This window comes from Xenopus tropicalis, chromosome 2 (genome assembly GCF_000004195.4).
Source record: "Xenopus tropicalis strain Nigerian chromosome 2, UCB_Xtro_10.0, whole genome shotgun sequence".
Taxonomy (NCBI): domain Eukaryota; kingdom Metazoa; phylum Chordata; class Amphibia; order Anura; family Pipidae; genus Xenopus; species Xenopus tropicalis.
The window spans coordinates 58,450,602-58,696,816 of record NC_030678.2 but is presented as its reverse complement, the minus strand read 5'-3'; the positions used below and the strand labels follow the sequence as shown (position 1 = coordinate 58,696,816).

The window sequence follows — 246,215 nt, the reverse complement described above, 5'->3', positions numbered from 1 at the left end:
GTTCTCTGAATAGCCATATGTTATGATAAGCTACATTATAGGGTATGATGATGATGACAAGGCATGTTTACTTCCTAAGAGTTGTACTTTTGCCCTCCTTTCTCCTTTTTTTAAACTAATGTTTTTCCTAGACAGATGCAGCAGGGCGAATAAAATGATTGCTGTAAAACACAAATAATCCAAGGTCAAGTCCCCAAGTGAATTCTCTGTGGCAATGTTCAGTGCCATATTAGGCAGACATAATACTTAATTTCAGCACTGCTTCAGTGTGCATCTGTATTCTTTATTCCCTATAGAGGGATGCCAGAAACAGAATTTCTTAAAAGAGTCAATGACTAAAAACGTATTGCTTGGTGCTCCCTTCCTTGTTGCTTCCAGCAACATGTCACCATTTACGTAAAAAAATTCTGCATTTAGGAATTATTTGTCTATAGAGGGCATATTTATTATAGTGTGTAAGCCAATATCACCGCTGGTGTTGGCCATAGCAACCAATCAACCAATCAGCAACTTTATTTTAATTGCATCACAAACTCAAAGTCATTAGACAGTGTAGGACTCGCGTACAATGAGGGGCCTTGACGTGGCACGTGAGCTTACATATTTTGGCCAAAGTGTGGTACTAACACCTCATTTTTTGTAAAAATTATTTTTAAAGGCAAACTAAGCGCTGGCAATCTTTCTTTCTCTTTGTGTATAATTAATGGCTTTTTATCGTTTCTAGCAGCTGGTCAACTCCAGATTGTGGGTTAGACCGAGCGCTGGCACAATAGTATGTTTCTAGCAGCTGGTCAATGCTACAGCGTGGGTTAGACCGAGCGCTGGCACAATAGTGTGTTTCTAGCAGCTGGTCAACGCTACAGCCTGGGTTAGACCGAGCGCTGGCGATTTCTTTCTGTGTTTTGTGTACAAATAAAAATATAGACTATATATAGTATGAGAAATCTCAGAGTGCATTGAACCCAGTATCATCTACATCAGTGGACTATCTGTTAGAATGATATAGATATATAAATTCATAGAGCATCACAGCTGTGCACAGTAAGGGATTCAGAGAAGAAAAACTACAGAAAATCTGTAGCACTGTGCAGAATTAAACATAACAAAGCCTAAATTATTTTTGGTTCCAGTTTATATTTGAAGCTTCATGTGTTTAAGAGACAGTGACAGGCATGTTACAGAATAATCTTGCTCACGTTCCAAATGTCAAATTTTGTTCTCTTTCAACAGACAGACGCTAGTTCCAATGTCACTTTATGGCAGATCAGTACTTCACGGTGTGTGACAACATTTTGATATGTTACACAAAGGAAATCTGTTCCACACAACACACACTGTCTGTGTTAATATTAAGGCAACTTAGTTAGATCATTCTCAAACTGCTTTAGGAAATGACTATAAAGATTTTTTTTTTTAACCTGGAGACTTGTTATGGATTTAATATACATTTCATTCCATTAATAATACAAAATCATTTAACATATAATTCAATCAAAAGGCATCATCAAAGTTATGTATTCTGTGATGCAAATAATGTAAGCTATTGTAATCTTATTAAAATACAAACATCATAGATTCATTCATTATTAGTATAGTTATGTCTGTTTGTTTTTATAGGCTGTGTGTGCCAAGCCAAAAAGTCACTGCAAAAAACCACCCACTGACTTTAATGCATTTGGAGTGACAAAAAACACCTATTGGCTTTAATGCAATTGGGTTAAGAAGAAAAGATGCACGTAAAAATTTGTCGTGTGGGAAAAAGTTGCCTATTGACTTTAATGCGCTTCGCTGATTTGTGAATTTTTTTTGCCAGTTTTGCGAATTTTTTAGTCACAGGAAATGGGACAGATTTGCTCATCATTAGGCCATTATGCACCTTCTAAAATAATGAAGCCACTTTATCCTTACAAATAACAGACTGCAGCAAAGAAGCCCGCTGCCTGCACTCTTTTCTGCTCCCTCTCCTAATCATCCTTCTCCTCTCCCAGGGAAAGAGCAAAGAGAGTAGCTGCCTAGTGGCATCTGGACATCATTATGTCATTCTTGAAAGTGAGAATGGTGTCTGTTCCTGGTGTTAGGTGATATTTCCAGTAATTCCATGTTCAACTTTAACCTCTATCAATTTATTAAATTATATCTGTATTGCATGTTTCCCAGTTTTGGGAAAAAAAACATAATTTTGAAATTTTACCTCTGGCCCAAAGCCAAACACTAGAGCAGTGGTTGTTCAAGCATGGTTACCGAACCTTTGGTCAGGGCCCCCTTAGCTTTTAAGAAGGTCACAAAAATAGGGACTCATTGGTGAATCAGCAATGTATCCACAGTTCCAGGAATACCTAAGACATTCTCTCTAACTGCTCTTCAGCCTGAGCTACCCAGCCCCTGCCACTGGACCTTTGGGGGCCAACCTCACAGTTAGGGAACCACTGTTAGTGTTGGACATGATATACAGATACTGCAATTAACTGCCACAGTATGAAAGATAAGGTTCATCTTATCACTCCAGCTTTGCTGCCCTGGTAAATGCAGAGCTTAAGAATGGGTGGCACAAAACACAAATAAAAACTTAATTTACACGGTGGCATCCATTTTAGCCACCAGCATCAGCATCTGATTACTATTCATCCAACCCTCCTGCTGTCAGCTGTGCAAGGGCTTCCATGGTGAAAATAGAAAGGGTGAATTTCTTTTGTGTAAATACTGATGGCCACACATTAATATTGCACTACCATGTCCTCTGCATAGCTACTCATAATGCAATAAAGGTCAGAAAAAAGACATTTTGACTTATATATATAGTTATAAAAGGTCATATTATTAAGGTCATAAAAACAATGTTGAGGGACAGCATGGCTCTATTTGCCTCACCTGTCAGGGAATGTAATTTACTTTCATTCTTACAGTAATAAAAAAAAATAAAATAATAATAATTGTTCTTTTAATGAGAAATTCTGCTCACACTAGAACTGATCTCTGCTGTATTATTATTATTATGTTTATGATAATAATATATATTTAGATGTGAACTACTTTGATCACACAATTGTCTCAAGAATGTAGATGTTTATTATTCCATGCAATCAGTCTGCCTAATGCGTGTCAAGCAGTCTCTAAAAACCTAAGAAAGAAGTGAGGTATTTTACAGGGCACTTTATAAAGACCGTAGCCTACTCTGATTAAAATTAGCTATTGGATAATCCCTTTGCACCGCATTGCAATTTTCCTGAAAACTTGGAGTAATGACAACTGTCTTGCTACATTATAAATGTACTTTATCCTATCTTGAAATTATGAAGCATGCAATTAACTGTCTGATATGTGCTTGGAAGATATATACATTTATCTGATTGCCATCCTCTCTAAAATAAGTAACTCTGCCCATAGTTCCATATATTAAACTATCAGCAAAATAAATATATGTGTAATGTGAAAATAGAAAGATATTTGCTGATCCAGGGGGCAGCCATAAGGGTTCAGTAATCAGGGCCAGCTTAGCAAAACATGGAGCTAAGGAAAATGGTAAATGTGGGTGCCTTCTGTATAATTACACTGCACCCTAAATATTTATGCCATACTAGAAAATAGTTAAAGTTGTACAGAGTGGTGGTGATGGTGAGGGGTTGGTATGTGACCATTACTTACGCTTCTATATAGTCAGGGTCGCTCTGGCCGCAGGCAAGGCGACAACCCATAATTAATACTGCCACACAGTGAGGGTGTTCATAACCTCCAGTCCTGAAGAATCCCGTTCTTAATCAGAAGAAAAGCTACTGGCACACAAAGCCAATCCAAGGTGAACTAGCCTGACAAAGGGGCACACCCCCAAAACGTTGTGTGGTTTTGGCATAATAAAACATTAGGGGCTAGTATTACTAACAACTGATACATTGGATAGAGTGTCGTCTCCTTGAACACTAAGCATATAGTACAGAGGCCTAAGTTGCATGTACTATTTATTCTTATCCTGGACTCACTTTCTTAGATGTCCAGATGATTTGCATCCCCTCATGATAGGGTGCTTGATACCTGATAGTGGGTGCTGATATAGAGCAATAATGTACATTGTAATGGCATTTAATTCTTTTTAGCCTATTTGTTCAAGACTATAGAAATACTAAAATTAGCCTTTGTGTGCCTTAGACAAATCCCAAACTTTTTAAACATGTATGATGATTTGGTAGAATCTGATCCTGCCATCCTTAACAATCATGCCTAATGTAATGTTACAGATGGTGCAATATATTAAATGGATTGGTAACCTGGATTGGTAATATCAGTAACAGGGCCTCATTGCCCGTGGCAACACGTATGCACTTACGTAAGCATTTTGTAACGTAAAAACATGTCCTCTTATATATTTTTATCAATGGCATCAAATATAACTTTTACCAGCCTGGTAACACTACACAAATGAGTTTTAAATAAAATAAATAAATATATATATATATGTATAAATGTGGATGACTTTGCCGTAGTTGACCATTTTGAATATATTGTGATATACGGCATTTTTAGTATCTTTATTAGCTTAATGCACAAAATATCTTAATGTTCTCTATATGTTGATAATGGTTGTGTGCAGAGGACCTTTTGTTCCTTGTCGCTTGAATTTTGTGATCACAGCCTCATTGCCCCCGTTTTTTGGGAGAGAGAGAGAGATACACAAAATAAAAGGTTTTAGCACACCAGTCCACTTGTAAATATGACCCAGGTGCTACCTATTACTGTAACATGCAAAACCTTTGAAAACAAGGTGCACGCTGGGAGTCTTTAAAAATATATAAATATTATGATATTTTTTAATGTTTAAAGGGCTCCCGGTGTGCACCTTATTTCAGAAGGTTTATATATATATATATATATATATACTGTATATATATATATACCATATATTTAACCAATTTTCTTGAAAAAAATTACAAGTTGGCACTGGAAATGGACCAGAAGAAACGGTTATTTCTGGAAAACTGGACCAAACCTGGCACTCTCTGTAGGTTCCCTTTTAAATCCCACAGCCATTTGGCTCATATCCCTAAATTGCTATTCACTGTGCCATTTTGTGAGTTTATGCAGTTTGATAAAATAGAAGCATTGTGAACATAGATAAACATAATTAATGGTTGAATAAAATTATATTAATGATGCATTTAAAGTTTATAATAATTGGTTTTGGATCAAGCTTGAAGCAGGATGCCAGCTCTTGTATAATCATTGGTCCAATGAGAACATTCTAAAGAGAAAACACATGTATGGTAAAGGTTGTATCCAGCTCTGAAAAGAATAGAAATATTATCAAGGTTAGCCCAGCTGTACAGTAGAACATAGGTGTAAAAAAATGATTAGAAAGTTAAAGGACATCACAGAAGGGAAACGCTATTCTATACAGAGCAGATGGAGAACATCAAGCCAGAGAATTATGTGCAACCTTACTTTTAAACACACATGTTTGTCATTTAAAATACTCTTAAAATTAGTGAGAGTCCAAGCCACATAGATTAAAAACAAATGTTGTATGACTTAAGAGCCATGAGGCATTCTGAGAGTCTGAAGTGTATTTCCCAACTCTGCACTAGGATCTAGAAAAGTAGGAAATGACACTGCTGAATTAGATCTGCAATTTTATTGTAATGTTGCTCTTGTATTTATTGCTGTGGTAACACGGTTTCTACACATCATAATGGGATTTCACTGTGTAACATATGTTCCGTTGGGGCACATTTCTGTATATCATATATCTACAATAATATAAACAAGAACATTGCATTTTCATCCCACTCAGAGGGATCTCCCAAAGCTTAAGTAAATGATGATTGCTTGTAGAGCAAAGAATTAACAGTTATTGATATACAGTGAGCATTGCTCTCCTTAACACTTCCCCCATCTAATATTCATTCCAGTGTTACAAAAACTTTGCAGTGCAATTTATTATTTAGAGTTAGAAATAGCAAAAACGCATTGTAGGGGACAGGAACAATTATAGGGCACCAGTATTGAGTAATCCTATCAGCTATAACTAACGCATGTACAAGAGAGAACACTTGAAAGGGTTGTCAGAAACCCTATTGAAGCCAATTACAGCTTTAATTATTGCATTTAACCACTAGAAGGAAACTGCTAGTGGTGTCTGGGCCAGGAATGACCTTTTCACATGTTACTATATAATACTTAATAACAATTGATTATTTATGACCATCCCATTACGCAGTCCTACTGAACAAAATTATAGTTAATGAAAAGGAGACACAGTGGGTCATGTGAATACAACTGGAAGGTCATAAATGCAAACGGCTCCATGTAAATTTTAGTTCTGTGCCTCTGAGGTAAAAATGTAATTAATCATTGGCATCGCTGCTCATCCAGCTTTGAAGCTGGCAGGGTTTACAATTTACAGCATTAAGAGAATACTATTATGAATAGAAGATTTAGTACAGGCTTCATCTCAGGGAAATAACTTTGTTATTAACTATCCCCCCACAACAACTTTGCATTATAGCCATATTTTTTTAATGCTTACTTCTTATACAGTAAATGATTTGTCTGTGCTCCCTTTGCCTAGATAATATATTAGAGCTACTTCAAAAACACACAACTCTGACACAAAGCTGTCTGAAGCGACAGACTGCTGAGAAGGGGATAGTGAAGAGTAATTTGTTTTTTTCAGAAATTATACAATTGTCATTATTATTATTAATAAAGAGGTGGTTCACTTTTAAGTTTACTTTCAGCATGTTACTAGCAAAGGCAGTGCCTGTGGGGTTATTGTGGATTTATAGGAGTTTTAAAATTTCATATAATTAAACTCAAAACAAACTAAATTTATGATTTCCAAATGGCACTACCTTTATCAGACATGATGTGCCCCCCAGCATTTCATGGCAGGCAATGAGTGTCAGCCCCCCAGCATTTCATGGCAGGCAATACGTTTGACCCCCCAGCATTTCATGGCAGGCAGCATATGTGGCCCCCAGCACTGTTCCATGTCTCTCTGGCGTATTTTTTTTTTTATTTTTTTTATCTCTTGGTTGTTTCTATACCACCAATATCTCCACAATATTTTGGACATTTCACCATTACTCTCTGCTCTCCCCCTCTCCTCGCCTTGCCATCCTCTCTTTCCTGTGATTTCCCGGTATTTATAGTAATGTGGACCCTAGCAACCGTATAGCTGCTAAAATTCTAAACTGGGGAGATGCTAAATGCTAAATAATTCAGAAACCACAAATGATAAAAAATGAAAACCAAACACAAATAGTTTCAGAATAGTGCTCTCTACAACACAGATGTGAACAAACCTTTTAACACTTTTTTTAGAAATCAGCAACATATTTTACAACAGGGTACATTAAATCATTACATACATGAAAAATATACAGTTTACATACAAACATACAGTTGATAACTGATAATGAGGGCCCTGCCCTTACAGTCTAAGCTGATTATATTTAAAACGTTTCTTATTTTGATTAGATACAGTTTATTTAAATGCAGCTGCTTCATCTGCAAATATATATGTGAAATGTGCTTATATAAAGATGATATTATATATTGCTTGATGTATATTTTAATTATAGTTATCCAACTTGTTTAATGCCTTTTTGGCTGAAAAAACTGCACACCAAGTTGGCATGGGGCTGATAATTTAAAGGAGAAGGCAAGGTGAAAACTAAGTAAGCTTTATCAGAAAGGTAAATACAGCTATAAGCACTCACAGAACTGTTGTTGAGTCTACAGTGAAAAGAAACACCACTATTATTTCCTTTTATTCTGTATACATAATCTTCTGTATCAGGCTTCACAAGTCATGGTTTGCTCAATTTGCTCTTCTCCCCTACTCCCTTCTGCTCTCTCCCTCTGCTGTAATGTGAGCTACCAGCAGCCAGAGCTGCAGCACAGAAGTTATTGAAACCAAGCTAAAATGGCAGCTGCTATCTTAAACAGAGGGAGCTTCAATGGCTGTTTACTCAGGTATCGTAAAGCATTTTGCAGAATAAATATAGCATTCTAGCTAGCACTATTATGACTAATCATAATAACTAATTTGTTGGCAATAAAATGCCAAAATGCTTTCCCTCCTATTTTATTTTCCAGATTAGTGTTTTACTCCAGTTAGCAGTTTTTTCCATGAGCAAGTTATGTTGTTGTTGATGGTGTAAACAGAAGCAAAAATGCCTGTGGTAAGGAGAATAAACTGTTACTGGCTGGCTTTTACTGCACCACCAGATTATTCACACACTCTAACTGCTAATATACTCTCTGTAGAACTAACGTTGCCATCAGGATCTGGATTTGAACTGAATAGTTAGTTTTTTTCATGGGGTTATTCTGTTCAAAACTATTTGTCCAGGTTTCAGCATTGTGAGACTCAAATAAATGCCTGGTCAATACCCTTCTATTATGTCCCAGCCCTGCTGTCACACATCACAGACACACCCCCACATATCATGACCCCACCTCCAAAAGTTACCAATCTGCCCCCAATGTCACTGCTCCTTCTCTGCCTTTAGCCTGTCCCTAGACATCACTGGTCTGCCCCTTATCTGTTTTTTTTTCCAAAGGTGGAAACCCAAAGTGGGACTAAAACAAGTATTTTATGGAGAAGGATGTTGAATGGTAATGGATTTAGCTGGAGAAAACAATGAAAAAGCAAAATCAGGGCCAACAAGATATTGTTTTGTATTCAAATGGTTATAGTATTCTCCATTTACAATAATTTGTGCATTTTTGGTGTCCATTACAAGTATGGAATCTATTATCCAGGTTGCTTGGGGCCTGGGGTTTTCTGGAGTATGATTCTTTATGTAATTTGGATCTCCATACCTTGTCTACTAAAAATCATTTAGACATGAAATCAACGCAACAGGATTGTTTTGCCCCCAATAAGTAATAATTATATGTTAGCTGGGATAAAGTACAAGGTACTGTTTTATTATTACATAGAGAAAGGAAATCATTTAAAATTGAGAATTATTTGCTGAAAATGGACTCTATGGGAGATGGCCTTCCAGTAATTTGGAGCTTTCTGGTTAACGGTTTCTGGGTAAGTGATACCATACCTATACCCAAAAGGAAGATTATTGAAACAGAGTAAATCCAGACATTGTAGTCAGTACTGAAGTGTACATTTTCTTTTGTAACCCTCCCCTCTGAAGCAACTTGGAGAAACTTGATGATACCTTCCTGGCTTGATATTGAATTGAACAATGAGTGTAATGGGACTATTATTTTTCATGTGATAAATACAGGGTCAGACTGGGCCACCTGGTGAGTCCTGATCCTGTTGCTATATGCCTGCAAGGCAAGCAAAGGAAGTAGCGCAGCTGTCTAGCGCAGTAGTCTTACCATCATTTATAGATAGGCAGAAACTAAATTGCACAATACCAGAATTAACATAACCTCGATATACACATTAAAGTGCATTATCAATGGCATTCAATGTCCCAAATCCCGTTAATGATTTCTTGGCCACTAATGTGAATACTTTAAAAGGTATGGGATCCATCCAGCTGGGTTCTAGAGGCATTGTCTCTATAATAATGATAATTATTAATAAACATTGATAATATAACAATTTACTTTTTCTTTGTAATAATACCTTGTACTTGATTCTAACTAAGATATAATTAATCCTTATTGGAGGAAAAGCAATCCTGTTGTGTTTCTTTAATGTTTAAATGATTTTTTAGAAGCCGTAAAGTATGGAGATTCAAATTATGGAAATATCCTTTATCTGGAAACTTTGTAAACTAATAAGCTTTTTTAGGCAAATGTACTTAAAGTCAATGCAAAATCTAAACAATTATTCTTCTATGTACATAGAATAATACTAATAATGTGACTATTCAACAATAACTTGTTGCAAAATTCAGTGGCTTTTTGCTCTGCTTACAACTTTACATCTCCAATAAAAATAATGAAACAATGAAAAAGTAAAGGAAAAAACATCTATGAATATTTTTTTCTTATTTCAGATCACCAATGTACAAAATGACACTGTATTTTGTGTTCCCTTAAATGGTATTTATAATGGTATTTTCTGCACCACACACTTCTCTATACATGTACCTGGCATCAAATGCCTGTTAATTGCACTTTCCAAGGTTCAATGTACAGGGCACACAGACAGAAAGTATTCCTGAATTTAAAACCTTCCTTAAGGAGATACGTCCAGAGCTCCTTTTGCATGTTGTGCTTATGTTGTGCCTGACATCTGTGTACATAATGAGCATGTGTCTCTTAAATGTGAAGTTCACCATCGCAAAAGTTTAAATAGTTGCAAACAGTGCACCAGAAATAATAGGGGTAATTAACCAATCATGAAGCAGGGTGTAAAGTGCAAAAAACAGGTGTTCCCATGTTTTCTGCACTTTGCACCTGCCCTAGAGGTTGTCCCAAAGGCACAGCTTTTTATGCACCCAGTATGGAGTGTAGAAAGCTGCTCCTTCCTGTGAATAAATCGCTGTCTGTATTTGAGAGCATAGAAAGTGGACATTGAGCAAAGAGTTAGCACATTATTAAGACATACAAGCTAGGGAGAGTCATGCAGTACAAGGTACATATAGCGTGCATGAACCAGTGCCCCAGGCACAGCTAACCCTTAGGGACATTTTTCAATTACTTTTTACATTTTTCTTTCTTTCCATTTAAAAAATAAATAAATAAATAGAATAAGTGAATTCCTTGGTCTTTTAGTAAAATTTGTAACACAACAACTAAAGCATTATGGTGCAGGAGCAAAAGCCTTCATGTATTAATAACCTAATGTATTAATTCACTTAGGTTCAGCTTCCTAACACTGAATACAAATGTTATTTTTAACAGCAGAAAGGCTGTTTAAATAATAATACTACTTTAAGAGAATGTTATCACAGCAGCAGTGAGTTCATTGTGATGATATGATTTCTAAAAAACAGAAGTTTGCTGTCCTTGGAAGAGCCACTCTCACACACTAAAGATAATGTAGAATACACACAAAAATGTCATCAGTGTAGCTCTGAATTACCTCCTGCACTGAGTGACATGCTGATAGAGTGCAAACATGCCATAAATATGTCTCTTCACTCAACAATATCTCATACAATGTCCTTCTTATCTTGGTGAAACCTGCATGCACAACTCCTTTTTACAAATTGAGAGCTTATTGAAATTGCATTCTTGAAATAGACAAGAAATTAGATTATTTAATGTTCCCCTAATGAAAGATGAATTATTTCTCTGAGACGGTCCGTAAGACTCACTATTGAAGTAAGTTGACAATATAGCCAGACAAAATAGATCATGTTTTTCAAACTGACTGCTTTAAAGGGAATCTTAACCCTCCTTAAAACTTTTCCACTTCACACAATAGTTCTTTAAAGAAGAAAACCAAAAGTTCAATTACAGATGTGAAAAATTCCCTAATGAGGATGCTGTTAACTAAAAAAACACACTAAAAAAACATTACTAAAGTATTAAATACAGTATTCTGTTATTCGTAGTCCAGCAACAGCTGAAGTGTGGTTGAGCAAACAGTTTTTAGATCAGCTTTAAAATAAGAAAAGTATTTGTTTTAATGTGCTAGGGGGAAAAGCAATGCCTCTAGAACCCAGCTTTTTAGCTATTGTGCCCCTAAGACTTGATTTGCAGATAATACCCTACATGGACCTATTGGGCTCATCAACAAGTCTTTTATTTTGCCTAGCAGGCTAGGTTTCACAACTGATTTTCTCTTGGATGGGCAATCCCTGTAGGTGAAGGCAGGGATCATCTGTGATTATTTAACAAGTGGATAACAACGTACATTTGGTAGTGCAGGTGTTTTTTAAGGTGTTAAATACCAAGCAGAAATATTTGTTAAGACTCAGTCTACACAAATTAAGTCTCTAGGCTGGTGGTGAACCAGGAGGAGAGTTGTATTCTATATTTCTCGATTGAGTCTCAGACTGCACAACTAGATGTTTCCAGTGCAGATAAAAGTATGATCTAGCCTACAGCCAGCTAGTCCTCATTCACAGGGTTCCTCTTCCCACTGAAGTCCAATTCTTACCCCATGGCTCTTTCTTTACTGTGACCTTTTTTAACCCAGGCTTCCAGCACTGTCCATCCTCATTGATGAGTGGAGTCAAGAGAACTACCATGGTACAAATATGGCTACCTTTCTAACTAGATTCCTGACCCACCCAGAGGTCATGTTTACATCAACATGGAGACTCCAGCTCTTCCTTCTCATTTAACACTGACCAACCAACAGAACTGAAAACCATATGATCAGTCAATATCTCTTCCCTTTTGTGAGAATTTTGCCAGGCTGTTTTCAATTTGGTAACCTTTTCTTGCCATTATGCAAAAAAGAAAACAATATAATTGTTTCTTCTATATTAGTGTTTTGAAATTTGACTTCTATTTGATGTATATGCCATTTGTTATGTTATATTTTATTCAGTGGACATATATCACTTATTTGGGGTTTAATATTTTTGATGTAAGGTGATTTTTTGGCCATACTGGAGGAACTGTAATTTTAACGTTACATGGCTGATGTACACGAATACGTAGTAATGATCAGTGTTTGAAGTGGAAATATTTTACCAATGGATCTCCAGTATTAGAAGTACAAATACCTGTGTAAGCATATAAGTAGAGTTGGCTGGACATAAGTCTTAAAGAAAGTAACATTTCCATCTCTGAATAAACTTTGTTCTTTCTTGAAACAGCCTTTTGATAAATTAAAACAAGGCATTCATATATATGAGTTGATCTTGGAAAAATCTAAAACTTTACCCTTTGCAAATTAAATGTTTAATGTAACGAAACACATTTTTTGGTGAATACAAAAGGAAATGACGAACATCAGCAATAAAATGTAGTATTTTGTGTTCATAATTAAGAAAGGATTTGAAGTAGGTGGTGTGAAGTTTCCATAGAGAACCATAATAAAAATAAAAACTCCCCACAGTCCTTGGGACGAAGTCTGCTCATAATATAAGTCAGGAAGTTGAATTGCTGTGACGCTTACATATACGAAACACGATCAGGTGAAATGGCGAGGCTGGCCCAGATGTCAGAAGTCTAACAATGAAAAAAGGTTCATTAGAATTCTTGTAAAGAATTTTTTTAAAAAATGTTTTTCCCTTTGCATCTTGTTGTTTGGACCTTTTGAGAACATTTCAATTCCGTCAGAAGTAAAATAGCAGAAGAAGCAGTTATTTTACTTTTTTAATATAATATATACACATAATATATATACACCCTGTCTGAATGATTCAAAATAATGTATTTAATAGAAAAGAATAATGAATGTTATTTAATCATATTTAGAAAGAAGGGAAAATGTTTACAAAAGTTAGGTTTGAATATAAATATTATACATTGATCTTACTGTGGGGGACAAATATTCACGTAATGTTGAAGTACAAACGCAAGACATACAACCAGAGGAATCTGCACCCAGAAAAAGAGGAGCCTGGTTGGTGCTGATTATCAGTAGCTGGAGTGCAATGTTCTTGCATTATTAAAACCTATGCATTACAACCATTGACCATAAAAATGGATAAATTATGATTAAGATGGGTTAAGGTTAAGAAGATTATATAGATCTCTAGGGACATGTATGTTAAATGATGGGTACTAAATATGATCCATGGGTGATTTAGTGAAGATTTTATTGTAGCTACATGTAATGACATGACTGGTAAGGGGATTTATTATATTCTTTAGCTATTTCTTGTGCACTATTATTAAATTTTACACATATTTTTGGAAGGAATTATGAGTGTACTAAAGCTTTGTTGGGGCACATTGGACCCTACCAACAACCCTGCCCTTACCCCTTTTCATTCTATAAACACCCATTGAGAGTTCCAGATAAAACTGATCAAGAAGGTAAGGACAACATTACTAGTGATCTTGACTTGACACGCTATAATAAATATGCCCCAGTGTCTCTAACTTTTTAGATACCAAGGCACAAACCCCAATACATCTCCTCTTTAAAGATTAGCTGTGCTACTAAGCCCTATCTTGTACTTTTAGAGGACATTGGCTACATCTTACTCACAGGATCCCCTTTCCCAAATTAGACTCTACTAGTGCCTTTCTACTCCAGGCTCTAGACATAAATTCATATGGATTTACTAACACTGACACACATAAGCATTGTGACCTTGTGGGGAACAAAGCATTCATAGCATTCATTCTGCATTTCCACAGACATGAGACCAGTTTTGTTTAACATTACTCTAACGTTAAGTATTTTCATTTTTTGTAAATAAACTGGTCTGTTTAAAGCAATTTCTCAAGAGAAACCATGCTGAGAAACGGGAATCTGCTGACTACTGTCTGTAGGCTTGAGTTCAGTGCTCTCCTTATGGACAGAAACCACAAAAGGCTGACTCATTCACTTTCCAAATCTTTGGCAACATTAATGACATCCTTGCAAAAAAAAGCCTGTCTGCCTAAAAAAGATTTATTAAACACTGATGGAATTCTTGAAAAATGGCCTTACCTGATAAAATTTCAAGAATTTGTTTAACTCTGGCCATTGATATGTGTAAGACATATATGGGGAAATGTAAGAAAATGAGCAAGGTTTGCAATCACCTATAGAAACCAATCAGCAGGATGCACTTACTGATCACCTGATCAACATCAAATGGAATAGGTTTCTATGGGTTAACTGCCAGTGATGTCTCTAGTTCCTTGCCCTTTCCTTGATTTCTTGTTCCAGGTATGGCTGTAACCTCCACTGGATGATCGTGAATAGAATCTTGACAATACATGTGATGAGAAATATGCAAGTTGGATTACCTTTCTTTGCTCTTGGTATAAACAAAAATCATTTTCAGACAGTGATCCATGATGTTGTTTTCTAAGTTTCTTGGCAGCGGCTAGTAAGGATAAAGATGCATCTGATTTGTATGCAGTTTTGGGCTCCAGTCCTTAAGGATATTAACAAGCTGAAGAGAGTGCAGAGACGAGCAAGACAAGACGGAGATGTAAACTAGGTTAGACTGTCAAGGGCGGGGTTGTTTTCTCAGTAGAAAAGGTGCTTGTGTTGGGACATGATTACTCTGTACAAGTATCTTAAAGGACGTTATAGTCAAATAGCGGGCAATCTTTTTTTTTGTATCTAACTGAATGGTGTAGTGTTGATGGCAATCTACAAAAGTGAATAGAAATGAAGTCACTACATTGAATTTAATTCCAGTTCTTGTAAACTTTTTCTTGACTATAAATCCAACAATATTTCTTTTTTGTAGACTTAGATTGTAAGCTCTTCGGGGCAGGGACCTCCTTCCTACTGTGTCTCATGGCACTTACTCCCTGTGTATTTACACTTATTTATTGTATTTATTATAACACTTGTCCTCCCTGTGTGTAATTTTGTACAGTATATTGTAAGATTGTACAGCGCTGCGTACCCTTGTGGTGCTTTATAAATAATATTATACATACATACATACTACATCACTCATAGAAAGTGTCCATTGCTAGTCTCTTCAGTTCTCCACCATCTAACACCGGGGTCCTCAAACTTTTTTAACAGGGGGCCAGTTCACGGTTCCTCAGACTGTTGGGGGGGCCGGACTATAGTTAGTCCTTAAACTACAGGCCGCCCTCCGCCTCACCCCTGGCTATACCACGATGCGGTGAGATGACGTGCTGGGGCCGATGACCATGTTGAGGCAGACCAGTAGTAGCCAGGGGTGAGGGCACAGCAGGGGCCAGGTAAATGACCTTTGGGGGCTGTATCCAGCCCGCGGGCTGTAGTTTGGGGATCCCTGACCTAACAGATAAAGATGTGTAGCCTGCTGAGTGCCTTCTGACCTAAAGGCCAAAGAAAGTGATGTATTTTCATAATGTTTCTTAGAAAGAAGCAGCATGTTCTGATGAGGGATGCATTGTGGGCTGAGAATGTGAGAGATGAGTCTAAGGTGACACCTGTCTTGGGGGACTGGATGTAGAGTGACGTTATTAACTGTAATGTTAAACAGAGGAGGGAGTGAAGGTTTAATTGCAGTTTAGTAGAAGGGGGTGACATCACCTCTTCCTTCTTTCTACTTCACCCCCAGAGCCCTGGGCATCAAGCATGTGCATGCTCCCTAAGAGCAAGTGCATACTAAGCAGATTATCCACAGATGTATAGATGTGGAGGAAAGCACACACTTCCGTAGCTCCATTGAGAGACCCAGTGTCACCCTGTGTTGAGCTACACCGAGTACATATTAGCATAAAGACACAAATGTATGCATTTTCGTGCCAATATCAGGTGTAGTTGTGTAGCTCCACACAGGCCGACACTGGGTCAATAGAGCTACAGAAGTGTGCGCATAAGAGCAGATCCGCTTTCCTCCACGTCTATAAAAAAACCCCTGTAGCAGGATGCACCCATAAAAAGTAAAGCTTCTGCCTGTATGTGGCCAATCCCCGCTCTGCTTAGGAAGGTGTAGGCAGAAGCTGTACTTTTCAGCAAAGATACAGGAAGTCGCTGATTAGAGCAGATCCACTTCTCTCTGCATGCTTAAAATCTGCAGGCGAAGAAAAGCTGTGGATACCCTTAACGCGTCCTTCTTTGTAAGAAACAAACACATAAATTAGCCCCAAAGCTACTTTCCTGCCCTTGAGGACTCAGAGGAGGGGCGATCGTTTTGAAGTAGAGCAGCCACTTCTAAAGTTGGTACCAGTGGTTGTTATGTTTTCCTCATGGGAGCAGTGTAGGCCATTGCTGAAACAGTAATAACCACAATGAAGTGCATGGAACAAAAATCTACTTTATTGCAGGCTTATCGCAATTCAGAGTAGGGAAGACTGGAGTAAACCAACCAGGAAATGTACATTTTCACAAGTCACATGCACTCTTACACAGAATATTCTCCTTGAAACCTTCAGGGCCCCTGTCTCTCTGCAGCGCCCAATGTTCTCCTGAGCTGTCTCTCTCTCTTTCTATGGCTCCTCTACAAGGCCACTACACACTGTCAATCCCTATCTGGTGCACAATCATCTTTGGGAGTCTATCCCAAATACTGATTCCCCCAACTGTCCTTGCTGGCTAACCGGTCCATCTCTTGTTCCTAGAACGAGCTAGGTACTTCTACCTCCCTGTCTAACCTAGCAAGTGACGGGTAGCCACCTGGGTTCTACTCAGTGGCGTCTGTCTCTCTGCAGAACTTATCAAGCCGAAAGAGGACATTTACAGCTAATCCACCTCCTTATATAGGCTCCTGTAAAAGACTTTCCCCCTACAGGGCAATCATATTGGTTGGTGCCATCTAGTGGCCAAACTAAGCATAGCCCAAAGATATATATAAAAATAAATTATAATTAATATAATACTTACACACTGGCCATCTAAGATTTGTGCAGGCTAAAGTTCACACAAGTGAAGAGATGAGGTAACTGGATTTAAGAAGAGCATGTTTTTAATAAAAATTGTACAGATTTTGTAATATATTGTGTTTCTTCTTAATGGGATTTTTCTTTTTTACTTTACATCCCCTTTAAAGGAGGCATATTATCTAAAAAAAAGACTTTATAATAAATTATATTCCAATGCACTGGGAAAAGTTCTGTTTCAGGTTGATTTATTGAACATAATTACAAAAACCCTATCAGAAGCGCCAATCTGTTCCTACTGCTGCCTCTTTTCCCAGACTGTGCAGGGGAGTCGGCAGCACTCAGCACACTGCCAATCAGCAGTTGTGTGGACCTGATAGGGAACTGATACATGTAGTTGCTTTTGTGCCCACAGGGCTGTGATTGGCTCTCCCTCTCCTACTGTGCTTCTGGCAAGGACTGTTAGAACTCACCCACCCCTCATTTGAAACACATTGAAACATCATTTTTAGCACAAATTGAAATCAGCGCCATATAGTATTTTTTTACCTACAAGATTGGGGAGATAATTATGCTATTTGCCTCTATAAGATACCCACTTTCCATCCCCTGAGAACATCTTACCTTACTTTACTCGCTTTCCCATCCTCTTTAAATATCTTGCCTTACTATAACCACTTTGCCAGTTACAGAGATTTTTCCTGGGACCTTCTTGCCTTTCTATAATTGCTATCCCATAGTTACAGTTCTTTCCCCTGTCACCATCGTGCCGTACTATACACACTATCCTAGTTACAGTTTTTTTCCATGAGACCTTTATGCCTTTCTTTACCTTCTTCACTAGCCTAGCTACAGGTGCTTCCTCTCAGATAATTTTGAATTACTATACTCACTACTCCACTGCTACAGTTTCTTCCCCTGACACCAACTTTCCCCGTGAGACCATCTTGCCTTGTCGAGCTCTTGTCGAGCACTTGTGAGATTTATATCCCTTCGCATTATTCATTTGGTTTATATGATTTTGTTTAATATCAATAGATGTCATATAAACTGTTAATCTATACAAAAATACACAGAAACGAATAGAAACTTTATTCATAAACAGGTAAAACCAATATATGAAATGAAATCCCTTTCTGGCTGAGGTTTTCTTTGATTAAATTGTCCACATAGGATAAACAGTCTGAAAATGATTTATCAACAAATGTTTGAATTAAACAGAATGATGCTAACATGAGCCGAGACAGTAAAGCAGAAAGAAAAAATCCAGTTCATTTTCCGAAATGTATTGGGTAACATTATAGACATGAATGTAAATACTAGTGATACATGTTTGGGTTACTCAGAGATGTTTGCCAAGATTTATTATTGCCATTGCTCATGTTGGGGCTGAACATAACGTAACTCCCATAAAGCCTGTGTTGCCCTTTTTCTAACTGATTGTCTTTTTCCACAATGTTTGCCATTATAGGTCACTTTAGTGTATTGACTGAGTCTTATCTATTGCTAAAGTGGATTGATAGTATCATGGGCAGAGAGGTGGATGTTTGCATTACCAAAGACCTGTCTCTACTTAAGAAGCAGCAAATAACAAAAAAATCAGACTGAAACCAGTCCAAAGGTAGCAGTGCTGATGTTGACTATGTTTAAGTAATAACACCATTTTTCTATAACATCTGTTTCATTATAAGCAGCGAGTCCCATATGATCACAGGCTCTTTTGGAGCTCACCCACTCGCAGCTGCATGTGTAGACTTTCCACTTCAGTCTAAGTTGCAATACATTAAAACTGTGCATTATCCATAGCAACGTACATAAACAACCCGGTTGTAAAGTTCTTTTCAGTGCAATTGAAATCTCAACTGCCGGTGATTCTAAAGTCTGGGGGTTTGGATAACATTACATTAAATGAGTATTATAGCTCTCAGAGGACAAATATGTATTTTTATTATTATTACCACACCTTTAGTAGACTTTGTTCATAGCTGATTTCACCACCAATTCTGCATCAGCTACTGCACATAAGCTGATAACTAAGAGGCAGGCCCGGATTTGTGGAGAGGCCACAAAGGCCCGGGCCTAGGGCGGCAGAAGTTTAGGGGCGGCATGCCGCCCCGATGCAAGGAAAACTTTTAAATTTGGCTCCCATACGGAGCAGTCGGGACCTCTCCCCACTGCTCCGTATGGGAGTTTAAAGGAGCGTTCGCGCATGTGCAATGGGGGGCGCGTTCGCGCATGCGCACGGGGGGACACCCACAGGGGCGGTCTCGGGGCGCCCAGGATAGAAATCCGGCCCTGCTAATAGGTATTGTGGTTATCATAATACATGCAATGACTTGACAACCAGGGCAGCCTCTATAGTTTCCACTAAGGTGTTTGCCCAGGATGATCAAGTAATGGAATGCTCTCCTATACACTACTCACTGCTTCTATAATAGCAGCACATCCTACCCCTCCCTGTATGTGCAGGTAAAAGTCAATGCTGTTCACAGTTTGTGCTGGAACTAGAGATCTAAGCAGAGGAGGTACATGCCAATGGTCCCACCACCCCCACTGTTGCACCCTAGGCACTTGTATCTGTTGCCTGTTTGCACTGAAGAACTTCATGAAGGCTGATGCACACAAAGCACTTGGCTGTGATATAAAACACATTTGGTGTGATTCAGTCTGGTGGGACTTTCATGAAAATAGAGTACTCTGCTGGGAACCTTGGATTCCTTTCCAGGATTTATTCTATTTTGCATAGATGTGAAGTCTCCTTAATCACAACATGCCACTTGAGAAACAATTCCAGATTCTAGCATCTGAACATTATAGCAAATTCGACACAAAATGTATTGGTCTAATGCAATAAAAGGCACATCATTTCCTCCAGTTTTAATAGCATCTAGCAACCAATCGGATTCTTCCGCAGAAGCAAGAAAATTAATCTGCTGATTACTAGAACAAGAGCACCTTTTACTACAATCCCCTTTGTGTGTTTGTTGAGTCCTCCTTGTCTCCTGTATTGGTTATACTTTTTGTCACCTAGCACACAAAGGCCTTAAATGTGTGTAACCCTTTCTTGGGCTGTATATAGGCTTTAGTACAGGAGATTTTCGTTTTCTTTGAATTATAAAGATACTGGGAACTGGGATTTTAGCGCAGTGCCTCCACCTAGTGGACACTGAAGAACACACCTCAAGGGACTTTCCACTAGGAATAATCACACACAGTTTTGCAGCAATATCAAATTTTATAGAACTGTTGAAATAGAATGTAAAACAGCTTAGGGATAACTGAATTTCCTGTCCTGAGGAACTTGTGCAGTCTATCCACTCCTGGCACAGTCTCTGTAGGTGCCCAGTCCCAACTTGGATCCAGATAGACCCCCAACCCTTAAATCAGTTCTGTCCCTTCCCCAAGAGCTCTTAAGTCCCCCCAGGTAGCGCTACCTGCCCCAGAGTACCTTCCCCTTAGAAAATGTAGCTGCTCCCACGTAGCAGGCAAACGAGCAATACCTGTTCACACCAGGGGACACACACAGAGGACTTTGTAATCACTGGCAACCAAGCAGACTCTTATCCTTCAGTCTGAACTCACAACACTTGGTACTGGCTGCTCACTCTGCATCTCTCTTCCAACAACTGGCAAAAACAACAGGGGATCCCTTTATCAACTGCTGGGCCCGTACCTTGATTTGTGGCTCCAAACTTAAGCACACCTCTTCCCAGACGTGCACTGGGGCATCCAGCCAATTGGGTTCCTCCCCAGGCTGTAGCTAGGCTGGATGATGTCACAGACTGAGAAACAGGGGACAGAGTTCTCTGATCCCCTACATGAGAAAGCAAGCAAGAAAGATGTATCCCAAGAGAATGGCAGAAGCAGGGAGGGGAGACAGATATGCCAGTGCAGAGAATGCAATTGCACTTTCTACACTAAAATAGCTAAAGTTTGAGCTAAACAAATAAAAGAAAAATTGTCACATATTTACCAGCAGTGCTAATTTGTTGCCCCTTATAAACTGAGGCCAGGTTTTGCCTTACTATGTGCTAGAAGTTTGATAGCAAGATTCAGTAGAGGGGGGCCAGACACAGTTCCGTACTTCCTATCAGCTTCCTATCGGGGGGCAAATGGGGACTTTTTTAACCCATTGACTTACGAAAGGGACATTTAAACTGCTGCCACTCTTACAGCTTTGAGGCTACACTCACCAAATTGAATCACATAGTCATGTGATTTAGTAAATGTGCCACAGTGTTCACGCAAACAGTATAAGAAAATATAGATTATTAATGCAAAATGTAAAGCAAAGTGCAATATGTTGCTGCTATATAAAGGGTAATAATGAATGACATTTATAAAAAACAGAATGTCGAACAGCTGAAGCCATATTCACATGTATTCACTCCAGATTAAACAGGATTTAATAAAATATAATAAAAAACACTTGTCATTTTGATGTTTTTTATCATTCCATACAAATTGGTCCCCCTTAAGGATCTGCATGAAAAGACTAATGCTTCCATTCATAAATCACATGTTTTAGATTAGTGACATGAGATTTCTTTTGGCCTCATATACCAGAGGGCATAGTGGCAGTAAGTTTGTACTTATGGGAGGCTGCATGCATTAGAAAAAAATAATAAATCCTTTTTATTATACAAAATGTGATAGAACATCTTGAATGACTTCTTTATTAATCTTACTAAATTATGTTAAATAAGAAGCAAATAAATGGAAATATTTATGAAATCTTTGATTCTGTAATTATAATTATTGTAATTATCATAATTAAGCATAACCAAAAAAGCAATATTTGATATCCTATAACCTTGTGACAGATATACAGTACACAGAGACTGGAAGTTTAGAGCATTGCCCATTGGCAGCACCAGGGGAATAAATTGCAAAGGAACATTAAGCTGTGTATAATTTGAGACACTATTCTAATCAGGATTCTTATATATTTATATATTCTCTCCATGTTAAAGGCCTTTTTCCTTTTGCTAAGACTTATACTTAATGCCAGCTTCTTTACATTACATTAGGCTGCAAGAGCATGGAGGTCTGTAGGGTTAAGAATAAATCCGTAAGTAACCATGGCAGCTTCCCATAATGCATTCATTCTAAAACTATTTTAAAAAATCTACTTGGAGTTAATCTTTTGTAGCTATGAAAAGCCCTAGATCATTTAACACACGTTCATGTGGGCTGGATGGCAGGTGCACAAAAACAAAATCCATATGTAGGTTTTAAGATGTAACACCTTCTAAACTGCATTTTAAATTGTTGGCAATGGAGTAAAACAGCTGCGGTTTGAAACATTTCAGAGAAACTTTTGGTTGTTGTTATGGGAGGATTATTAAAGAATGTTATAGAGCCCATTCCGTCACCTGTTTGATTAACTTGACAAATGCTACAATAGTACAGGTTATCGCCAGTCTTTTAGGGACACTGCAAGGCTGAGCCTCACAGTAAATATTCTGTATATAGTCTGAGTTTCCCCTTACCACCTTGAGGGGTGGGATGGTTTCTCACCTTTCTTTGAGGCTTCTGATGTATATCCCTGCTAAACCCCTGACTGTTCTTTCTGTGGTTTTGATGAGGTCATAAGAAAAACAAGGGCTTTTGGAAATGCAGTAGAAGAAAGTTGGCTATACTGTATGTGTATGTGAATAATTATTGACTGATCATATGCGAGGAGTTCAAGTTCATCTGGCTTCAAGTTCTAGGGATGTTCTACTCACAAGGGATACTGTTGTCAGAACAGAAAAAGTGTTTACTGAAAAGTTATTAATTTAGGGAAATGTTTTACTGTCAGTTAGTATGACTACACAGAGAAGACAATTACCAAGAACTTCTGTAACTATTCCTGTTTACTTTCTGGATAACAAAGTCTGCAGGGATTCTTCATATACACCCTGGATTAGAACCATTGTCCCACAAGTCAAAGTGGGATTAATTACTCCTTTTCTAAAAAGCTTATTATACTTATAGTTATATTTGTCCCAGTATGCCTGCTACATTCAGTCATCTGTAATCTGCCGTCTAAACCAAGCTCTACCTGCAATGTGTGCAATTAAACAGTAAATGATACATATTCCCAAAAGCCATAAAGGTACAAGTAGGGCTACTTGAAAAAGAAAAATACTACATTTTCTAGAAAAGCTGCAGAATCTTGAAAGTGTGAACTAGAGGCATGATTAAATAGCAGTAAACATCAAAATCAAATTTCTAATGCAGATTTTTATTCCTCAAAAAACACTTGGGAGCTCAGAGCTGCTGTATCCATTAAAACTAATGGGCATATCAGTGTTTACATGAATGAAAATCATTTGAATCTTTATAGTGCTGTGATGTTTGGGTCAGTTCCAGCCAGGGAAATATGTGTTTGTGTGTTCTACCTGTGCTTGAGTTTCTTCTGGACGTGTATGAAACATGTTCTACCTGTGCTTGTGTGAGTTTCTTCTTGACGTGTATGAAACATTTTCTACCTGTGCTTGAGTTTCTTCTGGACGTGTATGAAACATGTTCTACCTGTGCTTGAGTTTCTTCTGGACGTGTATGAAACATGTTCTACCTGTGCTTGTGTGAGTTTCTTCTTGACGTGTATGAAACATGTTCTACCTGTGCTTGAGTTTCTTCTGGATGTGTATGAAACATGTTCTACCTGTGCTTGAGTTTCTTCTGGATGTGTATGAAACATGTTCTACCTGTGCTTGTGTGAGTTTCTTATTGACGTGTATGAAACATGTTCTACCTGTGCTTGAGTTTCTTCTGGACGTGTATGAAACATGTTCTACCTGTGCTTGTGTGAGTTTCTTATTGACGTGTATGAAACATGTTCTACCTGTGCTTGAGTTTCTTCTGGACGTGTATGAAACATGTTCTACCTGTGCTTGAGTTTCTTCTGGACGTGTATGAAACATGTTATACCTGTGCTTGTGTGTGTTTCCTTTTTCATACAGGTAAGTTAATTGGCTCCTGACTGTGGTGATGTGATCTCTGTAATGTGCAGTTTAACAGTTTCCTCCCCATATATACTAGAAGAGGAGAAAGATTGGGCTTAACTGGGTATATGTATAATGAATACACTAGCAAAGCTTAAGTAAAAAAAAAAAAATAATTTACAGTCTGTACAGGGAACACAGGTAGACTGGCAACCTACGCACTGCAACCTGAACACAGCATTAACACCAGGGCAAGGAAAAGCCAATAGTTCTGTACAATTATGTGCTGGAATTTGAAATACCAAAAATATAGCCATCTCTCAATAAACTGTCCCTAACTGTGTCCTAAAACAGCCTGAAGGGGGGCTGATCTTACTGGAAAGTGGGTGGAGTATGCAAAAGATAATGGGAGTGACTTGGTGTCTTGGACCAGGAAATGGTCTAAAATGTTCCAATTTTAAAAGACATGTAAATCCCCCACACAAAAATGTAATCAATGAACAGCCTCTTTGAATCTTTAAATACCTGCCATTCCGGTTTTTCAAAGGTTAATAGCAAGGCTGCAGTATCCCCTTCTCCTCCTCTAGCCCACTCACCCCGCTCCCACAGGAATTTGCTTTGGCTGTTGGCTCCTGAGCATGCTCAGTTCTTCTCAGCTCAGATGACTAAACTCGCCCTCCAGTCTAGCAGCCACTGAAGAGATGACATTGCTGGTTCTCACAGAAATTCTGTTTTAGTTACCTGCTTCTATTTTTTCTCCTAACCTCCTCTTCTGAGCTCAGTTTAACCATTACAGTGCTCAATCAAAGCAGAACTTTTTATCAAAGTAAGTTCTGCCTGTGTAAGCCCACATTCCTGACTGCATGAACTTTACAGTGCCCATGTGCTGTTTGCAGATGTAAATGTCACTGAAGATGTGTGAGAAGGAAAATGGCCGCCAGGAGAAAGCTGCTATTATATATATTGTAGAACATGAAGAAACTGGTCTTTAAATAGAAAATATCATACTCTTTTATACTTCACATGCAATGTGGTTGTCTGGTCCATTTGCACTGGATGCATGGTGTATAAAATAATAGCACCAAAATCCCATACAGTGTGGACGAAACTGCAAAACAATGCCACCTGCTTAGATTAGATGTAATGCATGATACGGACATCCATTAAAATAAATCTGCAGTCTTTGTACAGATTTCCTCTGTCAACAACTTTCTGCATTGGTAAACCAAAGCCAGATTACTACAGTCTGATAATACCATATACTGTATTTATATGGGCATTAAAAGCCATATGTTCAAAATGTTGCATAGCAGATGCCTAATATAGTTGGATGCATTAGGGAAACCAAACTGTCCCTAACTGTCTCCAAACAAATCAAGGATATATTAATCATATGTATGTAGGCACCAGGATGTGGATAAAGACTTGTCCAATGAAGAGGTCCAGTGAAAGTGCTCAATAGTAGTAGGAATACTATGGGGTAATGTAATAAAAAGTCAACATTTTTTAACCCGTAGCCACCCACCAGACGTGCATTTTTAAACATGTTGTTGTATATTTTGTCCATACCCTTAAGCTAATAAAGAGGTGGGGTATTGGGGTGACAGAAATTATGTCAACCCCACGTAAGCAAATCTATGTCTGGGTATTTACATCATTCTTTACTGCTCCATTGTTCATAAGGGACTGTACCAGTAAGGCCCTGGAAAAGGTACTCAAATATTTAAACAAGACTCCCTGCAAAGCTGCATGATAATGCCTGGCTATCTTTGCAGGGCAAATTATATGTAAGGGGTAACATGTAAATGGCTGGAGGTGTGAGGTGGAGGAGAGTCAAGAGCACTTTTTGGTGGGTTGTTGTGTGCCAAATAGTTTATATGAGGGGGTGCTTAAGATGTTGGGTATTTATAGCATACTGTATGTGCTAATGATTATGCTGAGAGCCTACTGGATTATTCATAGGAAACATCACTTTAACCGTGAGACTGTTTAATATATTTTCTGTAATTCTGTATCACCTTTGGGCTATGCGATGCATGAAATCTCTGGGGAAAGAGACCAAACAGACTCAATAGACCAAACAATTTCTTTATAAATAATGTATATATTATAATATAGTGTTATTTTGATATGTTATGAATTTGTTTTGCTTGGAAAATGTTTTAATTTTTAAATAAAACTCCCTATCTGTTTTGTAAAAATGTACAAAATACATGCACTACATTAATGCGCCTCTTAAAAAATGTAACTGATCCTGCTTTGCTATATGGAAAACTGTTTATGCAGAATTTGTTCCTTAAGGGAAAGTAAACCCACTTTTAAACAATGAGATCAATGAAAAAGGCTTGTGCTGAATACTCTTTGCCTATTGTTTTAATTAAGAAATATGCATGAATGTTGTTGTTTTTTGCAGGCCACATTCCAGAACTAAAAATAAAGCCACGGTTGACTTCTGTTCTTCCCAAAACATCAGCAGTCCACTGAAAAGCCTCTGTGTAAACAGTCCCCTCCCTCATACAGTTTGTCAGGCTGTGAGATGAGGAGCAGAGGATTCTCAGTCCATTACTGATTTGTTTTTGAAAGTAGAATGTGCCATTACTTTTAGTTTGTGATTTTCCCGTTTAGTGCAAGAAATAGCAGAAACCACATATATTTCCTAATTAGAATCCTAAGCAGAAAGTATGTTCAGCACAAGCCCTATTCATTCATCATTTCGCATGCGTTACTAATCATATCACATGTGCACATGAGAGATATTTTAAGCGTTAAAAGCATGAAATATTGTGATAATTATTGTGAATATTAACACCTCCTAGGAGTGGGCGTTACTAAACAACATTGCGGTTCGTGAGCGTTTGTGAAGACAAGATGGAGTTTGCAGTCAGGTTAAATAGAGCAGCAATCAATAGCCTGTATGAGGTACTGGAGCCTTATCTGCAGCCACTAACACAGAAACCACACTGTTCCTGGCATTGTCAAACTTCTGTGCTCCCTTCATTTTTTTTGGGAATGGAAGTTTTCAGAAAGTTGGAGGGATATATGGTGGAGTGTCGCAGCAGGTCCTGGATGCAATACGTTCAGTGTCTGGGAATTATATAAAGTTTCCCATCAATAGAAATGCCTGGAACTCTGTAAAAAGAGAGTTCTATTGTGTCAAGGGCATCCAAAATGTCTTAGGTGCTCTGAAATAACGCATAAATATATCGCATTCTTTAAAATATCGCTTAAAAATATGTCACCGCACGAAAAATAACAACAATAAAATCGCTTCTTAATTCAGACAAGTGTCCTTTTTGTGAATCGATCGCTAATTCTCCAAATATAAGAAGTGATAATATTTTTAACGCATGCTGAAAATAACACTCGTTTTTTCGGCCTTTTGTGAATCAGCCCCATAATGTTTTATAACTAGATAATCAAACATACAGTATATAGAAATTTCTATTTAGAAAATGTCTCTTTAGAAAACAAAATTCTCTTAATCATAATAATAATAATAAACATTGGGGCCCATTTACTAACAATCATTTTTTTTTAAAACTCAAATCCAATTTTTAGTGCAAAAAGTCACAGAGAAAAAACTTTTCCGAGAACTACTATGCATCTATGGCTAAAAACTCAAATTCGATAATTTAACTAGCTTTTTCTAACTTTTATTAGTAAATATTAGGACATTTGAGAAAACGAGTTTAGTTCAATCAGAAAATAAAAAAAAGAGAAAAATGATAGTGTTTTAGTAACTCTGCCCCAAAGTGAAGCAATTCTGGCCAATGGCACCTCAAATGGACCCCTCATTGCCCAAGCTTCATTAAATGCAGTATATCTATCTGTAGCGCAGTAAACTGTACATGACCCATTTTACATGAGAATCTACACAAAAAAGAAACACAGAAGCAATTGTTTCCCCGATAATCGCAGAATAACAGTCTCGGAGACATGACTCATCTCTGGCGCAATCTACATACCAAGTGGGCCCATTATACTCCCAATTTTGTTTGCAGCAGCAGAGGAAGAATACAAGTCCTTGGGTTATTCACTGCCCTGTAGCTCATTTATATTCAAGGGATACTTATACATTCATTATGTAGCATTTGTATTTTCTACTTGCTTGGGTTTATTGCTTCAGGCTTAAAATGCAGACCCCCCCACTTCTTTTGAATCTTAAAATGCCTAATACAAGATGGTAAAAACTCTTTTCTAGTGCTGATATTTTTAATTTGAAATTATCCTTTCTTTCGCAGCCCTCCCTTCAGCATAATTAATCTAATGAACAACATGATTTGAATTAATTCCATGTGAAAAGTTTTCATCTTTGTGTAAAAACACTGTCGATGGTGAACGTATGAATGGTCTCTTATGGCTGATGGGACCCGATATTGTCACATTAAGTACATTTCACATGGGCAGTGTTCCAGCTGCAATTAATCATCAATGAAAAGCTGCCCAAAACACTACAACTGCTTATTTGTCAAAGCACAAAAAGGGGTGTCAGCCAGGAAAGCTACCTACAAGGCCATTTCCATGGAGATGCCAGCGATCTCCAACCTGGGGTTCTCCAGCAGGTGCTGAACCATCATTCCAAACATTTCCCTGTATCCAATGAATAGAGATTTCACAAACCTTTTGAAAACAAAGTGGGATCACCATACATTCTATAACTTCTTATATTTTAATGAACTTTACCTTAAACAAATGTAATCAGAATTGTCTCACATTGGTTACTGTTGGTTATTGCACTGGTGCCAGGTCAACCACTGTTAAATTTGCCCTGTTTCTATTAAGGTGTCACTCGCATTTGGAGTTTTACTATTGTAGGGGATCAGAGAACCCTGTCCCCTGTTTCTCAGTCTGTGATCTCATCCAGCCTAGCTACAGACTGGGGAGGGATCCGGTTGGCTGGCTGCCCCAGTGCACGTCTGGGAGAGGTGTGCCTAAGCTTTGGAGCCAAAAATCTAGGGGCGGGCCCAGCAGCTTATAAAGGGAGCCCCTGCTGTTGTTTGCCAGAGTTGAAAGAGATACAGTGTGAGCAGCCATATTGTGTGTTAGACTTGAAAGGAAAAAGTCTGCTGGGCTGCCAGGAAGGAATCAGTCCTCTGTGGTATCTCTTGTGTGTGTCCCCTGCTGTCAACAGGTATTGCTCGTTTGCCTGCTACGTGGGAGCAGCCACCTTTATACAGGGAAGGTACTCTGGGGCAGGTAGCACTACCTGGGGGGACTAAAGAGCTCTTGGGGAAGGGACTGAACTAACCTCAGGGTTGTGGTTTATCCGGATCCAAGTGGGGATTGGGCATCTATAGAGACTGTCTGTGCCAGCTGTGGATAAACTACATGGGTTCCTCAGAGCAGGAAAATCAGTTATACATAAAGTGTTAACTTCCAACTTCAACAGTTATATAAAGTTTAACATTTCTGCAAAAGCTGTGTGTGATTATTTCCTAGTGGAAATCCCCTAGAGGTGTGTTCCTCAGTGTCCACTAGGTGGAGGCACTGCGCTGTTCCCAGTTCCCAGTATCAATATTCTTTGAAGAACACACATCTCCTGAAAATACAGCCCATATATAAGTGAATGTGCCAAGAAAGGGTTACACTATTGTTTCAGGCTGCCTGAGATGGGGCATGTATACAGGCCTGATGGTGCAGTCTGGTGTCCCTGAGGAAATGGTAAACTAGTAGTAAATGAGAGAGGGAGTATAGTTGTCCCTGAGCACTATTCATCAGGAACAAATTCATCTTTAAAGAGAGGTACTTTTATTATAATTAATAAGCAGCTAGTAGAGAATTAATATATAGCAGCACTGCCCACAGCCAGTGATTTATGCAAGTATGCCATTGGTTTATTCATCCTCCTGTTTCAGACTGGTAAAAAAATCAAATAAAATTCATAATTTCAGGAATATCAACTATTTTTAACAGAAGACACCAGTGGAGCTCATTTCAACACTGGGCAAATTTGCCCATGGGCAGTAACCCATAGCAACCAGTCAGCAATTGGCTTTTTTACTGATAGCTGTAGGTAGAAAAATTAATGCAACAATGAGTTTCAGAAGAACCGTATCATCCAGTCTGTGTCCTCAGGTCTGTGAAAATAAGGAACATAGATGATGATTTTACTAAAATATTACAGTTTAAATGGTTACTTCTCTGATGCCTATGGTTGTATTGAACAGCTGAACATCTATCTATGTTCTTGCATTTTAGAGGCGGTACGCTTGTATTTGGGCTCTTCCTACAGGGAAGCATGCACTATCCCAACAATTTAAGCAATATTGAACCATACAAGGACATGAAAAGTGTATTTCACGAGGGGGCCAAAATATTAGGCACCCACAATGTAACAGATCACTAAGTATTTTCCCAGCCTGTGGAAAAATCTCCCTGGCAAACTGGCATTTTCTTGGTGTCCCAGGCAAATAGAGAGAAGATGAGATGCCAGTATTGAGATGCCAGCACAGCGTTTAGGTAACTTGTCCATGGGCCGGTGCAGTTTATCAATCTATTTAACTCAGGGTGCCTAACATTTTGACACCCCCCAGTAAATTAAACTTTACATGTCCCTTAAAATAAAAAAAACTTCTAGAAGCCAATTCTTATTCCCTAGGGGAACAGGAATCACTCCACAAGAAGTACAGAGAAAGTGACAACATAGAATGACACACCCAAAAGGTTTACATAACCCAACAGGTAAAGGTTTGCCTTATTATTCATTATTGTAACAATTAATGTAAAAGTCTCGGGTTGTCCTTTGAAGTCCACATAACTTAAGTTCATTTTTGTGATGACTACCTATGGGGGGAGCATTTAATAATATTCAGTTTTTATTCACGATTCATATTTGTTGTGCAAAAATACAATTTCGTTGTGGAAAAAAAACACACTTTTTTCACCATTTATTATATATAAGTATATATATCAGCAATGGTATAAGTCTTTTGCAATGTCTTGAAAAAGGTCCTCTATGTAGTATAGAAACGTTGACTGTTCTACATGTTGATATTATTTTTTGCAGTAGCACCTGGGCTTTTTTTGGGGTGAGTGCGCTGCCTTTTAAACTCAAACTCTCTCTCTCTGGTCAGTAGAAGAACTTGTATAATTTAAATATTGTGCCCATCTGGTCTGCTATTGGTTGGTTGTGTCACCGCAGTATGTCAGAAGGGTGAGAAGGGTAAGCAATCTTGCACTGGGCTGGGTGTTGGGGTGTACCGGGTATCCTGCAGACAGTTGCCTGTAGCACTCCAAACGCATTCCAAACTCCTACTTCTCCTAATCTAACTGACGCCTGATGAGATAATGGCATAAACTTAGTAACTTCATCACCCTGAGAGCCAAAAATGAAGATCAGGAAAAAAGTAGAACAAACTCTTCCCTTCGCTACTCAGACAGGAATGAACGTAATCTCTTTGCATATTTATGTGACCTAGTGGTTGTTGCAAATATGTTGACGTTGATTCAGTGCATCAAGTAATTACTACGTGAAAATTGAAACTTTTATACGTTTTGGTTTAACTGGGCATAAAAACAATTGCCCTCTCCCGAGACCTTGGGCTATAAAACTGTCAGATTTGCAGGGGAAAGGACAAGAGACAGTCTGGATCCACTTATGAGACCATGACTAAATAGTCTGTTTGCTGAATAATGTTAAAATTCAATAACAGTTTATTAACTAAATGTATGTTCCAAACTGTAATTTCGTACAAAGCATCTGAGATTAAAGTTGAAAATACAGAAAAATATGAGACATATTCACCACTTCCCACTATATGGATTTAGGCTTTGCTGCTTTCATTTCCTGCAGTGAAATGACAATATCTCAATGTTAAATGCTAATGAAAAAATATTCCCTACCACTTCCAACTCCTGATATTCTCCTTGTTTAACTCCTTATCATACCAACATATTAGACCCTTTTGTTTTGCTTTAAAGCTATGGTTTAGGCAGCAAAAAATGAATTTAATATGGAATTATAGATATACTTAACATGGCAGTCTTATGATGCAGTGATGCAATTAGGCCCCACAAAAAATCATTTCAAAGACCCTCAACTTTAGGAAGGTGATACTACTATGCCATTGGCTAGCTTGCTTAGCATTGGGTTAGAACAAAAAACTCATACTGCCTTATAGTAGACAAGAAGAGTTAGACTTACCTGAAGCGATTCAGAGAAGACTGGACATGGATGGTTGGATTTGGGATGTAACCTATATATTACCAATGTTTTATTTTAAAATAATAATGTAGATATGGTCTTAGTTTATCCTCTAAAAAATAATCAACAAATCAGCTCCATGCTGGACAGTTTTCAAATTGAATTGTTCCATTGTCAATCTATAGACCTTGAATCATGCAACCATTAAAAGTCTATGGAAAAAGTTTGTGAATGGGTTAATTGCATACCTCAAGATAGATCTTAGTGATGTAGATTGCAAAATAGCATCAATGAAAAATACTTGTTGGACTGCACCTATTCTCCTAATTAGTGTGCACGTATAAATGATAGGGGATTCTTTAACATATATCTGAGTAATAATATGGCTCTAAAAGTGCATTGTGCATTACAGCAGCCATACATGCCAGCACGTGCCAAGAGTTCCATGTAGAATAACTGAAGCAAGCATACATAAACAAATACACCTAAGACAAAATGCTACAAAACCACAGGGAAGTGCAGTGAATAAAAAGCAATTTTTAGTGGCATTGCCATGTATTTTACCATCTTGTTTTTGCATTATTGTGGTCTCAAAGGGGTGATGCTTTTGATGCAATTGCGCTCAATTCACCAAAATTAACACAATTGTGCACATTTCATTGAAAATTGGGTGCTGAATATTTTTGAAGTCTGCCTGGCGTCATTTCCGGTGTTTGATCGCGTGAGTGATGTTTGCCCCCTAGTCTTTTGGTGCAACTGTACTTAAATTGACGCAGAGCCCTGAGGGAACCCTGGATGCAAAGAGTGAATTTTGACATAAGTACCTTTAATGAAAGTGCTTTTACTGACTGTGGGGAAATTGCGGGGAGCACAACTGCACTTGTGGATGTACATGTGTCCTTATGATTTGAATTGTCTGTTTTTTATCTGGCCAGTCCAATTAAAGGGGAACTCTGGCTGCTGATCCAACCTTTGTTAAAGAGCCCCACACAACCCCTAATATACAGTACCTATCACTGTAATCTGTTCCTTCAAAATGTATGTATAAATACCATTTTTATATGCTGCAAAACAGTTCTTCTCTTGGTAATCAGCTTGAAAAAGGAACTAAAATGTTCTGAAAGCTTGCTATGGTTATCTTAGTTAGCCAATAAAGGTATCACCTTTATACCACTTTTGTTATTTTTTATTTCAAAAGGGTTACCCTGTAAACATTTTCTGCATCATTTGAAATCCAGACAGGGGAGGAGGCACTAAAACATTGATGTTCTAAAAGTTCTCCACAGCTTACAGACAGCATGCAGGAACGACATAACCCATAATGCATTGCACTGTGACCTTCCTTTCCTTTTTGACATCACGTGTGCAGGGAATTGTGGGATTTGGAGGATGCAGGCTGAAGGCAGATTAAGGACAGTCGGCTACTCCTACATTTTATTTGAGTCTCAAAGTAGTCAGTCAGATCAGCAGGAGAAAAGGGGGACAGGTAACTGTTCCAAACTATATTATTACATGAAAAGGCTGCATAGTTTTAAAATGATGTTTATTGCAAAGTTGCTTGAAAATGTTTACTTTTCCAGAAACTAAGGTTGTATTACAGTGAAATTCCCCTTTAATGGAAATGCAATGCTTTTCTGTACCTGACTCCATATACTGTAATTTATTAGCATTATACAATAAAATGCCACACTTAAAGAAATGGTGAATTAATTTAAAAAATAGTAAGATATTTTAAAAATTAAACATATTCTGCACTTTTTCGAAAATATTAAGAATTAATTCCTGTTCCTTCCCAGCCAAGCAGAAATGATCTCTTCTGACTGAAGAGATGATGCTGGGGCTGAACTGGATTTCATTCTAAGCCCAGGCCACTTCCTCAGGGGCCATAGCTTTTGGCATGTCCTGCTGCTCTACTGTACCAAAGTAGCCACAATCCATTGGCCAGATTGGGGAATTAACTAAGTACATTTGTTTTAGAAAATGTAGAAATATGAGCTCATTGACAATGAAAGCATTCATGAAGTTACCCTTAAAATGATAATAATCTGGGTGAATTGTCCTAGATGTCATTGATTTAAATGTAGAAGTGTTTAATTTATGACTATTTTGTTGAGTATCCGTGGAGACTTTGCCACTGAAGTGTGATGTGTAGGAGAATTCTTTATAGGTTTGCACATACATTTTCTCTTAAAAATTATAGAATGGGCTATGTGAGTGTTTTAAATCTCAAAATGACAAGATTTTGGAAGTTCACAGGAAGAAAGAAAAATCACCAGTCTTAGACATGTGAAACAGAATACAAAACAGACTAATAAAAAGTACATCAAGCACAGACCACAAAAAGAGCAATTTCAGCTAAATTAGGGAGGTGCGTCTGGGGACTACATAGACGGAATTATCTGGTTTGTTCATCAGTGTTACATATCTAGCAATTCACTGTGAGATTAGGTATCCGGCAGCACAGTAATGGTGGCCATACACGTTACAGTTATGAACTTTTTTGCGACCAATGGTCAACGAATGACATTCAAGGCCTTTGCCGATATCGGTCCCCTCGTCTCCTGCCAGTGCTCTCACATCTTGTGATGTCATTTTTCAGGTTTGGGTACTGAATAGAACTAACACAGAGAACTGCTACAATATAAAACAGGAGAAAGAAATAGGCTCCATCTCTGCATTCACTGCCAAAGATGAGCTTGCTGCCCCGCTGTACCCCAACCTAGAAGTTGCACCAAGCACAAAGCCCCTAGGGGGATTTTATAAATCAGAAACTGAATTTATTTGTCTACATCCTGGTGTAACCCACATTTATGCCCATTGGAGAACACTTGCTGCTTTTAATTCAATGTCTTTAAGCACATATTAATTAGAACATATAATTGGCTGATCAATCCTTGGGACAGATAGCCTACATCTTAGCCTGTGTTTGTGGGAATATGGTTATATTCAGTCATTATTAGACACAGGTTACCATAACAATGCTAGAATAACCATATGTGGTGGCCCCCCTTTCAGGAGGAAAAACATGTTTCCTTTGCTTTCAGTAAATGGGGTTTATTTTTCTGTTGTTGCCCTACAGTCTGTGTGCTCTGGTTCTTGATAATGATGATATAACAGTTTTGTATATTGAATACCTTAAAAAAGCAAGGACAGAACTATGGGAAAATGGATTCAGAGAGCTAATCAAGAGTCCTAGAGTCTAGTTGTACTCAAGGTTTAATCAAGAAATGTAGGCAAAAATCTCTACTTAATTCTTTATCTGCTAATTCTCTTTGTATTGCGATATGAGCAAATGTTTTCACTTGCAAAGATTTCATTTCAGAATTAAAATATTACCAGGAGCATAAAACATTATTAAAAGTACATTTATAGATGCAATAGTTTTGTTTTTTTTATTGCATTCAATTTAATCATCGCTTCTATTTGTGCATAAAAACACAGAATTAAAATATACACATTAATTTTACACTTCATTCCACCCCCTTGGCTCTTCTTTGTGGGGGAGGACAAGGCAGTTAATCAAATTTATCTTCTAGTTAAAGAGAATCTAATCACTGATTGCACACTTCAGTATATATTAACATGCTCCTAATGGTTAAAGCATGCCAGGAGCTGCAGTTCAGCTACAACATTTTATTCTTAAAGTAATATTATTCAGTCTAACAGGTGCAGTGACACCATTACATCTCCAAATAATCCTACAATAAAAAAAACGGATCTTTTTAAATAAGGCCCCATGTTGTTTATTTCTGAAACTGAAGCTGTCAGATATTTTCATTAAAGGAAAACTAAACAGCAGCATGTCCCCCCTCCAGATCTTTGATTTCAGTGTAATATCATAAAGCCAAAATTACACAATAACCTGCTCTACAAGATAATAGTAAGGCGAGTGGAACAGTGCTGCAAAGCATTGGCGAATTCGCTTGCTATCAGCTGGAAAGCAGTGCATTCCTGTCATTTGGAATGTAAGATAGGATGCAAAGTATTTTAAAGAAACAACTGGAAATTTCCCTGTTTGTGGGAAGGTGAATCGTTAATCTCCCTGTGAGCCATTGCCCTAGCTGGTGGGACTTAGAAATATGTAATTTATGTGCCAAGCAAGAACTGCATTATCATGCCAATGCAGTCCTCATCTAATGGGAATTTACAACCTGATAGAAATCTGGCTGAAAAGGAAAGCCCTGGAGATATAAGCGCAGGGGCTGCATGACAAGGGATCCGAATAACCAGCAGCCAGATTACACTGGTTTATGTTTAGAGATTGGCAGAACCAGGTGCAACTGTGATTAGGTGAGAAGGAAAGAGTTAAGGCAGGAGTAAGCTGCCCTGGGGAGGGGCGGAGAAAGAGAGGGATGTGATGTCAGAAAAAGAAGCACTAACTTCCGTATCGGTAGGACCTTGCCAGAGTACTGCACAGGTAATTTTAGCAGAGGGAGAAAGGAGGTTCTCTCCTGTGACTGCACGGTGGGTTGATAGATACAGACACTACTACTGCTTGTGCTAGGTGACAGCCTGCTTGGATTTCCTATCATTGAGACACTGCAGATTCAGGACCGGCAGCAGGGCTGCTGAACTTCTCTCATGGTTGGTGATGCAGCTCCTGCTGATAGCAGAGTTTGGGGCCATCCTCTCTGTAGGTAGAGGCAGTCTAATACTCATTCAAGTCTTCAGCGAGAAACGGCAGAGCATAGTAGTGACCTCTTAAGGAATTCTGGCTTTAGAATATTGCCTTGGGTTAGGCTGGCAAGGTCCTATTTATTTAATAAAATGTGAATAAATGCTGTGGTCATTTTCTCCACCTCTGTCTCCTGGTGTTTCATTAAGATATGTAACAAGGGGGTTCAGTGGGGTGCCTCAAGGCGAAAGGGGCAATTGAGGAGTCCCCTTGTCATGCATATTCCCATTTTAATCTCAGTGTCTGGCAGTAAACTTTCAGGCAAAGTCAAACTATGAGCACAAGGTCATTGGAATGATAAGACAAACAAGAATGTATTGTCAGGAACTCTGTATTCACAGATCTGTGGCAGGCAGTGATGCACTTCCTTTTAGGCCCAGACTGGCAATCTGTGGATTCTGCCAAATGCCAGAGGGGCTGCTTTAAGATGCCATATACAGTCACTATTTGGAGGGCTGGTGGGGGGCTGTTTAGGCCTCTGTGTAGTTGAAATGCCAGGGCCTATTTTAAATCCCTGTCTGGACCTGCTGCCCTTATAAGGTTTACAATTACGGATTTTGAATCTATAGTGGTGTTGGTTTATCTGAATTCAGTAAGCTTTCTTATCACAATGGTTCCACAATTAGGATCTCTAGAGGCTATTATTATTTAAGCCTGAAGGCACATGGGATGTTTTTTATACCAGTGGAAGATGGCCCAAAGATATCCTTCTGTCTCTCATTGACTGCAATGGGAAACACCTTAAGGCACCAGTACTGCTTGTGTAATGAAATGTAGACAGTTCCCTAAAGGCATAAAGGCACTGTGATTTGATTCTGCATTTGCATGAGGCCCAGTTCTGAGAAATTGGAGAATGCTGCAATTATGGAAACATATGAACATGCTTTTAAGAGTCACGGGGATACACTTTGACCCCTATAAATTGCTATTTAGTGTGGGTAGTTTCCCAGGGGCTGAGCAGTACATTCACATGCAAACTGAAACTCATATGGGTCTGACAGTAAGAATTAATGATCAGTATTTACATGAACTGTGAATTTTATTCAATCTTTGGAGAAGCCAGTTCTAAAGGGATTGTCTGAAGGAGATGCTGCCACCTACCCCGTTACTCATGGTTAATACCTCAGTTGGAGCAGGCTATACGGCTTTTCTTAGGTCCTCACTGTTTTTCAAAGGGAAAGTTCATCTATGGTAATGGCACAAAATATGCCAGAAATACCTTGGCTGAAGTGAACAGCAATCACCTGTCACATTATAGGGTTGACTCACTAAAGGTCGATAAGCGTTATCGCATGCTTTTTTGCATTAAAATTGACGCAAACAAAAGCGTGATTCACTAAAGTATTATCGCATGCGTTAAGTCGCATATTGTCTATGTTAAATAGCGCGCAACGCATTGTGTTAATTAGCGCATAGAAATAGTATTAACGCATGATTCACAAATACATATGAAGCGTTAAACGCGCTAAATATTGCATTAATCTGTGCGAAATTTAACACCTACTTGGGGCAGGCGGTAATTATAGAAAAGTACAGTCCATGAGCTTTTGGCAACACAATAAGGACTTTGCAGTGTGATTTATTCAAGTATGTGTGATGCAGCCGCCAGTTTGCAGGGAAATGGTCATCTTCAGAACAGTAGTTTTACGAAAGTAATGGCGTGTATGGCTAATATGGTGTGCGGTTTTTCGCACCCAGTGACAATTTGTGCGCACTGCGTTAATTAGCATGCATTGTGTCAATTACCGCACAAAAATAGTCTTTGCGCCTAAATTAACGCAAGTATCCTTAGTGAATTGTGCGTTAAGACATGATAAAATGCTATAAATAGTGTTCGTTTTAATGCACCATAGTGAATCGGCCCCTATATTTCTTTCAAATAAAGGTAAGCCACTTTTAGGTTCTGTAGTAGACTCTGTAGCCAGTGTAAGCATATTTAAATTGTCTATTTCAATTATTATTTACCTATTTGATACAGTTTTTCTCTTATCTGGGGCAGAAGCTAGCAACAGCAATGTGGATTGAATGTGACACTAAATTTGTATTATTTATCTTTACTTATTAGTTATTTGAATTAGTAATATTCTAATGGTTGGCTATATGCCAGGGAACTGAAAGAGTTAATTCAAAAAAGGCAAAAACGTAAAAACCAAAACCAGTTGTTTAGTGTCTTTTCCTGCCCATACAAACAATGGAAAGTCCGGGCGTTTCAGATCATTACTTGCCATCAGTTTTGCTCTAAAGCTGGCCATACACGTGGCGATCCGACGATGTTTCGTACGACCATCGGTCGCACGAAACATCGTCAGATCCGCCACACACCATTCAGGGCTGAATCGGCAGGTAAGGAGGTAGAAACAATAGGATTTCTACCTCCTTCTGCCGATTCAGCTCTGAAGGGAGAATTTTGGTCAGGCGCCTTCTATGGCGCCCGATCAAAATTTTCTAACTTGGCCGATCGGCGAGCCGACCGATTTCAGCAGCTTCCTGCGATATCGGTCGGCTCGCTGACATGCCATACACGCACCGATTATCGTACGAAACGAGGTTTCGTACGATAATATCGGTGCGTGTATGGCCACCTTAAGACAAATTTTTTTACATGTGGGAAAAAGAAACAAACTACCTGGAAATGCAATCCCTACGCATGTGGGAAACATGACAAACACGTTACAATGTGTTCAGGAACAAATAAACATTTTAATCTGAAATAAATGATTCTCTCTAAAATCTGGTTTGTGCTCAGATTATTTTCCTCTTTATTACTTTATAGTATTTTTAGCACTTTTTAGCCCAAGTGTAATGTATTGAGATTAAGGATTACAATCTTTCTTCTTTTCTGTTTGTAAATACTTATGTGGAATTAAAAATGGCACAAGTTCTTTGAATTTAAAATAAAATTTAGATTTAATACAGGCTTTTTTTAAAAATACAAAATTGCAAACAAAACAGAACTGAAACTGCTTACAGATTATTCAAATATCTTCTTGTTCCAAACCGACTGCTGTCACAATGGCTTGTGCTTTGTAGGGGGGTAAATCCACAACAGAGACAAATGCAGGTCCCAGAGAGTGAACTGAACGTTATGAAAGGTTCCTCGTGCACCAAACTATATTGGGCGCTGTAATAATCCATCATAAGATGCATATATTTCTGGCCGCAACAAATTCAAAAGACTCTTTGGAAATCCAGAAATAAGTTTGCAATTGAATTCCTCATTTCCCAAAAGCACTTGCTTGCACTTTAACTGTCGCAGTTGCTCATTTAATTTATCCCATTCTTGGCTGATTGAGTTCATATTATCATTCCTCTATTGTTCCAAAAGCTCAGTAGGAATTTCCTGGTTCCGTTTGTGTTGAGTTTTGTTGCTATGCAAACACTGTGACCAAATACAGTTTCCACTGCAGCTTACAGACACAAAATCCTCATCACGGGGGCAAGCTTTTCTTATTTGTGTCCATGTGGTAAGCACGGACGCTCTGACGGCTACATAAATAGACTAGATAATTGCAGGATTTGCTAATTGCAAGAATGTGCTAAAAGTCTATGCATTTTTGCTGTTATTAGTACAATTACTAGAATGTTCACACCCTTATGTATTAGATCTATGAAATACAAGTTTATGTTTATTTATATCAGAAGGGCCATGTCACATGACTGTGTTGATGCATTTTTGTGCCTGAACTAAACACGTGCAGATTCTTCATCTCTCCAAACATCACAAAAGGTCTCTTACAAGTGATCTCTTGTTGATTTTTTTGTCCACTAGTGAAATTCCCTAAGGAATTATGAAGGAAAAAACTCTGCTGACAAACTAGAATAACAGCCAAGACGTGTGTTCTGTTGAACCAACAATGTTAAACAAACAAGATGCTTGGACTAATAATCCATGTGTCATGGCCCTTAGATGTAGAAGATTCATTAGTTATCACTGATACCCCCGTGCAGTTAAGCCACAGCAACCCAACAGAATTTCATTATTCTAACAACAATAGATGGCTGGCAGATAATTGCTGACGGGTTGGAATGGACCTACTGCACCAAGGCAGCTTTGCACCTATGTAAGTAAATGGATCAAAGGGAAATTAAGAATAGTACTTAACAGTATCCGGAAAATAGTGAGTTTATCTTCACTGAAACAGAATACAGTTTTATTGGAATACCAGCAAAATATCAAAAAAGTAGGCGATTAATTGGCATGCTATAAAAATAGAATCAATCCTGATCGTGGGTTACTTTTATAGTGGTATTAAAAATAAGGCAAATCTTAGTACATTTCTGTACCTCTGTAGTCAGCTTATAGGAATTCTGAAGCTGTTACCCTTTAACCTAAAACCTATTTGTTAACAAAGTGCATTAAACTGCCCTTTCAACAGACACTTAAAAAGATTTACTACAAGTGAGGCACCAGTTTCAGAAAGCTTGTATTCTTTTCTTTCTTTTGAGGACAAAAAAAAAAAAAAAAAAGCCTATAAAAATTTCCATTATTAAACTAATAAAAAAAGATCCCTTTTCTTCCTGGCTTCCTTCTACAACGGAATTTGCAAAATCCATCACAGAAAAAAACAAACGCCCAGATTAATAATTTACACAAACAAATTGCTATATGCATAAATATTTCTCGTAAACATATCGGACCTAACAGAATAATGTCTTCTTTTCCACATGTGCCTTTCATTAATAGGACGTGTCACTGCATTCTCCTTCCATTTTACGAGGGCAATTTTCACATAAAGAGATAGCGAGCGTGGCTTACATAAAGTACTTCAAAAGCAGATTAAATGCTCATTTAATAGAAGACATGTTTATATAGTGTTTTGTAGATCACATTTTACGGTTGCAATCTGTCTTATTCCCGGTTGTAAACTGTCAGTTCCTAAGACAAAGAAGTTTAAAATTACAGGAGTATAAAGTTCAGGACTGATTTAAGGAACAGAATACGAGTGTACGGCAAAGGTAAGAACAAACAGTGTTTGGTAAAAGGAATTCTAAAGATATTCTAGGATGTTACTAATATCATTACAACCCAAACTGGTCTTGTGTCTCCTGCCTTGAAAGGGTTTAAATAAAGTTCTTGGCACCAGGCTCCAAGAGATGCCATACCCATTATATCATTCCCCCTTTGTATTTGCCAAAAAGAAACACAGAGAAGGAAAGCATAAACTCTTTGGAGGTTTTTCCCTTATTAGTGTTTTAACTTCAAATAGTGCTTATTACAGGGCTGTCAGGCTGGAGATACAAGGGTCGGATATAACTCTGCAATGGATTTGTATGATCCCAGGCTGTTTCAGAGACTTCTTTATATGACATTATTGCTTGTATATAATTGGGCCCCTGGTATGTGGTATATCTGCTTGGAACAGTTTGGACGGCACTTAGATATTGAATAACTATTACCCAACATAGATGTCATTTAGATTATGTGTGGAGTGTTTTTAAGTTTGGGGGTTTGGGACATAATCTAATAATCGATGTGGTGTTTTTCTGAATTTTAGTGCAGTTACTATCACACTGAAAGTACCACAATATAGAAAATTAGGTTGGTTGGTTTTGTGTTAATGATAGGAGGAATGGGGCTGTCTGTGTTGGGCAGGGTAATAGTCTAAGGACACTAACCAATGCCAAAAAGCAAATATACAAAGAAAGTCAACTGTCACCTGTTTGTGTTTCTGTCAGACTACTGTAACCATAAGGAATCACAATAAATGGTTATGCACAGCACTAAACCACAAGCCTCACACTCTGGTGCGACAGCTTAATGTCAACATCTAGATTTGCACATGGCCCATGAAAAAGAAATGTGGATATTAATACAAAAACAGGTTTCTAGAAAACAACTTCATAGATGTGTCTTCTTTCAACCCCAGTAACTGTGCTTCCATACTAAACAGATGAGCAACAAAGAAGGAAACTGAAACAGCTTCTTTCATAGATTTTTCACAGATTCTTTGTAGGTCCAACTTGCAGATGGTGTTTGCAATGATAAAAACTGCATTCCATTTGCAGTGAAGCCTAATGTAAAATCTCCCAGTCTCAACTCATTTTGAGAACATGAGTTGTGTGTGCATGCATGCCCTTTTTGTATAATGGGAGGCGGAATTAATCAATGGGGAAAATCACAGGAAATATGGCGTTCAGCAATTTCACAGCATTTTTTGCATGACTTCCATTAACCAAGAATTTCTCTTCTATGACTTCTGTTTATCCTTATTGAGTTGTATAGGACTGGGTCAGCATAATGGTGGGCGATATCTGATAAATTCTTTTACTGGAGCACCAAATGTCAACACTGCAACATAAGCAGCACGTGGAAAACATTGGACCAATTCTAGTTTTTGATGGTTTAACGCTTCTAATCTTTCTCACTAAGAAAGCCCTTTTTGTGGAGTGTATTAATATGCTGCAAATTGCTTATGAGAAGACAGAGTTGACAGATACATAGACTGTAAACAACATAACATTGTTTTAGCAAACCCTGCAAAGTGAGAATGTTAATGTGACCAAAGCAGTGATTTGCTATATGAAACCCTATGTAGGCCCGAAACTCCACTTTCAGAATTTCCCAATTATTCAGAACGCAAAGACCCACAAACAAACCATTCAATGTGCAAAACAGAAAACAAAACTAATTAAAATCATTTCATAAATAATTTATAAACCCTCAAAGTTTGTTTTTTTTTAACTGGGGAAACCTGTGAACGTGTAATAGGTCCTGTGCAAGCTCTTGCTTGGGTATTGATGAACAATTCTAAAACAAATCTGAGATCCGGTCACTCTGTAGACTCAGTCTGACATGTAGACGTTGCAGTGGATTCCCAGTGGCATTATGCTAGTTGCTCTAGGCAGTCCAAGTGATCAGGTATGGGGAGACCTGTTAAAATTGTTAAGCACTTATTCCACACGGTGAGGGTTGGGCACACGGGCTGTGCAAAAGCAATGTCAAAAGTGTAGAGGTGAATGGAGTTCAAAGCATCATAAAAAGACAATGAGCCATTGTCGTAGTCCAGCAAGATCCCAACGCGGCGAAGATGCGGAGATGGCTCTATAGGAATCTCTTTACTGTTGTGTCTTACAGCCCAGTTGTTGTTACAACGGCAAAACACCCAAGAGGCTGTATTCTTCCCTATCCACTCGTGCTTGGGTGCAGATTTGTAGGCAATGCCAATGGCATACCTGGAAAGAGAAGAAAACAGCAATAAGTCAGGTGGAAAGGGAAAATATATCCTGTTTATAGTTGGGGCTCCTTTTACTTTTATTACACATTATTCAGACATTAAGGGACATTAATTAAAGACATTAATTAAAATTCAAGTTTGCAGTTTTTCCTGAAAAAATGCAGTGACAAAATGTGAATATACTTGAGAATATTCTTAATAGTCAGTATTTATTAAATAAAAAAATTCACAAAAAGTCGCGAGGTCAATGGGAGTGTCTATTTCCCCAGTTTATTAACATTCGAGTTTTTAAGCCTCACTGAAAATGAATGGAACAATGTGGAACAAAATGGAACAAGTGTGAATTTTTTTCTGTGAGGGGTGTAGGAATATTCTGTCGCATTTTTTCTTAAAGTTCGAAAAGAAAAGTCGACCAAGTTTTACTGTGGTTATTTTTTTGCATCTTTGCAGAGGGGAAGAAGCACTCCAGTGTGTCGGCAATGCCTTTAAATCATTTATTTGCAGAAATGAACAAACAGCACAAACTTTCATGGGTCTTTTTGTTCATTTCTGCAAATAAATGATTTAAAGGCATTGCCGACACACTGGAGTGCTTCTTCCCCTCTGCAAAGATATATGGAAAAAAGGCTTGGGAGCGGCCGTGGAAGTCAAGCACCCTTTGAGAACATGTACGTAAGTGGTGTGCTGAAGATTTTTCTTTATATTTTTTCGCATCTGCCTTTTTATTCACAAACTTGAATTTTGATAAATAAACCCCTGATTGAAACTTTGAGCACCTACATTCCTTCATTTTGCATTTATGGATATTAACAGGATCTGCCATGATGCTTACAGGTGACAATTAAAGCTTTCATTTAAACCGACAGGCCAGTTACTCTTTATCAAAACATGTTACATGTTTCTTTGTATCACAAGTTCTAGTTTTCATTTATTATTTTTATGGCTTTGTTGTCTGTACTGGTGTCATCAGATTTCTTTTATCCGCTGCCTTTACAAAGCACCAGCCATCCAACATCAGTTACGCTCAGTGGAATATTAATACACATTCATAATGCAGAGGTTTTGAAAGAGCAGACTATGTAAACTTTATGTGTGCGTATAGGGACCGGCCCTTTGAGGGAAAATAAATGAAAACTAAACCCTACTTAAGAGTATAAACACCATTTTCCTTTACTAAATGGAAAAGAAACAAATATCCACATGGAATGATGACAGATTCCCATTCTGTATTCCTGATATGGAACTGTTCCAATACTCTAGCACTTTAATGTCCTTTCAACAGTGATGAATCTGTCCTGCTCCAGATGCTGCTGAATGGTGACTACTTGGGGCAGAAGTCCAGCTTGGATGTCCCAGGCTTGGATGTATTGCCACAGAACATAGGAGTGAGATAACAACTGGTATGAGATATTATAATCCTTTATTTAAAGTACTGTTATTATGTTATATAGCGACCGCTCCTTTTATACAGCAGTGCTTTACATTAACGTCAGTCTCTGCGCCAGTGGGGCAGGAGTCTAATGTCTATAGGGTCAACATATTCCTAAGCACTTTATAGAATTATATATAATTCACATCAAACTTTGCCAGTTTAATTATACACGCTATAGTCAATTTTATCAGCAACCAATTAACTTGCCTGTACGTTTTTGGAGTACAAGAAAGAAACACAGTGAGAACATACCAACTCCTTCCAGATAGTAACCTGGCTGGAATCAAACCTAGGCAGCAATGATAACCACTGTGCCACCCTGCTTCAAATTCTTTTACAGCTTCACATATACTGATTGGAATCAGTATTTTAAACATGAGCAATATATGGACATAAATAAACCCTAAATTAGCAATCATGGTTCTGCTTTAGCAGGCAATTTTGTTACATTTCATGCTGAAGTGTTTCAATCAAGGAAGTAATGAAGGACCCACTGAGTAAAGGCTTAAATTAGCCCTAGACACGCATACTATTCTGATGATAAATGCAGCAGACAAATAGGCAAATCGGAACAGGGAGAGCTAGGCTTAATGCCAATCACAGTGGTATCCTGGAACCCAGCAGGTCCTATTCGCAAAACTAATTTTAACTAATATGATGCATCAAAAGGATATCTTGATCCATGTGGTGACGACAACAACTCTTGATTACTACAGAGATGAAATATGCTGGGTGATAAGAATATCTTGCTCTCAAATGGTAAATTCATACAAATCCAATAATCTTGCATGGCTGATGTGTCATTACACAAAACTCTGAGTTTTTTTGAGATGCTAATTAAAAAATCCATTAAAAATAAATTCCATTTATTTGGAATCTAAATTGTGCAGTTCATTATTAACTTACCATTCAGTGATGTAATGAACACCAGACTGACCTGGACACCCACTTTGGGAAAGTTACATTTTTACACAGATAGTGCTTAGCTTAGGGGCCACTTACTTTTATATTAGTATATTACTCATATTATTAACAAGGTACAATTCCAACATTAAAGTTAACAGGTAGTTCTCAGAGATATCAGAATCAGGCTAAAAGGCTGGGAACATCACAATAACAATATTAGGCAGCAAACTGTTGCCACACCCTGATAATATATAGACTTATAACAGATTGCATTTTCATGGGGGATGGGAGATGAGAGAATAGGGAATTTGACCATGCAGAAGTGAATCGTCTTGTGGGCTTTTGGTTGACAACAGGGCCGGAACTAGGGGTAGGCAGAAGAGGCAGCTGCCTAGGGCGCAACGATCGAGGGGCGCCAGGCAGGAGCCTCTCCTGCCTACCCCTAGTGCTTCTATGTCATTGCCTCCGCCGCTTGGCCGACCGGGTTGCCTAGGGCGCCCACCCCTGGTTGACAACAATAAAATATAAATAGAATAAAAAATAACAAAAATTTAGGGTCAGATTTATGAAGTTTTGAACTTAGGAATTCTGAGTCAGGACAACTGGAGTATTTATACAGACTGGCACATTTAGCAAAGACTTTATTCAACCGCTTTGAGCAGTGGCATTCCATTGGTGGTAAAGCTCAATGGCAAAGCTAATAATCTATTGGGTAATGGATCACTTTTGTGATATCATTAAAGCAATGCACAAACATATAGGATAAATTGATATAGAAGTCAATCCAAATGCCAAATGTGACATAGCTGTGGGAAGAGCAAAAACTAGGGAAATAGTAAAAAAAAAATGCACATTGTGATATGCACCAATCATGAACAAGTTATACACAGGCACACTGCCTGAAGATTTGGAGAATAATAACCCCTACAGCCTGAACAATGCAATGGTGGACTAAGGGGGAGTTACTAAATTATTATATTTTATTTATAAAGCACCAAAATATTCTACTTTTAACATAATTCACATCAGACCCTGCCCCACTGGAGCTTACAGATTCATACACACACACTGATTAAAGTTATTAGAAACCAATTATCTTTCTATAACAAGGTATAGATTTTTCCCATTCAGGTTAAAAAAAGGAAATTGTGTTACTAACAAAGTGTAAAGCTAAGTTTGTTATTGTATTATACAATTAGCTGCACACTAATGCACAAATGCTATTGCTAATATTAATTAATAACAAGAAAACATCTTTTCTTGTTATTAAAAAAGTTGAGAAAAAGTAAAAAGTTGAAAAATGTTCTCCTCTGTTAGTAAATCTGCCCTCATTGTAGGTTTTAAAAATGAACATCTGAGAGGGTTTCCATTATTATAAGTCAAGCATCAGTTCATTACAAGACCTAAAAAAAAGTCAGCGTGAAAGGCAGAGATGGATATTTAATACATACCAGGTGCTTCCGCTTATAACCACTTCCCAATAATGCCGGCCACTGTCGAGGAACACGTTGCCAGCAACACCATAACTTCCTTGGCTTGTAAAACGCTCTGGTGTGTGGCTCTTTTTTGAAGAGGTTTCGTCCCTCTCTACGGTCAGGTTGTCATGTGATACCTTAAGTTTCCTGTGAGCAGACTTGGGATCTAATTTAAAAGGTTGACCTAGGGAATAACAAAAAAACACAATAAAACATTATATATATATTTAAATGCATATATATAGAATAGTACTACTACAGTTGGAAATGTTATGCCAAAGGATTGTATTTCAGGACAGCTTAAGTATACAGAGGAGCAGCATAACATCAGAAAGTGCTATCTCATTTTATTTGTGGTGAGTCATTTTATGGATGGTTTGACTTTATGGGGAAAGGTTGAGATGCTGAAACCTGCTATAATGAAGACAGCATAGAAATCACTTCATCCATCTATCATAAGTACTCAGCATTAAAGGAGAAGGATTGTCACCCACTTGTGCAGACATATGGATAAACATAATGGATGTGAAGAAACACAAAATATTTACAAGTGACAATGGATATAACGCTAAAAGAAGTTAAAAAAAAAAGTTAATATTATTATTATTATCCTTTATTTATATGACATATTCAAAAGAAATTTACAGAGATAATAAATTCACATAATGTGCAAAAACAGCCATCTTCAAATTAAAATCAATATCACCATGTAAAGGGGTCAATGCTTATGACTTGCTCATCAATCATAATTCCTATGCATGGAAAGGGAAACTATGGGTGGGAGTCTCTGGCAAACAGGTGTCCCCCATCTACCCCCCTATACCAGTCCCCAAATTGGAAGGGGGCAAGAGCATGGCTGACCTGCACCCACCGACACTGCTCCTCTTGCCAGGTTTTCCCATGCAGCACAAAGTGCAGTGGCCAGCCAGTCCCCCGGGCAATAGTGCTTTGCACATGATCACTAAGGGTGTACTATTACTCTTGCACCCAAGTTTTCTTCTCCTGTATTTTGCATTAAGGTAATTTCCACTTAGTACTGCACCTTTCAGATAACTACTCTGCTTATCTCTCCTGTAACTCTGTAGCATGTTACAATTGCCTAAGAATAACTCTTATTAGCCATAGTAGGTATTACTTTTCATTACTTACCCAGCAGATACAGAAAGAATGATCTCCTGGCCTAATTATAAACCCCAAAACACTATATTTTAATGTTGTGCATAATTGACATTTATCTCCAGCTGAACCAACCATAGTCAACACTATCTTTAATCTGATATCACATTAAGATAAAATATATTTAGGCATTAAACATTTTAACTAATGAATAATACTACAGAAGAAATAAAAATACTTCTCCTTGCAGAGATGAAAAAGTTTCCCAGATCTGAAACCAAATGAATCATTCTACAAGGTTGGGATATGTGGGCAGCTTCCAAATGTGGTGTTTCACTTAATACAATAATTTCTTTACCAGAGAATTTCCATTGAGTCCTTGCAGTATAGCCTTTGCTCGTTTACTAAATGATATCTGTGTCTGCAATTTCCTCTTCAAATTAATTTTCGCTTGTATAAACTTGTAAAAAAAGGAACCTATATTCTTCTTCAATTAACCTGTAAGAAATCCCAAACTCCACTCTACAATAAGGTGTGTATTTATTACAAAAAAGAAGAAATTAGTCCACAAAGGTCATGACTTCCCTTTAAGCCTTGGCTGCCACTGTTCATTCACAGGAAGGTACCCCTCCTCCGCCATCAGTAGCTGATGCCAATTTTGCCTTATGCATGGAAAGTCATTTACTTCTCATTTCTTAAAGGCAATCAAACATTTCTCTAGAATCCACATCCTACCCCTAATGAAATTAGTAATTGTATCCATGGATAATATGAAAAACCAAAAATATAAAGCCTTTTGCGGAGGGGAAACTGCTAACCCTTTATGTAGCTGAAGGTGTTGTCCCACACATATGGTATTTCTAGTAATTAGTGATATAGTTAAATACACATTTATTGGCTTAATCTAATAAAGAGACAATTTTTAGGATTTCTACTTTCATGCAGAGGAACAGCTTCAGAGTAAGCTAAGATATGATGTAAAACATAAGTCTTGCACAATACCTATCACTTCACTACCCCTGGACTAAATGAAAGGCTATCATGTATGAGCATCTATCACCAAATGGAAGGGTGGAGCTGAACTAGACCTTTTATCACCCTTGCAGAAGCACTACTGATATGAGGTTCTTAAAATGCTTCATGGCAGAAATGTCCCTGTAAAAATATGACCAAATGTTGATTAGGTTTTTCAGTGTTACCAGAATCAGATTAACTGATGTGCTCATCTATATCGATAAATTAAGCTTTGGTGAGAGCATAAACATTCACATATACTGGTCTGGAAAGCAAACCCTCTCTTTACTTGTCTTGCTTTGTAGCAATAATGCACATTATGATTCCTATAGCAACCTCTCAGAATATGCTTGTGGGTGCAACAGTCTCTGATTGTCTAAGCATACTGGGGAGTCTGTAGGACACAATTACTGATATGCTGTAGATTTGTGATTTTAAAAGACAGTCTCTTCTAACTTTCTTTTAAATGCCACCTAAGTTATTCTTATTCAGTGTCATGGTTTTTAGAGACAACATATTTGAAAAAAAAAAAAGACTGCAAAAAACATATGCTGTAGCTCTACATTTCCCCACAGAGTTAACTGCACATTAAAACTGTAAAATATAGGTCTAGACATACTGTATCTCAGTATGGAACAGTTCTAGGAAATTAAAGGGGCTTTAAGGAGACATGTCCCTAAGCTTGTGTAGATCAGCAGAAATCTTGAAGGCCTTGTTAATAGCTAAATAACATTCTGCTTTTGTAAGTAATGCTTTAAAGTTCAATCCAAGGTTAAGCTCGGACACCACATGGGGATAATAAAATGAATGATACTGGACGTGTGAAACACTTACATGTAAGGTCCCCATTAGACTGAAAAAAACTGCATAGAATAATCTAGGCCAACATAGATTTTTGTTGACGTTCTGGCGATGGGTCTAGAGAAACCAAAATGTGTTGATGTGGGGGATGTGTATATATATATATATAGTACCACAAAGTGGAAGCAGGTTTATTGAAAATAGTCCCCCACATCATATACTTTATTTTTCACCATACTTTTAAGTCCTGTGAGTGCCCTGCTTTATATGACTCTTTTGCGGTGTGCACCCAGGCACTCTCTCTAATAAGCGACTGCAGCCATTTTTTATATAAATATATATATATATATATATATATATATATATATACACTGTATTTATCCATGAGAGCTTTTTCAATTCATAGGACAGTTTAACTTCATTGGGAAGCATCCCAAGCCTGTCTGTGGATTGCTGAGTGCTGGTATTGAATATTGATCTTCTAAATTATATTTATGATTATATAGTACTTGTTTATCATCAGTAGGATTGTTAGTAAGGTCCCTTTAAGATTATGTCCTTATATATGTATATGTGTGTGTGCACGTGTGTATGTTTAACACAATGGGTAAGAATGCAGAAATACTAAAAGTGGTGACTCTTGCAATTCCTTATACTGCTTTAAGTTGTTCCAGCAGTAAACAGCATCATTAGTATGCTTACCATATATATATATATATGTATCACATCAATATAATGTATTTTAACAAAAATACATCTTCAGTTTAGCATCTATTTTATGCATCTTTAATATATGTGGGTGCCTCCATGTACCTCCTGCATTTATGAATGCCTGGAGACACTTGGACAGTGCTAGAAGGTGGATTGAGTCAGGCTGCTTTTAGCATAACAAAGGCATACAGACAGCAGCAAGTATAGGTGTGCTGGGGTTTTACTCAGTGAGGGAAATATTAGCTACTAAGAAGTATCATCATTGGCTTCTAATACATTCTACAGCATGTTTCTTTAACAACTGGCACATTGACAGTTATATTTTTTTTGGTTTCTTTTATTCACTTACACTGTAAGTGATTACACTTCATAGTATATGAATTCGGTGAGAAAGTTAAATATTCCTGTACTAGATCCACTACTTGTCTTACAAGAAAATCCAAGCAAGTGCAGCAGCTTGTTCACACAACTTGCCATTTGTATAGTACATTATTATTATTAACATGTCTTTATAAAATGCCAACATTATATAGTGATATATAATAAATGGGAGTATACAATAAACATAAAGATTTACAAATAAAAACAACTAATAACCAATACAAGAGGTAGTGAGCCCTGCCCAGAAGAGCTTACATCTCTCTCAATACAGAAAACAATATAAAATTGCCTCACAACTGTCAGTATTCCCACTGTTACAGAACCACAGCACCCACTATTCCCTCTGTCTCTGATTATTCATTAATTTGTGAGCCACTATGAAGCAAAGCATGTAAGGTGCTTGCTATCTTGGCCCTTGCATGCAACTGCCTTACTTGTCAAATCAGCATCTCAGATCTGTGATAAAATTCAGATAATAAGAAAAATCTGCAGGTTTGCTCTCAAACAAATGAATAGAGAATACTATAGTAAATAAAGATAAAAAATTAATTTCAATAGACATTTATTACATTTTACTTGTGGCTTAGCACATTTTATTTTTAAAATGATAAAGCTGGCACAAAATAATAGCTTCTTCAGTAAGAAGGTTTATTACACTCGCTGTGCACTACAAAATGTGCAGCCTTTTTCCCTTGGTGCTTTATACATTATGGGGTTACAAAACTGATATTATTTATGTGCAAAGGAAAAATACTTTTGCAAACAGGGCATTGTGGCTATTTTCCAGGTAAGAGATTTTTTATTACACACAGCCATTATAGTGAAATTGAGTATTGATGGCAGATGGCAGTAGCTAACCAGGCATTGTGCAACTGCAACATGAACTTCCCTGCTTTAACCCCATGGACAGGCATTTCCAATTAGAGAATACAATAAGAGAACTTTGACAGTTGCTGTAATGCTGTCAGATAGGGTTGCCATTAAGCTGGCATTTCACTAGCCAAGCTGGTAAAAAACACACTGGAGCAAGTTAATGTAGATTTTAGTCCAGATCTGTCCCAGTTTTGCTCCCATTGCAGGCATCTCACCTCTTTTCTGGCTTTATGGAAAATCTGCTCCATCACCCCCCCCCCCAACCCATTGCCCCACCCTATTGTGTCATGACCCTGCTCCATTGCTGATTGCCCCCACAGAACAATCCAGGCCAATATTATATTTTTTAAAGGTGGTAACCCTACTGTCCCGTGCTATTCAATCCTTCTTAATGAACATTATTTAGGGGAAGTGGAATTTGTAAACAAAGAATATTTTGTGGCAAAGTGGAGTGCAAAAATGTAAAAATACATCATATAGGACTATTTATTAACTATGTAGTAGAAATTGTAGCTCTTCTGTTCAGCCTATTGCTAATAATATAAGGATGGGGGTTTGTTATCCTAATGCACAGCTGTTGTTGAGTCAAACTGGTTTCATTCCTAAAGGAATGTTACTTCAGGGACTTCAATTTATGACTGCATACTTGTTAAACCAGGCTTAAAACTGCTTTCTGCTTGGAATAATATACAGCAAACCACTTACCCCTGATCCTTACTGAGCCACAGGTCGGGTTAATTTGGAGATTACATCTGGCTTGCCACTTTTGTTTCCCAGTGTTTTGGGATGGAAATGAAACAAACTTCTAGAAAAGTTTAACAATTGATGCAACAGTGCCCACTTCCTATGAGAATTCGCTTACAGCTATTATTGTTTTTATAGATTTTCACAGCTGTGCAAATGGATAGGAACAATGAAATTCATAATCACCTTGGGATTGGCTAATAGAAAATATAAAAATGTAGAAAATTCTAATAAAGCGTAGACTTAACTGGCTTTAAAAAATAAAGGACCAATTGGAAATGGCCAGCAAAGGCACAGAAACAAACACTGTAGTCTGATATTTTTTTATACTTCCTCTGTAAGGATGCGTCACAGATTTTGGTTTCCTGCTCAATAACTTAATCTGACCTTTTTATCACTGAAATTCTATGTGAAACTTTTCCAAAAAGAACTCTTCAATGCTAGCAATGCCATGCCATAATGTGCAAAAGGTTATTAAGATCTTAGCAGACATTGTGGAGGAAAACCTCTTTCCTAGGGCATTTCTTAATAAAAATGTACAAATTATGGCACCACTGCTGGTACTGGAGATTGGAAATGTTCTCTCTGTTTGTTGCATTATGCTCCATTTGCTAATATGACATGTGTAGAAGCACAGAGCAATGCACCGAATACAGACATAGGGCAGATGATAATACAGAGGGTGTGCATGAAACAGGTCAATGGATAGTATATTTTTTATAACTTGCAAGGCATCAAAATATAATTTTTGGTCTGTTTTTTAAAAAGCACTAAACATGCCAAGCCTTTCTACTGTTTGCAGCCTAGATTATATGATTGCTTTGGCCTGATGTGTTTCTTAATATTATGTAATGTATTAGCTCTTGTTTTTTTATTTGCACTGTGTAAATTCTTCCTAGGAATATCACCCTGCCAGTCGTATATAATTAATGGCCTCCTGGGATCCTCCTGCTTATTTGTTCAAGAAACATGGCAACTGTCTTTTCTCTGACATCACAGAATCCTAAACTAACCCTTTCCAATCTTTCTTACATAATAATCTGACTTTCCCAGGCACCTAGTATCAAACATTTCCTTTGAAAAAAGAGTGTGAAATCCACAGAGGTTATAGAAATCCATGTGAATTTCAGTGTTATTCATTCTGGGAAAAAAAATGTATTATTATCACTGGGAATGAATGAAAACACAAATAGAACCTGGAAAAGACAGTATTAAGAGTAGGGAAAGAACCCAAGACAAATGGCCTATACTCCAGCTAGGCAGACTCTGAGGACACAGGGCATTTTTTAAAACCAGTATTTATTCTAAGCAGTTATGTTGTTATTGAGGGACCAGAGGTGCAATTGTAGATCAGCCACACAACCCAACCAGCTCTGCATATGTATGCATCATTAAGGTTGCCATAGAAGAAAATGCATTTTACTAATTGGAGTATAACTATAGACACTCCAGTCACCCAATAACGCTCTGAACTGTTAGATCCAATTCATCATTAAAGGGTTTGTTCTCCTTAAATTAAGTTCTAGTATGATATAGACAGCAAAATTCTAAAACAATTTGCAACTGGGTTATTTTGTGTGGTTTTTCTGTTATTTAACTTTTTGTTCTGCAGCTCTCCGGTTTGGAATTTCAGAAGCTATCTGGTTGCTAGGGCCTTATTTATCTTAGCAACCAGGCAGTGGTTTGAACAAGAGACTGGAATATGAATGGGAGAGGGGCCGAATACAAAGATAAAGAAGAAAAAGTAACAATAATAATAAATTGGTAATCTCACAGAGAAATAGTTGTTTGGTTGCAGGGGTCAGTTACTCACATTTAAAAGCTAGAAAGATGTAGAAGAGAAAGGTGAATAATTCAAAAACGATAAAAAATAAATAATAAAGATTAATTGCAAAATTGCTAAAAAATTACATGCTAAAAGTTAACTTAAAGGTGAACCCCACATTTAATGAAGAGCCATCATATTATAATTCAGTATGGCTTGCCATTAACAGTTCAATAATGCTGCCACTTCTGTCAACAGTGCTCAAGTCAGCAGCAATATTGTCCATTGCCCAACATGATGGCAAGTGTAATTTGGCTAATCTAAAATCTAACAGTTTGCTAAGCCAATGATTAGTCCACATAAGGGGGGGGGGGGGGGCGACATTGCCAAAAAATGGATTTCCCTATGAATTACCAACTTAAGGAACCCACCATGAGTCATATTACTACACAGAAAAGAACACAGAGATTTTAAAGAGTCACAGAGCAAGCCACAGTGTCAAAATAATAAGCTAGATAGAACTGCAAGAGGCAAGCTGTATATAGTAGTTGGGGAAAAAGGCAAAACACACTGCATTCTGTCAAGAAAGAGTCTGTTCCATATGCTGATGAGGGAAACTAAAGCTGACATTCAATTATGCTCATTCAGGCTAAGCAAATTCTAGAAGCATCAGAACAGATGAACTTGGGTTAACAAAGCCTGCAGGCTTCTTCCTCTTCCCTACACTTGCCAGGCAGATTTTTCAAATGCAAGTCCCAATGAAACAATATATCTTTACAACAGTAAAATAGTGACAGCCCAAACAAGCAAAACATCCACCAAAAAGGGTAAACATCCGTAGGTATTCAGAAGTCTGGCCAACTGCTGTAATTACACTTTATAATAATACACTTTGCTATTATGATAATGTATATTTCAGATTTTATAGTTGCTGACAACTGAGAGCCCAGGATATGTTTTAAATGGGACATTTACCTTCAGACAATAGTATCAGGGAAATTTGCAATGTATCAGGGAACATTTGGTATCACTACAACATAGCCAGGAATCAGGTTTATTAGATACATGCTTGTGCACTGCAACCTGACATTCACTGACAAAGAGGTCTTGCAATAAGGTGCCTTACATGCTATCATGGTGCCTTACATTGGCATACAGGAGTTTAGCAGTAACACACTCCTCTGCCAGTTAGCTTTTCCCTAGAGCAGGGGTCCCCAACCTTTTTAACCAGTGAGCCACATTTAAATATAAAAAAAGTTAAGGAGCAACACAGCATGAAAAATATTTTTAGGGGTAGTCCAATAAGGACTCTGATATTGCATATTTGATAGCTCAGTGTGTACTGGCAGGCTACAGGAGGCTCTGTTTGGCAGGACACGTGGTCTTTACACATTTAAAACTTGTCTCCATGTCAGAAATTTAAAAATGGGCATCTACATTGAGGCAACTGGGAGCAAAATCTAAGGGGTTGATGAGCAACATGTTGCTCATGAGCCACTGGTTGGGGATCACTGCCCTAGAGTAACCCAACCAATGCTGTAGCTTAAGGCATCAGTTTAAATTACAGTGGTTCTTGAAAGTTTGTGAACCCTTGAAGTTTTGTGAAGTTGTCTATATTTTTATATGAATGTGACCTAAAACATCATCTGATTTTCAAAGTCCTTAAAGTAGATGAAGAAAACCTAGTTAAACAAATGAAAAAAAAATGATTATATTTGGTCATGTATTTATTAAAAAAAATTATCCAATAACATATGTGCGTTTGGCAAAAGTACGCGAATCCCTAGACTTATCATAGAAGTTAAAGGTGAGATCTGGTGTCTGGTGTTTTCAGTCAGTGAGATGACAATCAGTTGTGAGTGAGAGACGCTGGTTTATTTCAACCATCAAAGATAACTCCAGCTGCAAGGTGTTTAATAGCCCGAGAGGTAACAAAGGAACCCTGAGTAACTTCTAAGCAACTGAAGACCTGTCTCACATTGGTGAATGTTGATGTTCATGAGTCTACCATCAGGAGAACACTGAACAGCAATGGTGTGTGCGACTGCGTAGCAAGGAGAAAGCCACTGCTAAAAATATTGCTGACCATCTACAGTTTGCTAAAGATCATGTGGACAAACCAGAAGGATACTGGAAGAAAGTTTTGTGGACGGATGAATCCAAATGAGTACGTTTGGGCTTAAATGAGGAGAGTTACATTTGTAGAAAGAAAAACACTGCATTCCAGCATATGAACCTTATCCCATCTGTGAAACATGGTGGTGGGAGTGTTCTGGTTTGAGCCTGTTTTGCTGCATCTGGGCCTGGACGGCTTGCCATCATTGATGGAACAATGAATTCTGAACTATACCAGAGAATTTTAAAAGAAAATGTCAAGACATCTCTCCGTGAACTGAATCTAGATAGTGGGGCTCATTTACCAACACTGGGCAAATTTGCCCATGGGCAGTAATCCATAGCAACCTATTAGTGATTGGCTTTTCTCAGCCAGCTACAGGTAAAACAATGAATTTAACAATTTGTTTGTTTGCCATGGGTTACTGCCCACAGGCAAATTTGTCCAGTGTTGGTAAATGACTCCCAGTGGGTCATGCAGCAAAACAATGATCCTAAACATATGTCGTTCTATCAAAGAATGGTTAAAGAAGAATAAAGAGAATGTTCTAGAATGGCCAAGTCAAACTCCTGACCTTAATCCAATGGAAATGTTGTGGAAAGACCTAAAGCGAGTAGTTTATGTGAGGAAACCCACCAATATGTCAAAGCTAAAGTTGTTCTGTATGGAGGAATGGGCTAAAATTTGCAGGATTGATAAACAGTTACAGCAATGATATGTTATTGGATCATTTTGTTTTCAATAAATGCATGACCAAATATAATCATTTATATATACTGAAGGCTTTACTCTATGCAGGCCATGTTATATTGCTTGTGTTATCTGTTCCATCTTTACTGTGATACCTACACTGTTCTACTAATGTACCTTATTTCAGAAAGATGACGTTTTTTTTTCTCAAGAAAAAAATGTTTATTTTGTATTTAATTGAATGAACAAAGCAATAGCTTTCATACAAGAAGGATGACAAAGCACATAACATCTATATCAGTATATGTCATCTTTTAAACAAATAACTGCTGTTTTAACTGAAGCCAAAAGATATCTAGTGTGGTAACTATGTAATTATAATAACATCTCTGCAGTTAGAGGCATATCTCAAAATAACATATACTGTAGATGACTTACTGAATGCACTTTTTGGCAAAATGTATTACCGGAGTAAGAGAAACACAGTGCTGAGCAGTGCAGGCACAGTTAAGCTAGGGGCCCCTGCACAGAAATATTGCCATGGCCCCTGGCAACTGACCCATCTTAAAGCTGCTGTGTATCTGTTGGGAGTGGAGGCTTGGTTTAGCTGGGGAGGGGGTAGGGTGATGGTGGCTTGTCACAAGGGCAAGAAATAATCATAAATGAATGAAAGTGGTAGATTTATCAAAATATGGGTTTAGACCTTATTACATAAAAACTCAGCCATGTTGTATTCATTTCTATGGGATATTTAGAAGTGCATTTATCAAGTGGTGAATTCCACAGAAATGGATAGAACGTGGATAAGTTTTTATGTATTAAGCTCTACATATTGATAAATCTGCCCCCAAGAGTGAGCACTATGGACTACTAGAACATACCACTCAGAATGCCTGTCCATTCCCACACCTTAGAGAAAGTAATGGATTTCCATTGCCACTACTGATATAAGCATTACTAGGATATGCAGCTCTGTACAAATTCAAATGCAGAAAAACAGGGGAAGACAAACATTGAAATAAAAAAGTATAAATAAAAGATATTGGGGCCCATTCATTAAAGCACAAATTTTGGGTGGTTAAAAGCACGACTGGAAAAAATCTGGAGTAACCACGATAATTTCTGATGTTCAAAAATGTCATGAAAATTATTTTCTTGGTCTACGAAAATATTGTGGTGCTATCCGAAAGTCACAAGATTTTCAGATCCGAACCATCGTAAACGGCGCAAAAACCTTTCTGACTTCAATGCATGATTTTGGAAGCCTTCCATAGGACTCAATGGCACTCTACAGATCCAACCTGGCCAAAAGATAGTAACGATACCAAAGCTTGAATGAATTCTGAAATGGTCGCAAGTCTTTGCGAAAAATACAACTTTTCCATGGAAGTTAACGAAAACTACAAAAAAGTTGTGCAATTTTAACAATATTATCGTGGTCATTACGAAAAGTTCTATAAATTAGAAAAAATACGATTTTTTTTCTCAAAATAAAAATTTGTGCTTTAATGAGTGGGCCCCTAACTGTCATGTAGTAAGAGACACAGTAGGAGGGAGGTCCCTAGCCTGTAGAGGTAAGTGGATGAATAACATACAGCAACAAATAGGGTAAAAATGTAAAAATCTTCTAGTGCTCCAGAAGATAGAAATTGAGTTTCTTTTAGAAGAAGTTGAAAGAGTGTTCTTTATGGAGCAATTCAGGCATGGAATTCCAGAGGTAGAAAGCAACAAGATAAAAAAGCTTAAGATGAAGGCTGGCAGTGGGTGTGGATGGTGTAAAAAGACTGTGGCTCTGAGAGGAATGGAGGAGATGGCTAGGATTGTACAGGGAGACAAGTGAGGAAATGCTGGAAGGGAAAAAAGGAGTGCAAGGCTTTCAACGTTAGCAGAATGATTTTGTATGCTTTCCTTTGCCTAACAGGCAGTCATGAGAGATATTTACCATTCTCTAGCATTTAATAGAAAGTGTTCATGTTCTCTTACCATTCATCAGAAAGTGTTCATGCTATTATCCAAAAGCATACTAACTGCTAGAGCTGCAACAGAAGCACTGTATATGGGAATTAAAAAATGCATGTTTACAAATATGGATTTTACATGGAATTTGCTTGATACTCACTGTTGGTTTTTAGCTTGCCAGGTTCACTGTTGCGACTTCCAGCTTGGTTTATGGCCTTAACAATGAAGATGTACTTGGTGCCACTCTGGAGACCATGAACTGTGTAATGGTTCTGTTTGATATTGGGAACAATCATCCAGCTGTCGGCTGAGTTACACAAACCTGTAAGATCAAGGACATGGAAAATTCATAAAACATACAGAACATCTAAGTGATACTCTGAAATGTTTCCCCAATGTTTGCTTTGCCATCTCACTAATGAAGTTCAAGAGGCATTAGCTTCATTATTTCTATAAAGCCTTTTTTATTTTTTTAAAACCAGGCACTTTAATGTTCCCTTGATATTCCAAGGACAATTCTCTTGCTGCTAATGGTTTACCCTTTTCAGCTTTTAGCTTTTTCACTAAAAAAGGTTTCCATCAAAGAGTAAACAACTCAACAGCCAGATACATATATATTTCTTACTGCATTAACCAATCCTAAATGGTGAGACCCTTAAGAAGTATTTGAAAGTGAGATGTTTAACGGTGATTGCATGACAAGCTATAGTAACCTGCAGTGATGCAAAACTAAATATTGATCTAATGTGTTCCTTTGCAACTGAGGAATCAATAACAATGCAATAGTTACCAGTTGTCCCCAGTTTAAAAAGACAGCCCTTGGTTTTGAATCTTTAGCTGAAAATAAACACAAGGTGGAACCCACATTAAATAAACACAGCCGGCCATTATTCAGTGCGTGTATGGCAGCTCAACGAGGCGATCGTTATTGCAAAGGCTGTGGATATCAGTCGTCTCATCATTGGGGCAGGCTAAAAAAATTTGACCGGGCACCATTGAAGGTGCCCAAGCAAAATCTACGTTTAGGGCTGAATCGGTAGGTGGAGGTAGAATTTCTATTGTTTCTACCTCCATATCTGATGATTCAGCCCTGAACGTCAGTGGGGGAACTGAACGATCTTTCCTGCAACCAATGGTCACACCAAAGATCATTATTGCTACGTGTATGGCCACCTTTATTCTGTGAGACTACAACTGTATTATTGTTGCTACTTTTTATTACTTATCTTTCTATTCAGGCCCTCACCTATTCATATTTCAGTTTCTCTTTAAAAAAACCACTACCTGGTTGCTAGGGTAAAGGTAAATAAGACCAGAGGAACAATATAGCTGCTGAAATACCAAACTGGAAAACTGAACAAAAAAACTAAATAATTCCACAACCACAGAAAATAAGACTAATTATAAATTGTCTTAGAACAAGATCTGCATCATACTAAAATGTAAATTACAAGGTGAACAACCCCTCTGTGTTGGGGTTTCTGAAAGTGCAAATAATATGATCATCATGGTTAAATGCTCAACACATTCACCTTGCAATTGCAGCCTGTGCCCTGGCTGGAATGGAACTTAGGACTTCCGATTATACTAGGCACTGCTAGCTCTCCAGAAGAAATTCACAATAAAAAAAAATAAAACAATCTTTAACACCAAGCTAAAAACCTTTTTATCAAATTTAGGTTCAAAAGTCAAGTCATGGATAGGAAATGTATTTATTTTTTATTAACTATGGAAGTCTGACCTTTGTTGGAAATTATTACACATTGTTACACACAATTTTACGAGATTTCAACATATTTGTCATTATCTGGCTTAGAGGTACTTCCTTGAATTCTTGAGAAGTTTCCATTATGCAGGTGTAATAATATTTGAATACATTTGGAAAGTTTTAGGACATTAACACAGCAGAATGAATTATATGAAAGGGCAAATAAACTGTAAGAGCCACATACTGTAATTCAGCAGCAGTCAGAGCGACCCTTTCCCCTGAGGCACCCTGACCCAGAAAAGAACGACCCTTTCCCCTGAGGCACCCTGACCCAGACAAGAGCGACTCTTTCCCCTGAGGCACCCTTACTGAGACAATTTCCTCCCTTACCCACAGCCTCTCTGAGTGTTTACTCTATGTTTTCCATGAACTGTGGTAAAAAGTCAAGTTCAGATTTTATGGGGGAAATATAAAACATAGGATGTGATATCTCAAAGTAGAGCTGGAAACAGTCTACACTGTAACCAATAAAATGGTTTACATTTACAAATATGAAGAAATAAATTTGCTCCAGATTCACTCTGCTGCTTTTATAGGTCTCCCACGAAGATAATATTGCATCTACTTTATTGCAAATAGACTGTAAATTACAACACAACAGCATCTATTTATTACCAACTCATTCAAACAAGTTGCACTCATACATCTGGACATGTAACCCTCCAAAAGCTAGGCATGCAGAAGGGAAGCCAAAAGAGATGTTGGTGCTTGCCACTGATATCTTAATAGCAGCTTATTAGGCTATCTACCTCCCACACACGCCAAGGGGCCTTTTTATCTAAGGGTGATGGTACGTGGCAAGATTTTTCCCCGCTGATAAATCTGCACTATACTGGGCGATAAATCTCCTGAAGATGCTAACCAATTTGCTAACATGAACACTGCTGCAACTTACTTACATTACTTGATTCAGTTTAACCATGGGGAAATGCCTTCCTATGAATTTATTGTAATGTGGCATTTTTGTGAGATTTGTCATCTGCAATAGCACAGATTTAACCGTGGGCAACAAATCTTTCCGTGTGCCATCCCCCTAACTGTGTCAAATCATTTATGCAAAAAAAAAAAAAAAAATGTAAGAAGTGATGGAAAGGTGTGTATTATGTTTTATGACACCCATTGCCATATTTGAAGAAGTTATTAATTTCAGTGTGATTCAGATAGCAAATAAATTCTGGCATAAATAAACAGAATAAACAAGTGTAACAATGTCAGAAAAAGGCTGTTATTATGCAGCATTTTCAAGTGGTCACTGCTTTTTTATCAAATCAATGTACAGGTAATACATGTCTTTTTTAATGAGGCGAGGCCTGGCAACCAGCTGCTGGTGTGTGCTGTATTTGATAACTGTTTATTTACACAGCATGATGATTAGTCCTCAAAGAGTCAGAACTTTATATGCAAAGAATCATTTTTCACTCAGAGACTGACCAAGGAGAACACAAAAAACATGATGCAAAAGAAATGTAACAGTGCTCAATGTAGGCAGAGAGGAGAAGGGAGAGAAAAAAATACTATAAAGTATAGTGATGCACTGAATCCTGGATTTGGTTTGGGGTTATGAAACAAAAAATCATATGTTTGCCAGCCAGTTACCAAATGGAACCAAACAGAAGTTTGCTAACCACTAAATGCTACCTAATGCAAAGAGCAATAGCAAAGATCATTCATTTATTAACATATGTACCCTGACCCCCAATGTTGTAGGGGGTGCATTTCACTAAATGGCTCTCCACTAACATTAGATTATACATTTTAGCAAACCTACATGCAACTGCTCGTCTGGACTTATTTTCTCTCTGTTTTATCTCAAATGTTTCTGTGCATGATAGAATTGCCAATCCCATAACATATATGCATTACAATTAGTTATTTTTGGCAATATTTAATTTTCCGTGTACTCCCTTTCTCATAAAAATGCGTAAGCTACAGTGCTTTAAATGCCATTCATGGCCTCGGTTACCTTTTCCATATCCATACCACAATTTCCAGAAACTCATTACTGCTATCAAAATGATATATGACTTGGCAGATGTAATTGAACTACAAATCCCATCATCCCACCAGCTGAAGGAGAGTCATTCAACAACATCTGGAAGCCTAGATATTGCCCCCTCACTGCTCTAGGGAATGCAACGTGAACCATGTTTCTTTTTTAAACTTCCGAGTTTTTTTTGTTTTTTTTTTAAATAAAAAAATTATTTGCATTACAGATCAAGATGTAACCTGGAACAGCTCAGCATCAGAGTAACTGTCAAGGTGCATTTATTATGCACCACTGCATTGCAAGTGGAACACTGGGAGATCACAGCTGCACATGTAAATGAATACAGGATGTACGAGTTCCCAGCTGACTATACACAGTCTTTCCAATCTGGAGGTAATAATGTGGAAAGTTATTTCCTCTGGGCTTGATTCTGACATATTCTATGCACCGGATGGGACCAATCCCAAACTCTGTATCTCTGTCTGCAAGAGAAATATCCTGATTCCTTAGGTACTATATGATCCCATTTTTCTTAAACATATCACAATCCTGGAGCCAAAAGCAGTCTTGTTAGGAGTTATGAGAAGAAACAATTTGGAATAAAGAATAGCAAAAAGAGACAAAACAAAGCAACACCGGACTGTTAGATTTCTATTTTATCCCAGAGAGGCATTTTATTAGAAACAGGCTCAGTATGGTAATTTTGGTATTTAAAGAGGCATTATCTTGTACTGGGGGTGGTACAGGTATCGGACCCCCTTATCCAGAAACCCATAATCCAGAAAGTTCTGAATTACAGAAAGACCATCTCCCATAGACTCCATTTTAATCAAATAATTAACATTTTTAAAAATGGTTGCCTTTTTCTCTGTAATAAGACAGTATCTTGTACTTGATCCCAACTAAGATATAATATTTATTGGAGCCAAAACAATCCTATTGGGTTTAATTACTGCTTAAATAATTTTTTTTAGCAGACTTAAGGTAGGAGATCCGAATTACAGAAAGACCCCTTATCCAGAAAACCCCAGGTCCCGAGCATTCTGGATAATGGGTCCCATACCTGTACACTTAAATAGACAGAAACAGCATTTTTCACTGCCAGTTTCTGGGTGTTTGCTTGTGGGTACTTTAAAAATGCCTGTTAGCATTTTATTGCCATGTATTCCCTGAATTCTGCAAAATGCTGATTAAATTACTATCATCTAGGGCAGATTAGGCCTGGTTATATAGTAGAGGGCAGCACATTTGCACATTAGTTAGCACTACTGCCTCGGGTTTGATTCTGACCAAGACTACATGTGGAAATGTAACTTCTCCCTGTGTTTGTGTAGCTTTCCTCCCACAATCATAAAACCCACTGGGAAGGTAACTGGCTCCTGATGATAGTGACCCATAAGCCTGAGGCAGCACATTGTATGTTGGTTAGGGATTGATGGGAATGACAGAAATAATTACAACATTGTACAAACTGTCAACACCAAAATACATAAATAATAGACTATGGCAGCTGTAAAGTAGAAGGATGCATTAGCATTGCTGCCACAGTTCCCACTGGCATAGTAAAAACCAATAAGGGATTCAGTTGGCTGCAGACTGAGCACTGCGGGAGTATAAAGTCTGATCTCATGTGGCTCCATTTCAGCTGTTCCTCATTTCTGTATGGCCCCCACTGAGGTGATGGCTGTTTGCATACACTGAGATCTAATGGACACGTAACAGGCAGGACATGTAAGGGTTACAGTTCTAAAGACTTGTTCAAAATTCTTGCTGGCACCTGTTTGCGGTTTGTTTTTTGACTACCATACAAGTGCTTTCTGGTATGGTATAAAGTATGAAAGCATAGCTTATTAAGCACACAAATATCCCTCTATGTACAGAATCATTTTACACCAGTGGGAGCTACTATACGGTTAAGCATGTTAAGCAAGTTAACAAGTGTATGTTCTCTTTATAACCACCAGTAGAGAGGGGTTCAACAGGCTTTTTAATGCAATCTCAGACTGTTTGTTTTGTAAACCATTGCTGTATTATCACATTGTTGTAAAAAAAATACTGCAACTTTTATTATTTTATTTATTTGTTTGCATGTGTACATATATACAGTGAGGAACATAAGTATTTGAACACTCTGCGATTTTGCAAGTTCTCCCACTTAGAAATTATGAAGGGATCTGAAATTCACATTGTAGGTGCATTCCCACTGTGAAAGACAGCATTTAAAAAAAAATTCAAGAAATCACATTGTATGATTTTTAAAGAATGTATTTGTATTGCACTGCTGCACATAAGGATTTGAACACCTGGCATTCAGTAAGAATTCTGGCTCTCAAAGACCTGTTATTCTGCCTTTAAAAAGTCCACCTCTACTCCACTCATTAATCTAAATTAGTAGCACCTGTCTGAGCTCTTTAAAGACACCTGTTCACCCCACAGTCAGTCAGACTCCAACTACAACCATGGGCAAGACCAAAGAGCTGTCAAAAGACACCAGAGACAAAATTGTGGACTTCCACAAGGCTGGAAAGGGCTACGGGGCAATTGCCAAGCAGCTTGGTGAAAATAGATCAACTGTCGGAGCAATTGTTAGAAAATGGAAGAGGCTAAAGACGACTGTCAGTCTCCCTAGGACTGGGGCTCCATGCAAGATCTCACCTCGTGGGGTATCACTGATGATAAGAAAAGTGAGGAATCAGCCCCGAACTACAAAGGGGGAGCTGGTCAATGACATGAAGAGAGCTGGGACCACAGTTTTAAAGGTCACTGTCGGTAGAACACTACGCCGTCATGGTTTCAAATCATGCATTGCACAGAAGGTTCCCCTGCTCATCACATGTCCAGGCCCATCTGAAGTTTGCCAATGACCATCTGGATGATCCAGAGGAGGCATGGGAGAAAGTCATGTGGCCTTGTTTGGAGGAAAAATAAGGATGAGTTGCATCCCAAGAACACCGTCCCTACTGTGAAGCATGGGGGTGGTAACATCATGCTTTGGGCGTGCTTTTCTGCAAAGGGGACAGGACAACTGCACTGTATTAAGGAGAGGATGAATGGGGCCATATATTGTGAGATTTTGAGCAATAACTTCCTTCCCTCAGTCAGAGCATTGAAGATGGGTCGTGGCTGGGTCTTCCAACATGACAATGACCCGAAGCACACAGCCAGGATAACCAAGGAGTGGCTCCGTAAGAGGCATATCAAAGTTCTGGAGTGGCATAGCCAGTTTCCAGACCTAAATCCAATAGAAAATCTTTGGAGGGAGCTGAAACTCCGTGTTGCTCAGCAACAGCCCCGAAACTTGACAGATCTAGAGGAGATCTGTCTGGATAAATGGGCCAAAATCCTTGTTGCAGTGTGTGCAAAACTGGTAAAGAACTACAGGAAACGTCTGACCTCTGAACTTGCAAACAAAGGCTTCTGTGCCAAATATTAACACTGATTTTCTCAGGTATTCAAATACTTATGTGCAGCAGTGCAATACAAATACATTCTTTAAAAATCATACAATGTGATTTCCTGAATTTTTTTTTAATGCTGTCTCTCACAGTGGGAATGCACCTACAATGTGAATTTCAGACCCCTCCGTGATTTCTAAATGGGAGAACTTGCAAAATCGCAGGGTGATCAAATACTTATGTTCCTCCCTGTATATATATACACACACACACATGCAAACAAGTTATATATATATATATATATATATATATATATACACACAATAAAGAAAGAAGTGCCCCTTGAGGGTAAAATGTGCTCTATCCAAGAGGGGTGTGCTGGGGGAGGCATTTAGGCATTCCTCCCAACTTTCCCGATTTTTGCACGACACTCCCAATTTTAACAGCTCAGCCAAAGTCCTGGATTCTTACTGAAAAGTCCCTCATTTCCCTTTGATCTCCTGCACTGAACGCTAAAAAAGATACAATGTTTCTCAACTCAACTACAAAAGTAGCTTTTGGCAGAGAGCCCAGAAAACTCAACAAAATACACCTGCACTTATTTACAATTGTAAATAGCTAAATAGGTCTCTTGGGGTAACAGAGACTTGCAGCTTAAAGGGAAATTTCACCTTCATTAGCAAAACTGTAATAACACATAAAACAAGACCACAAAACCCCCAGAAATGTGTTCAAACTTTTAATAACCTGTCAAATTAGGGGGTGTGGTCACAAAAATCGGCGTGGTCAGAAATATTTTGCTGTGGCATATGATTCAGGCATCCTCCCTCCCTCACCAGTCTGGTAACTTGCAGACTGGCAGGAGACGCTCAAGTATGGCAGCTTGCAACGGCAGGTAGTTACCCCGCACATAAGACAAGCTTATTAGATAATGTGAGGGGGAAACATCAATTCCCTACATGTTACAAGCATGAATTTAGTTTGAGGTATAACAGTTACGCAGAATTGACTAGGGCTTTGTACAGTAGGACAACCTGTTGTGTATCCCCTCAAGCAATACTTTTAGGTTAGGATGTTACATTTTGTACTGTGTGCTACCCTCTGTAACACTATCCTGAATCTAATCACTGAATGCCCAAATCCAGGGAAAGGAATGCCATGTCAAGAATGGTGAAGACCAAAATTATGCAGTAATGGAACATGTAAAAGCAATGAACCACAGATGAATACTGCAGAGAAAAAAGCTTCAACAATGCCTGTCCAGATGCAAAGTCACACCTATGGTTATTGTAGGATTTCTCCTTACTAGAGGTATGAGACCTGTTATCCAGAATGCTCAAGACCTGGGGTTTTCCACATAAGGGATCTTTCCGTAATTTGCATCTCAATGACTTAAATCTGCTAAAAATCATTTAAATATTGAAGAAACCCAATAGGAATGTTTTGCCTCCAATAATAATTTATTATATCTTAGTTGGGAAAACGTACAAGGTACTGTTTTATAATTATGAAAATTAACACCTACTTGGGGCAGGCGGTAATTATAGAAAAGAACAGTTCATGAGCTTTTGGCAACACAATAAGGACTTTGCAGTGTGATTTATTCAAGTCTGTGTTGGCCCTAGAGTGATGCAGCCTCCAGTTTGCAGGGAAATGGTCATTTTCAGAACAGTAGTTTTCCGAAAGTAATGGCGTGTATGGCTAAAATGGTGTGCGTTTTTTTGCAAGCGGCGATAGTTTGTGCGCGCTGCGTTAATTAGTGCGCGTTGTGTCAAATACCACACGAAAATATTCTTTGTGACTTAAATAATGCAAACAGCATTGCGTCTAAATTAACGCAAGTATACTTTTAGTGAATCGTGCGTTAAGACGCGAAAAATAAGACGCAATAAAATTTTTAACGCATGCTATAAATAGCGCTCGTTTTATTGCACTTTAGTGATTCAACCCTAAGGTATTTAAACTAAGGAAAATCAGTAGATTTCATGTTCATGGTCCTAAATTACAGCATGTGAACAGCAACAAACTTATAAGTAAAAAAGGACGTTTCAACTAAGGACACACATAATAATTAAAATTTTCATTTTTGAGCTTTAGTGGTCATTTATTAGCTAAGCCAGTCATATATAATACAGTAGCTTTTATAAAACCAGCAAAAAAGCATAATCTCTACATATAAAATCTAACATTTTATAATTCTGCTGCTGAGAAGCAATATCAATGCTAATTTGGTTAAAAGAGTTGGAGTTAAATCTGTAAATGTAATCATGGAGATCCGATTTTCCTTATAGAGAAATGTTTTGGAAGTTCTATGTTTTGGAAGGTCTATGTGTTTCTATGGCACAATATATTGTTAGTTTTGCACTATTTAATGACAGACCTGTAAAAAAAGGACTTGGAAAAATAAACCATAAAATTATTCATATAAAAGAACGCTGGGCAATGTTTTTATTTCTTTATAGTGGTTCAAACCACAGTGAGGAGATATTTCTAATGTAAAAATATGTTGCAGAAATAAAATGCTATCAATTAATATAAATGGTTCAACTGTCAGAACAAATGTCTCGGTGGCGTTGCCATAAATAACAGTTCATTAGGACTGACTAATGTCAATACATTATAAAACGATTTTCAGCGGCAGTAATGATATTTTACTTGTACATCTAATCAGCACTTTGTAAACGGAACTTTTTGGGTTATTTTCAAAATACAGAAATCAGTAATGATCTAAAACTGCAAATGACCGCAGTTCAAATCTTTGGGGAAATATTAAGAAGCTAAAACTGCTATTATAAAAGTTGGTGGTGGTATCTGGACTTAAAGCTGTAGCATTTTTACCGATTTAATATTTCATGTGCAGAATACTGAAAATTCGTTTGCTGCTGTATCAAAAGCTCAAGCCATGGCTATACAAACAATTCACCTACAGTTATATTATTCTGTATGCATTTTTGAAATATCACAGTCCCCTTTATTTTTGTACTTTTGGAACATACAATATGGTTTAATATTCCTTTTGCAATGCATTGCTTTGCTTCTACTTTGCTTGCAATGTAATGCTGCCCTATATCCATCTAGAATAAAAATGAACAACTACGTATCTATGGCTTAATCTGATGGTGATAAGGCAAATATGAGAACAGATAGTGGCAAAAAGGAAAATACAAGAAGAACTATGAAAAGTTCCATTGAAGGCACACTTTCATAAAAAAAGGTTTGTATTTGTACTTACGGTATGTCTTGGAATAGTTACAGTAAGCTAAGAAAGAGCACACAACAATAAGTACATGCTTCCTTTCTCTTACAAAACAAAAAGTTCTGTCCTTGCCTTATGTCTGAGATTATTTTCCTTGGTAAATCTTGGCAAGCACATGAAGATTGGGAAACCTTACATAGTCTTATACAGTCTTAGTTTAGAACTACAAAAAAGATTCTGTATTTCATACTTTTTTGGGGGGAAAACCACACCAAATGTACATATATAATAATTCCTTCTGTAGTACAGGTATAGCATATATTATCCAGTATGCTTGGGACCTGTGGTTGTCTGGATAAGGTGTTTTGACCTTATTTGGATCACCATACCTTAAGTCTGCTAAAAATCATTTAACATTGAATAAGTGCAATGGTATTGTTGTGGTTTTGCCACCAATATGGGTTCATGTGGCTTAGTTAGGAACGATTTATTATTACAGAGAAAAAACAAAAACATTTAAAAAAAATGTTTAAAATGGTCTCTAAGGAGTTGGCACCAGCTTACCTTGTGCCTCACTCATAGAAAGAACGTGAGCCTGCTGAAGATTATCCAATCATTCGGCCTTGGGCCAGTTTATCAGATCTCAGTAAGGTGTGTATCTGAAGCAATACTGGACTTGTCAAAATTGCCCTTGAGATATCATATTAATCCTATACACAGGCCAATAAGATGCTAACTTGGTCTGCAGTTGCCAAATCTACAGTAGTCATGGTATGTGCAGGACTGTTTCATAATTTGGGTAAATTTATTGGGGTTCACAGGAAAATATATGATGTAAAAGCAGAATTAGACAAAGTGTACAAAATAGTTTTATTAAAGATTCTTGTAAATAATATAGCTTTTTTATGTATTACCTTATATAAACTTGAGCTGTATTACTTTAGAATTCTTCTCCAACCTGCACATACTGTGAGCAAATACTGTGTACTTTCTAAAATATATCTTTTATATTTTACTGGCAGTGCCATTTGAAATAACTCACATATGGGGAAATGAAGAGAAAAATGTTTACATAATTTAAGAAGGAATAGACTATTTTTTCAATTTTAGTATTAAAAACACATGCTGTTTTTACAAACAAAATCAATTTAATCACTGTAATTATCAGAGACTTTGGAACAAAGTTATTTTTAAAGGACCATTTATATGCTTATATTAATGGTTTAAGACAATGATGAAGTGTTTGAGTTCAAATGTGTTTTACAAAAATGATATCTGAAGGTCTCAGTTGATCAAAAGTGATTATTTTGATAACTGGGAAATGAAATGATTAAAAGGAAAAAACAAAAGATAATGTTCTTCCCCCATTCCAGCTGGCTTTCTTCAGTCATTGGCAAGAACCAAGATTTAGCCTTTCTTGATACACCCAAGCAAGAGAAAAACAGCTGTAAGTATGCTTTTCTCAGTGGAATTCTGAAATAATGCTATAGAAGAAAACAAAATGAACTTCTTGGGAAGACTATTCACTTTCTTAATTAGGAGAACCATGCTACTATACTAATTACTCCTAAGGAAGTTACTGCAACAAGCACCCCTTGCTACCCTGAAAATCCCAGCATTGCCAAGTACACAAAAAGATTCAGTACACTCACAGTTTAAAACTGGGATCCCCAACCTTTTTTACACGTGAGCCACACTCAGATGCAAAAAGTTGGGGAGCCACACAAGAATGAAAATTGATGATTTGGGATGCAAAATAAAGAGATGTGACTGGCTATGTAGTAGCCACGTGTGGACTGCTAGCCTGCAGGAGGCTAAACAGGGGTAGCCCTTTGAATAAAAATAAAACGGTTAGAGGATGTAGGAAACTATAGTTCTGCAACAGCTTAGGCACACCAGCTTCATTAATATGGGTGAAGATATTTAGCTACTTACTATCTAAACTAAATTGAACATTCTTTAAAATGCCTATCCATACAAAAGACTGAACAGCACTATTTTGGTCAGTCTGATCAAACTGAGCTCCTCTCATTTCTCCCATTTGCCAGTGGTCTATTTACATGCAAAGAATGGGCATTAGGAGATAAAATGTTTAGTTTGAACAGACAGAAAGTAATCCAATAACACTGCAACATCATCTGTCAAAACTGATTCTCTAATGTGCTCTATATGCTCAGATAACTGATAACTGGGTAGAATAGTCTAGGCAGTATACTGAAAACCAGCCAAATTGTTCCTTCCAAGTCTTGTATGGCCACATTAAGACAGTTTGTAGAGGTTTGGAAAGAGATTAGAGTTGGATATTCACAAATTTAACAGTAGCTCTATTGCCAAGGCAGAATATTAATGTTAGATAAACCTCTGTAGAAACAAGAAGACATACTTTAACAGGAATATAATACATATGTCTCTTAATATTGTACAGAGCTGCGTGAAATCAAGTCATTAAATGAAAAGTGTAACTTACACCCTTTCATGAAACTTTATTCAAACTTCATTACATAACAATCTAAAGAGCTTGCACCTCGCTAAATAATCAAGAGCAATGAGCAATGGCCATGTAGATTTATTTTCTACTCTCTTACTAAACCACAGTGGAAGTTTAAAAGCAAGTATCAAGGACTTTGAATATAACAGCAAAGGGATGCACAAAACCTCTACAGCCCTATTGTTTACAAAATTCTTTGAAATAAAATTCTCATAAACAAACTAAAAGAATTCTTTTGTTGAACAACAGAATAAACTCAGGAAAGCAAGTGCATTTGTTATTGTTAAGTCATGGAACAAAAGCATAAAGTAGGAAGTAGCTTACAACTCAATAAAGGCATCACAGTTTCCTGACAGAGTATTAGCCTTTGTACATGTTTCTCTATTTTTACATAAACGTTCAACATTCAAATTATTTTTATTTAAAGAAATCTACTTTAATGTGCCACTATACCTTCATTTTGGATTTTCCTGAAGGTTTGTCTATTGGAAAAACTTTTTTTCCACTGAGTTATATTCCCATTATACAAATGCATGGTCAAGCAGTCCAGGGGCATATGGCATGACATCACTGGCTGTGTTGCCACTCAGCTGGGGCCATAAATTATACTCTATGTAGCATGGATAAGATACTAGAATTTTCATAGCTTGTTAAGGGCGAGGACACATGAAGCATAGATCCACCGTCAGGCTGACAGAAGCGGGTCTGCTTTCCTACGCTGCCAGAGTGCACTGATAACTACAGAATCCACTTCAGTGCAGCCACACACGACAGAGTGGGGCGTAGGTCCGCCTGAAAAACTCGAATGGAGGCATTTTTGGGTGGACCTATACTCCGCCATGTGTGGCTGCACTATAGTGGATTCTGTAGTTTTCAGTGCAGGCACATGGGCAGTGAAGGAAAGTGGATCTGCTTCTCTCAGCCTGACGTAAAAAGACAAGAGCTGAGAGAAATGGATCTACGCTTCACGTGACCTCACCCTAGAAATGATACTATACATCTAATCCAGCAGAGTTATTCTTCTTTCTATATAGGCACCCAAGGGCCCATGCATAAAGCGGCAGATTTGGGGGGGGTGACCCTGGGGTGTCTGTATCATAGATACATTTTTTAAAAGAAAAATAAAAACTATCCCCAGCTGCTGTCGAAGACTTGCTTTGCAAATCTAATAGAAGTAGAGCTGGGGGGTGAGGGATATCATGTGTGATATAGTGGAAGTCATGTCATGTGTAACAGGATGTGATATCACTTGCAGCCTTGCCTAGGCACCATACCTAAATACATTGATGGGGTGAGCAAAGTTTTGCAGAAATCTATGTGGGTAACCACACCCTTTAACAAAGTGTATTTCTATGTGCAGCTCTCTATAAACTATGCATAGAGAAATGACATTAGTAGCATATTTTTTAGGGTGTGGGAAGACACCATGTTAATCAGGAACATCTGCCAGCAGACTGGGCTACAGACTGTAATACTGCCTAGAAAGGGAGAATTAGGAATCCATGCAAACTGTAAATGTGGAACATGGCCAAATTAAGTTGACTAATAAATTAATGGGGTATCAAATGTAAGAATATATTTTGAATTTTGTTAAATTCTGTGCTCAGACCATACAAGATCTTCTCATCCTTTCTAATCTTCATTTAGGTTAACAGGAACAGCAGTAGTTAAAGTTTGGAGCAGAGGGTGACAGCTTTTGACTGTGTGATCTGAAGTAAAGCAATTAACACATGCCAGCAAGTAAATCTGATTAACACATACTTTGTGCATGAAGGGGACTCCTCACAGGGTATCATTCAGTTGTCATTAAGGAATTAGCTTTTGGCATGCTATTCAAAGACTTTTTCAACATTCACGTTGAAAGGCCCAGTGCACTGTACATCACCAACATGCTTATTAGTTCCTTATATATGCAGACAGAAGCACAACTCCATGTGACATGTAGCAAGTGATTAGGACTTAGCAGAGAGATTAGTTTTAATAGAGGGCAGTAAGCTAAAACTATATAGCCATATGGTTTAACTAAAGATATTTTTTATTAATCTATCTATTGAAGATAGTTATGTAGCAATGAAAATGTCTTAAAGGGGAATATATATATTCCCCCTTTTTTTTCATTATATTACTTGCAGCGATCCAAATACTAGCGAAGGCTAATAGCATTTTTGGGAGGTTTGTCACCCACAGTTGTGCATTTTTACTGCGGGTAACAAATTTCCCTGTGTTATTGCCTTTAGTGTCACAGATTATATGATTAGCATACTTACAGCACACACACATAATACACAAATGTACACACACATATACTAGTGGAGCTGGGGTTTTGAGTACATTTCCATATACATTTAACATCAAGGTTGCTGACATCTGACAAAAAAATGCTCAAATACACTCGCTGATCAGCATTTTTAGATCCGTTTAGTACTTACTAACAACGTTAGCTTGTCCAGTGAAGATGGTATACTGCAGCTCATAGGAAACCACGCTAAACTCATCCTCAGATGTCCAATGCACAGTAATGGTGTCGTAGGATGCAGTGCAGAGTTCCTCTCTGATTACAGGGGGATTGGGAGCTGTGGAGGCAGACAGTATTTGAATACTGCACAAAACTGTTTCTGTTTTTTTACAATATTTCTTTTATTGAAGCTTTGAATGATGGTACATGTAAACATCAGATAAAACTGTTACTTATTAGTATCAAACACAAGGTGTACAACACAGTCTCAGAGTGCAGGCCAGCTCTGACACGGCCCCATTGCAGCCTATTGGGGTCTTCTGCTCCCTAAATTGCTCTCCTGATAAGTTAGAACACAGGTAGGAGCAGAAGGGGGGCACAACTACATGCCTCCCCCTCCCATGAATACAACCCTGCCAAATGCAGGCAGTGCTGTATTCGCAGGGTTTAGCTTTGGGCTCCAAAATGTTTACAAGATTCCAAATTGGTTTTTGAAACCAATCAAACTGCATTTTTTATGTTAAAGTTAAAGTAAAAGCTGCACTGCTTTATATGTTTGTGTGCTAATAACACGGTTGCTTTCCTGGTACTCATTTTTGGATAGACATCACTGTTTCCATAATGATTTTGCCATACCTCTTAGCTATATAAAAATAAGCATTAACCTTGGATAACAGAGAGGGATTAGTCACTCTGACTCACTGGTGCTCAAACAAAATATCCAATGCTGCTTGAGATTTCTGAAATCATACAGGCCCAACATCTTCTCAGCAATGCAACACTACTCCTATCTACTCATGCCTGTATAGCTTCATTTTCCTTTTAATGATTAAATCATGCTTAAGAGTTTAACACAGGCTTACCTGTCAGATAATCAAGACATTCTAACAGCTTCTTCTCTCTTGAAAAATCCAATGCAAATGTGTCAAATGTGTCATTCAGGTTGATTTCTGGAATAAGCACTTGAGAAGATGCTGTTGCCATTGAGACTCTAAAGGGAAACAAACATATCCAGGTAATTCTGCACTTACTGTAGCTTCATTGCAGATCATACTAACAACATGTATGTAAGAGTAAGACAACAACAGATGCATCAATGGCTACTATAACAGAGCACATCGCTTGCATTGTAAACTGCTACTGTTGTTTCCTGTTCTGAAAGGTTTGCTTGATGAGCTGTTAACTAATCTGATTTATTGTTTACCAAATACCTCTGAGCTTAACATGTTTGCAAAACATAATACCATTTTCTTTTTTTTTCTTATCTACACAATTAAATTGATAGTTAAGTAATTAGAAACAATGTTATATTTCTAATATTCTTCACTTTCAGAAAGCATTATTTGCCTCCATTCTGTTTAAATGTCAGCAGCAAAAGTTGTATGCCTCCGAGAAACAGCAGTATCTTCTATTGACAGAAAAGGCTTGAAAGCACATGAAAAATGATATATTTAAATATTTGCCACAAATCACACTTGTGAACAGGGAGAGTTAAATTGGATCATGGTGCTCTAACCAAAGAACTGTTTAAACCATCTGTGTTTGGTACAGCATATTGCTACAGACAGTGAGAGGAAACTGTTTTTCCTTTTTGGATGCCATCAAAGAAACTATAATTACAGTGTCCTTGAATGTTTTTCCTCATATGCTGTCCCAGCTTGGTAATGAAGTATACAAAACTTTAAATGGTTTGAGCATCCTAAAAACACAGAAATGGAAATATATATATATATATATATATATATATATATATATATATATATATATAAAGCATTTAGTAATGTTATATATAGAATATTAAAAAAAAACAAAAAAAAAAAAACAGGTTATCAAAATGTGAGTTTATAGCTTAATACATAAAATCTCTCCCATGTTCTATTCATTGGGATTTTTTTTTTTTTCACAATTTTATAAATACGATTTTAAAAAGATACATTTTTTATGTTTTAAGCTCTAAACTCATATTTTGATAAATCTGCCCCTTAGCCTCTATCCTATCCCCTATAAAAATGGCTATACACTGGGTGACCTTCATGGTATCCAACTGATCTGTCCTCGGGTCCAACAGATAATATGAAGTCCACCATACATGGGGATGACCAAATACTACTGTTGTATGCATCTGGGTCAACAATACATTCAACATTCAATAAATAAAATATACTTATATAGCTTTTTCTGCCAGCCGAGTTTGTTTATCTTAATATCACCATTTCTTTATATCCATACTAGGGTCTTTCCCTGTGCATGGGCAAATTCCTAGCCATGTTTTTTACAGCCAGCAGGAATAACAAGTGCATTGTATCTGTGTGCATTCAGTGGAAAGTAGATGACTGTGTTTTTTCTCTTGCTGAGCGTATATTAAATCACTAACATTTTATTGCCTCAGCATGTTTTCAATAATCTCAAGAATTGTATTTCATAGCCAACATCTACTGTCATACTGGCTAATGCCGTACTGGCAATTTTAAACACTGTTGTCATACTGTAGAAAATAGCAGGGGTCAAAACACCTGCTCCTCATGTCACCAGTTCCCATATAAATTATGGGAACTGTTGTGCCATAAAATAGTGGTCACAAGTAGACCTCCGTCAAAAACCTCTCACTTTTTCCACTTGATGATGTCACCACTTAAAACATCCCAGTATGAGATTATCCTATAATCAGAAAAGTGCCAAAGAGACAAGCCTTTTCAGAATATTAAGAAGTGCCTTCTCTGGACAACCAAAGAACTAACAATGAGGTGGAATGAGAAAAATGTACCACCCCACCCTCAGCTTTGCAAATCCTTGTCTATGAGTCTTGGAGGAAATAGATGACATTCCATTAGCCTGAGTACTTTTACTCGCTCCCTTTGACATTTCTACATGGTGCCCCTTGCAAAAGACTTCCCTTCGTGGAACCTTTTATGAAAATTATTGCAAGAGTATCCTGTCATGTTTTTCCCCTTATAAATTAAACAAACCTAAAATAGATGCTTTGGCAATCGTTCCCATTTATCTGCAAGCTGATCTGGGCTAACCTTTAACCATGACTTTAAATAAGGAGCATGTCTTTAATAAATTAACTAGCAATCCTGTTAATTGCTGTTGAACGTACATTTTCCATTGTTTAAAAAAGGATTATTTTTTCCCCCTTCTGATATCTTTCTCATGGTGTAAGAGTGCTCCAGCTGCCAAGGACAGAGACACATATGCCAACTTTCTAAGTTCTGGGAATGTTTCTGAAAAATTATACACAAACTTTTTACATCTTATTTAACAAAGTGGGGGGGGGGGGAAGCGCAGAAACAACTGCTACCTAAGACAACATTAGCTTCTGCTTTGTGTTTTTAATGTAAGGTGGAAGGTTATTCACAAATACTAAAAACTCTGCCTGTATTACCACTAATATAGTAGTTTTCTAGACTGTGTGATAATCATGTGAATAACATCCAATTTTGTCACTAAGACTTGAAAGCTGGTTGATCATGTCCTTAAGGTATTTTTTTTGGTGGTTAAAGTTTGAGAGGTGGTTGTACATGAGTTTTAGCCCTATAACGGGGACTAAACATACTGCCAACATTCTGAGCTATATATATTAATTCACAAAACATATTTTAAATGATCATACTCCATTGAAGAGACTGAACCATATTAAATTGCTTGCAATGTAGCCAGTTGTATTAAAGGAGAAGGAAAGGTAAAAACAAAGTAATCTTTATCAGAAAGGCTTATGTAAATACAGCTATAAGCACTCACAGAAAAGCTGTGCAGCTCTCTCCTGCTCCCTCTCCCACAAGAATGCATAAGAACTCCCTCCCTCTCCCATCAGAATGTGTGATATGAGCTACCAAGGGCTAGAGCTGCAGGAAGCTGCTGAGACCACACTATAATGGCAGCTGCTATTTTAAACGAACAGAAGAAGTTTCTAGGGTTGTTTACTCGGGTATGGTAAAGCTTTCTGCAGAATAAATATAGTGTTCTAGCTTGCACTAATGTGGCTTCTCCTTTAAGGGCTATCTCTGTCTTTCTTATAAAAAAAATATTTGTCCGGTACATTTACATTATTTTATCATTAAGAGATACTGACACCAGAAAGCAATATTTGCCTGATGCATTTACATTACCTGTCTGATCCCCTGTGTTCCTCTATGAGGGGGCGGCCATATTTGTCTGTTAGCATTAGAAGCTATAACTGACAGGCTATGAAGGGACAGTCAGGTTGGCAAAACAGTCAGGTTTAGGAACTTCAAGTAACAATTACTTACAAAACCAAACCTGTCAACGAAAAACCGTCAACACAACCTATGAAAAGTAGTTTTTTTTGTGTCAGTATCTTAATATAATAAGTGCTACTGGAAAACATCAGAATGGGGGAAATTTATTTTTTAAACATATATTTTAGAAAAATGGTAAAAATAAAAAGAGAATATAATTGTAAAAAAATCATTATTTGTGGCGTACTATTTGAAAAGATGATCTACCCCTTTAAGTATATAAATACTTTAGAGTTCCCTTGCAGATGCTTATTTTGGTTTATTTTTCTTTTCATTTCTTCATATTTTATTACTGTTGAATGGATAAACAAATGTAATTGACCAGAAAAGATGTTGAGACAGCATTACTATTGTCAGATAAAAGAAAGCTGATTAACTATGCACACACAGAGCACAAGCTGTGTGTGTGGTAGGGGCGTTCCAGGGTAACAAGGTGCAAATCAGTGTGCACTATGTGCTCCTGTATGTGCAAAACCAGTGCACACACAACAAACTCATGCACACTGAAAAGTTTGTATGCAGACATATTAGTGGGTAGCACTTCAGCACGGTAGTGGTGAGTTTAGTTCTAGCTTGGGCATTAACTGCAAACAATATGTTTCCTCCCACACTTCACATTAACTGCCTCCAGATCAAAACTCTGCTGTGTGTGAATGTGTTATGGACCTCAGATTGTATGTATGTATGTATGACTTTATTTATAAAGCGCCACAAGGGTACGCAGCGCTGTACAGTCTTACAGAATACAAAATTACACACAGGGAGGACAAGTGATATAATAAATAAACACAATAAATACATATATGTATACATATATATATGTGCCATGTGGTATGAGACAAAGTAGGAAGGAGGTCCTTGCCCCGTAGAGCTTACAATCTAAGTGATTGTAAGCTTTCATAGGGCAGGAACTGATGTAAATGATGTATAATCTCTATAAAGCGCTGGGTAAATGTATCATAGCTGTAAGGATTCCTTATATTTTAGTTGGGATCAAATACAAAGCACTGTTTAATTTTTACAGAGAAAAAGGAAATCAGTTTTAAAAATCTAAATTATTTGCTTATAATGGAGTTTATGGGAGACAGGCTTTCCGTAATTCGGAGTTTTCTGGATATCGGGTTTCCGGATAAGGGATCCCAGAGTCAACACTGGTGCAAAGTTTTACTATCCCATATAAACAAACCCTATAAACTACTAATGATAGTACCAGCAAATAAGCTAAAAGTAGAAATGTAAATGTTTTCTAGTAGCTGTCTTCACCCTAAGGGCTGTGAAAGACGGGTAGATTAGTCGCCGTGCGGGCGACTAATCTCCCCAAAATGCCATCCCACCGGCTAGAATGTAAATCACCGGTGGGATGGCATATGCGGCGCAGCGATTTGCCGAAATCGGCGAAGTTGCCTTGAGAGGAAACTTCGGCAATTTCGGCGCCGCGTATGCCATCCCACCAGCAATTTACATTCTAGCCGGTGGGATGGCATTTCGGAGAGATTAGTCGCCCGCACGGCGACTAATCTACCCGTCCGTCACGGCCCTTAGGAGTAAACTTGAGAATGCTAAGCCTTTGAGTGACAGGGAGAGTTTTTGGGCAGAGACAAGATCACAGGATTTTTATGGCAAGGCAGTATCTAGAAACACATTTACACAATCTAGGGCAAGCTGGGCAAGATTACATAAAACAAAAGGAAGAAGGGTAAAAAAATGTAGGAGGAATGTTATACCTTCAAAGGGAAATTATCTTGTACAGTTATATTGTATAGCTTCATTTTGGACCGCATCAACGAGCCGATGCGGTCCCCGATCCGACTGGATTTTCTAACCTGGCCGATCGATATCTGCCCAATTTCAGGCCAGATATCGGTCGGCCAGGCAGCTCGTTTCTTCCCATACACGGGCCGATTAGCTGCCAATATCGGCGGCTTCTATCGGCGCCCGTGTATGGGGGCCTTTATTCTGATATTTACTGGAAGCTGCTATCTTGCTACCTTCCCACTGTTCCACTGATCGGCTGCTGGGGGGGGAAGGGAGGGGGGTGATATTACTCCAACTTGCAGATCAGCAGTAAAGTGTGACAGAAGTTTATCAGAGCACAGGTCATATGGCTACGGCACCTTGGAAAATAAAGAATATGGCTAGCCCCATGTGAAATTCACAAATGAAATATAAAAAAAAATGTTTGCATTCTTAAAAAAACAGATTTCAATGCAGGATTCTGCTGGAGAAAAAAAACACGTTTTCCCATGAAAGTATTCCTTTAAATGCTATGTCCCCTTTAAAACAAGAACAACTAGGTTTCTATCACACTCCCTAAATGTTTTATTGTTATGGTTTAATTTGATAACAAAAGTGCTAGTTTTTGACTCAGACTTGTACATCATCTGCACATCATCAGAACCCTTAAAATGATGATTATACTTGAATTAAGGCTTCTGTGTAGGCTGGTGGGCAGAGACAAAGGCATCCACATGTTCTGTACTCAAATACACTAGTTAAAGACATTAACATTGCACACTACATAGATTATGGGCAATTAGTACTTCTGCCTTTTAAGACAATAGCAGGCTGCCCTGCAAGCTGTTTACCTTTCTGTGATATTCTTGGCTGACTGAAGGAAGCGAGCGTGATCGTTTTCCTTTAGAGACTGTTCTGCCTGTGAGATCAGGGATGTGGAGCGCTCGATGCACTGCTTACAGTTGGCAACCTGCTGGGCCAGTTTCCTTAACCTCACGACCTAGGAGAGGAGCAGATAGGTAGAGGTGAGAAAATGTGCATTAGTGGTAATTACATAATAGTGAACGTAAGGGCATATAGAGCACTGCTGAATATGCTGGGAAGTGTGCAATGCAACCAAATTTGTGTGACCAGAGCCGAGCCAAAAGATACTGGCATACAAGAGTAGCCTAAACCTGCCATATTTCTACTCTCCCCTCGCTCACCACAACAGCCTTCCCCTTTACATGCCAAGCAAGGCCCCACTGCTTTCCTTGTGCCAAAAGTGTTTGGAAAGGTACTGTAAGCAAGGGTGGATTAATGGCAGCGCGAATGGCTTAAATAGCCAATTCTACTAATGAAAAGAGGTGTTTCAGCATAAACTGTAAATAAAATGTTTTTAATTTATGGTGTTATGTTCCCTGTAACCTGTATACCAAGCTAGTTAGAGAATGAATTGATATCCATATCATTGCATGCATTTTTATAGTAAATCCCTTATTTAACAGAGTTTAAGCTATAATTCCAAACCTTTTTGAAAGGGACATTTATTCCTTAAAGGAGAAAGAAAGGTAAAAACTATGTAAGTTTTATGAGAGGGTCTATGTAAATACAGCCATAAGCACTCAAAGAAACGCTGCACTGACGTTTCTGAAAAAAGATTTCTTGTACCTGTAATTCCTGTGCCACAGACACACAGCTCTCTCTCTCTCTTGCTCTTTCCTGCTCCCCCTCCCTCAAGAATGCTAAGAACTCACTCCCCCCCCTTAGGAATGTGGATCTGAGCCAATCAGCAGGAAGCTGACTCATAGTCTTACTAACTGAGCATGCTCACTTGGTCTGGATGTCAGTGTAGGAGTGAGGCATTATGGGAACTTTCTTTACACAGCTCAGCGTTTTTTCTTCCTGTTTGGCTTCTGATCTTCTGAACAGTGAAATATGGAGAGGCTTAAGAGCACTAATGAGACAACTGAAGGTATGCCTGCAGCTTGAGATTAACTCTTTACTAGCCTTTCCTTTTCCTTTAAATATGGAGTGTATAGGTTAGGTCAACTGTACCAATATCTATTAGATCACACTTCTTTAGGCTTCTAGTTCTGTTCCACATTAGAAGGTCACAAGGAAATCTGTGGTCAGCCCGGGAAATGGAGTGAAGCAAGGTTAACACTACTGGCTAAATGGTAATTAGGGCCTTCAAAGTAGCTAAAGACAAATAAAACAAAGTAAAACAACCTTCTAGAACCAAAATAATGTTGTGATCCTTTAAAAAAATGCAGTAGAAAGAAACGAAAAAAAAACAAAAAACTATTCAATCATTAAATATACCCTAATGGAATGTTATATTTAACCCAGTAATAGGTATTTTTTAGCTTAGTTCTGGTTAATTGCTCACTTAATTATTCAATTGTGTTTGCAAAACATGACTTGAATTCAGCAGCATTTTCAATGTACAGAGTGGGAGATTTAAGCCCAGTGTGAATGACACAACCTGGCTTTCCAAAAGTAGGACCCTAATGCCATATATCATGGCCATGTTCAGAGTTTCATACGAACGTATCATTTATTATGCTGTGATGTTTACATTGCTATTTAGGATAAGTGAACCTTAAAAAAGTTAAAAATTCTTTAGATTTTAGAACCATTTTATAAGAATGTCAAAATCAGCATAAAAATAGTAAATACCTTATATGCACTAAGCAGAAAACACTATTGTGGTACATTTCTCAATTTTTACAGTCTTAAAAAATGATAATGACAGCCAAAATAAGCACAGCTGGCTTGTGTTCCCCACAATTCTCGTCATTTCCTGGCATGCAGATCTAACATGATAGATGAAAATGCTGTTTTCATAACCAAATCCCTATTAAAATAAGGGCGGCCTAATATGCTAGTAACACTGAAGCTTTTCCTGGGAAGGCAAAATGCAGTTGTTGATGCAAATTATAGTTGTTCTGTGTTCAAGGCAGCGTCTTACCTCAGCCTAGACTTATTTATGTGTCAAGGTTTTTGGCAAATTGCTGGTAGTATGTACAAAGTTTGACATGAGTTTCTTGAAAATGGATAGTGTGGTTTTAGCATTCCTGAGCCATGTATAATCAAGGCAGTTTATATTATAAGGTTAAAAGAAAAACTGATTACCGTGTCATAACCCCACCCAGGGGCGTCATGGCCCGCCTCTTCACCATCCCAGTGATGTCATGGCCCGCCTCTTCACCATCCCAGTGATGTCATGGCCCACCTCTTCCCCGCCCCTGTAATGTAATTTTCCGCCCCCTGCCTGGCTACAAATGCCAGCAGAGGTGGTAACCCTAATGGTGAGCCTAAGCTACTGGGTTAAAAGGGTGGTTCATCTTTAAACGGATACTGTCATGATTTTTATCGTATAATTTCAATTTCTAAATTACACTGTTTGATAGTAAATACTTCACTCTACTATTCTACTCTACAATTTTTTTCTTAAACAAACAAATTTTTTTTTTTTTAGTTGTAATACTGGTGTGAAGCCATCTCAGTGCATTGTGTCTGAGTCTGAGCTTTCAGAAGAGGCCAGCGCTACACATTAGAACTGCTTTCAGGTAACCCATTGTTTCTCCTTCTCCCGTGTAACTGGAGGAGTCCAAAGCCAGTCTTGGATTTCTTACTGCTGAGTGCTATTCTGATATCTACTGCTATCTTGCTCCCTTCCCATTGTTCTGCTGATCTGCTGCTGGGGGGAAAGGGAAGGGGTGATATCACTCCAACTTGCAGCTTAGCAGTGACTGAAGTTTATCAGAGCACAGGTCACATGGCTATGACACCCTTGGAAATGAAGAATATGGCTAGCACAAAGTGAAATTAAAATTGAATAAAAATTAAATATAAAAAAATCTGTTTGTGTTTTTCAAAAACAGATTTCAATACAGGATTCTGCTGGAGAAGCTCTTATACCTGATGTGTTTTGAAAAAAAAATATTTTTTCCCATAAAAGTATATCTAGTATAAATAAATTTGAAGCAACTGGACTTGTTTAGTAATCATTGAAGACGTTTCACTACTCATCCGAGCAGCTTCTTCAGTTCAACTGACTGGTATGGGAAGTCCTCAGCATATATACTCTTCCACTAATCCAATCACAATGGCACTATGTAACTCTTCAGAAAGGTGACATCTGAAACTCACAGAGGTGTGAATGCTGTGGAGTTACTTTGAAAGGATTACCAAAGTATCATGCAACTCTTCAAACAGGTGTTACTTGTTAGAGTTGCATGAATGGATGTGTGAAGAGTTCTGAAACTGCCGGGGTACTGATGTTAGAACAGCATTGTATGTAGCAGACAGATGGTGTCGAAGTCCCCCGCCTCTGTTAAGGGATGGTTTCTCCACTTTGACATGAATGGCCTCTTTTACACCTCTTTCAAACCAGCGGTCTTCTTTGTCCAAAGTTTGGACATTGCTATTTTCAAAGGAGTGTCCCTTGTCTTTTAGGTGTAGAAAGACAGCAGAGTCCTGGCCTGTAGTGTTCGCCCTCCTATGCTGAGCCATTCGCTTAGAGAGCAGTTGCTTTGTCTCACCAATGTAAAGGTCTGTGCACTCCTCGCCACTCCAGACCTTTACATTGGTGAGACAAAGCAAGACCGCTGGTTTGAAAGAGGTGTAAAAGAGGCCATTCATGTCAAAGTGGAGAAACCATCCCTTAACAGAGGCGGGGGACTTCGACACGTCTTCAATGATTACTAAACAAGTCCAGTTGCTTCAAATTTATTTATACTAGATATACCATGACCTGGATGAATGAAAATCTTCATAGACATATTCCCATAAAAGTATTCTTTTAAGTTAACTTGAAGTATTTTTTAGAATGGATGACCAGTTTTAAGCCAGTTTTAATTATTTGGTCTTAATTATTTATTTTATAGATGTTAAATGACTTGCTTTCTTCTTATGATTCTTTCCAACTTTTAAATGGGGTTTACTGGCCCCAGCAGCCAAACATCTATTGCTCTGTGAGGCTACAATTTTATTGCTACTTTTTATAACTTATTTTTCTGTTCAGCCCATCTCCTATAAATATATCAGTCTATCATTAAAACATTTCCTTGTTGCTAAGGTAATTTTAAACCTAGCAACCAAATAACTGCAGTTGCTGAATATAAAGTGAAATAATTAAAAAACTCTAATAATACAAAATGAAGACCATCTGCAAACTGTTTGAAAAAAATTACTCTCTACGTCATACTAAGTTAACTCAAATGTAAACAACCACTTTAATCCCATAAGTATAGAGAACCCCAAATAAACAATCCCAAACTGAAGTGGTGACTTTATTATGATGTGGGAGGATGGCCAAGCGTGATCGATAAAAACCACATACAACCAAGAACGAATGACACAATGAGCAAGTTCAGCCATTAATGGGGAAGGAAAGGTAAAAACTAAGTAAGCTTTATCAGAAAGGTCTATGTAAATACAGCTATAAGCACTCACAGAAGGATTAGTTGTGTCTGTAATTCCTGTGCCAGAGACACACATCTTTCTGCTCTATGTTCTCTCCTGCTCCCCCCTCCCTCAAGAATGCTAAGAACTCACCCCCCCCTTAGGAATGTGGATCTAAGCCAATCAGCAGGAAGCTGACTCATAGTCTAACTAACTGAGCATGTTCCCTTGGTCTGCATGTCTGTGCAGGAGTGAGGCATTATGGGAACTTTCTTTACACAGCTCAGTGTTTTTTCTTCCCGTTTGGCTTCTGATCATCTGAACAGGTGAAATATGGGGAGACCTAAGGGCACTACTGAGACAACTGAAAGTATGCCTGCAGCTTGAGATTAACTCTTTGGTAGCCTTTCCTTTTCCTTTAAACAAGCAAAACCCCATGCTGCCTAGCAAGGAATAACCGATTTCCCAAAGGCTAGGAGAAAGCCTGAAGTAAAATCACTGGTTAGTCGGGCTCAGTAACTCATCCATAGTGTATATGTGCCCATGTGATTCAAAGTGCAAGTTGCCCTCTGAAAAGTGACCCATTTTTATGTATACAGAGAAGCGAAAAACATTCTGGGAGGGCAAAGAGCTGTACATTTGGAAGCACCCTGCCACGCATATATCTCAGGAAGCCTACTTTCCACTACAATTTTGCTATTATAAGAAAAACTGAAAGAGCAACTTAGGTATTCAGCTTTGTCTCCAGAAGAACGTTACTTGTTTAAAGCAAAGGAAAATACATTTCCAGAACTTTGCCTTTCTAAAATCATGATCTTCAAATACACTGTGCAAGCTTTAGCCGAAAGGGCTTTGCATTTGAAGTTAATTAGAGATGCAGGACGACTAGTGAACCATTAAAACCGCATTTGACGGTGACTAAGAATTTCTCAGACATGCACTACCTAGCTCTGACAAGCTAGGTTACTTTTGCTAGTTACAGTGTAACACTTCATTCCAAAAGGCAACAGCAAACACGTGTTACCACAGCACTTTTGTTTCCTCTAATGGAGCTAACTAAAAATCAAATAAAAATAAGAACTGTTCAAAGTACTCTGATTTACATATATAGAAGGAAAATGTTTATGGAACAATGTGCGCTCCTGTGACCCCACAGAAAAATTAACATGTTGGAGGTTCAGCTCTGTTTATACATAGATGCATTTCACATATAATTAGTTGGTTGTATGGCAGTTAATGGTTCAGACTCTCCTTACACAGCATATACATGTGCAGTGAACCCAATCCCTTGCTGCTGTTAAATCCTAACAAAGCTACACACAGATGAGTGTGAGCTATACCCCATAAAAAAAAGTAAATGCAGAGAAATGCATAATTAGGCTGGGGTAAGTTAGGGGTGCAAAAGTGCAAAATATATGGTGGTTTATGCCCATTTTTCACGCTATGCACCCTGCCCTGCACTTTGTAAATTAAGCCACTTGTGTTATTATAAGATGTTACTAGGTGCAATCAGATGTACGGCACATTGCAGATTAAAGTTTGCTAGCTAACTTGTGTGGTAGGGGGCTAAAGGAGCATAAAGATGGACTTGCAGCCCTCAAGACATGATATTATTGCTAACATCTCAGGAAACTCCTTATGCTTGGGTGTTTGCGGATGTTATAATACTAATGGTTTCCAATTTACAATTGTATTTTTATACCAATGACATAACCCATTAAGCATTGGGTATGTGTAGCAACTAATCATTAGGTCTAACCATTTTTTAGCCCTGCCTGGCAAGTTATGTGCCCCTCAAATGTTTGCGGTTTTCTACTCATTATGTCAACTAGCATAGTGGTAACTACTACAGAACCCCCTATGGCGCATTTATCAAACTTAAGGCCCCCGGGCCGAATCACGAGCCCTGGTACCTCACATTTTTGACTAGGTGCACCATGGCCTCAACAAAACATACTCCACATTTACGCACTTGAAGGGGTGCATGATACATACTGTATATACTGTAACTGGTATCCAGTGTCTGATAGGCAGTGCTTTCATACATAAATAATGTATAAGGCTATGACTGATGTACACTGTTTGTGAATTAGTTACACTATTCATGAACTTCAAAAGGACATCATATGTCCTTGTGTTTTTTAATATAGATACATCAATTTTGTAAAAGAGTTTAAATTTTAAAGGAGACTTACTGCAGCCTTAATCATACCGCATTATTTTTTTGTTGTCCAGGGATTCAAATATTTTTTAAAAAAAGGTGTTCTCTTTTGCACTGCTAAAACAAGTTTTGCCATCATATTCTCTGCAATTGTGTTTAGTAACACAACCTTGCAAACCACGCAGCTGTGCTCCTCCCTCTGGAAAATCAGTGTCAGATTTTTCCAACTGCTACATTTTTTTCTTAAATAGAAAGCTATTTTCAGTGTATTCACAATCTTCTATATGGCTATGTTTAAAGTCCAAAATAGCGTGTTGAATTTTTTTTAGAGCAATCAATATTGTTCAAGTGATGACGGAAGTCATGCTCAATGATGCATAACACTTAAAAGCATAACAGCTCTCAGCTGTACAAGAAAAGTATATAGGTTGGAGGAAAAAGAAAACAAAAATAAAGTATGTCTTTACCTTTCCTTCTTTTATTTTTGTTCCAATTATTTGTCTTCTCTGTTGAATAATTTCAATCAGTTGGTCACTCTCCTCCATTAATTTTGCTTCTTGTCGTGATGCATTAACCTGAAAAATCAAGTGAATAGCAACATTTAGTAAAAGCCTTGAAATATTATAGTGGGCGCAGATGCTGTACAGTAAAACAAACACTGGAATGGATTACTTAGAGGTCAGGTTTCTGGAAACCCATGAACCACAACCAATCCGGCACATCTGAAAGGTGGTTTTATTTGCCAGGTGCTTTTGGGTCATACAGAACTTGCTTGGTTACCCATATTTGATATTTTACTGCATCACTGCCAAAAATGCACTTATAGAATTATTTACAGGGGCAAAAACATAGTCTTTTTCTACCTACTCACTGGTCAAGGTTTGCCCCCATACAATAAACACTAAAACCAAATGTGTTCTCTCCAGACAGAAAACCATTGCTGCTTGTGCTCCAGTCAACTTTGAAATGGAAGTGGCACAACTTCTATTTCAATACCATTGGGCTTAACAAATGGATTTGGTCAATGGTCCATACATTTGTGTGTTTTAAAGGAAAAGGAAAGCCTAATAAAGAGTTAATCTCAAGCTGCAGGCATACTTTCAGTTGTCTCAATAGTGCCCTTAAGTCTCCCCATATTTCACCTGTTAAGATGATCAGAAGCCAAACAGGAAGAAAAAACGCTGAGCTGTGTAAAGAAAGTTCCCATAATGCCTCACTCCTGCACAGACACCCTGACCAAGTGAACATACTCAGTTAGTAAGACTATAATTACTAAGGGGGGGGAGTGAGTTCTTAGCATTCTTATGGGAGGGGGGAGCAGGAGAGAGCAGAAAGCTGTGTGTCTCTGGCAGAGGAAAACAGACACAACTAATCTTTTGACAGGGAACTCAGCCTAGCATTTCTGTGAGTGCTTATGGCTGTATTTGCATAGACCTTTCTGTTAAAGCTTACTTAGTTTTTACATTTCCTTCTCATTTAAAGGTGACATATACCATACATTTATACAATGCACTAAACCATGTAAAATAATGTAAAATAGAAGTGTTTTTATTTTAATACCTTTGGGTTCAAATATGTCCATAACTGCTTGAAAACTGTGCTCTACCCAGCCCTTTTTGTTAGCTTTCGGTTTAGACTCTTCAGTATGTGGCTGGAGCCGCAGGCCCTGAAAGACTTTAGTGACTCAGGCACCACAAGCAGAGAGACACAGGAGTAAACTGGGAGGGGTTTTCCCTCGTACTGTTGAGTAAAGCCTGTCAATCAGTGCTGTGACCACTTCCTCTGGGAGACTGAAGTGACACTCCCATCTATCATTTCACTCTGGCTTCTGACTTGAGAGGCTGTCTATGCAGCTCTCATATAATGACAGTTTTAAGAGGTAAAATGCTTTCAAAACATCTTTCTTTCTGCATCATTTCACATTTTGAGGGAGGATGAATATTATAACTGAATATGAACTTTATAGAAAATGTCTCCTTTAATTGTATACCATTTAGTTGTAAGGGTACTCAGAATGGCTAACAATCAGTTTACCTTTTTCTATCAGTATATCCCAAAAGTTCAGCTCCCACAATAGGATTTTTAGATCACAAGCTCTTTTGGGCAGGGCCCACTGTACCTCTTGTATAGGTTCTTGGTTGTTCTCTGTACAATCCACTTTATTGTACACTATTGTGGAATATGTTGGTGCTTTATAAGCACAAGCTAATAATAATAACAGCCCTATAAGCTGTGGATACAGAAAAACTGAATTATAGCTGCAGACATAATGGAAGCCTCTTTGCTGTCAGTCTGCATTAGTCTTAGTTCAAATTGACCAAGATGAACGTTTTTTGACTAAGGAGCGATTTACTAAACGTCATGCAGTCTAGAGTAAAATCTTACACGTTAGCCAGTTATTTACAGCTTCTACAGCATTTTAAATCGTGTTTCCTTGTACTGGTTTGATGCAGGCCTAATATCTACATGTTTTTTTACCAACAAGGTGTCAGCCCTTGAGAAAGAAACAGAAACTTCACTTTGCTGGCACTATGTAAATAAATGATGATTCTGTAATGATCCACTTTCAAACCTGGGTGTTTTCCAAAGTCGATGAATGGCCAACATAATTCAAAGGTTCACTATTGGTAATTTTTAACAATTAACTTTAATTGGTTTTAAATATACGCATCAATCTTGAATAGTGGTGTAATGTGTATCCACCATCCACACAAGCTTGGTGCTGACAAGGAAGCCAGAAAAGAAAATTATACCAGAACTTTACAATAGACCCCCACAGTCAAAATTAGTCTCTTCCCCAGTCCCTCTACGATTGCTGAATTGTAGTTCTGCCACTGATTTTGAGACAAAGTATTTTACATCTGTTGGGGTTTCCTTTAGGCAATTCAGTTTCCATCCACATTCCGAAAACATACAGGCTCCTAATAAAAACTGACCATGTTGTATGTGTAATGTGTAATCTCTGTATACAATGGATAATAACCATACAAATTGTGTATTTTTATGTGTGTATGTATGAGTCAGAGAGAGACAGAGACAAAGAAAACAACATTATTTTAGGGTTGTCTTGGAAATTAAAGTAGTGTATACAATACTTTACTTTTTAGCATTAAGGAATTTATTTCAAAGTTAACATGTTTTGTCTAGACAGATTCATAAATGAAAGACCTGGGTGCTTTTCTTGGTATGTTTATGGAATAAAAGTACAGGCATGCACCTTCTTTATGTATCCTTTACTGTACTAATTCTTTGTGATTTTCTCGAGCAGGTTTCATCTCATGGAAAGACATTTTCAAAAGGTAATCAAAATTTTCTGTACCATTTCTAAAATAACCAAGCTACTATTTTCTAACTCCCCTAACCATTCTCCAGTGGCAGAACTAAAAGTAGGCAGAAGGGGCACATGCCTTGGGCTCAAAAGTGTTGGAGTGTTGGTTTGGGTCCTGAAGGTAATTATAATGCATGGGGTGATGTGTAAGCTGGAGGGTGTTGGATGTGAGCACAAGGTGGAGGTGGACGCTCTCTTTACTTTGCCCATCTAGGCAAAGGGAGCAAAGGGACTCCTACCCCTACTTGAAAAAAGATTGGGGTACTGAAAAGTAACTTGATTATTTCAAAAACAGTACAAAAGTTTGAAACAAGTACAACCTGGATTCCAAAAAAGTTGGGACACTAAACAAATTGTGAATAAAAACTGAACGCAAGGATGCGGAGGTGTCAACTTCTAATATTTTATTCAGAATAGAACGGAACAAACATTTAAACTGAGAAAATGTACCATTTTAAGGGAAAAATATGTTGATTCAGAATTTCATGGTGTCAACAAATCCCAAAAAAGTTGGGACAAGGCCATTTTCACCACTGTGTGGCATCTCCCCTTCTTCTTACAACACTCAACAGACATCTGGGGACTGAGGAGACCAGTTTCTCAAGTTTAGGAATAGGAATGCTCTCTAACTGTTCAATCGTCTTGGGCCTTCTTTGTCGCACCTTCCTCTTTATGATGCGCCAAATGTTCTCTATAGGTGAAAGATCTGGACTGCAGACTGGCCATTTCAGTACCCGGATCCTTCTCCTACGCAGCCATGATGTTGTGATTGATGCAGAATGTGGTCTGGCATTATCTTGTTGAAAAATGCAGGGTCTTCCCTGAAAGAGATGACGTCTGGATGGGAGCATATGTTATTCTAGAACCTGAATATATTTTTCTGCATTGATGCTGCCTTTCCAGACATGCAAGCTGCCCATGCCACACGCACTCATGCAACCCCATACCATCAGAGATGCAGGCTTCTGAACTGAGCGTTGATAACAACTTGGGTTGTCCTTGTCCTCTTTGGTCCGCATGACATGACATCCCAGATTTCCAAAAAGAACTTCGAATCGTGACTCATCTGACCACAGAACAGTCTTCCATTTTGCCACACTCCATTTTAAATTATCCCTGGCCCAGTGAAAATGCCGGAGCTTGTGGATCTTGCTTAGAAATGGCTTCTTCTTTGCACTGTAGAGTTTCAGCTGGCAACGGCGGATGGCACAGTGGATTGTGTTCACTGACAATGGTTTCTGGAAGTATTCCTGAGCCCATTCTGTGATTTCCTTTACAGTAGCATTCCTGTTTGTGGTGCAGTGTCGTTTAAGGGCCCAGTATGGTTTTACTGCCTTGACCCTTACGCACAGAGATTGTTCCAGATTCTCTGAATCTTCGGATGATGTTATGCACAGTTGATGATAGATGCAAAATCTTTGCAATTTTTCGCTGGGTAACACCTTTCTGATATTACTCCACTATCTTTCTGCGCAACATTGTGGGAATTGGTGATCCTCTAACCATCTTGGCTTCTGAGAGACACTCTGAGAAGCTCTTTTTATACCCAATCATGTTTCCAATTGACCTAATTAGTGTTATTTGGTCTTCCAGCTCTTCGTTATGCTAAAATTTACTTTTTCCAGCCTCTTATTGCTACTTGTCCCAACTTTTTTGGGATTTATTGACACCATGAAATTCTGAATCAACATATTTTTCCCTTAAAATGGTACATTTTCTCAGTTTAAACTTTTGTTCCGTGATTTATGTTCTATTCTGAATAAAATATTAGAAGTTGGCACCTCCACATCATTGCGTTCAGTTTTTTTTTTTTTTAATAATTCTTTCTTTATTGGTTTTTTTAGGAGGGATACAGAAAGGAAGAGGGATGGGGAAGGAGGGGAAAAAACAGAGAAATTTGCAGACTTTGTCATTCTGGTAAGTATAATAATCAGGTGTTAAACAGGTTTATGCATATTTTACAAAAGGGTTGTCAATTAACATATTCATAATGCAAATACAAACAGTACATCTTCGGATGATCAGACCTGGTAGGGTATACCTGAGGAAAGGTATTAATGATAGTGATATTTGTGGTCCTCTAGGCAGGTTAGCGTAGTTGTTTTATCAGATCTCAATTGTTTTTGTACCAGGGTGCCCAGGTTTTCCTTAGGTTAGAGAAAGTGCCATGTCTCATGGCCTTAATCTCTTCGAATTTTTTGATTTCTTCCATAGTGGAGAACCATTCTGAGATGGTAGGGGGGGATTTCTGGAGCCATTTCTTAGGGATTAGGGATTTCGCTGCTTGGACCATAAAAAGCAATAATTGATTTGTAACCACTTGGTTTGTTGTAGAATCATAGTGTAGTACTATTAAGGCAGCAAGGTTAACCTTCGGGTGGAGTGGGACTGTTCTATGTATTATTTCCATGACATTGGCCCAGAATGTTTTAATTTTTGGGCAGTCAAACCAGATATGTTTATATGTGCCATTTTGGTTAAGGCATCTCCAACATAATTTTGATACATTACTAAACATTTTGTTTAGTCTAATGGGAGTATAATACCATTGAGAAATTAATTTGTAATTTGCTTCTTGGGTTTTTGATGATATGGAGCTTTTGTGCATAGATCTATAGATCTGTAACCAGATCTTGGAGTTAATATTGATCCCTAGCTTTGTCTCCCATTTATATTCCAAGGTTTCGTCTCTACAGAGAGAGTTTTTTATTAACCCTTTATAGATTGTGGATAGTGGTTTTTTTATTCTGCCTGAAAGGTGCATCATTTGTTCCCACCATGTGACTTCTCTGATTGCTTTAGATAGGTTACTGGAGGTACAGTAGTGATGTAATTGTCTATAACACCATATGTCCCTTGGGCGAGTATGTCTAGATTTCTGTATTGTTTCTAGGGGTAGTAAGCCTTTGGCAGATAGTAGGTCTGCTAGAACTGTTGTTCTGTTGTTGGTCTCAGCCCAATGGTCGAAGGTTCTTTTCTCTAGACTTGGAGGGAAGTCTAGATTATTTAGTAATGGAGTATTGGGAGATGGGTGGGGGGATATTCCCCATTCGTCTCTTATTTCTAACCAAATCTTTAGAGTAGCTCCTATTAGTGGGTGGTGATGCAGTTCTTGTGGGATATTAGAGGGGAGAGCCCAAATCAGGTTGTACAAGGGGACTTTGCATAGAAGTTGTTCAAGCTCGAGCCAGATTTTTCTTTTTTCTATACCTGTTTTCCATGATAGAATACGTTGTAAATGAGTAGACACATAGTACATATATATATCTGGTACTGATAGTCCTCCGCTATCTTTATGTAAAATTAGCTTACTATATTTCTGTCTAGGTTTTTTGTTGTTCCAAATAAATCTGGAGATTATTGCTTTTACTTTGCAGAAGAAGGATTTGGGTATCTTAATGGGTAGTAGTTGGAGAAGGTATAATATTTTGGGTGTGATTATCATTTTTATCACTTGGATGCGTCCGAACCAAGATAATTTATTGTTATTTTCCCATTTTTTTAGTGTGTTTTCAATTTCTGTTAGAAGGGGTATAAAATTATAGGAGTATAAGGATGTAAGATCTTTTGCTATGTTTGCTCCCAAGTGTTTTATTGAAGTTTTGGCCCATTGAAATGGGAAGTTTCCTGCTATCCGCTTTTGTTCCTGTGGTGGCAAGTTAATACTTAGTGCTTCAGATTTGCTCGCATTGATTTTAAAATTTGATACTACTCCAAATTTGTCTAGGAGATTCATTATGTTTGGTAGGGCGATATGGGGTTTAGTAATAAAGAGGAGAAGGTCATCTGCAAAGGCTATTGCTTTATGTTCTTGGTGTCCTAATCTTATTCCTGTTATGTCCTTATTTAATCTAATATGTGATAATAGTGTTTCCATAACAAGAATAAATAAGACCGGGGATAGGGGGCACCCTTGTCTGGTGCCATTGCATATATGGATTACTGGAGATAGGGTTCCATTAATTCTAATTCTGGCTGTTGGGTTAGAGTATAGGGCTAGTATTTTCCCGGTTGTTTGTTCGCCTAGTCCAAATCCTAACAAAGTATATTTAAGAAAGTCCCAGGACACCCTGTCAAATGCTTTTTCAGCATCGGTGGTGAGGAGCATACTCGGTATTTTTGCTTTTTGAGCATGGTGTATTAGAGAAATTAGTCTGGAGGTGTTATCTTTGCCTTCTCTAAAGGGGACAAATCCCGATTGATCAGGATGAATTAATTCGGGAATAATAGTTTTAATCCTATTGGCTAGCAATTTAGCATAGATCTTAAGATCGATATTGATCAATGAGATTGGCCTGTAGCTGGCACATAGTAGTGGGTCTTTGTTTGGTTTGGCTATTATGGTTATATGCGCCTCTTTTGCTTGGTTAGGGAAAGTTTGATCTAGGTTTATTGAGTTGAAGTACGTAGTGAGGTAATTTACTAGGTCTGATTGAAACTGTTTATAATAAGTGGCACTAAATCCATCGGGGCCTGGACTTTTGTTGTTTGGGAGTTCAGTTATAATTTTATTTATTTCTAGAGTTGTAAATGGTTCTTCTAGTTTTGAGGCTTGTGCTTTAGATAGTTGGGGAAGGTGCGCTGAGGATATGAATTGTTTAACTTTGTCTATTTCGGATCTAGAGTTAGTTCCTGTTTTAATTCTATATAATTTTTGATAGAATTCCTGAAAGGAGGCCGCAATTTGTTTTGTACTTTGATGTATTATTTGGTTTTTGTCTTTTATAGCTGTGATATGGGTTTTGTCTTGTCTGCTTTTCAGAATGTTGCTAAAGAATTTATTGCATTTGCTATTGTACTCATAAAATCGCTGTCTAGTACCTAAATAGGCTTTGTAGGTTTTAATATCTAGTAAGGCTTTCAATTGAACTCTTTTAGATAGGAGATGTTGGTATGTCTGTTTTGCTAAAGATTATTTATGGGTTTTTTCTATTGTTCTTATTTCTTGGATTAATTTGTCTATTTCTTTGCTTCTTTCTTTTTTTATTTTAGAGCATAAAGCTATAAGATGGCCTCTCATAACACACTTGTGTGTTTCCCATAGAATGGCAGGATTCGTATCAGGTAAGTCATTTTCTTTAAAAACTTGCTTAATATGGTTTTGTATTATTTCTATATTCTTCGGATTAGTAAATATATGTTCATTTAATCGCCATAAGAACTCTGATTTAAGGGTGTTAGGGATTTCAAATGTTATTTTGACTGGAGCATGATCAGATATGGTGGTTTGTTCTATGTTGGCTGCTTTTAAGTAATGTAGCCAATTTTGGGACATCCATATGTAGTCTATTCTTGCATAACTATTGTGCACCGGGGAGTAGTGTGAGTAGTCCCTTTCTTTAGGGTTTAGACATCTCCATGTATCGATTAACCTTAAGTTATGAAAAATAGCTTTCACCTTTTTTAAAGTTTTATATGATAAATTATGCTTGCTAGAGGATGAGTCCACTAATGGATTCAAAGGGAGGTTTAAATCACCTCCTAATAACAGCAGGCCTTCCGTGAATGTTTCGAGCTGGTTGGCTATTTCTGCCAGTAGTTTTAATTGGCCTTGATTAGGCAAGTAGATATTGGCTAGTGTGACTGAAGTGTTGGCTAATTTACCCTTTACAAATAAGTATCGGCCATTTTTGTCTTTTAGCGTTTCTGTATGAGTAAAGGGTACATCTTTATGTATCAAAATCATGACCCCTAATGATTTTTTTTCAGGGTTATTGCTAGTGAACATTCGTGTGTAGACTTTTGGTGTGATATGAGGTTGGTTACCTGCCTTGAAATGTGTTTCTTGTATAAAGACTATTTTTGCTCCCAGCCTATTGCATTCACGCAAGACCTGTGATCTTTTGACCGGTTCATTTAACCCATTGACGTTATAAGATATAAGAGAACATATTGCGTTAGTTGACATTATAATTTTTTAAAACATGTAGCTTAAACATATCAATTACCATAGACATAAGAGAATATAACAGTGGTTCTGGTATTTCCCTTAGCAAAATGATGCATAGTAAGAAAAGTCTTAAACTTATAGAACTGGGGATATAACTTATGTACAATGATTTGCCGTTTGGCTGGAATACTTTATTTGAAACCGCTCTTTGTAATGTGGGGGTTTGTAGTTCACCCCACCTAGTAAGAGCTATATGGTCTACTGTGATATCTATGATATCTGGGGGGGTTAGTGATGGCCTAGCGGAACGGGTGGCTAGTGCTTCACTTAACATCATTAATCAGCACATTTCTTGAGACTGCCGACTATTGTAAATAAAGAATGTTAATACCTAACATGGTATAACAATGCAACATTTTAACATGGGTTTAAGAGTGATATATCGATACCCTTTATTTGTTGTTGCCTTTAGTGCTTAACTTGGTCAGTCTTTTGTTCTTTTGGGTGTTGCTTTTAGGTTATAGTCCTTAAGGAGTCTATGTTTCGGGGTTCTTGGTGTGCGTCTTTGCAGAGGCATTTCCCTCCATTCGTTGTCAGTATCTACATCGATTTGAGTGAGGTCTTCTTCCTCTTCTATCCATCCTGGTAGGGGGATTTCCTCTAGTTGTAGTTTGCTGAAGAACTCTTTAGTGTCTCTAGGTGTTCTGAGGGTGATTTGCTGGCCATTTTTGGTTGTTATTAGGCAAAACGGGAATCCCCAACGATATTGCACATTGTTAGCTTTTAGTAAGTCTAGTAAAGGTTTTAGTTGCTTCCTTTTGGTTAATGTATATCTGGATAGGTCTTGGAACAGAGAGATTTTTTGGTCATCAAAGTTTATTTTTGTTGCCATTCTCGCTTTATTAAGGATTTCTTCCTTGGTCTGGAAATCATGTATACAGCACAGTATATCGCGTGGTGCCTCTGGGGGAGCATTCCTGGGTTTAATAACCCTGTGTTCACGATCAATTTTAATTTCTGTGTTTGCTTCTCTTCCCAGTAAGCTATTAAATATTTGTAATAAGGCTGTATGGATTTCCTCTTTAGTGATAGTTTCAGGGACCCCTCTGACCCGTATGTTGTTTCTCCTGCTTTGGAATGTTTAAATATCGGTGCCATCACTTTTTCTGGTGGTAATGATTTCTCCACCGCTTGCCTCTCTCTCTCCGGTTTGTTTTTATGAGTTTTCCCCATGTTAAGTGCAGATTTGTCGGCTTAGTGTCTCAGTCTGTGCGGAGCTCACTTATCCTGCTGCCATACAGTTCCGTGGTCAGCCACGCCCCCCCTCATTGCGTTCAGTTTTTATTCACAATTTGTTTAGTGTCCCAATTTTTTTGGAATCTGGTTTGTATATTTAGAAAGGTCTTATTTCCATAAGATGAAGCTCATATACTTATTCAGAGAGGCATGTGAATAGCCTGTTAGCACACACACAGAACATGTTTCAAGCAGGTAAAAAAAGCAAGCACGGGTATGGGATCCCTTATCCAGAAAGCTCTATATTACGGAAAGCCCGTCTCCCATAAACTCCATTGTAATCAAATAATTCAGAATTTTAACACTGATTTCCTTTTTCTCTGTAATAATAAAACAGTACCTTGTAACTGTTATAACTAAGATATAATTAATCCTTATTAGATGCAAAACAATCATATTGGGTTTAATTAATGTTTTATTGATTTTTTAGTAGACTTAAGGTATGGAGATCCAAATTACAGAAAGACCCCCTTATCCAGAATACCCTTGGTCCCGAGCATTCTGGATAACGGGTCCTATACCTGTAAGTTTAAAGGATTTTCCAATAAACATCATTACAAGTTTTTAAATGGTTTTAAAGTTATTAGTAAATATAATTGTAATTTAAAACAGTATCTGTTTGTACTCTCTGTACTTTTGACTCTCACTCCTAAAACCAAATAGCAAAAGCCAGCTGACAACAGATCTGGAAGAGAACTGACTTTGAATACAATGATTTAAGAGTCAGAACCAAATAACATAAATTGGTAAACAAACACTGCTTTTGCTTACAAATACATTTACAAAAGCCTTTAGCTTTTTTATATATGTAAGTACATTTTTATTTATAAAGTACTACTTGTGCATGCAGTGCTGTACAGTAGAACAATACAATAAAAGTACAAGCAAGGGCCAATATAATAAAAGATAAAAACAAAACAGCAGCCTACATCATCCATCTTGTTTAAGTTTCACATAGTTTGTTGATGTGAATTCGGCACTTCTCTATTCAAATTATGTTAATTGACTGTGATGTATTTTTTCAAGTGTGCCTCAAGGTATACTGGGGTTTGTTTGTGGTGGGTTGTGTGTTGTGGTTAACAGGGGTAGTGGATAAGCAATTCAGCCTGGCAAGTGCAAACTCCATCAGTAAGGCTACAGGAATTTAAACAGGTCACTGAACTTCAAGGTGACTCCAAATCCTTATAAATATTCAGCTATGAATGCATTATTCATTAAACTCTGTGAAGCATTACATCACAAATGTAAGAGTATACTCTCCTAGGGTCACAATCTTACAGGGCCCACTTTCCTTGGGGCCCTGTAAGACTTTAACACTTGGGAGACCCTGTGATATACTGAACAGCACTGAAAATTAACATTTAGGTGCCCAGCACCACATTTATCCCTGCACTCTCCTATAATTACTTGTGCTGGTCTTATACTTTTGACTGTAGCAGTATTATTTAGGGACCTCGAGCAGTGTGATTGCATATGTATCCATATACTCCTATGGAATACATCCGTATTCCTATCCATTTACTACTATGGAGTATATGTATAAAATGCTAATAGCAGTAAATGTACATTTATAGAACATATTTCTTTAAAATGTAAAAAAAAAAATCAGAATAAAAGTTTTGTCAAACAATGTCCACTGCATTAAAGTTATATATTACAAATGCCAGGTTTCCCCAGAAACAGACCAAGCATGCCAAAGTAAAAAAGGCAATTAGCCTTTTAATATAAAGTGCAAAATTAATATTTTTGCCTCATTTCAGAATGTCATTTTGAAATTCTGGTCTTTCATGGGCTACATTGCTGAATATCCAACTGTGTAAAGATGAGCTAGATATTAGTGCAATTGCTAACACACATAGAAAGGCAAGTTAAAATGGATAGCCCTGTACAATGACTGGTCTGATCTGGGCTAAAGACCAATCAGAGATGTTGTTTTCACTTGCTGCTATGCCTGTTCCTTGTATCTGGCTTTGGAATATGAAGCTTGCATTATAACATGCTGCTTTGTGAAAAGAAAAGTAAATATGACCTATATTATTTATGTGGAAAATCCACAAAACGGGTAGTGGCATATATGGGATATATTGTCATGGCACTTTGTGTTCTCCAGTGTGGTCAACAACATGTACAAAATTATATTTGTACTGGGATTAATATAAATTGCTGTTGGAAAAACATATGCATTGCATAGTCACCTGAACTTTCCTCACAAGCAAGATGTCCTGCTTGCCATTACACTTCTAGACATTCAATAAACAAGAGATGCCTCTACTATATGAAAGTATCTTAGAAGTTTTGGTGCTGAAATTAATCTCTGGTTGAAGGATTGAAGTGAAGAAAACCTCTAAAACAGGGAAGCTAATCATGGACATAGGAGAAAGAGCACTAACAAGGTTACAGCTGAGGGCCACATGTAACTTGTAACGGCAAAGTCACACGTTGCAAAGGGCCTGACCAATATTTCTTTGGTCCATGAGTGTCAGTAAAGAACCAGTATACCGTATATACTCGAGTATAAGCCGATCCAAATATAAGCCGAGGTACCTAATTTTACCTAAGAAAACTGGAAAAACTTATTGACTCGAGTATAAGCCTAGGCAGTAGTAAGGGCAGCACCAGATTACTTGTCCAACCGGCCATCTATCTAAATGTTATAATTTTAATTTTGCAAAACCTGATGGGGCTGAACCCTTATTATTCAGTTAAAAGAAAATGCCGGATTACTTATCCAACCGTTTTAACTTTTACAGTCTTCTTTAATTATTAACATGTTATAGTCTGACAAGTTATTCTACACAAAAAACTCACACTAATTAAGTTGTTTAGTTTACTGCAAAAATCAGGCAACATGTAACAAAATAATAAATATTTGCAAAGAGGACACTGAAAACAGTGATGTACAGAATGTAATGTAATGATCTGAAGGCAGATGTGGCTCTACAGAATTCTTTGTAGGACTTGACTACATCACCTGGTATTTTTTTGGATAATTAGCCCCAATATAAAGAAAACAAGAACAGCTCTGATGTACAAGCTTATAGAATAATTATACAGTATGCAAAAAAAATGTGAGGTTTTTAAGACAGAAAATGTGCACTGCTTGTAGGAGATGTTAATGTAGAACTTTTAGTAAATAATTTGTGCATTACTGTTTTACAAAAACCATGTAATATTCAGAAATGTTTCATTATGTTTTAGCCATAGGTTATAAAATGAAATACCCTACCTCCCTTGCTGGTATGTTTTGTTTATGTTGCAATTCATTCTCTCCAGCCATCGGGCGCGCACCGGCCATCCGTCGCGCACGCACCTCACACCCCACAGGGGGGGCGTGCGCGTGACGGATGGCCGGTGCGTGCCTGATGGCTGGAGAGAATGAATTGCCCGGTTGGATAGGTAATGTGCTACTTGCCTCGAATATAAGCCGAGGGTTCCTTTTTTAGCACATTTTGAGTGCTGGAAAACTCGGCTTATACTCGGGTATATACGGTACTTGCAGAAGGGAGCTATGCTGACATTGAGGAGGGGCACGATCTTGGCCAAAAAATTGTGCCAACCCTTTCCCAAAACTGGTAGCGAAAATTGCATTAGAATTTGGCAAAGCATTTAGAAAATCAACTAGATTAACCAAAAAAATCTGTCTGCAGTTAATTTTGCCTGCTTTCTATGATGAGAATCTATGAACTGGAATGCTGAAGTTCAGTGAAATTATCTTTTGATTGAACCTAGCAGTGCACAAATCTGCCTGTTTTTAGGAGATGCATAACTCATTGCAGACTAGATAAGAAACAGATTTGTGCAGCTGTAGAAGCCAAAATGAATTCGAAGGCGCTCCAAATACATGCACAGCTTTAAAACCTCAGGAATTGAGCAAGAAGACAATTACCGTAAACAGGCTTGCGAAAACACATAAAACATGCAGACACTAAACTTATAATTATAGGTTATATTTACACTTTCTTTAAGATACGTTTACTAACATTACTTCTGTTGTTATCTTCCTATTATTGTTCAGCAAAAAAATACTTGCATAGAGCAGTATTTTTTATCTACTTCATATTGATTTATATGCATGGAACCTGACATACAGAAAAATCTGGTTTTGGAAAAAACAACCTAATCAAATGACACTAATTTTGCCAAGATACAGTAACCCATAGCAACCAATAAGATGTTTGGTTTTAAACAGGTGACCAGTAAATGCCACCCAATACTTGGTTGCTATAGGTTACTGCACTTGGGCAAATGAGGAGGCCTATTTATTAATTAGTGTATTTTATTATATTACTCCAAAAATGTTCTGAATACAACATTCTTGAGTTTTGGCAGCCATACAGATTTATTCATCTAGAAAATCCATAATATGCATAACATTGTTTTCCAGAAATCATGAGCCTCTACAGAAAGAGATGAAAATTTGCGCCACAAGTCACAAATATTGAGAGAAAAAAAAGTTGCTTTATGTCTGTTTAAAAAAAAAAATGGGGGACAGAGAGAGAAAAAACAATTCAAGGTCAATAGTATAATGTCACTATGCTGAAAGAAATCAGAAAACCTATGTGTATGTACAGTATTTGTAAAAATATCTCCTCAAGGCAAAAATGCAAGGGAAATATATAAAATTCAAAATATAAAACTCTCCCTTTAAAGTATACGGCTATTGTTATTATATCCCCCATAATTAAATTAATTCCTTAAAGGGGAACTATCACATGGAAATCAGAACCTTTTAAAATATAATCTATTACAAATGATGTAACACCTCTTCAATATTAAAGTTTCTTTGCATGCCTGTGCCTGTATTTATTTGGCAGTGTGGTATTCATAGGGGCAAGTAATGAATGGTACATGGGCTTCCCCTTGGATGTCTCCTAGCTTGAACATAATTCTGTTGCACAAATTATACTGCTTTCAGGTGCAAGAGAGTCTTGTAGTTGTACAGAACGCAGACTGCACAAAGCATCTCTATTCCTATAAATATTTTTCCCTGGTCTACTGGTTAACATGGTAAAATCTTTGTTTTGGTTTATGACCCTACAGAAAATTAGGGAAGCAATTTAGATAGTAAACCCCACTGGAACAAGTACAGAGTAAAATGTTGGCGCTATATAAAAAATATTAGATAAACCATTTTACCCCTGATACATAAAGGGTATTCAGTTCTTATACACGCTGTATATCTTGCCCAGACACTGAAATCTATACCCTCCTCCATATGGCCTAAACCACTGATGTCCACAGCTTATCGTTAATGTGCTAGCTTAGTTAATAATGGAAATAGTAAACTCACTTATCACCTCCAATCTGGAGAGAAAATATAATGAATGGTAGATTGGGGGAGTACTTGTACACTAATGCTACTGGGCAAAATATCTTGAAAGGTGTCAGGCTTTGCAACTGTCCTATGTCAAGAAATCACATACTGTCAATGAAGCTTAATATGTAAAGGTCATATATTAAAACATCTCCCTCCCAAGAGCTACTGCAGCAGCAGAAATGTAATGGATACCAAGAGAAACCTAGGGGGTAATAGAAAAAGCTATGTAAAAAACAGAAGTTTATTATTTCCTTTTATTTAAACAGTGCAACTTGCATTGTTTTTTTACCCCCTCAAACTTTTTCCATTTTTAAAAAAACATTACTGTGAAAAAACCCCCACTCAAGGAAATGATTAAGCATTTGAAAACACAAAACAAGCAAGTTAAAAAACTCACTTTTTTAACATTGTTTCGCACAAACATGGAAGCATAATAAATCAGCCACCCTAGTGTCTAGACTCTGGAGTCATGCAAGAATGCCCAGTGCTTTTGGGCATATCAATCATGTGCTGAATGTTTAAGCTTGTGTCCACCTGTCTAGAGCAGACGTCTTGAGCAACCACCTTTTGTCTGCCTTCTGTTACTTGTATGGCTTCCTGTAATTTGTTGTTAACTGATGTTAACTGGTAAGAATAATATTCATATTTAATGATGAAAAACGTAAGGTTATTGTGTTTCAATTTTTGTGTTACCAAGTTCATACCAAGTGCAACTTTGTTTTAGCTTTTGACAGCATTTTGGTGTCACTGGATACGCTATTAGCCAGTGCTGGCCAACTCATAAGAGCAAAAATCCCAGAACACTCTAAATGAAATATACAATATTCCTGTTTTCCCTGCAGATTACACTTGTTAAGTCTATTTAAGTTAATTAGTAATTTTGTGCCCATTTTCAGAAAAATATAACCATTTTCAGTGGTACTCAAGCATTGAAAGCCATGCTCTGTGTCTCCTTACTGCAGCCTTGAATTAGTTCCAATGCAATACATAAATGGGGGCCTGGTAACTGTATATGGATGTGAATATACATCTTAGGCTAATGCCAGAGTAGGGGCACATTTTCTTTCTGATACCAGAGATATTTGTGTTTGTTTCTTTTCTTGTGCTGTTGCAATATTGTTGTGTTTTTTTAATTAACATTCCAGCAACTTTTCCAGAAACCACAATATTCTGAATAATAAAAAAAAGTTCGATAATTGTATGGAACATGGTGTACTTTGATTGGGTTATTGCAGTGTTTAAGAGTTGTTTATAGTGATTTAAACCAAATATTACAAATACTGGGTTAAGGAAACTAAAAACATTTTATGCACTGTTGTCTGCTGAGGGCTATACTGGTAATGCTTACACATCAAGCTACACATGGTATGTCCTTTGGGATATAAGGCTAGTGAAGAGTGAGGGTCATTTTTCATCTACACGAAAAGTCCCATTTTGGAAACCTAACTCAACAACATTATCATGTAAAATGCAAGTTGCAAGTCATATTTTGCCTGTATGGTGTAACTTCACTGGAGTCTTGTTAGATGACAGCAACCATATAAATTTTACTAAAAGTCAGGTTGCTTGAATTCAGCTTCCTCTACTATAAGTCCAATGTAATTCATTGGATCAATGTCATTGATTCTTTCAATTATTTAGGCATAATTGCTTGCCTCGGCTTATATGGTTTTCCACATACCTCAACTTAAGTTGAAAGTTGTTCTCTATCGCCAAATGTCCATGTACCTTTGCTGACAATATTTTATCTCTCTGTACATATACTATGCAAGGTATTTTCTTTCTCTTTGTAATATTTATTGATATATATTTACACAGTCTGAAAGCATGTGCTGGCAATCCTTTTTCTCTTTTTGTGTTTAAATAATAGCTGTATATCATTTCTAGCAGCTGGCTAATTCAAGAATGTACTTTAGTTGTTAACTCCTGCCTGCCTGTTTTAAAGACCAGTCACCTCCTTGGTCCCCACACAAAACACCACTGTGGCCCATTCACAGTACAGGTAGGCTACTGGTTTGGACATAGCTACACTTATGGGCCCATTCATTAAAGTACAAATTTTAGCTCATTAAAAGATTGGAAAAATTTTGTAGTAACCATGATAATTACCGATGTGCCTAAAAAACGTGAAAATTCGTGTTGGGCTTGTACGAAAATATTGTGGTTGCGATCCGAAAAGTTACAAAGTGTTTGTATATGAACGATCGTAAATGGCGCGAAAACCTGCCTTTGAAACTTCAATGCATGATTTTGAAAGCCTTCCATAGGATTCAATGGCAGCTCCAACCTGGCCAAAAGATAGTCACAATACCAAAGCTTGAATGAATTTCGAAATGTTCGTAGTCATTGCGAAAAAAATGATTCTTTCGTGCAAATTTACACAAACTGCGAAAAAGTTGCATCATTTTTATGATATTATCCTGGTCAGTACGAAAAGAATTAGAAAAAATATGAATGTTTCTCATTCAGATTCAATCGTGCTTTAATAAATGAGCCCCATAATGTTGCTGGGTTTAATGTTTTTAAAAGCACCATAAGATTTAGTACAGTAGTCTGCAATGCTGGACTTATGCACAATGGCATGGCGCATGAGCTTACATATTTTGACCAATGCATAGTATGCCTTACATCTACTGTATGTTATTTGTTTATATCTATTTACCCAGGCTGATCCTGAATTGCAGATTCACATCAAATAAAAATGGAAAATATTTTAATTGCCCTTTAATAAAATACAATTTTGTTAATATACGTGGATTGGCTCTATAACTGGAACTAATGAACGGCTCTAGTACATTTGTATATAGCTGCAAATATGCAGCAAATACTAAATTTAGAGAAAAAAAACCCCACAAAAAAGTCTTTCTTTAAAAGGGGTGTATAAAATTTTAAATCTCAATTGCTGGATACATTGCATAATAAACTCAACTCAACATAGTAATTTCTTTATACAGTAAAACACTTCTATTGGAACCAGCAGTTCTTGGCGTTTTTTGGTTGTCATTTACATTGAAACGTATCTTCTAAAGCCCTAGCATTCTATTAGCTCCTGTGTCAACAAAGAAGAATCTACATTGTTGAGGGTTAATAAGGGTGGATAGAATACAAGTATTAAATTAAATCAGGCACAGCTATTAGTTTTGACCTGTTTACATCTATATCCCAATGCCAAATCGCTTTGGTGCCCTTAAAGTGCAGCTCATACACAAAACAGAGAGAACTGAAGCTACATATGTCGATCAGTGATCACTTCTCAAGCAAACTGACTTTGCTACCTTAGAAGGGAACATTATTCTAACAGTGCTGGGAACTGCAGACAGAACTTCTAAAGGTAAAATAAATAGGCTTCCTGCCAAGTCTAAAAATACTAGCCACATTCCACAGTCAAGGCCTCTGATTGTTTAATATAGTGCTCAGGGGTCAGTTAATGTCAGCATCGCTCTCATAGCTGAGGCTATATGTAAGTACATTTTGAAGATGGTTATATGAACAATACAGTTTCCCTATACTGTTCCTGCAATGTTAACTAAATATTTATTCTGCTCATGATATTCCCTTCTTTCAGATATTAAAATTTGCAATCGCTAATAAAGTGAAGAACAGAGAGCAACAAGTGCTTTCAGAATAAACATTTTATTTCCAAACTGAAAGTACATTACTTAAATATATACATGTTTAGGATCTAGATCTGGAATATATGGGACCTGGGGTAATTTGGAGTTATTGTAAAGTACATGGATGGGTCAATAGTAAAGAATGAATTGCTTAATTAGGGCATTTATGTATTTTCGAGCAGTTTGGCTAATGCATTTAAAGGTGTTGTTCATCTTTGAGTTTACTTTTAGTATGATGTATAGAGTAATATTCTAAGACAGAATTGCAGTTGGTCTTTAATTTTTATTTGTGGTTTTTAATTATTTTGCTTTCAGTGATCCCCATTTGAAACATGGAAAGTGTCAAAAGAATAATGCATCATTCAAAAACTATAACAAATAAATAATAAAGACAAATTAAAAGGTTGCTTAGAATTGGTTATTCTATAACTTGAACTTAAAGGTGACCACCCCTTTGAGGATAACTGATCCTCTACCTGTATCCCAACTTGCACCTAGCAATAATTATAAACTGTATTCCACTGGATGTGTTGATGGTAACAGAAGCTGTATATATTATTTACAGGAGTGGTTCACCTTCATGTTAACTTTTAGTATGTTATAGATTTACCTCAATTGGTCTTTATTATTTTTTTTTATAGATTTTGAATTATTTGCCTTCTTCTTCTGACTCTTTCCAGCTTTCAAATGGGGGTCAGCGACCCCATCAGTCAAAAAACAATTGATCTGTGAGGCTACAATTTTATCGTTATTGTAACCTTAACTGAATATTTCCTTTTTAAACCCTCCTCTATTCATATCCCTGTCTCTTTTAAACCACTGCGTGGTTGCTAGGTTAAATTGACCCCTTGCAACAAGACAGCCCCTGAAATTCCTAATTGGAGAGCTTTTGAACAAAAAGTTAAGTAGTTTAAAACCCCCAAATAAGAAATGAAGACCAACTGCAAATTGAATAGCATTATCTGCATCATACCAAAAGTTAATGTAAAAGTGAACAACCACTTTAGTAACAGAACGTCTAGCACACTAGTTGTGAAAAGGGTATTTTCAGCATCACCTGCTGTGTTTCTTCCTTTACCATACAAACACCACAAATGACTACTAATCACCCCCCACTTCTGACAATGGGAAAATATATGCAGCTTGTTTTAATGGTGAAGGGGAATTACTTGAAAATGTAATGAGAATCATCTTTAAGGATAAATCATATATTATTTCCTGATCAGCAAACACTGGCATCATAAAAGGAAACAAAGATGTGCGTGTGTTAAACGCAAAGTAAATTTAGCATTTAGAAGAAAATAGACTATTTAAACAGCTTTGATAAGTTCCCTTCTTTGTCCTGAGGGACAATAACTCACTTCCTGATTAGGAGTTTGGTTTCTGTTCCCACCATAATGTTCAGCCCCCAACACCTGCACTAGTCTGGAAAGCAAAAACCTCAGTTGGTGCAAGGTTTTATTATTATTGCTGAAGGCTGACCTGGCTTGAGAGAAGGAAAATAAAAACCATCCCTGGAAAATCCCTTGAATAATCTGTAATAAGCATAAAAACAAAAGCTATAAGCTGTGGTGTAAATTTGTAATGGAAAAATAATATGGCAGCTCCCATTCATATTGAAAATAATGTGTAGATACAGCTGGTTGAACATCTGATTATTTAGCCAAAGAGACAAGGAGACAGACAGCTGGATCAATGTGTGGCCCCTACTGCAGGTTAGCTGATAACCAGAGTTTGATAGATAGTTCGAACATCACAGTTAATCTGTGTGTAGTCGGCCTAAAGGTGGCCATACACGGGCCGACTATAGCTGCCGATATCAGTCCCTTGGACCGATTCGGCAGCTAATCAGCCCGTGTATGGGGAGAGCAGAGCGGCCTGGCCGACCGAGATTTGGCCGGAAATTGGCCAGATCTCGATCGGCCAGGTTAGAAAATCTGGTCGGATCGGGGACCGCATCGGCTCGTTGATGCGGTCCCCGATACGACTGCCCCATTGCCGCCCACATAATCCGATCGTTTGGCCCCAGGGCCAAACGATCGGATTATTTTTTTTTTAACCTAAATGCTCCCCGATATCGCCCACCCGTAGGTGGGGATATCGGGGGAAGATCCGCTCGCTTGGCGACATCGCCAAGCGAGCGTATCTGCTTGTGTATGGCCACCTTTAGGGTAACGGCACATGGGGCGGATTGTCAGCCTGCAGACAACCGCTGGGAATTATGAAGCATGACAATACCATGATTTTTAAGGCTTGAGATTGTGCTCACAAATAAAAAGCTGGTTATTTTACAGAAGGCAAAATGCAAACACCATTATACAAGAATATTCTCTATTCTTTATTTATAAAAGGGAAGATCCACCAAAAAAACTTAGCAAGTAAAAGCTGGTAGGTTCAATAAAAGTCAATGGGATTTGTCTAGAACAACTTTATTTATTTTCCAACTTTGTTTATTTTCCCAGTTCATTAAAGACTTGAGTTTTTTAGCCTCATTTAAAATGAATGGCACAATGTGATTCTTGGTATTGTGAGACAATGTGCACAGGAATATTCTGTCCTGGTTTTTCTTAAATAAGCTAGCACTCAAAAAGAAAAGTTGCAAGAGTTTTGGCATGGTTATTTTTTTTTAGTCCATTTTTTTTCCCCACAAACTTTAATTTTGATAAATCTGCCCCTAGGAATCTCTTACAACTCCAAGTTTAGTGACAGTTGTGCTATTTTCTCTACAGTCAGTTACGCATAAAACCCCCATTTATTAAAGGTACTAGCGTATAATTGTGGTGTGAGTGGCTGTCGTATTACTGGCTCCTGTTTCAAATCAAGCACTGTGGCGCTGCATTAAACACAACACAAACAACAGATTTTAAGAGGTACAGGTACGTGCAAAACAATTGTACAAAACCTGCTTTCTGCAATTCACTGTTTAATAAGCCTGCTTCCGAAGTAAAAAAAACAAAAAGCTTGCTATGTTTCAGGTGGCCAGCTTTTTATTTTTGCCAAAAACCTGCTTGCAGATTTTCTTCCTTAAATATGCCCCTACTCTCCATTTAAAATTATCCGTTACAGTCTGCTGAAAGCATATATTTCTTTTTCTAAATTCTGCTGCTCAAAGATGAGGCCATAATGTGGCATTTCAATTCCCTTCTTGCATCATGTCTATGCTAGCTGTCATGGCAGGCAAAAAGCATGTTCAGTACAAGCCCTATTCACTGAACACATGTTAAACAAGGGGGTATGCTGGCTATTTCAGTTGCTTGAGATCGATGTCCCTACATACATAAAAGAAGTGATTCTGGCAAATCAGCAAATATTCTGTAACAAGTAAATCCCGAATAAAAAAAGCAACATGAAAAAAAGCCAAAACAAAGAAACATTTCACATAGCATCTTGTTAGAACAAACCTGTATGATTTACTGCAGAAGTTTTAGGTAAACTTTAATTTTTTTTTTTTTGTTCCTTAACATCAAAAGAAAATGCTGAACTACTCTGACATGATAATAACAGAGTATTGGAGCTGATTTTTCTACACAGTCAAAAAAAAATAATGTTCATCCGCTCACAAATCAAAAGCAAGATGGATAAACAAAAATTACTGGTTATACAAGCAATCTGAAAGACCTGCCATACTTGTCCAGAGCATCTGTCAGAAACCAGCATTTACAGTTAACACATAATGACAAGTTCCAGTCAAGTCCATCAAAAGAACATTTGAGCGTGTAATGATAAAACACTAGTTTTTCAAATACATATAAATCTTTTCCATCTAATACTAAATACAGTACGTGAACGTAAGTTTCAGTGATCTCATTCAGGCAATGATCCATATCTTTCTGTGTTTAAGTATTATTATATATTATTATAGCATGCTTTCAATTATAATATCCTGTTACAGGCGGTTCAAATGTAGTTTTGGTTTTCATGTCAATGACCCTAAGCCAGTGTCGGACTTTGTTCAAGCCCCCCTGGGAGGTGCAACCTTTGGTTAGGGCCTCCCTCAGCTCATAACAAGGTTACAGTTATATGACAAAATCTTTGTATCAATCATTTAACCACAATTTAAGATGATCTATTACAGTAAATGTGCATTTACCCCCACAACATACTAACGAATGGTGTTTAGGTGTATCTGGGAGAGCAAATAGGCATTCCAAATCTCACCAAACTTAGCCTTCAGGCAAAACCTCTTTGGTCAGTGCTTCAAATCCAACCTATAAATACACACACATAAATCTGCTTTGTGCTGCACAGCAGCTAATGGATGGCACTGTTCTCTTGTTGTCTATGCTAAAAACTGGCAGCCTGCCAAACACACAGGCACCTTGACATTCCTTTATAAATTTAACTGGTTAAAATGAAACATGCCTGACTTATGTAAGAAAAAAAACAAACAAAAAGACCCCAACCCATTTCCAGGATATGTATGTATGTATAACTTTATTTATAAAGCGCCACAAGGGTACGCAGCGCTGTACAATCTTACAGAATACAAAATTACACACAGGGAGGACAAGTGATATAATAAATAAATATATATATATATATACATATATGTATTTACTGTAAGTGCCATGTGGTATGAGACAAAGTAGGAAGGAGGTCCCTGCCCTGTAGAGCTTACAATCTAAGTGGTTGGGTAACATACAGGCACAAACTGGAAGGTAAGAGTGCATCAGGTATGGGCATTTGCCCTTAAGCGCAGGACTGGGCAAAATAATGTTTTAGTGCTCCAGAAGGTAACAGCTGAGTTTTTTCTTAAAGAGAGTGGGTGAGTTTTCCCTACGGAGGGATTCAGGGATAGAGTTCCAGAGGTAAGGAGCAGCGAGATAGAAAGGTTTAAGACGAGAGAGCGCAGTGTGTGTGGATGGTGTAAAGAGACGGAGGCTCTGAGAGGAGCGGAGGAGACGACCAGGAACATGTAGGGAGACCAGTGAAGAAATGTAGTGAGGAGCAGAGGAGTGAAGGGCTTTGAATGTCAGCAGATGGATTTTGTAAGCTATCCTTTGCTTGACAGGCAGCCATGCTAGTGAGCTTAATTGAGGCTGAGCAGGATCCCTCTTAGGAGAGAGCAGGAGGATCCTGGCAGCAGAGTTTAAGATTGATTGCAGGGGAGGTGGGAGTCTGGGAGGCCGGTTAGTAGGAGATTGCAGTAATCTAAGCGGGAAAGGATAAGGGCATAGATTATTGTTTTAGCTGTTGCTTGTGAAAGAAAGGGGCGTATCTTGGCAATATTGCGGAGGAAAAAGCGGCAGGTTTTGGCAGTGTTATTAATATGGTTAGAGAAGGAGAGAGACTGGTCAAAGATAACCCCAAGGCAGCGTGCAGAATTTACAGGGTTGATGGTCATGCCATCAATAGTAATGGTGAAAGGAGGAGGAGGGCCAGGTTTGGGCAGGAAGACCATGAGCTCTGTTTTAGCTAGGTTAAGTTTGAGCTGGCGTCGGTTCATCCAGGTGGAGATAGCCAGGAGGCAGTTACCAATCTGGGTTTGGACATCAGCAGTTAGTGCAGGGGTGTCTAAATATATCTGGATGTCATCTGCATATAGGTGGTATTTAAGACCAAAAGAAGAAATAAGGTCTCCTAGAGAGAGTGTACAGGGAGAACAGCAGGGGACCAAGCACAGAGCCCTGAGGCACCCCCACACTAAGCGGAACCGGGGTAGAGGATTTGTTAGTAAGAGCGACAGAGAAGGAGCGGTTAGAGAGATAGGAAGAGAACCAGGATGCAGCCTGATCCCGGATACCCAGAGAGTGGAGAATTTGCATAAGAATAGCATGGTCGACAGTATCAAAAGCAGAGGAAAGGTCTAGGAGAATGAGAACCGAGTAGCGTCTTTTGGCCTTGGCAGTCTGGAGATCATTTGCCACTCTACATAAGGCCGTCTCAGTGGAGTGCGCAGGCTGAAAACCAGACTGCATAGGGTCCAGCAGATTATGGGTGCAGAGGAAGTTAGTTACACGAGAAAAGACAAGACGTTCCAGGAGTTTAGAGGCTAGGGGCAGGAGAGAGACAGGACGGTAGTTATAAAAAAAGATATAGATATAAAAAAAAGACACTATACAAAAAGACTCTATACAATGTATCAGCTTATTGATTTATTTGCTTAAGATGTCTAAGCACAACCGCTTTACACCTCCATCATATTCCAAGCTTAACCCCATTTATGGCTTTTATTTCACTGTCTATGGCTTGCTTATTGTCACACAACCTATTAACAAATACCGGCTGCTGTCAACACAGCAGCTATCAGTACTACAAAATCTAAACTTCTATGTTCTGTAAGTGGTTTACCATTTTGTATATTAATTGTGGAAGGCCACACATGCAGTATAAACAGAAAGAGTCATAAATGTCCTTAATTTAAAAATAGAAGAATCACACCTTGTGTCTCAACCCTTTCTCCTTGTAGATTGTAAGCTCTTTTGGGCAGGGCTCTCTTCACCTCTTCAGTAGTAGAGAAGGAATTAAGCGGAGCACTGGGTTCTCGTTCATTAAAAACACTTTTTTATTGTTTCCATTATTAAAAACATAACAGAGAGCCTTGCTTAACGCGTTTCATGGCAACATGCCACTTCCTCAGTGACCCAAAGCACCCATGTTTAAATAGACACATACAACACATCCACCAATTAAATTAAGAGTTAACCCCATAAGTGTGCCCCACTATTAAAAGCATACTTGTAGGCATATGTTATAGAATCCTATTGGTTTAACCCCTTTAATCGAGGTTATTCCATATGCCCACATTGACTTTTATGGCCATGACGGTATTAAAGCAAATGAAAAGGAAAAAAGGAGGGGAACATTAATTAGTTAAACAGAAAAAACAAATGTTCTACCTCAAAACATGACCTATTTAATACAAGCATAATAAAGTAAAGCTCAGAACATATATATAGTAATAATGCACTCAAAGAGAAGGAAGTATAACATAAATGTATTCACTCAACCAAAAGACTCCGTTGACTTGGGAGAACAAGGCACTGCCCAAAGGATTCACACCTAGGGCATATAAGCTATATAAAATATGTATACAACACAATAATAATAATAATAATGAGGTTTACCAGTGTTGACCAAAACTAACAGTAACATGAGACCTCCCACTCCCTATTAAGACCCCCATATTGTTCAGTGGTTTTAAGGGAGTAAATCCAAAAGACCTCCCTCTCAGACAACTTTTTATCCAGGTCACCCATCCTATTACAGGTCCTGGGTTTATCTATAACCTGAAAAGTTATCCGATCGCATTTATCGTGTCTTTCTACCATATGTTTAGCTATCGCTGACTTAAAGTCCCCCCTCTCAATGGCTGACAGGTGTTCCAAAAATCTAGTGCCGGCATTTCTAATCGTCTTCCTCACATATTGGACTCCGCACTCACAAGTAGCCAAATATATTATGCCTCTTGATTGGCAATTAAAATACTGCGAAATGTGGTGAATTTGTCCCGTGTACGTACAGGTAAAAGTTTTGGACACATTAATAACACAACAAGCCTTGCACCTATTTCTGCCACATCTGTAAGTGCCTTTGTGGCGTAACCATACTGCCCCTTGTTCACTCTCCCTTGTAACGTACAAACTTTTAGAGACTCAGGATGCAATGTTCCTGGCTCTCCTAAAGCTAAATTGGGGTTTAAGTTCCAAAATTTCCTGCAACACTGGATCCTGTAGGAGAATACCCCAATGCTTGTTGATACTCCTCTGTATATCGTGTACTCCCCGTCCATATGTGGTACAAAACCTTAATTTATTTCTGGAACACCGCTTTGATTCCTTATCTATCTTTGTAGGGCTTAGCAGATCTGATCTGTTTGTGGCTACAGCCCTCTCATAGGCCCTTTTGATTACCGCTGTATCATAGCCTCTCTGGGTGACCCTATCCCACAGCAGCATGGCCTGTTCCTGAAAGGCATCCCATGTGGAGCATATCCGCCGAAGACGTAGGAACTGTCCCACTGGGATGCCCTCAATACAGGCCTTAGGATGACCACTCCCGGCATGTAGGAGTGTGTTCTGTGTTATAGGCTTACGATACAGGTCAGTGGTTACAGTTTCATTCATAATAGAGAATGTCACATCCAAAAACGTTATCCTAACCGGATCCGTGTCGTGGGTAAAGGTAATTCCCTGTACGGCCTTATTGCAATAGTCAATAAAGGATTGTAAAGAAGGTACATCTCCATCCCATATTCCAATGCAATCATCGATGTAACGATAAAAATACATTATCTGACTACGGAATGGATTTCGATCTCCAAAGACGTGTAGCCTCTCCCACCAACCCATGAATAGGTTGGCGTAAGTGGGAGCAAAGGAAGCACCCATTGCGGCTCCACGTCCCTGGAGAAAGAACTTCTTGTCAAAAAGAAAATAATTGGTATGTAAAAAGAAAAGGAACGGACTGCAAAATGAAATCTCTCTGTTACGGGGGAAAACCCCCATCATAATTCAGCCAATATGATGGTCACCCTTTTAGATTAGAGGAACGGAGATTCCATTTGAAGCACAGTAAGTGGTTTTTCACGGTGAGGGCAGTGAGGTTGTGGAATGCCCTTCCTAGAGATGTGGTAATGGCAGATTCTGTTAATGCCTTTAAGAGGGGCCTGGATGAGTTCTTGAACAATCAGAATATCCAAGGCTATTGTGATACTAATATCTACAGTTAGTATTAGTGGTTGTATATATAGTTTATGTATGTGAGTGTATAGATTGGTAGGTGTGGGTTGTGTGTGCTGGGTTTACTTGGATGGGTTGAACTTGATGGACTCTGGTCTTTTTTCAACCCTATGTAACTATGCAACTATGTAATATTGGATAGAGTGTAGGCCAACCCCATGGTCGATAGATGAGTAGAGGGCTGCGACATCCATGGAAAACCACCTATAAGATGGTTTCCACTTCAAGTCCGCTAGCTTATTAATACACATAGTAGTATCCTTTAAAAAGGATATTGATTGCTTTATATGTTACTCTGTATGTCCAATGTATGAAACCCCCTTATTATACAGCTCTGCAGAATATGTTGGCGCTTTATAAATAAATGTTAATAATAATAGTGTTACAGTGCAAAGAAAAGCATGTAATATTAGGGGGGGGGATGTTACTAAGTCACTTCCAGTCACCCCAGTTACAAACTTCTCTTTCCTACCTAGTGCATCTAAAACTGTGGAAAATTGCTGTTCTCTACTTTTATGTGCATTCAAACACTGGCATACTCCTAATTTTATGTACCTTTGCAAAGGGGAAGAAGCACTCCAGTGTGTCGGCAATGCCTTTAAATAATTTATTTGCAGAAATGAACAAACAGCACAAGCTTTCGGGGGTGACCCCTTCTTCAGGTAAAATACACACAAGCGAACAATTTACTCACTAAATACCTTAACAGACCATGTGACACTACCATGTGACACATTAACCCCATCTCGGCTGCAATGCCAAACAGTCCCAAGCAGCCATTCAATTATGTGAATCAACAATCCCCTTCATAGGAGTCCTTTACACTTCATAATTTGTAAGACATATAACCATAAATACAAAGTATCACATTTAAAAACCAATTATACAAAGTATCCTACAATAAACAGTTACAAAGTCTATAAAAAACATTTCAAGCTGAAGCTTTCGTTTAAACCTTGAGGGGAAAGAGAATCCAGTTTTTTAATTCACACTGCCTCTCTTTTTAATAATTGTTTAGTCAAATTTCCAGTAAAGTAAATGGACTTGTTCTAATACTGTCCATCTGACCCTTTGAGAACATGTATGTAAGTGGTTTGCTGAAGATTTTTGTTTATGTTGATACTCCTAATTTTACTCACCAAGATAAGCTAATTATAACATGCTGTTTTTAAATACAGTATTGGTTAGTACTGCATAATGTCTCTAACTGAAGGAAATAGTCAAAAATGATTTGCTAAATTGGACGTAGCTTTTAAACGCAGCATTTCCTACTTCACAATGTTTCTTATATGAGATTTAATAATATTAGAGTGTTTGTGTTTTACAACACTGTGGAATAATTAATCCTATAGAATCCCTTTTAGCATGTGGGCACGGACATAAAAGAATAATATCTGATGAAGTGAAGAGGTGTTTCCATTTGTAGGGGGGCTCTGTACCTCAAACTGATGCTACAAATGGAACAATAGATCACTTACATTATTACAAAGGTTGCTACAATTTGTGGTATGTTGACATTTCACAGCTAGAATATTAGGTCTAAATCTGGAAAGTTAATAAACTCAGCCCTGCATTATACAAAACTACTTTTATGAGAGGTTTTTTCCCTGACCCTGGGCCATATTTCCATATAAGTACTCCATGAGACACTTAGCAGGGCTTATATTGGGTCCAAAGTGGTGGTTTTGAGCCTTTGCTCTGGGAAAAATGCCAAAGACAAGAAAGTATCAATTATATTCTATATGGTCTTTTAAAATATCCAAATCATTTTCCATGGTTCTCAGGCAGATTAAAACCAAATAATTTGAAAATGGTTTGTTTTCTCATATTTTATTGGCCACCCAAATTCTGTCTGGGCAATTTTACTATAAATTTTTGGAATCTGTTTATTAGTTTAAACTGCTAAAATTATCCAAATGTAAATATATGGTAACTTACTGAAGTCTATCCAAGAGGGCTGAAGGGAAATAAGGAGCAGAAAGAGAAGGTGAGTGAGAGAGAGAGAGAAAGAGAGAGAGAGGGAGTTAAGATGATCAACAAAACTTCTTGAAAATGGGACCATATTTGTCCTGAAGACTGGGCAGCTACTTTGGTAACATTTTACTGTTCAAGGTCTACTTTTGAAAATAGAGTGGTGAATGAAACTTTTATACCCACACAGTGAAGAAAATGTTTCATTATATTGTATAAGGCTCATGTACCAAGGAGAGATGTAGTCGCCCATGATAGATCTCAGTTACCGCGGGTGACCAATCTCTCCAAAATGCCTTTATCACCAGCAACAATACAAATTGCTGGTGGAAAGGCCTACACATCGCTTTGGTTTTCTGGTCACAAGAAGTTTACCCCTGGTACTTGTCACTGCCACAAAAATAGATTGCTGATCCTTTACTGATAAGAGTCTCTAGGTGTGTTTTAGCAGAGGAAATTCTCTGTATTGTCTATGGCAGGGTGTTTTCTGGCATTTAGTAGCCATGATAAGTAGCTGCTACTAAGTAGCTCTGTGTGTCTTCACCCTATAGCTAATGCCCCATAGAGCGATTTAGTGGCCCTCAATAGATCTCTGCTACCTCAGTTGACTAATCGTTCCGAAGTGCCTTTTCACTGGCAACAAAGGCAATCACCAGTAGAAAGGCCTACACGTTGTTTCAGTTTTCTGAAGTTGCACAAAGTTTCCTCCTGCAGGCAAGTTTGTGCGACTACTGAAAACTGAAGCAATGTATAGGCCTTTCCAGCAATTCCCTTTGGTGCTTGTGAAAAGCATTTAAAAGATTACTCACCCCAGAGATCTAATGCAGGCAACTAACCTCTGTGTAGGGCATCAGCCTAAAGGTCCCCACACATGGGCTGATAGTAGCTGCCGATATCGGTCGCTTGGACCGATTCGGCAGCTAATCAGGTCATGTATGGGCACTTCCGACGGGCCTGCCCGACCGATATCTGGCCTGAAATTGGGCAGATCTCGATCAGGCAGGTTAGAAAATTCAGTCGGATCGGGGACCGCATCAACAAGCCGATGCGGTTCCGATCCGACAGAACCGACTGCCCTATTGCCGCCAATATAATTCAATCGTTTGGCTCCAGGGCCAAACGATCAAATTATTTATTTTTTTACCTACACGCTCCCAGATATCGCCCACCCGTAGGTGAATCTCAATGTGTATGGGGACCTTAAAACATCAGACATACTTTTTATGGTAAACAGTAAGTTGTACACATGATAAGATATGTCTAAGGCCCTCTAATTGCTTTGGTGGTTGAACACACAAATTATAGCAGATGGAACTGTGCAAGAATTGCGTTAGTTTTGGAAATTTATGCACCACCAGCACTGATTGCTCATTAAGCTAAAGTACAAAAATACACTAAACCAAATGATATCCTTATTAGAGGATGCATTTTCCCATATGTCAGTTATCATAAGCAATTTGTATTTTTGCTTTGATCAGCTTCTGTTTTGCTTTTAATTAGAGAATGATTTGTTGGGTAAAGCTGCGTAGAAAAAACTTCTTCAAAGAAATTCTGTGCTAAATTCTTACATGTTATGCACGCATTAATTTTCTGTAATAATCTGTTGAAAAATAAAGAAGATGTGCATATATTCAGGGGCTGTATAACTATGAAAAGTATTCAGTTTCAGAACTAAATCAGTTGAATCAGCTTTTTGGAATAATGAAATAGAATGTGATTCTCAACAACTTAGCAACAATATCTCAATTAAAAGCAGGATTTGTCCCTTTTTGCACTGCTTGTTGTGTTTCTTGATACAATGTTAAAAATACAGCTCTTCTCTAGGCAAGCAACCATTGCCACAATGCCTTGCATGCTCTGTTAATGATATGGCTTCTTCTAAATTGTTTCAGGAGCCAGAAGCAGAAGTGCAGAGAATACAAAGAGACTGACAGATGCTATTTTAATAGCAGTTATATTTACACTGAAAATGTTTCATCAATGTAAATTGGAAATGTGCTTAATATTACATTTTCTTTCATTATGCAAACAAGGTTTTGCCTAGTGTTACTTATTTAAGGAATACAGGTAATGACAGCAAAACTGAGTTTGTGCTAAGGAGGCAAATCAATGCATGCACTACATCAGCATGAAACATAATATGAGACTATCTACATCACTATCAAGCCAACTTTCAAATTATAAAAATAAATTGAGGCACAAAGCACTAATAAACCTAAGTATAATGTCTTTAAGAGCAACATCCCAGCTATAATTAAAATGCAATGCCACTTAAACATATCAGTGTACAGATTCTGTGTAGTCAAATAAATACTGGTGCTTTTACTTTTTGCTGCACCTACTCCTCCACAACTTTCTGCACCCACAATAGAACTAGCAGGGTGCATTTTCCACTCAGAATAAGTATGGCATGAAAGTGGGCATAAAATTAAAAAAAAAAACACCTTAATCCTGCACTGAAACATTAGGTCCCCATTCCAGCTACTACTGTTACACATACTTTATGAACATAGATAAGAAACTGGCAACCAGCTCTGCAAGTTATCCTGTGAGTCTGTTACCACTGTATTTGATGGCTAACTTTGCCTTCTATATTTCCAACTCACACAGACATAAGGCAAATGTGATGAACAGGATAAATCAGTGTGTAACTTGGAGCGAAAAAATTACTAACATCACATCCAGCAGACCTGACAATGAAGGATCAGAGAGATTAACATGACAAGACTTAACAACCAAATTGAGTTTCATTTTAATTATCTCAGGCCAGTTTTATGTTTGATTTCTGCTGATGAAATTACATTCTTTCAAGTGTAATTCAATTTCCGTTAGTACTCACCTCCACCTGCTGGCAGGTCTGAATGAGCTTGGACAACAGAATTTCCATTTCTGTGTTCCTTTTGATGAGGTTGGTAAGGTTGCTTTCCAGGCTTTGCTGCAGGGAAAAGAAAACATTTTGTTGACACATAATAATTACATGATAATGTGTGGCTTTGTTTCCAAAGAATAACTTTTAAACCATTCAATTTATTCCACAAGAGCTATAACATATCACAAAATGCAAATATACATAAATACATTCTCAATAGAAAGAAGATGTGTGACATTGTGCATTCTGGAGATCAAAAGCCCCACAGGCTCTCACACTAACAACATGTTATGTCGTTCTTTTTAGCATCCTATTCTCAACTAAAAGTTACAAACAAGTGCAAGCAGATAAAACTGCCGTTGGCACTGAGAAAACGCTGCTGTCTCTGACTGGTGTCTGAAGGTGGCTTGGGGAGCAATAGAGGAAAAAATTAAGTATAGCAGCAGCAATATATCTTACTCCTCTCTAGCTTCTGTTAGTTAGTTTGGAGGAAAGGAGACCATCCCTCGGAACTAATGACTGAAAAATTAGATCAAAGGATAATCGAATAATGTCAACCCCTGTCTGAGAGATGCAGTTCCAGATAAAAGTGTGTTTTTATGCTCTATCCAAATCATCTGTTTATAGCTGTGGTGCCAACTAGAGAGTTGTTTCTTCCCCCTAGCGCAGACTGAAGTTGTCATAACAAACAGTCAAATGGAGGAAAACCATAACCACATCCATGTCCTCCTCCTCCTTCTCTTTGTACAAAGAATGATGCAGTTATCTACCAGTACAACAACTCCTGAAGTAGAATTTTACAGCTTTACCATTCTTAATGAAAAAAGTACAACCCAGTGACCAAGTAATTTCCTAAACTGATGGGGCTGGGATAAGTGTTTGGGTGGCTCCAGCCTCATGGAAGGTGTCATAAAGACATATATGTCATAAAGACATATGGGAGGTGTTCTTATTTGCCCTTTTAAAAATTCCTTAAGTCCTTTTTCATATACACTATATAGCAAAAAGTAAATGGACACCACTTCTACGTTTTGGAATTGTCTATTTAAGCCACAACCTTTATTGTCAACACATTTCCTATGCCTCAACATTATACAATGATATTCTCCATCAGGGCCAACCTCCTAAGTATGAAAGCAAATTACACCAACAACAACCGACATACAGGGGTTTATTTATAAACATTGGAGACAAACATCACCTGTGATGCTGCCCAATACAACCAATCAGATATTTGCTTTTGGTTTTTAACTTGTAGGTGACCTTTTAAATCCAATTGCTAATTGGTTGCTATGGGTAACACTATCAGTGATGTTTGTCTCCAGTGTTAATAAATACGCCCATAAGTAGAGAGTCTTCTCAGAAAGCTAATTTAACAGCAAAGGTAAAGTCAGCTTCATATCAATATCCTTAGTATTTGAATGAGATATTGGGCAGGAAGGCATATAGTGTATCAGTACCCTCAGCAAATGATGAAGAACAGGCAGACACATATTGCGTTGATGAAATCTCAATTTTTGTTTAACAATCTGTATTAAAAAAAAGATTTTGTTACAAAGGCAAGAAAGCTATACTGATATACATAGTGACATCACTGAAAATTCAGTTTACTAAGGCATCCAAATGTCATGGGTGTAACCTTTCCCAATGGCAAGATAAACTATTGTCTGTCACCTCCCTTTAATGTCAATAATCTTAAAGTTTAAAAGGAAATGTACTTAAAAACTTTAAGAACACATTGTTCCTATGTGAAATATTTCATAAATATTTATTTAAAATCTTTATGCCTTTGCAGTGCTTAAAGGCAAAGTTGCCTATATATGAACCAATAATTTATTAAATATTATGTGGAGCACATTGCTGTTTAAAAGTAAAATCTTACTGAGGAAAAAAACAGGAACATTTTGTTAATATGTTTTTTTTTTTTCAATACTCAGCAAAAAATATCAATAACTAGTTAATTTGTATATTCACATCTGAGGTTAAGTGTCAAAATGGCAGCTTCTCAGAGCTAAAGTTTAGTGTCTTCAGTATTTCAGGATGGCCATATGCTCCTTTTAACCTTTCACGGCATATAATGTGTCAATATTCTATTATGACAAGTCATAAAGAGATTAATACCGGCCATAGTCATACCTATAATATTTGTTGTTGTCAGTACATATATTGTGGCACAACAATTCCATTAAATATCTACATACTATCAATATAGTTTGGTCAGCAGATTGGGATGTTATGAAAATCTGATCTGATGCTGTACTATATCTGTATGAAAGAACGGTAGGTAAGGTAGTGAAGAGGAGTTCGTATTTACTCCCTGCTGTTGCAATAGTTAGGGATGTTAGGCTGAACAAATTAAACAATAGAGTGTGCCCATACTGGTCATTGCCCTTTATTTGATATCTGTCCCTTCAGCCTTACGTCTTATCACATTCCAAATGTTTTCTTATGGAGATGTGATAGCTATAAAAATATAATATTTTTTTACTGCTGCAAACAACTCAGTCTTTTTTTTTTTTTTTGACGATTTATTATATATTCTTTCTATATTAATTTTCTGAACAAATAAAAGGGATACAGAAGGAAAAAAAGGGGAAAGGGGAGGAGGTCAGTCAAAACAAATCACAAAACAGCAGGCTTTTCCTTAACATTAATTCATATCAACAAATGTAAATTCACACTGCTCAATGTTTCTATCGTATAATTTCTGTTTATGTCAATGGCTATCCTAATATACTAATCAATGGCTATCTTAATATACTAATCAAAGGGAATTTGATTTAATAAAATTATGCCATGATTCCCATATTTTCCAGTAGAGCATGCTAGTTTTATGTAAAATGTGGGTGATCTCTTCCATTTTTCTAGTGTCTTCCACTAAGTTAACCCACTCCGTGAAGGATGGGGGTATCACTGATTTCCAATTACGTGGGATCAGTGTTTTTGCGGCATGGAGTAGGTGAAGAGTGAGTGGGTCAGATATAACGGACTTTTCTCGGGGGCTAAAATATAAGAGAATCGTTGAGCCCTCTATATCTTGTAGTGCAGTCCCAGTAATATTGGCTATTGATGAGATAATTCTAACCCAGAATTGCCTTAATAAAGGGCAAGTAAACCAAATGTGTGAGTGAGTTCCTATATCAGACCCACACCTCCAGCAGGAATCTGGGCTATCTCTATACATTTTCCTTAATTTTACTGGAGTGTAGTGCCATCTAGTAACCAATTTATAGTTCATTTCTCTCACTCTCACAGCACGGGAGGATTTATGGATTATAGAAAAAATTTTCTCCCAGTCTCGGTCATTTATTTCTAATTTTAAGTCGTTTTCCCACTCTAACTGAAATGCCTGTTTCCTCATCGGTATGTTTTGAATAAGTAATTTATATAACAACGAAATTGGTTTGTCTATCGGACTGGGATGCTCCATAAGCCTTTCCCATTTTGTAAGGGCCCTATCCCACTCCTCCTCCTTGTGTTTGGAAACGTAATGATAAATCTGTTGGTAGTTCCACCCGTCCCGGGGGTTCTTCCCCCACTTTTCTTGTATTTCGGCCAGAGGAACCAGCTTTTTATTCTTAATGAAATCCACTATTTTAGTGGGGAGCCCGTCTTTTACTTGCCAGTTTTTAAAAGCACCCTTTTCCATACTAGGAATAAACAATGGGTTCCATACCAAAGGTTGCAGAATGTATGGGGTTGCTATAAGATTCATCCCTTGTCTATTTTGGAACCACCACCTATAGGTGGCCCCTATTAATGGGTGTTCTTTCAGTCTTTTAATTACTACAAACAACTCAGTCTTATTGTTTAATACTTTTAAATGTAAATCAGTCTGTTACTTAGCAAGAGTTGTAGGCAGCAGGAAAAAATGTAATACTGAGTAACTCACAAATAAAACAGGGAAAGAATTCAGGCAGGTGATGCTGAGCAGCACAGAGAACTATCCGTTTTAAAAGACAGCATGAATTCCTTTGCTTAAATACAAAACCCATTATGTTTCTTTGGGGGTACTTTGAAATACATATGTATTCACTGGATCATCTGCCACAGATCTAAATCTGGTATGTATTTTTAAGTCTGGTTTTATCGATAAACATCAGTCGTGTAAGTGGTAGCTATTCAGTAACAGGAACACGTAAATCATTTATTATTTTATGATATAAAAATAAAACTCTAGTTCAAAGCTTGGTGATGTTTTTACAGTCTGGAGATCCCCGTTAAAGCTTAATTTAGTAGTAGCCACAGCTTCTGCAATATTCATGTCAGATTATGCAAGGGCTTAATGTGAAACTGGAAAGACTGGATTTAGCCTCTGTAGGGAGCCTTTGTCCTGAAAACAAACACAGAGCTTTTGCCAGGTTTAGATGTGTATCTGTGTATAAAGGCACCTCAATGTTCTGCTAATAAAAATAACTTCCTAGAGAGCTCGGGGGATTTCCATTTTATCTACTTATATTCCATTAATGCAAAGCAAACATTCTGAACACAGTTGGGCTCTACAAAATGCAAAATGTAGCAGACATACCCACATTAAAACCATAGGCTTTCAGTTCATGGCAATATAAAGAAGTTTACAGTTTCAAAGGTAGACAAATGAATGGAGGAGATTGCTGGAAACGTAGCCATCCTTCGGACAGAGAACTGAAAGGGGATAAAAGAAACAAAAGCTTTCCGTTGCTCTACCTTGCCTCAGTAACTTTACTCAACAGCTTTAGTTTCAAGCACACTAGATCCCTTGTTGGAACTCATGTGTGAAAATAATGATGTGCTGTTAGCTACCTGTGGAATGGCTTGTTCTTCAAAAAGACATCCAAAAAACTTTCAGCTGCCTTGGCACAATCCATCTGCCTTTCAGTGCATGTCAATAAAACAAAATCAGGCCCATCAGGACAATACAAGTATTTTGAGCTTAAATCATAAAAAATCATCCGTAAATGTTAAAGAACTTGTTTTATGAGAAGTTTTATTATTCTTTTGGAGATTTTTATTTAAATGCTCTTCAATACTATTTAAACAAACTGGTCCAGAGCTGTAAAAATCCCATGGGCCCAGCTTTCATGTCTAAAAAATGCCTTTACATTTTTATATCTTGTATAAACATGCACATCCCCTCTGATACCAAAATCATATGTATGATGCCCTACAACATTTGTCTAGCCTTGATCATGGCTAAATTGATCTGTATTACTTATTCAACATTATATAATGACCCATAAATAAATCCTAATATGTCAGTGCTGTCCAACTGTGGTATCGAGAGCCGGAATTTTTATGGCCTACATGGTAGAGGGCCGATAATGGTTGTGCTCACTGTAGGGATATCATCCTTTATTCATATGAATTACATTATGTAATATTAATACATACCCTTAAATCCATATGCCTTCTCCTCCCTTCTGGATAGCACAGCAACCCCTAGCATATAATTACATACCTTAGGGGCCATATAATGACTATTTCCAAATGCTAACAAACTCGAAGAAAAAACCCCTGCCAGGTTCACCTCCCACAGGCAGCATAGGACAGGCAGAGTATGGCACACACAGGCAGCATAGGGCAGGCAGAGTATGGCACACACAGGCAGCATAGGGCAGGCAGAGTATGGTACAGAGTGTCTGCCATACTCTGCCTGTCCATGCTCTGTCTGCCCTACCTTGCCTGTGAGTGCCATACTCTGCCTGCCCTATGATGCCTGTGTGTGCCATGCTCTGTCTGTCCTATGCTGCCTGTGTGTGCATACACAAAGGCAGCACTGGGCAGGCAGCAAATACAGTGACATAATGCTGGCACTGCTCCTACAGTCTGTCAGGTGTGAACAGGTGAACAACGTGGGGATTTACAGTCTGAGCCTAAGGTGTGAACAATGCAGGTGGGGAACAATGCAGGGACTAAAAGGTGTAAACAGTACAGGGGATTACAAAGATAAGTTTTAAAAGATAAGTCAATTTATCAAAATTTATCAAAAGATAAATTTTAAAAGATAAGTCAATATGTTAAGATTTTAATAAACCATAAGATGATTTTCCCTTCAATAATTAACAGAAAACGGGAAACTTAATAAAGACGTGCAGTTTCTTATTGAGATACAGATACATGTCTCTAATCTACTCTAATCTCAGGCAGCTGACGTCCCATCAAATTAAAAGCATAGATATAAGGAAAATGTAGCTATTTGGCAAGGTACATTGATTTAAATTAAAACTGAATTGGCATTAGTACTGTAAAAACATTGCGCAAGCTTAAATTACATTTAGATGAAATGACCAAACCTCTGTTGCCTTTAAACAGTACTGCTTTTTAAAAGCCTAATGTAAATGTAACATGCCGGACACTAGCATGCTCACTTTCCAACTCTTCTGGTCTTCATAAACACCTCTGGTCTCTGAGGCAAAGGTGCAAACATATCCATGTTGTCACAGCACTTGCTTCTTCCTCTGCTTGGTGGTGGCACCTTCTGTGCATTTAGGGGTGCCCACACTGCACGTGATTATGTGTCTTATTTTGATGCAGTGGCATAATTTCCCCCATTACATGTAAGTTTTGTAGCCAAAAGTGTGGTAGTGAAGACCCGTGTTTGGAGAGTTAGTCATGCTACTGCCAGCAGTCAGCATCTTTGATTTTCTGACCAGCAGTTGTCATTATAATGAGCTTGCCAGAGTTTCAAAGTGCAACCTGGAGTTACACAAGAAGAAATGGCTGCGTAGCATTTTCCGCAAAAAAAAAAAAAAGAAATGTATATGTCACACCCATTCTTACACAGCTAATATCTCAGCAAATGCTTAAGGGCTAAACTTCATGGGATTTTGTAGGATGATGTCGGACAGACAAAATGCATCCTACAAGTCGGATGTAGTTGGGTGGGCTAAAATATAATGAAACTGATAGAAAAATCTCATGTATAAACTACATGAAAGATTTGCCATCCATTGCGACATGCCTTCCGGAAGGGAACGCATCATGTGGCATCCAATGATAAGATCTGATGGTGTCTGACAAACTTTTTTTTCTTATTAAAATACATTGACTGATGCAGAAAACACACTTTCAGACTATCTGAGCTGACGTTACGCCTATGGAGATCAGATCAAATCTGACCCACAAAGTCTGATGAAAATCTCCCGTGGAATTTAACCCTACAATAGAAATTCTGTGCATTTGCAAAAGTGCTGAGAGAAGAACTCTTGAGTAAATATATCCTCTTTAAAATAAAGTTGAAAAATACAGGAATCAAGCAGATCTTTGGTCTATTCGACCACATTCATAATGCATGCCTATGCAGTTTCGTAAGTAGAGGACCACATCAACATATCAATCCTGTACTCAGCCAACAGTATTTTCTAACCTGCTTTATAGATATTTCTATCAAGCCCCATGCATGGGTTAAGATGTTAAATTGGTAGTTATAAATGGTGCAGGTACCCCTACCACCTTGGCTGTGCCTCAATATTTACAGGGAAAGGTCTACAGCCAGTGGGGGATCCTTTTTTATACATTGATACCTGTGCGCTGCCTAGATAACCTGCCACCCTAGGCACAGGTCCGGAAGCCACAATTGTAAAGTTACAAATAAACCAAATACATTCTTGAAGAAATGGTACTCTACAGCCTGAAATGTCTGGAAATCACACAAAAAAGTGGGTAGTACAGGTATGGAACATGGAGATATGTATTCCAGATAAGAGATCTTTCTGTAATTTGGATCTCCATACCTTAAGTATACTACACATACAGTGGCTTGCAAAAGTATTCGCCCCACCTTGAACTTTTGCACATTTTGTCACATTACAGCCACAAACATGAATCAATTTTATTGGAATTCCACGTGAAAGACCAATACAGAGTGGTGTACACATGAGAAGTGGAACAAAATCATACATGATTCCAAACATTTTTTACAAATAAATAACTGCAAAGTGGGGTGTGCGTAATTATTCAGCCCCCTTTGGTCTGAGTGCAGTCAGTTGCCCATAGACATTGCCTGATGAGTGCTAATGACTAAATAGAGTGCACTTGTGTGTAATCTAATGTCAGTACAAATACAGCTGCTCTGTGACGGCCTCAGAGGTTGTCTAAGAGAATATTGGGAGCAACAACACCATGAAGTCCAAAGAACACACCAGACAGGTCAGGGATAAAGTTATTGAGAAATTTAAAGCAGGCTTAGGCTACAAAAAGATTTCCAAAGCCTTGAACATCCCACGGAGCCCTGTTCAAGCGATCGTTCAGAAATGGAAGGAGTATGGCACAACTGTAAACCTACCAAGACAAGGCCGTCCACCTAAACTCACAGCCCGAACAAGGAGAGCACTGATCAGAAATGCAGCTAAGAGGCCCATGGTGACTCTGGACGAGCTGCAGAGATCTACAGCTCAGGTGGGGGAATCTGTCCATAGGACAACTATTAGTTGTGCACTGCAGAAAGTTGGCCTTTATGGAAGAGTGGCAAGAAGAAAGCCATTGTTAACAGAAAACAACAAGAAGTCCCGTTTGCAGTTTGCCACAAGCCATGCCACAAGCCATGCGGGGGACACAGCAAACATGTGGAAGAAGGTGCTCTGGTCAGATGAGACCAAAATGGAACTTTTTGGCCAAAATGCAAAACGCTATGTGTGGTGGAAAACTAACACTGCACATCACTCTGAACACACCATCCCCACTGTCAAATATGGTGGTGGTAGCATCATGCTCTGGGGGTGCTTCTCTTCAGCAGGGACAGGGAAGCTGGTCAGAGTTGATGGGAAGATGGATGGAGCCAAATACAGGGCAATCTTGGAAGAAAACCTCTTGGAGTCTGCAAAAGACTTGAGACTGGGGCGGAGGTTCGCCTTCCAGCAGGACAATGACCCTAAACATAAAGCCAGGGCAACAATGGAATGGTTTAAAACATAACCATGTGTTAGAATGGCCCAGTCAAAGTCCAGATCTAAATCCAATCGAGAATCTGTGGCAAGATCTGAAAACTGCTGTTCACAAACACTGTCCATCTAATCTGACTGAGCTGGAGCTGTTTTCTCAAGAAGAATGGGCAAGGATTTCAGTCTCTAGATGTGCAAAGCTGGTAGAGACATACCCTAAAAGACTGGCAGCTGTAATTGCAGCAAAAGGTGGTTCTACAAAGTATTGACTCAGGGGGCTGAATAATTACGCACACCCCACTTTGCAGTTATTTATTTGTAAAAAAATGTTTGGAATCATGTATGATTTTCGTTCCACTTCTCACGTGTATACCACTTTGTATTGGTCTTTCACGTGGAATTCCAATAAAATTGATTCATGTTTGTGGCTGTAATGTGACAAAATGTGGAAAAGTTCAAGGGGGCCGAATACTTTTGCAAGCCACTGTAATTAAAACATGAATTAAACCCAATAGGATTTTTTTGCCTCCAATATACTTATGTATATTATTTGTTTAAAATTGAGTCTATGGGAGATGGCCTTCCTGTAATTCGAAGCTTTCTGGATAGCAGGTTTCAAGAAAACAGATACCATACCTGCAGTATAAAAATGGGGTTTATGAATTTGCTTTGAAAAATCTCTTTGCAAATCTAAGGTGATTTTATTTACTGTACTTAAACAGTTCCCTTGCCTCCTTGATAGGAAATAAATCACCTTTATTTGGCAACTATATCTGCCTTAAAGTCATAAAAACATAATGTGAGTTTAGCAAAACCACATCCATTGAAATTAATTTACAAGAAGCTGTCCGTTTACTGGTGACATCGCTGATGATATATTTTGGAATGACTATACCCAATGTAAGCTATTTTTGTAAATAAATAAAAAAAATCAGCTTCTGATGCCAGGGATTTAGCAGAAGAAAAATGAATTGTATTAGGGGCAAGAACATATATTTATTTATATTTCATTTCTTCCCTCTAAAGAAAATCAACCTTTGTGCTTTTACCCTCATTATCCCTGGCACTTAAGAACTGTGTACAGAATATCCATCTCCTGTAGTTTATTTAATGTCATAGGATTTTTTTTATACAGCTATTGGCTTGCCAATCCAGAACTGTTACTTGTACCTGTCCAAATAAAATATACTTACAATTATGATCAAAAGTACATTTTTCCTTCCAGGAGAATACATTGCCTTTGCTATTAAAATAAAATGGAAATTATACCCATGAAATTAAAAGGGAACTATCATTATATTCTTACATGAAATAATTATTTTTGTTTACTAGACTTTCCAACTTTTCCATGTTTAAAGCTTGCCACACAAGTAGAACTGCTTTAATAAATTGGCAAATGGGGATTCCACCACAAGCTGTTTCACTGCAATACAATTGAAATGAAACAAACACCTTATTCTATTTGGCTACAACCTGTAGTTTCTTTTAAACTATATTACTACTATTTATACAACTGCTATTTGAAACACCAGGCAATGTAACGGACACACTACTTTCAGGGATTTTGGGGATAACCCTGGTGGTCAAAAGTTGGAACTGATCATAAACACTGTTTAAGGAGCACTACCATCTACCATGGCTTACATTCATCAGAAGCCATTTTTTTTTTATTCATTTTTTTTTTAATTCAAATTGCATTGTGCGCCTGGCCTAGCTTGCAGTCTGCTCTGTGTAGACCAGTCAAGTTATTCCACTCATATTTCATCAAATTCCAGAAGGACCTTGCTAGTGCATTAGGGCGGTGGCACAGGGGGAGATTAGTCGCCCGCGACAAATCTCCCTTGTCGCGGGCGACTAATCTCCCCGATATGACATCCCACCGTCGAGAATGTAAATCGCCGGTGGGATGGTATACGCGGCGCGCAGGCGATTTGCCGAAGTTGCCTCATGCCATCCCACCGGTGATTAACATTCTCGCTGGTGGGATGTCATATCGGGGGGGGCGACTAATCTCCCCGTCTGCCATGGCCCTTAAAGGCATGATTATGCTCAAACAACATTGAACAACCTTCCCTAAATTGTTTCCACAAAGTAGGAAGCATGGAATTGGCACTGTATGCTATAGAATTAAAGTCTGCTTTCACTGGAACCAGGGGCTATATGATAAATCATGAAAAACAACTGCAGCCAATGCTTAACGCCATTTCTATTGATGACAAATATTCTCACCCATAGAAATACAATTAAAGTTGCTTCCAAGGGTAGATATTAGCTTGGTAGGGATTGTTCTCACCCAGGAGATGCAATTATGACAGCGAGGTCGCCAAATGAGTGGATCTTTCCCCCAATATGCCCACCTAAATTGTTTGACCATTTGGTCCTTAATCCGTCAGGACAATCAAACCTGTCTAATCAACATCTGTACAATCTTTTTAGAACCTCACTTTAACCTCACCCTTTCTCTACTCATTCTTTCAATTTCCAGATTTAAGAAATGTCCACATTTACTTGGTATATATACATTTTCAATTTCTTTATCCATTTACTCTAGGGAGTTTGCAGTTGTTTCCCTTATTACTATTATTCTTTTTACTATCAAGGGTGTCATTTGTCTTGGACATGGTCTTCTCTTGTGACTTACTTCCACTACTTACTTCTCTCTTTTAACATATTCCTTCCAGGGGATGTCTTATTTGGCTCCTAAATATTGCTATTTCCTTAACACTGGGTGTGCTTAGGAGCTGCTTGCAGAGATGGTCTTTTTTCTGCTGACAAATCTTTCCATGCTCTTGCCAAGCCAGAACATGGAGTTCTTAATTTAGTGACAACTTTGTCTTAATTTTATACATAAGTGGCAAAGCCACTATTCCCAGGAAACTGAATAACTGTTTTAGTTATTGCAATTACCACAGAAGCCTGAAAAAGCAGATGCTGGTATGATTTCTTGTCAGAGGACAATTGAAAATACACTTCTAAAAATCCCATAGGAATGAATAGAACGTGGGTGAGTTTTTATGCATTAAGCTCTAAATTCACATTTTGATAAATCTGCCCCTAGGTTTAGCCAACTATACAGAAGTGCACAGACAGTTATGGTTGCTGATACTCTGACCTTTAAAGAGAGGTGTTGAGCCTGGTATTGGTAGTTTAAAACAGCTTAGAAACCAAAATAAATATTAATATACAGTAAATTGGAAAAGCTCACGTGATCACTCTAATTAATTCAACATTTCATTTTGTGGGTTAAGATCCCCTTTAAGTTATCGGTGGGAGATTAATAAAAATCCAATCCATTCTATACATGTGTTGAGGCAGAAATATGGCACTGAGTCCTAGACAAGCAGGACAACAAGAACAGCAGATTACAGGCATCTGTTATCATCCATCTATTGTCTCTAGAGAACATTTTTTCTGCTCATAAACCTTGTCACTTTATATACTGGGGACGGTTTGAAATCACCACCATCACTGGAATTAAAGTCTAATTTAATTAATGTGAATAATTCTACTCCATAGGGTATTCTGCTAAATATAGTTCACATCAAGGTGACTGTTTCAGTATAGAACAGATGTGCTTGATTATGTGAAATACATTCATTTTTGAAGCTTAAAGATTGCTTATTTCAACATTTTATATAAATAAAAATGGGGTAATATAAATTTGTACCATAGTCTGATGTAAAAAATAACTAGCATTTTTTGTATTGTATTATATATTTGACTTAGAAGAATGCATATGGACAGCTAAATGTGTTATATTTATCATATTTCCATGATGAAAATAAATTTGTATCAATGCATCACAATTATTAAACGGCTCAATTACAATAAAAATAATTGATTAGCATAATATATTGCTGCCATATTCCTCTGCACTATAATGCATTCAGAAAATGTAGCTGAATGTGTAAACGAACATTAACAGCGAAAGGGAAAGGTTAGAGACCCATGATTATAATGGAAGATGAAGCTGCTTTGAACCTGCTATGTCGGAGACCTCTTAATGCTAAATTAACATCTGACCGCATTGTGCTCTTTCATTGAAAGCTGTTAGCCACCAATCCTTCAAGTACTTCCCGAGTAATACAATTTTTAGCACCAGCAGAATTCATGTACCAACTCATTTATTATGAGGTAAATGCAAATGCTAACGTGAGAGAGGCTGCTCATATTTGATGCTTGATATACTGCGCTACCATTACAAATCTTTTAATCAGCTGCTGCCGGACGCTTGCTTGTGACCTTAATGCTTTAATTGCTGTACTGTGTGTGTTGACAGTATTATGCATTACAGGTCTTCTAAATGAAGCAAGCGATTTTAGCAAACACAAATTCTTTCTTATCAACCTTATCTAGTGCATCAGCCTTATGTAAAGCCCACAATAATAGGCTTTTGGTCATTGATCCATTGATTTTACCTAAGCTCCAATATAACAAAACATTTCCCCAATATACTGTCAGACAGCGAGTGTTGTTGCTTACACAATTGACTTCTTTAAGTAAATTTTACTTATCAGGCGCAATGCAGCTAACCACAGTATCTGTGGTTACATAAGATGTATAGACTATGCCTAAGGTCTGAGCAAGCCATCCCTAGGTAAAACATGAATGATTCATGGCGAGCCTGACAACTACAAATATTTATTCACTATATTATAGAGCTTTAAATTTGCCAGAGGGTTGTTTCATTTATTATTCAGCATGCAAAAGTTTAAGCATCTGAATTAGGGCTTTCTTAAAACTTGGAAAGGTCTTCTACTAAGGAAATCAGGGAGCTTCTGTAATTAAGTGGAAATACACTAAGAAAGCAATTTATTGTTTGTGTTATGATTGTATATGCGTCACCTCTGTACTTTTCTCAGCCACGGCATTTTCCACAGACCTCAGCATATAACTGCCATAGTAATTCAAAATAGACTGGTTTCTAAGGCAAACAATGACCCCCCATTTGCATGCATGTAAATATGCAAAGGTGGAATTTTTTGTACATGCAAAAAGCAATTTGTCATGTTTTATTGTAGTTAAAAAGCATACATGCTCGATTTAAGCAATCTATATCTACTAAAGGTATAGGATCTGTTATCGGGAAACCCATTATTCAGAGAGTTAAGAAAGTTCAGAATTACAGGAGGGCTATCCCCCATAGACTCCATTATAAGCAAATAATTCTAATTATTAAAAATGATTTCCTTTTTCTCTGTTATATTAAAACAGTGCATTGTACTTGACCCCAACTAAGATATAATTAATCCTTATATGTTCCGACCTAGGCCGGGCCTTTGTGGCCTCACCGCGAATCCAGGCCTGCCTGTACATACAAAATGAACGAATGCATTAAATAGCAATATTTGATACATGCTCCTGACATTGCATTACCATTTAACTGACCCACAGAGGTATCTCAGGAAGGAAACCAAACACTAACACTACAATATGCAGGAACAGATATCTATTTGTTCATTATAAGCCCAATAACACTATGCACATCTGAAGTGCACAATGATGTTTGATCATTTTTTTCTATGCTTATTGACCTGAAGGTTCCAGCACTTTGTTTTTTGAACATGGAAACTACAGTGCCGGCACTCATTTTTTCAATTAGAACATTGGAAGTTTTTTGTAAAATAAAGCAAAAATAAGCAAAGTACACTCTATCATTATATAATGAAGTACAGAATTATGCCATGTTGAACATATTATCCAGCAGTGACCAACAATGTGCCTGAATTCCATTCTGCCAGAAAATTTCAAGATTTGTTTCCGTTGTTGCAATATGTTGACATAGTTACAGATTCCAGCTTTAGGCAAAACAGTCTCTTTTACCCTTTTTGTTTTATGCTCATCACTGAGGAGCTAAAGCTCTAGCTAATTTATATTAGTCAGATCAAATAGCAGCTTTATGAATTACTGGTGTAGGGCAAGCAGCAGTGACCTTTACCAGAAATCTGAGATTCTGATGTCAGGGCAATTCTTGCAAGATCAAAGAGTGAGAATAAATAATTTGAATATTTTGAAAGTGGTGACACTATATTACCTTTTAGGGCAGTGGTACATGGGGAGATCAGTCACCGCGGCTTGGCTACCATGGGTGGAGCTACTATGCATGGTACAAAATCCTTAATAAAATATGGGCATTTGCATGTTATTCAACTGTCAAAAGTATGTACATACAGCGATATTATGCAAAGGGCTCTTTGTACACAACCATTGTTACATGTGTGACTCCAGGTTTGCCACCTTTCTAAATTTTAGTGGCAGCTAGGGGGCAGACACAGAAGGGGTGGTGTGATTATGTCAAATGGGAGGGTCACTTACACCAAATGGGTGGAGTAATGGTGTGGTGACGGCCAGAGGGGTGGATAGAAAGCGTGTTCAGGAAGAAACAAGACAAGTTATTGGCAGATTGGGGGTGTAAGTTTATAATATCGGCCCCGGCCTTGGCAGGTGTTTTACTGGCTAGGCAGGTAAAGTACCGGCCAGGTGTCAACCTTATTTGACTCATGATAAACATGGGTGTATGATGAAAATATGTGTTTTAACCTACACAATAATAAACCAAATGTTGCAAATATAATATAGTATATAGTATGTGTATATCACTTTTAGGTGATCCAGTCCTGTAGAGTTAAAACATATTGCTCTTATTTCCATATATTATATATTTTCACAGACTTAATTAACAAAAATGAATTTAAGATGTTTTATACTGTTAAAATATTGTAACAGTATTCATAAAGTAAAACTCACTGAGACTATTGTGGCTCAATCCAGACACTGCCCTTCCTGTGAGCAAAAGGATTTTGCCAAATAAAATATATAGAGAGATCTGGATAAATGTTGACCAAGTATAGATGTGACATGGTAAAATATGAGACATGGAAACATGATAATAAACATGACAAAAAAAAGGAAATATGCCAGCATTTTATTTTCTGGGTAAATGACCTTAAGACTTCTCTTGATTAGGATAATCATGTCAGCCATAAACGCACAGCCTCGATAGTCAATCGGAATGGAGCTCCATTAAACTCTGATGCTCAGCTGACCCACTAAGGTATCTCAGGAAGGAAACCAAACACTAACAGGGAAATATGCAGGAACAGATAGATATTTGTTTTTAAGCCCAAGAATAACACTGGGGACATTTGAAGTGCACGATAATGTATGATCATTTTTCCTATGCTTATAGACCTGATGGTTCCAGCACTTTGTTTTTGGTACTGCATAACCCTTTACTGTCATCTTTCCACACTGTTGCCTAGGTTTTCATTGTTCCCATCCAAATGATTCATTCTGATTCAGTTTCATACCAACTAAAAACAGGGAAGCACTTGATGCCGACATGTGCAACTTGTTACTTATGCAAAAAACTAATACTATCCCTACATTACAGGGTTTTACATAATGCTGATGCTTGATCCTCAGCTAAACAGAGAATGAGGGAACAGTAGTAGGTCTACACCAGGGGTCCCAGCCACAGTCAAATGTAAAAAGACTTGCAGAGCAACCCAAGTATCATAAATTAAAAAATTAATGGAGGTGCCAAATAAGGGCTAAGATTGGCACTTCTTATGCTATACACCCTATCAGCATACAGGAGGTTTTATTTGGTAGTACATCTTGTTGCTCATGAGCCACTGGTTCAGGATCACTGGTCTAGACCACCTTGTGGCATTATATTATACAGTTCTTTATGAGTTAACACAGGTATAGAACCTAGTATAACAAAGGTTAATGAATGTTGCAGGGAATACTACACATCTGTCACAGGCTTAGACGTGGACTAATTTTAGTTTCTTTCCATTCAAAATTATCATTGTTTTCTCTTTAATGATGTGGATATTTCATAGGTCCACAACTGTCACACACTTGCACAAATAATCTGAATATTAGCTCTCACATAACATGTTATCAGCACATTTCTTTCCTATTCTCATGTAAAATAATGTCTCATTTACATTAGAGATGATCTGCAAGAACTAGAAATTAAGGGGAACATAACTGGTTTCAAGAAAATCACATTTTAGCATAAGTAGTATAAGTAGTCCCTTGCACTTGGAAACTGTGATAAAAATTATTTATACCTCATAAAGTAATCATCTTACTCCCACATCTCACCAAGTATGAGAACTGAGCATGTCTATGCTACACATCGCAGAAGTTAGTCATTATTGGATTGACATACACATCAAAACAATCCTACCCTGATTCGGTCATTCAAAATAATTCCCTTTCTCATTTTACAATCCCTGGAGTGCTCTCCATTTTTCCCACACCTGTTCTTTTCTGTTTAATATGGTACCAGATATGAATTTTCCAAAACTATCTTGCTTTGGCCAAAAATATTGCTGCATCAATATCGGAGAGAATTTCTAGTAGTACTAAGGTGGAAGTCAAGCAAGATGCATGAGCATGGCTGCCCACCATAAAGCATTTGAAGGTAAGGACTGACAGTTATAAAGATTTTGTTTCACATGTACTGCAGTCCAGTATACCGCGGATCAAAATGGTATAGAATCCTGTGGTAATATCTCAGTTCAAGTTTAGTCTAAATATTAACCATACTAACATAGTGTAACTGTTGCCATGATAGTGTAGGCACATGTAGTGAAATAACTACTGACTACTGGTATTATTACAAAAACACAACAATGGATACCAGTACACCAAATCATCACTACTGCCTGACAGCACATAGAAAAACAAAGGCTATTGAAACAAAAATTAATATACTGTATACAGGTATAGGACCTGTTATCCAGAATGCTTGGGACCAAGGGTATTCCGGATAAGGGGTCTTTCCGTAATTTGGATCTCCATACCTGAAGTCTAATAAGAAATCAATAAAACATTAATCTAACCCTATGGGGTTGTTTTGCATCCAATAAGGACTATTTATATCTTAGTTGGGATCAATTACAAGGTACTGTTTTATTACTACGGAGAAAAGGGAAATCAGTTTTAAAATTCTGTATTATTTGATTAAAATGGAGTCTATGGGAGACGGGCTTTTCGTAATTTGGAGCTTTTTGGATAATGGGTTTCCAGATAAGGGATCTCATACCTGTACTCAGATCAGCGCCCACTGCTCCCCAACACATTATACACACATAGGAAATAAAGTTAAAGTTAAAAGCAGAGTAACTTTCTTTAAACTGCAATCTGCAACATTATAACTGCATAAGCATTTTTATAACACACACTGCACACTGACGCAAACTTATTTGTTTTCCTGGCAGTGGATAAGTGGCAAGATTTATATCAAATAATCAATTTTTAACAATGCACATGTTTTTTTTAGTTAAGGACATTTATTACTTCCCCACTAAGATCATCAGCTAGAGACCTCTTATACAAAACAAAGGCCAAACATTGGCTAGTGATTCCAACAGATGTTCAACATACAGCCTACCAGTTGCTTTTAGACTACAGCTCCCAAAATTCTCAGCCAACCACTGGAACAAACACACATTCTGCTATATGTTAATCAGTTTACTCTGGGAAGAAGCTTCCAAAATGTAATCAAGACACCATGACACCAGAAATGTTGCATACAATTGCTTTAGGTATTAAAAATGTATAGTAGCTCTCTAAACTGTATTCAAAGAGCAACTAGAGCCCCAAAATATTTAACATCTATAGGCTGTATTGCATACAGCTGTAGTACACTACCCTCACATCCACCCTCCATCACTCACATGACAGTCAGACATATTAGTTAAAAAGGTCCATGAATCCAAATTATTAATTAAAATTTGCAATCATCATATGATGAAGCATATAAAGACAATTATCACAGAGATAGTGTGGCTTCATGTGACTATGAAATGTAGCTGTAATTTAATATTTAATTTCAGTTGCCCCAGTTAAACAGAACATCACCTTAGCAAAACTAAATTGAAGGTCACATTGAACATTTCCAAACAACATTAAAAAAAAAAAATATATATATATAAATATATATATTAATTAGATCTATATTTCCATTTACCAGTGTCATTGATTCACTCTCATTGCCTTCTATTGAGTTAGCGCCTAACATTCTGCCTCTGACAATGGTTTTCTACATGGCAGGGCAGCTATACAATCCATCTGACGGATACCCAGTGAGAGCTTACATGAATATGCACTCGGCTAGCCTGCCAGAAACTGAAATGCACTTGCTCACTCACTGCATGTACAGTCAGTTCTGTTCCACAGAAACACTGCTGATTTATGGGGCATAAGGCACCCAGCTGTCTGTTCCAGGTTTTCTGTCAAGACTGAGGGAGAGAAATTGGTCATCTAAGAAAATGAAATAATGAAAGGTCTTAAAAACATATTCTGGTTCACATAACCACAAATGAAACTGAAAGAAACCCAAAGAAAAACAGTAATATTTGAAGGCAATTAATGTTTCCTCCTTTTTTGTGCCAAGCATCACCAAAAAGGCATGCTTCAAGTGCCACTACGATTTCTTAGTTTCAGTTGTACTTTGTGTTCATAGAATTTACATTTTATTTAATTTGTCCAACCTAGTATCTACAGTATAAAGTTGATACTGACCTACCCTTAATCATAACCTGTGATGCTACTACCTCCCCCTCATATCATCACTTTGCTTTTAAACATTATAGCCCCACCCCAAAATAACTTCACCCCACATTGCGCTGCCCCTATGACCAGTTTCTGTCACCAGCAAAGGTTCTAGATGTGACGCACCTTGCAGTTTTTTGTTTAAATGCCTAATGTTACAGATTGAAAGGAAACCATGAGAGCCATGCTTTCAGAAACCATTGCCAACCCACTCTTAGCTTTGCGTGGTCATGCAATAAAAACAAATATATTTACTTTTGAAAGACCATATAGTACTATACACCTTTTCTAGCTAGCTAAATTAAGGTATATTTTCCCTTAAACAGGAACATAAATAATGCTATCAATAGCAAGGATGACTGTCTGTCTTCTCATAGCCCTTGCAAAGACATACCATAAAACTATCCCAGCACCTTAACAAAGCTTTTTCAATGAGTTTTATTATCTGTGTTATATATGTTTTCTCCCTGCAAGCAAATTAGCCGTACAGTAAACTTAAAGGGACCTTCCTTTTTTGCCTGAATACTGAGTATTAGTGCACTAACTCTGCCATATGAAGCCCTGAAAGCAGCAAAATCATTAAACCGTCTAATTGCTTTATTACTCTTTTAAAATACCATCACAGAAATGACCTATTTCCTTTACATTCACGTGGGATTTCAGTATTACAAGAGCCTACCTCTAGGCTAGTGTCACACAAAGCATTTTATTACTGCAGATTTTCTCAGGGTAAACTACGGAAACAAAACCCTGGGAATTGTCACGGATCATTTCATATTGCAGTCAAATGGTGCTGCCATAGTTACGCTGTGTAGTTATCAGCCAAAAATGTATTCAGCCTCTCTAGTGAATTTTAATCACACCGCAAGGAATTTTGACAAAAGTTGGGTGCCATTTGCATCAGTTTTGTAACTGTTCCAATTCCCCCAAACTTGTTGCAAAAACATTTCACTAGCCTCAGAAGCATGCAAATACAATAAATTACTGCATTTTTATTTGCCTTTAGTTTTGTTTTAAATGCTGATTTCATAACTGCCTATGGCAAACAGGAAGGAAGGCCACAGGAAAGAGAAGAGTGGTTCAAAGGTCACAGACATACTAACAAAAAACATAAAAGTTTATGAAAACTAAAAAACAAAGCCCCTAAAAAGCTGATATTCAAGGCTACCTTCTGCATTGTACTATAAGTACAAAACCCAGACTTTTTCATTTGCCGTACATTTGAGACAAAATGCTTGGGCTAACTCATTCCATTTTATTAAGCGGTTGTACCAATGTGCATTCAGTATGTTCAGTATATAAACTCAAAATGAGTTTAAAGAGGGAGCCAGTTACTTTGGTCTCTTACTTCAGACCCTAGGCTGGCACTCCTCTACTTCCACAAATACACCAGGGGTACATTTCTTCTCAGTACTATGCTGTCATATTCTGGTGCCCCAGCATCCTTTACACTGATACAGAGTAGTAAAAAGGATACTTTGCTGCTTTCTGTACTGCGTAATTACAGATGCAGACCCTAGGGAATTAGGAAACATTGGGAAATTGCTGCCAGCATACACAGGTGCTTTGATTCACACAGTTCTTTTAATGAGGACTGAGCAAATCTGGGAACCAATGACATTGCTGGGCATTTTGTCGCCATTAATTTTCTAGGAAAAAGTCATCCAAGTTTACTGTGACAGCAATAATGAAGTGGGGAGCACAGTCTCGAATCAAAGGTGGTCATTTCATGACAGAGGGATTCTTCCTGAATTCCTAATACAAGAGGTAATGTGCAGGCAACTCAGGTTTAAAAAGTTTACTTTTTATTGAAAAAAGGCATAAAGTAAATGTTTCTAGATGCCTTTTTCTTCACCCAGAAAAACCCTTTGGCGCTCAAACCAGCCTTTGGAGTTGCATGGCTGTATTTAAATGGTCTCTTTTATGTTCAACAATATTTTAATTAAATTTTTAGTCAACCTTTACTTTTACCAAGGATCTTTATTTTTTAGTACATAATGGTTAATGTGACTAAGCTACCAAATGCTAGCTCAATCCAAGATTATCAGTATTAAGAACATCATTTTGTGGTTGTTTTTTTGTTGTCTGTTTTTTTCATTAGCTGGACTTCTCTGCTCAAACCTTAATGTACAGAATTAAGTGAGATTACATTGGCAGCCTTTGTCCTCTGTGTAATGAAGGATGATCTATTATTAAGATAATTAGCAATACTACTTTGATAGAGTATAAGTAATTAAGAGTCTGACATCCAGGAATACATGGAAGAACCCAACAATTACCTCTGTCACAAATGTGTTTCTGTAATTTCACATGATGGCTATTCTCAAAAATACGACTTTAATTTAAATCATCTACTTTATGCCACACTTCCTGACTTGGCAATTACATGGTATTTTCTTTATTTATAGAAAGAAGACAAAAAACAGAATTATTGGCTATTACCTTATTCTACTTGGTGCAATCCTTGATGGGGGGCAGACAAAAGTATACAGTGTGAGGCTCCATTATTTGAAATAATAGGGAATAATGTATCCACTATTGTAACATATAAGGATATTACAAGTTACAGAGAAGTTCCACGACCATATAAAAGCACAAGACCGTGTGCCAAGTGCTTTTTTAGAAGCCACTGAACTCCTAGGTGACTTTTTAAATCCTTATATTTTACAACAGGGGGTACTTTAGTTTTAATAATACACAAGTTTTATGACACAGATTACATCACTAAGCACCACTAATTATAAATGATGACATCACAAAGCACTGTTTATATGGATATAATTACAGCTATTGGAGTCTAGGGGCGTTTTGTTTTTTATTTTGGGGGTGAACCCTAGCGAAGAATTTCACTCATCATTAGTCCTTAAGTGTACAGTAATAACAGTGTGTTGCACAACTCAAAAATATTATTTAATTACTTCTCCAAATATATGGCTTATTTTTTATATTACATGTGACTGCACATCCCTTGTTATCACTAGACAAGTAGTAATGAGACTATACAGATTTTCATTCATCCAGGTCACCCTAACAAGTCATTCAGTCAATCAACTGATTAGTCAAAACACAAGCACCAGTTAGTCCTGAAATGTCCAACCTACTGTTCTCCAGCTTAATAAGCTACTACTTCCAGCTTCCTATGAGCAGTAAAAGCTTATGCTTCATATTCTTTCTTAAGAAAAACAACTTAACAACTTTTTATTGAGTAGCTCTACAGTTTTAACAAATATGATAAAGAGTGTTCCGTAGTTATATTGCATTCTGTAGCTCTCAAGGTGAACTGCTGCAACTATCAAATGAATTTTAGCTAGAGTCACAGGTAGCATGTGGATAATGTAAACTGAAAACATCATGCAAAAATTACTCATTTTATTTAGTAAACTTAAGGTTTTTTTTTATCTACAATGTACACTATATAAAACATTGACCATGTATTATTCATACAGCATTAAAAGACCTTTATTATAATAATTTATTCATGAATACCATGCACTGTATACAGCAATTACAGGGAAAAGTAGACTAGCAAGCAGAATACGGCCAAAACGGAATTCTTTAAACATTCTTTAAAAGTGTTTTCTCCAGAACAAAATATATACTAATATAAAGACTAAATACCAAACTAGTTAACCTGCATTTGAATGTGAATTGAAATGTACTCTAATACACACCTTACCGGTTTGGTACAAGTAAATACGTACTTACTGAATCTGCCACTCTCTTACCTTTAGTTTGTCGTATCTGTCACCAAGGGCAGCAACTTGATGATCTCGATGCCTCCCAACCAATTTACACAAGGCACAGATTAGCTGGTCATCTGTCACACAATACATATTAACTTTTTCATCCTCATGTTCCAGGCACATTAACCCCCTTATGTGAGAATCTGGGATGGGTTCAATTAGTCGGTGACCAGTGAATGGTTTCTTGTTTGGGTGAGTAGCTTTTAAACAGTCCTCACAATATGAAACTTCACAGGTCACACAGGTTTTCACAGCCTCCCTTGCCTGGTCCTGATCACAGAACTGGCAGAGTACTTTTTCGCTTGATGTCATGCTGTTAGTGGTATCGTAAGCACGTTCTCGACGCGTTTCACTAGGTGAATTGGGCCCGCTCACTGAGGCTTTCTGAAATCTGTCAATGATGTTCTGTAAAGTCACGTTCCTCTTTAGCCCCTCTAAGCCACGCTTGCTGAGTGTGATGACATAACGGCAGGTGGGGCACTGGAAGGCGTTAATAGATTCTACGGATTCGTTGTTGGCACAGTGGGAGACAAGGATGCGATGCGCACAGTTAAAACACAGGCTGTGAGCACAAGGCAGCAGCAGTGGATCTTCAAACAGCTCCAGACAGATAGGGCAGGTCAGTTCAGACTCCAGTGTTTCCATCTTCAGGCAAAGCTTTCCTGTGTAGTAAGCGAAATCCAGGGATGCTGATCAGCTATCTGGAAAACACAATATAAAATCTGATTAGACGAGAGCATGAGGGGTCAGCCATGGGGGGATGTCAACTTTGTATCCTTCAATGCACAAAGATGAACTTTGTAAGTTAGTGGTCTTTCTAAAATTAATTAAGAGTCTAATAATTGCTTTCTAGGATCAATTAAGCATCTAACAATGTGTGTGGAATTTACCTCTAAGAATGAAACATTTGTGTTATGTCAAATGTCATACAACTGTAGTTCTAAAAAAAAAAATCATCAGACCTGAAGTAGCCGCTCTACTACAAATTCAAATGTTACCTATAATAGTCATATATGTAAATTTGTTAATTCATAAATATATTTAGAAATAGTAGGCATTGGCACACATTCACAAATATCAATTTAAAATGAATCATGACTTTATGAAATATCTAAATACAAATATAAACTAGCTAAGTAGGAATATAAAAGAAGTAGTGTAGCTCTACGAAATGCATTAACTGTTAGCCCACACTTCTGCAGTTTTAACAAAGACAGATGGGGTAATTAAAGAGACCCAGTTGCGGTGACTAAAAACCCAGTTGCAGCCACTAGTCGTGGTGATTAACCTCCATGCACACATTTTCTGGTGGGCCCCAGGTAACCCAGTCTGACACTAAGGGGCACATTTACTAACCCACGAACGGGCCGAATGCGTCCGATTGCGTTTTTTTCGTAATGATCGGTATTTTGCGATTTTTTCGGAAAATTATCGCAACTTTTTCGTTACCAATACGATTTTTGCGAAAAAACGCGAGTTTTTCATAGCCATTCCGAAAGATGCGATTTTTTCGTAGCGTTAAAACTTGCGCAAAAAGTTGCGATTTTTTCGTAGTGTTAAAACTTGCGCGAAACGTCGCGAGTTTTAAGTTTTAACGCTACGAAAAAAGCGCAACTTTTCGCGCAAGTTTTAACGCTACGAAAAAAGCGCAACTTTTCGCGCAAGTTTTAACGCTACGAAAAAACGCAACTTTCGGAATGGCTACGAAAAACTCGCATTTTTTCGCGCAAATCGTATTGGTAACGAAAAAGTCGCGATAATTTCCAAAAAGTCGTAAAGGCGCCGAAAAAAACGCAAAAAATACGAAAAAGTCGCAAAATTTTCGTTTTCCAATCGGAATTCTTCCAATTCGGTCGGAATTCGTGTCTTAGTAAATCAGCCCCTAAGTACGCGAATGGAATCTCGTATCCTAAAAACTTCAAATTACAGGTAATTTCTCTGTCGAACTTTGTGCTCGACATAACTAAGATAGCATAAATCCATACTGGTGGCAGAAAAACTCTATTAAGTTTATTTACTGTTTTGAACTTTTTAGCAGACATAGGGGGCATTTAATAATAATCAGATTTTTGTGGTTTCAGAGTTTTTTAACACCATAAGTAAACTTATTTCCACAAAAAAACATTAATGTCTAGTCATTTATTAAAAGATCGGAATTGAAAAAGCACAAAAAAAATTCAGAAAAAAAACAACGAAAGCCACAATTTTTTCATATTTTTGCACAAATGCAATCTTCGAAAACCCCCAAAAACTACAAAGGAAATAAAGATCTTCCAGTTGTAATAATAAATGGCAAAAAATTGTGGGGGGTTTTTTGCGGAAAAATTTCAAATTGTGAAAAAATTAATCTAACAATAGTAAATTTCCCCCTTAATGTAGGGGTGATCCAAATTAGGAAAAAAACCCAAGACCTGAGCTTTCTGGATAATAGAACCCATACCTGTATTGATATAAAAAATAAAGATACAGATCATTTAATTTCAGTGTATTTTTCCTTCATTTCTTGTATGGCTGAATTGATGTTAAAGATAAATACTTTTAAATTTGGATTAGTTTTAAGAGCAAACTCAAATGTTACAATTTAATCAAAAGTATTATATCTAATATTAAAGATTTCTCTAGAAATGTTACATTGTTTGTCATAAGTAAATCCTTGCTGAAATACCAGACTACATCCCCAATGATATGGAACCGTTTTCATGTTAATGAAATAGTAATCACAGGGCACTAAATTTGGCTCACACCTGCATCGTGCACAGAGATGAGCACTTAACTAGTTATGATAAGGTTTCTCCCGCATAGCACAGAACAAATGAAGCTTTATTTCCTGGCTTACTTTTCCATCTGGGAGGAAGGAATTGCTTGGCAAGGAGTCGCCCTATGCAGCTCCCCCTGACTCTGCTCCATCAAAGGTGCATTTTTGCCTCAAGCAGACAGGTCAGTGAGGCAGAAGCAACTACAGTGCTTCACACTCTCAGATATGTACCTCGTCGGAGAGCAATATACATAGGTCTTTGTTATATGCTAGCAACAAGCGCGCCAGATAGCACAGCTGCAACCCTCTGCGCTACAAAGTTATTCAATTTGTATGACCTCTTGTCTTCTCCGCACCTCACTGCACACACATATATAGGGAAACTAAACAAAACCCAAACACCATACTACAATAGCTCATTAAGATTTTCTCTCATTAGCAGCAGCTTGGGAATTTAATTCCTTTCAAACAAGGGTTTCTCAGTAAATCAATTAATATATTATTTAGATAAACAGGAAATTGTTCCCAGGAACATATAACCTTTAGGGATTAAAGCAGTTCAACACAAAATGATCAACTGTCAACTAAGTCACACTTTGTCTGCTCATCATGAACTCGACAATCAGGACATTCTTTTGAACCAGTAATTTGACAGTAATATATTGAGGGATGAAAAAGTTTTTTTTGTTTTTTTTTGGTTGTAAGAACTCATTAAGAAAAATCAAATTATGTGTACTAAGCGGATTAAGAAAACATCTTTACACTCATTAAAACCCACCACATGGCAATAACAATTGTGAACCCTAGTGGTTACATACCCTACCTTTTTTCCCTACAGGTGAACTGGTATCTATTGAGAATGACTCCTTTAAAATGAGCAGTGCAGCATCCTCACTCATTTCCCATTACATATATAATGCTGAAATACCTGTTCCCATGTATTGTGATTTTCATTAAACTTAAACTTGATGTAGTATTATCACTCTCAATATTCCCACTTTAAAAAGTGGCACATTTTTGGCAATGTTGCAGATCTGAGTAGGCCAAATCTGAAACTGCACAACAATAAAGGTGGCTATACACGCACCGATAATATCGTACAAAACCTCGTTTCGTACAATATTCGGTGCGTGTATGGTATGTCGGCGAGTCGACCGATATCGCAGGAAGCTGCTGATATCGGGCGACTCGCCAATTGGACCAGTTGGAAAATTTTGATCGGGCGCCATAGAAGGCGCCTGATCAAAATCTCCCTTCAGCGCTGAATCGGCAGAAGGAGGTAGAAATCCTATTGTTTCTACCTCCTTACCTGCCGATTCAGCCCTGAATGGTGTGTGGCACATCTGATGATGTTTCATCGTCAGATCGCCACGTGTATGGCCAGCTTAAGCCTTTTTGCAACAGCTACTCCACCGTTCTGCATTGTGAAATTTAAATGCCCCAAACATTATAGTACAAAAGTAAGTCCACACAAAAATTAGGTGTTTTATACATTGTTTGTGTAACAACATATTGACTTTTTCATGGGAATTTGGTTTATTCTACTGAACACACACACATTAGCAATAATATTCATGGAAATGGTCATCTGCAAGAATGGATATTGTTATTATGGATAACAATTCAAGTACTGAGAATATCCAAAGTTACCTTTAGAAGTACAGCCTGTTAACACCGGAGAGGGCCAAGGCCAGTATTACAAATTTACCAGCAATGTACTAATGTAAATTAGTAATACCCTCTCTCTTGTTCTGCACCTGGCCTGCCTGTTGTAATTATCTATCTCATAATTTTCTTGAGCATCTGCATTGAAAAATAGGCAAAAATATATATTAAATTAATATTAAAATGAACCACAGATCTTAATGATAAGAAAATAATCAGCAAATGTGTGTTTTTCTTCTCAGAAAAGAGGGAACTTTATGTACAAATTATCAGCAAAAGTTGTTATTGCCAGGATACTCTTATATTGTGCTAATCGTATATACAGAATTAAACATTTTTAGAATAATTCAAACAGGAGGACAAACACTGCAATAAATAAATAGAAATATACAAAACTGTGTGCTAAGAGATACAGAAAGAAGGATGACCCTGCCCCATAAAGCTTACAATTTCAATGACAGCAAAACAACAAGAGCAAATAAACATGGGTAGATAATAAACCATTTGCTATCTATTTTACAATACAGACATTCAAGTTAAGAAACTGAAGGTTTTCAAGGTTATAGCAGATTACAAGTAATCGCATGATGATTGACCTAGCGAACAATCTAATTACATGGGTGGGATATGGATCAGAGAGGATTTTTTTTCCTAATGCTTCAATAGTTTTGAAGCATCAGTATATTGGAATCATCAATATAGATGGGATTTATGTCAATCTTAAACCTCACAAAATATGCAGCTGTCACCTACATGTTTAATAGCAAATAAATTGCACAAACAGAAACATACGGAAGGTCATCCTTTAGATGTGCCACCTTGGATGTATAATAACACATGGAGATACAGCTCATACACACTTGCAACATTACAAAAACATCTGTGGTTTAACAGGGATCAATCAGGATAATGGCAAATTGTTTTTCCTGAAAAGACAGTACGAGCTATGTAAAAATCCTGTGGTTGTGCATGTGCACTGTAAAGGAAAAAAGCCACTTCTCTGAGCTGTTTTTTATACTTATTTTAAATATGTAACTGCAGTGAGCAAAGTAATTTTGAGGGCAAATGTCATGGTATTTTTTTCCACAATGCAGCTGTTTTTCCCAGAATTCCGTCATTGCAGTCGCAAGGGGCAATTGAGCAGCACCTACTGCAATTTGTCAGAATTACCACAACTGCATCGACATTTTGATGAAAATTGGATGCAATTGTGTGGAAGTCTGGTGTTATTTCTAGTGTTTAGCATGGCACTGAACATCTGCACCCAATTCTTCAACAGTAAGTGTGCTGTGCCTGTTGATGCTGGGCATAAAGAGAACCTTAGAGCTACTCCCTGCGTTAACAGGCGCAGGAGCACTTGATTCAGAATGGAAAGCAGGAAGGACTGAATGGTAAAGAGTGCAACTATACAGAAGTTTAAGGTGTGAATTTTCACACAAGTAGTTCTAATTAAAGTGGTTTTACGGACAACTAAATGTGGGGAAATATCTTGCATCTATAAGCAAGACATAAACACTGTATATGCAGTACTGTGATTTTTGAGTAGGAGTACAGTCCATGCATTGTATCATGCATAATTTTATAATAATGGCAGCGTTAGATGATTTCAGTTTGAAAGTAAATTACTAGAAACATCATGCAAACATGGAATGGAAACAGAATGACAGGTCCCAATGACAGCATCTCTATTTCTGAAATGAACAATAAAATGCAACCAGAATGTCTAAAAAAGTAAGACTGTGTAATGCAGCCCTTGAATGCTTATTTAAAATTCAGAAATCTGCCAAAAGGTGGTTCAACAGTATCCACCAACAGGTCTGCTCCAAATACAGCTAGTGAAACCACCCTATGTGGTATTTTATAGTTTCAAATATGTCATTGGACTTCATAGACTTCCTTATATGACATAATCATTTTATATTAATTTGCCTCCCAACATGCTGGTCTACTACATGAAAATGTGGGCAGCACTGTGCTAGATTGCGTCTATCCAACTTTAGACATGTGGGTCAGATGTGGCCCTTCATTGCATTTTTGTGGCCCCTCACCCTGTTTAAGAACGTATAATGTCATGATATTGTCAAGTAAATGTTCCACTCACTGGAAAACAGAACTAATGTATTCAAACAGCCCACGGACTTAAGTAAAGCTGGCCCATTAATACATTGCTGCCTGCATTTACCAACACAGTTTTCTTAAAGAGCAGCCAAGGGGAAGCCCGTAGGTGTACCCCCTCCCACCCCTACATTTGCTTCATTAAAACATGCAAGTTAGGGAGCGCTGCTCTGCACCATAAATCGGATTCATATCTTAGCACTCTTGCACTTGCATGAAGGTGCCCCATAAATTGACCATTGCAATGTCGAAACAAGTAACTATAGTGCCTTTCGATGCACTCCTTTCAGCAAGAAAAAAGTAACCTTATATATAAAAAAAAATCAAATAGGTCCAATATAATAATTACACCATTCATTAACCTAATTGTACCCACGTTTTAACACTAATATATTAAATTTTGTGATTAGTGTAATTAGTAAAGGTGTTTCAGTCTATGGAAAATCTTTTAATTGTACCACACCCTAAGGCTAATTTGGGGGAAGAAAATCAACAAGAGTAAAGTGAACAACAGTGTGTAATAGGTCTTAAATGTATAAACCTGAAATATAATTTCTTTGATATTATATGTGAGTGGGAACTGCCATGTTGCCTGTTTTAGTTATTTTCTTTATAGAAAATGAAACCAAATTAAATCCTATGCACATTAATAGGAAATATTTTCATTCATGTTACACCAAACAATTTAGGAGCTCCCTTATACATGTAATGGGGCTATACAAATTAACCATTTCCAAAAAAAATCCCCAGCCACAAAGCAGTTTGACACAAAGCACAGATAAGTGGGAATTCATTTTTCAATGTGTTTTACTTCAACGCTCTGTCATTTCTCTCTGCATTTTCCATGTTCATTCATAGATACACTCCAAGGCTGATCTATTTCGACATGAGATTTCTACTGGGGAGCTGTAAGAGACAACGGCTTTGAGTATCTTTCCAAATGCCGACAACAGAACTGAGTCCTGGATATGAGAGTACACTACACTACAGCACAGTAGATATCCCTTGACTTTTAAAACTAAACCATAATACAAGCTACAAACAAAAAGTGCTTTTTATTGCAAAATGATACAGGTATGGGAACCATCATCCAGAAGCCCCTTAAGCTGAAAGTTCCAAAACATAGGAATGCTATTTACCATAGTGTCACATTTAAACAAACAGCTCTATATTTTTTAACTGATTTGCCTTTTCGCTTCAGTACCCTGTATTTGATAACTAAGATAGCATAAATCCATGATGATAGCAAAACAATGCTATTAGTTTGTCATGGTGATCCACATTACAGAAAGGTCCCAGGCATTCCAATTAATAGTTCCAATCAATAATTGTGCAAACTCATTTGTTACAAGGAATTATGCTATTAGAAAATCCATTTAGTTTTACTAGCTTTAATACTTTTTTTTGAGTTATATTACAGCCCTGTCTATACATAATGCACTGGTATTACAGGTAAATCTTCTCGGTGTAAAAAAAGTTATGTACGCAAGAAACAAATACTTTCAAACTGCACAAAAACTTCAGCAAAACAACAAACTCAAATAGTTTTTATAAACAAAGATGAAGTTCCCAAATCTATGTTGTAAGCCCCCAGAGAGAACAAATTATATCATGCACAAAAGATAGGCTTTCTACAGGCAGTAAACCATATCAATCAGTCAATCTGAATGGGAGTTAACCACCCAACACTTGCCTTGTTACTGGTTTCATGCTATTTTACAAGCACCCTTAAAGTTAATTAATAAAAAAAAGCTTTGAAATATCATAATTCAATAATACAGATGTGCAGCAACAACAACAGCTAAAAATCTACAAAACGTCAGTAGTGATGCTGGTAACTGTAGCTTCCAAAAACAAGACGTCATTATGATAAAATAATGCAAATCTCTTTTAACATTAACACCAATACCCACCGATGGATTTCGCCACGCTGGTCCTAGATGAAGCATTGTGATAAAACTTCAAAAAAACGGGAAAGAAGCTGAGAGGTCAGGGGTGCAGATGGCAACTGCTACTGAGAGACAAGGAATCCTTAGCTGTGCTGGGGTCACTAACGAGAGGCAACTGACATTGAATCACAACAGGAAAATCTGTGCTACAATTCCAGGAAAGCCAGCTCCACCCAATCACCTCCGCCAAAGTTTTAAGAATCAAAAGTTCCTGTTGCGTTCGTGCTGCCTTCGTCATTGGAGCTATACATAGGCATCCACTTTCTCCCTATGCCTGCAAACTGAAATACAACAGAAAAGACAGGGCAGAACGAGCTCCAAGTATCCAGAACCTGCTTGTGAGCCAAATCTCGTAATGGAGAAGTAGAAGCATGTCACTGAAAACTAGGATAAGCTCGGCTTTCTCTGTAATTAATCCAGGGATGAATGAAACTCACCAGTTCCCAGGACTGAAACAGGAAACTGACCTGGAGCTGCCGGAATACCTTTCATACCAGCAATACTGTGTCTATCTGCATGTTTCATTTCCATAATAAGCAAAGCACTGTAAATAATCAGTAAAACAGTAGCAATCATTTTTACACAGCTAGATACAGAAATCTGAATGGCCTTTATAAAAGGCACATTTCACTAGGGTGGAGTATTCTGTTCAGTATTACAAATGTGTATATCTTGTTATTTAGTGACAATGCTTTAGCTGATGCTGAATTACTAATCCAATAACCCCTAATAGCAGAAATAGTAGTACCAGTTCAAAAGTGTGAAAAAGACAGGAGTATGGATATGCCAGATATATAGGGGCACATTTATCAACGTACGAATTTAGGACATTAAACAGTACGTTTAGGAAAAATTCGGATTAAATAAGAAAATTTCTGATGTGCGTTAATTTTGCGAAAAGTCGCATTGTGCTTGTCTGAAAATATTGTGGCACGATCCAAAAATTACGCAATGTTCATATCCGAATGATCGTAAATGGCAGGAAAACCTTTCTGACTTTGAACCTTCAGTGCATGATTTTGGAAACCTCCCATAGGACTCATTGGCACTCTGCAGCTCCAACCTGGGCCAAGGAAAGTCATGATACCGAAGCTTGAATGAATCCAAAACTTTTGTACTCATCGCGACAAATACGATTTTGTTGCACTAATTATCGAAAAGTACGAAAAAGTTGCACAAATTAACAAAAATATCGCAGAAAATACACAAAAGTTGTAAACTTTAGAAAAAAAAAATAATTTTGTATTCGGACCTGTCGTACTTTAATCAATGTGCCTCCTACTGTATACTTTAGAAAGGTCCCTTAGAAATACTTACAGCAGGAATAAAAAAAAAAAGTGCATAGTATTCAGTACAAACTCTCTGACAGCACTATTATTATATGGCACCCCATGACTGAAGTGGTTGGTTTGAGGACAGGCCAAGCTCAGGAAAAATATGGAAGCCAATGAGAATTGTTAAGAGATTTGAAAGGGCAAAGATGATCCTTGCAATGGCACCTTAAAGGAAGAAGGAGGTACCACAGTAGCATTATAAACTTAACAAACCTTCTTTAAAACCTGCTATATGGCATAAGCTGTCATTCTTCAAGTGAAAAGTAAAAACAAAAACTAAATGGATAGAACACTGCCTTTAATGTTACCCTTACACAGTCATTCTTAGCGACTGTATCTTTAAATGCACACAAATAATCTGTGCAATACTAGTTAGAAAATAAGCTAAGTAGACCAAATTGCTACTGCCACCTATAACAAATGTCCATCCTAGTATTTAAATCTCCACAAGATGTTATGTTATCTTTTCTTCTTGTATGATTTCACTTTATATGCTTGTGCAACCAACAATGTGTATCCCTTGGACACTGATACATGTAGACACCATTCAACTGTGTATAAGAAAAGCCAGCGCTCCACAGCTCAGGAGCAGATAAACAACAAATATTGGTGGTATTAGCAGCCTTAAGCAATGCCTTAAGGCCTCCCAGTCAATAATCACACCAAGAGATATTTGCAGTAGCCATATTGCTTAGAAGCCTCTTAGGAACACTTATGACGAAATGAGTTAGGCTTGTGACGTCATCATAGTGTGCCCAAGGAACATCATGCTGCAAAACGGAGTATGCCGGCAAAGATCTCCCCCACTACTAGTGGCGAGTTTGCGGACATCAAGGAGAGACTTTTATGATAAGCGATGTGAATGCTACAAATATCTCTTGGTATGGATTGACTAATTGACTGTTGTTTGCCTGCTTCTGAGCTGAGGCTGGCTTTCTTTTAAAGTTTGAGAATTGAAAATTTTCATCTAAAGGAGAACAAATTTTTGAACGCCGGCAAGGAGAGGAACACAGAGATTATTAACTGTGTTATAAGGGTCCCATAAAAACAAACAATCTCAACTTTGTTTGCAACCATTTGAGCTTTGTCTCAACTACTATGCAAATGCTTCAATACCAAAAAAAAACCTCTTTGTCTCCCTTCTCCACTGTCCATAACTTGACCCACCTGTGGTATGTGACTGCCTTTCTAACTCAGAAATATCTATACTTTCTTGATCGGGCTCCAAGCTTGGTTTCTGTTCATATTACCTGACACAAATGTTTTTGCCAAATTTTGTATTCTGATTCTTCATTTTCTGACCTCTTCAGCCTGACTTTAAGCCAAGAACCTTTACTACTTGTCTTGCCCATGGCCTGTTCCAGAATACACATGAAATGACAACCAAGGAGATGCTTTAACAGGTAGCATCTGGAACTGGCTAAATATGTAAAATTAAAACTGATATGCTTTTAATTATAGAATTTTAATTGGACACTAATTAGGAGACCTCTAGAGGGGATCAGTCTGTTATGGTACTTTGCTATATAGGAGGAAAAGAAGATTTAAAAAAAGGGTCATTCTTGTTTTAAACATGAAAAACACAGATTTTAGGTTTATCCTTTATAAACTGTGTGTGCCTAAAGGAATAATGAGATGGATTTGGTTTTCTAAAGGAGATTTACAATGCAAGAGGTACAGAAAGGGCATTTTTGACTGGGCTGTAAAGGGCAGATTCCCAACAGTACAATCATTTTAGAAGCAAACAGCAACCTATGAAATAGGATTTTGTTTCAAATAATGTTAATGAAATACTTCAGAGCTCAGATGAAGAGACAATCCTATATTTGGTCAAGTAGGTCAAATTTAAAAGAGCTTTAAGTGCCACCAACAGCAAAAAGATGAAAAGTATTTAGATACATTTTAAGAGAATGCACTCATATGTTGTAATGTAAAGGGTGTTTTCTTCAGAAGTCATAATACAATTAATATATAGTACCAAGAGCGACTCATTTATTTAACAGGCAGTACAAAAAGGGTTATTCCTGTTTTTTTCTTTGCCATTCTGCTCTCTCCATTTATAACCTCTCCCTTTTCCTTCTGCTCTTTCCACTCTCTTGCCCCTAGCCTTATGTTTTGGATCTAGGACCATTTTCAGTAAGTCCTTGGAGGAGAACAAAGTGCAATACAGTGTGTATGAAACTTTAGAGGAAGGGTGTACATCTGAAACTAGGCCACAAAAACAAGAATAGGTCAGATGTATGGCAGGTCAGTCAAAACTAACTCCCCTCAACCTAAGAAGGTTCCCACTGGGTGCCCATTGCCAGCAAAACTTTTAAATATTGCAAAGTTTACAATATTGACGTTATATTTGAGTCATTAGTCCATAGTTAATTTATCCCCAACCACAAATTCCTCCTAGTCTCATTACTATAGAGTCCTGTGTCTGGAAAAGTGATGTCATGTACCTCTGTATAATGTGAGTAGTTAAATCTCTTGCTAAGAGACACATATTGGAATTTTTCATCACAGATTCCTGTTATATACAATTACACATTTTATGGATTGTGAATTACACTCTACCTACCGAGACATCTACAGCCAGTGCTGGAAATAGAACTATGCAAAGGAAGACCAGGCCTCCATCCATCTAACAGTTAGTGGCTGCCATTTTGCCAACTGGCACAGCCAAGAGGTTTTATTAAAATACACTAGACTATAAATCATCCCAAAACTGAGTATTTGTGCAGATCTACAGACCTAAATTCTTTGGTTTTGCATTTCAAGAAACTGCAGGGCCAGACGTGACATCACTGTCAGTTGGCAGAAGATTTAGGTACACTGAAGGAAGCATCCCAGGTAACATAGCCTTGTCTCCATTTTCTCCAGAAGTAGTTTTAATAAGAATGAAAGTCTTATGATATCAATTATTATAAGTATTAATACATCTCACTTATACAAATTAATCAGCTATTTTAGAGCGAAGTGTTCACAATCTATGAGCCAGACTCAATTTGATGAGAAAACCTTTCCACTCTTAATTCTAATAAAGGCATACATGTATTCTCTATAAATGCCCATACAACTGAACTATTTACAGCCAGCATGCTTCACATACTGACAATGATACTTCAACCATTTCGAAAAACTTCCTAAACCTATTAAGGAGAAATTTAAGCTGCATTCAAGTCAGCACAGGTCTAAAAACCAATCAAAACTTTGCTAAGTCAAAATCTAGTAGAGCAGTAAATGCTAAAGACTGATCAAAAAGTGTCACAGTAAAGCGTTATAGCTATAGTTACATAATAAATGTAGACACCGTAAAGCGTTATAGCTATAGTTACATAATAAATTTGGGTTAAAAAAAGTCAATACTTTATAAAGTTTAACCACTCCTAGTTCTTCTATCTATCGATCTATCCAAACAAATATACACACATATATACACAGACCTATTAATATACTCCCGTTTGTAAATATAAGCATACCTATGCTAAACTAGCTAAAGATTTTAAAATCACTATAGACTTGTATATTATGGATGACAATTATGTATCAATGAAACATTTATATGTCTATAAACCAGCTAAAACCTCAATTGCGGAGACTATTATCCATGCAAAATATACAAGTCACCACAGCCGCATGGTAATAGTTGCTGCTATGTTTAATGGTGGCAATTAGTCACCGTGACTTGCTTTTTTAGGGCTCTGGTACACGGGGAGATTAGTCGCCCGCGAGCAGGGAGTTTTGCCGCGGGCGACTAATCTCCTCGTGTACCAGAGCCCTTAAAATTGCAGTGACTTATCGCCCCATCTGTATTCTCCCTTATCCATGGGCCTTTGATGGCTTCTACTTGATGATGGAGATCAAAACACAACTATTTGGTGGGTAAGTCGGCCTCCAATTAACTTGCAAATGTATTAAAATATTTTCAGACTCTATTAGCAGGTACCAGGCAATGCACAGTGTATTCTATTCAGGGGGAAAGAAGGCAGTCTAGGGAGAGTATCTCTCTCAAAAAATAGTCGACCAAAAGAATGGTCCATTGTAAAGAACTGAATATCTCTATAACAGTGCTAGACCAATCATTCCTCATATAGAATGTTGGAGGGCTAGATTATAATAAAAAGATGATGTCATACAGTGAAGTCTTTGAAGCCTTTGAGCAGGCTGAGGGCCATTAAAATCCTTGGGAGGGCCACATTCGGCCCATGGGCCTCCAGTTGCACAGCAGCCCTGCTCTATAACATAATTGCAAAAGGGTTTGACACCATTCTGGCTGTAAGCGTGGGTTAGTGTCCTTAATATATTCTGAATAACAAAGCAGGGCTATGGGCAGCAACATTCTTCATATTCTGTAAGGAAAGATGTTTCCCAGATAGCATTGACTAGTGGTTCTTCAGCAGCTAAACTAGAATCACCAACATGTCTTGAGTTAGTAGAAGAGAAATAACCAGAAACCACATCACCTTTCAGAGCAGTCCTTCCTCTGTGAATTCAGTGTGCAAGGGAGATACACAGTGCAGCAATGTACTGTAAAATAGTAGAGGGATTGCACCCTGCTACAGGTGAGTCTGGCATATAGAGGAACACTAATAGAAATTAAATTTAAGAAACAAAAATCCCTATATAAGGAACAGTAAGGAGCATACTAAAATTAATGCTGCCTCTATTGGAATGTGTCAGTATCGCTTATAAGTACAGGTATAGGACCCGTTATCCAGAATGCTCAGGACCAAGGGTATTCCGGATAAGGGGTATTCCGGATAAGGGGTCTTTCTGTAATTTGGATCATTATACCCTAAGTCTGCTAAAAAATCAATAAAACATTAACCCCAATAGGATTGTTTTGCATCCAATAACGATTATTTACATCTTAGTTGGATCAATTACAAGGTACTGTTTTATTACTACAGAGAAAAAGGAAAATCAGTTTTAAAATTCTGAATTATTTGATTAAAATGAAGTCTATGGGAGATGGGCTTTCTGTAATTCGGAGCTTTCTGGATAACGGGTTTCCGGATAAGGAAACCTGTATACATAAATCTTGCAGTAGCATCCACACATGTGCTTGAAATACGATTGCCATCTGGCCAGCATTTACTAGTCTGGCTGGTAAAAATCATTCTTGATACCAATGTTTAATTTAATAGGGTGGAAAGATAAAAATATAGGCTGATATTATTTCCAGGAAAGGCAGCAGCCCTAATGGAATATATTCCTCAGTTCTACAGAACATAAGCTAAACGGTGGTCTAGCCAAGATTAGGCCTCAACAGGTTAATAGGGCCCTAATTCTCCCTTAGAACTTTTAAAGAAATTATATTAGACATATCAGCTTTAATAGGAGTAGACCAATAAATATATGGTAACAGATAATCGAACTGCAGCAATGCAGTTTCATCATATGACTTGTTAGCATTAATCAGCAGGCAATAAAAAAAATTATATTTGAAATGATAGAAAATGGTAGGAAAATGATTGCAATATGACAAAGGCTTCCTTATCCCTGTGAAAGCTGCATTTTTAATATTCACCTGCATTATACTCACAGAAATTCTTCTAAAACATATGGTTCAAACAGGTAGACATTCATCTAAGGCGTATACATTAATCTAAGGCGTACATATTCATCTAAGGCACATCGGCATTTCAGGCATGTTCAGGCAAGCATGAAATGTCTTGGCGCTGGGCCATTAATGGTTCAACCTCACTTGCACTGCCAGTTGCTTTAGTCTCAGGAATGTTACATTCACATAGAAACATAAACGAGAAAGTTGATAGGCAGACAAATGGCTTTCAGACAAAACAAAAAAACTTTTCATGGGAAATCTGCATCCATGCCACAGGTAATACTATACTTAGAGTAGCCCAAGCCAGGGTTTCATCAGTGTCTTAAAAGAAATACGTACAAACAGCTTAAAAATAAAATATCATATAAAAAAAAAAACCTTTAATTTGTTAAAATGTCTTTACATATTTATTAGTTTAAAATACAATGAAAATAAGGCTAATATCAAAAGGGGTGTTGTGACTGCCGCTTCTATCACCGTAATCTATGAGAATCAACATGCCTGAAGCACATTTAGGAGAGAGGGGGTCGCCATGGAGAAAAGATCAAGTGAGCTGAGGTCCATATTTTACTATAAAGTGTGCTTCAAGCATGGGGTTTCCAACAGATCAAAATGGCATGCGATGGAAGGTTGCTCTCTTGAATTCCTGTATTGCCCGTATGCAGTCCTGGTAGTTATGACTAAATATTCAACCTGATGCTCTTTTATTGCTGTTGAAATGCAGTTCACAGTGGCTGTTTGGAGCTGAAGAACCAAAGGTTTAACATTTCTGTTATAAAGCTAAGCACGTGGCCCAACACAGGGTGTCTGGTATGCTATGTGTAGTCACAAAGTACTAATGTAATTCTCTCATATGTTGTTCTTTCCAGTCCATTACACCCTTCCAGGAAAATAATAACCACTGATTTTATTCTTCGTAGTGTATTTACACATCTAAAGCTTCTATTTCAAGTTATGAAACTTAAATGGCAATATCTGTTCAAAAACATTGAATCAACAAAATTCTACAAAGAGTTTTAAGAATGCATGGATGCATACCAGGAGTTATATAATAACAGGTGCAATATTTGCTCTGGTTCAACCAATCAATTAACAGACAGCCGATTACTTGTTCTGGGTTACTTTACCTTGTGCATATTGCGTATCAGTTACTTCATTATCCACAGTAGGTTTTTTCTGCATATTTCCAAAGAGGAATTAAAAGTAAATATGAAAAAGATGGTGTGTAAGAAAAACCACTCGGAAGCAGAACTCACTTTCACCCAAAGGAGCAGAAAAGAATAAAGCTACTTTCAGCAAAACACATCAGGTGAGAGAATACAGACTGGATTAAGACGACGGATTCTGTCAGCATTTCAGCATTGGAAATTCTTTCCAGGAAGCACATTTCACAGCGCATATCTTACACTGCCAAGAACACACCACCACTGTAATTAGGGCTTGTCACTTGAATTTTTTTCTCTATTTTTCAGTTAGCATCACAAGAATATTTACCCTGGAGGGAAATTAAAAACATTGTTGGTTATGTTCAAAAATGCAATTGTTACACTAATTTATCTTTATATCTGTAGGAAAACCAACATCTTGATACAATCAAAGCCCCTCCGACCTTATTTGTAGGTACTCTTTCAAGTCAATGCATTCTCAATCTTTGAAATTTGTTCTATATTACCTGATTAAAAGCCATCTTAAAGGTGTTGATAACAGTATATGTGGCCCTTCACAGAATTGATGTGGCCTTTACTGATTATTACCTACTGATTTTGGCCCCTGCTGTGTTTGACTGTGCCAGCCTTAAGTGCTGAAGTTCACAGGATGAGCCCCACTGGTCATTAGTTGTCAAGGAGTTAAAGGGAGTCAAATTGATTTTTTGTGTGTGTTTGTAATTATGAAAAATTGTCTTTTTTGACACATGAAACACTTATTTTAGATGAGGCAGGGAGAATTGTGGCATTCAAATAACCCTTGCCTGACTGGTCTTTAGCTCCACTGATCAACAGTCTGACATTACATTTATATATTAATCAAGATGGTAAAGCTTGCCATACTCATGAAAGCTAACACTAACTTCCTACAAATCTGAAAGTTACAGTTCTGTCAGTTATTTAATAGTTATACAGGGAATATGTTCAAAAACACAACAAGATAGATTTGTTAGCAGGAGTCCATTATGTGAGGGATTATCTGTGCACTGGTCATCTAACTATCTACCTCACAATGACCAAACATGGAGTAACTTGACTTTCCCTGTTTGTCCTATTTAGATCAAGAAATAACAAAAAACATGGATTTTTCATGATTGAAACAACAGGCAAAAACTATCAAAATGTGAGTTTAGAGCTCAATACATAAGAACTCACCTGCAATCTATTCATTCCTATGGGATTTTTAGAAGGGTATTTATCAAATTGTGAGTTCTAAATTTCACCCGTTTATAAATACCCTTCCAAAAATGAATAGAATGAATAGAACGTGGGTGAGTTTTTATGTATTGAGCTCTAAACTCACATTTTGATAAACTGCCCCTTAGTTTAAGTCCTTTTCAGTCAATTCATGTTAAACAAGGGGGTATAATGTCCATTTAAAATACAGGTAACACCAGTATTTTAGCAATTTAATACAGCATACCTACACCTTAGCTATAGTTTTGATAGACCTTTCATATGGCATATAAAGTTGATTGAGCTTTTCTTGCCCGTTAACTGTGATGATTTTAACAGAGAGCACTGTTGTCAAGCCGCACAGATTTTCTGCAAGTCACCCAGATATATTAACCAGAGGAAGAGAGTTTGGGGGTTATAAAAGTTGGGACAATACATGGGTGGTTAGGGCATTCCAGGGGTATGGCAAAAGAAATGCCTGGAAAACACCTCCAGGAGATCATCTCTAAGAGATGATTAAGTGGAAAGGCATAGCAACAGCAGCTATATGTATTCTTGTATGTCATTTTCTGACATCACTCAATGCCAAATACATCATAGCCCTGACATCACACTTACACATTCTTTTACATTAATTTTACCAATTCCTTTTAATTTTTGCATTTTTCAACCACTATGTGTACTATGTGTATACTAAGAGGCAGATTTACTAACCCACGAACGGACCAAAAGCGTTTTTTGTAATGATCAGTATTTTTGCGGTTTTTTCATCGCCGTTTCGTATGTCCCGCGTTTTTTTCCGTCGCTGTCACGACTTTTTCGGAATACTCGCGCAAAATACGATAAAGTTGCGATGGCGCCAAAAAAGTTGCAACAAATACGAAAAATCGTAAGGGCGACGAAAAAGTAGCAAAATTTTCGTTTTCAATACGATTTTTTCCCTTTCGGGATTCGGCTTCGTGGATTAGTAAATCTGCCCCTAAGGGGCTGATTTACTAATCCACGAATCCGAATGGGTAAAAATCGGATTGGAAATGAACATTTTGCGACTTTTTCGTATTTTTTGCGTTTTTTTCATCCCCGTCGCGACTTTTTCATAGCCATTATGACTTTCATGAATTGTCGCAACTTTTTCATAGCCATTACGACTTTCGCGAATTGTCGCAACTTTTTCGTATTGTGCTCGAAAAATTCGCGACAATTCGCGAAAAGGTCGCAAAATACCGATAATTATGAAAAAAAACGCATTCGGGCGCTTTTCGGACGTTCGTGGATTAGTAAATGTGCCCCTAAGTGTGTACTATGTGTATATACTGAGAGAAATGATTCTTCAAGATACTCAGTATGTCTAAAAGAATCTAAACAATAAAGATATGTGATTTTTCATTCTGAGAACTCTAAAAGCAAGTGTAAACATGAGAATCATAAGGATCTGCAAATTCTATTCTTTTTCTGACAATACACAAAACGAATTGCCCCTGACGTGACTTGATTTGAGGCATCAATTGTGTGTAAATTTGCAAATTTCCCACAAACTTACACTAGCTTTCCCATGACAAACTTTTCATTTCATGGTTCAGAGTTAAACAGCTTAATGATTATATAAGCTTAGAATAAATATGATAATTTGTGCAAATGATGTAAAAGAAAGTAAGGAATGTAAAATTATACATCAGTTTTCAGTATTAAGATCACTTTCTAGTATTCATCAATACAGTACTACCTGCATATAATCATAGCAATCGCTGTTACTTACTAAAAATGAACAGCAGCACGGGGGTTGGCAAGCACCCTCTTGTGCTGCTCTGGGTCTTATCCACCGACACAGAGCATTAAGCTGGCCATACACGTGGCGATCTCACGATGTTTCGTACGACCGTCGGTCGCACGAAACATCGTCAGATCCGCCACACACCATTCAGGGCTGAATCGGCAGGTAAGGAGGTAGAAACAATAGAATTTCTACCTCCTTCTGCCGATTCAGCTCTGAAGGGAGAATTTTGGTCAGGCGCCTTCTATGGCGCCCGATCAAAATTTTCTAACCTGGCCGATCGGCGAGTCGACCGATATCAGCAGCTTCCTGCGATATCGGTCGGCTCGCTGACATGCCATACACGCACCGATTATCGTACGAAACGAGGTTTCGTACGATAATATCGGTGCGTGTATGGCCACCTTTAGAAAGATCTACATTGGCTTCACCTGCACATGCCACTGTGCAGAGATAGCAGTAAAGTGACCTGGAGTTGCGTAGGATGTCGCTCACCAATCCCATTGCAATATGCTGCATTTTGTGTTCTGAAAAAGTAATAGCTGCTATTTGTGGGTCAGGAGGGGAGAGCAAGAGCTCTGGGGGAGCCTGGGGTTGTTTTCATTGTGTTCTCCTTTAATTTCCAATCAGGGCACTACCTGCATGACATCTGTAAGTTACCCAGGGTTTCTATGGGTTTTATAGTACTTTGGTTTCCTCACTTCCAAAATGAGACAATTGCATCTGTTCTTTATCAAAGTAAACCTAGTACTTGTGTTTTTGAAAAGTAAGGGATCTGGCGTGTACACTTATTTTCTGTCCTAGATGTTCTTGTAACTATAGCTATATAGACACATTTCCACAGTGCTTTACATAGATTATTCATCATTTACATCAGTCCCTGTCCCAGAGGAGCTTACAGGAAGGTCCCCATCACATTTACACATACTATGGTCCCTAGCGCTGCATGGCAAAAGTACTAATCACTGAGCCACCATTGCATTTTAAAGAGATCTTTTGAAGAAAGAAAGATTGGGAGAAAGTCAGACATAATATGGGAGATAATTCTAGAGAAGGGGTGTAGCATTTGCAATCTTCAATGCAAAAGAGTGAGGAGGTAATGAGAGAGGAGTTGAGGAGCAGGTCATTAGAGGAGCGTAACAAGCGGTTTGGGGAGTATTTAGAAATGAGTTCAGAGATATGGGGTGGGGCAGAATTGTGAACTGCTTTGAAAGTGAGGGTCATTACTTTGAATTATGCATTCATGTTATTTTTCATAATTAACATCACACATCAATCCCTGCCCCACCAGAATTTGTAGTCTAAGGCTGACAGCAGAATACGTCTCCTAATGTCATGAATATATCATAATGTAAATATAAATTGTCTAGTGAATAAAAAAGAATACATGGGTATAACCCTTTATGTACTATGATTTCTTTCATTTTGCTAAATGGTGTGTTGCCAGTAACAGCATTAATAAATATGAGTCGCCAAAATAACAGCCCTGGGTGCAGGTCAAAAAATAGACATATAGAGGAAGAGTACTGCACACTCAGGGACTTGGTGCAAAAGAATAAAAGTTTATTGAAAAAACTCCATCGTTTCGAGTACGAACAGTACTCTTCTTCAGGGACAAACCAACAGACTGAATACCAACACACAATTTAAGTACTTTCCCACAAAAATGGCGCCAAAAAGTGCCTCTGGTAACCATAGCAACCACTGTAAACAAACAGCATGGAAAAAGAAGCAAAAAGAGGCAAAGAAATATAGTAAAATGGAGTGAAAATAGGTGAAACTATAGTGTTACAAGTGTTGCAGTTAAGAGTAAGTGGTTATTAGGTTTCAACACATGTATCAAGTGAAAGAATGCTGCAAGAAGTATCTAAACATTAAAGTATAGGGAATAAGTTTCATACGACATATAAATACATATGTGTATTTGTAACATATGTGTGTGTGTGTTTCAGCATATGTCCTGGAAGAAGTAACAAACATAGGCAACCACAACATCAGCACTCATCTTGCTCATAGTAATGGTAACAGGGCAAGTATCACTGCATTTTTCACTGGCTTATTAATGCAAATTTTCAAGTAAGGAATGGTCTCTGCCTGTATTATCAGTGTTGTCACACTTTACTATGTACATTTTGCATAATTAACACTTGTTTTACACTGCATAATCAACATCCTTTTATAATATACTGAAGCCTGGCTGTTAAACATCTGTAATATTTATAAGGTAATTCATTTTAAAACAGATAGTTATGTTAGTTTCTTGATTAAATATAAAACTGGCAGACAGGCACATCATTTCAAATGCTTGAATGTGTCCCACGTGTAGTAACATAAATATCATCTTCTTTCAGCGCTGCCATATTTTCACAGTTCCAGTCTCTTTGCCCACTTTTGCAGCTGTAAAGCATTGTTGAAAGCATTAGGAGGAATGGTGTGGGCTGAACATTCTTGTCTCCTAGGTAGAAGGAATGCTTTTGACCATGCTGATATTTCTAACCCCTTGATGTGAGACTTTAAAACAACATTTGTTTCTAGTTGCCAGCTAAAGTGATTAGTCTCAGTTAACATTTGCTCTTTGCGGCACATGTTCAGGGCAAGCAGTGGTTGTGAACATATTTGAGTCACACTTGGTGAGTCCTCATTAACTAGAATCTCAGGTTCAGCTTGACTAGCAAGTACTGTCACAGAAATATATATCTGGTCTATTCACCAACAACCAAAGAGAAGACTGCTTTTGTTAGATAAGGCCTGGTTTCAGCATTAGTTTTTTGTACATACACTGTGTCACTGTAATCTCACAGCAGAATGCAAAGCCTCTTCCTTCTCCGCTATTGCGCCAGAGAGAGTTTATCACAATAGACATAAGTCCAAAAGCAGTCAGACTCTAACTGCACAGGGTGAACAACTGGTTTTAGACATATCCCTCTCAGCTCAATGGATGGTAACAAATCTGCTCTGTGTGCCATTACTGATTCTCACCATGCTTTCTTTATTTGTGCATAGATATGTTTATTAATTTAACAATAAATCATATCCATAGGTAATAATCAATAAAAGTTAGTTCACGTGCCAAAGTATCATGAAATATGGCAGAATGCTAGGTTGTTTTAGCTGCCTCTCTTCTGAATTAAGCAGATATCTTCATAAATGCAACAAGAAAACTAAAATACAATATTTAAAAAGAAATGTAATAAACAGAGTTATTAAAAACAAAAGATATAAACTTTGCCAACGTATTTGATACAAAAAAGGTAAAAAAATATTTGCAAACCTGTGTTCCATCTTTGTTTGCACTGCACCATTTGATAGCCCTGCTTATTGCAGCTCTCCAGTATTTATGGATTCAAAATTCACAGCAGGCCAATAAAATGTATGTTTTAAAGATAACATTTTGCTTTATCTGCCATCTTTTAGCAAAGATATTTTGTTTTAGCAGCCATTAAAAATGCTCACTATTGACTTAAATTGTAAATTGGTATGGGTCCCCCTGCGTGATTATGACTGAAAAAAACAGATTAATGTACGTGCATGGTAACCCACAGTACTTCCCATTGGTCGCAATAGAAATCTGTTTGGTGGTGGTAGGGGCATTTGATCGCCATCAGAATACTGCAGCAATAAGGCACACAAGACTATGAAGTTTTACTATTTTAGTGCAAAACGCATGTGAAGTTGTTGACTAACAAAAGTGATACCTAACATTGCATCCAGAATGTGTATTGTGTAATCTTTAGCCTTTCTGCAAGCCATTCTGTAATCTCTAGCCTTGCTCATTTCATAGTTTTGCCCACTTGACCCATGCCAGTATTTACAGCTTGCAGATGTGCTTGTGAAGTATATAAAATATAGCAGCATGAAAGTAATTCCTTAGGAATGCGGATGCCCCAAGCTGTTAATGCTCCCCTTGCTACACAGACAGAATTATGGCCTTTTGTTGTATTTGTGACAGCACTAGCATACACAGGTAAATGGTAACATAAAACCTGCATTCTGAGACTAAAACCATGTGAAGTAATCCCATGATATGGTAGGAAACAGAAAAAAAGGGAATGTTAACAGCATGGACTACACTCCATGGAGCACCAACACCACAAGAAAAGCAAGTTACCACTGTATTTTCTTTGACCAAACAGCATCAATTCATGTGGCTATAGATTTTTTAATATGGCATCATCAATTTGTTACATTTTAACCCACAAAAGTATGATTAATTGGCTAAGTGACCCACTACTTTAAAGAAAGATTTGGACTTCACCACTAAGTATCTTCTTGACTGTTCCAGGGATCCCTTGCAGCTGCTCTGGGCTGCATGCATGTGCAGTATAGTAAAATATGAACTATAGTTTTGCTCTTTTGTACATGCAAAGAACAAGTTTCCAGAGGCAAAAAACAAGATGGACCAGGGTCTGAGGTAAGCACTGAGGAGAGTGCCCCCCAGACAAAAATTAATAAACTTAATAAAATCTGTCATGGCTGGTTAGTGGCAGTTTTTAGACCAGTTTTGAGACCTTTGCAATTAATTTGTTGGGCTTGAGTGCCAAAAAAGATAATTAACACCATTTGACTATCCACAGGGTCCAACTGTAGACGGAGTAAGGCTTCCAATGCTTTGCTGTCTTGTGTAATGTCTTTAAAAATGTTTGCATTAGGTAAACAAGATAAAATAGAATGTTAGAACATTATATTAAAGTATTATTTGAAAATCTATTATTATTTCTAATTGCAAAGGAATGGCTTGAAAAACAAATTTTATATAAAGTTATATATAAAGCATCCCTTCAATGCTATCTGCAAGATGAAGGATTATGTTTAAGTCAATTATGGAGAAGGAAAAAGTAAAAGACGTTGAAGCAGCAGCTATAGAAAGAAAGAATGCTAAACTGATGTAGCATGCTTCATCCACATCTGTGACATGACTTCCACTGACATCATGCTCCGGCTGCTAACAAAACTAGGTCAAATCCCACTGACCTATCTAACACAATAAGCTGTTTTTGCAATGCTCACTGCCTGTACTCACAAGCGCCTGTTAACTGTGTTCTTTCTATGAACCACTGACAATCTGAATTAAAACAACAACTACTGAGAAAGATTATAAAAGCTAATCTCACCGTGCTGTACAAGTTATATTTTGCAATCGCAGTTGCTATATATGCACGGATGAAAGTGTTGCAAGAACATATTTTTAGAGGCAATAATGTATGCAGACTGTTTATACCAATTCAATATGAGTAAAAGTAAAGTTGTAGAGGTGTCAAGAATCTACTCCCTGCCCATTTCAAAAGACTACAATGCACTGGAAGCCCCAGACTTCCAGCAAAGTGTATGAAGATTTGGACTGTATAAAAATAACCATGGCTATATAATAATCCTTGACTTATACCGTGAGAAATAAATTTTGTCCTATTTCTACAGAAATTTTTAAAAAAATGTACTTTAATTCCTATGGTAGGATGAATAAATTATTTTGTGCAAAATAACTGAAATATCAACACCATTGATAGTTTTAACTACACCCTTGTAGTGTGACCTAAAAAAAATATTTTATTACTATTTTATTCCATTTTGGTGTAAACATTTGTAAGCTCCAGCTAGACTCACGTCACGTGACATTTTCTGTGCCATATTGCCTTGCAAAGATTCAGGTGGAGAAAACATGACCATCACCTGCTATTTCCGGAACATAATGCCAATATTTACAAGAGCATCCACCTGTGTGTACCCAGGGCAAATTTTGAGCTAAAAACACTTCAGTATGTATTTTTGGGCCATAATCTAGCCCAGTAGTGGTGTTTTCTTCACCAGCATTTTTTTTTGCCAAAAGAAGAAATATCACATAGGACATTAGCCTTGCAAATGGAGATTACCAGCACATATGGAATCTGACAAACTGCAAAAGTAGTACAGTTATCGGACCCCTTTTTTGGAAAACCCATTATCCAGAAAGTTCCAAATTACGGAAAGGCCATTTCCCATAGACTCCATTATAATCAAATAATTCACATTTTTAAAAATGATTTCCTTTTTCTCTGTTATAATAAAACAGTACCTTGTACTTGATCCCAACTAAGATATAATTAATCCTTATTGGAGCCAAAACAATCCTAGTGGGTTTAATTACTGTTTAAATATTTTTTTTTAGAAAACTTAAGGTAGGAGATACAAATTACGGAAAGACCCCTTATCCGGAAACTCCCCAGGTCCCATACCTGTAGTACTACTTGTATGCTTTGTAACCTGGGGTCAAAGTTGAGAGAAAAAATGGTTTAACAGGGTTAGCAAATGTGGCTATCATATAAATAGATCCCTATTATATACAATGCGTAAAGCGACACAATAAGCTGGTGACGCACATCTATAATAATATCACAAAATAATATCACAAGGAATTATATTTACAATTTCCATGACAAACAAGAGACATAATCACATATTGCAAAGCACATGCCTCAAGGCTAAAAACAGAGGTTTTTCGCAGTTGCTGTCAACATGGCTTCCTGAGCGTCAACACTGAAAAAAACGCCAAAAAACACCAATCTGTATGAAAAAAACACAAGAAAAATAAGGCATAACTAGACCTAATTGTGTTATGTTCTAAGCTGAGGAAGCTGAAGGACAACATGATTATTTTCTCTCTCAATTTCTGTGACAGGACTGAAACATTTGCATATATATCTGCTAGTGTTAAAATAATTTCAGAAAGACTGGTACTTTCATGTAGAACCAGCTTCACTTTAAGGCCATGCTGAAAAAATAAACTAAAATTGTTCCAGACCTGGTTACATGACTGCCCCAGTATTTATTTTACATGTTTTTCCTATAAGGGAAACAAGATTATATTTGACAGATATATTTTTTTAAACACAACACACTCTGAGTTTAATTTGCCTTTAATTAAAAATGTCAAAACCCAGTCATCTACGTTACAAAAGAAAATGAATAGAATTATCAGATTCCCACCCATCATAAAAACTGCCTGATTAGTGTCAGTAATAAGGTGTCAGGGTTTATTGTTCAAAGCCAGGAAGCACTAAGCTTTATGATTGTGTAAAATCTGACACTTTCCTTCAACATGAAAGTGCCATTTGTTCTTAAGCTCACAGTAAATTATTTAATATTAGAGCTCTAAAGTGAGATGTTATTCCCAGACATGTAAAATGAGCCCTCATTTAGATTACATTAACAGCAACATTGCACTTGCCTTAGAACAGCTTTACACTGAAATCTCACATAGCCACAATCATTTGGTAATTGATGGGAAGGTTCCTCACTTTCTATTCCTCTACCAATAATTTTCTGTGATCACTGATACACCCAAATCATAAGGAGATTTTTCCCTCAATGACTGCTAACGTCCTCTTAATAGAGAACCACAGCAATTGAAATGCCCTTCACTGCAGGCTTGGAAATAGCTGTTATCATTGCATTGCATTTCCATAAGACAACTATCATTATATATATATATATATAACTCATATTAATGCAGAGGCCTAAACTTTATAGCTCCTCAGCAGTAAAGTCTTAATGACATTGAAGTGCCCATGATCATCAGTTTCCCATTTAAAAGCCACTGTTCTACCCAAGACAAAACATTTACAAAAACACTGCTATAAAGATTAGCACAATGTAAAGGTCAGTAAATATATACTTTAATATTTCTCATATCTACAGTAGGTTTTTGTTTTCTCTGATTCAGCTCTATCAAGTTGCACATTGAGGGCAAATAATGTGCAAACGCCTGTACATGGATAACATAAGGGCAATGTTAGGTTTTCATGTCTCTAGCAAAACTTATAATATCTATAAATGCCTTATGGGTGATCTGCCTCTTAACCAGTGCCAGCAAGAAAAGCTAACAAGGGACCCAAATAATATGCATTTTAGGAAAGTTTTGTCTTCACAACTTATAACCACTAGAGTTTTCCTTAAACATTGTGAAGTAGAAAGGTAGACAGAAAGGCATCCTAAAAGCTACTGTAACAGAGACACTAGTACTATCAATCAGTTGTCTTATGACAGCAGTTGGACAATAACTGTTAAGAAAAACACTTGTTTCCTAGTGTTCTTACAATTCTCAGACTTTCCTGGCTTTAATTTTTCTTACTATTAACAACACAACTACAAGCTGCAGGCGCACATTTTAACAAACATTCCTAACAAACCTAAACAATGCAAAATAGAATTTAGTGACAATTTAAACCAAATAACAAAACACAAAATCAACAAATAAAATTCCTGAAGTTACTGAAGAACAGTTGCTGCTCAATCCTTTTCACAAGCTTTAAGGCTGACCCCTAGAGGCATGCAAGTGTAATTATTTTTTACCAATACATTCTGAATAGCTGTCAGACTATGTGTACTTCTAAAGAACAATATTGGTGCAACCCAATGTGAGAATCTGATTGTTGTGCTTCAGTGGAAAAAGGAAGATCAAAGGCTTAACTCAAGGTCACCTTGCACAAGGCCTAATCCCACTTCAATGCAACAGCAGTGACCACCACCAGGCCATAGGTCACATAAATACACTGACCTCTGTGGTAAATTGCAATTGTAAGATACCAGATACAAGCCACTTTCCTGCCTCCAGCTTATAAAACTGAAAGGAAACTTCAAAGGTTGTTAGATTAAACATCTTACAGTTTATTTTAAAGTACCAGCACTATTATTTGGAGAAGGACCTGCATAAACTTTATTATTCACAAATAAGACATCTGATCAGAGGGTTGATGATTAAATTACAAGTCCCTGTATATTGTCACTTCCTCATTTCCTATGACAAATAGATCGCTTTAATCAAACTAACAACAAACTATTAAAATTAGAGATATTGAAATTAATTACAGATGACATGCAATATAAAAGCAATAAGATATGAAAATCACATGGTCAGTGATTTCAGAAAGATATCTAAGTGACATATTGGAGGCAGCGGACTGGGATCTATAATGATCTTGTGAAAATGGCTAGTGTGAACTGTAACACTTTCTGATGACACCTTTTATTGCCATTAGTAGTTGTGAGAGAGTTAGACAAATAAAGGACAACAACCGAAAAAGCTAACAATGAATGCACCAAAGGAAATTCTACATTCAGAGCACAAACAATTATATCTGACTCACTCACAGTCTCATACATATTCAAATATTTACTTCTCAAATTCAAACAAATGTATTTTGCCTTGCTTTGTTCTCCTGATAACAAAAGACAAAGCACAATTGTGGGGCTTGGTTAAAAGCGCTTATACATTTTATAAGACACTTTTTTACAATACCCCCCCCCTTTTTCTTATACTACTAGAACATCATGCAAATTAATCATTGCCAACTTTACAAAATCTCCTGTTTGATTTCCTATACATGCTAAATTAACAAACTAGCCTTTGTCCCCACTGACTGCATCTCCTCTGTTCCCACTAACCTACAGCAGAGGTTCCCATAGTTACCCTGCTTGTCTATTAACCACCTAAGCGATCAAAGCAAGCACACAGCGAATACAATCAGCATGCCAGGCTTCCTACTGGGTAAATGCCCAACCACTAATTAACTAATATACATTTTACTTGTGGAACACTTACCCACATTTAGCTTTTTACATTAAATGCTCATGCCACTAGGGTGGTGTGCTGCAAATTATATCTGATCAGTAACGCACTATGGAGAAAACCCACATTATTTTTTTCCTCCCTGCTGGGAAAGAGCATTGAAAATTCTGAAGACTGCATTCTTTTAAAGTTTTTCAAGTGAGGTTTAAAATGAACAGTGCTCAATTCAGGTTTCACATTTTCAAAACTGACACAGAGGAAGGAATTTACATGCTGAAAGCTATTTAGTACCAAAGACTTTAACTGTTGTGGAACTACAACTCCCAGAATCTAATGACAGGCAAATGCTCCATTTTATTTCTTGGGTTTAAATGAAACATTCCCAAAGGAGATGTCCAACCTGAGCTTGTCTGTGAATGCGAGAAATTGTTCAGAAATGTCCAGTCTGTTACCCTTATTTACATTTTATTATTAACATTTATTATTAACATTTATTTATAAAGCGCCAACATATTCTGCAGCGCTGTACAATAAGTGGGTTTCATACATTGGACATACAGAGTAACATATAAAGCAATCAATAACCGATACAAGAGGTGAAGAGAGCCCTTCCCAAAACTTTATGCTATGCAGGAGACTTTTCAGCATGACATACAACCCTGTTTGCAGTGTCAGTGAAAGATGTATTCATTCTGCATGTCACAGTCATTTTCCATGCACACATTTGCTAATATTTGAAACAAATGCCCAGTGACACTTTGCTGCTGGGTCAGTGCACCTACTGAGGCTTGTTTCAAGAGGGCCCCGCGTCCAGCGCACATGATCCACCCAATGATCATTCCTAATACAATACAGCTCTCGTTTCATAACTATATTTTACAGAAGGGTCTCACAGCCTGCATGCCTCTAGATGTTATTGAGAAATAGCCCCGTCTTCAGCTGTCAGTGAATGCTACAAGTTGTACAACCAAAGGCTGGACCTCTGTGGGTTATAGGCACTGGCAATAACAGTCTTGTCACAGTATTGGTTTTTAAATTTTTTTGAGTAATTGGCAAGTTTTACAAAACTGTTAAAAACAGCGTACAAAAGGAGATACTGGCTTAGTATACTCTGCAAACTTTCAAGTCTACCATATGTCTTTCTCTAGTAAATGATAAAAGGTTGAGTATCTCATACACTGATACAGTCACCCACAATACATTACCCAGGGTATGGGCATTTCCAGAGTGACATATTAAATACAAATAGACAGTCCATGGAACTGAGGACAGTTGGCAAGTATCCATGCATTGTCAATGACAAAGACCTATTTGCATAATCTGAGTGATCAGACAATGGGTTCCTGTCCCCATCCAGAGAGCTCATTAAATCCCTCAACAAAGCAAGTCATTGACTGATTTCTTACAGGGGGAGCGAAAGTTGTGCCCAGCACATAACTTGCCCTTTAGTATTAGGGAAGCACATGACAGTGCGTCAGGGGCAGAAGCAACAGTATTCGCAGCACATTGCTCATGTTCGGTCATGCACAGTGTCAGAAGCACATGCATCTTACCTGAGTCATGATTAGTATCCCATAATCCATACAGCTAGGTAATATGGCAATCTGTCCCGCACAGCAACTTTTAGAAAACGAGCGCAATACCATCTACTGTTGTGCCGGCAGATCCCAGAATTGTGGTGGGATTTCCTTGCTTAGAGAAACTGCATTAACTTCACACAGATATTTCCACCTCTCAGCCTATGAGAAGTAGTGAGAACCAGGGAGCGGCCACCGTGTCCGCCTCCTGTGCATTGGAAACCACTGCTCAGCCTGTGTGAGCGAACGCGGAGAGCCAAGCGCCGGGAGGAGCATCGGCCAATCAGCGCGCTGGTAGGCGGAGCCTATAAAACTAATATGATTAACTAACTGTTGGCTGGATAAAGCTATGTTGACAATTTCCTCGGTATGGGCGATTTGTGGATGTCTTTCCTGTGTGGGACTAGCTTCCGACACTACCTGCCGCCGCGCCCACATTCTGTCATATGCCATTCAGTAACATTCCTGTTTATAAGACTAGTCTAGTCAGAGTTTCATACAAGGGCAATTGGAAGGAATGGCAATATGTGCAAAATAAAGGATTTTTTTACCATGTGGGTCACGATCCAAAAAAACTTTGATTATAAGCGGATTTTATAGTGATTCTCCTAAAGCAAATAATGCAACGTATTTGGGTCCCCCAAGAAAAAAATAGAAAGTGGGACTCCAAGGTAACCAATCAGTGATTTGCTTATTCAGCCAGCTGCTGTTAAAGCAATAAGGACACACATCTGATTGACATTGGTTATTGCCCTGGGCAAATTGGCTCAGTATTTATAAATGCATAAATAAAATATATTTATAAAACAACAGGTCTCTGTAGGTTGCAAATTCATTCAACAATCTAATCTGCCGATTTGTGCATGTGTGGTCACATTGAGAATTGCTCAAACAATGCTTAAAGGGAGTACTTCTGGCTATCCACTTCCTCTTGTTTCAGGTAAGCACCTTTTAAGGTCCCCATACACGGGCCGATAGTAGCTGCCGATATCGGCCCCTTGGACCGATTCGGCAGCTAATCGGCCCATGTACAGGCACTCCCGACGGGCCTGCCCGACCGGTATCTGGCCTGAAATCGTCAGGCAGGTTAGAAAATCTAGTTGGATCGGGGACCGCATCGGCTTGTTGATGTGGTCCCCGGACCGACTTTGCCTATGCCCAGGGCCAAACGATCGAATTACCCTGGATTCTACCGATATCGCCCACCCATAGGTGGGGGATATCGGGAGAAGATACGCTCGCTTGGCGACATCGCCAAGCAAGCGGATCTGCCCGTGTATGGGGACCTTAAGTCAAAGAAATTTCAAGCAAGGGGTGGGCTTGTGACTTCAGGAACTGAGGTGGGTGACATCAGGTGGCAACCCCAGCCCTTGTGGGGGCAGAATATGTTGGGTAAAATAGTATGGAGTGCAGGCTGCATTACAAGAAACAATTTTCTTATGATAGATGTCCTTCAAGTCACATAATTGCAGAATACTAGGAAATTTCACACAATTATGCAAATGTTGCCATTTTCAAGAGAAAGTGATTTCCTATAGATTACAAAGTGACGCCTCCTGTGCCATCACCCTTATATGTACCGCTGTATGAAGTATAAAGACTGGATTGCAGTGCAAGGTATGTGCTGACGACTAATCTCCCCTATATGACATCCCACTGGCGAAAATGTAAATTGCTGGTGGGATGGCATACGCGTATGCCATCCTACCGGCTATTTACATTTTTCGCTGGTGGGATTTCATATAGGGGAGATTAGTCGCCAGCAACAAGCGAGATTTGTCGTGGGTGACTAATCTCCCTCATGTGCCAGAGCCCTTAACCATGGGCGACAAATCTCCTGTGTGCCATAAGCATTAGGGCTCTGGCACACGGGGAAGATTAGTCGCCCGCGATTAACTCCCTGTTCGCGGGCGACTAATCTCCCCAAGTTGCCTAGCCCTGCCATCCCACCGGCGAACATGTAAGTCGCCGGCGGGATGGCAGACGCGGCGGCGCGATTTCGCGCAAATCGCCGAAAAAGACTCGCGAGTCTTTTTCGGCGACTTCCGGAAATCGCCCCGCTGCGTCTGCCATCCCGCCGGCGACTTACATGTTCGCCGGTGGGATGGCAGGGCTAGGCAACTTGGGGAGATTAGTCGCCCGCGAACAGGGAGTTAATCGCGGGCGACTAATGTTCCCCGTGTGCCAGAGCCCTTAGAGCTATGACACACGGAGCTACTTGTCGTGGCTACAAAATAGACAATGCTAATAATTGTCTCTACATGTGCTTTAGAAAAGACAATTCTCAGTATTGTCAAAGGCAAGATATTTTCCAGTGTTTTGTAGCTGCAATTAGCTCTGTTTGTCATAGCCTTATGTCCAGGAGTGTTGCGTAGATAAAACTAGTTTTATGTAGTGCTGTTATTTATAATAATCTGTATTACTATTATGTGTGTTTTGTCTTGAAGGGCTCTGGCACACGGGGAGATTAGTCGCCCGTGACAAGGGATTACCACAGATTTCTAGACACCAATATATTTTGCAGTCTATCTTGCATGTCTGTTTTTATCAATGTATCTAAGGGCTCTGGCACACAGGGAGATTATTCGCCCACGACAAATCTCCCTGTTCGCGGGCGACTAATCTCCCCGGATTGCCATCCCACCAGCGAAAATGTAAGTCGCCAGTGGGATGGCACATGCTCCGCAGGCGATTTCGGCAAATCGCCGAAGTTGCCTCGCGGTGGGATGGCAATCCAGGTAGATTAGTCGCCCGCGAACAGGGAGATTTGTCGCGGGCGACTAATCTCCCCGTGTGCCAGAGCCCTTAGATACATTGATAAAAACAGACATTACGACTGATAGACTGCAAAATATATTGGTGTCTAGAAATCTGTGGTAATACTATTACATTCAAATAAAGGGTTATAAATGAATCTTTACTGATCTATTTCCCATCTTATCTTCCCAGCAGAGTCTGTCTGTTATCTCACTTCCCACTTGTCCCTGGAACTGTCTTTGTTTGGATTAGTTAAACAGATGATTGTGTTGTTTAAACAACCCCCCCCCCCCATAGCCAGAATACTTTAAATGACATGATTTAACCCATTAGTAACCAGAAGAGTATGTTACACCATATAAGAAAATAATTGTTTAGTTTTGTGGCAAAATAGAAATGACAAAAAAAGGAATTTCCCTCTATATAGGCAATCAGTCATTCCATTAATATAACCAACATACTAATTAGCACATTTTCAATGCGAGTATGCATTTCAGCACTGAAACCTGCTCTGCCCTCATCTGGGCCAATTCAGTGCCACCGGTGTAGTCACAGAAGAAGGCTGAAGCCAGCAGAAGGGCTGATTCTCTTCCTGTTTTTATCTGTACGGAGGAAGAGCAAGGTAAAGCTGGCCATACACATGGCGATCTGACGATGTTTCGTGCGACCATCGGTCGAACGAAACATCGCCAGATCCGCCACACACCATTCAGGGCTGAATCGGCAGGTAAGGAGGTAGAAACAATAGGATTTCTACCTCCTTCTGCCGATTCAGCGCTGAAGGGCGATTTTGGTCAGGCGCCTTCTATGGCGCCCAATCAAAATTTTCCAACTGGTCCGATCGGCGAGTCGGCCGATATCAGCAGCTTCCTGCGATATCGGTCGACTCGCCGACATACCATACACGCACCGAATGGCCCACCTTCCCATGGATTTCATGAGAGAATGTTATTAGAGAAACCTTACTTGCATAGCTCCCAGTGACTTTCATATCTGACACTTGTGACTCTAATCTGACTAGTTGCCTCGCGGGGCTTTTTCGGCGATTTGCCGAAATCGTGCCGCCGGGTGTGCCATCCCACCGGCGACTTACATTTTCGCCTGTGGGATGGCAGGTGATGGCAACTCAGGGAGATAGGTCGCCCGCGAACAGGGAGTTTTGCCGCGGGTGACTAATCTCCCCGTGTGCCAGAGCCCTTAGAAGTATTTTGGTCTCTTTGTTGCTGAAAGGAAGTTATCTATGGTGTAGTGGTTAGCATTGCTGCCTTCCAGCGCTGAAGTCCTAGATTCAATTCTAGTTAGGGCAAGCTATGACTTCCATAAGCTTTCATGTTTGCCTCTGTTTACTCCAAAAACACACAAAACCGATTCCTGATAAAATCAATCATAGCATATATGATAGGGACCTGATTGTACAATTCCAAGGGCCAGGGTCTGATGTACATGATATATCAAATTAGCAGAATATATTGGTGCTATATATGTTATAATAATCTATACCCCACTATCCACAGGAGTAGGCAAAGCTTCAATAGATATCTAATATTTTTGCCTCTGAAAATAAGTTGCTTGTGGCAGTGGGTATGAACAAGATAAGAAACTTTTTAGGGTTTTTAGGGTTGTAACCCATTTTTCTCTCCCCCATTTAGGCTATATACTCTTGGATTGTTAGAGTGATGGCAGACAGAGAGACTTGCCTGCGGTTAAATCTACACTACCGTGGGAAACAAATTCTCCCAAAACAGAGTAAATTGCTGGTGGGGAAAACATACGTGGCATTTTTTTCCTGAAGTCGCCTGAAGTTTCCTCGTCAGCATTTTAGTGAGAGTCATCACCCGTAGTAGCACAGATTTAACAGTGGGCAACAAAACTCCCTGTCTGCCATTAGCCTTAAAGGGATCTGTTATGATTTTTATGGTGTACTTTTTATTTCTAAATTACAATGTTTACATAGCAAATTATTCACTCTACCATTTAAAATTTTGTTCTTAAACCAACAAATTTATTTTTTTTAGTTGTAATATTGAGGTGTAGGCAGCCATTTCAGTGCATAGTGCCAGCACTACACATTACAACTGCTTTAGGTAACCTATTGCTTCTCCTATTCCCATGTAACTGGAGGAGTCCCAAGCAGGACTTGGATTTCTTACTGTCGAGTGCTATTCTGATATCTACTGGGAGCTGCTATCTTGCTACCTTCTCATTGTTCAGCTGATTGACTGCTGGTAAGGGGGGGTGATATCACTCCAACTTGTAAAGTGTGACTAAAGTTTATCAGAGTTACATGGCTGTGGCACCCTGGAAAATGAAGAATATGGTTAGCCCCATGTGAAATTTCAAAATTAAAAAAATCTGTCTGCGCTTTTAAAAAATGGATTTCAATGCAGGATTCTGCTGAAGAAGCTCTGTTAACTGATGTGTTTTAAATACAACATGTTTTATGACAGTATACCTTTAAGGTGGCTATACAGATGCCAATAAAAACTGTTGACTGAAACCTATTGGCCCATGTATGGGCCCACCGATGGGCCTACCTGACTGATGTATGGCTGGAAACCAGTAATATATCAATTGTAAGGTTTAAAAATCCTGTCCGACAAGGAATGCATTTGAGCACTGATGTGGTCCTTGTCTGGCAGGTCTCTGCAGATGATCTTTCATGTGACAAATGTTCATTTGTCAACCTCACTAAAGAAGCAGATATTGCTGTGTATAGCCAGCTTTATTCAGAGATTTATTTTATCACTTGCTGTCTCACCCTTACTCTTTGTGAACAAGGAATTTTTGATGAAACTGCTGGTTAATCAGTGCCCCACTAAAGGTGGCCATACACGCACCGATAATATCGTACGAAACCTCGTTTCGTACGATATTCAGTGTGTGAATGGTATGTTGGCGAGTCGACCGATATCACAGGAAGCTGCTGCCGATTGGACCAGTTTGAAAATTCTCCCTTCAGCGCTGAATCGGCAGAAGGAGGTAGAAATCCTATTGTTTCTACCTCCTTACCTGCCGATTCAGCCCTGAATGGTGTGTGGCAGATCTGACGATGTTTAGTGCGACTGATGGTCGCACGAAACATCGTCAGATCGCCACGTGTATGGCCAGCTTAAGCCCCCAACAGTTGTAGAATCTACTTTCTCTATAGTTTGCCTTTATGCGGCCCGCGCAGTAAGAGATGCTGTATTTTGTTTGTGTGGAGGGGCCCTTAATGCAAGATGTAAGATGGGGGATTTGTAAAACATATTAATACTTACATAAAACACTGCACTTAGACATATTTTCTGTTTCCGCTACACTGTTTAGCTTGCTATGGAATGTTGCTGCTTTAGAAACTAAAGGATGATAGAATGTCCAATAAAAACTTAGTGGTAGAGCAAATAGTATATTGTAAAGAATGTGTATAAAATAGTATTGCATATTTATGGTGTGCTTCTGCCAGACATTGGTAATTATTTGGACATAAGACACATGACTCACTGTGAGCAACACATTTTTTAGACTTGAATAAAAACCAACAGAAACACAAACTGGAGTCTGCCTGTTATAGATTTGATTTATGAAGTTCTGTTCATTAAATCTAAATTGTCTTTCATTTACAATAAAAATCTGTCTCACCCTGTTTCCTATCTAATAATAAAATGTGGTCTTAACATGTTTAAGAAGATGACCATATAATTTCAAATGCAAAAGAATTCCTTAATAAGAATGATGCTTACGGCGCTATGGCAGGCATGGTCTCTGGCCAATAAGGCCATAGCTCCCGGTCTATCTTGTAAATGTCTCAACTGGACCCTGAGATGGCAAATAGTTTTATCAAGCAATATCACTTTAAGAATACAAAGCATTCTTCAAACCTAGAGAATCTAGTAAGTATACTGACATTTGTAGTCCAGCAGCAACGGAATAAAGTGTTTTGAGTAAAGTGTGTTTAGATCCCCTCAAATACATAACATTTTTATTTTAAAGTGTTAATAAACACCTATGCTCAACATGAACTCAATAATTGAGATTGTGGGACCTTCATAGTTTAGCTTGCTGAAACTAAAAGACAAAAGCAATAAGAAACTAATAATGCATTCTTCTTTTTTATTTATTTTGGATAAATACAAAGAGAAAATAATATATTGAGCTTTAGTGTGCCTTATACATGCATACTGTGCAAATGTGGATGAATTCTTACATTTGGGATTGTTATGTACAATTATATTAGGAGCCACAATGTGTACATTTATTTTGTGGCTAAAGACATTTCACATGTGTGAAATTACTGATATAAACCATGCTAGATCAATTTCCCTGCCATTGGCGGGGCTTATTTTTTTTCTAAATATTTTATAATGCTTCTCTGGCCACGCCCATCTGAGAAAAACTTCCATGCAATGTGTGTGAGTGATTCCATGTGTGGGCCTGCATTATATATATGACATATATATCATTGATAGGTGATTTATATTTGTTTTTTCCAACAAAAAATCAGAACTATATTAGCTCAGTGTAAAATACAGCATCTCTGAGATGAATTGTTAATATAATATTTTTTTGACATTTCATGCAATGGTTTACATTTGCAATTCATATCCATATTACAGTATCTCTTGTGGCTAAGGATTTGTATGTTTTAACTTGGGTGTATTGTGGCCCACAGTAATTATGCCCTTAATCTAAATCAGTGCCATTGTTTTAATCCCACACCCTCTATCCACCCATTTTCTTTAACCAAGGTATTCACCAAGGTATTCAATGTTTTGTGGGCTCTTCAGAGTGATTTTTAGTGTTAGCTTCTGTTGAAAAAGATGGAATAATTTGTGGCCATGGGCCCCTTGGGTGCTTGGACTGTGTGGTCACAACCTCTGAACACCTTGTAGTTATTGCCTTGCTTTGCCAGTAACATTAGAACTCCGACAACTCTTAGGGCTGTGACACACGGGGAGATTAGTCGCCCTCGACAAATCTCCCTTGTCGCGGGCGACTAATCTCCCCAAAATGCCATCCCACTGGCGAAAATGTAAATCACCGGTGGGATGGCATTTCGGGGAGATTAGTTGCCCATGACAAGGGAGATTTGTTGCAGGCGACTAATCTCCCCCGTGTGCCACAACCCTTAGAGCCTACTTTTTAATAATGAAATGCAAAAAATAGGTGTTCTGCAAGCCTATGTTTCAAAGTAGAAGGCAAATAAGGCCTTTGGTGAATCATTTGCTTTTATGAGAACATTAGGAGTTGCTATTTGTCTGCGTTGAGGAAATTCTATCTCTGTTGCAACCATGGCATCATTCCTCAACATAAAGATAGTGCTTTTGCTATTGCTGACCATGAAACATCATCATTCATTATTGTCTCAGCAAGTTCTGCAAGATACTGTATATCATGACCTGGATGAATGAGAATCTTCATAGACATACAGCAAGTTACATTCACTTTCCAATTATATTAGAAAAGGCAGGGGGCTTAGGGAACAAGGGTTTAGACTGTACATTTTAGAGAATAAAACAGAAGATTAGAAAGCCATGCTTGAAAGAGATTACAAAGAGGATGTGAAAAAATTAACACAGGTTTTAAAAAAAATAGTGATGATACTTTTTGCTTTGGCTTAAAAAATGAGCAAAATGGCAGCTCACACAAATGTATGTAATAATCAATTATTACAGTAAAAGAGGACTCTAACAGATGGATGGGGAGGGTTTCCAAGGTTTACAGTTTCTGTGGATTCAGGCATTGCCTAAGCAGGGTAGAACATAGATTTAGTGATTTCATTTTCTAAGAGATATATAAACATGCATTACTGTCACGTTTATGGTAACTAGACAATGTAGAAAATATAAACTAAGGGGCTGATTTACTAAGACACGAATTCGAATCCGAATTGGAAAAATTCAGATTGGAAAACGAACATTTTGCGACTTTTTCGTATTTTTTGCGATTTTTTCGTCGCATTTACGACTTTTCGGAAATTGTCGCGACTTTTTCGTAACCAATACAACTTGCGCAAAATTTTCATAGCCATTACGATTCGCTCATATCTTGTCACGACTTTTTCGTATTGAGCGCTCGTAAGCGGCGGGCGAAACTTTCAGACTTAGCATGATTTTGGAAGCCTCCCATAGGACTCAATGGCACCCTGCAGCTCCTACCTGGCCCAAGAAAAGTCACCATATTGAAGCTTGAATGAATGCGAATCTTTCGTACTCGACGCGAAAGCTGCGAAAAAGTCGCGACTTTTCGCGCAATTCGTAACGGCTACGAAAAAGTCACGTCATTTTGCAAAACATTCGTAATGGCTCCAAAAAAGTCGCGACAATTTTCCGAAAAATCGCAACATACCGATCATTACGAAAAAAACGCATTCGGACGCTGTCGGAACGATCGTGAGTAAGTAAATGTGCCCCTAAGTATCCTATTATATTCAGTAAGCATAACCCATAACTAGAATTGCTGCTAAATTTAAATTGCTGCTCAATCCATATCTTAATGAATAATCCAGTGAACAGGAGTACTATTGTGTTTAAATACAGGCTTTCCTTGTTCTGTGTATTGTATAGTACACCTAAGTAATACATTTATGCGCAATTGTGTTGGAAGGCAAATAGAAAATTCTTGTTTCTTGTTATATTTTTAAAGACACATTTCACATTTCAGCTATTCACATTTGACACCTTGAAACCTTGTAGCAAATCTATAGCTAAACTGTAAGCTGTGTAAAACACCCTTATCATAATGCTATTTTCAGGCTTACATGAGTTGGAACATGCAAAAGGCAAAGCCAAACTTGTTACTAGATACAAATATGCATAAAAAAAAGCAAATGTTCCATGTACATGTTTATTTATATATACCACAGTAGGGAATTCTTTACTTTTCATTTTTAATAATGTTAAATATGTAGTTATGAGCAAATCTGTCCTGGATTGCTTCTTCAAAAAATTAGCGAAACTTTGAAAAGTTTTGAGAAAATTGCAAAATGCAAAAATGACGTGCGTCAAATAATTGGCAACAAATTTTTGCACCCATTTTATGAAAAAATCCACCAATGAAGAAACGCGGAAATTCACTGCAAATACATGCCTGTATATGCCTTTCTAATATATATATACTTTTTGCATTGCAAGCCATTTGGTTCAGTCTTAGTTCAGTGAGGATTAGACCTGCATGAAAGCGTAACCAATCATGTATGCAGCCATGACTAGAAAATACAGCCCAAACAATCTAAATGTAATCCAAACAAGTCCCTCTGCTTACATCTATAAAGACAGAGATGCAAAGCAACCACCAGTAAGGGCTCTGGCACACGAAGGAGTTTAGTCGCCCGCGTCAAATCTCCCTTGTTGCGGGCGACTAAACTCCCCGATAAGACATCCCACGGGCGAAAATATACTTGCGCTGCCATCCTGTATGCCATCCCACTGGCGATTTACATTTTTGCCAGTGGGACGTCATTTCGGGGAGATTAGTCGCCCGCAACAAGGGAGATTTGTCGCGGGCGACTAATCTCCCCATGTACCAGAGCCCTAAGGAGTATGTGCCACCCCTTACCATCTATCATGAAAACGTAATAAATCTACATCTTGCATGGCTAGCTAGTAGTTAATTTAGAAGCATGCTGCAGATCGCAATTGTTTATAGTCAGGTATGCATTATACATCTAAATTATTAGCTATACAGGGTGTGGATTTAATTACTATGTCTGTTGTGGTGTGAGGAGTCAATTCTGATCTCAGTCAAATGTTCATCAAAGCATGTTAAGCATTAACCACACCTGTCCAAGATTATTATTCATATGTTGGAGGTGGAAATGGTCATGTAAGCTTATCCAGCAATTCTGGAAGCAGCTAACAATCACATAAAACAGTTCTTGGAGCTGGTGGCAGAAAGTAAAAAGAAAATCAAGTAAAGAAACCATTTTACTTTTGAAGAGTTATAAATGGGGTCATTTGGGGGTTGGAAAATACGCCTAATTGTTTTAACAAACTACTAACTATTTTTTTTTCAACTTGTAACATACTGTACTATCATATTTTACATTGCTGAGCGATGAAGAAATGCATAGTGTGCCGTGTAACATGCGTGTGCTTCATTTCATGTCCCCTATAAGTATAATACACAACACAGGATCTGTCACTTCTACACAATATGTGGAAATGAAAAATATCAGGGAAATTCAGCATTTATCATTGTCGTGATCGTGAACACATTTTCCACATTTAGGAAAATGCAAAGTAGTAAATATACCACCACTTATAAGATAAAAAAAACAAACATTTGTAGGCTCTTTCCAACATTAGACCAAAGCGTGGCATCAGCACATGTATTCCCTATATAGTCATAAATCCCATAATATAGATGTTTTATCTGACATAAGTTTGGAATATCTCTTTAGCACATGGAATGACATCATCATATTGCTTAAAATCCAGAACTTTGTAGGTGTGGGAAAAGATTATTAAGTTGCAGTATTATTTAGTGAAAATGTAAAGAAGGATCAATTCCTGCTAATAATGCTTTTAAAATATTGTCTTAGCACTCGGATCTGGAGCCTGTAATTAATCCATTGATTACAATCCATTCAGTCACTATCTGTATCAATTTAATAGCAACATTAAAATGGCTGTATCTGGTTGGCAAAGCAAGGGTTTAAGCAGACTCCCTGCATGCCGAATTTTGTAGCATGGATGTTGTGATGACTTTTTTCTACTATTGCAGAGAATCTTATAGATTGTAAGCTCCCTCTTTACCTCTTGTATAATTATTGGTTGTTATATATGTTATGAATGTTAATTCATAACATATGTTGGTGCTTTATAAATAAATGTTAATAATAACAATCCAAGTTACCACTATAAGACTAGGGGGTTAAGGAGAGCCATAAGACTTCCATGAGTGAGGAGGAAATGTTAAATCTTTTTCTCAATATCTGGCTCCTTTCTTACTTGCTGTGGTTGCCCTATTAGTGTGAAGGAGAGGAACGTCCTTGTTGACCAGGGGATCTGGAGGACACAAAGATAATTAACTTTTTCCTTCAGTATTGCAACTATACAAGGGACATGGGAAGTTGGGAAATTATTATGGGCACAGAATAATACATAATTTTCCTGAAGGTAAAAAATGGACCAAATCACACATACAATGGTTTAGGGAACTTGCGGTCAATAGATGACAAAAAGTGTCCACACCAGGGCCCATGTTCCTCTCATTAGATCCCTGATATTTGGTTGGATGTGTTTATTTAATATTTACAAAAGAAACCATTTTTTAAGATGTATTTTCTCCAATGGTAAGTCTTTGAATACTAGTCAAATACTAAATCCTCTAATAAAACATAGAGATGTAGCGAACCTCACAAAAAAAGTTTGCGAACCCGTTCGCGAACTTCCGCCAAAAAGTGCGAACTTTTGCGAACTTTGCGAACCCCATAGACTTCAATGAGAAGGCGAACTTTAAAAACTAGAAAAGCAATTTCTGGCCAGAAAACTGATTTTAAAGTTGTTTAAAGGGTGCCACGACCTGGACAGTGGCATGCAGGAGGGGGATCAAGGGCAAAAATTTCTCTGAAAAATACGTTGTTGACACAGCGTTGCGTTTTGTGCTGTAAAGGGCAGAAATCACACTACATTTCTAAACTTGTGTAATAAACTGCTTTAAAATGTCCGGCGTCTACATGCCAATCAAGTCGTGTAAAGGTTACAGCCGGTTCATACGCAAAGACAAAACGCCGCAGTTGTGGATACGGAATATATATATATATATATATAAGTAACGTGTTTGGTGCACTACTATGAATAACAGGACTATTGGGTTACAGCAGATGAGATCAGCAGGACAGCTGTCCCAGCAGCTACATACAGAGCAGTAGAAAGTAGATTACTAGTCAGCAAAGCTACCTAAACTGTCCCTCAAATCCCTGCACAGCTCTCTCCTATGCTAACTCATCAAGCACACACAAGCAGAACGTAAAATGGCTGCTGGGCTTCGGTTTATATATGGAAGGGAGTGGTCCGGGGGTGGTCCAGGAGGGAGAGCTGCCTGATTGGCTGCCATGTATCTGCTGGCTCATTGGTGAGAGGTCAAAATTTGGCTCCAGCTAAGGCGAACCCAAAATTGCGAACATCGCTAAAAGTTCGCGAACTTGCGAACACCCGATTTTCATGCGAATTAGTTCTCCGGCAAACAGTTCGCTACATCTCTAATAAAACATTTGGCTAAATACTGATGCAAAATTGATCTCTTGCATATTTAAAGTAGAAAAGAAAAAAATACATTGCATCAGTCATGCAAAATGTTAAAATGATATGACATTAAGGGGCCCATTTATCAAAGTACGATTGCCTCCGAAGTTTTTGTACCTTGCGTATTTTTGCCGATTTTTTGCGCAACTTTTTCGTACTGTGCATAAAAAATTATTCAGGTTGGAGCTGCAGAGTGCCATTGGGTCATATGGGAGGCTTCCAAAAACATGCACAGAAGGATCAAAGTCAGAAAGGTTTTCCGCCATTTACAATCGTCCGGATATGAAAATTTCATGACTTTCGGATCGCCAATATGATATTATCGTGACTAATACGATTTTTTCGTAAGCATTTTTGTGACATTTGTGATCAGCAGAAATTATAGAATCTAATCCGAATTTTACCCATTTTGGAATTCGAACTAGAACTTTGATGAATCAGCTCCTAAGGGTTCAAATTAGATTTGGCTGAACACACCTGTATCTGAATCACACAAAAAGTTCTAGGGTTCGGAACATCCCAGGAAAACTAAGGCTAATGTTAGACGAGTCGACTGGCGCCGCTTGCCGAAAATATACGCCAGACGACTCGTCTGACATTAGCCTAAGGCCTAAAAAACAAGATGAAATGTCATAAATTATAGTAATTGTGGAAATATTAAATTAAAAAATATTGCCGGTTTTCTGCTCGGTTTTCTAGATGAGCTAATCAAACTGTTGGGTCCTTTTCATTCCTTTCCCAAAGCAGCAGTTCTGTTTTGCTTTTTGTTTGAGATTCCAGCAGTCATTATAAAAGACTCTACTAACAAACACATTGTTTACTACACTGGATTATGAAACTGGACAAAGCTTAGCAAAACAAAGAAAATACATTTTTTAAAAATAAAAAGGATGGGTGACTAAAATTAAAAGAGGGACATTTGGGGATGATGCTAATGTGCCCGATAGTATCTCACTAACAGGCATATTATTGCCTGTATACATAGTGCACTCCAAAATACAGAAAAATTGAAACAAATGTAGAGGTTTGTGCATTTACTTTTCGATATATGCAACAATAAACGTATCATATTTATATTGATGTAGTTCATAAATGGAAATTAGTAATTGATAATTTTATTATCAGTATGTAGAAGAACAAGCAAAGTAAATGTGGTAAGGTACATTGTTGTGTCTTTCACTGCTTTTCCTTCTGGCACTAATTGTGGTTTGAATTTTTCTTTTATTTAACATAATCAGTTTTGGAGATGTTTCAGATGTAGGTGTGCCAGAACCATGACTGATCTACTGAATAGCATTCTTTTGTTAAACCACAATTACATTCAAGGTATAACCATGGGTCTTCTATGACTAGACTGCATCTCACTCTAAATGAGTTGCTGTTTGGTAAGACAGTATTAATTCTTTTGTTTGTTTTGAACACCTGTAGAGATAATGACTTTAAAGTGAAATTGTGTTTCCTTGTCCAGGGGCAACACTTGCCTTAAAATGCCTTGTAACATAATAGCTTAGCATTTTACAGGATTATAGGTGGAGTGAGACAAGCTGTTAAGTATACACTGTGTAAATTAACATTCAGACACCCTGTGCTCTTCACTAGCCAGGTGTTAGAGTGATGACCTTTATGACAAGCACTAGGTAATTCCAGACAGATTGTACAACAAATGTCTTGCCATGTGTTGACCTTCAAATGGCATTTTAGTGCATTTGCCCCTGTATACATATATTACTGTTTCCTCTTTCCTAACTTGACAGTTTTACCTGTACACTGATGTTTTCAGAAATGTAATATTACCATATGATTTAAACTATGACCTAATTGCAATAAATGTGAAAAATAAGAAGAAAATGTAAATAAAATGTACACAAAATGTTGTAAAAAGTAGAGCTTTCATAGTTTATGGAAAGTTTTCATATATGCCACAAACAGCATGGCAGCATTGTTCATATGGATGAATGAAAGTATGTAGAGAAGGAATTTGTAGTATGAAACATATTTGCATTCTAATGTAATGCACAACAGACTTTCGTAGACTTAAATGAGACCCAAATGATCAGCACTAGATTGCAGGCAGTAGGATGGAAGCATGCAATAGAGAAAACAGTGATGGGATAATTTCTTCTTACAATAGGGAACTAACTCCTGAGATAATGGCTCTACCCTAAACCTCAGGGAACCCCAGGAACCTTTGTGCCTGAAAACAGTGTGTAATGCAGCATAGATGGTTTTTCACAGTGAGGGCAGTGAGGCTGTGGAATGCCCTTTCTAGTGATGTGGTAATGGCAGATTCTGTTAATGCCTTTAAGAGGGGCCTGGATGAGTTCTTGAACAAGCATATTATCCAAGGCTATTGTGATACTAATATTTACAGTTAGTATTAGTAGTTATATATATTGTTTATGTATGTGAGTGTATAGATTGGTAAGTATAGGTTGTGTGTGCTGGGTTTACTTGGAAGGGTTGAACTTGATGGACTCTGGTCTTTTTTCAACCCTGTGTAACTATGTTAAAGGTATACTGTCATGGTAAAAACATTTTTTTCAAAACTCATCAGTTAGTAGAGCTTCTCCAGCAGAATCCTGCATTGAGATCCATTTTTCAAAAACACTGTATTTTTTTTATATTTAATTTTCAAAATTTCACAGGGTGCCACAGCCATGTAACCTGTGCTCTGATAAACTTTAGTCACACTTTACTGCTGAGCTGCATGTTAGAGTGATATCACCCCCCTCCCAGCAGCCGATCAGCAGAACAATGGAAAACTAGCAAGATAGCAGTTCCCAATATCAATTTCATAATAGCACTCAATAGTAAGAAATCCAAGTCTGGCTTGCGACTCCTCCAGTTACATGGAAGTAGGAGAAAATAATAGGTTACCTTGCTTTAGGGCTATGGAAAACATCACATTTTGACTGCTCTGGTAATGTCAGGAGAACCTCAGTCTTCAATACCCCTGTTATTTCCTGTCACCCCTTTCCATAGGCTAGCATGAAAAATGCTCTGCCTGTGGCTAATGGTATCCAGCAGAAATGAACAAGCAGTGCAAATTTCTGTATCCCATTTCGAGAATGTAACTTCCCATGTTTCCTATGGTTAGTGACGACAGGCAAAGAAAGGCATTTTGCCCACCCTGAGAGCACACGAGAGGTCCAAATTCCAACAATGCTTACTTTTTAGGGCTCTGGCACACGGGGAGTTTAGTCGCCCGCGACAAATCTCCCTGTTCGCGGGCGACTAATCTCCCCGAAATGCCATCCCACCGGCAAAAATGTAAATCGCCGGTGGGATGGCATACGGGGCGGCGCAATTTCACTGAAATCGTCACTGAATTTGTCGCGGGCGACTAATCTCCCCTGTGCCAGAGCCCTTATATGACTGCAGAACTTTAAGCCTTTATGTGGATTAGTGACTGAGATAAGAACAGTTGCAAGGTGAAAGAACCATCTCACAACAATATTAAAATATGCAATGTTATAAAAATGTAAAGTTTAGCACACAAAAACTGCAGAGCACTCAAAATACAAGTATATAAAATAAAAATAAACAAAAAGAACAGTTAAGAGCTGTGACTTCACCCCCTGTAATTTTTTGGCTTACCACCTTGAAAAGATTGTCATCTTTCATGACAGTGCCCTCACTTATTTTAGACAATTCAGGTAATATTTTAAAATCTATATGTAATTCTATAATTATTAAATGCTGTAAAATGAATCATATTCATTTGTGAACAAGTGACATAAACTTTAACTTTTCTATTCAAGTGCAACATGTTACATCTGGCACTAACCCTGCAAAGTGCATCAACCTCTCAGTGCCAACTGAAGCATGATGTGTTATACCATGGTGTGGATTATCTGTGGGGAACAGAAGATCTGAGCCAAAACAGATGGACTACGGATTCCTTTTTTGGGTTATCTGTCAAAATTATTAGTTTGCAGATTGGACTGGTATTTATAACATTTGCCACTCAAATGGATACCTATATTGCTATGCACAAATTATTAATTGCACTGATATATTTGCTACTCACGTGGATACCCATATTGCTACACACAAATTATTAAATGGAAGCTTAGCTCTGAGTTTTCTGATAACTTCATTCATACAACTAATTGAATTGTTTACTAACCAAGTTGGCAGCTAATCGTTGATCAGCAATGTCAGGGTCTGTAGAAAGGCCCTAGGCATTGACATTGTATCATACGTCATGTTTGATCCTTTTGTAGCTAGTAAAAGGATGATGGAACCCAAGGTACAAAAGACCATCCCTGAATCCTCCATGACAGGTATACTGTCATGATTTTATGGCATACTTTTTATTTCTAAACTACACTGGTTACATAGCAAATAATTCACTCTACCATTTAAAATGTTATTCTTGAACCAATAAATGTATTTTGGAACATTGGTGTGTAGGCAGCCCTCTCAGTGCATTGTGCACACTAAACATTCTGAAAGAGCCAGGACTACACATTAGAACTACTTTAAGATAACCTATTGTTTTTCCTACTCCCATGTAACTGGAGGAGTCCCACACCAGAATATTGAGTGCTATTTTGATATATACTGGGAGCTGCTATCTTGCTACCTTTCCATTGTTCAGTTGATCTGCTGCTGGGGGGAAAGGGAGAGATCATGCCGACTAAAGGTCCCCATACACCTTAAGATCGCCAAGCGAGCGGATCTTCTTCCGATATCCCCCACCTACGAGTGGACGATATAGGGAGAATCCAGGCTAATTCGATCAAATTATAACGACGGGTATAGGCAAAGTCGGTTCAGGGACCGCATCAACGAGCCGATGTGGTCCCCAATCCGACTAGATTTTTAAACCTGCCTGATCGAGATCTGTCCGATTTCAGGCCAGATATCATACATAGTAACATAGTAACATAGTAAGTTGGGATGAAAAAAGACATACGTCCATCACGTTCAACCGTAATGCCTATATATAACCTGCCTAACTACTAGTTGAACCCCATCTGAAGCCTCTCTAATTTGCCGCAGAGGGGAAAAAATTCCTTCCTGACTCCAAGATGGCAATCGGACCAGTCCCTCGATCAACTTGTACTAAGAGCTATCCCCATACCCCTGTATTCCCTCACTTGTACTGAGAGCTATCTCCCATAACCATGTATTCCCTCACTTGCTAAGAATCCATCCAGCCCCTTCTTAAAGCTATATAATGTATCAGCCAGTACAACTGATTTGGGGAAGGAATTCCACAACTTCACAGCTCTCACAGTAAAAAATCCTTTCCGAATATTTAAACGGAACCTCCCTTCTTCTAAACGGAGTGGGTGCCCTCGTGTCCGTTGGAAGGACCTACTGGTAAATAAAACATTAGAAAGGTTATTATATGATCCCCTTATATATTTATTCATAGTTATCATGTCACCCCTTAAGCGCCTCTTCTCCAGCGTAAACAGACCCAACTTGGCCAGTCTTTCTTCATAACTGAGACTTTCCATACCCTTAACCAGCTTAGTTGCCCTTCTCTGGACCCTCTCTAACTCAATCATGTCCCGTTTGAGCACTGGAGACCAAAACTGAACAGCATATTCTAGATGGGGCCTTACCAGTGCTCTGTAAATGGGAAGAATAACCCCCTCCTCCTGTGAATCTATACCCCTTTTAAAGGGGACCTGTCACCCCAAAGACATAACTCTAAATTATTTTTTATATTGTTAGTTAATCAAAATAAACGTTACTTACGCTATATAAATAATATAAATCTTGTTTCCTTCTGTCTTGGAATCACTCAATCAAAGAAAGCAGGCAGGCACCATTTTGTGGACACTGTTATAAAGGCAAACTTTGTATCATGCCAAAATCTTGTTTATGCCCCAGAATGGGGGGCCAGATGCCCATGCCCTTGCACTGGCTACACAATTAGATGATGAGGAGGGAGGGGAAAGTGAGATGTTCAGTGACATCTAGGTAGTGCTGAACGGAAAGCTAAATTTATTGTTTGTCCCGCCTCTATGCCTAAGGCATAGAGGTGGGGAAAGCAATATATGATTGACAGCTGGGATTTTTAAATGCCTTTATAATGGGTTTGGATGTGTTAATATAAAAATGAATTTGGGTTTCATGTTTAATTTGAAAAGGCCTTTTATTATACAGCTTTTTATGTCTGGGTGACAGGTCCCCTTTAATACAGCTCAAAACCTTGTTTGCCCTTGCAGCTGCTGCCTGGCATTGCTTGCTACAGCCAAGTTTATTATCTACAAGGACTCCAAGGTCCTTCTCCATTATGGATTTGCCTAGTGCAGTCCCATTAAGGGTATAAGTGGCTTGCATATTTTTACATCCCAGGTGCATGACCTTACATTTATCCACATTAAATCTCATCTGCCACTTAGCTGCCCAGATTGCCGGTTGGTCAAGATCCTGCTGCAAGGATGCCACATCCTGGATATAATTGACTGGTCTGCAGAGTTTTGTGTCATCTGCAAACACTGATACATTACTTTTTATACCCTCCCCTAAGTCATTTATGAACAAGTTAAACAAAAGTGGACCCAGTACAGAACCCTGAGGGACCCCACCAAGAACCTTACTCCAAGTAGAGAATGTGCCATTAACAACCACCCTCTGTACCCGATCCTGTAGCCAGTTTTCTATCCATGTGCAAAAGACTTCACTAAGACCAACAGACCTTAGTTTAGAAAGCAGTCGTTTGTGGGGAACGGTATCAAATGCTTTGGCAAAATCAAAATATATTATATCTACTGCATCCCCACTGTCCAGCTTCTTACTTACCTCATCATAAAAAGCAATTAAATTGGTCTGACATGACCTGTCCTTCATAAAGCCATGCTGATTACTGCTCATAATGGCATTCTCCACTACATATCGGTCAGGCAGTCCCGTCGGTAGTGCCAAATCGGTCTAAGGGACCGATATCGGCTGCTAGAATCGGCCCGTGTATGGGGACCTTTACAGCACAGTAAAGTGTGACTGAAGTTTATGGGAGCACAGGTCATATGGCTGTAGCACCCTGGGAAATGATGAATACAGCTCCATGTGAAATTTCACAATAAAATATGAAAATATCTGTTTGTGTTTCTGAAAAACAGAATTCTCCAGAGCACAGATCAGTTACAAGTAGGGGGAACCCTTGCAAATTTAAGGCAGAATATTTACCTCAATAATGTATATTCCACATTTAAGTTTACACTTGGAGTCAACCCCACTGAATTGTACTTCCTTGATGTTAATATCAGGAAATGACAGCATACAGGAATAACTTTATTAGGTCCACCAGTTTTCCTCACCAAGGTCTCTTCAGGGCTCTCCCCAAGAGCTAATACTGCAGGTTAGATGCATCACATCTACCGGTGAGTTATATGAAAAAGAATCCCAAGGTTATGACATTACAGATTTAAGGGCCATGAAAGATAAAATTAAAAGGATCCCAAGATAGAAGGGAGCTAATTCAAGTGTTGGGGCAGATTTTTGGCCTGTTTTTGAACTTTCACTTAAGAAATATTGAATGCCCATTTGTGATGGACTATGTGTTCACTTTCATGCATGGGGTTATGGAGTTTTCTCCCTTTTTGAAGTTTTCATCAATTATGCATTATGCATAATCTAGGGTGTTTAAAAGTGCTTGACAAAGTGGTATGGCCCTGAAACATTGCACTTATTGAACTTGCAGTGGTTTACCCTGATTGTAACTGCTCATTGTGAATTTCTGTTCCACTAAATTCAGGAGGGTGTCTTTCTCTCTGTTACTAATCACTGGGCCTCACCTTTCTGGGAAGGCAAGGGTGTGTGAAAGCTCTCTCTTTGGATACTGTGCTATTTAAGGGAAAATAAAGACATTTATATATTGTCAGGCCCCTGCAGAGTCTTCCAACCCAGCTGCTTCTCTCGTTTTTCTGAACAGGGCCCTGCTCTGCCAAATAGTCCTGCCATAACAGATCAGAAAAAGAAGAGAGGCACGGCAGAATTGGTGGCCTCCATGTCTGTCTGTCTGTGTCTCTTTAAGTCCCAGCAGGGGCCTTATGATGGAAAAAATACTTTAGTTCTTCTTTTACCTTAGAATATAAGCTCTATGGGAAAGCCATTAGGTATGATTGAAAATGCATTATACTGTGTTGCATGTAAGTATCAACAGTGCACACAATGAAAACTAATTCTACTGTTGGAATGCTACACCACTATAGAGTGTATACCCTGACAAGAAGCTTCTTCAGGAAGAAAAGAATAAAGGTTAAAAGGTTAAGTAAACAAAAAACTCACAAAGATATACAGAACCAAAGAGTATGCTATTTTCAAAGAAGGAACCACTTCACGATAAGGAGGAAGAGGAATGGTCTTAATGTTCTTAAATAATATTATTCTTAAAGAAACTTTAAATTCTGAGACATGTAATAGGAGATACTTTTTCTTTATAAGTTCTGCTGTAAACTACCAAGTTTTGTGTCAAACTTCAAACATTTCCCCCACAATTCTGTACTTTTTTAGTGCTCAAACACAGCATGCACTAAAAGGTTTTAAATATCTACAGGGCCAGCATGGAGATTTATGTGCAGACTGGGCTTTGCCAGGGTTCTTTACAATTACAGATGCTATGACCTCAATATCTTTCTTCACTATGGCATAAACACTCACTTTGTGATATGGAGTGGTAAGTTAGGCCAATATTGGTAGCAGGTGAGAATAAACTCTATAACTAAGCTATCAACTGAGATAAAGTTGCTTTGGAACATTCTGCAAATTACCCAGAAAAAATGTGTATTAGTGATGTGCGGGTAAATTCTATACCCACATTTAGGTGTGGCTGGTGGTGTGGGTTTGGGTGGATGGTGGGTCAAGGTTTTGTTATTGCCAGACCTACTACCTCGAGTCCCTCTGTGTCCATGTAAAGCGCTGTAGAATATGTCAGTGAAACATAAATAAAGAATAATGATAGTAGCAGTCATAAAATTATGCTGCACAAACATGCACTATTCTGGAAAGCACAGTGGGCATATAAGTTAAAATACAACTTCATTTTACAGATAATTTACTGTTCTGTTCATGTCAATGTTCATGTTTAAAATAGTAACCTTTTTTTTTTTCTAAAAGCCTGTTTACAATCTTGACCTAGCCCTTTGTAAATAATCTCATGGTTTGAAATTTCCAGGGTCTTTTTTCTCACAAATTACATTAATTTTAAAAAGCAAACATATGAGAGTGCATATATTGTGTAGGCGAGTTATATTGTGTGTTTTTGGGTGGGGTGTTAGGAATTGTTGTTCAGGATCCATATGGGAATATGTATAAATGTACAGTGAAACCTGAAAAAACATAAAATGAGGGTTTAGCTGTATTTATAAAGTGCCAACATATTTCACAGATCTGTACAATAAATGGGTGTATACATTAAAATATAGTTTACATACAAAAATACAACAATAGCCTATATTAGTCTATGTACTAATGCCTTTAGATTGTAAGCTCTTAATGATGATGTCTGGGTTTATGTAGGGTGCAATGTGTGTAGGCATTTAAGTGTAGGTTTGGATTTGTGTGCATGGGGATATCTGTGTGTGTGGTGAGGATTTGTGTTAATGCATAGTTGTGCATGTGTTTGCTGTTATGGTAACCTGGTTATTTGCCTTAGGATTCCTTTATTTGTATAAAAGGCGTATCTTCTGTATCATAAATTATTGACGTATCTCCTGTATACTGCTACTGGGTGCTTTTATGGTTGGAATAGGTTTTAGGGGTGTGTTGTGGAAAATTGTTTTATTTCCTGGAATGTAAATATGACTTTATTGATATAGATCAGCTTAAGTGTCATGGCCTATCATGCCTGAATGACCTTTCAGTTATATTAGCTCTCTCACTAGCAATTTGTGCTCCTTAAAGGAACAGTAACACCAAAAAATGAAAGTGTTTTAAAGTAATTGAAACATAACGTACTGTTGCCCTGCAATGGTAAAACTGGGGTGTTTGCTTTAGGAACACTAATTTAGTTTATATAAATAAGCTGCTGTGTAGCCACGGGGGCAGCCATTCAAGCTGGAAAAAAGGAGAAAAGGCACAGGTTACATAGCAGATAACAGATAAGACACCATTGTATTCTACAGGGTTTATCTGTTAGCTGCTATATAACCTGTGCCTTTTCTTCTTTTGAATGGCTGCCCCCATGGCTACACACCAGGGTTTATATAAACTCTAGTAATGTTTCTGAAGCAAACACAAAACTTTTACCAGTGCAGGGCAGCAGTACATTATAGTTTAATTTCTTTGAAATATATACATTTTTTGGTCTTACTGTTCCTTTAAAGGTCCCCATACACGGGCCGATAGTAGCTGCCGATATCTGTCCCTTAGACCGATTCGGCAGCTAATTGGCCCGTGTATGGGCACTCCCGACGGCCCTGCCTGACCGATATCTGACCTGAAATTGGCCAGATCTCGATCGGGCAAGTTAGAAAATCTAGTCGGATCGGGGACCGCATCGGCTCTTTAATAATAGATCCCCCAACTGCCTGCATTTGAAAGACTATGGGCCCTGTTACATGGAGAAGTGATTTCCCACTGGGCAATGAAACACCCTGCATGACAGCGCCAAAAGCTGTCCATACTCATATATGTATATTTGCTTAACAAAAGAGCAGATTTTTGTTCAGTCTGGCACTCATGTGCTCATCTGATCATTCAGCCCTCGTGCCATCAATAAGAACACACAGGGGTCCATATAAACCCAGAAGAGAATTATATGATCAGATATAGTCCTCACTCAACATGTCTAGCTTCCCTAATTGATATCTGAGCCCTGTTTAGCTATCGGTTGTGTAGGCCATATTTGTGACCCCCCCTATATATAAGTTAATATGCTGGCTATGCAGTCAACAGCCAGCATTTGCCTGTTTATGGTCAACTTAAGTTAATCAACTCCTTGTGATCTTGGACAAGTCACATTCTCTCAATACAAACATCATTTACCAACATATGTGGGGATTAGCACTAGTGTAGTAATCTGTAGTATGCTATTACAAATATGACTTGCGGCAGACTGATTAGAACTAATTGCTGATTGGTTGATATGAGCTATGAGCTGCTCAATTAGTGCAACGTTATATCTTTGTTAATAAATAAGAGCCCTTTATTTTAAACTTTGTAAACAAAATAGAATGTGAATATAGCACTGTAGTGTATAAGTGTATAAATATATTTTTGCATTTTCACCAAATATCAGTTCCAGAGAACATAACAAACACATAGATAATTAAACAGACATTATCTTTTGAGCATCAACCATAAACAAACAAATGAGACTATTGCTTAAAGAGTTCAGTTGAGAGGTAAAGGTCAGTTGGAGGATATCTTTGTGCTTGAGGCCTTACTTTCATTAAGAGCAAATTATTGCAGCTATTATTTTTTACATTGCCTATAAAATCATGCTTCAGCCAAAGGTGTCTTCTGCACATACTTTTACTTAGCCTTTCTCAAGCACCAGGCACTGTAAATGCATGCATAAAAATAATAAAACTCTGTAAAATGAAAGTTTAATAAGTCATCAGGAAGTTTATCAACAACATATCTTTTCTAGTAAAATACTTGGTTTTATTTTCATTTATATAAATGTCAAAGCAAAATTGTGTTGTTCAAAATCTAACCTATGTGATTTAATTAAAGGGATGATCAGTTTGGCCACTATTTTCACTAGGATTTTCAGACAATAATGAAAAGGCGAAAATCTAATTAACACATTTTATGTTCATTACAAAAAATGCAATTTCATCAGCTTGTCACATAAACTAATAATGTTTGTTAATATTATAAATTATAAAGTAAAATTAAATGTATCTTTGTGTATCTTTTTCAAAGCAATTGAAAAAAAATCCCATTCCAGAAACCATTGTTTTTAGCTTAGAAGGACTCTGTAGCCAAAGTAAGAATTTTAATATGTATTTTAGTTGAAGTTGTGTCACATCCTTGTATGCCCAATTTGTTCCTTTTTATAAATGTGAAGCATAAACTCTTTTTATCTCCACATTCATTAGGATGTTGCGAAACTGCAGGAAGCTAAAAATTTGACAAACTGTAAAACTTGCATGAACTGACCTTCCGAGTGAGGGCCAAAAGAACACAAAAGCTGACACAATAAGAAAGTGCATAGACACCTTAATAAAAACTCAGAGACAGAATTCTTACATAAAACAATTTCTGGTGTGCCCTATTGGATAGAACTCATCTCTTTTAAGCTGAAGTGAGTAAATAGGAGAAAACTGATACAGTTTAGAAAAAGCTCAATCTGTAGGAAAAGTGCTTTTTAAGCATTTCCCGTTCTAAGGACTTTGACCTTTAATAAATCAGTAAGCAGAATACCAGGTTTGCAGTGGTATGAACACATTAAAACATGGAAAAATATATTTGCATATTCAACATTTATATATATTTATAGTATGTCTATAGAAGGAATAATGTAAGGTACATAGTAACAAGGTAACATAGTTACATATTAGGGTAGGTTGAAAAAAAACACTTCCATCAAGATCAACCTAGAATGTCTTTATTAAACCTGCCTAACTGCTAGTTAATCTAGAGGAAGGCAAAAAAACACTTTTAAAATCTCTCTTATTTGTCGCAGAGGGGAAATTTCTTTTCTAATGCCAAGATGGCAATCCGACCAGTACCTGGGTCAACTTGTACTATTTTAAACTATTTTAAATAAACCTGTATTTCCTCACTTGCTAAAAAGCCATTTAACCCCATCTTGAAGCTATCTAATGCATCAGCCAGTAGGACTGATTCAATCTATTAGGTCCCCTAGTATATTTTTACATAGTTATCATATCCTCCTTACGTGCCTCTTCTCATACAAAAACTTGGACAGCCTTTCTTCATAACGCTTCTTTCTTTATACCTTATACCAGCTTTCTTACCCTTCTCTGGACTCCCTTTTATTCTATAATATCCATGTTAATCACTGGAGTCCAAAACTGCACAGTAGTTAGACTGGGGTACCCGGGGCCCACAAGGTATCCAACTGAAGGGCCCACAGCCACTCCCCGCTACACCCCCAGCCGCTGCCCCTCCTGCACTGCTAACTTACTGTGAAAAAATAAAGATGGCTGTGCATTCCATGGCTATAATTATTTTTTAACAGCAAGTTAGCAGAGTGGGAGCCGCTGGGGGCACAGTGGGGTGCAGACAGGTGACGAGGGACAATAGTGCCAGGGCCCATTGTGTTTTTTCCCGGTAGGCCAGTCCGACCCTGCTGCACAGCATATACTATATAGGGCCTTACCAGTGCTCTGTAGTGGGAAAAATCACTTTCTCCTCCCACAAATCTGTGCCCTTTTTAATAGAGCTCAAAAGAGAGTCAGTGCATATTTAGGGGTGCTCTAGGCATACCCCCTCCCCTGATTGTCCCTCACCACAGTGAGGATCAGGGGGAGGAGTTGCTTGGCAAAGGAAGGGAGAGGGTGTTGAGCTGGAGTGGCAGTGCAATGCTCGATGATCATGTATCGCATTGCCACAGTAGAGGTAGGCAGGTGGTAAATGAGACAAACTAAGGGGTAGGCCAGGAGTTGAGGTATGTGCTCAGTGCCCCCACCTCTGTTACGCCCTAGACACGTGCATTTTCTGCCTACCCCTAGTTCCGGCCCTGGCTCAAAATTTTGATTGCAGTGCCTGCCACAGCCAAGTTTATTATTTACAAGGTCTTCTCCCATTATATATTTGCCTAGTGCAGTCCCATTAAGGGTATAAGTGGCTTGCATATATTTACATCCCAGGTTCATGACCATTGTACCACTTTTGTAAATTATAAGGATATTAGAAGCCAAAGAGTAGGTCCATGTCCAAATAAAAGATTTTATACATGTCATGGAACTCTGAGGGCATTGTTATTTTTTTCAATTATATTACTAAGCATAGATTATAACAGTATGCGCTGTATTGTTTGCACAGGTGTTTGAGATGCATTCTAATTTTACACAAATGCAGATGTGAAACACTCCTAAACGCACATAAAGTTCTCCTTTTAAATTAAAATCAAGCTTTATTCGCATTTAACAAATGTAAAAAAGATATGGATTTGTTAGAGGTTTCAAATACAGTTGTACGAACAGCCTCAATCAATGTTGCATTCTCTGTGGTAATACAAAGCAGGAGATAAGCTTGCACACATGGTTAGATTTTGTTAGCAAGAAAAAAATTCAGCAAAACTACAAATCTTGAAATTCCCAGCCAGCTAAATGCAAGGATAGGGGGTGCTGGGAGTTATAATTCTGCAACAGCTGGAGAACCAAAACATCCTTATCCTTGTGATAACCACTATATATAATAAATGTTGGCACCATATAGAGGTTAACATAACAGAAAAACACATTTACCCTAGCACTTAGATAATATTGTATATGTGCATAACAGATGGGAGACTCCCCTCCCTTGAAGTTTTAATGTTACACAAAGATAGTAATTTGACTTGTTCTAAGAAAATTAATTCCTGCTGTCCATGCCAAAGTCACATGCACTTAGGATAAAACACTTTTTATAGAATTTCATTAATTTCAGCTCTTGTTGAAACATTTCCAAAAGCAATAAACCTTTCCATATCAGATACTTTTATCTGGCTGATAAGGACCAAAGGGTCCTAGGGTAGAAATGCCTGAATCAGGCCACAATGTAAGGACTGATTATGAATGTGTTTCCTATTAGTTGCAAGGATATACTACAAGGTAAGTAATATGGATCCTTTTCTGTGGGAGATTGACAGTGCAATCTGTAGAGCAGGGATCCCCAACCTTTTTTACCCGTGAGCAACATTCAAATGCAAAAAGAGTTGGGGAGCAACACAAGCATGAAAATGGTACCTGGAGGTGCCAAATAAGGGCTATGATTGGCTATTTGGTAACCCTTATGTTGATTTGCAGCCTACAGAAGGCTTTGTTTGGCTTTACACTGGGTTTTATGCCACCAAAACTTGCCTCCAAGCCAATAATTCAAAAACAAGCACCTACTTTGAGGCCACTGGGAGCAACATCCAAGGGGCTGGGGAGCAACATGTTGCTCACGAGCTACTGGTTGGGGATCACTGCTGTAGAGAGTACACCTGTAGGATATAACCAATTCATTTGCTCAGGGTGTTTAATTTAAGAAAAGTAGTATTTTAAGAATTTAAGTATTTAAGAAAAACAAGGATTTGTACTGCTGCATTATGTAAAGCTAATGTGGATTTTATGGTTAAAATATTTTGCATTTCAGTATGTTGTGGTATTACTAAATACTTTAAATGAGTTCAATATATAGTCAATGCTACATACCAAATAAGGTTTTACTTTTTATGTGCTATTTTGACAAAATCATGCTGTTTCTGCAGAAAAGAATAAATCAATATCAATGATATAAAAGTAATCTGTGAATTGAAATGCTGCAATTCAATGATTTAAAAAATGTTTGGTCTAAATTGCTTGAAGTTGGTGGTCAATTGAATTATCTAAGGCTAGCTGTACAGGTAGTGATCCAGCCTTTCTACAAGATGGATGAATGGCTACATCAGTGGCCAGTCTGACCATGTACAGACAAGGCAAAATTAACCAACAGAGGCTCCAATCTAGTCTTATGACAATGGGACCAAAAATAATTAACTGCAAAGCCACAGCAGCCTGTTTGGTTGGTTTCATATGTTTCTATACCACCCTTAGCCTAACAGTTTTTTTCTGCATTTTCTGCCAGAATTATTTTAGTTAAAACTATTCCTGATCATCTAGCCAAATGTCATAAGAAGTTCTGGGCTACTAACCTGCAGAAACTTAGCAGATGTTACAGCTGGAACAGCTAGAACATTTTGAATGTGTTCTTATGCAACCAAATCATATTCATTGGAGGTATGCCCCACCCGTTTAATGGTTGTCATTTGGTGACTATCCTTTGGAAAAGGAAGGTTGGAAATTATGTTTTAGACACATTAGGAGTAAAGGTTATAGCCAGTTTAAGGAATCAATCACCAGGAAGTATATATTGATCTGTTTTTAAAAGAAAACTTTGGTCTCTATGGGTTAGGCTACAGCCACACAGAGATGATTCTTGGCCTGTGGATAAACCATAGGACTCTTTGAACACAAAATGCATAAGGCGATTGATAACGGTAATTTAATAAAACTACTTTTAATTAAAAATTCTGCCTGGAGATATGCTCATTGAGTGCCTGCTCTTAAAAAAAACTAATATCCTCTTGGTAAAGACACAGGAGTGAACAGAGGCCAGTACATAGGTTGATTTTCCACCTGGGTAAATCTGCAGGCTGATCCTGTGTGGCTGTAGCCCAGTGCCGGCCAGGCACCCTAAGCAACACAGCCGGCCACCTCACTGAGCGTGCGCTTGCACATGTGTTGGCCGAGGGTGGGACAGTTTAACATAAGAGGTACATACCTAGCACCCCTCCTCCATTGCACCCTAGACATGTGCCTCTTCTACCTACCCTTAGTTCTGGCCCTGCTGTAGCCATACAGATCATATTAGGAAAGATATAAGTTATTACATTTAGAGGAGACACGAAGGAAAACTGCATACAATGGAAATGTTTGCTTCATAAGGACAATTAATTGGTGACCTTTTAAAAATATATTACTGTATATTTTTTCGGCAAAATTCAGTATGTATTAAAAGCTGCCGATGGACCGAGTTGGAGGGCCCTCAGATGGGTCTACCCAACCTTATCTGGCTGATAATCAGATGTTGATTAGACAGGTTTAAAAATCCCGTTGGGGCCAGGAGAGCATCACCTCGTTAATGCAGTCCTTGCCCTGACAGCCTACATCCTGTTAAGTTGAGCATATTGTGGAAAGATCTGCATGTATGGTGACCTCGCCAAATGAATGGATCTTTCAGTGTATGGCCAGATTTATATACAGTATAAGAAAAGCACTCCTACCACTAGGTGATGTTTAGCACCACAACTCAAGCAGGGCAGTATGATAAGCAATATAGAATGTAGACTTATGCATTCCAGCCAGGGTTTTTTGCTATTGCTGTTGCTTAGAGAGCTGTTGTGAGCTCTTCAGTACTCCTTACCACAGCTGGATCAAGGACAAAGGGGTAAAGACAACAGGCAGCATGGGGATGGCAGACAAGTCTGCCTCAGGCAGCAAAATGACTTGAATTTCTGTTGCCTTTTTGTGTTGAGTCAGGCACAACAGGTATTTTTGTTTTGGTGACAAAGGGATATATATTCTAATTATAGATGTAGAAACACTAGACATGCTTTAAATACCCTTCCTTTATGAATAAAACAAGGGTACTCTTCAAAAGTTATTACTTGGCAAAACTGAGAATGCATTATATAATTTTCTGTAGAAATTAGTCACTGGGTGACACTTTCTATTTGAATCTGAGAATTAGCATACCTTGTTAGGTATTCTTATGATATGGATAGAAAATAGATACAGGAAAGAAAAGGAATAGCTTTGGGGGCCTTTGTGTTAGACACCTCACAGTGAACATCATCACAATCCTAGGAGCCCAGGGTGCTGCTCCTAACGCATTGTTCTGCCATCTTGTGCAATGCCCCATTGACGTCTGGATAGCACACTGCAGTAAAGTGAAATTTGCAACTTTAAAGTGAAGTGCAATACTTTACTGCGCATGTGCGGTGTCCTAGGCATTGGCGGTAAGCGATGATGTTCACTGGGGGGGGGGGGGTGTCACATTGGCATCCCCAGTGAATTTACCTTTCCGTGTTTTCTAAGACACAGTATGACGAGAAAGATAGGAAGGCTAACCTTTGTACAGAACCTTTACTGTTGACTTTTCTAGTGTGATATAGTTTGTGATTCGACGTGAAATCCTTTTATGGATTATGGAAAATATTAAATATTTTATGTGCATGACTATTTCTGAGAGATGCTTATTTGAAAAAAATGTATTTATTTTCATAAGCAACATTCCATCATTTTTAATTATAATTTGGCCACTGGAAAACGCTGTCTCTGTGAAGACTAAAAAATGCTTATTGGTATGATAGTCCCCACTTATAAAAAGAAAACACACAAAAATACAGCAATCAATAAAACTTCTTGTTATGAATAACCATGCCAATATATTTTATTGAACATTTATAGAGAATAAAAATTATTGCAAAACCAGCTTATAAATAGGGTATGGTTTCCATAGAAAATATAGAAATGACTCTAAGTAAGTGTAAAATAACAATAAAAAGCATAAAGATAACCATCTATTCCTTTTGCAGACTTTGGAAACTGTGACATCTGTTTGTAATAGCCAATGTTCCAAATAAAAAGCAGAACACCAAGCAACAAAGGTCAGAAGTACTAACAAATGTATTTGCATAGTATGCTGCCTGGAGACATATGAGTAGTAAAAAAGTTCACCTGTTCCAATGAAAATGAAGACTCTGGATCTGAATGGCTCACAGTCAGTGCCTTGTTTACTCTTCACATGCTTTTTGAAAGGGATGTTTCATCAGGGAGTGACATAACTTAAAGTTTTGAGGACTGAACTGGTCAGGGCAGTGAAACATGGATTCTAGGAGAGGTTGTTAACTTACAGTGTAGCCAACTAGCTTCATCATGTTTCTTATCAATGCATTAAGGTTAAGTTCATGAATATCCATAATATCTAGCAGGCAAACATCCAGCCGTTATTGAACAAGTACCTTTGATAGCTTTAGAATTGCTTGCCCAATGGTATACCACAAGTTTTGAGGTGAATCTCTGCATTATTTTGTGATACTCCTGGTGGCATGAAGTGTTAATACATATATAATGGAGGGCAGGTGGGGTTTTGCCCAGACATTTAAAGCATTTAATTAGTTTTCCTTTTGTATGTATGTATGTATGTATGTATGTATGTATGTATATCTTTATTTATAAAGCGCTACCTATGTACGCAGCGCTGTACAGTAGAATACATTAATACAAACAGGGTGTTAATAAGATAATAATAGATAAATACAAAGTATAACAATAAATACAAGATAAATACAGCTGCAATAAGTTAAGAGTCGAGGACACAAGAGGATGGAGGTCCCTGCCCCTTTTTTAAACCTCAAATTATAAAAGTGGCACCTTATTTTTTAATAATAGTATAACCGGGGCGTTGTAGTTCAACAACATTAAGAAAGGTTGCCCTTGGATGAGATTAGAGCATGGCCAGAAAAACAAGCAAGAAGCTGGCCAACTATTCTTTATAATGTTTTTGGCAAAAGGGATTATAAAATGCAATAAAATCAGCGAAAACAGCTATCTTCCATTTTAATAGTTAATAAAAGAAATACAAAACATTTAGATTAAACTCATGCAATGATTTGCTGTTTTTCTTAGTAAACTTGGCTTTAGCAGAGTTTAAGGAAACGCTACATTTAACTTTTCCCAAATAGTAAAAAGGGTCCACGCCTAAAAGGATCGCCCAAATATATACGCCCTTGTTGTAACTTACATCATTGTTATACTTATGGGGATAATCTGGAAACACTGGCACTTTGGATAAGTTATGAAACACTAAAACTTTGCAGACACTTAATTTGTTGGCTCTTATGAACAACAACTGTGCTGCAGTTATGGAAAGGTCTTTCATTTGAAGAAAATCGAAATAGCGATTACGCAGTGTAAACCCAGTAAACAGTATGATTTCCTTCCACAAAGCCTGGAACAGTTCCTTTGGTATTTAGCCATTGGTGTTTGGAAAGCAGTTTTATGGTGTTTTGATGTTTTTTTTCCTGTGTAACCATACTGACCTCAGATGAGTTGGAATATGGGTAATAATATATCTATTTGATGAATGACTTCTATTGCCCGCTCTATGATGGATAGATGCACTTAGTCATTATAAACAACACACTAAGTCCAATTACATATCTTTACAATTATTCTTTTTAATGGACTGTTCTCATCTGTGTCATATTTTCCAAATGAAAAATTTGCTAAAGAAAGCATGGTATATCTCCCAAAGAAAAACTTTCCTTTTATAGAAATGGGCTTTAGAAATGAACTTTTTGATCCTTGTAACTTCAAAGCTCTTAACAACTGTACATGATAATTTTTTGTTTACAATTCATGCAGTTCTTAATTTGTTTTAATTTAAATATGCAATTTCGGGTATAGATTTGGTTCTTCCAAATCTGTCCAAATCCATAAATGATGTATTGTGTATTGCTACTTTAATACTTTATATAATTAAAATCATGTTTAAAAATGTACTCTTCACTAAAGGTTATTACCAATAACTATACAGAATTATATAGCCATTTTATATCATTATAAAGGACACTAGGAACAATTTTGGTGTGTCTCTTGGGGCTATTAAAGGAACAGTAACACCAAAAAATGAAAGAGCTTTAAAGTAATAAAAATATAATGCACTGTTGCCCTGCACTGGTAAAACTGGTGTGTTTGCTACAGTAACACTACTATAATTTATATAATAAGCTGCTGTGTAGCCATGGGGGCAGCCATTCAAGCTGGAAAAAAAAGAGAAAAGGCGCAGGTTACATAGCAGATAACAGATAAGTTCTGTAGAATACAATAGTGTTTTATCTGTTATCTGCTATGTGCCTGTGCCTTTTCCCCTTTGAATGGCTGCCTCCATGGCTACATAGCAGCTTATTTATATAAATTATAGTAGACTTTCTGAAGTAAACACACAACTTTTACCAGTGCAGGGCAGCAGCACATTATATTTTAGTTACTTTTATACACTTTCATTTTTTGGTGTTACTGTTCCTTTAATGGATAACACACATTTTAGACACAGTTATATGATATAACTCTATACAGACAAAAACAGGCGTTTTGCCTGCAATCACACGCCCACAGACTTGTTCATTTTTGCTCTGCTAATAGCTTACATCTGGCTGTGAATATTTTTCCAGTATTAACATACATCACCCCTGCCTCTGCCAAAGCTACACCTCCAGATCAATATGTCCAGATCAAGAGAATGGTTTTCAAAGGAGATAAAAAGGATCAAAGTAAAATTATTACTTTCTCAAGTGTGATGGAGATTACTAGAGAAGGATATTGCCATTAGGCAAAGCATGAAAGAAAATGGCTTAAAATTGCCTTCTTTCATTAATTGTGGCATCTTACTAAATCCAACAAATAAAAAAAGCAATATGAAAGAACCCCTTTTTGCATTTCCAATCTATGTGATTATAAATGGTATTAGGGCAAAGACATATTGGGCCAGTTGTAGGCCTGCGGGGTCTGTTGTCCCAAGGTCCCCCCTCCCCAGCCCCTCTCCTACCTTTAAATATAGCGGGCCTGTGAGTTGTGGCTTGATATGGATGGGAGGAGGGGTGTGGGAGGAGGGATTGGTTGCACAGGGCCCCATCAGGAGATTTTTTTGCAAGGGGTCCCGGAGCATGTAAATAAAAGAGACTAGGAGAATAAAGAGGTTGGGTGAGGAAAGGAGGAAAAATAATTTGGAAAGCGGGCCTAGGGTCTAAGGTTTTCTGGTGGGCCCCTGGGTTCCCAGTCCAACACTGACAACATACAGATATACCTAAGTTTAACATATGGATCCTAACAATAAATATTTATAGTAAACCTGATCTATTTGCAACTGATATCAGCAAGTTCACAAGGACAAAGTCCGGGTTCTTGAATTCTAGGAAGGTGTAATTAATCTGTATATTAAAGAAGAGCCAAATGTCACATCTGTGTCAGAACACGCACATACACATTGTGTTCAATAATATTCTTAATTGACTGCTTTGTAAGGGTAGACAAAAGAAAAAATACCAGAGAAAGCAAAAACCAGGGCCTATTAAATGCATGGACAATATGTTAAACATTTGTATTAACTCTGTTCTCTACAGACATAATTAATAATTCCTCAGGGACAAGCACATTCGCTGCTAGAGGGCTATAGCAGAGAAACAAAATTGTTACCTTTATTTATTATGTTGTTATTCAATTAGCCCATGGCATGGTTAATTATGTATCTGCATTGTGCTGCCTTCAATTTTTTTCTGTTTTTTTACATTTTGGGGGGTACACTTTCTCAAGTTACAATACATTTTTCCTTAAGTTTGATTGTTTCCATTTAAGAAAAGTCAATTTCCATTCAAATTTATTTTAGCTTCTTTTGTGCTTAACTACTTCTTTTAGAAAAATGCACCTATTCCTTCTTTCCATCAAAATCTCACTTTGAAAAGTTGCCAAAACTTTTTTCACACTGTGTCAATATAATTTATTTTTTTTTATTAAAAAGTTTTGTAAATCTGCCATTGAATGAGCACTGCAACTTGCAATTTATATTTTAAAGAAAAACTAAACCCTAAAAATTTTATATAAAGGTATGGGATCCCTTATCTGGAAACCCTTTATCCAGAAAGTTCTGAATTATGGAAAGGCCATCTCCCATAGACTCCATTATAAACAAATAATTCTAATTTTTAATGATTAAAAATGATTTTCTTTTTCTCTGTAATAATAAAACGGTACCTTGTACTTGATCCTAACTAAGGTATAATTAATCCTCACTACAGCCAAAACAAGCCTATTGAGTTTATTCAATATTTAAATGGTTTTTAGCAGACTTAAACTGTGGAGATCCAAATTACAGAAAGATCCTTTATCCGGAAAACCCCAGGTCCCAAGCATTCTGGATAACAGGTCCCATACCTGTACTGTGCTTAATGCACCAAGCTAGAGTTTCAGCATCTCAATAGCAGCAATGATCTAGGACTTCAAATTCGTCACAGGAGCTCCCCATCTTGGAAAGTGTCAGCAACACTCACATGCCCAATGTGCTCAGAGCAGCTGCTAAGAAGCAAAGCTTAGGGGCCGTCGCAAATTATCAAGCAGAAAATGAGTTTGGCCTGTAATATAAGCTGATGCTACAGGGATGATTATTAAATCCTGATGTTAATTGCATTGGTTTCTGAGCTGCAATATAGTAATTATCTGTATTATTTACTATCAGCCTTATAGTTATACAGTTATATTCCGTATATACAGTACATTGTGAGTCCCTTCCTAAGCTCAGTAACTGTCAGAAAAGAGCATGTGTAGTGAATCAGCAAAAAAGACGATGGGGAGCTACTGGGAATCTTCAGAGGCACAGATCTTCCCTGCTAAAGGGCTCTGGTTGCCTTGGGCTGGTACAGAAGCCCAAAACATAATGTACAATATTTCCTCCATACTTCTTTAGTTAGGCTTTAGTTCTCTTAAATTATGTAGGTATATGCTGTAGATGAATATTGTTTTATTTACAATAAGTGTGCAATTTACAGATTTAATCATCATGGACACTAAAAAAATAAATAAATATAGCAGTGCTTTCTATTTATGTATAATATTGTGGGGTAACATAAAAATAAATAAAAAAATCAGTAGTAGTATATTCCCAAACTGGAAAGCTCTTGAAACAAAGGTTAAAACTAATCATTTTTCTATAAAAACTCTCTTTAAACTACTTTCCTGATGGTCAGGAAAGTGTTTAAATAATTGACCAAGCTGATGAAAGTATAAACTGGTCAGAATGTGTTCAAATGCTTACAACAAACACCATCTTAGGCCCTGGGCACATGGAGCCCACATGGAGTACAGATTGCGCTTGAGTGCAGGTACATGAAACAGAGGTAGTCCCAAAAATGCCTTTCACATTTTTCGAGTCCACTCTACAACTGTACTTTTCAGTGCTGGCACTGCATAAGGGCTTTTACTCATGAGCATTTCGCCCTGAGTATCCCTGTGGTGGCGTTCTCCTGTATTCTACAGCAGAGGAAGCAGGGCAAAAGCAGCCCATTCTTCCCTTTGATGGTGTACACACACAGGCTCATGTAAGCACCAAATGCAGGTGGAACGTAGCATGTCCCTACATGCACCTGTGTGAGTACACCACAATAGGGAAAAATGGGGTACGTAAGAATCCCATGCAGGGGGGCATAGGAACAGATTCTCATGAGCATGAGCCCTAAGAGAACAAACGCTCCATGTGTCCATGGCCTAACACCCCTCCAAATACAAAACAGAATACAACGCATGCTAATGGGACAGAGGTGCAAGTATGCGTAGGTAGAAGAGTTGGGTGTGCTACTCATTTTTGTACCAGTACCTCGTATGCTTGACAGACCCCCCTTGTGCAGGCAGAAAATCCACAACTGGCTATCATGCTGTCAGGCCAATGCCAAGCTGGTAAGTACATTTGCAGACATGGGGTGGCAGATAGCTGATCACAATATGTGCTCATGGCCATTATGAAGAATAAAATCAGCGATAAGGAAGACTGTGGTTAATTACCCCAAGACCATACCAGTTTAGGTATTCATAGATGCTGAAGGTGTATCAGACACCTTAACACAGTATATTAACCTTTTAATATTTACATTAAATCAAGAAAACTGTAAAAAAATGAAATTACTGAGGACGTTAAATCCCATGGTGAGTCTTAAGATGAAAAAACTAATCTTAAAGACTACAATCACAGTCTACATTTCCTTGATTATTTGTGGACATCCATTTAATATTTCTTTTACACACCAAATTAAATTATTTAAACACCCACATTTCTTCATGCACTCCGGCAATCTGAACTATACTAAAAAGTAATTTTGATCCAGTTTAGGTTCATTTGTAACCAACATAATGTGCAGTTGATTATATTTAAAAGCACATTGCCAGTAATTTATTATTGTGAACCATTTCCAGCCTCGTAATCTCTGAATGTGTATTTTCATAAATATTTTATTTTAAGTTTAGCTTATAAGCCAAGATCTGTTTTAAAATAAAACCCTATTGTTATGTCTTGATGGCTTGTAAACACACTTTATTCACATCTGAATTGTTATATATATATATATATATATATATATTCTACTTTGTTATATACACATTTTATCTAAAAAATAATTACCAAAAAGGACTATATTTTAATAAAATAAAAAAATCGAACTATAATAAGACACATGTTAATGTCAAATGGCTGAGAATAATAAGCAGGATTCTTGCTAACAAGTTCACTTTTATAATTCATTGCTTAATATCCCTGGGGCTGCTGCTTTGTTAAAGTCCAAACATTTTGGATTGCATATTACTAGCCCATGACTAATTTATATGCTCAGATGGAGTCAGGTGCACCGTTTCAGAATCCAATTTATCACCCCTGGTGGTTCCATCTCCAAGTGGGAGGTATTTGTAGAATAAATGATGGAGAACAGAGATGAGAAATGGCTAACAGAAGTGATCTGTTCAAACCCCATGTCCTTTCACATTGATATAGCCACATTATGCTATGGATCCCCCTTCACACAGATTCTGAAAGAGTATCAAGTTCTTTAATTATGCCCATCAGAACAAAAGACAAGTTAATCACGCATGGCTAGTACTGAAAGACACCATCATGTCACTGGTGGCTGCACCTTCTAAAAAAAACCCTGCCACAATGTATTTCTTATTTTATATAGTGTGTAGGAGAAACTGATGTTGTGGTTAAACTGTTTTTCTTGTTAATGCGCCAGTCTTTTCGGATATATTTCATGATGACACTTAAGGGAAATATAAACCACTGATGAAACTGCATGCACTTTACAATTGCACATTTTTGTTAGAACAATCATTAATAAAATGATTATGCTTTTTAAAATAAGAAATGTAAGGTGCACCTATTACACTACAGAAAAACAACAGACCCCCCCCAAAGTAAAACATCTGCTCTGCCTAACAAAACACTGCATATGCTGGAATTTTTATTCGGATTTGTTAATATTCACACATGTGTTTGTTAATAATACAAAATACTGTTTTAGAACCCCTGATTTTAAGCCTCCAGAGTTGGTTATTCAAGAATTGACAACAATTCACCTGTAACATTTACTGAAGAGCTTCAAATTAAATAACAACACACAATTTTATGCAAGTGGAATGTAGAAATGAATTGATAATATGCCATTGGAGAAAAGAGCAATGGGAAGATCCTGAAAACACACACAGCTAGGGCAATGGAAGGCAGAAAGAAAAGACCCTGCTGGGGGAAATGTTCATGATTGCACTGTGTTCAGTTTCTCTAATGAATCAGGATATATTAAAAAGCATGAGGAAAAGGGCAGAGAGAGAGAGAGGGAAGGTAAGTAGGGTCAGATAGGTCCCATTTGCCTGCCAGACCACCACAGAATCTACCAGTGGGTCAAGGCCATAGTGGGGCTCATCAACCCCTCTCTTATTTATACCACATGTCTGCTGTACATGGATCAATATAATATTGTACAGGTACTTAGTACGTGTAATGTTTGGGAGAGTAAGCAATCTATATAACAGTTACTATGTTAGACCTCAGGGGCCCAATTAAACACTGTTGGTGAAGGGTGAGAGCAAAGCATATGCATTTTACAAATATGATGATAATTTGACCATACTGTTCAAGCCTCTCCCACATTGTGGTCTATCATTTGTTTTGGCCATCTTGTATATGAAAACATTATCATTACAGTCACTTTGCTAGTACTAGGATTATCCAAGACAGTTAACAAGCATTCATCCCCAGATATTTAAGCATCTTAATTTAGAAATCATTGCTTTGGATAAAGTTACAGAAGAGCAATAATGGCTACTCCTACTCAAATGAATATGCACAAAGAGGAGTAGGGTCTTCCCATCTTTCAATCAAAGTTCATCTAAACTTAATATGAATTACGAAATGAATTTAATAGGGCAGAATTTCTAACAGAGCCAAAAACAGAGGAGCACAATAGAAAGTAATGACCCAATATAGCCAATATTCCATTGTTCTATTGGTCCTTGAACAATTCAGGTAGCATGTGGCCTTGGAGGTAGAGGCACAACAGCAGTTTCTTTGGTTGTATCTCTCAAACAGCAGCCATTAAATTTATGTAAACTTCCCTGCGCATTCCTCCTGATACCCAAGCTTAAATTGCGCCTTAAAGACAGAAGGACAACAGTGGACAGAGCAACAGGCCTTTGCTCAGTTTTTAATAACATTTGAGCTTATTAATAGCTGTGACTGAGTATACAAAACAATGAACTGTATTGCAAAGGAGAAACAGGCTGTATTAGAATAGGTATCTTTTGCACTGTATCAGTAAATAGAAAAGCACAAAGACTGGTCCTGTAATTACCCATAGAATGCACAGGGAAAAGTACCTGGGGTGGGCCAGTGGAACAAAAAAAAAATTGCCATATGGGGAAAGGGAGAGGAAAAGGGAATTAAAAAAGGTAAAATGCCACACACAAGGCAGGATGTAAGAGTTGCACATGATGGTGGGAAGATAAAGAATGTGGGTATATTGGGATTCCATTTGTAATAACATTTTAACCTCTGCAATTATTCAACAAATAGGTAATTATTACTAGTAACCTACTATAACAAAAGGATTTCTTATAATTTGTCAATAATAATAAAAATTATACAGCAATGTAATTTTATGGAATAAAAGCAATGATAAATTTAAAAGAAAATTGTTTGAGTTTAGTAAAAACACACATATCACTACTCTCTTTTCTGTACTTTATCATCCGAATATGATACATTTTTCCTGAAGTGATTATACTGTAGCTTTTCCCAGTATCAGACAACACAGAATTTTTCTTTGCAGGCTCTGAGTAAGAAGACTTGTATAATAAAGCTTTTTGTCAGTTTGTCTGTGGGGCTTTTATAAACAGAAATGTAGCTGCTTATAAACATTCTATTTCTTTCAACAGTATGGACTTATAAATATGCAGTAGAATCCCCATTTTATATTTTTCAGGGGACCAGAAAAAACTTAAAATCAGAGGATGTAAAACTGAGGTTTCACTGTAATTTAAAATGTCTTCTTTACCTTTAGGCATTATGTTATTGTAACAATGTATTAGCAGCAGGGAAAAGATGCATAATCCTTTTATATATTAATTATTGAGTATTGCCATTTGTATAGTCTGAAACATTGGGTTACATAACTTGTGCTCCACATGACTGGTGCTCCAGGACTATTAAAACTACCTCCCTCAGGAATAGTCATTGATCTGGGCCCTTGTATAAGTAGGACATTTGGGACTCTGTGAGTTTATCTTTTTTTATGACATTGTTTCCTACTTTTTGCACCTACATATATGTGTTTTGTGCCTAAAACTGTTTGCCTGCCTAAAGCACAGAAGACTGCATGAAGTTCAAGGGACATTTTTTTAGAAGTATTTTTTGCAATTAAATGGATTAATAGTTTTGTACTGAAAAATATTTCACCAAGTGCCAAGTGTCAGAAAAGCAAGAGACAGCTAAACAGAAAAAAGCCTACATTACACTCTAGTATATAGGCACTTAATGTTTGTTTTTAGGGCACCAAGTGAAATTGAATTAGTTATGGGTGTACCTAATATTCATACACAATCCCACCTAACATGACCTGTTGAGGAGGAGGAGCAGTTACTCGTCACTGAGCTCACTGCATGCAGGGGGAACAAGTGCACCTAGATTGAGCATTAAAGGGTGCACTCTTGCACTTGCACCCCTTGGGTCAAGGATGATCCCTTTTGTCTATTCAGTTGTATCTTGATCTAAACTACTCTGGTTAAAATTAGGTTAATTAGTAATTTCTAGGGCAGTGATCCTCAACCAGTGGCTCGTGAGCAATGTGTTGCTCACCAACCCCTTGGATGTTGCTCTCAGTGCCCCCAAACCTGGTAGTTATTTTTGAATTCCTGACTTGGTGGCAAGTTTTGATTGAATAAAAACAAGATTAACTACCAAATAAAGCCTCCTGTAAGCTGATAATGTGCATAGAGGCTCGATAATAGCCAATCTTAGCCCTTATTTGGCACCTCCATGAACTTTTATGGTGCTTGTGTTGCTCTCCAAATCTTTTTACATTTGACTGTGCCTCACAAATAAAAAGGTTGGGGATCCGTGTTCTAGTGTATTCCTGAAATAATGAACAAAGCTGACATTCCTTTGGCACATTTGTCTTTTTATATGAATGCACTCAAGCAATTACAGACAGTATTATATTCATTGATGTGTAGTGCAGTTTGGCCTGTGTCATTTGCACAAAGTGCTCAACAGCTATGAGAAATTATGTCATGGGTGGCCATAAAAAAGAAGAATATGGAACATATAAAAACTGAAAATCTCAGGCAATATAAGGCACTGAATATTTTTAATGAGCATTTTTAATATTTCCCCATTTCTTGCATTATCCAGATCATATTTATATTAAATAATCCAACCTACTGTCATGGCTGGGTATTAGTGGTAATTTATTAGGTCAAGTACATTTATTCAAATGGATGCTAATGTCGAAATGTCACCTCTGTTTTTTTTGTCCCTGGCAAGCAGAATGGAACAGTTTGTTATCCTAGGGTACTATGAATTGATTGCAGCAGGGAGAAAAACATTACACTGATGTGTGTGCGTGTGTGTGTTTTATAATACATGCTATAATAAAGATCCATAAAATGTACAGCTAGAAAATATATACATTCTATGGAATATTTATGGCCAATTATAGCAAGTCACAGTATAGCCAAAACATTAAAGCACTACAGCCTGCACAGAATGCAGAATTTGTATGAATAGCCAGAATTAGCAGAGACATTTTTTCACAGTAATTAGGTGAGCAATTTGGCAAGACAGATGAAAAACATCAACAGAATAATATAATAAATGAACTTGTATTTCCTACATTAGTCCATGGAGTGGGTTTTATTCAGTGATTCATTATTATTCTACTTTCTAGCTATGGGGTGGTACATTGTTTACAAAAGGCAAATGATCAAAAAACAAGCACCAAAAGAGATGCTTAATCACTTCCCAAAAGAGAGCCTATTGTGTACATGCATGAAAGTACACAAGATTGCTTCATTTGCTTCCTTTTAGCGTGTATGACTCCCAGAGATCATGGCAGATACCATGCTTTGTCTTTTACTTTACAGCCTCTAATTATCAGCAACACAGTTACATCAGTCATAGTTTGCAAAAAGACTTAAATTCACTCTCAGTCTAATGACTCCACTTATCTCAAAACAATTATGTGGCAAGCTCAGGATGATCATAATAGATCATTTCAAGTAAATTGTGTATAATATGCTATTCCAAATCCTGTTATGTCAAATTTTCCAAATTGAGTTAAAGGGCATATTTAATCCACTTATAAAGAGTTTTAAATTAATGCACACTATACGCATATAGCTTTTTGTTTACACCAGATGTTCCATTTCTAAATATATTTATTCATTAAGGCTACACTGGGCCCTGGGTGACACATCCCACTAACTCATAATTATCACAGTCATGACATGTTCCTATGACATTAACTTATATGGAAAAATATATTCCTTTATCAGAGGAGCCTATTGCTACAAGTGCAAATACGTACAATAACCTGCAGTGCCATTACCTACAAAATGCAAACCAAATGTTCTTCCCACATGATCCTAGCAACTAGGGAATATTGGGAAGAAGTTGCTGGCACCTGACTTTATAAGCCAGAATAAAAACTGCTGGACAAATAGCATCGGACCTACTGTGTGTATTTAGAAGTTAAATGTTAGCAGTATTCTGCAATTTGATAATAATGCAACAATTTTTTTTTTTCCTTTCTTACTGAAAATGGCAGAGAACACGCTATGTACCTGTCCAATGAACTGGGTCACTCACATCTTTCCATGTATTTATATAGAGCAGTGGTGTCCAAGAGTTTGCATTTAGTGGGCCAATTATCTACTATACTGTGTGACTGCAGGGCAAATTATAATATCATTCTGTTGTTATCCAAAGCAAGTGGAGCTGATGAGCAGTCGGGGGGCTATATAAATCTCCTGGAGGACCTTATCTAGAATTGGGATTTTTTTTTATAGCCTGTTATTTGCAATATCAGTATGGTTTTCAGTAAGTTTTTTTTTTATACAGGTATGGGACCTGTTATCCAGAATTTTCAGGAGCTGGGCTTATCTGAATAAGTGATCTTTCCATAATTGGGATCACAATACATTATATCTACTAAAAAATAATTTATTTATAAAATATATACATTTATTTATACAGTAATATTGTGCAGAATTTATGGCAAGTGTCCTGCATGTAAACATTTATATTTCACATAAAAGCTTTAGATATACAGTTAACTATATCAGAAGTGTGTTGCTCTCTAATATCAGAAAGTGACAAATATAAGAATATATTTTAGTGATAACCTAATCCAGTCAGATAAACAGTCCTGTTATATGTATCTAACTGTCATTTTTGTGCTCCACATATAAGCCCTTCCAAAATATTCTATAATTTTATATGTAAAAAACTGTGGGATTGAGCCAATTTCCTGCCATTCACTGGGAGACTGTACTTAATATCTGTTGTAGTCCAACCAGTGACCAAGAAGGTAGGAGTTGAACTAGCTCATTCTAGGAACTGGAGCTAGTCAGGTTATCTAGCACAGACAGCTTAAGTCCCCACGAGGAGTCAGATTTTAGGGTAAAGCCCAGTGGTAATAGTGCACCAGATAGGGATTGTTAGTGTTTAAGAATAGAGTAGCATCCTGATAGTGACGCTGTATAGAGGCGGCTTGGATAAGGAGTACAGAGACATGCAACTTAACTGGTAAAGGGGATTGAAGATTTAAACTATGAGGTTAGACTGTCAGGTTTGGAATTGTTTTCTCTGGAAAAAAAGCACTTGCGAGGGGACATGATTACTCTGTACAAGTACATTAGAGGGGATTTTAGGTAGATAGGGAATGTTCTTTTTCCCATAAAAACAACCAACGCTCCAGAGGCGACCCCTTTAGATTGGAACAGAACTTTCATTTGAAGCAATGTAACTGTTTTTTCACAGTGAGGGCAGTGAGGTTGGGGAATGCCCTTCCTAGTGATGTTGTAACAGCAGATTCTGTTAATGCCTTTAAGAGGGGCCTGGATGAGTTCTTGAACAAGCATAGTATCCAAGGCTATTGTGATACTAAAATCTACAGTTAGTATAGATGTTGGTATATATGGTTTATGTATGTGAGTGTATAGATAGGTCAGTATAGGTTTGTGTGTGCTGGGTTTACTTGGAAGGGTTGAACTTGATGGTCTCTGATCTTTTTCCAACCCAGTGTAACTATGGAGAATTCTAGGAAAACAAAGTTTACTGATTGCTTACTCCAGTCTGCCTTGTCTGCTCTTTAATGAGCCTGCAATAATGTCAGTTCTGTTTCAACAACCTTTATGTGAACATGACAACTATATTCAGCAAAGGCCTACACTGGTCTCTGAGGGAGAAGGTAACAACCCCGGGTACTAGCATAACAAGGAATATTGAACACTGGACTGTAAATCTGTGGAATCTGAGGGGTTGCTGTAAGATGCCATCAGCAGTCACTATTTAGTGGGTTGTAGGGGGTTGTTTGGGCTTCTGTATTGAAATGCCAGGGCCTATTTTTAATCTCAGTCTGGGCCTATCTCAAGCACATGTGTTGTAATCCCATGCATTTTTACTCTCACGGAACTCCTCTGCAGCTTGCAATATCCTTATATTTAATAGTAACGTGTACATGATGTAATTTTATATTTACTCTGACCTTTAATGTTTTGCTGCAGGAAAAAACATGAAAGCCAATTTTCTTGTATTATTGATAAAAATCTCAATCCCAAACTCATTGTAGGATCTATCATTTTAAAAAGTGCCTTAGCAAATCCTGCCACTAATTTATTAAAACCAACAACAATAGTAAATGGGAGCTCAGAGGAGACATATCTGCTATAAAAAACCTTCTTGAGCTTGCATGGGAGTAACAAATGCTTGGATTAAGGCTAATTAAGATGTTGATAGTGTCTATAAACGACATGCTTCAGTAGACCCTGCCGATTTTCATGTAAATTACTACAGTCTATTTAGAAATTAGTGTGCCAGCTGAGGTCTAATTATTGGCTAGATGTCAATAGGGAACTGTGCTTTAGTCCATAAATACATGTCTAATAAAGAAGATCTCATTTAAAAAGAATGATATCATTTTCCTCTGGCAATATACTAAACTGATTTTGTTTTATGGCATTGTCCATATGTCAGACCTCTGAATCAGATGTATGTTTTATGGACTGATGTCGTTCTAAGAAGTTTGATTGACCTGTAATAATTTTACAGACAAAAAAAACATTGTCACTTTTTACATTTCTTTAAATGTTCTGCTTAAAAATGTTTCAGTGGGAGAGTTATTATAACTATTTATAATATTGTAAGTATTATTATTAATATTACCCTTTGTTTACATAAACCCAACACTTTTGTGCCGTACTTTTACGACTGGATACCAAATTCCTGGCCCAGTAACGCAGTGAGTTGAAAGGACTGATTTCTGAAAAAGTAAGTAGGATTGTTCTGGGATTTGACAATAATACAATCCGATCTATTTCAATTGGTTGTAAAATAGTTTGATTTTACTTGCTGCCAAGAGATGGATGAAGATGGATGATAGCTCAAACCATATATACCTTACTCCTGATATAATTTTGAATTAACAATACTTCTGTCTTCCAGGAATTAGATTGATGTATCAGGGCAAGGACAATTTACTAGGGTGGCAGACCTGTCTCAAAAGCCAAAAGAATGCCAATTAATTATTGTTATTAGATTTTTCCAAACGAACAGCTGTGTAAAAGCCCCCACCCCCAATATGCCATACTTGCCCTAATGGTCAGGCAAGTATGGTTAAAATCACCTAAACTGCTCAACCAAACCTGGGTATGCATGTCAAGCTAAATTCTATCCATCAAGTGAAGTGATGTTTTATCTCTGTCAAAAATGCTAGGACCGAATGATATTTACAAAAACATTTTGTTTAAACTGTGTATTCTCCCAACCATGAGATCAGCTGCTGGATTTTGCAGCAAGTGTCCAACAACAGGCTGGGGGATTGTGCTTGTGTTTTGCACTTTTCCACCTAACCCCATAATAATAATAATTATGAAAATGTTATGCCTTGAAACAATGTGTAATATTGTATAAAGTAATGTAGTGTTTTTGTAATAACTGATTTGCTTTACTTCATAAGGGGATAGTCCATACTTAGCATTCTGATTGCTGCTACATGCGGTGGTTTGAACACAGCAAAATGCCCTATTGCCTCTCATTTACTTGAACAGAAAGTTCTGCCGGTCGCTTCTAATACTTAGCACCTACATATATTATTGTGCTCCAAAACACACCAGAGTTGAATGGGAAGAAATCTGGAGCAACTAACAGCTTTTTAGGGCTCTGGTACACGGGGAGATTAGTCGCCCGCGAGCAGGGAGTTTTGCCGCGGGCGACTAATCTCCCCGTGTACCAGAGCCCTTAAATGCTACAAGAAGAGGAGATCGAAATGCAGCATGTGCTATAGTTTAAAAAGTCACTTTGAATGCTTGTAAGGGGTTGTACCTTTAATCAGCTATTATCTGTGTAACCCTTTCTTGGCTGAAACAAGCCAATAGCACGACTAGATAGGTCTAGAGCATGGGGTACACGTGACTCAGTCCTTCAGGATGGGCCTTCGCTATGTGGAAGTAACCAAACGGAGCTAGGGTGTAGTGCAACTACAACTCACTGTAGCTGTGTGCAGTGCAGAATAACAAATGGGCGCCAGAAGGTTCTTGCAGTTTAACAGTAGAACTGGTTTATTTTCAGCAACAAGCAGCTTACAGGGTTATACAATATACTCACACATCAGTTAGCATAGCTTTCTCTGAGGACAGCACAGAGAGGGTGCACACCCGCTCCTCCCAACTCCCCTTGAGCCAGGCAGGATCAGTGCCACCGGTTCAGTTGCTCACTCTGTGGAACAGCTAGCTGGATACCACACTCCTCAGGCCCCACGGCAACTTTGGATCAGGGTTCAATCTACCTGCCTCCTAGGTCTAAACCGTGGCCCTACACTAAGGCAACAGTGCCTGTCTGGAAGGGTACTCCCACAGCTACTTTCCTCTGAGCCAAACTGCTCGTGCTCTCTTCCCTCACTATCTCACTTTCCTAGAAAGTGCTCCACAAAACTTGCTATCTAACTGGTCCTCATTCACGGGGTCCCCGACTTCACCAGAGTGGCTGACACACTCTGGGGCACATGGCTTTACTGGGGCCTAGTTCCTTTGCCTCCAGCACAGTGCTCCTTCCCCTGTGAACACAGGCAGCCAAAGAGACAGACCCACCCCCTGCTAAACACTATATCAGAGTGCCAAGGGAGTGGTCTCCCTGTGAACCAATAATCACACATCTGAACTCAAAACTGATACAGGGGTCTTTGCCCAGTAACAGCACAAAACCAGGAAGCTGCAGGGTTTAAAGCCATAGGGACTAGTTAACCCTATCGATCCCTACATCTGTAAGGCTTATTTTGTGCATTTCTTGCTGGGGAGGTATGTCTAAGGTCTAATTTAAGCTGGACGTACCAAGGTCAACACTCTGGGCAAGTTTGCTGCTTTGTGGCCTGTATATTGGTTCATTACTAATCAGGTTGGCTGATAAATTCCACTGAGTGTAGACCTCACTAGACTGAGTATATGGTCCTCTCCCTATGAATCTGAATAGCCCCCCCATGTCAGGCCTGTATGGCCCACCACCTCAAATATTAGTGTGCTTAGACAGTATTGAAATATATAACTATAACAAACATATATAGGAAAATTAAACTAATATATGAAAATTAAAAATATACACAACACTATTAAAATATTGGGGTTATGTGACCTAACTGTTTCATTGAACATTTGATACCAAGTGCTTGACCCTGTATATAATTGTTGGAGGAGGAAAAAGGATTTTAGGGCACATGTATAACTGCAAGTGTTGCAGTGTTTTTTCCACAATGCAGAGTTTTTCCCAAGAATTCCAGTGTCATTGCGGTTACAAAGGGGCAATGTGCTTGCTGCAGTTGTGCTGTGCCTACTGCAATTGCGCCTGATTCTCCAAAACTAATGCAACTGTTTGTACTTGCATCAAATATTTTTGAAGTCTATCTGGTATAATTTCCAATATTCGCTGCCATCATTTTTGGTGTTTGGTGTGCAAATCACGTGTGCCCTATTCTTTTGGTGCAATGGAACTGCTGAGATTAATGCAAGGAGCTGAAGGAACTTTGGATTGTCTAGTGTTTCTCTTACTCCCATGTAACTGGAGGAGTCCCAAGCCAGACTTGGATTTCTTACTATTGAGTGCTATTCTGATATCTACTGGGATCTACTATGTTGCTATCTTCCCATTGTTCTGCTGATTGGCTGCTGGGGGGGGGGGAGGGAGGGGGTGATATCTCTCCGACTTGCAGCTCAGCAGTAAAGTGTGACTGAAGTTAATAAGTGCACAGGTCACATGTCTGTGCTGCCTGGGAAATGAAGACTATAGCTATCCCCATGTGAAATTTCATAATTCAATTTTGAATAAAAAAAAATTGTTTACAATTTTGAAAAACAGATTTCAATGCAGGATTCTGTAACATTTTGCCCATGACAGTATACCTTACATCAGAGACCCTAGCAGCAATAAGATCAAAGAGATGTTTTTTTCTTAGTAGTTCTCACTATCTGTTTGATACAAATTCTATTTTGTTTGTTCATGTTGATTATAGTATTATGTATTATATGAGAATATGCATTGCCCATTTAAACCAGGATACTAATGCTAACAATTACCTAGAAACAGGATGGCAATATTGACTGGAGGCGGTAACCACAGTGGTGTCATAGAACTGTTTCATGATGAATACAAGTAAAATAAATGTTAAAAAAAGTTTTATGTTTTTCATTACAAGAGCTGGAATGCATGGTTATGAGGTTGCAAATGTCTTCCAGGTGGGTTTATATTGGAGCACCTAATCCAAATGTAAATTGTCTCATAATAAACATTTGCAAGTTTAGAGAAAACAACCGGACTTTCTTGTTTATAGAGGGATATATAACATGATTTATTAGCCAGGAAAATTGTTTTACTATTACACCCAGAACTGGCAAATATTAACCTTAAAAATGCAGGCATCTGGCTGAATGGATTTACAAAATAATTTTATATGTTTTAGGTCAAGGATGTCAAACTCACAACAATCTGCTGCCAGGAATCACAACTCCCAGCATACTCTGCTAGCCAGCTGAGAGAACTGGAGGGTGAATTTCACAACAGAGACACAAGACCAACAGCCCTGTTGTAGGTCCAAGAAACTGAAATGAATAAAACTGATGTTTTATTACAAAGTCTAATTTTTATTTTTTAATTCCCTATAAAGCCACAACCAGTAAAACTATTTTAATTTCCTTAAGCAAACAATGTTGCTAGCTAATTATAGATAAGGAAAAAAATCTCATTATAACTTATACATGGAAGCAACAATATTATTAACAGAGAAGGATGAAAACAATGCACACCATAACTTGGAAAATAGATGGCATTGCTGCAATTAAAAATGTTATATTTAGTATATTATACACGTTATTAATACTAGTTAATTACTAGATAATTCTAGTTATTTCACTAGAATTGGTAAATGTGTTATATATATATATATATATATATATATATTTCTTTCTTTCTACACACATTATTGATGGGACTTCTGGAAAGCATGATCATGATATTTTCAGTGCCTTAGGTATTTTTATAGGCAGATTTCAGTGAAGGCATGAGGTGGCTAAACCTCCCCAAACCAACATCAATTAATTCCCGCCCCAGGGGCCCTGCAGGTGCCCCAGCCATGTCCCCTAACCCCCCCCCCGCAGGGCCCCCGCCTGACGTCCTCCCCGAGCGCGTATAAATTGAACGCGTCAGGGGAGGAATAGTCAGTAGGGGGAGCGCCGGCAAAGGTCGGACTGGGCCGCTGGGGCCCACTAGGGCCGGGGCCCACCGGGATTGTCCTGGCGGACCAGTCCAACCCTGTCCAGAATGCTTAAGACCTGGGGTCTTCCAGATAATGAGTCTTCCCGTAATTTGGATTTCCATACTTTAAGTATACTAAAAAATCATTTAAATTTGAAAACATTTAAACATTACATTTTTCTGTTGTCAATAAGGATTAATTATATATTAGTTGGGATAAAGTACAAAGTACTGGTTTATTATTAGAGAGAAGGAAATCAAGTTAAATAATGTAATTGTTTTATTACAATGGAGTCTATGGGAAATGCCAGTTCCCTGATTTGGAGCTTTCTGGATAATGGGTTACCAGATAACAGCTCCTGTACGTGTACATGAAACCAGAACTTCCTGCTATGTGTTCTGTGTTGCCACCTAATTTATCTTAAAAGTGCTCTGCAGTTATTATGGATGAAAGTGATACTTACATGGAACTGACCCTGGGATACTATAAAGTAATCTGAGTAGAATAGGTCTTTAAATAGCCTCCCCTAAAACAAAAATCACCTTTTGTCTATGGGTTTATTTTATGACCCTCCCACTCAAAGCCAAATAGTGTGTGAAGAACTGACAGGAAGGCCCTAAGCACTGCATTGTTATAAGAACCATGACCCACCTGCACAATGTCAGGTCTAAATAAAAATCTTCTGTTGCTTTATCTGCAAAGTCCAGATGTTATTTGGAATGGTGAGGGCATTACCTGTTTCCTTAGCCCCTACTGGCATTTTGCTAGTTACAAAACAACCCTGGATTTTAAGGACCAAGGTGGTGTAAGGTGGTGTATTACAAACCATAGAGCATGCATTATATTTGTGCAATTCATCAATTCACATATGCCTTTAAGTGAAAGTCACCTGATACTTTTATTTTCTGTTTCCAATTCAATCCACCCATGGCAGGGGTGAGGAATGAAGGTGCTATCTGGGCCAGTAACTTTCTAAAGGTTTTCTATAAAAGGCACTATAGCTGTCATACTTTAAATAGGTATACCTTTAACATGGCAAAGTTTTAATTTAATACAATGCTATTTAGCAAGCTGTTCATCCGTCACACAATGCTCATTAGAGGGCTGTTCAATTAGATGTGGTGTTTTGTGTCTTTCAGATCAATATTTCATAGAATTTCCAGTTCAGTACAAATGAAAAGTCCTATTCCTAAGAACAATTTAGTATTATGTATCGTATAGTATGCTGATAAAGCCATCTCAGTATGCTCTGCTGGTCACACTGCACAATGTAGCCTATTATTGACTGATACATCAACAGAGACTGTGCTGTCGATAACTAACAGAAGAGACAGGCCAGCCTAGAAAAAGAAACATTAGATCAGGGATGCCAAATAAGCACCAGTCCAGCTGTTGTGAACTACATATTCCAGAATCTTTCAAAAGAACTTGTCAGTTATATGTCTCAGGTAGATGTGAATATCGGGTTTGAAACATTATTGGCCATTGTCATACATGATATTTTTAAAATGACAATATTTGCGTGGAATGATTTACCTCTTCTGCAAATATGTTAACCCGAAAACAGGTCAGGCAGGTGGGATGTTACTTGTCTCCTGCTCCACAGGAAAAGGCAGGTACTTCATTTTCTTGCTCTCCCAATATCTCACTATCCCTATCTCCTTATCCATTTCTTTCCACTCTATCTGCCTTCCATTAACCCTTCATTGCCCCCACTTTGCTTCTTCTACCTATCCTTCCTCACACAGACCCCTTCCTTTCTAATAAGTTTGAGCTCCATGCAGTCACTTCTATGACTTTAAATGAAAGCTTAAGAAACATTTTGTTAATTTTGTGAGTGCACCTTCAAATGCAAATAAACCAAATGCCCAGTTTGGCAGATTGTGGTGTTAGGTAAATTGTAATCCCCTAAAAATGGGATTTTAAAGACTGCTATACTCTGAATTGTGCTTAGTACTGGGAATATCTGTTTATGTACTTTTATAGTATCAATTTATATAGGCTATGAGAATACACCTTAAATTTGTTTTTTTAGTAACCAGTTTTCTACAGGCCATGCCTACAATAAGTGCATACCATACCCACTATCCCAGTAATATATGCCCTTACTAGTTTCTTTTAAGGAGATCCTAATAACACAACAGAGCCAGGTTATGGTCCTTTGAGGTGAAATTGGAAATGTTTTACTTATGCCTGTACTTTGTACATCTGTCAGGACTCTCAGGGTTATGGCACATATAGCATTTTGATCACTGCTACTTACTGAAAGTCTCTTCATTGACATTATTGGGAATCACCACAAGTTGTACTGGACATTTTTTTGACCTGTGTGCCATAGTCCCAAATCAGATGGCTGAGGTTGCTGCTTGACTTGATGGTAATTTGAACTGGCTGACTACAAATTTGACACTACTGGGTTAATATATTTATGAAAATGCGCTCATTGATCGTAACTTTTAAGATAAAGGAATGTAATTCACTTTTTTCTTAAAAAAAAATTCTGTACATAACATTTTTGCTCAAGGCAACTACATATGTTTCACAGATGTTGTAGCAAAATACAAAAATTAAGAAATTGCATCTGACCTGACCTAGCTCAGAACTATACATTCCTTATATCTAGATTATGCAATTAGTAGACTTTCTTTGTTTAATGCAACAAACTTCAACCATGTGTGTCTCTAAAGTCAGGAGGGCGAAATAACAAATACACTGTAGATGTAGAGACTGTGGCTCACTTACCAATGCTGAGCAAATTTGCACCTGGGCTGTAAACCATGACAACCAATCAAGGCACACATTGAGGAAACCCTGGAAATACCCTGGAAATAGGTAGCTTCAATAACTGCTATTGACTTCCACCAAGCAAATTGTGTTCAAAAGGAACTCCATTCCACTTTGGAAATGTTAGTGATTCACTATAATGTGCAAGCTAATTAGTACATGTATTGGCGCATTGTGCACAATTGCTGCAGATATAATTTATCACAGTGCTCCAAGAATGCTGGAATTCTCTGATGAAACGCAACATAGAGAGGAAACATTAGGGCTCATTTAAGTCCGCAGGTGCAGTTACAGTCTCAGCTATCTCCCCACAGTCAGTTGCATGTAAACTATTAAATGTACATGTCTGTGTGTACATAGTGTATCAAGTGAGGAGTTGCTGTAGCTCCCTTTTACATCTTGTAGGTCAAATTGAACGGAGTGAGGAAATTGTGACAAAAGGTACAAACCATTTGTTCTCCATACAAGTTAATTGGCAATGGCACAGTTTTTTGGTACAGGGATGGGACCTGAATGCTCAGAACCTGGAGTTTTCTCGTTAAGGGGTCTTTCTGTCATTTAGATCTGCATACCCTGAGTCTACTTGAAACTCATTTAAACACTAATTAAACTCAATAGGATTATTTTGTGTCCAATAAGGATTAATTATATCTTAGTTTGGGTCAAGTACAGGGTACTGTTTTATAATTACAGAGAAAAAGGGAAACATTTTATTTTAATCATTTGATGAAAATAAAGTCTATGGGAGATGGCCTTCCCATAAGTCGGAGCTTTCTGCATAACAGATTTCAAGATAACAGATCCTATACCTGGTACTTCTCTGCTGGTAGCAAAAAGACCACACGTTCAACATCATAAAGGTATTCTGACAAACCCAAATAATTCTGTTGTTTTATAACAATCTTAGATGATACACTGGAGTGAGCTGTAGCTATCCGCAAAGCTTCCCATTTATGAAAATATCTACAGTTTTTTTGGTCACATACCCAGACCAACAAGGGGCTGAATCAGCATGTGTAGCCATGTTGGTAGACAATGTAAGTAAGTCCTTGTTTGGCCAAATGGTTTATATTTCAAATATGTTCATCACCTATGTCAAGAAGGAATAATCAAAATACTATATATGTATGTGGTCATATGCGGAGGGGCTACTCATGGTAATATCCATATCTCTCAATGAGTGGAAGAGGCAATCAAAAACCTTCATATGCTGTAGCATTAACAGTTCCTATTAGCTGTTCTTATTTTCTTGTTGCATGGTATGTCTGGCATCAGTTCTTCATCTCTGACAGAAAATAAGACTCATTTATTAACCTCATTATTGCATACTTTGAGAAAAAACTGACATTCTAAAACATCAGCTGTTTCAAATAAGAATAACTTTTTAAGAAGCTCTAGTGATCAGAGTTGCTGGGGCACTAAAATGGACACAAAGTTGTTAGCATATTGACGGCCTGATGATTCCCAAAATGTGAAACTCACGTAGGTGGAAGTGTGGGGCACATGGGGAAGTCAGCGTTGCCCGATTGTACAGCTCTATAGAAACTGGCAAATGTAGTGATATTGAGTCAGAGGAATGAGCAGTGAGAATGGTTGACTTCAGATAATTCATCATGTGAAAAGAGGTATTCTTGGATTGTCATTATTAAAGAAAGGCATACTTATTCTAAAATCTAGGAGGCAAAAAAGTATTAAACCTTATGAAATTATAAACTTTATGAAAATGTTATGAAACTTTATGGGGCTGATTTACTAATCCACGAATCCGAATCCCAAATGGGAAAAAATTGCATTGGAAACGAACATTTTGCAACTTTTTCGTATTTTTTGCGATTTTTTCGTAGTTGTCGTGACTTTTCCGTGAATTGTCGCGACTTTTTTGTAGCCTTTACGACTTGCGCGGATTGTCATGACTTTTTCGTAGCCGTTACGACTTGCACGAATTGTCGCGACTTTTTCGTATTGAGCGCTAGTAAACGGCGGGCAAACCTTTCCAATTTTTTCGTGACGGCTACAAAAAGTCGCAACAATTTGCGCAAGCCGTAACGGCTACGAAAAAGTCATGACAATTTACAAAAAAGTCGCAACGGCGACAAAAAAATTACAAAATACCGATCATTACGAAAAAAACGCATTCGCATGCTTTCGATCCGTTCGTGGATTAGTAAATCGGCCCCTATGTGTAGATTATATTTAATGGATATATCGACTTCTAATGAATTGGTATAGGGATTAATTAATTTTTTAATGGTAATTAATAAATGAATTGCCTTTTATAATGGGGAGTAATCAATTGTGTTCTCCAAAAATTTTAACAAATGGTTGAGACTTGAAATGGTGGCCATATGCATTGCGCAGTGTTAGAAGTAAAATATCATTATCTGTTCATTTGTTTACATTAAACCTTAAACTGCAGCATAAAAGTTAGAATTAGATTTACAGTAAAAACTTTTACATCTAAAAAAAAATCCAAATGTATATAATTCCAAGCAATTATCTGAGATACAGTATTGCTTTCCTGAAATCTGACAGATATTTTATGACTTGGGAGAACAAAGCACAGAGACTAATCTGGTGAGGGTGATTGGCTCTGTACCAAATTGATGCATCTTATAAAAAGTCATGCATGCAGCAACGTCTAAGGCTTCACCATTTATCTTCATAAATGTCATTCAGAGTGAGGTAGAAAATGAAGGCCCCTTTCATTTTCGGAAATGTAAAAATATGACTTATGAGTCAGGCACACAATAAAAAACAGTAATAGTAATAAGTATGTTGCAAATGTATGTATATATGTGTGTGTGTGTACTTATGAAAATGGGATGCAATTGTGATGGAATTCACAAAACATCAGTTCTTGTGCAACCAAAATTGCTGTTGCAGCCATAAATAAGCCCTTTTTTGTTATAAATTCATATTCATAATAAAGTAATTATGTTAATGACCTAATGGCAAGTTCATCCCTTTCCATATTTTTCTCTTCTTTTTTTTGTTTGTTGTTCTAATGGAAATATTTACACACACTTTTGTTTGCAGTAATCTGCCCTAGGGCTATGGCACATAAGAACTCATTTACTATTGCCACAGCACTTGGGGTTCATATAGTTAGCTGTTGCATCAGGGGCAATGACCCCTGCAGTTTGCCCTTTACATATGCAAGATGCAGAGTGCAATGCAGTTGAGTCCAAGGCAGCACTGTTCTACATCTGCCATAGGCAAGTGGTAAAGGTCAGCAGAAGCTTTTGGTTGTTGGTGTGCCCTCATTTACACATCTGAATGGCATGCAAGCTATTGGCAGTCTGGGTGAATGCTCACGTACCCTTCAGTCTGGCCGCCATGAATGCAGTGTTGCTGAACGCAGACTGAAAGCTGCATACCATTGTATCCGAGCAATCAGATATATATGGTGTGTATATATATATATATATATATATATATATATATATATATATATATATATATATATATATATAAAACCAAAGGTAACTATATATGCAAAACTCAGCAGCACATTGTGGTAAGGTACAAAACTCCTACCTAGTAATTTCATTGGTGCTGAGCTTCTGCCATCCGATTAATCCAAAATCACAGGAGTGCCATGTTGACCAATAAGACTGCTTTATTTCATAAGGTTTAATAAAATCTATTACAACTGTTACAATTGATACATTATTTATCACCCTTTACAGACACAATGATGATGATTTTAAAGTGGTGCTGTCACCCAGACATAAAATCCATCCATACCCATTATAAAGGCATTTAAAAATCCCAGCTGTCAATCATATATTGCCTGCCCTGCTGCTATGCCTTAGACATAGAGGCGGGGCAGACAAGTACTTTAACTTTCAATTCAGCTCTCACTTTCCCCCTCCCTCCTCACCATCTAATTGTGTAGCCAGTGCATGGGCATGGGCATCTGGTCCCCCATTCTGGCACTTACACAAGATTTTGGGGTGATACAAAGCTTGTCTTAATAACAGTGTCCAAAAAATGGCACCTGCCTATTTACTGTGATTGTGTAATTCCAGGACTAATGGAAACAAGATTTATATTACTTATATAGTGTAAGTAAAGTTTATTTTGCTTAACAGACACAATAGAAAAGAATTTCAAATTATTTCTTAGGGTGACAGGTCCCTTTTAAAAAGTTTGGAGCAATTGCTATTATTTTGTTCTATCTGCTAAATAAGCATCTGTTCCAGCTAAGTATCCATTGCACAGTATCCCTCATTGGGATGGACACACTTTCTAGGCTCAGCTTGCTGAATATTCCAGTTAGATTGATTGCAGGCAGGATGTGTACCTGCAGGGGGACTTTGTGACCCTGATTGAGGCAGATTATTAGATACCACTGTGTTACATTTGCTGATAAAAAGCTTTTGCCCATCATTTGCACCCATATGGTCAGGTCATGATCCCATGGTGATTATGACACTGCAGTGGCTCTATAGAGGGTGATAAGGATGATTGTGGCCCGTTAGCATAATGATAATAGAGGCTTTGGTTTTGGACTGAGTCCATAAACTGAATCAGAAACAAAGGAAGACAAAGGGTAAAATTCAGCTCTTAATATTTAGTAACAGAAAACACTTTTTTTGAAATAAGCCCAAACTGGAATCAGCATGGAGTCAGGATTGAGGTAAAGCAGTATATTTAATTTCCAATATCTTTATTAGAAGAAGGTACTCTACTTTTAATGCAAATCACTAGCTACCACGGATCTGTGAATGTTCTATATAAGAGCAAATTGCTAATGTAGTCATCCATGTGTCCTTCATCTTGCTCTCAAACATATATTATCCACTGAATGAAATTACAGTTGATTGACTTCCACAACACTAAAGCTTTCCTTCTAATTATAGTCTTTGCCTCAAGCAAAAAAAAAAATGTTGCCAAGTTATCTAATGCATTAAATCATGAGAAATAATGAGACCCTTTGTTGACTTCCAGTGGACACTGGAAATGTTATTACTTGTTCTTGCTTAAAGGGAAATTGTATGAAAGTCCCATTTCATGGGAAAATAACCCTGTTGTGTGTTATCTCTGTACATCTGACAAACAGCAGTCATATTTGTGGCCTAACAAGAGTGTATCATTCTCCATAAAGGCCACATAATCAGCACTGGGTTAATTTCCTACAATACCATAAACTTAAATCGTTTTAGCTAAATGAATGAATGTATATAAAATTCTAAGGATTTTCTGCTGTGCTTTATAATACACACGTTTCAGGAATGTGCAAATTTCATCTTATATTTAAAACACAAATTTTATAAAAATAAATATAATATTTCCGTTTCTGATACTCAAGGGGTGTTCATTTGTGTTTTAGAATGCATTTATAGGGTTCTGTAAAAGACAGTCCTAAAGCACTAGGAATATTTCGAAATAAGGAGACTCCTTGTCTATTTATTTATGGTTCTTACTATTTAGTAAAAAAATTCCCTGCAGTGGAATGCCTTTCTTTAATCCTAATGATTCCCATGGTTAGACGTATGCACAGAAATGGCCCTAATCTGACCCTTGTTAGTTTATGCAAACTGACAACTTTGCCTGAGAACCATTAGATAAAACAGAATGAAATAGAACTAGTGACGTTTCCATTAAGTTTGCCTTCAGAAAGCTAAAAAAGTAAACATATTCCTCTAAATCTAGCGTAGCCTGCCATTCCTGCTTGCTATATTCCAGATGTATATATAAAATGAACTCATCTACATACAAGCAATTAGGTAGATACAAGATCAAAGAGAACTAAAAGGAAAGTGCGCCTGTTTATTTATACTAAGCACATCCATCTCTTTATAACGGGATTTACATACAAGTGTAGTATGCAAATATCTGACACAAATCACCATCTTTTTTAACCATAAGGGCTCTGGCACATGGAGAGATTAGTCGCCCGTGACAAATCTCCCTGTTCGCGGGCGACTAATCTCCCCGAGTTGCCATCACCTGCCATGCCACCGGCGAAGTCACCGGTGGGATGGCACACGCGGCAGCGAGATTTCGGCAAATCGCCGAAAAAGCCTCTCGAGGCAACTTGGGCGATTTGCCAAAATCGCCTGCGCAGCATGTGCCATCCCACCGGCGACATTGTCGCCGGTGGGATGGCAATCCGGGGAGATTAGTTGCCCGCGAACAGGGAGATTTGTCGCAGGCGACTAATCTCCCCATGTGCCAGAGCCCTAATGAGGCATTTCCCACAGAATTCAAGCATCAAAACGCGTTCATTTGTGTTTTCACAAATTTAGTGTAAGGTTTGGCTAACAGTTGGCTAATTACATGATTTCTAGGGGTGCTGCATTAAATCACCATTACTATGTAATTATTTTGGTGCAAGTCTGGTTGGGTTCTATTGATGCTCTTCACTTCAAAACCCTAGGAGCTACCACTATATTCAATGTGGTAGTAGCTTCCCGATTCCCCAGCACAATAGCTGTACTTGCACATGATTCTTTAGACCAGATTGAACATATGCAAGGTATGTTTAGACACCAGTACCTTTAAAGGAAAAGTAACACTAAAAATTTTCAAGTTAAAAATCTATTCTACCCTGCCCCAATTATTGCCCTATTCTGCAAACCATTTATTAATTTGAATGGTTTATTAGAAAATACAAGGTGATACAGTGATGCAGGGGAAGCATCCACTATGCGGCAATCGATTGATTGGGCCTAGCCTTCCTTCTGTATAGGAAAGAGTCAGGCTAGGATCGATCAATCGATTGCCACATAGTGGATGCTTCCCCTGCATCGCCATATTGCCTTTTTTCAAATGACCGTAAGTCAAGTTTAAACAGGTATTTTTTAATAAAGAATTCAAATTAATCAATGGTTTGCAGAATAGGGCAATTATTGGGGCAGGGTAGAATAGATTTTTTACTTAAAAATGTTAGTGTTACTTTTCCTTTAATGGTTAAAGTCAATACATTCAACATTTGCATCCATTTTAGCAAAGCCACACATGCAGTCATACATCCCCTTTATATCTTCTAACCCCTCTTAGCACTGGAAGGAAAAGATATTGCTTGCAGTCTGACAAGACTTTTTTCAATTCCAGTGAGCCCAAACATCTCAAAAAGCCAACATTAAGGCAGACTGATTCTCTGATGGAAAAACATGTCTGAAACTACCCATCCGCCTCCTCTAAACCTGTCGCTGCTTTTGCAGCCAGTGTTTGGTTCCAAAATGCTTTTGTGATTTTCTGGACTAAAATTTCCTGCAGTAACAAGTGGTTTCCATAAGGGTCAAGAAACATGGAGCCACTAGTAGCAGCTACTCATCATGGGTACAAAAATAGACAATGCAGATCATTTACTGATAATTGTCTCTATGTATGTTTTAGCAGAGGCAATTCGAAGTATTGTCTATGGCAGGGGATTTTCTGGTGTTTAATAGCTGTAAAAAAGTAGCTGCTACTAAGTACCTTAGTACCTGTGTGTCTTCACCCTAAAAGTTCATGGACGGCAATACAGGTGGTTACTGTTTGCCAGGTGTATGCCTTGTATCAGTGGCTAGATCCTCAAACTGAGGGAAATATACTATATTTATTGCATTCTGTAGCTAAAGAGACTGCCATGTTGCTAGCCACAAATTTAACTTTTTTTGTTTGCTGCAATAATAATCAGCATCTGTAAGCGGTTCCTTTGTTATGGTTGTTATTTGGAATCATCAGAGCAAGCCAAGATAGTTCCTATTCATACAAATCAAAATAGGTATTCACTTGCTTTATGTGATACTCATAGCACTGGCTTTAACCCTTTAACCAAAAATAAAAGGTTTTAACTATGCACCCAGAACCATGGATACAGACCCACTGAAAGAGAATTTAATTTGGTAACTACATAAAACTGCAAACATATACAGAATGCCACATGTAGAAAGTTTAAGGACATGGGCAATTTCATCTGCACCTAGAGGGAAATGCCTAGAACTGTGTCCAGTTAATAAGGACACAAGAAGGTGTATTTTTATTAAAAGTTTTAAGAGGACAATCCCTCTGATGTGCCATAATTGCAAGCAAGTAAGAATATATAGAAGGCTTAAGCATACTCAGACAAACAGCCCATGCTCCATTTTTATAAACACTGATACTTTCCATATTTAGATTTCCTAGAAGTTTCTGCAAGCAAACAGCTGCTTATCCAGACAGCATACTTTATAATAGAAAAGAGGCATGCAGCATTAGTTTAAAGGTAACCATTCTTGTACAATCAGCTACTACAGGGATAGAAATCCATTGGCAAACATGTCTAAATGTGATGTGTCTATGACATCTGGTACCAGCAGGCTGGCACTTCAGAAGTTAGATGCTTACAGGATTCTATGCAGAGCTATGGCTTAGTGCTGTTTTTAAATAAATCATACTCATATAACAATCTGTTCTTAAAGAGAATACCTAGGACCCTATCAGCCACAACCACTAATTATTTTTTTCCTCCCACATATAATGCATTTCTATAAAATAAGCTCATGCAAACAACAGCAACAATGAAAATCTTACCAGTTTTCTTTAGGATTATTATTAGCTGGTATATGCTTCTTGGAATGGAAGGGCAGAACAAAACTAGCAGGTCTCTGGCTTTCTTTCTTTAGCTCATCCTCTGTAGCTCCTCTCACAGATATCAACAAAGACTGTCCCTAATCCCTTCCTAGGAAACCGGAGTACACACTGGCTCACCAAATGTCTTCAGCTTACAAACAAGCCTCTTGGGCTCTTCTCCAGTGTCTCAATAAATTCAAGCCTTCGAAGACATGCAAATCTTTAAAAAGGTGCACAGATACACAGCACAACCCCTGCCCATTCAAATGATAATAATAATATAAACAGAGTTGTTATAATGAGTTCTTATATGCATATACTGCCAACTGCAAAATAAAAATAATGTAGGCATCTTTGTGTATGTATATTTATACAGTGCTACTTTTATATATTTAGCTCTGTACATTTCAAACAATACATTAATAGAGGAGACAGGGAATAATATAATACACATTACATAAATACAACATAATATATACATTTAAGCTCAAATTCAATTTTTACATCAAAACCAAATGTATATCTATAGAATTATATTTGTCTTAATTTATATTTAAATGTTGCTTCAGCTCTGTGAGCTAACAGAATACAGAGAGCTTTTTTTTAATATAATCATCAATTGCTTGCTTAATTTACTGTCTATCTGACCATCTATCTATGTATATACATATGTTGATGTGTATCTATATTATAATATTTACATTTCAAGAACAGTTTTCTTCAGTTTCCCTATTACCATTTCACATAATGCTCCCATGACCTATTACTTGAATCAGAAATAGAGTAGGGCTTGGCTGAGAGGACACAGGAAACCTTAAACCCCACTTTCTTCTGACAAAGGAGTGTCATGTTCCAATATTCTCTCTTGTCCCTCAACCAGCAAACATGTAACTGAGAGCAAGGTCAAGTTTCACTATTTATTTGTTTGTAACCTTTGCTGACGGCTTCCTATTAACAATGAACTAGATTTTTCCAAAGCAGAGATCTTTTAAACTTGCAAAGCATGAAACTGTAGATGAATGTTAAAAAACAGCAAAGAAAACAAAAGGAGAGAGGGGACCACAGTGGGTCCTTGAATTGTTTTTTGCATATGGGCAGTTCTTTCCGATTCTCGCTATACAGAGGTTATCAGTGAGCCTAGACACATATACATATTAATCAAAGTAATCATTGCTATAACTGATATTGAACCAGAATCTCTGGGGTGCATTGACCAAAGCATTTCTACATTGTACAGGTTTGGGACCTGTTATCCAGAATGCTTGGGACCTGGGGGTCTCAATGTACAGTAGGTGCACATCTAATGTAGCTAATCACAATCCTTTTTTGCTATCCCTAAAAAACTTTTTTTCACACTTTTGTAGTGGCCTCACGAGTAAAAAAAAGGTTGGGTATCCCTGCTCTAAGGTTTTCATTTTCAGGCTGAAATATGCTCTGTACATGCTGGTCCTGTACCTGTCAATGCACACACATTCAGGTAGTGGAAGGCAGCGGACAGGGCTGGAACTAGGGGTAGGCAGAAGAGGCACCTGCCTAGGGCACAACAGTGAAAGGGCACTAGGCAAGTACCTCTGTTGCCTACTTCTAGTCCGGGATCTCTAACCCCCACCGCTGATTTCCTGTGCTACGCCGTCTGCACGTTATACTAGATGCTCCCCCCCCAACGATGCGCATGTGCTCGTTCATGCAAGAGCGAGGGGGCGAAGTGGCCAGTCGGGTCGCCTAGGGCGTCCAGTCGGCTTGGCCCACCTCTGGCGGTGGATCAGCTTTTCTCTGCTGGTTTATATATGCCAGTGTTGAAAATCACCCATTTGTCTTATTGTTTGCCTTATTGTTAGTGTTATTTTTTACTGCTTGTCTTTTGAAGGCTTTCTTCTGTTTCACGTTTACAAAAAATAATTTTTAATAAAAAAAGACCAATTGCAAACTGTCTTAGTATTCTGCTGTCTGTGCCACAATTATGAAGTGAACAATCTCCTACTAAAATCAAATTGTAAAGCAGGGTTGTTAAACCTGTAGCTGTAATCGTTCAGTGAATTGAAAAGTTGTAGTTCATCATCTGATTGGCAGCTGGTTAGGCATCCTTGAAACAAATACTAAACAGCTTTTTTAATGACTATAGACCCTGGCTGCGGGTACAGAATAGATGCCTGGCTGCCAGAGGGCCATGTTGCTACCCTCCTCACCATTGGTGTTATTAAACTTTTATTCCGTTCACTACCAAGAGGTTTGAAATTAAATTAAATAGACCAGCATATAATCAAGAACTTTACTTTATTACCCTGGGTAGTTAAAGATGTGCAACCACATAATTGCATGTTTATATATCAGGCTGTAAAGCTCTTATTGCCTCACCCCACCACACAAAGTCAGTATGAATAGAAATGAAGTGTTATTTTCAGCATTAAATAGCAAAGTCAATCCCAAAACATAAACACTTTAAAAAGAGAAGGCAACAAAATATGTGGCTTACCTGTACACTTCACCAGAAAATAAAAACAATGGGGAAAGTTCAGAGCACATATGGTTGTTCTGCAGTTCCGAACGCACTAATGAACCACTCACATTTATCTTAAAGTGGGATTTATACTGCCTCAGCCTCATGTGTGTTTTTTCCTGTGTTAAATGCTGAGCTGCATTCCAGATTAGTGCCTTGTAGCCACCAGCTGATGAATGTACAGCCACTAGAAACCTTCACTGTACCTAGGACAGACCAATCTATAGCTCAGAGACCCTGCTCAGAAACCTAAAGTGACGGCTTGATGAATGAGGTTCCATGAAGACAATGCTTGAGATGACATCATGACTTCCCCCACTTCTGCCTGTTCAAAGATGCCCATGTAACCTCCTTGAACCGTGATAATTTAGTGTCTGAGAAGCAGAAGCTGTTGTTTTTGCATAATGATTAAAAGGATCCAGTGAAGACTGTTGCAGATCATACTGACAAAGGAAAATCTGCTGGGCTGGCCAATATAAGAGCAATGTCACAGTAGGAAACTGCCTTGCATTTGGAGCAGTTAGATTCTGTGAAAAGAGTTGGTGACAAGATACAAGGATATTTTATGATTTGTTTCCAAAACTCTAAAACGAAATGGGGTTTTTGATACTACCTGTGCTATTGTCAGCTGTACACTGGATGCAACATAAATGGATGATATATGAGATGTCACCTATTTCTGGTCGCATTAGCATAACTAGCCACCAGGAGGGGTTGGGTTGGCATTTGCAATATGTGTTCCAATTTAAAAATCAAATATGCTTTGCTCCAGTGTTCTGTTGTCAGGTAAAAAAAACATATGAGTTTATCTTCCAATACGTTTCTATTGCTCATATTGCATTTCATTGCTTTACAAAGCATTTCTTTTAGCTTATGGAAATCACAAATAATTAAATAACTGTGAGAAAATGAATAAAGATTATTTGTGAAACAGATTTATTATACATACACTACAGTTCAGTGGATTTGTTTTTCATAGTGATGGTCCATTCTGTTGGAATCCAGTGTTGATTGCATACACCTAACGTAACCCCATTCTGAACCAGAAAGTAAAGACATGACAGGCGCATCGTTGGGACTTGCCCTGCCCTTTTCCAACCTACCCCACCTATCCCCTTATCCCTCAAATCCCAAGTAAATTACACAGACACCAGTTTGGATGAAAAGGCCGGCAGAACATTTATTAACAACATATTTAAAACATACCATAAGCAAACTGGCATAACTTGAACATATGATAACATATCACAACATAACATGAAAATATGATAAACATAAACATAACTTGAACGTTTGTATAACAAACAACCGCAACCATCCAATAACTGCGCAATGCCACTCGCGCTGCCAGCTGCCATCCTAGCCCGGAACCACCTACTCCTCAGACACTTCACTTCCTGATACACCCCCTTACCCCTGAGGTGCCAGGCGTGACAACCACCAATAACTATGCAACCATTGGTTCCCGGACTCAACTACCCCGCCATCAAAATTTCCATACCAACTCACCTGTATAGGGTGCACTGCCTAAAATGGAAGTGAGCGGGAAAACTCTATCCCCCTTATTTATACCCCATTGCCTGCCTCATTTGAAGCAACCAATCCCTTACCAGCTGGGCATGGCTTATACCCTACGGCTCTGTCATGCCCCCACGTTCCCTACACTTCTCTATGGGTCATTGGTCACTAGAAAGGAGCAAAAGTGCCACAATGTACTAAACCTGGCATATTGAATCGGGGTGGCTGCCACCCTCTGAAACCCACCAAAATGGGTCAATAGGTGCAGTAGACTTGTGCCAAAAGAATCATACCCATCATTGGGTACAGTGATAGGGAAAATGCTGCATTTGCTTGTAATGGGCTCTATGAGAGATGGCCATCTGACACGCTGGATGCACCTTGAAGAGAACGGTAGGAAATCAGAGAGCAGTCACATTTTTGTACCTATTTTGCCACTGACTCTCCTTTATCAGAAGAAATTATTTTATTCTCTATAAATTCTATCTCAAATCTAATTTTATTAGGTGGAAACCAAAGATTCAATTTTTTTTTTCTCAAACATCAAAGGGCTGATACATGAATTGACTGCACACCCAAATTCCAGAACAGTTGAACAGCACCCAAATGTTAACAAGACCAGGCCTGGAGAAAAAGAAGTTTATTTTCTGATTGCGCAAATAGCTGGCTGTTGACTCACAGTCCATGAAACAGTGCATGAAAAAAACTTGTGTACAAGTATACACACACATATGTATATATATATTTTTGTTTTACCCAGACAGCTGCTGAAGTAAGCACACACAGATTAACATACATTTAAATCTGCCAAGGTCTGAAAATGATAACATTTGATACAAATTCCATTTAACTCTGGGCATGAGAATTATAGATTTTAGTTTGTTCTTTCCCTGGTTTATCTGTGAGATAACCATTTTTGTTTTTGACACCTTTGAACTTCGAATTCTCAAAAAGGCATTGCTGCTTATTCAATGGATAAAGGGTACATGTTAAGTTGACACACTGCAATTATAACAGTATTTGCAAAATCTGTTTCTATGGGGCAGATTTACTAATCCACGAACGGACCGAAAGCGTCCAAATGCGTTTTTTTCGTAATGATCGGTATTTTGCGATTTTTTTCGTCGTCGTTGTGACTTTTTCGCGAATTGTCGCGACTTTTTCGTAGCCGTTCCGACTTTCGCGAATTGTCGCAACTTTTCCGTAGCTGTCGCAAAAAAATTGTACTGTTGCGCCGAATACGAAAGCGCTCAATACGAAAAATTCGTAATTCACGAAAGTCGTAATGGCTACGAAAAGTCGCGACAAAATGTTCGTTTCCAATCTGATTTTTTCCCATTCGGGATTCGGATTCGTGGATTAGTAAATCTGCCCCTATGAGTAGGCTAAACTGATTGCTGTGAGCTACTGTATGGTGCAATAGGCCCATCACAGCCCTACCTAAATCCTTGTTTAGTTACCTATGCTAATGGAATATGTGGCAAACCCTCTGCACACAGAAAATTGCTAGTGACCGCCACATACTGCCCCTGCTGTGTCCTTCCCTTCACAATTACAGTCATTGTTGCCACCCAATGAGGTCTGTTATTAGCCACAGTGCTTTCAAATAATCTCACCTTGTTAACACCACATAAAAGGATATTATACACATGCAAATACAAATATAGGGTCTGTTATTTTGAAATCCATTATCCAGAAAGCTCTGAATTACAGAAATTTTCTGTGTGTAGAAAGTTTAATGGAACTTTGAATTTAGATAGAATTACCCTAAATTCTGCCATTCTGGTGGTAGGAAATCTTGTTACTTGAGACTTGTTGGATTCCTTTTCCCCATATAGGGGAGTATAAGGAAATTGCCCAGTAAAGGGGCACCTATCTCTCTCTGTTTAACCAGGATTACTGGAGGTAAGTATATGTGCACTCTTTACTTTCATAATATTTTTGGGGGACTTGACCTACAAACAAATATGTGACCCTACTTTTATATGCCTTTACTCCCTTATCCCTTGCCCTCTGGCACATACTCATTATTTTGCTTTATTAGACAAACTACATATGTAACCTGTCTATTCTAAGCCAACACTTGCTGTAACTTGCTCTCTCAGACAAAACATTGAAACATTGGCAGGTTAAAACAGACTTTTTGAGCATTGTACTATATGTATTTTTAATTATTTAACAAACATTCTTATATAGTTCCTCTTAAAGGGATACTACTCTGGCAGTATGAAGATGCCATAGTTTAGGCCAACTTGCAGCCATACAGGTTGGTGTAGAGCAGTGATCCCCAACCAGCTGCTCGAGAGCAACATGTTGCTCACCAACACATTGAATGTTGCTCCCAGTGGCCCCAAAGTAGGTGTTCATTTGTGAATTTGTGGCTTGAAAGCAAGTTTAAGTTGCATAAAAAACCCAGTTTAATGCCAAAAAGAGCCTTCTGTAGGCTGCCAGTCCCCATAGGGGCTACCAAATAGCCAACCATAGCTCTTATTTGGCATTTTTTACGCTTGTGTTGTTTCCCAACACTTTTTCCATTTGAATGTGGCTCATGGGTATAAAAGGTTGGGGATCCCTGGAGTAGAGAATCAAAATTAAGAAACTTATGGGAATGTCATGTAGCTTAGTATGTCATGCATTCAGCTTCACTGTTGGCTACTATCGTGTACCAGAAACAGACTACCTGGTAGAAGAAACACCTGGAGCAAAATAAGTTGAGGAAATATAAAATACAAGTGTACCAGTATTTTCTATGTCACAGACTATTCTGGGAAAATGTATTTTTGACGTAAGTATCAATAGAGAAGTTTTCATGCTTTCCATTGATTTATCTGGTACATTCAATATTCTGTGGTCCTGTATTGGTTCCACTGAAATGTTGATAAAAATAGCCCAGTATAATTGAAAAACCCGTTTTAAAACCTTAACGCAAGACTAGCTGCGCTACATTAGAAGATTTTATGAGTTTATGTGTATTGTGCATATTACATGCAAGCTTGGGTAATGGCAGTACTTAAATAAAAAAATAAAAAAATAAAAATGTGCTGTATTTCTAATCAGGGGTAATTTAGTTTCCCACGGCACTTTACAATGCTTGCTTACCAAATTGCAATCATTAAATGGACACACTATATAAACCAGCAAGTTCTTCTCTGCTGAAAAATGTATCTCTGTGGTAAGGTTGTTTTCCTGTAGAGGCTACTGTATGCACTAGAATATTATGTCTTGTTTTTTTTTTTAATATACTTTCAGAGGTCAGTGGCAATAAAATTGTATAGGCAGTGTTCTCACCACATAATTACTTCTGAAGTCAGAGTCTCCCAAACATTTTTGCTGCCAAAATTTCACTCTTGATGGCAATTAGGGTTTTGGCCATAGATGACTTTATAAAGTAACCCCTTAAAGCTTTCAATATACACTTGTATAAACATACCTAACAGAGGGCTGTTTCCATAGTAACTGCCTATTAGCTTTGGATTTGTGTGGGGATCAATATTCACTTATGTCTTTAATCTCTAAGAAAGAATGTGCTTAATGCCTCAAAATTATCACCTGCTCACATTGTATTTCATTTATCTTCTTCAGTTACTGGGATGCTGTTGAAACATTCACCTCACACATAATTGAGGAAACTAGTTTAACATGCTGTCTTAGATGTACAGTTTCTATGAGTCCAACTACTTTCAAATCTTTATCTTCTCTGTGAAAAAAAACTTCCTTTTTTGTGATCCATCCTGGTCTGTCAACACCTCTGTTCTACTCATGAAACTGGCTCGGAATATAAAACTTCCATTTCCAATAGTGCTGATTGTTCTAGTGGAGTTCTGTTGGTGTGGTTCCAACTCCTTTTTAGACTCTGCAATCCTGGACATCTGGAAGCCATAGCTGGATACTTAACTTCTCTGTAGTTGAGGTGTTCTCAAGATAGGCTATTTTCACATTAAGCTCTTTTTTTTCCAGATAACTTTTACTATTCTCTTTCCAGGAACAGTTATCCAAAATAATTTTTTTTTTTATTCGTTTCACAATAAATCTTACTCAGGCATGGAGGAAATTCAGCAATTACCAAACTAGTAATTTAAATTCTTCTAAGCAAAGCCACAACTGAACACAACAGGAAATGTAACCCTACCCAGAATAAAATATTGATGCCATATTTTGAAAGTGCGTTAAATAGCCAAACACCAAGGTCACTTAAACTGAGTATAATAACAACGATGGATTTAAGGACCAAAAGTGGGATTTTCTGCCTCATAGTAGAAAACAAATTGCTAGGATTTGAAAAGATGGCAGGGCAATAGAAAATAATTATGTAGCAAAATATGCAGCTTTGGCTAAAATCACATTATCTCTA

The 246,215-nt window shown here is 37.8% G+C and overlaps 1 protein-coding gene across 5 annotated transcripts; it reads right to left on the bottom strand.

The window, feature by feature from the left end:
* Nucleotides 1-39,939: 39,939 nt before the first annotated feature.
* Nucleotides 39,940-237,900, bottom strand: mid1 (midline 1). 5 transcript variants are annotated; one of them, XM_012956769.3, is made up of 11 exons: nt 175,810-176,090; nt 161,691-162,058; nt 145,174-145,892; nt 121,986-122,081; nt 89,517-89,624; nt 82,349-82,497; nt 76,368-76,495; nt 75,479-75,622; nt 60,376-60,537; nt 48,022-48,229; nt 39,940-44,230 (listed from the first exon to the last, which is right to left on the bottom strand). In XM_012956769.3, exons 3-11 carry the CDS (start codon nt 145,834-145,836, stop codon nt 43,882-43,884), a joined length of 2,007 nt encoding a protein of 668 aa, XP_012812223.1. In that variant the 5' UTR covers nt 145,837-145,892; nt 161,691-162,058; nt 175,810-176,090; the 3' UTR covers nt 39,940-43,881. The 5 variants fall into 5 exon arrangements, with proteins under 5 accessions (XP_012812223.1, XP_012812222.1, XP_012812224.1 ...); XM_012956768.3 differs by lacking the exon at nt 161,691-162,058; XM_012956770.3 differs by lacking the exons at nt 161,691-162,058; nt 175,810-176,090 and adding an exon at nt 153,640-153,746.
* Nucleotides 237,901-246,215: the final 8,315 nt, after the last annotated feature.

What these genes read in the sequence shown, in the direction of transcription:
- mid1 (NM_001006875.1), bottom strand. Translation starts at nt 145,836, where the DNA reads ATGGAAACACTGGAGTCTGAACTGACCTGCCCTATCTGTCTGGAGCTG. An exon ending in TGGCAAGCTAAAAACCAACA is followed by an intron (nt 48,230 to 60,375) that starts GTGAGTATCAAG and finishes GTTATTCCCTAG; the next exon opens with GTCAACCTTTTAAATTAGAT. An exon ending in GTTATAAGCGGAAGCACCTG is followed by an intron (nt 44,231 to 48,021) that starts GTATGTATTAAA and finishes TTCTCTTTCCAG; the next exon opens with GTATGCCATTGGCATTGCCT.